This window comes from Triplophysa dalaica, chromosome 12 (genome assembly GCF_015846415.1).
Source record: "Triplophysa dalaica isolate WHDGS20190420 chromosome 12, ASM1584641v1, whole genome shotgun sequence".
Classification (NCBI taxonomy): domain Eukaryota; kingdom Metazoa; phylum Chordata; class Actinopteri; order Cypriniformes; family Nemacheilidae; genus Triplophysa; species Triplophysa dalaica.
In genome coordinates this window covers 1,282,556-1,570,913 of record NC_079553.1, presented here as the reverse complement: position 1 = coordinate 1,570,913, position 288,358 = coordinate 1,282,556, and the positions used below count along the sequence as shown (strand labels likewise).

Genomic DNA, 288,358 nt, shown 5'->3' with positions numbered 1-288,358 from the left:
AAAACGCAAGTTGGCTTCGTTAGGAAAATTAAACAGCTGACTGATAAGCAAACATTCGCTGTGGAGTATCTCAGAGGTATAGCGAGCATTGGATGGGAGATTGAGCAGATGTTTCTCTCTGAACTGTGCCTAAAATTAATGGTTAACCCCTATCATTCCCATTTTGCAATGAATGAACAGTAAAGACTCATTGGCATTCAAAAATCACAGAGCATCGTTGCTAGGCAACAATTGTTTTCTATCTGTCAAAGCTGAAGTTGAGGATTTCTTGTGGACAGCTGCAGAAGAGACTCGGAAGAGAAAGGTTTGGTGGACGGGACATTGATAGGTCCGTTTCGGTCAAATTTGACAAATCTGATACGCCAGACTCTGTCTAAACCTCAACAAATCAACAACTTCAAATGAAGATGAATCAAATTACACTTGACCTAAATTGTATTGTTGTGGTGTCAACGTGCTCTTGTAGTTTTACTTAAAGGGTGGGTCCTTTTCTTAGTTTAGGACCGAGTCCAAAATATGAGTCATTTATTTGCAAATACCCCAAGAGAGCATGACGTTTCACACTTTCTCTTTTTCCAAGTTCTAAAGGAGCACAATTTAGATTACAATACTTCAATCTGATTCGTAAGTTTACAAACGTTCCACTTTCAGTAATCCTTGTAAACCTTATTCGTCTAAATGGTTCCATAAAGAACATTTAACACCAGAAGAACATTTCTGTCTCAAAAAAGGTTTTTGCTTGTGGCAAAAAAGCTTCATCAGATTATGAAAAGGTAAGAAAGAGACAGTTCTTTAAAGAATATCGGTTCTTTTGTGAAAAAAAATGGTTCTTCTATGGCATCGCTGTAAAAGCACCTTTATTTTTAAGAGTGTACAGTACATAAAAGCAACCAGGTCTCTATTGGAATAAAGAAAGAAATGAATACAATTGAATACAAATAAATTGATGTTCACATCGATTATTTTGAATAATACCAACGTAAAGCTCTTCGTAAATAGAGAAGATTTAAATTCAGCTGCTAAGCATGTTTAAACAAGCCTAGTCAGATTTTAATTAACGTTCTGTTTTCTAATGTTTTCAACAAACGTTGACTTAAGGCTGTGGGAATTCCTTTGCTGGACAGTTTGCTTTAGCAAATAAGACCAATTAACAAAACCAATATTTGTTTTAAACAATTGTTTGCCACAATCTTCTTTCTATCAGAATCAGAAGAGCTTGCACACGCAAGAAATTTTCTTCAGTGTTTGAAATTTATAGTTCAGACATTCAACACAATGACAATACAAATATAATAAGATTTACAGTGTAAAATATTCTAGAATATATGTATATAAAATAAAAGATTGGAAAATGTGGGATAATAACATACAGGAGATATTGTACCGGGTAGTATATAGTTGAATATACATATTAATAGATTGTATGTACACTTGTGCAAATGGATAATGTTAAGTAAAGGTATTGTAATATACATGTAAATAATATATATAATAAGGCACTGTAGTGCACACTATAGGAGTAGTGAAGGTGGAAGATTGCTCTTAAGGAGCAGTTATGTGTTGAGGAGGGAGATGGGGAAAGAAGATGCTTCTGTGTCTGGAAGTTCTTGTGTTTGTTGCTCTGAAGAGCCGGCCAGAGGGCAACAGTTAAAAAAGTCATGTATCAGAAATACATCAAAAAAAAAAACATTCAGGCAAATAAAACAGAAAGCTTAGCTGGAAGCATTACCACAAAACCACACATCAACAAGAAAAATTATCTTGGAAAAATATCACAAAAAATAAATGAAATGTGTTTTTGCATTGAAAATTAAAGCGAGAGATTGCAATGTAAACACAATGTAAACACAATGTAAACACTTGTGAAGGTGTTCCAGTCTGCTGACTGCATTACAGTTCCATATCACTTCGCCAAGTTTAAACAACAGACAGGTTGTAGTGTAACCTACAAGCCATCACCGCACACATCACCCTGCTCTTGATCTGACGTTTATAATGTCAAACTTTTCTGTTAATGGAAACATGTGCAGTTTAAATTCAATAAACAAAGCATTTAAAAAGATATAAAATGCATTAATAAACACTGACAGCCTGGTTCGTTTTGCTCTTCATGCTGCTTAATCTGATAACAAATAAATGAGGATAGAACTACTCTTTCAAATGTGTGTGACTTTTTTAGAGCTGATGATAGAATCTCTCTCTATCTCTCTCTCTCTCTCTCTCTCTCACACACACTACGTGGCAGCGGCTCAAGATTCGAGTCTGTTCGCTCTACCAGGCGCTTGAAATGAGCTGCGCAAGAAAGTAGTCTTGTCATCAACAGCATTTTAAAGACGATAACATGACTAACATTGAAATTAAACATCGCAACAATGTCCTGTGGTGTGGTAACCATTGTATAAGCGGAAAAATTCACTTCAATTATTTGAAAGTTAATTAGTCGTCAATTATTCCTTGATGTATTTAGTTATTTGGTAAATGCATGTTTCAAATGTGTGCTCAAATACAGCAAAAAATAAAATAATTCTTAGAGCAAACCGCACAGAAGTCTTGAGAAAAATAATACTCATGGATGAGTTTTCACCTGATTTCTCTGACAAACACAAAATCACTAAAATGGAATCTTGAGGACACTAAATATAGAACACCACATGGTTTTCTAACTAAGACGAAGATGTCGTCATGTTTTTGGTTTTTGCCGAAATGCTGCAGAAACAACATGGTGAATTCCATGCAAGGGGACCCGTAGTGTACACTCAAAAAAAGTTGTTGAATACACTTAATTAAATATATAAAAAAATTCAACGAAATTGAATTACATTTCTCCAGCTAAATATAATTTTTTGAAATGATTCATTGTAATCTTGTTGTATGAACTTATTTTTTTAGTAGTCTTGATTAAATTAATTTGTGTCGTACCTACACTAAATAAAATGTTCAATTTTTTTTTATTTTATATATTTTTAACTTTAATTAATCATTATTCCATTTGACTTCAAAAAGAAGATATTGTGTCAATAGAACTAAAAAAATCATGTTGTGACCAAACTTTTCAAAAGTTGTGTTGATTTAACTTTAGCAAGTGAAGTAAATTGAACAAGCATCAAAACATTTTTTTGAGTGTATGTAGATAGAAATAGCTCATTCTAAGGTAATAAAAACATAACACTTCATTATGTAAGGTCTTTATACACATCTGAAGACACAGTTATGCATGTTATATTGCGCTTCTGTCAAAAAAATGCTTTATGACAATGAGACCTTTGATTTACTAAAGAAACAAAACAACAAATCATTAAGTTCTAAATCAGATGTTTAAATAATGTGTTTTTTAATCTCTTGCATTAGTGGAGATGAATCATTCATTTATACTTCACATTTCATCACATTATGCCCCTCATATGAAGCTATTCCTCACATCCATCAAACTGCATATCATTTCATATTTCATCAGTGCGTACCAATTCAGATATAATTATCTAATCCATTAGTGTGAATTATATTTCCTTGCACATCACTAGACCCCCGCTGGAATCTCATTGTCAAATTCTTGCTCTGTATACGCTTTGTCAAGCTGAATACCAGCTCACCCACTGTGTCCCGTGCTTGCTTGCGAGGGTGGGGTGCGTCAAAGGACGGATTGCTGTCTAGGTGTGTGCCTTGTATTACAAAATTCATAAAAGTGTTTTTTAATTATGACCCAGAGGTGTAAGTGGCTTTGGGGTGCCCACGTCTTCTGCTTTGGCTTGGCTGTTTTGAGGTAACTCACCTGCATTTTTGTCAGGTAACCAGTCAAAAGGTCACGGAATGGCTAAATGACAGGTCACATCACTGAGCAAAATTACTAGGTGGCCTTTATAACAGCTCATCTCTACATGACTGTAATTTACACCTGACTCCTGATCCAGTCGACCATTACAAAATTACTACAGAGGACGTGAATATTGCTGATCCAACGCTGATACGGAAAAACTTCCGTTTTCGTTTTTTTAACACTACACAAATGTTTGAACAAGAAACAGCTGAAAGAAGATATTCATACGAATCATACGCATAAACTTTTCAAAAATACAAGTGTTGCAGATTTTGAATACTTCAAAAATCACAACACTAATATTTTACATGCATCTCAGGATTAGTTAAAAAATGAATACATGATGGAATAAGCCTGATATTTTTCATAACTCGCAACACATACTTTTTCAGTATCTCACACTGCTGTTGAGTGATTTTGTGTCATTCATAGGATTTGTTTCTGTAGAAATTCAACAGACACTGGACTGGCATTATCACAATCCATGCAGAAATGCTGAACATTAAAGGCAAAACCGGAGTGGTCTCCTTATTTTTTCTATATAGCTATACAGTATGTGCCGCCCGACCACCGGATTCTTCTTTGCCTCAGCATAGCACATGGTAAACGCTGTAGATATTGATAGCAATCCCACTGCCCAGAGATTGCATGTGGCAAGAAGAAAATGACACTACTAATAGACTAGATAATTATTGAGTGAAGGTGTATCTTAAAATGGCAGCGACTTCGAATGTCAAGAAGTCCTCCTTCTCCATTAACTTCCTGTCATGATAGAGCCACACAGCTCGACGCACCTGCTAACAAGTGTGGATGTGACTCACATAACAGATCATCTGGAATTACCGCACTGATGCTGACACGCCGCAGCATGTGGTGTGAAAGAGCGCACTGGGTCAGGGGATAAAATAAAGCTTGTTTTTAAAATGTGGGGGTAATGCTGCTGGGGGATATAATAAAAAGTGGTTAAATCAATCCGCATTTTATAAACAAACCACTGAAATATATTGAATGACGTTTTCTGGGGAAACGCTAGACACTGAAAATTAGAGTTGGTGGGTGGCATATAGTGATTTATTTATTTACATATTCCTGTATTTAAGGCTCAGAATTGAGAAACTATTGTACAGATTAAGGTGCGAAACTACCGTACTGATACTTAAGCTTCACATTTCTACACTATGGAATAAGACCATGTCTACAGGACTTCGGCCAGTATGAGATTTCGGCATGTTTAACATGACTGGTTGGTTAACTTGTGCTCATCTTGCTGCCAGATTGCTTTCATCTCATCCCTATTACTCTGTGTTCACAGGATTCATATACATATAAGTACATCCTTCTTTTTTTCCAAAAAAAAAACTATTAATAATATCCAAGAAGTTCTAAATAGAAGTTAAATCTCAACACCATAAAGAATCGTCACTGCGCATGCGCACCTTTGTGACCCCAACTGAACTTTCAGTACACATTCACAAACAATAGGTGCCTGTAGATTATTTCTGATTTCAAAAAAAAGAAACCAAACTGTTACTTAGTTAAACTTGTGTCTCCAATATTTTGAATTTAGACTGCGATACCAAACTCAACCACAAGATGTCAATGTACCATACGGTTTGTTTAAATGCAACCAAACTACAGTGCCCATTCAACAAATTGTTTATATAATAATAAGAAAAAACAACATCATTCATCTATTCTTTCATTTAATAAAATTATTAGACAGTAAAATAATAATACAAATGAATATTAACATAAATTATAAAATACATTACATTATAAGACACTAGCCAAACACAAACCGGAAGTTAACTGGGGGTCAGGCATGCGCGCTTCCGATGAAACGGTCTATAAAGCTTTCATGTTGTCACTTAATCAAAATGTGGGAGTAAACATTATCTTTCCAATAAATGTTTATTTAAAGTATGCTCAGGGTAAGAATGGCAGATGGCATACACCTAACCTAATTAATATGTTTTTCATTCCTTCTTGTAATAAAGATATTCCATTACCAAGAAGCACTAATTTGTCTCTGTGACTCATACACCTTTTCGTGAAGGATGCAAATCATCTTTTGACTCATGCAGGACTGGGCAGAGCATCGTTTTCATTCATCATTTCATTTTCAACAAGATGTCCACAGTCGGAATTGGCTTCTCAGGTCAAAATGTACCATTTGAAATTCAAAATACAGAGTACAACTATAGAGATATTTAGATAAAATATAAAAGATTGAGATATTTTTCTTTATAATTTTTTTTTTTTTTTGACATTGACAGCACACTCTCCTGAAAATCCAATAATAGTGCAATATTTAGTTTGTCCGAGGCTTCACATTGCATCCAAGCTGTGGGAAGTTAAATAAAGTACTGTCCTCATTTATTCACCCTCATATTCTTTAAAACCTGTTCAAAAAAATGTTATCAACATTCTTGAAACTATCTTCTGTTGTGTTCTCTAGAAGATAGAACGTCACAAAGGTTTGGAATGACGTGAGAATTAATAAAAGATACACGAAAAATATATAAAAGAAATGCAATTCTCTACCAACTTAGATACAAAAGCATTTGTTGACCTTTGATGATGCCTTAATTTAGTCATACAAAAAGTTCAAATTACCTGTCTTTATTTCACACCCATTATAAATATTTGTTATTATTATTCAAAAATAAATGAGAGCACACCTATGGATCTGTTCTTTAATGATTCAACCACACCTTCTCAAATGTTTCATAACTTTCAGTTCAGTCATCAGTCTTTTAAAGGTTTTTAAAGATTTTGACATCTCTTAAAGAGAGAGTCCACCCAAAAATAAAAACTCTGTCATAATTTACTTACCGTCATTTTGTTCCAGATCTGTTTAAACACAGAGAATTAATTTTGGAATGATGCTTGTCCATTGCAGGCCAGGAACGACTATCATAAGAAAAATGACAATGGTGGTCAACAGTAACCCAGAACTGTTTGCTTTCCTACATTCTTCAAAATATCTTCTCTTGTGTTCAACAAAACAAAATAATTTCTAAAGCAATTTTTTACTATGGTAGTCAACGGTGATCAAAAACTGTTTGGTCATTCGTCATGTTTGGTGTTCATCAGAACAAAGACATTTATACAGATTTCGAACGATTTTTGGGTGAGTAAATGATGACAGAATTTGTCATTTTTGGGTGAACTGTTCCTTTAAGTTATACGTTCAGTAGGTCTAAAACTACTCAATTGTATATAATGATATCTTCCCAAACATGAAAAAATAGTTTACACTGCAAATATGAACAAGATCACATCGGCTTTATGGTTTATTTCGAGTCTAAAATTTACACAGTTGAGGTAGACTACGCACATTTTAGCGAACGTACCAAACGGCTATCTTCTCCTTTGTGAATGCAAATTAAATTGGCTTAGTAAATAACTGGCCTGATGACAACATCTCCATGGACCAAAGACATCTTTCCTCACTTCACGCAGTGGTCTCAGTAGATGCTTCATAATAAGTAGGTAGGGTAGAATTAAAATCTGAGTCCAGGTCAGTCTGACTTTCACACCCAAATTGTAGTAAAATAGATAAAGCAATTAAAAAAAAGCTTAATTTGTCTGTGGATGTCTCATTTCTGTTTTGTTTTAGCTCTGTGTTCCCGTATTGCCTGTGTTCCCTCATCTGTTTCCTTTATAGTTAATTAGTTCACACCTGTTTCTGTTTCTCTTGACTCTGTTCCCTTGTGTAATTAAACCCAGTGTTATCCTCAGTTCTTTGTCGGCTATTGTTCATGATAGTTCCATTTTGTGCTCCAGTGGATTTATTAAAGATACCCATTTTGGGTACACGCTTAAAGTGACAGGATAGCCGACCTAAAAGTATGTTAAAAACGGTGATTTCTCTTTGTTTCTTTTTTGGGCTTGGTTTTGTTTGTACCCCTCTCCCATGGATCTACCCGCAATCCAGTTCCTCTGTCCGTTTGCTGGAGGACCACACCATGGACTTTTTAGATCTGGTGTGCCTTTCTCTTTTCCCTGAAGGCACGCCTACCAGCGTACGGTACAGGAGAGGATATCGCTGCTTTCGGGGTGTGGGTGCTAGTGAACAATGAATCTCCGTTCAACGTCTGCCCCGTTGAGGACATCGCCAGCCCCACTCCCAAACCAGAGACCAACCAGCCATCACCCTGTCTGTATGAGCCCAACGCAGACAGACAGCCTGCACCAACCGCGATTGAAATGCCATCGCAGCCAAGAGCGACAGAGCCACCAATCGCACGGAAACTCGAGCCTGAAGACCTGTCTGACCAGGTAAGGGAGCCGGCAGCATCGTGCGTCGCAGTGGGAGTGCTGTTGGAAATCGAGGGCTTGGAGATAAGCCCAGCCTACACTCCCGTCGCTGAGTGTGAGCTGCAACTGGACTCCAGTCGCTCCTGTATCTCCCATGTCTCCCGGGTTTCTGCTGGTCCCGTCCAGCTTTCCTTTGTCTACTGAGTCTCCGCTGGTCCCGACCAGGTCTCCTTCACTTACCGAGTCTCCGCTGGTCCTGTCCAGCTCTCCGTCAGCCAGCACCTTCACTCCAGCCTCCAAGTAGTTACGGCCCAGCCTCCCAGTCCCGCCTCCTCTGCTTCTGCCATCCAGTCCATCAGCCCTGGGTCCGCTGGCACTTGAAGTCAGCTCACCCTCAGGATAATGCTGGTGGGTCAGTTGAGCTTCGGGATCTCCAGCTGCTAGCTACCTCGGGGGGTGAGTATGCCATGTCTTCTCCTCCAGCATCCGAGACCCGGGCCGGCCCTTTGACCCATCGGTTCCACCTTGGCGCCTGGCTCCCTCATCTCTACCATGGCCCATCATCCCACCAGCTCCACCAGGCTCCCTTAGGCTCCGCCTCGGTCCGCTGCCTGAGGACTCACTTATAAAAACAATGTGCACGTTGTAAAGACTTAACGCGTTTGTGTATAAACTCATAGAGAGCATGTTTGGGGTTTTAATAGATATGATGCGTTTGTCGAGAGTATTGTCTCGTATAAAAACAATGTGCACGTTATAATGACATCACGCGTTTGTGCATTCACTCATAGAGAGCACGTTTTCATTTTTCAAGCGATTATTATGTAAACTGTCACTTATAAGAGCAATGTGCGGGATTTAAAATGTTTTTCTTATGTAGTCTCACTTTTGTTTGTTTTTATAAAGATAAAACGGTGTTTCTCTTTCGCTTAGTGGCCATCCTCTTCAGTCTGCTGTTGGAAGCCCTGTGCTTTCTGCTGGAAAGGGGGCGTAGACCAGCATGCCATTTGCATTTAAAGCGACACACACCAAAACAGCCTGTTTTTCCTCACAGGCAAAAATTGACTTGTAGGGCACAGTATAATCAAACATCTGTGGTGTATTTTGTGCTGAAACTTCAGAGACACATTCATAGGACTCATAAATTATAGGACTCCTCTGATTTATATTACATGTTGTAAAAGGGCTTCATTAGAGGGCCTTTAAATTAATCATATTATTTTGCTTATTACGTTGACAGCCTTACACAATGTTATTAGCTGTAGAATTCGTTCGGCTCCATAAAAAAAGGAAAAGAGAAATGATGCCAAAATGACATTTAACTAGATTGGTGCTTTGTCATGTTGACACAGGACCCATTACATAACACGAAGAAATATTGTTTAGAACACACCTCCTTTGACGTAATTCATGACTTTCAAAAATGAACCCTCCCTCCTAATTTGAGAAAATAGAAACAAGGCAAATATTTGCTCATCTACTCTTAGAGAGATGTTTAGAATCTCTTCCAAAGACCTTTACAAAGTTGACGGTGAGGAAACATTAGTCTGTTCTCATAAACATCATAATAGATTTACAGCAGGGTGTATCTGTGTGCACAGGGCTTATAGGCCGGGCCACAAACACATTTCGAGAGGTCTGCTGCTTTCAGACGCCCACCAGCTATCTTTCATCTGTTTTCACAGCTGAGAGTCACTCAACCGATCCTGTTTATCAGACACTGTTGTAGAGACCAGTGATGTTGGTGACCATTATTTATTATAGGATTTTTTTAGCCCCACCAGGCAAATGCACTTTTGTTAATCAAATACATTTCAGCATGGATATGGACCAGGATATATCTTGATAAAACTTGAGGATTATTCAGACATCAAGTAGAAAATACAAAAGACTATACCTGGTTGAGATCTCAAAGTTCTGGGGGCTCTCATTGCCATGATGATTTCCAAAAGATGATTTTCTTGCCTTGTGAACGGTGGAAGTGGTGTACTCAGTGTTCTTTTTGAAAACTGTCAGGAATCAACTGGGGCTACACTTAACACAACACACTCACGTACACACAGACCTCACATTTGACAGGCCTTGTCTCCCCTGACAGTCCCAAAAGGATTTCTCTTAACTGACAGTTGGTCCACACCAACATATGCCTTTGGGATCTCAGGCAAATCCCACAGGTATCCAAAGTCTTAAAATGTTAATGCTGAGGAGCATATTTGGGAAAATTAATGGCAAAGTGAAGAAAATGTAAGCCTGTGGCCATCTTTGACTGCCATAGTAGGAAAAATTACAATTGTGGTCAAAAGTGCCCCAGAACTGTTTGCTTTCCTACATTCTTCATGATATAATCTTAAGTGGTCAACAGAACACAGCCATTTTTCCAACTATGGTAACCAATGGTGGCCAAGAACTGTTTGGTTACAAGCATTGTTCCAAATATATTTCTGTGTCCATCAGAACAAAGAAATGTATACAGATTTGGAACAACTTGAGGTAAGTACCTGAGTAAATGAAGAATTTTCATGATTGTTGGAACTGTTCCTGTAACACATTCAATGTGAAAGCCCTAATAAAGATTTGCATAATTATGAATGTGGTGGATAATGACATAAATGATATCATAATTACGAAATCAATTGAGTTAATGATACAATTAGATTTGTCCTGAACTGAATATTAGACTGCATCTTTCCTCACGCACCATCCAAACAGATGGTACTGCAGTTTTTTGTCTCCTGTCCTGTAGGAATTGACCATTCATAAAACCCCGTCCTTCATCGTCCTGTTGCTACGTCTGACAAGGTTTCGGTATCAGCCATGTGCCCCCAGTGTAAATGTGTCCATTCCCTGGGGAAATGGTAAGGAATTTCCTGAAAAATTACCTGTTGATTTCAGACTGGAAGGTCTGGAAAATGGCATTCGAGGGATACATCCAGGATTTGAGATAACTGTAACAATGCAGTTTTAGAGAGAATAACTTCAGGCAGAGTTTTGTCTGCCCTGATCCTTCTTTGTCAAAACAAAAGTAAACTTTAAATATTAGTTCAGTACAGAAAAGAATTACAGTCCGTCAGTGTCTTAAGCCCTATCATAAACCTTGTTTTTGCTAGTTTCAGCCCGACGCAGTTTTCATTTAGTTGTTTAAATAGCAAATGCTTTAGCACTCATTTGTGCGCCCATGGGCGTGTTGGTCTAAAAAAGAGGTGATTTCATGGGCATTGTTGGCGCGTTGATATTTTTTGGAACTGAAAATGGCACAATATTTTTTTGTCATTTAAAGAGTGCGTTAGTAGAAAATGCGCCTCTGGGCGGGTCCACAACGAATTTTCACTTTATTTATAACACAAAGTAAAGCGCAGCAGCATACACACATGCCAAATATAATTATAAATGGAGTACAATGTATAAAATGACTATTGTGGACATAAAGATACAAATCCGGCTTTCCTTTTAAATGCCTTTTCTCTCTGGAGAAGTGCCCAGTCTTTGCTCTGGCAAAGTCCGCTGTGTAAATAGCGAATAGAGCAACTGGCTCTTGAAGGGAAAGAGAGATGAGACTCTTTACTAGATTAGTTTACTGCACGTTATGCCCAAAAAACACCCATGAAACCCATGACATAAGAGAATCGGAACAATCCGTTTAGACCATACGCCCGGGGCCACCATGTTTTACCGTCATTGAACTAGCAAAAGTGGATTCGGACAAACCCTGAGTGCACCTGTGCTTTAGACCATGTGCTTAGATCGTGAAATTAGGGCCCTTAATCTTTATTTATGTTAAATACAACAAACATAGTACAGTAGTTGCTTTACAACTTCATTGCTCAAAACTTCTTTCCTTTGAAATGTCACTGCAAATGCTGCTCTCAAAAGGCTGAAGGTGCGCTCATCACATCACAGGGTAAACAAGCATATCCTGCCAGCTTTCTCACATGTAATATATAAGTAATATATCAATAAGTATTATTACAGTAGCCTCAAAACACCACTCTCCGAACGCTTCCGTCTGTAATTCTTACATTTACTCCAAACACTGGAACATATGCCCTAACATACATCCAAACCATATATAGTTTAAAATAAAAACATTTAGTTAAAACTGCCTTTTGGACCTTGAAAATGTGTCGTGGTTCCTCCCAGAGACTTAATCGGTTTACTACTCCAGCATTCTTACATACCCTTTAACAATAGGCTTTGTAGGAACCCTGGAGTAGTAAAAAGAAAAAAATCTCTTCGCTGGAAACAATGGAGTGATGTGATGTTTTGATGTCAGTGAAGGCACCAAAGAGGAGAAAATTGTTGCACATTATTTCTTGTTCCCTGTCCAAGTGAATTGAATCGTGACCCCATATTGAACAAATCGATACAGTAACAAGGATGGGGGCCATTGGTCAATATATATTTTTGCTCCATTAACGTAGTATAGATTTTGTAGATTGGTTGGATAAGCCTTGATGTAAACAGTAAGCTCTTATAGTAATTTTAGAGTTCGGTGCGTATTTACAACCTTGGCAATAATAGCCCGGCTGGTTTCTTTCATCCTTCCAATGTTGCTCGGAATATTCGTCTCTCATTGTGATTAAGAATGGTTAATGGATGTTCGAGTCACACCACTGGGAGAAGAGCACACACTCCTCTCACATACCCTGCCCAACACACAGACAACACACAAAAGAGCTTATCAAAGCCATGCTGATAAACCACACAAGAAAAAGGAATAGGAAAATAGCATGCACTCAAAATGCAAGCAGCCTTTTTTGTTTCTTTGCTTGTTTTATATCTATTCATTTGTTTTAGTCGCGCAGGAAGTCTGCGGATTGGCAGGGGTTTCAGAGCATACAGTTTGTCAGGCAAAGATTTTTGAAAAAAGATTTGAAAAAATATATAAACATATAATACTTTTTATGGTATCTTTCGCAACACTGTACATTTTGTCAAAATGTACGGTGACAAAACTTGAATTGTGTATTCAATACACTGTGTCCTAGGTATTAAAACTTCTTGTTACGAGCTCCTATAGACCACTTGGGATGACGTTGAAAACGCTGGTTCAACGCTGGTCCAGAAGAACTTCCTGTTTCAGTTTTTTAGCACCACAACCAACAGAACATTTATAACCGAATCAAAATGTTCAACGAATATCTTTAAGATTTAATTATATATGTAAGATTTAAAAATAAAATAAGATGAAACCGGAGATACTTCTATAGATTATATATTAGAAAAGATGACACAATTGATGAGAAAAACAATAAAATAAACCTTTTTAAGAGATGAACAGACTTCAGACCTGTTAGTAGATCCGAATGTTCGTACTTTAATCAGTACTTTATGAAAAGTACTTATCAAAACAGTGTAAATTATATAATTTGAGACCACGAGAAATTTAGTAAATTAGCATGAGTTATTGATCAATTTGTTTTTATTAACCAACAATGACATTAAATGGAAGTGCGTGAGTGAATGAGTGAGTGTGTGTGCCCTGCGATGGGTTGGCACTCCATCCAGGGTGTATCCTGCCTTGATGCCCGATGACTCCTGAGATAGGCACAGGCTCCCCGTGACCCGAGGTAGTTCGGATAAGCGGTAGAAAATGGATGGATGGATGGACATTAAATGGAGAGCAAATTCCTTTTTATTAAGTTACTCGAAGTCTAATGTCTCTCAGAACTTCTCATATTTCTCTCGGTACACTCTTAAAAATATAGGTGCTTAAAAGGTTCCTCACAGCAATACCAAATTTTTGGTTCCAAAAAGAACGTACCATTCATTCAAAGGATCTCCTTCTTACTTTTTTATAATCCGAAGAAGCTTTTTTCCCACAAAGAACATTTTGTTAAACAGAAAGATGTTAAGGTTCTTTATGCCTATATGGCATCACCCTTTTGAAGCACCTTTTCTTTAAGTTAATCTCTTTTGTGTCTCCCTCTAGAGTTTTAGAAGTGATTTCAATGCTGTCTCAAATCATGCTCAGAGTTGTTCAGATTCATAAATCTGCAATCTAAATATCCAAATTCTATTGAATCCAAAACCAAATTATCTTGTTCTCCAATTATACTATATATAGTAATACATGAACTTTTCTATGTCTAGGTTTATAACTGATAAATCTATTACATAGTCAGCAATATTAAATAAAATCAAAAGCTATTTTTTATCTGGGTATGTATCAGCTCTCTAAACAAACAGTCGCCAGTACACAAGCCAATACGCAATTGTAAGTAGTAACAGATTGGCATTTAATCAGAACAAAACTCATTTGACCTCCCCTTGACAAAAAAACACAACACACGCACAATTCCAAATTGACCTCTTAAGCTTTCCGCTAAGCACGTCATGTGGGCACCCTTGTTATGGTAACTCAACATAAAAGAAGGAAAGAAATAAAGGAAGAAAGGAAGGAAGGAAAGAAAGAACGGAAGAAAGAAAGAACGGAAGGAAGGAAGGAAGGAAGGAAGAAAGGAACGGAACAGAAAGGAAGGAAGGAAGAAAGAAAGAAAGAATGAAAGAAAGAAAGAAAGAAAGGAAGGAAGTAAGGAAGTAAGGAAGTAAGGAAGGAAGGAAGGAAGGAAGGAACGGAACGGAACAGAAAGGAAGGATGGAAGGAAGGAAGGAAGGAAGGAAGGAAGGAAGGAAGAAAGGAACGGAACAGAAAGGAAGGAAGGAAGTAAGGAAGGAAGGAAGTAGGGAAGGAAGAAAGAAAGAAAGAAAGAAAGAAAGAAAGAAAGAAAGGAACGGAACAGAAAGGAAGGAAGAAAGAAAGAAAGAAACAAAGAAAGGATCGGAACAGAAAGTAAGGAAGGAAGGAAGTAAGAAAGAAACAAAGAAAGGAACAGAAAGGAAGGAAGGAAGTAAGGAAGGAAGGAAGGAAGGAAGGAAGGAAGGAAGGAAGGAAGGAAGGAAGGAAGGAAGGAAGGAAGGAAGGAAGGATATCTGGCACTTTTATCATCCAATCACATTGTCACATCTTAACATTGTAAAATAAACACCGAAGAGATGAGAGTCTGTCTGTAACCGTTGCATAAAGATCATCAGGCGAACTCATTAAACATAATATCACCTCCAACCCTATTCTGTCTCTCCAGCTCTTAATAGTGCATTCATACGATCAAATAAAAGAGTATCAGTAAGTGCAGTGGGTGAGTGGCCTTCATCATGTCCGTGTGGGGAGACGCGCTTATCGGAGAACAGGGATGACAGCATTAAATGTTAATGGAATGAGAAATGGAGCAGAGGTGGACGCCGAGCAGCCTCTCTGTGAAGTGCTTGTATCAGAAGACATGCAGCTGCAAGAAACAACAGTTTTGTTTGAAGTCTAACCGTCAGTGAAGGACTTTAGCAGATGGCCACAGAGGAGTGAGTCAGAACACAGATTATTAGTTGCACAGATTTTGCCCTGTTTACCTTTATTTGTTCTTTCACTTTTATCATGATTAGACCACATTGACTTAATTGCATGAGCATGAGACAGTTTGGGTGAAGAGTGTGTTTGTGCTTCTGTGACTGGGACAAATTATGGTTTCTCATGTGTTTGTGGTAGTGATTGCTACAAGTGCTTTATCTTCATGAAACATCACTATGCGTGTAAGTATCTGGTGGAAGCCAGTATTACATTTTATTGCGTGTACCAATGACATATTTATCCAAATAATAGTGAAAAAAATAAGTAATTAGACCCAAGTGAACACAGACTCAAAGGAAATGAAAGAAACAAAGGTTATTAAATTATCGGAAATCATTTATTCACCCTCCTGTCTTTCAAAACCTTTATTTGACTCTTTCTTTGGTAGAACACATGAAGATATTTTGAGAAATGTCTCTGTGGTTTTGTATCCATTCAAAGGAAGTCAATGGAGGCCAATGTTGTTTGGTTACCAACGTTCTTCAAAATATCTTCGTTTATATTCTGCAGATAGAAAGTTAATTTTTTTGGGGGGGTGAAATCCCTTTGAGTCAAGTCTGTGACAACTTCACACCATGTTAATGTTGATGTTATTTAAAGAGGAATTAAATTATTCCTAAAATACTGCACTATTAATGGCTTTATTTAAAAGCATGTATCTATTAGAGTTCATTTAGTCAACCAATGTTCATCAGAAATTAATGAAATAACCCATCTTTCACTGTGATGTACCAAACTCAGATGTTTTGGCAGGGTTTTTTGTTTACATCATCTATCCTTTGATAACCAGAAGAGGCTTAATCTCCAAATTTGAGCGTGAGTGCCAATGGCATTAAGCAGGATCAAGTGGCTGAATCACAGGGGGTTTAGGGCCTTCTCGCTAAATTGTGTCATTCTCTCTGGGACAATGAACAGAAAGATGATTACTCTAGAGCTGGATGAAAAGGTCACCGGTAACAAAGGAAGATCAATAGCAAATTCGTCACAGTTGTCGAATTTCACAAGCATATAAAGAAACCTTAATGATGAAGTGATACATGAGGAAGGAATATCTGTAGTGATGAAAAGACCTTTTAAAAGAAGGTCAGATTGAAATCAAGCAATAATCAATTATAATGAAACCAATATCAGAAATCTCAGAAAGATTAAGAATGATCAAATCTAGAAGAATATATGTGACCCTGGATCATAAAACCAGTCTTAAGTAACACAGGACATTTTTTAGTAAAAGACAAAAACACATTGTATGGGTCAAAATTATCGATTTTTCTTCTATGCCAAAAATCATTAGGTTATTAATTAAAGATCATGTTACATGAAGATATTTTGTAAATTTCCTACCGTAAATAAATAAATCTTTATTTTTGTGAGTGGATGGCCTGTCACAGTGACCCTGATTAAGAGCTTTAAAGGCAATTTTCTCAATATTTAGTTTTTTGCATTCTCAGATTCCTGAGTTTTAAACGGTTGTATCTCAGCCAGATATTGTTATATTCTAAAAACTCATACATCAAAAAAAATCTTTCAGATAATATAAAATCTCAATTTCGATGACCCATAAAACTTAACTGTTGTCAAGGGTCACATATAGATATCGCAAGCCTTTTAGTACTATTCCTATATACAGGTTGCTGACTAGCAATGCATTATTAATAGCAATGCATTTGTCTATTTTGTGTAGTATCTATTCAATACAAGCACACACTAAACTCATATTGTAAAAAACATGAAAACGGTTGGAGCCACATAACCCAGTACAGACTGCTCGCCCACAGTTTTTTTTGTTATTTGTTTTTTCAAGGTAAAGGTTAATGCTAACAGAGACCACACATTAGCACGATAAAGCTTGCTGTTATTGCAGTCATCAGCCAAATGCTCATGAACAGCAAACAATTGTGAGTTCACACTTCTCCTGGCTCTGTTGTAATCGCTCTATTACTGAATATTAGTTGAGTGAGAATATCATTTTAAAACCTTTTTATGTCACTGACTGTTGCTGAATAAATGAATAAGAATGTTAAAGTGACCTCACCCAAAATATTCAAATTCTGTCATCTTTTACTCGCCTTCGAGTTGTTCCAAATCTGCATACATTTCTTTCTTCTGATGAACACAGAGAAAGATATTTGGAAGAATGGTTGGAACCAGACAGATTTGACTACCATAGTAGGATATAAATACAATGGTATTCAAAAGTGCCCTAGAACGTTTGCTGTCCAAGAATTTTTAAAAATATCTTCTTTTGTGTTCAACAGAAAAAAAAGATCAAGTAAGTTTTCCTACTATGGGAGTCAATGGGGGTCAAAATCTGTCTGGTTATAAGCATTCTTCCAAATATCTTTCTCTGTGTTCATCAAAACAAAGATATATGTACCAATAACTGTTTATGTCTTGTGCCAATTTTTTTAAAATAAACTAAAAAATATTTTTGTTCATTCTCTCCCTTGCTTACTCCAGCTTTAATCCTCAAGCAGCATTGCCTTGTAAACTAACGGTACTCTTTAGCATGTTGAGAAAATGTTTATATGCTCTCCTTGAACGTCGCTTTGGATAAAAGTGTCTGCCAAATGAATACATTTAAATGTAAATAAAGATTTGGAACAACTCGAAGGTGAGTACATGATGACAGAGCCAGAGATCAATTAAGCCAGACTATAGCTATAACACACTAGAAACAAGTGGCACGTTAATGCACAAGCAGTAAACTCTATTAAATAATGTAAAGACTAATGTTCAATACTACTAATGTTCGTGTTTATCATTTATTATTTAGTCAACTCTTTAGTGTTGACCTGCTTCTCTTATCCTCTCCATGTACTCTGTATACTGTTTATGTAGTTGTTTTGATCGTCTATTTTACTTTGATCTTTTTTTATGCGTAAATAAAAGTCTAGAGTTTGGAATCTCTGTGGATTATCAGTCATTTGTTCATCTGTTCTCTCCAATTCCTGGCAGCCATGAAAGGACGTCAAATTTTTATTATGATTTGCTCATTAAAAACTGGTTTTCCTGTAGCTCAGTGGTTAGAGCATCGTGTTAGGCCAAGGTCATGAGTTCGATCCCAAATTTATAAGTATGTATGCATTTATATTATAATGCATTCCAAGTCCCTTTGGATAAAGCATCTGCCAAATCCCCCCCAAAAACTATAACTACAGCAATATACCTGCGTTTCACATATTCATAGACATTATTAATCATTTCTACTCAGAAGACATTTCGATTAAAACTCTCCATCAACCATATTAGGCAGTTGTCTTCCAAACTACCCTGTGATGAGTTAACGGAGTAAATGTGTATGTGATTCAATTAGTAGCAAATTGGTTCAGAAAGCGTGACTAAAGATACAAATCCCTGTAGCATGTCTTCGTTCTGGCCGCAGGTACCCTTGCTTTCAAGATCAATCAGTAACACACACACACACCCGAAAAATCACTTTTACTGCATCTTAATGAACTAGCCATGGGGGAGAGAACAATTTAGATACACTTTCCTCCGGCTCTCTCGGAGAGGCAAAGGACTGTTTGTTAGTTTGTTTTGGTCCGACGCACTTTAAAATGTTAGTATCATATCCACCATTAGCCATATGGAGCATTAGCAAAGCAATAGAACGATGACTCACTTGAGATCAGAAGGACAAACCGGACAAGCAGTACAACAGATCATAGGAGTACCAAGACAACTCAAGGAAAGAGCAGCAAACATCATTGAAATGTTTGGCAAATTTGAAGAAAATTAGGTATGGTCACGTTAGGTTAAAATATACAAGAATGCATAAGGTAATGAATGTCTTTTTGGATGTATAAACATTAACTTATCATCTATTTCAGACATTTGCTATTTTAAATCACGCAAAAAAGTAAAAAAACTCCAATAATATAAAATCTCATAAAAGCAACAAAACGTTGTTCACAAAAGTGCATCACTTGTTCAATTCCAAGTATTTTCAAGTATTTAAACTATCCAAATGAAAAATGCAAGACGGTTTACATAATATAAAACACCAACGTTGTCACACGTGTAGCGAAACGTATACATTATTTTGCACGTACCCAAACAGAATGATATGTATTCAACAGTGAGAGATCTGTTATTGTACTGTAGATAAGCACGTATGCTCAGATGCATAGATTGCTGCCATTTACATAGCTAACTATGGAAAACATCGATTTTTATAAACGGATGGTTTACACTCTCATTCCTTCTCCCAGACCCAATAGATTATGACCTGGGTGGCTTGGATTTTAAAGTATTAAGCTTGGATTTACCGCGACAGTAGGTCATGTTTGTTTAATAAATATAACGCCAGAAGGCTCTGCACACGATTCCGGTCCCGAGTGTTTATGGTGCCATATCAGGATACCAGCTCAATACTGCGGTATTTTGTGAATGATAAGAACCGTGAAGATTACCAGCTCAATACTGTGGTATTTTGTGAATGATAAGAGCCGTGAAGATTATGACGACAAGAGGTGAAACTGTCCAGACCGGCTTCAAAATAAACAGCTTTATATAATGTTTGAGCGAGGCTGTAGTTTATTTCGGTGATGCTCTTGTACTGTACTTTGAAAATAAACAGTTCTTTTCTAATTCCTTAGGATGTTAAAATAATAATTGATTTGTATTCCTGGTGTGCGTCAGATGTAATTTTTTTTACCTGACTACTAATCAATACAGGAAACTATACGAGGAAAGCATTTGAACGCTAATTTGTGCTTCAGATGTAAATTTTTTACCAGACTACGAATCAATACAGGAAACTATAGGAGGAAAGCATTTGAACGCTAAGTTGTGCTTCCAGATGGTTAATGTTTGCTTCCTCCTTCTCAACCCGGTTATTAAAACATTTTCTCGTAATGTGGCTGCTGGGTAGCAAATCTAAAAAGGAAAACAGGAGGGATTTATGCCATAAATATCGCAAGATATCTCCAGTAGTAGCCTGGTTGTCAGCATTAAGCCACTTTAAGTTTTTAAGAGCAACTTTTATTGCAATAATGCAACCCATAAACAGAATCTACAAGGACACACTGTACCGTATATTGGCTTGTTTGCTGATATTCAAACGCAGGGAGGTTCTTACTCCCCTAATCCATGCAGCATATATTTAACCTTATTATTTTGAATGTACGTATAAAATACAGAGAATATGGAATAAACACTTTTTAACAATCTCTTAACCCTGCTACAGCATATAAATAGCCATTTCATTATACAGTGTCTTGGACATATACTTTATTAAAGAAACAGTGCTGTTTCTAATGTCAACCAAATAGATGTTTCTTGGGCAAAACCTCTAAAAGAGAACAGGATGACTCAGAAGAGGCAGAATATTCATCTGCTCAAGCATCACTGAACATGAACTAATGGCAGAGGTTTTGGAACCTCTATTGCCAAGAAAACACAGATGTATTACTAAGATTGACTATCTGCGTGCAGTTCATCTTCAACATTTCTTAATCGCTGAGACCGCACCATTTATCAGTTCCAAACGATCTCCAAATCCAGCGTTATACCCACCGTTTATAAAACACCCATCACTGAAATGCCGTGAACAAACAAACAAACACACAACTAATCTCACTATCACAAGAGTAACTAGCTGCAGGCCCACAGCACAGCCGATCTTGAAGCAGCACAGCCAATTTTGATAAGCGTGTCTTCCTATCGCTCGCCGGTTAGTATGTGGGCATGCTTTTCCAGGAGAATTGCCCAATAAAACGAATAGGATTCCAAAACAAGTTGGAGTGCATCAAGCACAGAATTGCTACGTCATACGTCCAACTTGTTCTTTAACAAGTTGATCTTGTTAATCATCAGAAGCCTGCACGTTTAACAGTGTAAAGAAGTCCGAATGCATGAAATAGCATGTTTCACGATCTTTAATGCATGTGATTTCAATACTGTAAAATATTAGGTTGACCAGAAAAAGGGCGTCCGTTTTCCTTTATGAAAATACAAAGTGTGTGTTGTGAGAAGCTCAGTATATTTGCTCTATTCAGCCTGTTGAATGGCTTATTATAAACGGTGCAGTCAGTCAAAGGTTCTTCCAAATAGCCTTATCTCCCAATTTCAGCCTGCCGTCCATAATACATCCTTTATTTCACAAGGAGCTTTCCAGCGGCAGAAGAAAAAGCTGATAGTCCGAAACTGTCACATCCATTTTCTAAATAAAAATGAACTTGAACTAAGAACTATTGTGTGGCAGATATCATACAGGTATTATTTAAGCTTAGAGAAGAAAAGATACTGAAATAGAGCTTAATGCAACATGTTCACAATAAAAGAGCATATAATGAGGTTTAATGCAAAAACAACAATATTTTCTTTATCTAAACAACAAGACAGTTTAATAAAAGTAAAAAATGTGTAAGATGTGATTTGCTTTTGTCCTAAAGGACATTTATTTTCTCACCACATTAGTAAATAGTTTTTCTTGAGATTTATGCTTAAAAGTAAAAAACAAACAAACTTTGGATGTTTATATTTGCAGTTTTTCAGGAAATGGAAAAAACACTGTACATTTTAATTGATTAAATACTGTAATGTCAAAGTTGGCAATCGCTTTTTAATACCTTTAATTGCTTAGATATTCGCAAAACCCAATGACAAAAAACAAAGAGGATGACTAATAATAATGATTTATGTCAACAAAAAAAGAAATATGGAGATCTGAGGTTTCAGAAGGACATCAGTGATATATAAACACCTCTATAATATTTCATATAGCTTTACCAAAGGAAATGCATGTTGTTTTAGGGATGTTTTTCAAATAGGAAATCATGTTTAAGTGGACGTTGGTTTGCAGTGGCGAGGTGGAGTTTAAGTGGGAAACAAGTATTTTTAAACCAGAACAGAATACAGCGGACAGCATATCTTACAAACGCATTGTGCAATATATGTTGAAAGTATCAGGCATCATGAGTGTTTTGTTTGTTTGGAGGTTTTTCTTTTTTGTAGAATAAAAATTTCCATTTGCATCCCTGAAATGTAAAATAATTGGGTTTAGGACAAAATAAGACAAATTACACTGATCTACAAAGAATTTCATGATGTCTAAATAGAGAGAAATCGTAGTGGAGCCTGTCTTTTCAAGTTAGCATTAACCATCATCTGGTCACTATGGCAACACTACAATTGAACGCAACAGATTTGCAGTTCAGATGTGATTCAAGCTTTTGGGGTTCAAAGAAATAGAAGAGTGTTCCTGAAAAATATGCATCCGTGTGTATGATAGAGCGAGAGGGAGAGAGAGTTGATAAACAACTTTCCTCTTTCATATCTCACATATTGAGCATTATGAAAAGGCACTGATGAGGGCCACAGCGAAAGGATATTAAACATTGGTCTTTTTGTATTTTACATCCTTTGTTTACAATCATTTGACGTCAGCCACACACACACACACACCCCCAGATGGATTCGGACAAACACTGCAAATTGTTCCCTTAAAAAATACAGTTTATTTTATGTAAAAAAAAAATACAAACATGAGAAAGAAAGATGGGTTTCTTAAAGGATTGTTAAACAAACGATTTTTAAACAAAGAGGAACCATAAAGAGATTTTGTTTGACCCTCACAGGATTACATGCATCAAACCAAACTGCCCTGACTGCAAGAACATAACTATATTTAAATGTCAAACTCTTGCTGTTAATAAGATGAAATTCTCAGGAACATGCGGGGAATTCCATGAAAATGTCAACCTTACCAAGAAAAAATTACTACCCAATTCAAATACCCATGTGAGATCTCTCTTCAAACATGTGAAGCATTTGTTTTATTTTTATTGCATGATTTTTCATAGTCAGGTAAGAGCCATTTTGAGGATTGTCACATGCATAACGCTACATATTCCTCATAAATGGACACATGAAAATGAATATAAAGTAACTATGTTACTTTATAGAATTTGATGTTCTATAAAGAGGCATCACTTCTCAATTCATTGGGTATAATTGTTTCAGGATTGTGCATTTTATTTTACAGAAATCCTACAAAGTTTATCGTCTAACAAGAACTGCATAATTTTTCTGCATGTTTATTTCGCTTTTTTCCAAGATAATTGTTTTTCAAAGACTGACATTTTTCGATGTTTTGACTTTATCAACAAGGGTTCAGTAAAATATAAACAGACGGTTCAATGTAATTGTAACAAATTCATTCTCTGAGCATTCATTTTATGTCACGTCCATAATGCAAAATATCACGTCCATAACGCTGCAATTGCCCATGTGTCTAATTTTCAAGCTCGCTGAATTTTAGTCAACAAGTTTTCAGCAAGTATTTGTATAGTGGCTGTGTTAAAAGATTAGTTCACCCAAAAATGCAACTTTTTGTTTATGTGCTCATTACACACCACAAGGGCTTGTGTACAGGTTTCGGAAAGTTTTTTGAACACAAATTTCCATTACATAACAGTTTTTCTTAGTCCCGTATTGGACAACTCTCCTGAAAAAAGCCGCCGAATGTCAACCAGCGAGAGCGAGAGAAAAAGCACTCCCAACAATGTGCTTCGTTTGGGTTACGGAAGCTCAGCTATGGTTTTTTGGTTATGGCATTTTGTGAGGAATTTTATTTAAACGGTGGATGTAACAATGGATTTGTAGATCGTTTAAAACCGATAAATGGTGCTGTCCCAGCGCTAAAAGATCCCGGACACGAATCGAACACATGAGTGAAACTGAGTCAAATGTCTGTTTTGTTGGCAATCGGTGCGTACGTGCATAACACTAAAAAAATGTGAAACATTTTAGAAACTGAAAATTAAATATTGAAGGACCCTTTTTTAGGACCGAACTCACAAGGCATAAAAAATGGAACTTTACAGCTTTAACCTTGAGTATTTCTTCAGTATTTATTGCATATGTGTGTGATACTGATAACTTTTATTATGTAATTTGCACAGAGTTATCAAAAGCCGCCATAAGACCACTAACACATTTGACAAAGTATAATGCATGCTGCATAAGTTACTGAAGGTAATGTTGGGCCATTTGTGTTAACATCTGGAAACTATAATCTTAATATGTTGAGGACTTAAGAACAAGACGTGGCAATGATATTATTAAATTATCTTCAGTGGCACTTTCAGCCCCTCATGCCCCTGTGAGCACAGCACGGCTGAATCATGCCTGTGTACATCATAAAAAACAGCTAATTCTTTTTATGTTATTTTAAATACACTTCAATATTATAATTATATATTATTGAGCGAAACCTATAGAAGAAGCTTATTTTACTTTTATCATTTTGATTATGATAAAAGTGGGAACAATTTTATAACCTGGAAAATAGTGAAGATGTTCCATTTTATTCATTTGTGTATTGATACTGCTATTTTATACTTTTAACAGATCACAAAGACATTGGAGCATCAAAAAGCCCAATGAAAAAGGATTTCTGGAAATGGTGAGCATTGCTGGAGATAGTTTCTCCTTTTGTGTTGCACATAAGAAAAAAAACTCAAATGAGTGTTGAGCAACAACTTTCAATTTTGGTTGTACTGTTCCTTTAACCTTGTCAATGTATTATATTGAGCGTCACGGTTGTGTTATCACTTTCTGCCAGTGATATTCAAGTGATACTGACACCTTCAGTCAGTGGAGTGAGTCCTTCATTCTGGCCGATGTCTGCTTCTTGAAAGAGTGCGTCTGGATGTGCACTACACAAGCTATTTAAAAACTTTAAGAAATGATTACAAAGGAAAGAGAAAACCAGCAGAAAGTGTTATGCTGAAGGCCTGCGACAATGCGTTTTGAAATAAATACACTGATTTTGTGTTACTTGGGAAGTGGTCCACAAAATGGGACTCCATGGAGTGTAAAGAAACTTTGTAATAGGATAATTTGCGATGCAAATGGGGATGGGGATATTGTACAATAAGTTTAATTCTATCTGTTCAGCTGTCAAGACACTAACTGCTCTGCGCCAGTGCCTCAAGTGTGGTTATCTCACATATGCGGTAGAGAAAGAAGCCTGTGGGAGAAGGGGAAGCACCAGACACAATCTGTGTCTCACAGTTGTTAAAAAAAAAGTATGTGATTTGATGGTTGAAGAAATATAATACAGTTTATGTAATATGTCTTTTTGAAAGATTTTTCTCATTCATTAGTGTCTCAAGCAAAGACAGACATGAGCCAATAGCGCTTGAGCGTGAGCTCTGTCAGAGCGTTTCATTGGTTGAATGTAATGAATGAACACGCCCTTTACTGAACAAACAAGTCAATTGAGTCAATATGAGATTGAATGAACTGGTACATGTCGTTCATGGTCAAATATTTTCTGTTACAACAATGCATATCCAGTAGCTACTCAACTTTTCTGAAAAATAAAAGGTAATGACCTGGGTTCATTTAATTCCAAGGTAAAGTAAATTATGTCCCAACAGTTCAATCTTTGTGGAACAATTAATTACACCAATTAAATGAGTTAATACAGAAAGATTTTAGTAGACTAATATAATGTAGATTTCGTCGACTAAAAATAGACTAAAACTATGATAAATTGGGACGATTTAAACTACATAGGATTTTAGTCAAAAGACCATAAATAAAACTAACTCAGAATTTGCTGTCCAAATCAACACTGATCTTAATTCTAATTTCAGTTAAGCCTTAAAATGTTAAAATCCTTTATTAAGTTGTGAAACAAAATAAGATACTGAAATTGTTAATATTTTGAAAATAAATGTTATTTGAATTTCAGTTTGATTTTTAAATTTTGTTCAAAATATCGAGATGTATACATTATTGTGAACCCAGCATCGAGATATGTACCGAATCGTGAGCTGAGTGTGTCATAACACCACTTCTTACAACACCACTAATGCAACCAAACAAAATTGCAAAATTGATTCGCAAACACATGAAATTGAATGACAAACAGTTTTATTGTTTGGAAATTGCGCTTTCATACAGCAACTTCCTACTTTGTCTCAGGTTCTTCAAATACAATTCAAAAAGAGACAGTTGTTGTAATACAGTAAGAAGAATGTTGAGCTATAAAATGAATGGGTCTCATTCACTAATAATTGCGTAGATTTTTCGTATTTATACGCACATTTGAACCTCCCACGAAATCTTTCCGCCTAATACACAACATATTCGTACGCACATGAATTTAGTCTTAACCTCGTCCTAATGTTAGTGAATTTGGAGTATTCTTAATGAGCGGCTGCGTGCACAAGTTTACAATAAAACACCTTTTATACAGACACGCAGTTTGCAGAATTCTCGTTAGCCGGCTGTAAAAGTGCGGTTATTCAGAGAAACCTCGCAGCTCGAGCTATAGTCCAACACAGCTTTTCTTATTCTTTCACTGTATATGACAAAATATATTTTAAATTAAATATACATCTACGCGTAATTATATATATATATATATATTTGTATAGGCTATTATTTAAAGTATTTAACTATTATCCTGAGATGAAACATGCATTTTGTCATTTTGAGATTGAAAAAAGCTTCATCTTATATTTAGAATGAATTTCTGTACGAAAGTTTTTGTGAATCATGAATCATGTTCCTGAAAGCGTTCGTACGGAGGTTTCACGCACAAATTTCTGCGTACACATGCTTAGTGAATGAGACCCGTTGTGCAGAGACTTGGACATATTCCATGAATACATTCTTGTTAAAACCCCATTTAATAAAATTGTTATTAAAATCAAGAAACTTTGGTCCATCCATCCATCTTCTTCCGCTTATCCGGGGACGGGTCACGGGGGCAGCAATCTAAGCAGGGATGCCCAGACTTCCCTCTCCCTAGACACTTCCTCCAGCTCTTCCGGGGGGACACCGAGGCGTTCCCAGGCCAGCCGGGAGACATAGTCCCTCCAGCGTGTCCTAGGTCTTCCCCGGGGTCTTCTCCCGGTGGGACATGCCCGGAACACCTTCCCGGGAAGGCGTCCAGGGGGCATCCGGAAAAGATGCCCGAGCCACCTCAGCTGGCCCCTCTCGATGTGGAGGAGCAGCGGATCTACTCTGAGCTCCTCCCGAGTGACCGAGCTTCTCACCCTATCTCTAAGGGATCGCCCGGCCACCCTGCGGAGAAAGCTCATTTCGATTCTCATCCCAGCCGCTTCACACTCGGCTGCAAACCGTCCCGTTTTAAAAAAATAAAAAGAAACTTTGGTATCTTGGCAAATCTGCGGAATACTAGAAACAAGTGTGGTTTGTCCTGTCTATGGGCATAATTCTTAATAAACACACACACAAACCGTCTCTGAATATTAAAGTGGTAGGAGAAAAATTACACAGACTTCAACCTTGATTATGAATGGGATCTATCATTGGATGGAATCCCTAAAAGTAATTCTGCTGTACATAAAACTGAATGATTTCAATGTATATTCAATCTTTCATTACAAGACCAGATTGAATTACAGTCCAAAAGCACATCCACAGAAGAGCTGCACTATACAGCAATTGCCTGATAAAGTATTACCTCCCTCAAATGGAATGGTTTACGTTTACTCTGCCAACATCTTTTATTTTTGGACAGAGGCTTTATGTGAAATGTAACCTGCAAGGTCACACAACACAGTGCTGTGAAAATTGGTCTTGGTCAAGTTAGAGACACAAATTACGTCAAAGTTGAGGCCATGTGCGACGGCCATAAATTGGAGCCACTGAGCGAGCAGTGCATCTGAAGAATAAGTCGGCCGCAGAAAACATTTATTTAGAGGGTGAATATCATATAAAGGGTTCCTTCCACTACTAAACAGTACATTACAGACCACATATGTGATCTATATGTCTATATTAAGCCTTACATCCGGAACCTTGTGTAAACACTATTGAATTCATGTTCGCTTTATCACCAAAGGAAAAAGACTAGCACTTTCTGGTCATGAAGAACAAATGCAAGAAGGTAAAACAAATATTGGCCATATTGCACTGAATGAATAGCTTTAACAACGGCCAAGTACACATGAATTAATGACAAGTACACAACCTTTTCATTCTTAAAGGCATAGTTCACCCCAAAATGAAAACCCTTATTTTTCTGATATACAAGACATTAATAGAAAGTGAATTTGGACCAGGCACATCTGCTGGCTCCATTCAAAAACTTCCATATGCAGGGCTCCTTACGCAATTGGCATGATGGAGTGCTGGGTTCGAAATTGAGACCCTTTTAGTCACATATGCTCCCTAAATTTAACCTGTGCAACCTTTAAATATATATGTGGGAGCATTTGTGTGAGTGCACATTTTGTTGTGGTGCGACCTGTTTTCATTACCGCACAGATCACGCTAATAACTGCACAAAGTATGCAGTTAAAGTATGTAGAAAGTGAAGTTCATACTTTTTGCCAGTTAATGTTACCTGCAAGAAGAACAATTTACAAACGTAGTACAAGGAAATGCCAATGGTCATATTCTATCGCTGTTCTTCAAACCTTTTTTAGGTATTTTCATGATAGTAACATATATTTATATGTTATTTTAATATATTTTATATATTTAATGATGATGTTTGACGACTGTTGCTATTTCAAATGCACGCTATAAACGATTAAATCTCGTAGTGATTTTAGATGGAGCAGTACTTCCTACTGATCAAAGAGCAGTAGTTCACGGAAGAGCTGTCCATAGAACACAGAATTGATTTAAAAATCGACCTAGACAGGTATAATTAGTGTGAATCGATATATATCGTCACAGCCCTACACCTGAGATAAATCATTGTGGCAGCAATAAAGCTTCTCCAAATAGTGACCACAGAAGATCATCAATAAACCATTGGTAATGAGCCTGGTTTAAACTGGTTGGTCTGAAGAGCAAGCTGGTATGGATAGGGTAAATGGCAAGTGCTATTTGAAGAGGCTGGTGCTTGTCAGATTGAAGCCGTAGAACCTCTAACCTGAAAGGTCATTAGCTGAAAGCATGGTTATTAATTCTCAGATGAGTGTCACATTTTGACAGGTCGCTCAAAAATGAAAATGCATCTGTCATTTGGTCACCGCCATGTTCTACCCTTTTAAGTTGAAAGGAAAAGTAGAAGCCTGAATTCAGTTGTTTTCACACATATATATATGTGTGTGAACGTATATTTAAATTTGCTAAGTCAGTACCTTAAAGCAAATATCAATATTAATTTAATCAGAATTTCTAGATGTATTGTGTCCACTCCAGTCCAGTATATGTAGAATTTTAACAAAACCAAACCCCAGGAGTGACATAAATATACATAGCATCTTATTTGTTACTTTCACCTCTTTCTTAATTATAAATTGATAATTTTACCCAATCGCATATTTGGAAATAGTAAATCAGAAAAAAACTAAAAGTTATTTTTAAATGGTGTCCTAATTTTTTCCACAGCTGTATGTGTGTGTCTCATACAGAAAAATAATAGATGGGCTGTGTGTACATTTTTATTCATCCACATATTTATTTACACCCAAAAATCTCATCCAACTATACAAACGAAATCGTTCCTTCAGGAAACTAAATTGACAAGGGTTTAAGAAAGACAACTGCAAAGTCCTAAAAGAAGTGAAATGTGATGACATCCTTGTCCTGTGTCAGCAACCGTAGTGCCTCGAAAGGGAGGGGTGAGCGGTGGACTGAACCATTGATTGCAATTCGCAACCTCACCCCTAGATACCGCTATATGGTCACGTTTTTCAAGTCTGATGCTCTCAGGCTTAAAAAGCTACAAAACACTTCTCCTTAATATTGCTACATTTGAAAAATTGAGACGAGAAGTAAGCATAGTTAAAATATGTTAATATGTAGAACACAGAAATATTAAAATATTGAAAATAAGCTTACTGCACCCACAAGATACCAAGACTACCGACTACTGACTGAAATGGTCAGTGAAAACACACATACAGTAAACCTAAAAGAGTTCTCACCTCAATTTATTGTACATCTTCTATATTTATGGCATAAAGCAGTGTTGCCGACGCTTTAAATCAGCCCTTCCGGTGATTAAATACCAGGGCGGACGCTGCCCTCATAAATTCCCTCTCTTCTGCACCAATATTTGCCTATTGATTTATTTGCAGCATTTCTATCAACCCAACAGAGTACCTCATTTCAAATTCAATGTTGGCTAACTTCATTAAACATGCATTTACATTTATGCATTTGGCAGACGCTTTTATCCAAAGCGACTTACATTACATTGTATTATACATTTGTTTCTGACTACAACAACAATGATACAAATTTAGGCAAGCATCTCACCTCAGGTGGTCACTGAGGGAAACCCATTTGTGGTGTTGAGATTAGCTGCTAAGTATAGACATAAAGCACACAAGGGAGTGAAAAAGCAAACCTAATGTGTTGTGCTTCTGTTTAGGTCAACCAGATGGGGATGTTATGGGATAAGTGTTAGACTGGAGTAGCAGGATATGGAACGCATGCTGATTTCCCGTTAATGAACCCCAGGAATTGGCGGTCATTGACGGTCCTGATGTCAGGCACGAGAGTACCGTGTGCCTTCCCCGGAGGGATGCACTTGCAACATTTTTCTTTGTAAACCTTAAACAAGATTTAATCAATGGCACAATCACCATTTGCCACAGCAGCTTCTAATCAGGAAATGAATGCCACTGCATGCTCCGCACCTCACCAAGCGTATCTGCACCAAACCAGTTCATCACGGATTAAAGCTGGAGCGAACACGTGTTGATGAGCAGGACACATTCCCAGCACTTAAGTGTTCCCACCTGAGCCCTAAATCTTTGGTCTTTCTCTCTTCATCCTCAGCTCTCTCATGATCTCTCTTGCTCTCTAGAGGACGTCTCTCCAACAACATCAGTTAATGAGCACAGGCAAAAAGACTTGAGGATAATTTATTTCACTGGGTTAATCACACTATTGAAATCTGACAAACACATGCGACCCGAAATGTGCAGAAGCAGGGACAGGGCTGCCACAGCTCTATTAAAATACTTAAACAAGTAACGATACTTAAAGGGACAAGTATTGAGTGCAACTAGTAACTAAGTTACTGTAATTAAATTACTTTTCCTTTGAAAAATAAGGGATTACTCTGATTTTTTCTGTAATTTAATTACAGTTACTTCTGATGTAATTAAACTAAATACTTTGTGTAATATTTGTCTGTGCAATAGTGGAATTGACATCAAAATTCAAAGTCTAACTTTAATATCTGTGCTTTAATGTATAATTCTCACATTTGTTATACTTAGATCAGTTAATAATATTACTTTTTGTAGTTTTATATCATTTATTTGAATGAATTAAAAGAGCAGTTTCATGTCTATCCTTGAATCACTTAACTCATCAAGGTTGATGTAGGATATAGAAAGTAATGAAATACTTTTTGGAGAGAGTCATTTTTACAGTAATCTTATCACACTATTCAATATGTAATTAGTAACTAGTAAATTATTTTTTTAGAGTAATTTACCGAACACTGAAAGGGACAGTTCACCCCCCCCAAAAAAATACTGTCATTACTGACCTACCCCGAGTTGCTCAAAATCTGTATACATTTCTTTGTTCTGATGAACACAGAGAAAGATATTTGGAAGAATACTTGTAACTAGAGATGCATGATAAATGATCGGCCATATCGTTATAATAAAATTTAGATATATTATACCTGATAAATTATGAATCATTTCCTCTCGTTTTCCCCTCTAGCTGCACACTGCTCACAGTTGAAATACAGTAGTACTGTCTTTCTGTCACTATAATTAACTTACTGTTATTAGCAAAACATTGTTAATGTAGTATGTAGATATTTATGAATGTGTGAATTATAATTATATTAAAGTATATTCATACAAAAGCGTATTGTTTGAGGCCGATTGCTGTCTGAATGCTTTTTTGAATCCTGTTAGACTTCTGGCTATTGAGAACACCATTCTGGGTTGCTCTGGAAGAAAATCTTTAATTTGTTTATTAAATAAAGAAATGTTTAAAAGTTAAAGATTCTTTAATAAGTGTAAAGTAGGCTTGCTACATGATTTTCAGGGGGAAAAAATATTTTCAGTGTCAGAAAATGTTATATTAATATTTAGATACTGTTTATCGGCCAATATATCGGTTATAAGCTTCCAATGTTCAAGAATTATTGGTTATCGTTATCGGCCAAAATGTACATATCGTACATCCCTACTTGTGACCATACAGTTCTTGCCCACCGTTGACTACTATAGTAGGAAAAACTACAATGGTAATCAAATGTGCACCAGAACTGTTTGCGTCACATTCTTCAAAATTTTTAACAGAACACATACATTTTTTGACAGGTCTCACAGTATTTGTCAGTATTGATTAGGGAAACTTTTGAACCTGCGTTAAGTGCCATATTAAGCCTGCAGGTTTTGACCTTTTAGAAATAGAGCTACTGAGATTTGCAATCCTGTTTTAAATACTTATTACACCTTTAAGAATGACACCAACTTCCAGGTTGTTCCACAAGATGGTGTCAATGTGTGAATATTATTCAATTTAAATGTAGTCAGATCATGATTTAGTGCATACTTGTATTCAAAGCCACGCAAAATACCCATTGCAAGTAAACTCCCATTCAAGAGCTAACAATATTTGTACAATAAAATACTGACAAGGTCCAAGAGAGTCAGACTAAGAAATAAACCCCATGAAAATATGCAGAAAAAACTGACATTACATAGCCCAGTCTGAGTACGCTAAACGCAAAACAACGAACATTAAAACCTAAAAAGCAGAACGTTCCCATTAACATCTGATCCCCTTAAACAGCATTAGTCACCCTGTAATGGTTCTATAAATAATGCAAAGCCAGATCACGATTTCCTCTGTGACGTCTTGATTATACGACAAAAGCAAATGGCACTGGTTCTTGTAGAATTAAATGGCGGCCGTGAAGTTGCCGGTCATTAGTAATGTACTGTAAGTGCTAGATCTGCAGTGGTAGGAAGAGAATCTGTGAATCACCGCAACATCCTTCTATAGACACAATCACAGCCTGGAGAAACTTCTTGAAATGATAAAATCGTAATCAACGATCTCTCTAACCACTCAAAAAAGTGCTACCACCAGTTTGCCGTTTTCCAGGGGCTTCATATTTAGACATGTTTTTTCCTTCAACCCATTAAAGCCATTGAGTTTTCAGTGGTTTGAACCTGTTTATTCAGACACATCTCAGAATAGCAGCGACTGATGAGGCTGTCGCTGTTCATCCGTTAAGAATATCCATTAGAGATCTCAAAGAATTCCTCTGCTTGTGTCAGCGTCTGCACACTTCACTGGTAATGGTTAGCGGATGAAAAAAATGGCTGCTCTCTAAATACTCTCCTCCCATCACTTACAAAACTGTGATAGATAATTATAAATCCTCAAGCATTAAAAACACTGGCAGATTATGTTCGACATCAACATAAACACATCATATTTCAACAGGTCATAAAAAGTTTGCCGGAGAGACTAAACAGGCACGCTCTAGAAATGTCTTGGACTGTCAGTTTCCGAGCTGTTTCTGGAGGTGAATAAGATCAATCTTCTCATTCTTTTCTCTCTCATTTTGAAGAGACACTCAATAATAGACACCGTAAGCCATCAATCACGCTGTCAGAACAAGACGTTTCCACTTGAACGCTTGCCCATCCTTCCGTCTCATGACCACAGTTCTTAACTTTAACAAACATATGTAGCTCAACACACAAATACAAAGTTTTCATAATTATTTATTCTAATATAAAAATGTATTTGAAATGTTTGTATTGCTCTGAGCATGAGACAACATGGGCCTTTCTCCACAGGGATTGTGAAGTTCAGAACACAAACAGTAGGCAATTAAAAACCACGAGGCATCCAGGAGCTCAGCAGTGTTTAATTAAAGTACAAATCCATGGTAATAGACTGTCATGGGGTCTTCAAATCAAGTATAATAAGGCCCCTTAAAAAAGCACAATGCCATACTCTTAGCAGTTTATGACACCCCTAATGGATTCATCAATTCATGCTTTCCAAAGTACAATTTAGATGTATACTTTTTGTCCAAAGAGCCTTGGTCTTACAACTTTCAAATTAACATCATTGATTGGAAGTTTGTTACAATATACCCCAATACGTAATTGGTGGGGAATTTGTAAGACAAGCACATACATTTAGAAACAGCCACGTATAACAAATAATAGTTTTAAGAAACATAAATGAACTGCATCAAGATGTTATTAAAAGGTTACTTTTAAAATAGACCTCATCGGATGATGTAAGGTCCTGAAGAACTTCCTAGTTACACAATCGTTTGAACAAAATACAACCAATCCAATACTTATAACACATTGAAAATGTTAAACAAATATCTCTACGCCTTGATCATATAAGTAAGATAGAAAAACGAATAATAAATCAATAAAAACTAAAACCGGAAGTGCTTCTGAAACCGGAAGTGATTTTACAAACTGCAAAGTGGTCTATACCAAGTTCTACTATTACGAGGTAAAACTTTTAGGAACATATTAACAGTTATCAAATTATAAACGTCAAAAAACGTTTGGCAATAAAATATACACTTTACAAAAACGTAACTACGCGTGTGATGGGAATATTTAGCGTGACACTGTGAAAATAACGTAATAAAAGCTGTCTCTTAATAATATCCATAGACAAAATATGAAATGCACTCTTCTCTGTTTAAAAATAATGCATGTAAACGTTATTTGATTTCATCCATGATCGCGTCTACTATTGCAAATTCGAATAGAATTGACATTTTTGTTCTTTGTGTAAAAAAGAAGTTTCTCGTAAATCACGGAATCTCTAAAGAAACCCCGAGTATTATGTTTTGTGTGAGGGTCTGTTGTCATTGCGTATTAAATAGTTGATTTCTGAACCAAAACCACTCACCTGTTCCAAGACGAAGTCCCAATGCACCTGTGCATTTCATTCTGCTTTCTAATGCAACATCGCCACCTTGTGGTTCACGTTACCTACAAACAGGGAAGAGATGTGACATTTAAATAGATGTTTCATTTATATTACAAGCATGTGTTAGCGCCCTCGTTCACTTATATACTTGTACAATGCTCTGGCAAAATTTATCTATTTACAGCAGCATACAGTAACGTTAGCCTCCACAAAACGTCCACAATCCATAAATGTCTCCTCGTGCTTGGTTACCGTAATTACGTCAATGCATACATCAAACGTTACCGTTTTTAAGGTGTTAAAGAATTTAAAGTGTTAAAATGGTTTATTATACATGTCGTCTGATGTATAAGAAAGAAGTATGACATGCTTTTTGATGTCATACGCCAAACAGTCTGCGGAGCATCGCGTGATGTCAAACGCACTTGCGTAGGAACTCTCACGTAGGAACCTTTGGCCGTGACGCGTGTTTCTGTGGGGAAGTTAAACGCTGTGCGGAACGACCGGCTACAACAACAGCAGAGCGAAATCGAGACACGCCGATCGGAACATTATGCGTATTTTCATCTTTGTTTGGTACTTTTATTTGAAATGACCTTGTTTTAAATATACTAATCACAACGATAACTTAATGTAATGCTTCTGCTTAGTAAAGTGCTTTCTCACATTTGCTCGTCGCTCGAGCAGCAGCTTCAAGATTGACATTTAGGATCTATTAATTTGTGTATTTGGCCAAATGTATTTAGTATGAATGAACATGGCCTTTTATGAGCCGTGTTTCTTATTACTTAAAGTACATTAGAGAGATGTGGATATTTAATAGTGTTTTTTTGCGTAGGCACACCCATTGTTTGTGGCACTGTAATTTTGAGCTCGACTTCACATTTAACCGTTTTTCTTTTCAGAATAATATGAGTAAAGAATCACAAATGAGGGCTGCCATTAATCAGAAGTTAATTGAGATGGGTGAGAGGGAGAGGTGAGTCCTTATCATCGCAATTTTACTGTGGCTGTGTTTAAGAACCTTGTGAGAACTTAGCCTACGTACATTTTAGGCATCTAGTTTCAAACTTATGATCTAAAATTGCTGTCTACAGAAAACTGGCTTTAGACACATTTTGTGTATATAGGTTGAATTTCAGCCCTGTGTAAATCACATGAATTATTATTATGGTTCAGGTTAAAGGAGCTGCTCCGTGCCAAGCTCATTGAGTGTGGCTGGAGAGACCAGCTTAAAGCGTTGTGCAAAGGTAGGAGTACTAATGTTATCTCTTGTGAGTACCGCATATTCTTCTAAGGTAAATAGCATTGTTTATTTGGTTTCGCAGACGTGATTAAGGAGAAAGGAATTGAGAATGTAACTGTGGAGGACTTGGTTGCTGGAGTTACCCCCAAAGGAAGAGGTAGGCTGCTATTAACTTGGCATCATATTGAACAGATTATTTGACAAATTGTCGAACATATAAAATGAATGAAGCACCCAAATGTTTGTCTTTGTTCACTCACAATTGTGTTCAATTTTCTTTTGTTTCTTAGCCCTCGTGCCTGACAGTGTCAAAAAAGAGTTACTACAGAGAATTAGAGCCTTCCTTGCCCAGCATTCTACATAATGCTCGACATCTGGGTTTACTCTGAGAGTATCTGCCGTTTTTGTATTGAAATTATGCCAACAGTTAAGCCAAACCATAAATTGGTTGAACTGTTTGATGTGATTTTGCTCTTCATTGTGTATTTTTGTTACTGCTAATAAAACTTGATCATGTTTGTACATATTTTAATTTGTTCAGCATTATTCATTTAAAAGGACCCATCTCAGAAGTCCATTTAAATTGGTTAATTGTTTTAAAAGTTTTTGTTGTAGTGCAGAAAGTTCCACCGCAAGCTTTATATGGAATATAAATAGTCCATATTGCTACAGGGTTCCCGCGGGTCATTAAAAAGTCTTAAAATGGCTTAAATTAAAATCCGGGTAATTAAGGTCTTAAATTGTCTTAAATTTACCTGTAGGTATTAATTTTTTGTACCACGTTACAAGTTCAGACGCCACCTCTCATTTCACCACCAGTCACCCAAAAGGCAGAGGTACTGTGGGTTCTCCATACTGTGACGAGGCACAATTAATTTAAATCTAACGATGACATGTTCATGTTCTGCCATGTTCCCGATTCGCAGCTTGCAAAGTCATTCACCTGTGGTGAAAATAAAACGGCATATGTCGCCAAATATGGCATCGCTTCATTCATCAAGAAGGAGCTAGCGTGCAGCGTTAGTGTGAAACCATGTTGTCATGTTTGACGAAAATATGAATAAAACGACAAAAAGCAAACAAATGGACCTTCATTTGCGATTCTGGACTACTGATGATGAGAATTGGAACAAACCACGTCATCTCCCTCTACTATGTGTCGGAGTTCATTACATTATATTAACATTACATTAAGGCATTTGGCAGACGCTTTTAATCCAAAGTGACTTACATTGCTTTATCCTATACATTTTACATGGGTATTTGCAATGCCTTGGGATCAAACCCACAACCTTACGTTGTTAACGCAATGCTCTTACCAATGAGCTACAGGAGAGCTGAGGACATGTTGAGTCCTTTCAATGTAAGTAACGTTAAGATTGTGTTTGAAATCCCATACTATTGTTCATTTTATGTATGTGCAAAATTGAGTAACGTTAGTGCGGTTTAAAGCTCATATGCTAGCGGTGTAAACACCAATATTTCCCCGGTGCTCAGTGTGCCCACTCCGGGCAGAGGACTGGTTATGTGCTCCAGTCAAGTCACAGCTCTATGGTCACTTTGACAATCTAACAGGTAACAACACATAAGCTCAGAGTTGTAACTGTTGGTAGATGTGGTTTATATTGTTTAAATATGCCGAATTGTGATTTTGTGGGATGTTGGGCAGATGTAGCTGCTAACGTAACGTTAGACTGTCACTTAATGCCATAGCAACAGTTAACATTCACATAAGGGTTAATGAGCTGTAAATAGAGATGCAGAAACAAACTTTGTTGGAAATACACATTAGATATGTTGTATTTTATCACAAAATACATGATTTTACCAGTTAGCAGACCTATAGAAAATGATTAGTTTAGTTTGCAAAATTCACCATTACATTTATAGGCCACACACATAGAAAGACCACAGTGACCGTAGACTGACTTGAAAAGAGCATATAACCAGTACTGTTTCTACTATCAGTACTATCTGCATAAAGTATTTTAATATCAAAGCTCACATTTTTAATGTACGAAGGCATTCTGCAACTACTATGTCGTTTGTAATAAAACTAACCTGAATTGAATTCACTGAACACTGAATTGAATTCAGTGTCCCATATACCAATTATATAATGATTAACGTTAATTATCACGTGTATGTTTGTGTATGTTTCCATTTTATTGTTGTTTAGGTGTAAATATGTAAATATGTGAATGCATATTCGTGTGTGTGTCAGGGGTTTTGATCGATGTTTTTGATCTCTCTCTCTGCTATATAAGCACAACCATTATTGTTGTTGTTGTTATTATAATGATTATATTATATTTGGATCACTTGGCACATTGAATTTTTACAAATGTGCAGGAAGGAGCTGAATATGAATAACATGCTCTCACTGTCAATGGATGGGCCCGCTGTAAACTGGAAGTTTGTTGAACTCTTACAAGAGGAACACAGAGAGCAGTGTGGTGGAGCCCAACTACAAATAATTGGGAGTTGTGGCCTTCACACAATGCACAACTCGTTCAAGAACAGCTTTGCGGTGTTGAGAAAGTCCTGAAAGCCATGCACTGGACTTTCATTTTTGAGCTTATTTATGATGGAGACTGCTTTTAGTGTTGGAAGTATTATTGTTCTGTCTCCCACTCAGCCATGATGGAGTCCGCTTTAAGTGTTGTTATTTTCATTATTCTATATGGTTCCTTCATGCAATGCATTGTGATGGTTAGTGTAATCCAATTTATGTATGTTATGTTGGCTTTGTTCTGCATCACAAAGGAACGGAAAAAAAATATATGAAAATGCCAACTATGAGCTTTGATTGTTTACATTTATATTGGCCAAACAGTGTTGGAAGGGTTATTGTTAGTTATTATACTTCTCCTAATTTGTTTTCCATTGTAGGAGGCAATAAATTGAGTATTCCAAAGAATTCCCTATTTAGAACTATTTATAGTTTAACTTAAATTTCAGAATAATGAATCCCCTACCCTCTGTGCTTTTTAGTCTCAGCTGTAAATAACATTTACACAGATTTAAAACCACATGACAAATCGTATAACATTGGTTACTAAAATTTCACAACCAGAGAAAAAGTCAAAGTTAAAGCTGATTTGGAATACATTTTTAGTTTTGTAATCAAATCAAAGACACCCATACAGAATAGATCAGATTTCTAAGGCACATTGTTTTTTGAACTTTCCCAGGGTGTATGCTACACTCAATAAATGTACTTTGAATTCCATTGCCTGAATTTATGACACCTACGACGCAGGACTTCAGCTCTGCATTGGTATGGCTAAGCATCGCTCACCCTCTCTGAGAATGAGTAAGGAAAAATTGGCAGAGGCTGCCTCAGCTCTGAGAAGTTTTACATGTATTTACACCCCATTGTGCCTCCTGGGATCTGTTTTCCAGCAGCTAATGAGACTCTAGAGCGAGATGCACTCTGTTGTTTCTGGCATGTGCCTGCCGGTCGAACAGGCATCATTCTTGCTCTCTCTCTATCTGTTTCCCTCTCCCGCTCACTTCTTCTCTCAGTAGCTCATTGCAAATAACAAATAATAGGAAATACATCATCCCATTTAATTTAATAGCCAAGCCGAGGTCTGCCAAAGTTAACACAAAGCAATCTTAGGTAATGATCAGCAAATGTGGATTAAGTTTCATTGAGCATGACTTCACATTTCTCTTGTTTATCCCACAACGGCAACATTTTAAATCTGCAGCAGCTATGGAAGGAATGTTGTGGAAGTGCAGATTTATTTGTTGTATTACAAGCAGATCCAAGTATAATTGAAACATATGAAGTTGGATCTTAGGTTTTTGGGGATTTCCAAACTTGAACGCCAGAGCGTGGAGCGTGCAACACTAACCATTCCTCGGAAAGAAAAAAGGTTTTCCATTCCCTTACAGGTGCCAGGTAGGCTTTGGTCCACTTCTTACTAAAAGGTGGCAATACTTACACAAAAAGTCACTATTTGCTCACTCTCTGTTTCCAACCTTCTGTGCACACAAAGGGAGATGAATTTCAATGCCTGACAATATTGGTGTCCATTCACTTTCATACTATGGGTGAAAAGGCCAAAGTCAACGCTTTAATTTCTACTCTTGTGTTTCATATAAGGAAGTAATACAGGTTCAGAATGTAATATGACAACATCATCTAAACCATTTTTATGTTTATTTTGTGGTGCACTGCCCCTTTAACTGAGCTTATCGTTTTCTTTGTTTCCACTTAAAACCATTCACTGAACATTTATCTGAAACAATACCTTCAACAAAAGACTGGTTTCTTCTCGGTGTCTCCAAGCCGGGGCATGGAGGTGAACACAAACCAGACATCGTTTATGCTGTTTTGGAAGCGAGGTCACTTATTGTCTTGTTTCAAGACTCGGCTTAATTTGTCGTTCCTCCCTTTGAAGTGCAGCGCACATTTATATTTCCTGACTCTAAAGCTTTAGCTGTGGGTTTCGCCCACTGCTGCTGCAATTGGATAGCATGTTTCCAAGCGGGGCTCTCTCAGGCCCTCCTCCCATGATAGGAAACACAACCAGAGAGACGATTCCTTTGCTGGACAAAGCTGGAGAGAGGCCCCCGAGCGGGCCAGACGCCGCTGCAGGGGCTTCAGGCACACCCTGGCAGCAGAATGTTTTCAGTTAAGAATTTCAGTAATCACTTTTAGGAGCGTAATATATAGCCGACCTTTGGCAGCGACACACGACCCCCACTCCCCCGGCGATTTGATCAAAGGAGGCGGCTGGGCTGTGCAAACAACGCTATCAGTGAACTCCAATGGATTTACTGCCTGCCTCTTCTCTCTTGTCTTGGCCTGAGTTGTGTGCTGATGCACGGGCAAAAAAAAAGGTTTCGTCTTTCGGGATCTCACCCTCCCCGTTTGAATTTACAGCAGCGACGGGGACTTGCCAATGACAGCCCGCCATCACGGGACATTCACCTCTCTCGTCAACCCAGAAACCCCCAGCGGTTTACTTGTGGGAACTTGCAACACATGTGCTGTTACATGGGCCACAAACATACAATGCATGATGCTAAATTGAGGAAGAATCTCAACAGGAAAATAGCAAAAGAGAATGAGGGAGTGGGAGAAGGAGCAGCAGTAAATCATCTCTGAAAGAGACTCACTGCAGGAGGGGAGAGAGTGCATGACCTGTGTATCGCAGCAACTGGCCGGTCCAAAAGCTGGCATGGAACCAGGTGTTAGCATACCCTTGTATCATAAAAAACGTCCAAAATTTGATGAGCAAACGACCTCTGGCATTCAGACATTAGTATACTTCCACATATGGAGCTTGAAACCTGAAGTATCCACCTCAAATTACAATGTTCGGAGCGTGGATGATGCGACATGTATGACTGGAGATGATATCTATTTATCAATAATCTCTCATCACTTATCACCATGACCTTCTTATCAGAGCCATTAAGACAACACTTCATTATCCACAGCTGCTACCGAGTCAAGATATCACCGCATGTTATTTTAACGATTCGGGTTCGAAATTAAATACTCGATTTCTGCAGCCCCTTCATTTTTTCGGAATTATTTTTTAATGGCTTGTGTCTGGAAACGTCTTGAGGAATTTAAAACACAAGAGCAAAATAAAATCTTTTATCTACCCTCTTGGTTTCTTGTTTTGGCAAATCCGCCACTTTCATTATGGCTTTTGACCGTCCGGCATAATACATTTCACTCATATTCCAACGGTCAAAACAAGAGCAACGAAACCACAAAGAGGAAAGATTAAAGTCACCATCCTGTTCATCTGCTTTTGTTTGGTGATACAAATCAATGGTAATCATATAATTATGTTTTGCGAAATATCTGCTGATGTGGTCGAATGTTTTTCTTGAGAGTTTACAAGATGTGGTCATTTCGGGTTGTCATCTAACCATCTGTTTTCTTTAAATTCCACACTGAAATGTTGCAGTAAATCACGCAAAACAAGCAATGATATGGATTAACCACCTGGTGGCGTGGCAACACCAGAGTCCTACTGGCCAAACTCCACTGGGACCAAAACCACAGCTTGGAGTGCGAAGCAGCTGGCACCAAGAATAATCGGAAGATTGATCAACCCATAGGTTTCGTGGCGTTTTATTCACTGCTTGCTTGGAAAACTTCGCCAGGTGGACCATTTAATGACCTTTACATAAAACGGGATGAATGATAAAGATACATAAAAACACCCCTTCCCCAGGTTGCGCTTGTTTATTGGTTGACATGACCGGGAGTGTTTATTTGACTCATTTCATTACAATGCGCACAGTGTCATTAAAAGTCCACAGGATGTCCTGTGTTTTTATGAGCTTCTTGGGCAAAATGGGGGAAAAGGGGAACTGCTTCCTGATTCAACCACGAGAGAGCAACCACCTAAGGTTATGACCATCCTGAAAAACAGCAGGAAAAAAGAAACAAAGTAGGTTCAACGTTGATTCACTTTCCTTCCCACAGGACACATGTGAAAAGCAAGAACACAGCCCGACATGCCTTTTTCAGAGGTTTTATTGGCTTAGCCAAAAGATGGAACAACACAAGTCTTTCTAATGAAGGTAATCTTCTGTAATGATGTTAAGGTCAGAGTAATTATTAGCTAACCTTTCCTTACAGTAAATTAGCAAAACAAGAGGTATGTCACCGCATTCCTCCTCGGTGGGACAGAATTGTTTCCTGGTCCTCATTCCTGTGTCAGCTTTGCTGATAAGAAACAGTGTTTGGTCTGTAAACTAGAGTCAAGGTACCAGTGCCATAAAGCACTTAGGAAGGTGTGAAGGTTTTATTGCTTGGCGAGAAATCATCAGAGGCGAATGCGCGCTGACGGAAAAACGTGCAACATTGTTACGGTAACACTGCGGGAACACGACTTGTTTGCTGCACAGGTGCCTGGCGTGCCGTAAGACCGATTCACCTTCCTCCAAAACTCTTCCGTCTGTTTGAATTCACAGCTGTGAAAGAGCCCGTCCCTGCCAATAAAAACAATAAGGCAATTTGCCTTCTTAATACATCATGTGCATACAGTGTTTGCTGAAATACAACTCAATTGAGTTGTGTTGACCTCATAAGCAAGTTTATTGGCCATCTGCACTTTGCCAACATCTGGCTGACGTCAAGTGCAGTTATGTATTTTGTGCAAATATAGATTTCACTTCAAGGTTAGATGGCATTTTTAGATCCTTAGCACTGATATGACGATTGGAGGTTGACTTTAATCTTCTCTATACGGAGAGGATGTCTCCTGTACTGCAGGTGGCAGGGTTTGTCGGCCTTGAGATCGCTGTCGTGGTTCACATTGGATCAGCTGAGACTCATGTGGCCAGCCAGGCCGTGCTCGCTGCAACCCAACAGGGCTGAGCCGCCCGCCAGCCCCCACTCAGTCCACATTCCAGCTTTATTCCCAAAGCTCCAGCCCCGTTGATGAGGGCGATGCACAGTACTGTAACTTCCCCCACAACCCCGGCTCATACACACGTACTACAAACGTGCATGCACAAACTTCACATCTCCACCCTGTCTATAGCATAAATGGTGGAGTTGAATCCAACAGAATTGCCAATAGAACATATGAGTTGTTCTGGAGGAGTATGTGCCAACGTATTTTAAAACATTTTGTTTGACAAGGTTAAGCATCGGTCTGAGGTGTGCAAAGTGTTCAACCAACGTAAGTGATTATAAAACTTTAAAAGCACAAACATGTGTAGAGACTTACTTCCTAGGTCAAACTTCACATTTGGATTTCCGCAAAAGTTATTGAATTTTAATAAGTAAGTTATTAATTAATAAAGATCACTGTTAATTGTCATGTCATATTACAAAAGTGCATGTGAAAGCATTTTTTTAACATAATATATAGTCTCGTTCATCTTTAAAAAATCCTCTTTGCTCCTTTTGTGAAATAATATATAAAAAATAAAGAATAATATAGAATAAATGTATTATAACAAATTTTATGTTGTCCTTATATCATTAAAATAAATATATAAATGTTAATACATATTTACCATTATCATAATTACAACATCCTTTTCATTTCTTCCCACTCCTTACATTTTAATTAGAAATATATACTTAAGATTTAGTATATTTTTGTTTGTTTTATTCCTACGTCACCTCAGCTTTATCTTGTACTTAGGCCTACCTTATATGTTAGTTTTATCTCATATTATAGGAGTTTGAATTCATTCCAGTGCAATATTTATATAACTGTGTGACAAATGCAATCTTGAATCTTAACGTTATTTGTGGGGAAAAACACATTCAAATCATCAGCCTTTTGTAAGTCAAAAAGACAACATTATTAGACAGTTTCACACAAGAAATCCACATACACCTGATGTGAAAGTGCACACAAGCTCACACATATGTCGAGCACACGCCCTTTTCCCCCAGACCGCCATCAGAGCGCTCCAAACCCAGCTGTCAAAACTCCAGCACTTCCATTGCGGCAGAGGTGAGACAGGCCGGGTGAGGAGAGCAGGAGAGCACGCACACCACGCACACATCAGCCGGTGCTATGTCATGGACAGCATTCGGAATGACTCCCCAGGACCTCGCTGCAGGCCTGGGACCCACCTTGCCGGGGCCTCACCGCTCAGTCACGATCAGTGGTCTGATCACACACCGCTTCAGGGTCCAACTCCACCCTTCTCTTCTCACACATGTTCCAGTGAACTGCTAAATCCACATATATATTCTGAACTGCAGAGTGACTGAAGAACACATTCAGCTGCAAACAAAAAGAAGATTTGTGTCGTCATTTATTTACCCACGTGTCCTTTCAAACACTATGGTAAACAAATGATTTACTAAAAGAAATCCTGGTTTACATATTTTATCAAATAAAAGATGTTCTCGTATAAAATGTACAGTTTATGTACTTTTCGAAAGAACAGTTCACCCAAAAATAACATTTCTTTCATTTATTCACCCTCACGTTGTTCAAAACTTGCATGACTCTTCTGTGGAACACACAGGAGGATATTTCAAGAAATGTCTCAGTGGTGTCATGTCCATACAAAAGAAGTCAATGGTGTCCAATGTTGTTTGGTTACAAACATATAGTGTATACGGTATGTTATCATGCCTCTGCAATAACAACAAACTCGGATCTGCAATTATGTGTCACACTCCACAGCAGTGGTGATTCAAGGACATGCTTTCTAAAGGTCAAACCGACACTAAATTGTAATGTTCGTAACCTACACCCCATATGGTTGTGATAACATGTGGACCTTGCATCCACTTACAGTTAATCAGAGAGGACCAACACAGACCATCCCCTCCTTATGCAACTATGGCCTCACAGGTAAATCCCTCCCATAAATTAGCAGAGCCTTCTTTGTGTCAGCGACATGAGTTTAATCCCAAGTTATGATCCAGGAAGTTCTCCTGAGAGTTTTCTATCCTGGAGAAGCTCCCAACATTCTTTTTTTTCAGGTATTTTTGTATTTTCCGGTTGTGCGATGGCTTGTCTCAAAAGCAGCCTGTAATCCGGCTCTATCCCGTTCTCTCAAATGAGGCGCGAGGAATGTGTCAACCTTTTCCATCTTGTTGCCGTGCAGGTGAGCAACAAGACGAGGGATTAGCCCTTGAATTTTATCAGATACGGATCGGGTCAAGCCCTCAGGGTTGTGACAGTCACCTTTAGGTTTAAACAGATGAGGCGTTTAAGCTACACGGCACGGATCTGTGATTCCAGTATTTGTGACCCTGGACCACAGAACCAGTCATAAGTAACACGGGTATATTGGGTCAAAATTATTCATTTTTCTTTTAGGCGAAAATCATTAGAATATAGGGCTGTCAAACGATTAATCGTGATTAATCGCATCCAGAATAAGAGTTTGTGTTAACATCATATGTCTGTTTAACGTGCATATTCATTTTGTATTTATAAACCAGTCATAAGTAAAACTGGTATATTTGTAGCGATAGCCGACAATACATTTTATGGGTCAAAATTATACATTTTTCTTTTAGCCGAAAATCATTAGGATATAGCGCTGACAAACGATTAATCGCATCCAGAATGAAATTTTGTGTATAATATACAGTATGTATGTATACTGTGCATATTCTTATTGTATTTATAAACACCTACACATACATGTACATATGTCAGAAAAATATCAAATATAAACAAAAATTGCTTATATATGTATATAATTTAAATTATTGGTAAATATAAATAAATACATCTAAACATTTTCTCAATATATATACATCTAGGTGTTTTTTTGTGTTTATTTATACAAAATGAATATGCACAGTACACATACATATATAATAAACAAACTTTTATTCTGGATGCGATTGATCACGATTAATCGTTTGACAGCCCTAAAAGATCTCGTTCCATGAAGATATTTTGTAAATGTTGTACCGTATAGATCAAAACTTTTTCTAGCCGACAAACTTGTCTCGTTGATACCCGCTTTTTGGGAATTGCCCACTCAAGTTTGATATGTAAGTAAAGCTTAGAATTTCTGCTTTTGAGCTCATCTACTCTCCACAATGTCATAACAGCGGTAAGTCGATAGAGAGCCTGCTACACCGTCTCTGACGGACAACTTTGAAGGTGATTTTCAGCCTCAGATTCCAGATTTTCAAATAGTTGGCCAAATGTTGTTCTAAACCACGCATCAATGGTAAGCTTATTTATTCAGCTTTCAGATAATGTATAAATCTCAATTTCAACAAATTGAACCTTATGACTGGTTTTGTGGTCGTGGGTCAAATTTTTTTTAGACACGCAACCTCATTGAGGTCAAGTACCTCATCATATACCCCCGTGTGATTAACTGTGAGTCTGGCTGATGAGTTGGCATTCTCACGACAGTATTGAATGGCCAGAGCTTAAGGAAATGTGCTTTTCTCATGTTAGCCTCATGTGTGAGGAAATGGTGTGGTTTCACAATTTCAAGATTATTACGGGGATCTTCGGTTCTCCTTCCACATTAAGTGGTTGAGGTGCACATTCAGGTCCGCCGAGACCATAGAAACATACACAGCGGTTTAGCGCTGGGCAAACGCCAAGACAAATGGCTGCTTCAGGTGAGAACAACCTTTTTTCCGTTCCGTCGGAGGGCGTTTCTTTCTGGAACATCTCACTTGAGCTCGGGGTTCCTGCACCTCCACCCCGCGGTACACCGTGGGCCTGTGAATTCGTCAAAATGAGGAATTAATGTTGAAATGCCACTCCGAGAATGAAACGGTTTCACAGGTGCTCCAGGATTTTAAGGAAACGGGCTCTTCAAAGCCGCCTTGCTGCCCGGCGCATTCTGTGACAATAAATTAATGGGAAACTAAGGGAAACTGACGGAAGATTTGTCAGCCATAAAGTACTACTTCAGAGGGTCAGAAAAAAGACGTGGAAATATAAAATCCATTTTTCTCTCCTGCAACCCTATAGTCCTCATTGCTTCTGGCATTCATGTACCATTGACCAGATCTACTGTAAGACCACAATAAAAGTATTGGCTATACCCCTAGCAGTCGTAAATTCTGTGGAGGGAATTTTGCCTCGGCTTTTTCACAGGGTCATTTCCCTGTGTGCAGGTTCATATTCAAATATTTATATTTACGAGCAGCCAATTCATGTTATGGCCTATTATGGCAACAGCCAGTAAGATGAGGCTTTATATCGCTTCTAGCTGAAAGGAAATTCACAAGAATACAACTTTAATTGGTTATGTTACGTTTATAGGTCTCATTTTTATTCTCACACATGTTACGACAAAAGGTGTAGTGCCTTTATTATGTTCATGATAAACAACTGGCTAATCACTTGCTCAGTCTTCTTAGTAATAAATAAATTGTAAGAACATAATTTACTATGGGAAATAAATAGTAATAAAACAAAAGGGAAAAAATGCATGTTACCCTGGGACATTTTTTTGGTAACACTTTCCTTGAAGCATGTATTTATGAAGCATTATAAAGAGTTATTAAAGGGTAAAATGCATTGTAATTCTTCATAATGTGTGTTGTAATTCTTTATATGTAGTTGTTAAGAAATATAACCAATTTAAAATGTGTAGTGTAACAATAAATTGCTAAGTATTATAATATATAGTCACAGTAATAACAATTATTTATAAGACGTATAAAATGCATTAAAAGGTGCATCACAATGCTTTAAAACTACTTTTTTAATGCATTATACATACATGCTTCAAGGAAAGTGTGACCCATTTTTTTATGTCATGATCTGTGCTGGACTCTTATTGGCTGCATTTCTTCATTATTTAGTCCAAACACTTTTCAAAACCCTTTTTAAATATAAGTTTACATTGTAATAAAAAAAGTACATTAATATTTTGTCACATTTTTGTCTAAATTCAAGTCCTGTATATACCTTGAGATCGAAAGGATTGTATTCCTTTTCTTGATCTTGAACAACGGTCAAAACTACTCCATCGTAAAGGAAATTCAATATCATCTTAAAATGTTATTACAAGCATCGTCGCTTGACGTCACTTGTCAGGTTCTGCATGGGACTCAGGGAACTCACCTGTGGCACACCTGAGGGGAGTCCGCTGAAGAGGTTAAGTGGCATCAATTAAGAGAACAATTGGTTTAGTCACACAATTAAGAGCTAAGTCTTACTGAAGGCAAAAAGACCCTGAAGGACAAGAGCCAGCGATCTCAAGCATTCAGTCAATCTGAAAAGCCCGCCCCCCCCCCACAGACCAGTGGAATACCAGCTTGGGGGCTAAAAGAAAAGCACTGTCCTGCTGGGGGTGGATGGCTTGCACTGTGATTTAATGCTAATGAAACCTTAGTTGTAACTTAATCTTCTTTGAACGAGGCCAATAAACAGTCTATCTTTCAGCACAAGCTCATACGAAACTCAGGAATAAGCATCATGGGATTGCCAAATTAGTGACAACGATGCTGACTGCCATTCACCTTATTGTGAGGGGAAAGTGCTTTTTTCCAGAGATCCAAATTTCTAGCTGGAAGTCAGATGTCGCTCTGGAAGGAGAGGCTGCAAGGGGCGGGAACCCACCTGAGAGGTAAGGTTAGAAAGTTAAGCGGTTCTTTGCTCAGCTTGCACTAAAGTCCCAACTAAATCCTTGCAGATATACGTAACTGCATGTTTTCCGTTTGCGGCAAGATTAAAGGTGGAATTATTAGTTAGATCTGATTATGCAAAGAAATCTCCATCACATGGAGAGGAAACCCTTGGGCAAACAATTTACTGACATTCCATAAGATTTTCTGTCAGACCCCACATATGTAATACTATAAAACCATGTGTAAAATAAACAAACCTATTTATTTTAAAACCGATAGATAGATGACTAGCTGAAAATAAAGAGATTTATTTATTACATGAAATTAATTAGAAACTCCATTCCAGATCGAGGTCTCTTGAAATTGAGCAAAAACACATCTCAGGACTGGCACAGTCACCCTAACAATAAAAAAATGTAAAGGATCATTTTAAATTGTCAATAAATAGTCAATTCAGAAAAACAATACAAAATTGAAGCGGTTTAGACCTATATATTATGCAATATATTCATACATTTTCATGGGGATTTTTTACATCATATTAGCAATTTACCAATGAAACCCTGATGAGTCCTGTCTTCCATGTGGATGTATGCATATTTGTACGATTTATATGGTTATATCCTTAGATTTAGACAAGTGCCAAAGAGCGAAAAGTGTTCACAGTGTTACAGGTGGGACTCATTAACATTTGGCTTGGCATATTTCTGCACAGTCCCGAGAGGAAGGGGCCTAATATGAAATAATATCAACACATACATCGATTTAAAGACACATTTCATTGCTCTCCTAAGGGTCATATACAGCCAAATGGGCGATTAATTGAGCGGATAAACATGGGCAAAAGCTTAGGATTTTCACAGGCTTCTAAGTGTGAAAAAGCGAAAGCAACTGGCCGTTTCGGAGTGATTTCACTTGCAACGCCCTTTGGAATGTGCTCTATATGTTGAACAGATTTACTTGCGCATTCATCCAGAGATCCTGATTTTTACATAAGGTACCATATAATATTATCGTTATGTAAGGAATGGGTGTTTATAATGGCCCTGCTGCATTGCTCCCACATCTAAGTCAATCTATGTTTATGTCATAACTAAATCTAAATCATAACATGTCGTCAGCACATATGGGAATGGCATTGGCCAAGATAAATTCGAACAATTACTTTTGTCTGCTTGGCATGTTCCCAGTTCTTAATTAAGTCTGAGTTTTCCGAAGTCTACATTGTGTCTGTTTCTCTCTTTTATTCCCGTTTCTGCTCTTTGCCTATAGATCCTCTTTCTCTCTCACACCATTTCAAATCACAACGATCCGCAGGGATTTTTGCAATTCTACTTCCTTTGAAACATAACTGTCCATTGCAAAAGTCTGAAACTTGTATAAGAAACAGTGCACGGCGCTCCAAATGACCTGATTCCCAAACTTTCTTCTGTGAACGGCTAATTACTTCCATTTGTTATGGGAAATACCACCATCTTTAAAAATCTGAATCTTCCCCTATACTATACTATAAAAATACCCTTTACCTGCTTGCAATAAAGCCTTTCTATGGGGTATCACAACATAAAAATCGATCCAGACGCTTCAGGTTGGATGGGAAAACCAGCCTGAAAGTTTCGGCTGCCTGATCGACTGCGATGAGCTTTTTACGCTTTACACGTGCTCCGGTTCTTTCCCTGGGCTGCATCGTCAGTCTTTTCAACACAATTTTTTTCCCTTTTTACTTTTTGGCTCTCGTGCACAACTACCTCCCCAAGGTTTTATAAGACAATCATATATTTAAAAACAAGAAACCACACGCTTGTTTCTTAGGAAACGGTGTTGAGTGGTCTGTTGTCACGTAACACCGCCTCTCCAATGGAACAACCATGACTTGAATTAAGTTTGGGAGGTTATAATGTGTGTACGGCGCAGAGCGGACGGGCTTCATATTCTTTATTGACTTGTGCTTCTGGTTTATCCGGAGCAGATCCTTTTGTTGAGACACAGCAGGAATAGGAGAATCTCACCTGAATCGAAACCGCAAGCCAAAAGAGACCTTGTTAGTCAGGCAGACTGCAGCGTGCCGAATCCAAAACCGTTTTCCCTGCTGTCAAATATGTGTAAAGCTTCATCTCTCATGATTCATAATAGTATCAGTATACACATCCATACTGCTCTGCGGCCAACTGAGGCGTCAGCTGACCTGTGAAGGCACACTGCCATGCAGCTGTGCTCTCGCATAACCCAACGGAGTGAGGCGGTGAGCTTTTACGCCACACACGGGTCCAAGTCATTGTTTTGCAAGACAAAACCAGTCACTCGTAAGGTACCAATGCACCTCTCATGGACAGCGTCATGACATGATGGAAAGGATTATGTGTCGAGTCCCTGAAGAGAGAGTTTAAGTCATGTCTAGTTAAGTCAACCACCAAATGCATATATTATTTAAAAGTCCTGATCATTCTTTAAAAAAATGGACGGTAAATTTACAATTTAAGTTTTTAAAAATGATGTTCTTAAAAATGTTCCTTGTGGTTTTGTGTTAGTAAACAGTATGTTTTGTTATTTTTACTTATTCGAAACAACGTAACTGCAATTTGATTGCTATAACGTGGAATGCACAAAACATGAAAAACATAAAAAATCATGATTTATAATGATGTGTTTGGCAAATGACCTCTACAATTATATACAAAGAAATGTAAATTTCCGAATTCCAAATTTAAATGAAAAGTAGGGTGGAGGAGAGTGTTTGGAAAACCTGTCTGGAAATAAACATGCACTTGCATTCGGTGAAACTATTTGATCAGCAAACCATTCTTTTTAACACAGAATAAAAGTATAATGCATTGATAAAAGATTGAAATAATTGACGTATTGTTTACTTTAATAGAAACATTGGTTAGCCTGCAACTGTTTATCAGTCAACACCTGATCGAGCAACAAGCAGTAGCATAGCCAGGCCTTTAGGGGGCAGCGTTTGCTCTCAACAGCCCAAGCTCAGGTAAAACTCACATTGCTTGGGACCCTCGGGTGACCACACCGGCCACATACTTTCCACTCCACACTCCACTACTTCACCTACTTCTGCTCAATTACCGTCCTTTTCCGTTCTCCACAGTCACTCCATAGGAGGACCCTCAAGAATTTAGAAACACCCAACTTCAACTAGGCCAAGAGGCATTTAAAGGACAGTAATGTAGTGGTCCTGAGGCCTAATATAAACAACATTTATCACATGAAAGTCCCAGTCGGCCCATTAGGCAGATTTGAAGAGCGGGCACTCTTGCCTCCAGTCCCCTAATGGAGGTACTTTATTTAGCCGGACTGTTCTCTGCACCTTACTCACTCCAAGCTTGGCCTCCCACATCCCAATTTGGGCTTTCTAGCACCTTATCGCACTCATCTCTAGCGATGTTTGTTTGCGTGAAATTTCTCTCTTTTACTCTTGAACTTGATGTTCTTAGAGGTGTGATCCAAAAAGGCAATGTGCGGAAATGTGTCCATGTTAAAACAGGAAATCAATTTTGATGTGGCAATGTTGGATGATGGTCTGTTGTTTTAGTTTCTTTATTCTATTTTTGTCAATTTATTTTTGAAAAGCGAAGATTTACAACCCGGGTCCTTGTACCTTGCCTAGGCCTTAAAGCTTCAAAACAAATCTATTAAAAATCTTTTTCCATTTCTAGAAACATTTCTCATTTGGAAATTGGAGCTTTCTTTCTCAGAAAGTGTTGACATGCAGTGTCACAAACCCTAAATTATCTTAGAGGCCACAAAAAAACTGTTTGCACTTTATCCTTCAGAGACACACCATTACACTCAATGTTACGCTCTAAGTATTTTGTGACAAGACGGTTCACAGTGATCAGCTGAAGTTTCACAGCACACAGCAGCTGTTTAAATACATAGTCCAGCCGATTGTGAAATAGCAAAATTCTGTGAGATTTGTTATTGAGCGTGTAATTTACAACGTCCAAGAGAATAGTGTTGGACGTGGGTTCAGATTCTACAAATTTATCAGCCCTGAATGCACACAGGACGGTTAAAATTCGTATACAACATTATCTCTCTATCATTCTGTCTGTGTGTCTGTCAGTCAGAATCTGTCCGTGGGAGTCAGGCCGATAAGAGAAGGCACATTACGCATTAAGGGTGTTGCTAAGACGACCAAGCAACTAGTATTAATCATAGAGTGAAGGGACCCTTGAGCTAATGAGGCTTTTTGCCCAAATTTTAATTGGCTTTTTCATGCTGTTGCAAGAAGTTGTTTCCACATCAGCAGAGAGAGAAAGACAGACCTTCAAGAAATGAGCTAAACAGACCACCATCCAACGATTTTTCTTTCTCATCAGCCTCAGCGTTGACACCATCCATTTTTCATGTTGGTCTCGTTCAATTTAATGCCGTCTAGTATCTGCACCATTCCTTTTGTGATGCCTGCTTCATAGTTTAGCCCATACCAGCCGAGAAAGGAAAAGCCATGTGTTTGCCAGTGAGTGACACAATTTTACATGGGATTTCCACAGTCCATCGAGTCATTTGGGTTAAACCCCGCAGTACCATTCCGTGACCCCAGTCACATCAGGGATTAAAGGTGAACGAGAGGGCAAACCGGCTATCAAGTCAGAAACACTGACCGTCAACTTTGTACTGTTTTTGTTCTCTCCTCCGTGCACACACACACTTTCGCATAGACACAATCTAGCGCACACACGAGTGCATAGATATACACAATCCACCTCTTTAGCTCGGGGTCACGGCCCACCACAAGCTATGGAATGAGACAGGATACATAACTTCAAAAGCCATTACCACACTGAAATCAACTTATTTCCTTTGGTGACTTTTGCTAGAATACACACAGAAACATAACCGATTAGATCTTTTAAAAAGGGAGCAAAGGAAAGGGAGGTAGGGGTTAGTTGTCACGTTTTAATGCAGTGAAATTGAATATTGTATGCATTAGTGAAATGGACTACAGTTCATTTATCACGGCATGTTTTTTACACTGGGTTAGTTGTCTCAATGGAAACGTCATTAAAAACTCTGTTAAATAGTAATAACAACGTTAAGATACTTAGCAATTTACTGAATTGAACACCAAAAATGTCAAATTCTTAAACAATATTACAAGGGATTAATTTTTACATGGTGGAAACAAAGTAACAATTAATAAAATGTTTACAGAACAATTTCACCACAACTGTCAAATCTCACCTTGACACTTATAAAGAAAACGATTTTCATGTATAATGTCGAGAAGAATGTTAATGTTTTTTAAAGATTTTTTATGTATATTTTAAAATACATTAAAAAAGACTCAAGGCCATTGCAAATTGAGTCCGAAAATTTTTGTCCGAAATTTTAGCATGTTGAAAACTAAATTCGACCTCTCGTTCTGTCAATCACATTTACAACATTCGTCATAAAAAGCATTTTGAGTGGCCTGTTATAACAGTTCAGAGACACCTTACAATCGAGAGCCAACTATGAAAAAATGCATACGAAAATTTCGGACTGTATGTGAAAAGACCTTTAATGCTTTTAGGTTACTTTTCTTGCCGTGTTCATGTGTAGTCATTTATGAAGTTTTACATATTTTTTGTATTAGACAAACAAAGATGCTCAGGAAGAATGTCATTTTTTGTAGTGTAATGCCAGTAAATCTCTTCTTGCTCATTTTGAATATCAAAAGTCACAGTGTTTTTATTCTGATTAAAATGAAGTTCAACTCAAATTAAAAGTAGTTCCTTATAGGAAAATATGAAGTAGTAATAAAATCTACAGTAAGTTACTGGCAAACCTGCTGCAAATTTACAGCAAATTTGTACAGTGTAGCTGCTATTTCTATTTAAAAAAAAAAACTCATATCACCTTGTAAAAAAAATCAATGCTGTAGGTGGAAGTCCTAAATCTTGATCCTAAAATGCTTTAAATGCAAATTTTGTTCGATTGTCTCAACAAAAAGTTAATCTATGAAATTCTCTCTTCTAATACAAAACACATTTATACCAGCAGGCCTTTCAATACAATCACAATACAAAATAGATTTGACCTCTCAACCTGTCTGCAAAAAAGGAGAAATGGTTGAACTATCTCTTTATCAACTACGTTCAGCTGGGCCTTTGATGTTCAGTCATATAAAATAAATGTATATGCTTAACCATTATTGCATTTTCAATTTCAGTATGAAGGGTGCACCTATTTACTGTAACATATAAAATATGGTCTTTAGAACTGGGCGATAAAACAAGTTTTATGGAGGCATTACTCACACACCCACCAAGAGAATGCTGCATTTGCTTTCTTGAAGAATATTGCTTGAGATTTCCTATTGTTTGCTGACTCACAATAATAAATAAAAATAAAAATGGTTTTCTGTCATGATTAAGGCTGACCTAGATTAAAAAAAAACGTAAACACATCTACAAGAAAAATCTTAAAAAATAAGGTCTACTAATCGTTGCTGTTCTTCTGAAACCTTGTATGTCCAAATGTGCTGTTTTTCAGGAAATTGAAAAAACACTGAACATTTTCAATGATTGCATACTGTGTTGTCAAAGTTGACAAACATTCATAACATTCATTACAACATTTACATCCATTTAATGATTAATACAAAAAAAAATCACGAAACAAGAAGATACAAGGTTTCAGATGGAGAGCAATGAAATAATTCAAATAAAAGTTACTTTTGGACAAAACTTTTTTTCATTGTAATTTAATCTAATCTAATTATCCAATTATAAAAGTGACAAAACACCTACCTGATATTTCAAATTAATTTGATACATTGGCTTATAAGTGACCATAGTATGATATTGTAATAACTTAACTTTTAACATCTATCAACACAATGTTCTGTATAAAACAAATGCCTCAATAATTCACTAATGCTTTGAAATCCCTTCAAACTATTTCTATTTGCTTGATGAAGCATGCAAGCCGAAGAGATCTGTATCTCTGCAATTGTCCTCTTAGAAGCTAAATCTGACCTGGGCAATAATTGATGATACCATAGGCAACATTTAATGACGGCAACTTTAAAACCTAATGGTTTTAACCTCTAGCTAGCAGTGAGGTAAAGAGAGAAAGTGAGCCACATGCTTTGAGAGCATGCTAGTTGGATTAGCGACCATTAGAGTCGAAGTCCTTTACAGCCACCGCAGATCGGCTGTGTTGTACTGACCTAATCAAGCTTCAGGTCACTCTCTGAGATCAGTTCCAGATCGAGCCAGAGAGCAAAAGAGCTTGTGTGTGCGCATGAGAGACGGGGGCTAATCCTTTATCTCTTTGTGTAATAAGTTGTAAAACATGACCCTAAAAACCAATCTCTGGTCCTAAACATCTTTTCTTCTCTCGAGACCTTTCTGACATCCAGCGATTGTTAGTAAACACTAATGAACCACTAACCCCAACAGTTTGCTTCCTCTCTACCTAATCCAGGCTTGCACAATGACCCCCACACACACACACACACACACACACAAACCTTCTAAACTTGCCCCTCCTGTACAGAGATGGGGTCTCTGATAAGACGCATTGGAATTCCAGTCCGGGTGTTCTTGAGGGAGACCTGGGTGGCAACGGGGAGCCGATAAACATCACTCAGCAGCGACTGGATAGTCACCCCACAGGTCTTTTTCTCATTGCTGTTCTTGTTTCATTTCATTTCATCTTTTTTATTTTATTCTGTAAGGTTTAAGTGAACTTTTCACCTGGAGTATGGAGAAAGGTTCCAAAGAAAAGCTGCTACGGCGTCTTGGGTCAATATTACCTGTTAATACTCAAATAATAACATGTGAGCTTTGAAACACCAGACGTATTATCCAATGGTCGTTTTTACTCACAACACAACACGTTATTGTTATTAATTTAAACATTGAGGAATAGTCTTTAACAGCCCAGGATGCTTGCTGAAATATTTTTATTGTAGAGGACCATGCAAAACGCATTACTTTGTTTTAATATGATTCTTCTGAAATGTCTTAACAACTAAATACACAACTGGGTGATGTACAAAAAGCATACCCCACATAAACTTGGAATATTTTCGTGAGAAATGTTTGTAAAAATGTATTATCAAGCTGCCTTGCATGTTATTTCAACAGACTATTTTTAACTATTTAAAACCTTGTTAAAATTACTTTAAACCGGTCAAAAAAAACTATGCAGAAGTTATTTCTATCCAAGTTCTTTCTATTTTGAAATGACTGTGAAATGAATTTGTACTTTATGGAACGGTCATAATTGCAGTAAATATATTTTTACAGTGTACTCACATTTCCAACCTTAGATCACAGATTTTGGTATTTAGGCACATTTTTGATACTGTTTTACGTAACTAAAACGTTTTTTTCCCCCAAAAGACAAATCTGAGAAGCAGAACAGTAAACGTCTCAATTTGTCCACTATATGTTCTCATTGATATGTAGAATAAACAAATAACACATTAAAGGGATCTCATTTGTTATTTTACTTTCCATCAGGTCTTCCGTCTTAACAACGCACTGCCCAAAAAAACCCTCAAAGGACCTTTATCTTTATTGCAAACATAGCAAACCTCAGAATACAGTTTCAACAAGTCATCCTGACAAAAATCCCGTCTTTGCCAGGGAAGTCAAACAGTGAACGTTCTTCAAGTCCAGAGCGTAATAGAGCGAGAGACAGACAGACACACAGAGAGAAAAAGAGAGAGAGTATGTATTCACTGTGGTCTACATGGCCACATGGCCAGTGTGCCCCAGGAGAAGTTAATTATGAAGTGAGACCTTGACCGGTTGACAGCTCGCTTTGTTCAGCCCCGAGCCGAACCTTTATGCGGCCAGGGACAAATGCCATTTAAAAAACTTCAATTTCTTTCACAAACAAAATGCAAGAAGGAGACGACTTAACTTCAGTGAGGAAAAGAAACTGATACAACCTTGGGGCATTTGCGACACATGGACCCCTTGCCAGATTTAAGAGGTCACGCACTCTGAAAGAACAAAAATGTATTTGTTTAGTTGTTCGGAGCACCAATTGGCTGTTGCATCTTTATCATTATAACAGGAATGAATAAACCTTAATCAGTCTCACAGGATCTGTTTCAAACATCTAGTGAGCTGCCTATAGAGATGACATATTAACGCATTTAAAAAGGCTATCCCATAGTGCACTGTGATGATCTTAGAGAGAAAAAAGCCATTCAAAGTATTTATATTTCAACATTATTTCCAATGTTGATGGTTTAACTCAACATGTGCTTCAGTCCGTGCCTTATATTATATGCTTATGGGAGTGCAATTCTATCTTACCGGCACACAGAAATGTTGTAGAATGCTCCAGATCTGACAATATTCAAGACAGTAAGGATGCTACCTTAGAAGGGAGCTGTGTGTTTAGGCACTAGACAGCAAGCAGATAGACACAGAGCTAAAGCTAGAAAAAGCTCTCGTACAGATGTCCATGTGATCGTGTGCTGGAGAGTTTATTGTTTGTTGTCACAACTGTATATAGAAAAATATGATCTATGAAAACATTGGTTAAATGTTTGATTTCATGAAACGCGGTCCATGCCAACATTTTAATGGTTATAAATGTTAGCGTAACCCAACCTGGTCCATTCCCCCAAAAGCTTACTCTACAGTTTGCAGAATATATGAATCACAATGAATCACATTAACATTACAACCATGTTGATTAAAAAAAATCATTTCAGTAAAAAAATACATATTTATATATAAAAAACATATTATAATGTCACAATTATGAACAATCTAGATAGGGAATGGCAAAATCACGGTAACTATGTGGTTTTGTGTCAAAAGTTCAATAAGCCCTTCTCAGCCTTCTCGCAAAGCAGTGCATCCGTCTCACAACAAACAAGAAGAAGAAAAACTTCTGTTTTGCCGTCGCGCTGGATTTTAACAACAGTGACAGAAAAACTGACTGAACACTTATTCAAGTACTTATCCTAGCACCTTGGCTAACACAAAAAGAAACCAAAACACTTGCCTTCATAATCAAACAGGTACTGTTCTAGGAAGTATTTGTATCCTTTATCTAGCTTTGTCATAAGCGAAAATTTGTCTGAAAGATGTTGTACATCATCTAGCCGTATTTGTTGCAGCTGTGCAAGGGACTTGGTTAAGTCCCTTCTGAGGTGCTAGCGGAAGTAACGATGCGCTGATTTGCGGCAGAACGGAAGATGCGTGACGTCATGTGAAAAATGCCTATTACTTGTAAAAAAAAAAAATCCTAGCAGTGCTTTTGTATGTTACGATTTCAATAAGCATGTAAACACAACGGAAACACTGGTAAACATTCATCTAATGTATTTTTTTCAACAAAAATTAGCAGTTCTTTTTAAATTCAGGTAGGCTGGAGGTGTGTTAAAATGTTATTGGGGCAAGTTGTCAAAGTACAATGGGTTTGTTTTTCAAAATAGTGTCTTCATGTGTGTATTTAAAAAATCCTGTAATTAAACAATTACATTAATTATGTGCAATAATACACATGAACATATGAACATATAATTTATATTGCATAACTTGTAATATAAATAATATACAAACTAATATGGATTCCCGTTTCATTCTCTCGCTCTCCGCCAATTCTTCGCTTCTGACAGAAACTGCACCAATCCCATAATGCCACGTAACAGCATGACTCTGCTATATGTTGTGAAACAGATGACAATTTTTATGAAGTGGCACAAACCGCAGCTGTGTCCGCCAGCCCATAATCAAGTGAACTGTGAACCTTTTGGGCTCTCTTTCCACCCTAGCGTTCCTGTTTGGGGCTCATTCGCGGGGCCGAGTTGGCTGGCGGAGGCCATGACACCTGGATCCCTCACACGTGTGAAGAGAAAGTGTGAAACCGGTGTGGAGCACAACCGCTGGCCAAATAAAAACCTCTACGATCATTACAAGTGCACACAATTAACTAGGTGCACTCCTCCATGCTGAGGGATGGTTAAAGAGGCTCAACATGGATGGAAAACACTTTAATAACACTCACAATATTATAAACATAACCTCAATGAAAATGTCCTAGATACAAGAAAGTGTGAGGATTTCTGATATGCTCTGTGTATATTTACATAGTATATTAGGAGCTTTTGAAATGTGCTTTTCATTTTTAAATGTGTGTTCCTGGAGCGGTCATTAAAGCAATCACGCCTATTTATAGTTAAAGGAATAGTTCACCCAAAAATGAAAATTCTCCCCCACTTGTTATTTCAAACCTGTATGACTTGGTACAGTTAGCAGCGGTGGCACCCATTCTCTTGTATTGTTTGGACACAAAACCAATGCAAGTGAATGGGTGCCATTGCTGTCCAGTTAACAACATTCTTCAAAATATCTTCTTTTGTGCAGGCCTGAAATGTTCAGTAAACGATGACAGAATATTCATTTTTTAGCAAACTATCCCTTTAAAGGCATAGTCCATTCATGCAAGCCGCATACAGTGTATCCCCAAAATGTTTGACTGGGAAGCTGCTGTTATAACTGCAACATCAAAACACTGTCAAACAAACCGAGTGTTCCATCAAAGCCGGTAGTACAGCTCGTGGTTAGATCCTCGCTCGGTAGCTGCCCGTTCACAGAGCCGTATGTGAAAAACTTACCAGCCAAGACCACATGTACAACAAATCTAATACGGGTTAAAGAAATATGCAGTTCTGATGTAATGAACGTCAATTACCACAACACTTCAGTGTTGGAAGGGCTCGCGCTGGAAAATGATTTAATTGGCAAGGACTTGGCCGCGTTCGCCCCCCAACCCGCCCAGTTCCTGCAGGTGTCTCTGAGGAGGCTCCCCAAACAAATTACAGTAGGTCAAATCATTACCTCTGACGGCGATACAAAAACTCACAAGGCTGGGTCAGAGAAGGTCCCAGTGTGACCTTTGTGTGAGGGGTCAAAGGTACTCGGGTCACGTACAGACGCCTATTTTACACTATTATGTCATCAAATTACAATACTTCAACTGTTGCCAGAGCCAGAGTCAAACATGTGCACACCGACACGTAACGGTCCCTGCAAAGCTGCTTTATGGGTGCCATAAGCTGAATCATGCCAGTGTGTATGTGTATCTGTCCGTCGCCATTAGCGTGTGTGTCAGTCAGCACACGTGTGTGTGTGAGCGTGGCAGGGATAGTAATTGGCAACAAGGTCCGTGTTTGATAATGAAGTCATCAGTTTAAGTAAACTCCAGATGGTTTGGTTACAGAATAGAATTGTGCCATCTGCAATACATTCAACCTCTCGCCTTCTCCCAGTCCTCTAGTTTGGCACGGCCCCGGGAAAAGTGCTCAAATCTTAATGCCATTAGTGAAAGGTTTAAGAAGTCACAGCCAAGCAACTTTCTCATTTCGCAATTACACAGAGAAGGCCGTGCGCGCGGTCACTCGCTCCCGCGAGTACCTGCGGTCTCCTAAGTTCTGATTTAACCTCGCTGTTCAGGTTTCAGCCTGAGAAATTATACAGTATCTACTGTTGATCGTGACACTTTAATAGTCCTGATTTAAGCCTATATGTATACCGAGTTTCTTTCGAATGAGTAACGTTTGTGGGTGTTTTGCAGAAAATTTATCTGGCTAACTCCATGCCAGATAATATCCTGCAAGAACCTCATGTTTATGAATTCTCATGTGCACCATATCGGGGACAAATTTTATGGACACAAAAATAGATTTGATTAATAAAGGCGTTCCTGTAGCTCAGCTGATAAAGTGGGGCACTAGCCATGCCAAGGGTCATGGGTTCAGATCCCAGGGAACACACACAAACTGAGAAAAAAATGCATACATTGCCAGTCACAGTTTAAGGTCACTTGACTGTATTGTTTCTCATGATCTTTAAAACCTTTTGAACTCAAGATGTTTGCTTACATGTTGGAAATTAATTCAGTAAACAAAATATAATTGTGTCAAAATATTTATTCTATATATTAATATTATCATTACAAAATTAAATGTTTTTGAAGCTTTTGAAACACATGACTTCGGGCGCATGGTCACCCAAGAGGGATAGGTCACCCAAAAATGAAAGTCATGTTCACGTTCTTTCAAAACTGTGTAAACTTTGTTTTTCTGCTAAACACAAAGAAAGATATTTGGTAGAATGTTTGTGAGAAATGGTTCTGGGGCACTATTGACTTTCATAGTAGGGAAGACAACTACTATGGTAGGCAAAGATGCCACAGAACTGTTTAGTTTCCCACATTCTTAAAAATATCTTCTTTAGCAAACTACCCCTTTAAGAGCCCAGAATAGATGGAAACTCAAAAAAAAAAGAATGATAATGATAACAGCATAATGCCACAATAAATGTTTTTACATGATTTCTAATAATAAGTCCAGCATAACTACAACTATAGCGATACAGGATGTGTTCCACAGCAATTTTTTTCAACAGATGAACAATAAAACCTTGTCAGACAATTAAAATTTAAAGGGTTTGCACATTTAAAACGTAAATGTACAAAACAGACCACGAATTTAGAATAAACAATGTTTTTGTTTGTTGGCATGTACGCTTATATAGTTATTGTTATAGCTATCTTTATAGTTTTCCTTTTTGGTGTAAATGGGCCTCATTCGACCCTAAACATTTGGCCAATGATATACCATAAGTGTTTCATTTTTAAAGAAACGCATTAAATATCACATTTGCATAACATTTTCTGAAGGTGCATTGCCATGTAGTCATGTCAAAACCACACCCTCTTATGCTTTCCTTTACAAGACCATTAATAAAGTATTTCTTTAACGACGAATCATAATGACACTTTGAATTGTTCTCTGGAACAATCATTTCCGAAACATGCTTCCAGATTCTTTTAATAGAGCAGAGCGCAGAGGCGTGTTAAAACAATTCAGCGGTGACAAAGAGCGACACTTGAAAAAAACCACGCATCCACTCCTGCTAATGCACGGCTCAAACCCATTTGGGGAGCTCCTTCATCTTACTTAAAACATGTAAATGAAAAATCAGTTCAGCTGCACGCCCACCTGAAGAAAAACAGCCTCCGTCTTTTTCACTGGTGCCGTAATTACCATCACAGCTGGTAGTTCCCATTACGCCATCACAGCTAGCTAAGAGAATGGCACAGGAACCCCTCTTCATTCTACTCCACAAGCAACACCTGTACATTGTAAAGAAGAAGTGTTTAGTGGAACTCACTCTCTAACTCAAACACCCTCTCATACATATTCCCCATGGGTGAAAATTTGGGTACGGACCATGAGGTTGAAATTTGGGGGGTTAGTGTAACCTTTGTTTGGCCCGTTGGAAGATGCTGGAACTACACCCCCATAATGGAAAAAAAATTGTGTGCTTTAGCGAAATTTTTACTCTGTACAGAACAACAGAAACCATTACACACACACACACACACACACACACACATACACATACATACACACACACAAACTCAGATAAAGCAGCACAAAACAGCAGTGTCTAGAAACAGTTTTCCAGACTTTACATTTACCCCACCCAAGTTTGACAACCAGAATCTTAACAGCCTGTGACTTTAACATTTAAAAGTCATATGAAATGACACATGGTATATGCTTTTACACATACTTACGCCACAGACTTCATCACGCTCGCAGGAAGGTGGCTGAGCACATCCAAACATACTCGGTGGGTGACAGGTGGGGGATTTGAAGTTAAAGATACTTCAATGTAACTGCATACACATTTATGAGACCATCAATCGAGTTCCAAAACAAACTTTAAAGTTCATGGCTGTTTTTCCTGATGCGGAGAAAACTGGGGGACTGAAGTGACTCATGTCATACAGTGAGTAACGTGTGGTCGACACTGAAGGGAAGTGACAACGTATTAATTATGAGGTAACCAAGTACTAAATACATTTTTTCCATTTAGTACTGCTTCAAAAACTCTCATTCGACACATCCTGAGCGAAGAGGGAATGAGGACTCTTTAATGTAAATTGTTTTTTCATAGGAGCCTATAGATACCTACTGTACATTGGATGAGGTCAAGTCAGCGTATTTATTCCTTATTAAAAAAGCGAGTTAAATAAAACTACACCAGAAACTATTTTGTACAGTAACATTCTAAAAACTGTAACCTACATCAAGCATGTTGACTTAATTACAAATTTCTGAAGTCAGTTATGTAACTTATTCCATAATGTACAACAGTTCAGTCAACAAGTGATTAAAATGACGTATTAAAAAACAAAATTAAAACATAAACCAGCCATAAACGCACCATAAATATAGTCTAAATCTTTTGCACTATATTTCAAATGATCAAAAGCCATATCTTAAAGGGGCCGTTTACCCAAAAAGTAATAATTGTCTTCATTTACAGACACTTAAGTACCCTATGTACATTTCTTTGTTCTAATAAACACAGAACATTTGTAAGAATGCTTGTAAGTTGACCACCATAGTAGGAAAAATAACTATGGTCAAAAGTGCCCCCGAACTGTCTACTTTCTACATTCTTTAATTCTTATGTGTAATATAGGGCACAGGTCATAAGGTCTACTTTAAAGACAGCTTAGTGTTTTTTTCAGTATTAGAGTATTCAATATCAATTGTAATATTACAAGAACTGCTCAACAAGACTTCAAGGCTGGTTTGGAGGTGAGAGAATAATCACAAAATGATAGTTTGTGTGAACTTCTCATTTAGGTCTGAAAGAGCAACTTCTCAGCCACTTTTATAATTCATCTGTATAATCTTCTTCTTATGTACCTCCAGTTCTTGCAGGTGCTGATGGTGAGCTCATGAACAAAAAATGAAAAAATGAGCCATTGAGGTCCGAGACGGCACAGCAGGGTCACCAATGTTTTTGTTCCGAGTGGCTCTGTCAAACATAAAAATGAGCGTGCTTTGTGTGTCGCTGTCTCTCTTTGTGCTGTATGTTTATGTAAGAATTTCTGTCAAAACATGGAAAAAAGATAAATGTGGCTAATTAAAAGAACATTTCTTTGGTAGTCGGTGTAATAGATCCCTCATTGTGAGGTCCGGGGCTGCGAATTTCTTTAGCATCTCAGAGCCCTGCCTGAGATTGAATTTGACTCTTGTGAAAGCAGTTGATTTTTTACAGTTTTGCAGAACGAACCAAAGCTCTGTCAAGCATGCGCTAACACAAACACATCTGCGCAGATGAACGCTAAAGCTGTTCTCGACTTCGTCAGGTTTTCTGTTTTTTTCCCGTGGACGTTCATTAACGTGTCAAATGCTACGTGTCAAAAATAGTTAGAGATTCCTCTGAAACGATAGCACAGCAACACAGAGTCCAGACTATGTGAAAATCCAGTGCTAGGTGGAAAGTGTGAGGTATAAACCACCACACACCTGCTGTACCTTGAGAGAGAGAGAGAGAGACTGAGAGACAGAGTGAGAGGGAGAGAGAGAGAGAGAGAGAGAGAGAGACTGCGAGACAGAGTGAGAGGGACAGAGAGAGAGAGAGAGAGAGAGAGAGAGAGAGGCGATATTATGAGCGTGCTTTTCCCTTAATCAAAACTTAACCCACTCCATCTGAATGCAATTAAATGGTAAACTGGAATTAATGACCACTGATTTAGTTGTACATAAATTGTTCAGCACAGAGTTCCAATGAGAAGTTCATCACCACAGTTACCAGTGAACGGATATCAATCAGGGAGTTTCTCTCTGGCTGGTGTTGAAATGGCGCAATAGTGCTTACTTTGCAGTGTAAACTGTGTACTTCCTACCATTTAAGAAAAGTAAAATGGAAAACAGTTTGTGTTGTTTAATGAAACATTTCAAACAGTAGTTTAAACACTGCACTGTATGTTATGTTGTTCTCACACCAGCCTATATAAATGTTCAGAGGGCTGTTCCATTAAACAAGATTATGAAATAAGACAGGCATATTTTGGTAAATCAGGCTGATTGTCGGACGATTCGGTTTCATAAAGCAAACTTAAAATAGTTCGAACTCAGTCACTATGGCAACTCATACTGGGAAACTGGCCCGGTCCTGTGCAGCCTAACTGTCAGGCTAACACCATGTATACACCGGACTCGACAGGTGCGACACGACAAAAGTCATTAGAAACGCATTAAAATCCATTATAATTTCAAATATTGTCCACAATGAATGCGCGCAGCGAGACACAACAAACCATTTAAGAACCAGTTTAGCACCTGTCGCGTCTGGTGTGGACACGGTGTAAGCCCAGAGGTCAGTTAAACAGTTGACCCACAGTAATGTGATGATATTACCACTGATTTAAAGAAATCAATTAAATAAACGATAGACCACAATAACAAATGAATGCACATATCCGTGTTAGATTTGATATAGATGTTTAAACTAATGTCAGTGAACTTTGAATTTTAACATTCCCCAATAAATTGATAAAAGATAGAAACACAACAATTATAATGGCCAAAAAGATCTAATATGTAAATCGAAATCATTTTAATGACCAACAATTTTAAACATGTCAAGGTGAACTGGGATGTCTTGTGTGTTGTATTTTGTCTGACAGCGATGGTTTTAGAGAAGGACTGATGGGGCAATAAGCTGATCTTTGATGGCAATTAAACAGTCATAATTTTTTTAATGTCTACATCCAGAGCATCCCTTTGTGTGAGTAGGTAGAGCTTGTACACAGTCGTTGTCTGTTTTGGATTATTCCGTAGGAACATTCCATTCCATTTTCTACCGCTTATCCGAACTACCTCGGGTCACGGGGAGCCTGCGCCTATCTCAGGAGTCATCGGGCATCAAGGCAGGATACACCCTGGATGGAGTGCCAACCCATCGCAGGGCACACACACTCACTCATTCACACCCTACGGACAATTTTTTCCAGAGATGCCAATCAACCTACCATGCATGTCTTTGGACCAGGGGAGGAAACCGGAGTACCCAGAGGAAACCCCCGAGGCACGGGGAGAACATGCAAACTCCACACACACAAGTCGGAAGTGGCAATCGAACCCCCAACCCTGGAGGTGTGAGGCGAACGTGCTAACCACTAAGCCACCGTGCCCCCCTCCGTAGGAACAGACATAATTATTTGATTGGATGCTCTTGGCATTTTGTTTTAATTACTTAATATTCCCATTGTCACAGTTTAAGAGGGGCGAGTCAGTGTCCTGCTGACAATCATATTTGGAAAATACACAATTTGAGCACCTCACCACACAAGTGGGCCTTCAATCTAATGTGCAAACAGTGATTACTGTACCTTAGAACCCTGTGATCATAGACAGATTATTCTGAATTTGAAATTCAAACTCTGTTCTTTGACAATAAATCAGTGCTTTAAACCCTCTTACACTCACACAGTTTCTAGTTGTTTTTCCAGGCTAAGATATAGTTATACGTGCACATTATACCATTGCTGAAATCTAATTCAGCAATGGTAACCTTAAGACATTTACACAGCAATGTATTTTAATATATTTTATAAAAAAAATATAAACAAGTAATGAAGGTTTAACATTTTTATAAAATATATTTTAATAACCCTTATCCTTGCTTACTGTTTGAATAAACTGTAGCAAAGTAAATGATTTAGTATTTATTTATTTGTATTAAAATAGGATATATAAATACATATGAATACTTTCTACTCTGGTTTGGTTATTTGAAGCGGTTTTGCCTTTGATTGATTCGTACCTTTGACTTTTAAATTCTTCACATATTTTGCAGCAGGCGGCGATAATGCACCAATACGCTGAATGTTAAACACATAAGAAGAAGAAGAGCACCAATCGCCGCTTTCTTTTCCTTAGTGGATCGCTTCGATCAATGCTTAACTTGTAGGGCTACAGAATAATAGCTTGCGTGAGCTATTATCCTGACTAACAGAACCTTGTTTGAATTAGTAGGATCGCGTGAACTAATGCTAAGCTTTATGAAACCTATTTAAGCACGACTGAGTAGTTCAGATCATTCAAGTCTGTTTTCGGACATAATTCCCACTTTTCTAAGCGACTTTTATGAAACATCCCTTTCGTTTCAGGTCGTCTGCTCATCATCTTGTAAATAAAACGGTTATTTTGCATGAATAAGTAAGTGTAAAAATGAAAAATCCAATCAAAGTAATCGTGAAAACTTTTAGTTTGTTTGTCACATTGAAAAAGAAAGGTCAAGTTAAATGTCCTGAGTTTGAAATTTAGCGCCATCTAGCGGTGCGGTTCCAAATTGCAACCAACGGCTCACTCCCCCCTCCCTTATGAAGCACTACGGTTTTCTCAGTACAAAGATGTCAGCAGTTTTTGATTCTTTTGGCGATAACGCATTTACAAAACATGCTCTGTAGAGCAGTTTGTCTTTTTAGGACTACTAGAAATGGGGATGGGGATGCAAGGGACCCGTGGTGTAGATAGATAAAAACATAACTCTTCTTTATGTAAGGTCTTTCTACACCTCTTAAAATATAGTTATGTATATTACATTGCAATTCTGTCAATAGATCCTCCAAAAAAATAGGATACATATTTAGGTCAAGGAAATATTCCTGAACAATTTAAGGTTCATTTTTTTCATATTTTCATATTAGGCTTAATTTTATCTTCATTTTGTACTTAGGTGGAGGCTTTAGATAACAACATTTTGCCTCTCCCTGCACAGCATTGTTGTACGTTGTATGTATTTATATATAATTTTACATTGTGCAAAATAAAATAAAATAAACTAAACGAATTAAGCATTATTTTGTATGCATGTTGTATAGCTGGTTTGTATGTTGTGTAAAATGTAGCTTAGGTCTGGAAAGAATTCAAAAAGCAAAAAAAGTCATGCAACAGAAGCACAATGCTTACTGAACATGAGTGTAATGAAAAACAAGAAATATTATTGACGGATTATACTGTAGTGTATCAGTAAAACTTTACAATCAGGTTGTATCTGTTTACACCAGTAAATGCATCAACAAACACAAACTAACAATGATAAATCATTTTCAGCCTGTACTAATCCTTGCTAATGTGAGTTAATGTCAATGCAATTATTTTAATTCATGGTGTATTAACTAATCTTAATAGATCATGTTAACAGTTTGATTTAAAAATGTGAAAATAAAAAATGCAGAAATTATCACGAATAATAAATGCTGTAGTATTGTTCATTGCTATAGTTCACGTTAGGTAACATTACCAAATAAAACCTATTGTAAAGAGTTATTTTTTCATAAAAAGCAAATATTCTGCAAATGTCTCCTCCAGACATCACTTTTGGTCACTACTGTATCATCTGAGCATTCCGTGCTATTATTATTCCTCTTCTATTCTAAACACATTCATCATCTCTCTCTCTCTCTTTCTCGCTCTCACATTCTCTTTCCACCACACTTCCTCTCTTTCTCTCTCAACAGCACTAACCTCATCTGGAAAAACAGACCGTCTCTCACAAATCTTAAGCTGCACAATTCATCAGGTGCTGGTCTGCGAACAGCACTGGGCTTGCTCAAGGGGAACTGTGAAGAGAAACTTTGAAAGGCCCAATTTCATAAGTTTTGTTTTCTCTTTTTTCATAATTCATATCTGTTAAATATCATTTAAGTGAATGAGTGCGAGATGGCAGACAAGCAGAGCCACCAGCACAGATTTATTTCTGTTCACAGAAATGATTCATTTTTAAATTCAGCTGTGGAGCCTCAACTATTATACACATGCTCTCGACGACTCCAATTATTTTGGAAAGCCTGTTTTAGAGCGGAGCGACGAGGAACCGTTAGGATCTGACCTGGGGTCAGCGTGTGGAGTGAGAAGATTCAGCCCTTTTCCCACCCTGGAGATGCAGCGAATCTACAGCTTGTGTTCCCCAACCTCACTAACAAGGGTGAATGAAAACAAACATTTTTACAAAGTACACGGGACAGGAGGAATATGGAGGGGTGAAGAGGGCAGGAAAACTCAAAGAGGGAAACCTCACATCCAGTGTGAACGTCAACAGTGCTCACAGTCCAATGGGACCAAACCATATGAAAGGATAATGTTCGCAAATACTTTTTCCCACATAAAAGTTACTCACACTAAAAATGGAGACAAATATTTGTCTTTCCTTGAAAATATCGTACAGTATGTTTTTCAGCATCTGAACAAATTCAGCTGAACAAACTGAGTCTCCAAATAAAAACAAAATGTGAAGGAGCGCAATAATTCATCTTAATGGTGACCATATTTTAGTGTAAAGAATTTATAAAGATGCATTATAATAAAGAATAATTGGAATTGTGATCAATTGCAGTAACCAATCATAATATTATATTAATTATATAATAATTTCTTAGATTTAATATTAGTTTTGACCAAATCAGAATACTTCTCTAATCCCATCACCCTTTATTCTAATGCTTCTCACTACAATACTGTCACATGAGTATGCAAGTAGACTTATTTTATTCAACTTAACTTAAAGTACTGTTTCAACCCCAAAAAAAAGAACATGAAAAAAAGAAACTTAAAAAGATGTGTGGAGATTTTATACGGTGTACTTTAAATTGTGGGATACATATATTAGCTGCTGCCTAATGGTGAGAAAAGACCTTCCTCAGATTACTGTGCATAACTGCCAATATAATTCTGAATCCTCCCCCTGATACTGTGACATATGTTAGCGAGGTAGCAAAAAAAGGATGCACTGTGCGATACATCTCAGTGGGAGAGAAAACTGGCCACATTAACTGCAGCAAACTTGGCCGAATATCAAGAAAGGCGAGAGTGCGCAATTCCCCCACCGCGATATTTTCTCTCATTCTGTTGTTTAAGACAAGAGAGGGATTTCACACGATGAAACATCTCTCTGGATAATCAGCAAGCCAGACAACATCCCGAAGCGTACAACTCTTCTGGAAGAAAAATAAATGAAACTCTTGTTTGGGTGAGGCCTTCAAAGAAAATAAAGTCAAAATCCATCCGAGCAGACGGTCACTGTGGGGTTTGTATGATTGGATAAGGATCGTTTTTGGAGTGTTGCCACTCGGTGCATTTGTGATTTCGAATCCACTGAAACAGAGTATGAAATCCGACCTCTAACTTCTAAGAACAGAAGAGAAAAGAGAGAACTTTGCAACTTAGCGAACGGCTGTACAGAGGATCTCAGACCAGCCACATCAAAGACATTCAATCTAAATGAAAATAAATAGGTATAAACTCCGGTTTCCACAGATACAATCTTTGTGATACGTGACTTATGATATTGAGATATAATTGGTGCAGTGGAAAGTTAGCGAGCACATTCTGAGTGAGCGAGAGGTCACACGCAGGAGAGGGAATGCAGTGGTCGCTCTTATGTGGTTGCTTCTGGAGTGTTCTTTTTTAAATGTCATGTTTTGGAGAAAGTTACAAGGAGCCTGTGGAATTTACAGCAGCTGTTTTTCCCTAGTGACTAAGGTTGTGGAAATCGATACCCCACAAAACTGGGAATTTGTAAACACGATCATGACCGCAGAACTGGGCCATGGCTGAAACTGGCATTTCACAATGGATTAAGTAATGAGGCGACGTTCAAACTAGCGTTTCCTGAACTCAGCATCCCGAGGAACCTCAAGACCACAAGAAGGTCTTTCTCAGAACTGGATTTTCTAAGGAAATTGTGTGATGCTTGCCCATGCCATATCCTAGGACGGTTGCCAGGGTGTGGCTACTGTGTGCGGTCGCTAGGGTGCTCTGGGTACATGCTATGCGGCCAAAATGACTATTTCGTGAGACACAGTCTGTCCAGGACGGAGCTGTACATTTGAGCGCAAACAATGCGGTGATGAAAATCACATTGATTCAACTGACCCGTAAATGATGTTAAATGTGAAGACAATGCTGAAGGTAAGCAGCACAGACGCATGATGGGAAGAGAGTGTTGAAACCGGGGTGCCATGCCTGCAGGGCGTTCAGTGGAAGGTCTCTGACCGCAGTGGAGCAGGCTAGCAGGAGGCCCAATCTGTCTCACGGGCTTCAATGCTGGTATGCATCTCATTAGAAGAACAGCTTGGCATCTGCAGGCGAGGAGGTGGTTTACTGTTGTTAGATGATGAATAATCTTTCATGCCTTATGTCCTTAGGGCTCACCTTTGCCACTGGAACACATCAAGACCAGGGGCGGACTGACCGGTAGGACAGAATGGCCATCCCACCGAAGGCCAACGGCCATGACCAGGGGCGGACTGGCCATCTGAAGTACCCTTTTTCCTGTTCGACCGCTAACGTAAGGGGCCGGATTGGATTCTTGGGACGGACAGACGGACTTACTTTAAACGCGAAATAAATGCGAATGCACGCAATGCGAAGGCATTAGCAAGTATGCATGTAACACAATAACACAGTACACCAAACACATCCATCCCGCGCAAATAATCCTGGGCCGATTTTGCTTCCCAGACTGCCCCTGATCAAGACTCACAGTGACAGAAATAAGACAGAAAGAGTTTTGTCATTTGCCAACAAGCAACAAATAAATACCAACCCCCAGTGCGTCCTAGCCATATTAAGAATCATTAGACATGATGCCATAAAAATGCTGCTGCCTTTGTAGGCAGCTCACCGGGTTTATCATTAAAAACGTGAAAACATTTCAATTGTGTCCAAAGCCTCCAAAAACCTCCAAAACATCCCATACTGCCAAATCGAGCTCCAGGCTAAGCTGCGTTCCGTTCCACATCACCGTCAGCAAGAAGGGCCCTACACGATCCCTCTCTACTCCACCACTAAAACCACAGGAACAAACCTGCGAGAGGAAATGAGCACAGGGAGCGCTGAAGTTTAATAAAAAATGAATGAATGGGGTGTCCCAGGGACAGAATAAGAGAGAGACAGCGCACAAAAAGCAGGCATTTTCTGAAAGAAAAATAACTATGAAATTGTACCCATTACGGTGGGGTTCTGCGCTCCGATAAACCGTGTAAAGTAAAACCAGCTGCCAGGCTAAACGCAAGACCCTCGCTGAAACAATAATCTGCTTTCATTCATTGATCAGCCCCCAAATGCACAAACACCCATCCTGAGATAGGCACGCAGATATTTTCCTCTCGTTTTCTCGTCCTCCGACACAATGGGTCTGGATGTGGAGACAAACATTCCATGCATGCCAAACGTCCAGGCTGCAGGCAAATCATTAAACCTGGGAAAAGAGACTTTAATGAGGTCTTTGCTGTCTTCTCGTCGTTGCTATTAGCCTGTTAATTGATCCAAAACATGAAACAGGTATTAAGCTCTGGGGCGAGTGCATGCCAGTATTAAGTGGAGGTTTGTTACACTAGAGAGTATGATAATAAAGCTATAAATTAGACAGATTAGAATCAAGCAGCAGCAGTTGTTCACAGAATTGTGGAGAACAAGGAAACACGTAAATTAGGTGTCTTGACAGATGGAAAATAAAAGCGGTTATCATTAACGAACAACTGAGCAGTTTTGCGGAAGTAGCAAATCTGTTTCTGCCGAACACAAAAGTAGATATTTTGAAGAATGTTTGTAACCAAACAACATTTGCGGAGAAAGAATGGAGAATGTCATGGTTTTGAACAACATGGATGTGAATAAATAATGACAGAATTTGTATTTTTGTGTGAACAACAACATGAAACATTTCTTGTAAATTGATAAATAATGGTACATTCTACACTAATTTGACTCCCTAATTCAACCCTGTGACAAAGTTGATACCCAAATGAAACACAACTGAGAACTCAATCATATTTCCTGAGCTGTGAAAAAAAGCTCCACACTTAAAGATAAAGTTGCTTAAATGGTTCTTCACAGCGATGCCATAGAAGAACCAATCTTGGTTCCACAAAGAACCATTTCTTTCTCACTTTCTTATAATATGAAGAAACCCCTTTTTTCCCACAAATAACCTTTAGAGAAGCAGAAAGGTTCTTCAGATGTTAAAGGGTCTTCTATGGTTTGAAGGACCTCTTGAAGCACCTTTTTTAAGAGTATACCTCCGAGCAATAGAATTATCACCTGCTACTGTCAAACATGCATGTTTACCTCTACATGTGCATCGTAAAAATGTCATTATGTGACACTTTGAAGTGGGGTGATCGGTATCCATGCAAGTTGTGCCAATCAGGTTTTGTTTGAACCATTTTTACCTGTCAAAAAATAAACACGTAAAGATGTTTACATGACATGCACGTAGTCGGGTTATTAATCATATAATCAACATCAGATCACGCATGCACGCTGAATGTTATCATATTTCGTCATCTTTACGTGCAACAATGCTGAAAAAAAGAAAGCACAACCATTAGAGAAAAGCACAGTGGATATCACCCCTAAGCTCTCCTCTCCCCCGGGGCGTGGGGGTTTCGCCCCTGACATCTAAGCACTTGAAGTGTGAGGACAAGCTATCTATTTAGAGGCAGGTGATCTAGAGAACAAAGAGAGGATTCAGAGCCCAGCTGACACACTGGGAGAGAAATGAGTAGTTATTAGCCCCTGATGGGACCTAACAGACTATTTAAAGTCCGTTTCCTTTGATTGTGACAGTGTAATTGTTCGGCTAGATACCATCAACTCACCGAGTTACCTTTAGGCAAAGGAAACTGGACTTTCATTATAGCGTGGGACAGGAGAGCAGGTTTTCTCTGTCTGTGGTTTCTAATGGGACGTGGTTGAGTGAGCTTCTTACGCTGTGGGTGTGAATTGGTTTTTTTAATGATTAATAGGGGCCGTGTTAACACGGAGGCAACTACTAGGAACTCTTGTTGAAAGTGCGGCGTGACGGATTGGCTGTCGTTTCGTTATTCGAACAACGGACATGATGAGGGTTCAACGGTGTGAAAATGATGAACTTCAAAAACAGGGCCATAAACCAAACAAGTATTATTCAATTCCTAGATTACTTTGAACTAATATACTTGCAGTATGATCGTAAAATTAAAGTGAGCATCTCTGTAGCTCTAATTGTAGAGAGTTGCGAAATGAATTGTAAAATGAAACGTGCTCTACCACAATTTCAGAACACTCGCTTTTTTGGCAGTTTTGTTGAGCTCGACGGACCCAGATTTCATTCCCTTTTATTATAGGAGAGAGATATTTACCTTTTGCCCTGAAATAATTAAAACGACATGAAAATGTTCACTTTCGGGCAAACACTTTCATTCAAATGAGCTCGAGACTCTGTTGCATTTCATTTTCGTGAGGTAACTTGTAGACACATGCTCATCCTTATTTAGAGCATAAGATTATCTAAGGGCAGGATGAATGAACAATAGCTAAAAAAATGAACCGTATCTAAACACTGCAAATTGAAAGTCTGGAAAAGCGGAAATCTTTGAGACCACCACTTTTCACGAAATTCACCTATCCTCAATGATCTCAGCCCGCTAATAGCACAGTCGACATCAAAACCGCCTCCTTCACGATCTCTAGAAACGTGTTAAACAAGCCGGGACAAGCCGCCACAATTCGCTCTTCAACCCTGTATAAAAGAAAAATCCTAATAGCCTCGCTGAGAACAAAAAAGCAAAACAAGTTTGTCAAACCTCTATGTGCCCCATCAGGCGGTTGATGTCTTTTAAGAGGTAGGTTGTAGAAGAAATAAATAGAGCCGGGGATAAGACCACATTTCACTTGACCTCAGAGCTCCGAGCCCGGCTGTGTGCCCCCCTTCCTCCATCAACCATCTCATTCCCAGCAAAAAAGCAACAAGACTGTTTGTTTTCGATTGTGGGGGCTTAGATGACACAGTCTGTTGGGCACTCTATTGGCCTTGTCGCTAAGGTCCATTGACCGCGGTCGGCTCTCGAAGGGCCTTCTGCGATTATACAATAAACTACTCTACAAGAAACTGCACTACGGCGCACTCAACCGGTCTCGGCCAATCAAAGCAACGCTTAACATGCTCTCCGCCATCGGCCGAAGCACCGCACTGAAAGCAGAAGACAGCCGGATTTGATACGAACCAGAGATGGAAATGTAACCAATTATAAAAGCAGGTCGCAGTCGAGGTATTTTGCGTAATACCATCACAGAAGGGCAAAGTGGCAGAGAATTTATGAGCCAAGCAAGTCATTTCACCTGGATTTAATCGCAGATTAAATAACAAACATTGGCCTAAGACACTGTAGATCATAACAGTGTAATATTATTGAACTTTTAAACATTTCTTTTAAGCAAGCCAGAGGATGTTTATTCGTTTCAACGTTTTAATGGCTTGAGAAATGTAATTTTGCGAAAGCTCTTGTTGGCTCACTGCTTTCACAATTTAGAAGAATTATTGCGCAAGTCATTGGTGCTTGTACGTTTTATACCGACAGAGGATGTTTGTTTTTAAGGAATGCATTACAACGAAATGGAAATAAACAGAAATTTCAATTACGGACTGCAGCCGATGACAGGAAGAATTGTCGAGGCGTGCAGCTGAAAGTATTACACAGTGGTTGTCCTGACATCTCTGCGCGAGTTGTTTACTCCTACCTCCCGGGCCTGGTGGAAATAAAATATTTTTTTATTGAAAACCCCTACGACTTTCTTTTTATATTTCTAGCTTGGTTTCGATTATGTGATCCTGGTGTTAGGTGACACCAGGAGATATTTGGAAAGATTTAACATTGTTGCAAAACAACACACAATATTGATTGCTGCGCTCGTACTGTACTTTATAATAACAGTAACCATGGCAATATTAATGGCTGTGAGGAATAAAACACACAACACAGCAGTAGTACACATTCACATGCCCAGAAGGACAAAACACCACACAGATTCTCAGAAAACCACTCAGGCTTGCAGATGGAGAGCATAAAAGTGAAGCTCCATTGATCAGTAAAGGAGTAAAAGTGATGGATGACTGAAGGAGACGGAGATAAAGCTTAGTTTTAAAATCACACTTGCCTCAGGTGAGAAGTCAGAAAAGTCTACTGTCTGTCAGAGTGAAATGTAGGGGTCCGGGGGGGTCACGGCACAGGTCTCATTTCACCTCGAGAGTGACAACAAACAGGACATTTTTGTTACACTATTGATTGCAATATTGAGAATTTGCTGTTTTCCCAACGTCAAGTGGGACGTGTTCCCTTTCACCCCCGGGATCTGCGCCCCAGGAAGGGTCAGTTGGTCGGCTGGTGGGAAAAAGACCCCCGGGGCCAGAGCTGTTTAGCCGGAGGCTGATGAGCCTGTCGCAGTGGGGAGATCAGGTCCTCGTTTTTTTGGGGGGCCCCGGGCCCCTCTCCGCCACCAGCCCTCGCTCGACAACTCTCACGTTTGCCATATCAGATTCTCCACCATTCCACTGTGAATCCAGGGAGCACTTGATCGACAGTAATTACAGCTTCTCCATGCCAGAGACTGAAGGCTGCAATGTGTGTCTATGTGTTTCCTAAGGGGGAGTGAGGGGGGTCATGTGAAGGCAGAATGGACAGATCTGAAAGGAAGAATGGAAGAAAGAAAGAAAAAGAAAAAAATGGAAAGAAATCCGTATACGTGTTCAGTAAATCAATACAAGAAAAAAAATATTTAATAATATAAAATAAAACATCAAAAATATACAGTATATATAAAAACAAACTAAAATCTATAGGTTCTCTTAAAACATATATATAAATATTTAATAACCATCCATTTTGCTTCTCAAGAAAAAGTATCTTGCTTTAAAAATTCCTAGATGTTTTTATTGGCAAGCAAGATACAAATAAGAAAGTGATTGTTTTGTGTTGCACCCCAGTCTCCAAACCCACCACTCACCCCCACAAAATCACTGTCACACTTTAGAGGCCTTTTCTCTCTCTCCATTTATAAGTGCCTGAGTCTCCGAATTTAAAATAATAAGATCAGGTTTCCGGGCCGATAAGTGCATCCAGACATGTTATCTGTACTATCACAGGAGCTCAAGGACCTTGCAATCCCTCCTCCTCCTCCTCTCTCTCTACTGTACAATGACACACTATTCTCTGCGTTATATACTTCGTGAAAGGCCGTGTATGGTGCATCTTGTCATCATTTTGTAGAGCGGCTCTTTTTGAAGCGTTCTCGGGTTCAGAGAGATGCGAGTAGAAACCTTGTATCCGTTCCACAACACCGTATTATTTACCCAGACGGGGTTAATTGCTGAATAAAAGAATGGTGCCTTTCAGTTAACCATTGTACAGCCTTTAGAGGGCTGCCCAGCTCACCTCTCAACTAGATCCTTTCGAAGACAAAAGACAAAACTTTATATTGCATCGCTTATTAAAAAAACAAGAATAATAAATACACCTCAAAGTGCACTTGTGTTTTGGAAGGGGGTCATTCACAATTATCGGCAGCAATCCTATCGCCATTTATTTGCATGAGTTTAAGCATTTTAGAACAGGATTCACTCTGAAATTTTGTAACCGAACAAACAGTTTGCATACTACACATCATGCCTGCGGTTTTGAGATTTAGGGTCGTGAAGTATGCAGAGGACTAACAGGTCTACATGACTGGGAATGCACAGCATCGCTCTATAAAATGTGCTGAAAAACAGACAAAACAAATATAAAACGTATTTCATTTAAAAAGTATTCACCCTTAAGTCTTTTAAAATCTGTATGTAAGGTCTTGTGTCCATATAAGTGGAAGATAATGGAGGCCGATGCAGTTTGGTCATCGACGTTCTTCAAAACAATTTTATGTTCTAAAGAAGAAAATCAGACAGGTTTAGAATGACACACGGGTGGGGAAATGATGTCTTTGAGAACTATTGATCAAATAAAAAAAATCTGTTGAGTCATTCTCAAATCCTTAAAGAAGCCTCTACAGTTGTAATCTCCAGATTAGACTCTTGTTTAGTTGGTTCTCTGTAGTTCTGTGGGGTTCTTTATGTACATCAACCCCGTGTGCAATCACCGTGTTGTTCGGATTCATTTAAGCGGTACAGGTTCAGCGCTAAATCGCTTGCTTAAAGGACGAAAGAGGAGCTCGGTGATATGCATCAAACTCCTCAGGCAGAAGAAAGAGCCTGCAAGGCCACTTGTAACTCCACTGAGCGTGGAAAACAGTTCAGCTACCACCCCCACCTTCTCTCCAGACCTGGCCTTTTTTTAATTGTTCCTCACAAAGCACATTGTCTTGCTAAGCTTAAGCAAACCCCCCTCCAGACACCAGCCCACCTAACACAGATATGGACACCGTCTAAAATGAATGCTCATTGAAATGTTTTTTTCTAACTGCGATTGTGTAAAATAAAGTTTTGTTACTGAAAGAAATAGTAAAAAAATCAGTTTTACCTGTCGGCAAAACGTTACTTTTAGACTTCAAACAACCCTACATCTTCCCCAGCTCAGAGGGGTGCGTATGTACTTTTCTCCATCATTCATAGGTTTCCTACGTGAATCTGCGGAACTGACCTGCAGTTCACGCACAGGGCGGATTCACTACAGGGGCTCTGAATCCCAGCTGACCAAATGATTGCACCAAGCACAACCTCAATGAGATTATATATTGCTCTATTTAGTTCACAGATGGGTATTGCTAGGTGACTTATTGAGTTTTATGGTCAAGGAAGTAAATGTGAATTGGTTGGCATTCCTACCAAGCCAGAAATAAAGGGATGGAGAGATAAGCAAAGAGCTTATCTGTACAACGGTTGGGCCCAAGAGTTGGACTATCCTGTCAGAATTCGGTTCTGCGCGTCTCATGCTTAATATGGCCAACTTGTCAACAAACGAGTTGGGTGTATGGCGTAGTGTTTCTGTGCTTGATACACTCCCCAAGCACTCCAACTTGTTTCGGAGAGTTTTTTTATATGTCATTCCTATAATTGGGCAATCCTCCTGAAAAAGCATGGCATGGCGAAAGAAAGAGCCCGTCCATGCGTCAACCATCGAGCGAAACCCGCTTACAATTGTCTGCGCTTGCGTCAAGATTGGCTGCGCTGTGGGCCTGCAGCTGCAGCTCGTTTTATCTTGCGATAGTGAAGTTTAGGTGTGTCTGTTTGTTCACGGCATTTGCAGATCGTATGAAACTGATAGATAGAGCGGTCCCAAAGATCCCAGACATGAACAGCATGCGGTAAGTGAAACTTAGTCATATGTCTGTGTTTGGTCCGCACGGTACGTGTATAATGCCAACAAAACAAACTTATAGTGAATCAATAGTTATGCAGGGTTAGTGCGATGATGTAGGGATGTATCTATCTTTTATAAATGTGATCAAACTAAATACACTATGAAGATTCCAAGTATAAAAATACTCGATAGCGACACAAGATTAATACGAAATTGGCAGAAACTAGGTGTGTTATGGCAGCTTTAAATGTTTAAATGTTGCCTCAAATGATAGTTGGGTAAAGTATGGACAAACCAAACTGTTGGGTCATTTTCTGAGGATTTATTGACCGAAATGCAATATAATATAAAGATCTTACATAATGAAGGGTTATGTTTTTATTACAATCAATCAATATCGGTTTCCAATTATGTATACTTGCTCCCACAATTTTAAGTATTTTTTCACATCCCAATAGTTTCTTAAAATGCTCTACAGTTGTGAATCTATCAAATCTGAGTGAACAAGCAAAACAATTAACTAACTCCTTACACAAATAAAACAAACCCTCGGCTTCCCAGCAACCAACTCCGACCCCAAATCGCCTCTAGAGGCCAAGATCCTATCTCACCCCCCTCTCCGCCACCGTAGCCTGGTACTTCAAACAGGGCCAAGACTTGCACTGATTAACTGGTTTTCTCTGCCACCCACCTATTAATGCTCAAACCTTCATTAACACCGGCCTGATGAATGGTGTAGTGTTGAGAGGAGGTGTTAACACAGCACCTGCCTGCACTCATGTGGCCATTTATTAACCAACAATGACCTTCCACATCATAAAGCTGCTGGCCCTCTATTTGCCGTCTAATAAACAGAGAGCTGCCCCTCCACCCCACCCCCAGCACTTTAGCTCGCCTCTCTCTAACTCTTTTTTCGCTTTAAAAGGACACAAAATGTCCGTAAACTCGGAACACCTGGAATGCAGGAGGGGACAGGGATGGAACCGCAGGTGGTTCGATTGTGGGTGATGAGGTCATCTAAGCACACAGGAATAAAGCACTGCATGTCACAATACGTCACAATGTTGTCACGGTTTCGTTATGTTGTTTTGTGTTCTAGTTTCCCGTATTCATTCATTCATTAGTTTCCTTAATTGCCCCACACCTGTTTCTGTTCTCCCTGATAACGTTTCCTTGTTATTTAAGCCCTGTGTTTTGCCCCATTTCTTTGTCCAGTATTGTTTATGTTCTGTCTTGCACTCCTGTGACTATTAAAACCCTGTTTTTGGATATTCTTCCCAACTACACACACATCAGAGAAACATTCTTCCCCCAGTTTACAAACTTACACAAAGACTTCCACCAGTTTCAACAAAAGGACAAGATCTCATACATACAGAGAGAAAACTCAAGAAGCTCAAACCTGCTGCAAGATATGTCAAGTCCTGCCACGACCAAAGAACAAGCAGCAAAACACAAAACAACACTGACAGGACAACACACACAATCTGACACTGTCACCCTCATTGATAACTTTAATTAAAACTCTTTCTGTTTATATTGAGATGTATATATATATATTTACTTATAGACTTTATTTTTATTCCATCTGGTCTGTACCAGAGCGTGGATGGATGGTTTGTAAAATGGCTGACATAATTCTCAACGAATAAAAATTATGTGGAAAAGTTGGAAAGACTTAACAAAGAAACTCTTTAACACACTGATTGTTTATCCAACTCAACAGGAGAGCAAGTGGAAAATTACACTTTTTCCCGTTTTTAACCTGAGAATCAATTCTCAATCCTTTTAAGTTTTAGATGAAATAACAAATCAGTGATTTCAATTTAAACTTGTATAACAATATAAAAAATTTTTTTCTAGTAAAATTGCTCTTCAGATTTGTCTCAAAATCAAATTATCCAACTAAGCTAATTTTATAGCATTTGAATCGACCTAAATCACATTTACATTTAGGCATTTAGCAGAATCTTTTATCAAGAGAAACTTACAGAGAAGAAGGAACAACAAAGCAGTAATACAATGAGTGCTTTACTAATTTAAACTTAATTGAGAACTACATAAGTCTCATGAGCCATAAAATAGCATCTATGATAAAACTCCTCTGGAGTAGAAAATCAAACTTGCGTTGATATGATGAGTTTTGGTGCATCGTGAGGGCATGACACACAAAGGAATCACCACAATTCTGATAAGGATTCTTATTCCGTCATCTCTAAGGTCAGACACAATAAAAATCTTCATCATTCTTTCAAAATCTATCATTAGGTAAGTTATTATTAAAAGGGATTTTTGATGGACAGATCAATTACAATAAAATACAATTACAATACCTGCAATAACAGGAGCAGATTTATGTGCAGCTTTCCTTGAGCTATAGAGCTTGGCCTCCGTGTACCATTCCTGTCCCCCCTCTGTGGGCAAACAAGAGAGAGTGAGGGAGATCATAATGGGCCCTAATGTGAGGACATATTTATTTCATTCATTAGGTGAAATAATTGGGCTCTCTTTCAGTGTGGCCTGGGTTAAACAGCCGAATGATATATGGTGCTTTTGACAGAGGTTAGCCGGCTTCCGCTCTCAATCTCATTCTTTTCTTTGAGAGATGGCTCCTGTCACTGCGTTCACGGAGAGATCAGCGATCTGGCCACACATCACAGCCATGCTGTTCAGAACCCTCCACATTTCCATTCTTTAAACATTTTGCTCGATATCAAAAATAACCTGTTACACAAGTAAATAGTGTGCTGGGGGTATACAAATACTGAGAGCGACCGCCGTTACTCATTGAGAGGTCCTATAAAAAAGATTCAACATTTGCAAGACGGAACATTGGCTAATAAATGTATTTATATAAATTATCCCTGCCGAGTTGCTCCGTATGAAGAAAACCACATTCGTCATTCAAAGTTTATACATTACCACAGTCAGTTGAAATAACATACTTTCATAGATTTGGTAATTACTGTTAAATTGATTCATTGTAAGAATACCATTTAATAATGACAAGCGTCTCAATTACCGATGCTTATATGTGGATCAAGGGATTTGAATGAACCCCTAAACTTTCGTATTCAATTTCTGTGCATATCGCATACACAGATATGAATAATACCTCAAATCATGTTGCTTATTGAGGAAGGTGTGTTATTACTTCTTCAAGTGAGTAAACTTATGATCTGGAGGATGATAAAACCTGCTTTCCTGTAGCTCAGTGGTAAGAGCAGGGTTGTGGGTTTGATCCCAGGGGATTGCAAATACCTATGTAAAATGTATAGGATAAAGCAATGTAAGTTGCTCTGGATAAAAGCGTCTTCTAAATGCCTAAATGTAAATGTAAAACATACAAAAATTTGAAAAGACTTACACTAACAAACCTTTTTTACTGAATAAAATACAATGGAGACTGCATGCATCAAGAACACCCAATTTGTTCCCAAACATATTGATTTCTTTCAATATAATACAGCCAAAAATATTTACTTTTTTTTTTAAATGGATGAGTTGGACCACAACATGAAGGAAAAAAACAGCCAATGCGGACAGATGCTTTCAAAAGCACCCCAAGGTGAGTTTATAAAACACCAAAAGTAAATTTTTACAAATTCAAAGCATATTGAGAATCCTAGAATATAATGTAGATTTCAATTTCTTTTTTGTTTTTAGCACAACATATATCCCATTTGTTATTTCAATGAGCTGACAATTATTCTAAGATGAGCGGACAAAATATTAATACTGTCAAATTGCTCTAAATGTTTGGCCCACTAGGTCTCCATGAATTCTGGCATTTCAAGGTACACAGAATCACTTTGAGATAACTGTCAAAAATCACATCTACATCCCCTAATCCAACAAACAGTATGTTTCTGGTACCAGCTGCAAGTCTGACAAAATTCACTGTTGTTTTGTATAGCTGTGAACTGACAGTCCACCTCGCACCCTCCCCACATTTCTGTGATCCCTGCTTCTGGCTGACTCCCATCTCTGGCAGGTGGATCAAACCATCATAAGAGCAGGGGTGGGACAGGCTCTTAAATTACAGCGGGGTTGAAGCGTGGTTTCACAGCTCCCTCGCCACTCTGCCCTTCCAGAAAATAAATGCCATTTTATGCGTGTCCATAAATCCTATCAAACGAGCACTTTCTTCCATCATCCAACAGTTTTTTCCTTCTCCTGATGTGCCAGTGCTGCTTTCTGACACAGAGCTGGTCGAAGAGCCACCTACTAGCTTCAACCATCAATATCTGAATCACTGTCCCTCAAGAAATAATAAATAAAATAATTTACACTTACATTTATGCATTTGGCAGACACTTTTATCCAAAGTGACTTACATTGTATTGTATACATTTGTTTCTGACTATGTGCAATCCACTGGGATCGGACCCATGACCTTGGCGTTGGTAGTGCCTGGCTCTAACCACTGAGCCACAGGAAATAATACAATTTGGAAAATAATAAACGTAATGGACACCACTGGTAGTGATGTGTTCTGCTGTAGGTTATTTATAACTTTAAACTCTTAAAGGGATAGTTCACTTAAAAACAAAAGAAGCCCATTATTTATAAAGTCTCATGTAGTTCAAAACCTGCATATGTCTCTCTCCTTTGTGGAAGACGAAAGAAGATATATTTTGAGAAATGTCTCAGTTGTTTTGTGCCCATTCAATGGAAGTCAATAGGGGCCGATGTTGTTTGGTTGACATTTTTCAAAATATCTTCTTCCATGTTTTGTGGAAGAAAGTGAAATACTTTTTACTTGTTTATCAAAACTGCCAGTGCAGTAGGACAAAAATACACGTTTGCTTCAAGAAAAACTCAAACAACACAAGATCTCATGAAAAAACATAAAAATTCAGTAGCAGTGTAGGCTAAGTGTGCACATCTATAAATGTGTATACATCATACACGCTGCAGTTCTGCATCAGTGGAGCAAATGTTTTCTTTCCTTTTTTCTATGCTGGCTGGCATCACTATATTAGTCAGGACAGGCAATAGTGTTGATTACTCATTGGCCATTAGATTGCTTTCACTGCCATGGTTAAGCCCTCTGCATCATGAGATTGCTTGGCTGAGCACAGGATTAGAATGTACTTCAGCAAAATCCCCTTTTCTTTGCATCGCTCTCTCTCTCTCTCTCCCCTTCCCTCTTCCCCTCCAGGGTTCATGTGGCTACCCTCAGGTCAACAAAGCACACACACACTTTCAAGCACACACACACAGTCGCACAGTAGAGAGTCAGTTGGACTCGCTGTACGAACACTGTTACTTCATTTCCTGCGACCATTCCTATAACCCCACATTTTTTAATATGGACAGCCATATTTAATAATAGTTATACTAAATGATTACTGTCAATTTAAAGCCAACATAGTTCATTTAAAGGACAATCAAATTAAGTTATATTTAATAATGCATGTTTAAATAGCTATATAAATTTTTTCTAATATAAAATGAGGAAAGAATTCCAGTCCAGTGTGTGTTAAAATTCAACAAAATCAAACCTCAGGTTTTTACTTTCACTTTACTTTTTTGCTATTTGGACCTGTTTCTTCAGTTTTCATTTTCTTCAAATATATGCAAATATAATATTTTTTTTTATTTGAAATTTTTATTTTGAAATTTGGAATAGTTAAATAGTTATAGTATCTCTGGAAAAATTGTCCGTAGGGTGTGAGTGAGTGCGTGAGTGAATGAGTGAGTGTGTGTGCCCTTGCGATGGGTTGGCACTCCATCCAGGGTGTATCCTGCCTTGATGCCCGATGACTCCTGAGATAGGCGCAGGCTCCCCGTGACCCGAGGTAGTTCGGATAAGCGGTAGAAAATGGATGGATGGAAATAGTTATAGTTGAAATAGTTATAGTGAAATAGTTGAAATTATGAAATAGTTATAATCAAAAATTTTGTCTGCCCGAATAAGTTTAATAAGTGTAAATATTTTACTGTAACGCTTTTTGTATTTGCTTCAGTTCAATGAGATTGACAAGTTGTGAAATGACTGTGAGCAAAACAAGTAGAGAAGAATTAAAAAGAAAATCCTTCCTGAACTCACAGAAAAAGACTTTCCTTGAAAAATAGCCACCTTTAAAAAAGGCTTTCAGCATCTCAGTAGATTTAACAGGTGTAAAAACACTGAGCTGGCTGATCATGTGGTGAGCTGAGCACTGGGAAATGTAGAATAACCTACAACATAAAAGTTACAGAGAGAGAGAGAGAGACAGAGTGAGAGGGAGAGAGAGAGAGAGGGAGAGGGAGAGAGAGAGAGAGAGAGAGAGAGAGAGGGGGAGAGGGGGAGAGAGAGAAAGAGAGAGAGAGAGAGGAGAGAGAGAGAGAGAGAGAGAGAGAGAGAGAGGGAAAGAGAGAGGAAGAGAGTGGGAGAGGGAGAGGGAAGAGAGAGAGGGAAAGAGAGAGAGAGAGGAGAGAGAGAGAGAGAGAGAGAGAGAGAGAGAGAGAGGGAAAGAGAGAGGAAGAGAGTGGGAGAGGGAGAGGGGAAGAGAGAGAGAGGGAAAGACTGAGAGAGAGAGAGAGAGAGAGAGAGGGAGAGAGAGAGAGAGAGAGAGAGAGAGGGAGAGGGGGAGAGAGAGAGAGAGAGAGAGAGAGAGAGAGGAGAGAGAGAGAGAGAGAGAAGCATAGCATTGCAGCTTAAAGCTCATTAACTTCTATTGCTGGCACCTTGCTGAGTTTAAAAGGGCCGACCGCCTGGCAAAGACACATCCACTGGCCGATAATCAGGTCAACAGTGGCATTAGGCAATCTTTTAGATTTGGTTACTGATGCTTGCAGGTTGTAAAAATACTTGCTTTTGAGTGTCATTATAGCTTAATGTGATAAAGTAGCCATCTGTCATTTAGAACAATGGGGGATCTTTCAGAAAAGTGGAGGAACAAGGTCGGCCAACAATGAAGATGTAGTGGCTAGACATTGCTTTATTTAGACAACGAGCATTCGTTACGAATGTTGTGGAAAAAAAATTTTTAAGTCTAAAGCCAAAGTCTATTGAAGCCGCACGCTCAAGTAAGGTGACTCACAGAGCGTCACAATTCTTCCTCAGCAAAATATTGGTGAAATCTGATCAAGCAGCCCTTTTGATTAATGCTTCAAGTAAAGACATTGCCCACTGATTCGAGAAACAGTTTCGGCGTATAGCACTGATGAAGATTATACAGGAAGCCCACCACAAGCATACACAATGAACATCAAACAAGCGCGACCCGAGCCAATTTCCAGCAAACAAAAACAAAATGATTTGTCCCACGAGTGGATTTGTCAGGTTACACAGAGTATGTGAAAAGAAAGAAAGACTTTGAATTTACCATACGTGTCATATTGGATCCACACACATTTATCTGGATGCTTCAGCTCAGGCTGTGGGCCGCTGGCAGGTTCCTTTAACAGAGAGGCACATTAATCTGCCACAGTTAACTCAAAGGTCTGACAAAAACACAGAGCGGGAAGCGTTTATATGTGTGCATGTGGATGTGAAGGAATTTTTACTGAGCATCTGGGCACACACGCACGCCGCCAATGCTAATACACCAACATTTTTTTGAGGTGTAAAACTGCCAATTCGCACCCGCATGCATCTAGTTCCGGCTGTCTACTGGGCCTCTCCACTTCCCATAAATCTTTGCAGGTGTAAATTTATGGCATACGTGATTTATTTATTTGTACATTTGTTCATTAAATTGTTAAAGGTAATAAATAACAAAATGGGTTAAATATATAACACATGGCAAATGCGTACGTCAAGTGATGCTGTCGGGCTGTTAGACAAAGCACAAAAGAGTTTTTGGGGTAGTTTGTGGAGTGTGGCGTGATGAAAGAGTTTGTGTGTGTGTGCGCGTGTGCACGGGCACTAACATCCTAACTCTGTGCCACACACCTCATCTCCAGTTTCATGAGCTGAATACCAGTGGCCATTTACCAACAGTGATACTGATATACATCATATCCATGACAAGGGGCCTGCTTTGAGTTTTTAAGACCACAACACACACATACATACACATGCACTCTTTTGCCTTCTTTCACTCTTTCTATCTCTAACCAGAGGTATTTTCCCTCGGTCATGCACTTATAAAATACTCTGGGAATATGTTTATATGTAATGCACAATATGTGAATATTTGATATCTAAGGTTTTTAGTGGAGTAGTTGGAGTTGTTTAACCCTACAGCATTTGCTTTCAAAGAATAAATGTCATTTTCAAACACTTGTGTTTTCGAAACGGTCATAAACATGTTGACACTAAGATGGTTACAATAAGACTTTATTTGTTACATTAGTTAAAAATGAAGTAAAAATTAGCAACAACATTTTAAATAATTGGTAATTGTTCAATCATTTTAATTGATTGTGCATTCACTAATGCTATATCACATCAATCTGGAATACTTGATTCTGACTGGTCTGACATCCCAAGGTATGTTATTTAAGGGATAATGTACAGGTAGCCGGTTGTTATCACAGAAATAAGCCCCGACAGTGTGATCTTGTATAACAATGAAGGATCTTATTTCACGATAACGGCCGGCTGCTTGTACATTATCTCCTTATTACTCAACTTCTTGAGATAACATGAGATAAAAACTGGACATGAAATGGGAAATTGAAATATTTGATTAGCTAATTTATACAGAATGCAGATCTTCCGCGAGGAAAAGACGTTTAGTATACATTCGGTTTTAAGAAACGATGGCATGAACTGATGTCACGAACAAGCAATTTGGTTTAATCCTTTGTAATAAAATGTCACATGTTATTGAAACATATATTTATATTTAATTTGTCAAAAAAACTCTCAAAATGATTTGCTGCATCTGGCTTTCCGTATGAGGTTGTTTTCTGGGAATAACGAACCAGCAAATATCGCGACTGGCCAATCAGAATAAAGCATTCCAACGAGCCGCATAATAATCCCAGATTACAAACTACTAGCCTAAAAGACAATTTACTTAAAAATAATTAAATATGCCTAATTAATAACATATATGGGATTATATTGACTTAATCAAATTAAACCAAATTGCATGTTCATCTTGCTTGAATGTCATTTCTTGGCTAAACAGGAAGTATTTTTTCCTCACAGAAGAGTTGTATTTGTCATAAAAAATGATCTAATAATATATTTCAAATGATATTTTGTTTCCAATAATTGACATGATGTATGACAATAAAGTAGCCATGTGCTGTAATAGGTGGTATGACGTACATCCAGTTCAGTATCAGACACTAAACCGCTTCAGATACAACTTTTGATTTTCACAATGTATCAGAAAAACTACTTACATTATTTAAGTATTCTTCATTGTTAGCTCATGTTAACTAATGTAGGTAACCAATGTAAATAAATTGAACTTTGTTGTAAAGTGTTTCCATAATATTAATAATGAAAGAAAGAAACAGTAAATTCTCATGAAGAGATAATAGAGGTTTGGAAAGGCAAAAACAGAAACGTGAGGAGGATTGAGCGAGCAGTTATCTGTGTCCAGCGGTTCTCCACATGAACACACACCTAGCGAGCTCATTCCTCGAATTCCAGTTTAAGGCAGGCACAAGTCTCACCACTGGGTCATTTGACATGATTGACATTATTTGCTACCATTAGCCACCACTATGTGGTTGCCCTCTGACCTCTAGCGAGCGTGTTGTTTGACACAACTTTAAACAGTATGGTTTAATCTCCATGGGAAAAAAGCCCCTGAATCCAGACACAGTCTCTCAGATCAATCAACAATTAGAGATGAGATAATACGGCTCTAATCTCCAAGGTCAATGATTCATCTTCCGCTCTCTCTTTCTAATACCAAAATGTAATTCTCATACACACCCAAAGCATTAATAGTTTTGTACTTCACAAAAGTTTGTGTTGCACAGTCTGGGATCTGCAAGTCTGTCTTTTGACAAAGTCTGACATTCCAGGGAAAGCTTTTGCGAAAAAATCCTTTTGCAGACTGATGCAAGAATAAAGTGAAATGATAAGTTTTGCAGTCCCGCCGATTAAATCACAGAGACGTTTTCAACGGCCGTTTCAACCATCAGTATAGAGATTTTATTAAAAGCAGTCTGCTTATGCTGGAATGAAATGTAAATATGACTCTTTAAATTTACAATCATTCACTGAAAACATGCACAGCTGTTTAACACAAAATAAGACTATAACACTAATGTAAAAAAGTGAATCATGCTAAAATCTCAAGGGAAAAATAAAGCAAACAATTGGAATAATAAAAAGCAAGAAACTTGGAAAATGGACTGAGAAACCAATTTGTGTCATGTTGTTAGCCAAGACTTAAAATCTATAGCTAGGAGACACTAACTATTTTAAGTAGTTGTAAATGATTATGTAAATTATGTCATATATTTAAAAGGTGCTGTCCTCCTTTCTCCAGCAGAAATACATTCGTCTTATAAATCCACATTAGCAAGACATAAACCTCTGCACTCCATTTCCCATAATCCCACTGGTGTTTTGTAACCTAAGACTAGACATAAAAGACGGAGATAAGGACAGAGAGAAGCGGGGGAGAAACAGGATCAGAAATTGACACAAGCCAGATTCAACCCATTGCCTTCATTTATCATGGAAAAAAATTCACACCCCAGATCTCCAAGGTAACATCTGTTTTACCCATTAAATCCACACGTTTTAATTTGGTAAGATATGCATGACCTGTATAAAGCTGGTTCCTATACAGTATATAGCCTACACATTTTATTACAAAGAAGTTAAACCCTTGCGTGCCAAGTATCCAATACAAGCTTTTCACAGCAAGTTTCCGAAAATGGCTTTTCACATCTCCTCAGTGGATTAAGATATTTTAAAACTGCTAATTATGTTTATATGTACCTGATATTCAATTTAAAACCTCTCCTTGCCTCTCACAGCTCTCTTTTAAATCTCCTATAACACATGAGGCTTTAGTGTTGGAGCCAAACACTCCTAGCTGGGACCCGGGGCGGTGGAGGTACATGCACTAAAAACACCTGAAGTAAATTAAACTCAGAGGAGCCTGAACTGTGACCCCCCCACACTGAGCAGCAGGTGTGAAACACAGGTTAACAACGGCACAAATACCCCTTACTTCTTGCCCTCTCACAACTGAACAACTGGGGGGAAACCAGAGGTTGGGGGTCCAGAGGGGCCGTAGATGTTGGCGTGAGTGGGCCTCGAACCCGGCGATAGGGTGACAATGGCTTCGTGGCACGCACCGCAGGCCGTGCGCAAGGATGTGATTGGAAGTGACTTCTTACAATAAGCAAGCGCTTGGGCTCAGGCACAGCCATACATCTTTAAAATAAATACCTTTAATAGAAAGGCTTCCTCTCCCACATGCAATCAATTTGCCCTTGTCCATCAGTGTAGTCTCAGGCCCCTTTAACCGGCTAACCTTTTCGAACCTCAGAGAATGAGCCTTGTGAAGGCCCCCCCGAAAGAAAGTGACTTACAATACGTTTCGAGGTGCAAAATTTTGTCTTCATTTACTTACCCTCAAATATACATTTCATTGTTCTGATGAACACAGAGAAATATATTTGGAAGAATTGTTGTAACCAAACAGTTCTTGGTTATCATTGACTACCATAGTAGACATTTTTTTATTTCTTTGTTCTGTTGAAAACAAAAGAATATATTTTGAAGAATGTAAGCAAACGGTTCTGGGGAACTTTTGACAACCAATGTAATTTATAACTGCTTTGATAGACAATGGTGGGCAAGAACTGTTTGGTTACAAGCATTCGTCCAAATGCCTTTTTTATTCCAAAGAAATTTAAACAGATTCGAAGAATCGAGTGTGAGTATATGATGACAGAATAAAAGATTTTTGGTGAACTATTCCTTAAAGCATTTGACACCATATCCTCTTTCATAAACATACAAATTCAAAATTCAATCAAAGTAAAACGGCACAAACGTAAATACATTTTTCAGAAGCGGAAAGGTAGTTGGGTTGTTAATAATATATAAAAAAACAAAAAGTATTGCCTTTTAAGTATAAACCTTTTCAATGAAAGAATTGGCAAATTTGCTTATAATCTGTAATATCTCTCGCTTTTAATGTCTCATTGTGCAATTCCCATAAAACGATTGAGCTCATTTGGATGTTGACGTGAATAAAATGGATTGTTAAAAAAAAATCACCAATTAACAGAGTTGTCTGTTTTAAAGCAGGATATAAAATTCTTTAAAAATAATTGGTAACACTTTCCTTGAAGCATGTTTTTATGATGCATTATAAAGAGCTATTAAAGGGTGAAATGCAGTATAATTCTTCATTATGTATGTTGTAATGCTTTATATGTTGTTGTAAAGAAATATAACCAATTTAAAATGTGTTGTGTAACATGAATTGCTTAATGTTATAAATAATTGTTATTACAGTTAATACCTTATAAGACATTACAATGCATTAAAAGGTGCATCACAATGCTTTAAAACTACTTTTATAATGCATAATACATACATGCTTCAAGGAAAGTGTGACCAAAGTTTTCCTGAATATTATTGAAAAATACCCAAAATAGTCTTTGTGGCAAAAAGATTCATGAAAATGATTCTCAGATCAAATAATTAATTATAGCAGTTAAAAATGATTTTCAGTAGTTAAGCAGTAGTTCAGCAGTTAAGAATGTGTTTCCCTAACACTAAACTGCACGTGAAACTTCTCGTTCCTCTCTTTCCTTTACTTGTTCCTCACAGATCAGGAAAAAGTCCTCCCCCGAAAAAGAAGAGAGAAAGAAAGAGAGGAATAAAAGCTGAACAATGCTGTGCAGTGCAGAACTGATATCAATTATTCATGTCATGCATAACATGTTCTTTCCTTGATGTAGCACAGCATATTTTTGGACAGTTTAAGCACTGTAATTTAGAGCCGTTCTCTGTGCGCTGGGCTTGTACAGTAGCCTGATAATTGTTTAAATCTGTTTTTCCCCCAGAGAGCCCTACGCGAGTGGGAAGAGGACCTTTTCCATCCTGCAGGGAACGTTCCCCAAGTCTCGGGAAGTGTTAAGTATTCTTAACATGATGGAACAGACTTTCCCCGCTGATGCACGGGGCAACGGCCAGACCCGGCGCAGACCATAAACCCTTTCCGCTCAAACCCCCTGTGTAGCCCCGGTGAAAACTAAACCGAGAACGTAGTACATGTGTGAGACACAACACCGTCGACAGAAAAGGCAGGTGCAGCTCTCTTGCTGATGTTCCGTGAGAGGCCGGGGAAGGCGTCCTGACGCGGCCGGTCTCCTGCTCTCGCGGCCAGATGTCTCTGCGGGCCATGCATATGGAACCACTCCTCAAAGCAAACACAAGAAGCCTCAATACTAGCAGGAACCATCCACTGAGCAATAACAAAGAGACTTCACCCCAAAACGGCCCCAGGTCCACATCTCCTTCTCTCATACACACACAAATGCACACACAGATGTGCAGGTTCATAATGAGAAAGTCCCCTCCGACCCACCTCGGTGTACACACTTGGGCACACCTGCCACGGCACGACACACAACCACATCCAGAATGAAAAATGCATCCAGTTAGAAAATATGGCCAAGTATTCTCGTTGCCTTTGATCAGTATGTGTTGCTTCTAAGCAAGCTTTCTTTATTAGAAATAAAAACTTGCGGACCATCCTTGTTCTCGCCTGAGGGCAGTAACTGAGAAGCTTCTATCTGTGCTAACATGCACCTATATTACACCGTTGATTTATCCGTTCTGAGCCCAGCCGCTAAAGAGCTTTAATGAGCGGACGAGCTTATGAAGACAGACATGTGATGAAGAGCAGACCTTCACCCGCCCGGAGAACATAGATGACCTAACAGGCTGCTGGACTCCATATGCACTCGTGTCTCGGAGGTATGCGCATTACTCGATCCGTAACAAAGACGGGAATCCAGAGATTTCTTCAGACTGCGGATGTACATCGAAGCAAATGATAAATGCGTCATTTTTACCCCCCCGTTTTGTCATTGTGTACTCACCCTTTTTTCTATTCCAAATCTGTATGACTTTCTTGTTTGGGACTGCTGTATATATTTATAATATAAGTAAACACTTTTTAAATATGAAGACCACAAGGAGCTAAACAAACCTACTCTTCTTCATAGATATTCTTTTTTTTTAAATGACCTTTTATGTTCTACAAGACAAAGAAAAACAGGTTTGGAAAAACATGTTGGTGAGTAAATGACAGAATTAACATTTTTGGGGGAACTATTTCGTTATTAGTTGTTTTTAATAGCGGTGTCGTAGGAATGGCTATTACTGACAAAAGAATGTTGGCTCAATACAGAAGCACACCAACATGAAAGAAGGGATTAATTGAAGTAAATCCCTTAAACTAACAAAAGGGACGTACATTCTCAGACAGAACAGCTCAATCAGCTGGAAAGAGGTGTGGTGAACCTCCTGGCCGACTGGATCACCCACTCAGATTTTCCTGCAAGAGAGTTTGCTTCGAGCTGAAAGTCTGAGTCTATCAATCGGACGTAGCGCACATAACCACAGTGTTTTCTGGAATCAGAAAGGAGTAAGGGAGAGGTTTTAGTCCCAACTATAACAAAACGCATTTAAGCTTTCTCTCTTCTCTGTTGGGTCTGAATGGGCTAAAGCTTTACGACCCTTACACGGTGTCTACACCGGATGTGGCGCGACAATCCCATTAGAACAAGCCATGTGTCGCGTCGAATAGCCCCGCGTCCGTGTAGACACGGTGTTAGTGACAATACTTTTTACAATAACAAGCAGCGGTTTTCTTAACTGAAGGTGTTTCTTGCAAACTGGGCCCTGTTCTCTATTCAAAGGGTCATGTTCCTGGGAAAGGCCTTTTGCTAGGGATCATGGGAAATTCTTATGGTTAAATAAACACACAATGGATGTGCAATGGGCTTAACAAATACACTCAGCTCTCGCTTCAAAACAAAACACTGTAATGGGTTCATGATATGATAGGAACAAAATATTTTGAACCAAATTAAAAAACATGAAATTCTTTCGATTGAAAATATATCACTTCGAATTTTCAATAACCTTTTTGTGCATACATTGAACCTGTTTTATAAAGAATAAAGAATGACACTAAGAAATGAAAAAGAAAAAACTAAACTTCCTAAAGAGAAACAATTTAAGGCTTGATTGTAATATCATAAAATCCATCATAGATATACACAAAACACACTGTCATGTTTTGAATGGCGATACATTGCACCACGATATATTGTTATGACACACGCTTAAACAGATAGTTTACCCCCCAAAAAATGATCTCATCACTTAATCTCAAATGACTCACCTTTCAAAGATATTTTGAGAAGTGTTGGTAACCATTGGCCCCATGACTTTATTCTATGGACATAAAACCACTGACACCTTTCTCAAAATACTTTCCTCTGTGTTCCACAGAAGAAGAATACAGGTAAGGGTAAATAAATGACAACATAATATGCATTTTTTATGACCTATTCCTTTAATAAAAGCCTATGAAGACTATGACTATCATATCCAGTTCGAACCAAAATGATCCAACAGAGACCCTGATGACCTCACAACTACCCCATAAGAGGTTCATTACCCATCAAAAACAACCCTAAACCCACATAAAAAGGAACACGCAATAAAAAAGGGGGCGGAAACCGTAGTAATTATTGTGAGAAAATCAATAAATCACTCTACCACCTCTTTAGCGAGTATAAACCAGAATGGATTTCTTCGTCATAAGCCCCCAGCCAATTGACGTGACGGCATTGACATGTCCTAAACGAATCACAAGTCCTGAAACGGACAGATAGCCATTGTTCGTACAAAGACATCGAATTTGAAGTCTCATTACATAGAGAGCGTAGCGTGACTTGCTCTGCAAGCGTGTTATTTAGCCTCGCTCCTCGCCGTACCCTTAAATTCACACCAGCCCACAATCAGGCGGGGACAGAGATGAAAGGAAAGAGACAGCTACGGCTCTGAAAGAATAGGAAAAAAAGAGAGGAGAAAAAACAGTCCCTGCTAAATTGGCAAAGCATAATTAAAGGAGACTCCTCTCATGTCAAGCCATTACTGTATTACTGTGATATCCAAGAAATGCCACGGCACTCTATAATCTAGGCCTGCTAAAACACGGCGTGAAGAACAAGAAGAGTCACAGGGCGGACCCAGATGAGCGAACGACTATACTAAAGAGGTACGCTTTGTGCCTCTTAAGAGAGAGTTGTAAACTTTGAGTCCATTCACATTTGTTTATGAATCAAGTGGATTTGAGAGGCAGATCCAGACAGTATGGATTCGACCGAACTGTCATGCAAAACTGGATGACTATCAGTTTCCGGCTCATAAAATACATCAGTGACTTCTAAAGATATGAGTCACGTTCCCTGAGGTGATATAAAAGCTAATTACAGGCTGGAAGGATAGAACATCCAGAATTACTCCTCTAAATGCTCATTACCACATGAGGAACTGACAATTACCCTCAGCATCATACACAGATGTTGTGAGAGCACATCTGCATCAGGTGGAATGAGTGTACAGAGAAATATTGAAACTTCTCACTAGAGCATCAGTTTGGTCTCTTTGAAATGTCTTCGGAGAAATAAAAAGTGATGTGCAATGTTGAAAATCTTTGATTGGAGACAATTGGTGCACTCTTAAAAAAGAGCTATAATGATTCTTTGTAGACGTTAAAAAAACAAAAATTTTGGGGTCCCTACTGAATCGTTCTGTGGGTGTTTAAGGTTCTTCATGAAAGAATACAGTCTGATTTGAGGAAATGTTATCTTAAGTGTGCACTTTGTCAAATGTGAGCACACAATGTGATCTCTTCTAAAACTAAGACACAGAGACGCATTACTGGGCTCATTAAATCATGTCAATAAAAAGGAATCAATAGAAAGCCATAATATCAGATTTAATTAAATTAAAGGGATAGTTCACCCAAAAATGAAAATACCCATCGTACATCCGTACAATAGATAGATGTCAATGGTTACCACTGTTGTTCGGTTACCAACATTCTTCAAAATATCTTCTTGCAGAAGAAAGAAAGTCATACAGACAAAATGACAAGAATGACAAGAGTTTGAGTAAATAGAGTATTTGTGTAAACGATCCCATTGTTTTCAATTTAATGTCCTTGGTGTTTCGGGGAAGCAACTGAGATATCCCAAAACGTTTGCGTTCCTGTGGCCCGGTGGAGGAGCCCATTAGATTATAGAGGAGGTTAAAGGGCCGCAGTTGTGTTTCAACCTTTGTTTGTACGATTCATGTGATCTGTGGATCAATTGACGCATTCCCCAGTAGCCACATCCGCTTTCCAGGACACAGATTTATGTCAGAGAAAGAGCCTTGCCTTAAACACACACACAGGTCTGCACCCCCCCATGCCCCCCTCATCCAACTTACTTTCTCAGTGATCTTTGGAAACATATACAAATGTGACACTGAGCTCGAGATATACTCCAGGGCCGCATTCAGCCTAAGGAAATCAGTGCCGGTCACAGGATGTGACCGAAACCTTTCTCTCCCTTTTTCTTCATTTTTTTCTATTTTACAGATCAATCAAATTTCGACTATCCGAGTGGGGTGCGTGGGGCCGGGGGAGGAGGGTCCTGATGAGGGCTGTGTGGTCGACTGAGCCCACAGAAAAGAAAAATCATTAGTTAGAGCTCTTTAATATCTCATTTGTTTCTCCCAGATTGCCATGTGATAAAACAGAGAAAAGTGGAAAGTTCTCCAGATTTTTCTCTTAGCAACCACACAGCTTCAGAATAGATTGCAACTTTTCATAACGTACTTAGATAAAGTTACCAAAGTATGCAATTAAAAATTTCAATATAAACACAAATGTTTCTCGTAAATGTATTTCGAAACCAAATTATGTTAGCTATGCTATCTATGTTGATTGTATAGCTCTATACTCCTACTGCAAATCAATGTGTTTATTTTAATTTGTCTTAAGGAATTTTAAAAGAAACATCTGGCAAAAACGTTTTGTTTAGTCAAAATGAAAATGTTGCAGCCATTGCACCTCACTCTCATGGTGTTCCATGTCCATATTTCTTTCTTAAACATTTTTAGGATACATTTTGAAGAACATTGACGGCGCTTTGCTTTCCATTGCAGAATATTAATCACTGCATTTTTATTCAAAGCATCTTTGGGTTACATAGAAAAAACATTTAATGCATTTGGAATAACATAAGGGATAGTAAATGCACACAGAAGTTTCACTTTTTGGGGGAACTACCACAGTAAATTATGCAAAACTGAGGACTCAATTTATGTCTCTGGAGCAATAAAAGACTAAACTCTGAGCAATCCCAATTTTCTCTCGAGGGTAGAGAGGCCTTCTTAATATCCACCACACACATGTGCCAAAATACAAACACACACGCACTGAAAGACACAATCGTAGTTCTAAGTCATCGTGCAGGGGGGATACCTGGTGTAAACGATGCTGAGGGGGCTGGTAAAAAATGAGCCTGCAACAGGATTCCAGAACCATGGTACTCCGTTTACACTTTCAACTCCTCCCAGCTTATCTTGCAGATTCGTCGGGATAAGAGAATTATGAAACCGGTCCAGGCATCTAAAGCTTCCTGGGGGGTCAATGGCGTGATGAGAGACAGCTATGAGGGGCCGGCTACTCAAGCCTGCGGGCCCCGCGCTTTCCCCCTCTGGGCTTTCGCCTGAGCTCCAGACCCCGTGGGCCTTATCAAACTGTAATCATCACCTTAGATGTTTGACGGCGGGTCGGACGGGTACGAGTGGGCTGTGGAGGGGCTCGTGAGATGATAGCCTCGCTTCCGTGAGCTCTTTCCGGAACATTCCGACTTCTTGTGACCCGATGAAAAGGACAAAGAGCCGGACTTTCATCAGAAGTGCTCGATTCTGGAAAGGGCCTCTCTGGAAGCAAAGCCACAAAAATGATTGAGCAACAGTGCATGGGGTATTAATCAAACAGCTATATTTATGTAATTGTTGCATCTGTCAGGGTGTAAAGAATGATGACTATTCCCATTCCGTTTTTATTTCCGGTTATTTACAATTGATCAAAATGCAAAAATTCCTGGAAGACAAATGGAAATAAATACAAATCACATAATTGTTTACATACATAGGCAAAAAGAAAGAAACCTACCCAAATTGGATTTTTGAAAGAAAGAAAGAAAGAAAGAAAGTCGGCACAAAGCCATCAGTGATTCAATGTTGTGTTTTGTCATCTCCACTTGATGACACGCCCTGTGTCTGGGGCGTAATTGAGGAACAGGAACTGGGCCACACCTATGAGTCACCTCTGCTAACAGAGACCCTCGTGGTAGTGGGCTCCAAACTCACAAATCCGCATCATTAGCACCCAAGCCAAAATTCAGCATCAGCCCCTACATCAACACCAGTCTCCACGATTTCCCAACCCCAACCTTCCCAGCCGCCTGCCAACGCTACATTGGTTTAATCCAACAACACTTCCTATAGCAGCCTGTTAATGTCACGGTGGATTTCCTCAATGTTCTCGCTGACCCAGAAAGGAGCACCACCCCAGCACTTCGCCAGGACCCTTCCTTGGTTTAGAGTTCCCGACAAATAGCAAATAGGCTTCAGAACCAATAAACGTAGCCCTGATATTTATTGGACTGTTATGCAAGTATTCCCTCCTTGCGCGGCCAGCCACTTCTCCGCGAGGAACCTTTACGCGCGAGTCTTTGCGATGCTAATGAGTGTGCGAGATGAAAGAGAAGCGGCGCTACGGTGCGAGGCTAAACTTACAGAACGCTGCTGGTTGGTGGGAGGAAGAAACAACGGAGGGGAAATGGAGAACGCTGCTTGATTAGCGCCCTCTGAAATATCTAACCTTTGACTGCACGAAAACTTCCTCCAAACTCCAGCGCACCTATGAGTCAGATGTGGGTTTCCCATGGCCATCTTGCTCGAGTCTCGCCTGTGTGAGAAACAGCTTCATTAGTGAGTGTTGGATAGGGATGTAAATTGCTTAAAATAAAATACAGGTGATTCTCTTGAATGTCACTTAACTATTTTTTAATGGCCAAACATATGTACATTTAGCTCAACTGTTGGAGTAGGCTATGGTCGGGGGTTTGATGCCCAAGGAACACACGTAGGCTACTCGCTTCACAAGTTTCTTTGATGCCATAGAAGAACCTTTTTGGTTCAATAAAGAACATTTAACGTCTGAAGAACGTCCAAAGGTTCTTCAAATTATAAAAAGTCAGAAACTTAATGGCTCTTTGTGGAACCAAAAATGTTTAAAGAACCAAATTTTAAGCACCATTTTTTTTAAGAGTGTACTTGATAATATAGACACTGTGAAATGTTTTCGGATTTTCTCGTTTAAATACAGAGTGCATGTGATAGTAATTCATAACAAAACTAATTAATTTAAATAAGGCACGCTTTCATATGAATTGGTACATAACCATAAGGTTGTAAGAATGAGGCTCCGCCCCTAAACTTCACCATTACAAGCCAATCATACTACAACTCAATAAAGTAAGGATGCCCTGAGATCGTTAAAAAACGTTATGTGACTACGTTTTGATTTCCTAACTTTTTTAAGGATTATGAGCGTTAACATTTGTGGATGCTTTTTGTGAAATACCTTTGTAATTTCCTTTAAAATAATCTCCTTTAGCACGCCTCCTATTCGTAATCTCCCTTCAGCACACCTCTTAACTCCTCAGAGCAGATATCCATCTTGACTATCAGAAGCGTGACAATACAACGGTCTTTTTCCACTGAGTGACTTTACGACTGCTCATCCTAGTTTCCTCCCTTTCACTACACACATTGTTCTCCTTCAGCGTTTTTGCTGCTGTTGCTCAAAACTGTTCCTTATCAACGCACTGTCACCTCCATCAGCCAGAAAAGTTCTCGCCCAGCATAAGTCCTTTCATTGAGCCTTAAGTATGTTGCCGGGGTCTGAGCTTCCTTCTGCTTCTTATTTTGAGGCCAATAAAAACCTGCTAGTTATTTGAAACCTCTTTAAGTGTTGGCCAAGAAGTTTTTGGTACAAGTGATCTTAAAAGAAAGGAAACTAATGTTCACTCATAAAATATCATGTACTCACCCTTATGTCTTTCAGACCTGTGTGACTTTCTTTCTTCTGCAGAATGAAGATGTTTTGAAGACCATTGGCAACTAATTGGCCCCCATTGATTTCCTCTGTATGGACACAAAACAACAACACATTTTAAAAAATTATCAGCTTTTGTGTTCCACAGTAGAACAAGTCATAAACAGGCTTTAAAAGACATGCGTGTGAATTAATTTCCTAAATGATCAATATTAGACTTAATGTAAAAACAGCTCATAAATAAATTCGCAGTCGAGTCATGACAGATTAATTGCAGGTCTCCTTTGAGGAACATTGTAGATAAGAGGCAGCAGAGGCCGATGCTAGTTCGCAACCATTTTAAAATCCACACACACTCTCAGGAACGGGATCTGGACTGCGTCACAGGCCGAATGGCAAATGAAGGAAAGTGTTTCTTGTTTTAGCAGCACTTAGGGCACCTTCATATCTTACTATTGCACCTTTATTCAATCACTTGCCCAGGACACCCGAACATTAAAAATCTGAGGCCGAATATTTAAGGTTCTTTTTAACAGCATGTTCTCCAACGGCAGGCAGCAGTCTTTGACATGAACTTAAGCTTATCATATTGACATTTCTAAAGTACATAAAGTGCTCAGATTACTTAAAGAGGTAGCGCTCCCCAAAATAGGAATATTTTGTAATTATCCAAACCTGTTTGATTTATGATGATGTCAAGCTCGGAAGACAATAAAAACTTTGGGATCTTAGTCTTCTAGAGCCATATGAGGAACTTAAAAACGTACCATTAACAACCAATGTATGTGGAAGAGAAAGCTTTAACAATTCTATGGAATAGAGTTAACAAGTTGGGCAAGTCATTAGAGTTAGCAAATGATGACTGGATGTTCATCTAAAGAATTAAACCTTTTGGCCCGGTTTCACAGACAAGGCTTAAGGCTAGACCCAGATTAAAGTGAATGTGTGACCTTAACTGAATATAACTTGCCCAGAAATATCTTAAAATATATCAGTGCCATTGTTTTGTCTCGAGATGCACACCAGTAATGTATTATTCCAAGGCATTTTTATTAAACGACATAAATATCTAAATTCAAGAGATTAGTTTTCCTAACAAAATAAAAACGCTTTAGAATCTGTGAAATTCTTGAGCAATCTTCATTTGAGGCATTCATGTTCATCCAGATCGTTGACGTTCCTTGTTCAGGAGTGCACGGTTGAGTTTTGTAATCATGACACACCGTTCTAGCATATGCAATGTGGCTCTGTTGTGTTTCACGCAGACATTTCGTTCACTGCCTTCGTCGTTTTGTCTGGCGATGGAGCGCTTGCAGAAATCAATGTATGTTTCTTTAAATGTCAGACTCTGACTGTTTCAGGCCTCGTGTAACTTAATATGCGTATACGTTCACTCTCAAACACACACACACTAAAACAGACACACAACCAACTGCCATGAGAGTTGTCCACGGGTTAACCATATCATACACTAAAACAGTGAGCGCCACATGTTTTTGATGTTTTTACAACAAACTCGGATGAGCTCTGCGCTTCATCTTTTTGAAGTTTCCAGCGAAAACAAGAACTACAGAACCTTACACCATCGTGTAACAGTACGACACCTCAACCTCAACGGGAGAAATGTTTCTTCGGAAAAACAAGTAAATAAACCAGATTAAATGAGAAGAGGCACAAATCTTCGCAGTCACGGGAAAGGAAACTTAGAAGCACATGTAGGGCACAAGCTACCAGGAAATTGCTATAGTCTCCAATGATTTTATAGGGATCTCGGGCATGCCCTTCGGATTAATTAGGACGTGGACTAGGGAGGTATTTTTTACAGGAAGCTAAGAATGGAACCCCCGCTGCCTGCCTTGGGGCGCAAATCATGAGTCAAGAAAACGAAAGACTGTAACCAGGGTTTTTTGGGGGGGGGTGGTAATGCAGGTCATATGCGCACACACACAAACAGATGAATGCATGCTTGCACCTTCGCAAATAGGTATGTATAGGGGCATGTTCGCTGTGTACTTTTAATGATGTGGTCAGTGCATGCACACAGGTACAGCTTCCAATTCTCAAGGTCCCAAAGCTTTCTCACCCACTAATGCCAACGTTGCCAGTTTGGGCTATTTTGCACTCTCTCCTCCCAAATGTGCACACACAAAGATAACACAAGCTTGTGCTACATGCCTTTTTTGTTCACCGAAATAGCAAAAAGTGGTTTGTATAGACTGCAGGAAAAGATCATCACCAAACTGGAGAGCACAGTGTCAGCGCTAACTGTGGATGGATGTATGTTTGCACAATCTAATGCAGCGGTGCAGAGGTGAATGGGCCAGGCTTTTAATGTTCCAATGTTTATTTACTTAGACTTGTGCTTGGCAGAGAAACACACACACCACACTGCAGAACTCCCCCACAGGCCGACCACTGATCCTGGGGCAGCATGTGAGATCATAGCGTCCCTTGTAAAATCTCCCCGCTGAGCAGGGGTGGGAGACCCCATCCGCGGCAACATGACATCACTCAAACCAGATTGCCACCATACTGTTCCATGTACACAGCCAGAGTTGTTTCTGTTAGAAAATACTGTATATGGCAATGTTGTGTGTAATGCGTTTATATACAGACATGTTCTCTTTTTTCCCGGCTGGAGAAAAAGCATATCACCGGAGCGAGCGTTAAGTGGTCCAGATGGTACAGAAGTTGCATGTTTGCCATCCCGGTGGAACATTTTATTGCGCTCTTTTAGGGCTCTTGAGACTAAATGTGGTTCTCAGTTGTGTTTTAATTAAGTATCAACTTAGTCTTAAATGTTTCTCCTAAACTTGCTCGGGGGAAATATAAATAAATGAGACGTTTGTTAACATACGGTAAGAGTAAAGAGCTATGAATCTGGTTTTGGAATAATAGGAAAAGACATTTGGGGGTTTCTGTATTGAATTTTAGGCAAGCGTTTTAAATTATAGCATCGTTGAAAGCTACCAAGAGGAAGATTATTTGAATCTATTATAAAGAGAAACAAAATAGCGGATGATTTAAAAAAGCCAAATGTTTCCATATTCTCTCAAATTCATGTAACCTTTCATCTTTTATGGTAAACAAAAGGAGACCAGAGCGCTAGTAATTCACAATTTGTCCCAATTCACTTTTATGATATAAGATAAGTGTATCGTCAACATTCTTTTCATCAAACTCAAGGTAAGACATTTGGACAACAAAACTACCTTATGGGTCAATTTTGACATAATCTGAAGCTGAATAAATAAGCTTTCTATTGATGTATGAGTTGTTCTAAGATACAGTGCAAAAATATCTAAATAATGAAATAAGTTATTAATCAGGTGCACTGTAGCAGGCCATCCACTCACAAAAATAAAGTTTTTATATATTTAAGTAGGAAATTTACTAAACATCTTCATGGAACATGATCTTTACTTAATATACTAATGATTTTTGACATAATAGAAAAATCGATCATTTCGACCCACACAATGTGTTTTTGTCTTTTACTAAAAATGTTCTCGTGCTACTTAAGACTGCTTTTGTGAGGGTCACATTTTATAGAAAGATGTTTTTTGCAAATGCTTGGCACAACTTAAAAGCAAGTAAATCATTACAAAATGTATTATTATGGGGGAAATAAGCTTTAAATATATGTCTCAATTTGCAGTAATATATTTGATCTCTACGAGAATTATTGAAAAGGTCTGTGTGTTCATTTGAATTATGTAGGATGGGAAACTCACCCAGAAACACACATTGTGACATCTGTGACTTCACTTAAATAGCATTAAACATAACTTTATACAAACATGTCGACTGGATGTTGTAAGCCTAACTACACTACACCTGAACCATTTTAAAGCCACCAGGGCACAAAAAGAGAGGAGTTTGGTCCTGGGACTGCCAACTCATAAAATTGACATGTCTGTAAATGCAGACTTTTATTGACACAGTTCTTTGCGCTGAAAAGCTTTTGTTTATCGGTTTTAGCACTGTTATTTTTTAGGGCTTTAAACGTGAACCCTTTGTCCTAGAGATGTCTCTCTGGACACACAATAGACTTCATAAAACATTTCAAACCTGGAGGTTGTTGGACATTCAATACATTTCAATAACATATATCATTAAAGACCTCAAAGTCTCACGAGCTGTGAAAGAATAGTAACCGAGAAGTAATGTTTTCCTCAGGATAACTGTAACAATTAAGAAATAAATCATCGTGTGAGTCTTCATATTTGACAAGAGCTCCACAATCATTAAATTAAGTGCTCACAAAGACATCCAACACCCTGCCATATGTTCTTAAGATGTGTCCCAGCTAACAGAGGTCAGTGGTGTTTCACAGCAAAACTGACTAATGGCTGTTGTGGAGAGGAACCTAACTGTCCTGAGGGCATGTCGTTCAGATAAGCGGCCTTTTGGTGGAGCCAGTGAGCTGCCTTTCATTTTCCTCCAACAGTACCTGCACTATTCATTTAAAGATGCTCATCTTCATGTCAAACTAGAGATGTGCTTCAAACACACCTCTAATACAACAACTCACTTCATATACAGTGAATGCTGTTGGTAAAAACTTTTTCACAAGTCAAAGACAATAATAGAAGATATTCTCCTCCGATATTGACCTAATGGCAAATAAATGATATTTAAATGTGACTTTTAACTAAAGCTATTTGTTGATTAAGGTGGAATTCAATACAGCACATAGACGATTTATAAGTATGAAATATTATTTATTAAAAATGCTATTCAATAATTGAGTCAATTTTATAGTTCAAAACGCTATATGAAATATATGAAATATGTCCCCAACTAGGGTCCCCACACCGAATCTCTGACATGTTAACCACTGTTTGTTAGCAAATATGCTGTCACCCATGGGTCACATTAAATTTGGAATAAAAAAAATTCAAGAACGCCTTGAAGCAAACATGAAAAGGAAAAGTATCACAGAATTTTCTGCTTACAGAAATGTGCTAATTGTAAAAAATAATAAAACAAATGTGTAGAAAATGGCATTTTTTCTTTGTTTCCTAAATAGAAAAAATACATCACTCTTAGACTGCACTTTTAAAGATCGGGAGACTTCCTTCGTTACAATTTTGTTTAATTTAGGTATCAACTTTGTCTCAGATGCTTCTCTTATAATTCCTGAAATATTTGAATATTAAATAAATATTGTGAAATATTGCCAGAGTTAAGTCAGAGGAAAGAGCTTTAAGAGAACATTTACAATTATCATGAATTTATTTTGAAATATCTGACTTTTGGTTGTGGGATTTGAGATTTTTTCCTCTCTTATGAAACCTAGAAACGTCACATGAGATTACTACGGGTGCTTTAAAAGTGTGTTTTTACTGCATCTAATTTCAATGCTGTCTAAGAGAAACAATTGCGCTATTAATGACATCTTATCATGTTTTATTTCCTACAAGACGTCCCTTTTCCGGGACCCCTTGAGTCTCTTTCTCTCTTTTTCTCACTATTCACTCCAGTCCTCTCCTATGTGACCCCTCCGTTAATGAGACATGCCAGTCAGGGGGCATCCTGCTGCTCGGGGCCACTGCATTGCCTTGGAGCAGAGAGGAGGAGTTGCAATCACCGATCAGCCTGGCTGGAACTCTGGAATGCCCCCTCCTCATACCAAACCCACCAGGAGCCCCCCAGCCTTTGCCAAATACACAGAGATTGGCTGCACCACCAACCTGTGGGAACTCACTCACCTCTGCCAGCATCTCCATTTCCTCCGACCGGGGCTGTCAAGTTGGCTGCTCTCGGTTCCTCACAGACACACGGTTCGGAAAGAGCCGTGAGATGATGCCGGTGTGTTTGGGGGGTACCAGCACCTTGAACGTCTTCGGCTCGCCATGCTTTATCTTTTGGATTTCTGTGCACAACGAACATGTGGTCCATCCACCCTGGCGAAGGAAGCACAAGACAGATTTATCGAGTGACCCATCGCTGTAACCGACCATGTAACAGCTCAGCGGCCCCTGCGCAACCTCTTCCCTAACCAATATCTTTTAACGAGATTCATAGATGTATAACCGGTCCCTTGTTATGAAACCTTACCCATTATTGAGGGCTTGTTTAGGGCTTTTATTAAGGATAATGAAAAGATGTTTCACTACTGTTCTGGTATTTTTATGATTGCATTTTTATGGGTGCTCGATTTTCTTCTCTCTTTCTTTGCCTGCACGGGTTAACATCGTCTTTACTGCCTCTTTTCCGGAGTTCGGCTTGAAATGCTCTGTTTCCCCGAAGGCTTTTATTGCCCCCTAACACTGTGTTAGGACACAGAATACTCCGCAGACCTCCGAAATAAAGAGAGGGAAAGGAAGATAGGGAGGGGTTTGAGATGTCAAAGGGATGTGGTTTAAATCATGATTTTCTCTGGCTCACAAATAACCCTTAAACTTGAGCAGAATGCCACGCAGAACATTTCCGTTCATCTCGGTCTCGACGGTGATGCCATTTGTTGTCAAAGAAAGTGAGGTGACAAGCAAAATATAGAATACGAGGCAGAAAAATTCTTCTTCCCTTTACCATGGTATTACTACGGTCTCTTGGGAATGCGTTGGGACAAGCAGTAACTTCCCGGGACTGTGATGAGGAGAGCTCATTGAGGTGCCCAATGATGTTGTCTACAGCCCAACAGCAAAAAAACAAAATATACACAAAGAAAATTGTTACATCGTAAAAATTTTGTGAATATAATACTGTGGTATTCTTTAAAACGTCAAGCAAATGACATGATATATGAATATAGTCATCATTCAATTAAACAAAATGTATCATCGGATAGCACTTTATCCTTCAGCACAATCCTTTTTTGTAAGTGTGACGCTCCTCTATAAGCAAAAACCGGTTCATATTTGCGCCCCTCCGTCACCATGATCAGAAGGGATTTCAATTTCCTGCAGTTTTGGCAGCATATGTGCAGTTTAGTTTAGCCTGGCCACTGCATATTTGAAGAGGTGGTCTGGTGGCTTCAAAACCTAAATTAATTTGATTCAGTGCACTATCCTTGCAATCCTAGAAGGCTGAAGGCAAATTCCAGCTCTTAATTTGGACTTGCATTTCCCAACCCTTATGATGCAGACAAAGGGCCAATTTGCGAAGGCATCTGGTTCCCCTGACAGCATAGACTCGCTCTCCTCCCTGTCGCCCTGCGTCTCTCCCTCTCTCGCCCCCAGCCCGTCCTCGTCTGTTTATCATAGAATCTTGAAAACAGAATCAAACATGAAAGGACGAAAGCGGGCTTGAGCTCTTTAAGAATGGCTGGAAATGTGACATCTCTGGAAGCGTTTAGCCTGTCATAGCTGCCCGTGCTCTTCAAAGAGAAGCTGGAGGAATGAATTAATGTTGCTCCTGTAACTAACATGCTTCCTCTTCCTCTCATATCTCCCCCCACCCATATTGCAGATTATGTCGTACTGTATGTATGTGTGTGGGTTGGAAGCAAGGGATTGTTATGAAGAGGGCACCCGTAAATGTGCCTTTTTTTGGATCAGCATCCTTCCTGAAAGAATCAGATTTGAATGAAAATTCTGTCATCGTTTACTCATCCTCATGTCATTTCAAACCAGAACAGAAAAGAAGATATTTTGAAGAATGTTGGGAACGGTATAACGCCGGTACCCATTCTCCTCATTCGTATGGACACAAAACCATTGCAAGTCAATGGGTACCGGCAAAAATATTTTTGTGTTCAGCGGGAGAAAGAAAGTCTAACAGGTTTGACACGATAAGAGGGTGAGTAAATCACGGCAGAATTTTAATTTTCGGGTGAACTATCCCTTTAATATTACTCTAACATCAACCAATCTGGATCCGGAAAAATACGGTAAAATCATGGATACATTTATTAAAACTTTAGTTTAAATTATAGCAAATATATGATTCAAATGGTTTAAAGCATGTCTTGGCAAATTCACATTGCGATTCATGAAGAATTTATCATAGTGGTTATTGACTATTCACAGCGGGTTGGGGTCTCTCCATCTCTGTCACTCTTCCAGTCAATCAAATGGGCTGTCAGCGTCTCCCCCCTCGGCCAGCGCCCTGAGAGGACATAACCAGGGAGGAGCAGGATTAGTCCTAAAAAGAGTCGTCTACCTCCCAAATTCAGTGAACCCAGAGGTCAAGAGGAGTTTATTACAACCGGACCGGGAGGTTCTGAGTCCCTCATCAGCAGACAAACCACACCCACCCACTTACACGCGCTGTTGAACGCTCTTGCGAACACAGACGGACACACACACACCCGAGCAAACACTCACTTATACAAAGTGGTCGACAAAAGGAAGAATTCTGTTTGCTAACGGCATCCATCCGTGTAAAAGCACCATCTCAAGAGCACAGCAGACAGTTTGTTTTTAAGCATGTCCACACACACACACATGAACACACCCCTCAAACCCTACAAAGAGAAGTGGCAAGACACTTTCCTTTTCACAACAGCACGCAGACCCACTAACCTTCCTCTCTCTGCACCTTTGTATCAGTCGAGCGGCATATGGTTACTGCCATCCGATTCCACAGCTGAAACTGTCTTTCATTTAAGAACGGTTCAGAAAAAGGTCAGACCTCTGAGAAACAGAAAAGGCAGGTTGGCGTGAAGCTCTCTCACTTGCTAGCTGGCTCATTTTTGGGGGACAGGAGTCAGAAAAGACAAAGCAAAATGGTACACCTGCGCAGGGAGGGGTTCATGGCATAAAAGTTTCATGGGAAAACAGCAGCTCTGGTACAACCTGCATCTTTACAAACTAAATCCTGAATACTAAGACGGTGTAACCAAGAAATTTTTGTGAAGTGAAGAGTTCCTTTTCTTTTCGTAAGCAGCCGTTTTGTTTGATTTATGTCAAGAGCTGCTGTGTTGTTGTCTGTGTTTTATCTAGGACTTGATGAGCATGTGTTTGGCTGCACTGGGCTATCTGGTCTCTCAGGTCCTCATTGTGTCACGCTGGTAAATGATTAATGCCGACTGTTCCTCCCCTGACCTTGCTGGTTAAAAGACTTGTACCTGACAAATCCCAAACCTTAGCTGGAGGAGAAATGCTTCAGTCAAAGACAAAATCTAAATAATAAAATAAAATAATCCTGTTCCATAAAATAAAAAATTAATGTAAGGCACAGAATTTATGAAAGTCAGATCTTTATAAGATTATTTTGAACAGATAACAGATTAATAGTAATAATAACAGATTAATAGTAATTTTGGTGACACTTCACAATAAGGTTTAACTCACATGAAGAATCAATGAGCAATTTAGCAATATACTTTTCAATGTTAATGCTTGACAATTATTGATTTTAGTTCATGGCGAGTTAAGTTATGTTAATAGTTACATACATTAGTGTATAGTTCTATAGTAAATGACACAATTAACTTGAAGTAGAAGTATTGGTCACTGTTAGTTCATGTCAGCTTATGTGTTAACTAATTATTAACAAATACAACCTTGTCATAAAGTGTTCCCATAATTCATTTCCCGTAATGCATTCATTCTTAATATTTATAATTTAATCTTAACCAAAGGTGACATAATCTGTGATGACCTCCTTTCACGCCATATCTTATAAATCATTCTAAACCCAAATCGAAGTAGGACAAATAACATTTGAAGCTGTAGGTACCAAAGCTTATTTTTAGGACCACAACTTTTTCCTTTTAAAACATGTATTCCCTTTTGTGTAATGTAAGGAAAAAATGACAGATACTACAGTGAAGATTATGATTACAATATACTTTAATATGGATTTGAACAAAATAATTGCATTTTGTAAGTTATTTAAAATCTTCACTAATAAGAAACCACTTGAGAATACAAATTAAAATGTGGAGATGCTTTACAGACAGTAAATGTGCTGAATTGTCAAACAATTTAAATATTCATAAGCCCTATTATTAAAAGAACATTTTCTCTCTCTGTTTAGATATTCTAGCGGTATGAACTCTGCATCTAGTCTGAAATATTTGATTGCATATCATCAATCCACTTTTAGCAACAACTTGCCATCAAATATAAAAATATTTTTGTGTGTTTATATGAACACTCAGCCACACATCTTACCACAGGAAGACAGAACTATCTATTGCTTTTGACAACTGCAAGAACTCACTATTTGAAAACCCATCAATCTCACATGTGGCTTTTGTGCTGGTCGCCAACCTTAGAAATAATTCCTGAAGAGCCTTAAAGACGAAACCGCTTTGGTTGATAACCATCTCCATATCTCTATCCTTACAGGTCACGGACAGTCCTGACAATCTTCACGAGATGCTGATGACAGCAAAAATATCAGATACAGACAGATAGAGAGGTTACTGATGGAAAACTGCTTTCAGGGTTCGAAAATGACGTGCATGCGAGAAACTCACGGCAGAGAGTGTCGGACAACATCTTGAATGCACGCAGGCTGACTGTCTCCCAGACAGGAGCCTACAAAAACAAAACACATCCGGAACAACTCATCTGTTTGTTGTTTGTGTGTGTGTGTGAGGGGGAGGGTGTGCATGTGTGTGTGTGTGTGTGTGTGTGTGTGTGTGTGTGTGCTTTCACAATTGCACTCTTCAATGGAATCGTCAAGTTACACCATAAATCTGTCCCTCATCAGGGAGACAAAATGAAAAGAGCCCCCCACCATAAAACATCTGTAACAGTTCCATCCGCCACTAACATGTAATGGGGTAATTACCAAGAGGAGGGCGGTCGGTTTAAAGACAACGGTAAAGCCGTGCATACCGTTTCTTTTCTACAGCTCTAAAAAATGTGCACCCTGATGGCCAAAAGCGTCACACAAAGCTGATGACACCGTTCTCCATTCCAAACATGCATAATTGATGTCTGATATTTGGGGAGGTCATGGTCCCGGCCGGGTCTACTCCACACTTTCTAATCAAGCTCAATTGAGGTTAACTGTATTGTGCCACGCTGAAACGCTAGACAGGTAAGCTGCAAAGGCTCATGACTAATGGATGGTGCGAGCCGGCAGGGGCTTTGACCTTTTGAGACACCCCAGGCACCATCTGAGTGAAAGTCATGCCTCTACTCAGCCCGAAGGTGTCCCGCCAGGCCCGCTTGCCAATCAGCGCCCGCGATCCATCCACCAGCCACGCTCATTTCTGCCATCACGGTGGGTCTGTTCTCTTATGGCCTCTGTTTGTTTTTTCTCAGTGGATCACTTTACGATATAAGTCCAAGTGCGCCATTGTTCCCCACGGCGTGGGCTTGTTTTTATAAAATCAAGCAGACCCACAGCTCTCCGACTCACCGTGCCGCGTGTCTTCAAACAGCGTGTGAGGGCGAAAGGGGGTCTTTCGTTTTAGGAGCAGCATTCAAGGCACATGGCCAGCAGAACAACCAGATGGAGGGTGGCAGTGGGGTCACGTCCCTACCCTGCCACTAAACACTGCTATTGTCTGATCCACTGTGCAAATTTACCCTGCTCTCAACATACACTCGGAGACAAGACGCGCACACACACTTAACGACAGAAACCAATACCAGACCATTGTCTCTTAACACTCAATTGAGTCGTGTCAAAGACCAAACGTGACAGAGTTTTCAGAGAAATCAAGTATCTGCTCAAACAAGCGTGAGAGACGGTCAAACACGACGTAAATCATTGCGAGCAGCCTGCAAATATTTGCCCATTCTCCCTTTATCAAACAAAAACAACGATTTCTGAAGATTCCTCGTGAGTTTCTATTAGATTTGAAATGCTTTTCAGGCACTAATGAGATAAAAGCACGACTCGGTTTTCATGTGGCCCCTGGCTTGCGTTATAACATGATTAGCAGGTACGCTAAAGCCAGGTGTTAGTTAGGAGCATCCTAGATTTGGGTAAAGGCAAAATGAGCCGCAGCGTCCTGGAGCCTTGTGACTCAAGCGCCTGGAAACGCAGCAGATGCCCCATTAGAGGAAACCTCCGCAGTCTTTTGTTATGTCTCCTCTGCTCCAGCATGTGCTGTCCTGCAATTGAACAGCTGCTAATTGCTTTGGCCTCTTTAGTAATGCTGTTATAGTCGCAAAGGGGAAGAAATTCCAACACTTCACAATGTTTCCAGAAAAAAAAACAGATGAAATATTACCCGACCTCTGAACTCAAGGCACGGGCAAATGTACGTAACGTTTGGTTCGAGCTTTTGTCTTTGTGTCGTGTCCAGCGGATGAATGCAGGGCTGCGCTGGGGTCAGTCGAGGCATCTGCCACCCTTCAAGCAGGCCCTCAAACACCCTCCGTTCACCCATCTGTGAGCGCTGCCGTCCCCCTTCTGTCTCCACAAACGCACACTCCTTTCTGTCTTTTGATCGTCCCTGTCTCTCTTCCCACATCCTACGTAACAGGCTCCTGACACATGTGTGCGCTTGCCCTTATCTTAAACCTTAGATCTCACTCATCAAGATGACATCAAAAGCAGTGGATCATTTCTATGGCCTTGATGGAGAAAGAATTCATGCTTTAGATATTATAAAAGAATAGGTTCGCTGCATGACATTAAGGTTAGCATCCATATTTTAGTATCATAACTTCTTTTATTTGCCTCTGCGTATATGATACACTGAAAATATTCAGGGACTTGGAATAAAAACTTCTCAAATAAAACTGACTAATACACTAAAGGTCATCCACTAAATTTTTACAAGACCTCCAAACTGCAAAAACAAAAGTGATTTTTTGTTTTTAAGTGAAACTGTGTGATTTAGGTCCTAATGTGATTGATAACAGCAGCAAGTTAACTTTCTGGGTTATTTTTCTTTCTTGCCCTTTTAGGGTTAATGATGTCTACCCACTTATTAATGAACCTATTACCATGCACATTTCAGTTTTTTTCCTCCCAGAAGGTCCTTCTTAAAAGTCAGCACTGTGTATCTTTGCTGTGTGGGGCAGAGATTAAGCATTACCAGAGCCCATCACAGACAAAACGATAGCGCCGTGCACAGATGCAATGCGTCAAAGCTTTTTATGAAGAGCGTTCCCCCAGAAACTCCACTGAAAGGTATCTGTCCTCCTGCCAGGCATATCACCGTGCCATTTTATGAAAGAAAAAAGCCTCACGCACACATTAGACATAACATTCAAATAAACAGTGATGTCTCAAGAGGCATTCCCGCTTTCCAACAACCAGGAAGGGCCATTTACTCATCCCAGGAATGCACCGAGAAACCCGGAATGGTAAACTCCACATTCCACTTTCCTAAACACCCTCTGTATCTCATGCATTCCTATCTACATCCACTCTATGAACCCAAATACTAATACATAAATCATCATCAAATACTAGACGGATGAGAAGAGACTGTCTCTTATGCTTCCCTTGTAAAAAAAACTCACGCTGAATAGGAATTTAGATATAGGAATTTTGCTCCTAAAATAACGTAGACGTCTCAAAGATGGAAACACAGCCAAGCTCCATGTCAAGTAAATAAGTGGAAATCTTGTAAACTTAGAAGAAACTGTCTCCAAGCAGACATTTACCATATTTGTGATCTAAACAATGCTACCCACTGTTGGCTTTTATTCCGTTTAAACTTGGAAATCTTAAATGAAAGGTGATCATCCATCTCTAAATGAAACAGACTCCTAACTGGCCATGAGAAGCATTTAAGCAGATCCCACCTGACATAGAGCATGCCATCTCCATCATCATTCTCAAACACATTATCGTTGTAACCGTCATTCGTAAGGACAACCAAAAGGCACATTAGCATCTTTTTCCCCTTCTTGAACAAACATGTGTAGAGTGATAGGAAACTGTAAGGGAGTCTGGACAACATATACCATTTCAAAGCAATTTCCTAATTGCTTCCAGGCCACGGTCAGCGAAACAATCCGTGCCTTCAACCTTTTCATCTGAAGATTGGGAAACATTACAGTGTTAAGAAAACGTAACATGCGGATGGGTCATTTATTGGAAAGCGGCCTGTTGCTCGTGCGCTTAGATCCACGCTGGAGACGCAATACCTCAAATCTCTGCGGTCCACATGTTTCAACACCGTTCAAAAGTAAAAGTCGAGAGGCCACCGTGCAAAGCACAATTAGCTTGTGACACATTAGCACCATTACGCAGAGTTAATTTTTGGAGCAGAAACTCATCGGAGGATAAACGATCTAGGTTTTTAAACCGTTTCAGAGCTCAGAAAAACTGATGTGAAACCGATCAGGTGAGGAGCTGGATTATCTCCGAAGAGGATCTGTCAGCACAATGGAAACAAAAGACACATGAAAAGGACCTGCTAAGTGTAAACCAAGAATATACTTGTTAGACTTTTCACAGGATAAATTTAATTTTTAACTCTGCATGACACCTTAGCTAAACTTATTTGAAAACACAAGGATGCAAACCTCTCTAACAATTACCTAAATTGTTAAATTAAGTTTTGAAGATAAAACAACATTTGTACCAAATTAGAAGAAACCTGATTTTCAACATGTAAATTTAGCATTGATATATACAAAGTTTTTGTTAAACAATGTGCTTTTGATACACCTCATTTGCTTTGATAAAAAAAAGCATTTACAGGAAAACTTATGCCACCACACGAAGAGTAAATTTATTTCTTTTATTTGTACAGTAATAGTGTGGATTATTATCCATTGATATACTGTCTGTAATATTTATATATATATATATACACACACACACACATATAAATATATATATATATATATATATATATATGTGTGTGTATATATAATTGGAAAAACCTTAAACTCTAATTGAATGCACCTCAGAACTCGGATTCTATGCAATTATGAGGTAGACATCGATAATGGTATTTCCACCCTCAGCAATAATGAATACATTTTAAATTAATTTTGTTTTATCAGCGTAAGAAATACACGATTATCATGAAACTCTGTACATCACAAATAATAAAATAATTATAGAATAGAAATTATAGCGATTTGAGTGCATTTATAAATGTACATTAACAAAGAAATGTTTTCTCATTTCTTCATACGTTGCACTTTTAGGTTTTACTTTACAATTATTTACAGCTCAGAAAAAAAATGAACAACAGTGCATTCAAAGCTAATGTGCATTTAAATATAATCTCGCGCGAGTCTCTTTTTTCCTTGTAAGTCTATAGGTCGTGAAAAAAACGCTCCTTCCAGATTACTTGAACAGTTTGCTGTTGTGGAAGTGCATTTTGTAAATATGCAAACGTTGATGAAAAAACATTTTTTTGTCATCTCAAGTGAGATTCTTTGTTCGTCGATTCCACGTGAGAGTAAAAAATCATTTGTGGTTTTCTAGACTTCGTGACTTACAACCACATTTCCAGGCACTTGAAAACAAAGTTTATTGTCCGAAATCCTCCTCCTCGAAAGCGAAGATCTTTCTCCTTGTGTGAGGATGGAGAAACACATCTGCGATATTGCTTTCCATGCCATTTAGTGTTGGTTCCATTCACCTTTGCGCAAATGATATCCTGCGGTCGTGATAAAGTGTTTCTATGACATTGGCGAATGCAGAGGCGAGTGGCACCGCGTTTTGCCCATATATCATTATCCGTTTAACACATCTTATCCATATAACTACACACCATATAATAGATGAGTAAGCGAGCCTTCTCGTTTGAACAGGTGCCCGTCTAACCATTCTTCTGAGTCAACACAGATAATGGTGTAACCTAATCCCCAGTGAATCCTGTCCAGACGGTTACGCACTAAATCTGGCTTTTCTTCTCTGCCTGTTTCTTCTGAGAGACGATTTATTAAAATAATATTTCTTAAAAACGTCTCAGTTTTTGGAAATGGTTTTAACACGTAATTAAAAAAAGAAACTCATAATGTGTAAACGAAAGAGTCTTTGTTACACTGAGAAAATATTGTTTTTTTTTGGAGATAGAATCCCTTAAGAGTGCGCAAAAATTAAGCGGCTCTTATGCGTCTTTTCGTTCTGGACAGGTTCGAGTTCACTTCGCCTCTTTTCAAGTGTTCAAGCCGTGGTGCCAAACGTTGTTGTTTTTGTGTGTGATTGTGTGTGATTCGCTACCTACAGCCACACTGTTCTACCACCATGTCCTCGTACTGTTTATATACGACGTTGTTTCCCGAGTCTATGTACAGTATACTGATGGGGCTGAGTTTTGTGGCAACGCAACAGCTCGGTGGCGTACTGTTGGGGTCCATGGAGTTCATGAGCGTTTGGATGATGGCGTGGTTGGTCGGCTCCAGGTGCGACCTCAAGGGGAAATCGCACACGCCTTCGCAGTGGTACGCTTCGTAATCTAGGGGAGCGATGATCCAGTCGTCCCAGCCCAGCTCTTTGAAATTGACGTGCAACGCTTTTTTGCTACATCTCGATTTGGACTTTTTGCCATGTCTTTTCCCGTGGCGATTACTGAGCGCCGTTCTCCGTCTGCGCCTCGATTTAAACTGCAGCGCGCTCTCGTCCTCCTCCTCCTCTCCCCGAGACTTGATCTTCTCTTTCATCTCATTGAACAAGTTCTCCCTCTTCCTAGATCGCGTGTAAACCACCAGTATCGCCTTTTCTTGCTGCGTCCGACCGTGCCGGTGGAAGCCCAGTTGCTTTAAGTCGACTTCCGCGTCAGATTTGCCGTGCGTTACCTTGAGCTGGAGACAAAGTTGAGTCCCTTGGGCTGAATGATGCCTGTTCTTGAAAATCGCCCAGACGTCCAGAACCTCCCATTCTCCTTTTCGAGAATCCTGGAGATCAAGGGATGTGGAAGCCAGCGGCCTCTCTGATCGACATGAGAGTAAATGAAGGTTGTAGACGCCTGACTGGGACGGTAGGAAATCCCCAGGCGCTTTTCGAAATATCCTTAATTCTGCCCCGACCAGCTCTTCTTTGTCTGAGAGAGTTGAGACATCAAACAGATACGTTTGTCTTCGCAAAGGAGAGAGCATGAGATCGTCTGCAAGATAAAAAGAAATAATTGCAGTCAGATTCACTTAAAGTGGACAGTGTTCAGAGGAGATGTGGATCACATTCTCATCATAAGTCCAGGTAAAACTGGCCTCTTTTCACTCTTTTTGGACAAGAAGTCACATAAATTCGATGACAAACTGTACAGGAGTACATGCTGGTAACAGTCTATGTAATGAAAACCTTAAGGTTGTACGTTTTTGTTTTGTCATAAATTTTCATAATCTGCTCTGTGAAATATTTTGCCATAAACATGTGCGGGTGATAACGCAAAAAAGGGATCTGGTAGCCCAGTGAGGGAGAGAGAACGAGAAAGAGTAGAAAAACAGTGCGCCAGACACAAAGCAACACACTGTACGTGTTGAACAATGCACAATTAATGCATTCTTTTCCCTTCAGGAATCCAGAGGCCTAGTCGCACGTTATCACCGCCTTTTATCTCTCCGAAGGACCAAACGAGAATCATTCATCTGAATTTAAGAGGGCTTGTTTAAGAAATTGTGATAAACTGTTAAAACCATTATCGCTCCAGCAACGCCTTGGGCACAGATAAATTTAACCCAAACAAAACGCAAGACAAATACGTGCATAATTTTGCGTAAAAGGCTTTTAATTCGTTTGTTCCGTGGAGTCATTCGTTTAAAAATGCAAAATGGCATGGTAGTTATAATATTTATTAGGAATTTTATAAATCCAATCTGTTGTTACTTTAATATTTAAAATAAACAACTAGAATTTAACAACCCTAAAATAACCCCAGAATAACCTTTAAACGTCAGCCAGATTATATTTAGATTTCCTCTTTTTTCGAAGCGTAAATTTAATTGTCAAATAATTCATGTCGATTGAAACCTTGTGTTTATTTTAGATTCTTTACACGTATGGTCCACATTAGGGTTTTTATAAGACCTCAAACAAATCGAATACAAGGTCACCAAATAATTAACAGTTCTAAATTTCCTCCCACCCCGTTAAAAAACAGCCCTCTTATATTTCATCCCTTCTGCCAACAACAACATCCCCGGTTCAAACGCCATTATTCCGCATATAATTTATTTCAAGCACAATTGCAAGCAGCAAGAGTTTATAAAGCGGCCTAAACGGATAACACAAGCGAATTGCCCTAAAATAAATGTATAAATCACTACAGCCGCACAATTCTTCAGATGATGCTCCATTTTATTTCATGCACATTCTTTTCAAGTTTTTAGATTTTTGGTCGAAAAGAGACGGACAGAAAAAATAGGGATGGAGACTTGGTGCGGCTACCAGGGCCAGCAAGCACCATCTGCGTTTTAATGAGTTACTTCAAGTGCCAAAAGTAATTTTCATACATTCCGTTTGTTCTTGTCTGATCTTGCAACCATAACGATCTAAAATTTGGGGAAATGTCTTATCTGTTTGGAGGAAATTCTTTCCTGTTACACCAAAAGATTACCGCCTTATCATAATTGAACGGCGCTTGAGTGGAAATGATTCTTGATGACATTTCACAGCGTATGACGCGCATGGCACATACAGCCAAGAGAAGTTTAGAGCAGCCACGCAACTGAAAAAGTTGGGGAATGTCGCCGCTTTTTCATTAAGATGCATTTTATTTTATAACATGTTAAAAAGAGTATTGATGGTAAAGCACGAGGCAAGAAACATTAATTAATTTAGGATCTGGAAAAAGGTTCGACCAAGAAATCACCAGGCGACGAAGCATCCATATTTACTATAACTTAAGAATAGCAAAATTTCTAAACAGACGGCCACGCACAGAGAGGTGAGCATGGAAGCCCTCTTCAGTTTTTGCTCCTCTCCTTTGGGGATGTGCCACTGGCTAAACTAGTTCATTACGGGAGAACAGACAGTGTTTGATATGTTATGACATGAACACTCAATTAGATCACCGAGTTCAAATAGTCCAATCAGCGGTCTGATGCAAAGCAAGACCCTCAGAGGGTCCAGGGAAGGGTCACAGCCAATGACACATCAAATCAAAATCAGCAAAGAAAGTGAAGATTTTCATCATACCAGTGTGCGCTTTTCTTCTTTTGGTGAGTGCTTTTATCTGCAAAGTGTTATTTAACAGACAAAAGTTTCAACCGTTCACCCATTTTTGTTATATTCTTTTTACATATTTGTTTTATTTTGCATGCTTGCATTCGTTGGTCTTCCAGTTCAAAAAGTAAACCCAAATAATGTGCAGCCCAAAAAAACAGGAAAGAGGAAAAAGCAAGAGGAAATTCAAATATAAGAAAAAATGAAATGGTTTAAATGTCTATCTACTGAAAAAAAAATGAACATAATAAAAAAATCCTTTCAGCACAAACTAGAGTCCCTTATTTCCTCTAAGTTTCTCCTCCGCTCCGACTGCTTGCACGCGAGCGAGGATGTTAAAGGGATGATTTATAACCTTCATTTAGAAAACGCACCAATTAGTGTTTTATTGGCGTGTTACCTTGGGGTCAATGTAAAACTAATATAACTTTATACTGCCCAAAATATGAGGTCGAGATGACCATTAAACCGTGGCCCAAACCGGACGAGTGATGCACCGAACCCTCACCACATGAATAAATCCCTTTAGTCCTAATTGGGTTGATTCCAAAATGATGCATCCATTTTCGTGACAACTCTATTTTTTCTCTAACAACAATCTATCCATCCGTTTTTCAAACGTATTAATTCGGCTTAAGATCAGCCCATCAATTCTAAAAGCACATGAATTAAAACCGTACAAACTTTTTTAAATTTTAGAATTCAAGAATAAAGAAGAGATAGAAAATAAATGTCGATTTGAACACTTTTCCGAAGTTTGTATTAATGATGCGCGCAAGGCGAAATGTTCTTCGTATAAACAGACTACGAAAAAAAAGAACAAAACAAACCTTTTCCTCTGTCTACAAAACTCGTTATGGTATTTGCAGACTTTGAAGAGCGGAAAAAACTTGCGTTCAGTCCAAGTTTTTCAGCGGCGGAATAAGTCCGGTATATCGATATCATGTAGTCATGGGGCACGACTGGGTCCTTAAAATCGTCCCTACGGCTTGTACCCACGGAGGATGCGAAAATCTCTTTAAGAAACTTGTGTGACCTTTGTCCATCATCTGCGCTCCTGGCACCCTTGCTCCTTCTCGACGATATAAGCGCAGCTGACTGACAACACGGTAAACTCCAAAGGAAAATAAAAAGTGTGCACAAGGCGACTGCTCGCAACGCATCCATGGTGGTACTGTCCGAAAAGAGTAAAGCCGAGCCTTGTCCCTTAGTGAAGCTGGGTTTTTGGTTTGTTTCACAAGCGCGGAATGCGCGAGATCTGTGGTGCGACTCTACAGTGAAGTGCGCTCTAAACTCAAGAGCGCGGAGGATGCAGACACACTTAGAGACACGCCCACTCCAGAGACGCTCCTGTATTCTTGGAGAACTTCTCCAGACTCTTTGAAAACCTTCTGAGATTAGTAAAATGTTTAAACATTCAGATTTTTTAATTCATTTTGATATTCTTTCAACACAGTTTTAATCGGTGTTTGGTGTTGGCTAGGAAAATGAGCAGTGCAGTTAAATATTTTTTTTCTGTTATTATTATTTATGCCAATACTACATAGATGATTTTAAATGTCTATATTTTTGTGTATTACGCATTACACGGAATCATATATTAAGGTACCGTTTGATCTCAGGAATATTAACAAAAACTACATGTCCTCAAGGTGGAGAAAAAATAAATTGCTTGGTTTAAAGAGGCCGTCACCCGTCGGATAGGAAAAGGACAGGGGAGGAGGGGTTCTATCTGTGCACCGGGCAACGCAACAGGATGCAAACCTTACAAGCAGACTAACATGTTGACAGAGGTTAACAGGTCGACAAAAATATTCACAGACCTATCGCACTGCCTAACAAGTGATGATAGTGACCGGGCACTTCAGTCTGTCTCGCAAAGAATTGCATCAGTAAACGTTTGATTATTAAATTAAGGCTGTCATTTAAAAAGGTTAAAAACGAGATTCACCTGGCCACATTTCAAAGAAGAGAGCACAAACTATGAAAACATATTACTTTGTATTCTATGGCCATTTATATTTTAATTAAGCCCGAAACAACTGGTCAAAATTACATTGTGACATTTATTTCCAGACAGACAGTTGTGTGTCCGCATGTGTTGAACTACAAAACAAGAAGTACGAATACGAGTCAAGGTTAAAATAAGGTTATGTGAAAAAGTTATGAACAGTTATGTAATTGGCCGAACTCACGTCCCCGTTATCTTGGTCTGCGCTGCCCCCTTGTGGTTAAATATTGCATAATGCTTCAACACAGAGAATGATAAAGTTGCAGCATAAATCTCGTCGAATTTGTTAAAAATCACTTGTGAACTTTATCAAAATCCAAATGTGAACGTATCCTATAACCTTAACCATGTAAAGGACATCTGAAAACATAGTTAACAGAACAATTGTTGTTACAGTCTTGATCTAGTAGTGCAGTCTTCCTTTCATGTGGCATATAGCCTATAATTCTATGAAGAATATATCGAGAAAGGTACATATTCATATAAATATTGAACTGTGGACTTTGGATCTGAGAATGACTCTGGCTAACCTATAAAAGGCCGTTTCTAAATGAACATCATGACTCATAATGTTAACCCAAACATTTTCAGATTTTCAGAAGCAACAGTGAAGTCAAATGCATAATAGAGGCTGAAGTATAACAGCAAATCACATCAGGTAGATGTATGCATCTCAACGCAAATCAATACAATACAACTATGTGCAGTACAATGCAGCACAAAACAGTGTCAATACAGAAATGACTACTGCACAAAACTTTTGTTAGAGCTCTTGTAGAAATGTTCTGGTGTAAAACCTCTGTGCAAATGCCTGTTTTCTCATTTTGGTTTCCAATAAGTTAAATCATTATGTCTTCTCGAAAAGGTAATAGGAAAACAATGTATATTAAAAAAAATTACATAGTCACATAATAGCAAGGGTTATCTGGAGATTGACTTAAACAGAAAGATGGATTTCAAAACAAGACCGTTTTTCTTTATAATGGCAGTGCAGGCTGTCAAATGTTTTGTTTTAATAAATACACATTCTGCCGACCAAAACATGTAAGTTGTTGAGGGTTTATTATTGTTTACTTTTTGTTACTGTAAATAGCAGTAGACAATATAAACTCAAGGAGCATTTCGTTTTCTACCAGCAGATGCCAGCAAAACGCCACAATACCAATTTCCCGAGGATCATTTAATATAAAAAAAGAAAGTGCTTTCTTATTCAACAGGCTCTGGCGCGTTTGTGAATAGGCCTTGTATTCATTCCTATGTTTTTCTAAAATGAATGTTACTTTCCATGAAAAGCGTAAACAGCCATTAAAAAAATATAATTAAAACAATAGTTTAAAAAAATAACAATCATTTGATTAATAATGGTAAACAATTAGTGCGTGCGAGTCAACACACCAAACATGACGTGAACGATCTCATTGCCCTGATTTCACGCTTGTCTGACGAGTAAACTTCAGCACCATGGAGAGCTGACGCATGGAGAGCTGACGCCAACACTTCACAGAGTCTTCTGTCCGAGTGGTGCTGAAGACACACGAAGCACGATGAGGTTGCCAAAAGATCAAGCCAGCTGTAAGGTTAAAGATGAAACCTCATCCATGATCCATTACCACAGTGCAAGACACTACAACCCAACCTACTGTATGTCAACGACTTTGCAAACAGTGACACTGGTACTTCATAAAAACCATCACATCAATAAAACGGACTCGTTTAATCTGTGTCGATCATGTAAGGGTTAAATCCTTGTTGCTCGTTACATAACACACTTGGAACATTAGTCAGATTCACGTCGCGCTAGGGATGTCCGTCGCCTCTTCTCATTGAGCACATGCGCTAATACGGATGCAGCAAGAGATGTGTGTTGAATAATTTGGCATCACTGTCAGACAGGGGTAGGAGTCGACCACACCAGATTAAAACAAGGGTGGGGATTGAGAACGATCATTCTGTTGTTTGGACTGGATACAGAGCTGCGCATCCTTTCACTCCAACGGGAGTCCAGACCGCATCACGAGGCAAGTGTATTTACGTGCTGCGTCACACTTTTGTTTTGGCTTTTTTGACTAACTGACATACACGATACATATATTAACTTTATTGTGTTCATTGAAAGTGTTGTTAAGTACTCATAGTTATTAATACTTGCTTTCATTAATTGTTTTTTTTTAATGTTAGTCTAATGTTATTCTTATAATCGGTAGGGATAGCAGATGTTTCATTTCGATCAAAATTGGGATTTGTTTTGATTTATGCTTTTTGTTGGAGGGCTGTTTAGGTGGGACACAACGTCCTTTGAAAAGATCACATATCTGTCACACTAACCAGCAGCTGAAGGTTATCTAACAGGTAACTGTGAATCGAGTTTAAATTTAGATTTGTTTTGCATTTACAAGATGGGATAGATTTAAACATCAGATTGTTGGTCACAAAATTAGAATTGTATGAGATTATGACCACCATGTAATATTATGCATGGCTTTAAAATAAGTGTACCTTCTTGTTATCTCTTAAATCAACTGGAGATGAAACCTGCAGAAAACATAGCATTTAAAACAATTCAAGTAAAAATGTGCTGAGTGTTAAAAAAGTCACTGACTAATGAACACATTATCTAACTTTTTTATTCATGCTCACAATGTAGAAACGCTACAAACAGCAAACATAAAGCCATTTAGAGCCACTAGCAATTTATATATTTTCTGATTTCTAGACTAACTTTGTGAGTCATCAATGCTTAAATGAATCACTACTGCTTGGGTAAACGACTTAAAGAGATAGTTCATCCAAAAATGTAATGTCTAACCCTTATGTCATTCCAAACCTGTATCACTTTCATTTCACACGAAACATGCAAAAAGGAAACTTTGAAGAAATTACCAAACAACACTGCCCCTTATTGACTTCCATTGTAGAAAAAAACACAAATCAAAATATCTTATGAGTCATATACAGGTTTTGAACTACAAGAGGGTGAATAATTGTATTTATATATTTTGGGGTATACTATCTCTTTGAACCATCTATGGATGATAAAGTGATCCTTTCAGATTTTCGTAAAGATAATCCTAAACTTGGATTTTTAATCAATTTATATTTTTATAAATGCGAGCCTAAGACCACAACATACTGTATAATGAAGCATGGACAGAACATGACATAAGATGTTTTAAATCGCTGAACCTGCGTATAACCTTTGACAAAGTGACTATACTTCTGCTTTATCGCTTTAAGCCAGTTGTTCCATTTGTATAAAGCATTTATGGGATACCTTTAAGGCATTCATGCATCAGATTCAATTTAACATTGTCTGGCTAGTCATGAGATTCTCTATTTGGCTGTAAGAGGTAAAAGCATTTGTCAGGGCACAAGATATCAATCAACGACTGAAAGACTAATACCACCAACCACAATCTGTCTATTTTACAGGTTCTTTGTTGCAATGTTGCTAGGTTCTGTTGCCAAGGCTCTGTATTCTTCACATTAAGAGAAGCAACTCTCATGAGGGGGCACTCTGACAGCCAAACAGTCAAGATTCAACAGTTTCAGTGCATTACCATTTTTACATAACATTTTACAGACATTAAACCAACGCAAACACAATCTAGGCATTTCCTCTATTCAAAAGCACAGTATTAAAAATTCAGCAATGTAAACATTCTCCTACCAGAATCAGGTTTTCTATACCTGAATGGCCGCATAACTGCGATTTGCAATGAAACATGTCATCTGGACAAAAAACAGAAGTGTCAAGACCCCAGTGACGAGACGAACACAAACCTTAAGGGGTTGATTGCATCATTCGCCATGAAAGCATCCCCTTACCCTTACATAACCAACTTTAAAGTGATGCTGACAACAATGACCGCAGAGTAGCACTAGAATCAAGAAATTGCACAATGACGTCAATCAAGCGCGAATCAATCAAACTATTTGGTGGTTGAGCTTTAGCTGATTCTTCGGGTTGGGTGGTCAGATTATGGAGATTATAAAACACATAGCAGCTGTGCAATTGTCTCATTGTTGCAGTCAAGCGGGGTGGGATTTCATCAGCCCAGACTGCACACGGATTAATTTAACCACATTACTTCCTTCTTAAAGTCGATATTTGTTTTTATTTGTCTATTCCTTTTCATTTGATAATTAAAAAAAGGGCCAATCTTCCTTTCAGCCCGGCACAGTAAATGGGATTTTTATTAATGTGCATTTCTTTTAGTACTGTTTTTATTTCTAAATGACACTAATACCTCAAATAATTATTTTCTTTACAGTTTTACTCGAAAGATTACCTGATAAAGAAGAATGGGACCCTTTCAAGCATTTGAGGTGCTTGCCTTCTTAATCCTTTGTCTTCTCACAATAATGTGGCACACATGAATCAAGCGTTATTTTTAACTTCACCACCTCTTAATAACCTTAGGGACCAACGCACAATTCAGCAGACGATCATCTTAAATAGGTTAAATAACTTACGTCAGTAGTTCAGTGTCTCTCCGTTGGCTTTAGATATTGGCAGTCATCGTTTTTTAAACGTTTGCTGCAGGTAAAGTCATCAGAGAAGGGAAGAATGCGCAGCCGCATCCCCCGTCCCGTCTTCCACACCTTGTGTCCAAAAGTAAAGGAATCGGCTGTCTCCACCATGCTATTGTCAGAAGAGAGCCGCACGGATTTCGACATTAGCTCACAGCACTCTAAAAGAACCATCAGTCCCAACAGCCTGTCCTCAGGTGGGCCACCTTAGCTGTCATGACATGTCATACCATGCATACAATGAATGTGACAATAAGACAAAACATCTGAAATGTTACCTGCGTCTTGCATATTTCACTATAATTATCACCCACACAACTCACATATAGGAAATTAGCACATTAATGCATTTACTACAAAAATAGTATGTACACTGAGATACAAAGTACACCAATACAACCTTTAAACTGTTGTTACGTCACTTGTTGACAGTTTCATGTGGTTTTATCTTCTCAGATGATACTGGATGCCCAAGCAGCCAGTGTCCATCTCCAGCCAAGACCCCCTCGAGTTCTGAAAACAGCCCACTGGGTTCACCCTCTCTGGGAGAGCTCAAGGTCAAAGTGAAGAGAGTCAGGATGAATGTAGTGGCCGACTGGAGTGCACCTGCACAGAAACATAAGAGGGAATCCAAACAACATAACTCCATAATGCATAAAGGTGATTTCAAAAAGTTATTAACATATTAAACGGTTGTGTTCAAATGTATTTGATTGTACTTCCATTCGTATTGACTGTCATCTAATAACTAAATGTTAGACTCACAAACAATTCGGTTTTTAAGTAAATGATGCATTTTCGGTAGCCTAAATATTTTCTGAGACGTCACATCATGTGAACGCGCACTTCAATAAGGTCGACGTCAAGTCTCGGTAACTTAAAGTAATTAACCATATCTAAAACAAGAAACAAAAACAAATAATAAAATGAAACAAAAACAAAGAATAAAATGAAGACATCTTTCTTGTCAAAGCTGAGATCACGGTCAATTTCTTATTCGTTTTTAGGTTTAGCTGGACGTTCTTTTAACAGCACATCACACACAGGTTTTAAATCCAGTGTATGTTTTCCACTGGAAATGTGTTCCTCGGTTTTGTAAAATGTAAAAATAAAATGAAAATTGAAGCCCTTTCGCGGTATTGTGTTGACAGTCGCGTATGGATTAGTAACGGGCGCCGCCATCTTGGATTTTTGTATCTTCCACTATGGTTACGAGTATTCACGGATGTCGTCTTAATGTTAATCATTTGAGTTAATCATGAATTCTGTTCGAACCATTGGGTTAAGAAGATACTTTGGCTGCTTACAAAAACAACCAAAGATAATGCACATAAAATGAAAGTTTATTCGTGTGCAAATGTGCACGTACACTTTGGCTCAGAAACGCGTTTGTTTACAAAGATAACAACACAAGTGCAGTTCTGCCAAAAGACATGCCAAGTTCATGACAGGTAATTGTTTATCTTGACGCAAATTATGTCCGTTTTCTAGTCTAGTGAGTGAGTTTTAAAGTCTTATAAGCTTGAGGAAATACGCAAACTAAGCAGAAAATAACAGGTGCCGCGTTATTGATTATCCTTCACTTATTGGCTGGCGTGTAGTGTTTCAGATGGCCAATCAGTGCAATTAAAAGTAGTTAACGCCTACCATTGGTTGGGAGGATTCACAGCATTTGAACTTGACCTTGGTAACTGCACAGTTTTATAGTGGTTAAAGAGTTAGTCACTTAGTTAGTTAGTAAGTTAGTTGAAACCTTAGAAAGGAGTTCACACTGTATCATGGTTTTGTCAAAAGGACAGAGATGCTTCTCAGGTCTGTATATTTTAATATATATTTTTCCCACATTAGCTTTTGTTTTGTGTTCGATCGCCAACCTTTTAAGTTTTTTATCGCTTTTTTTGATTATTTTATATTAGACGTTCTTTGTAAACATGTCTTGATGTGCGTGGTCTGTGACACGCTTGTGTAATGTAGCTTCATCAGCTTTAATTTCTGGTTATGCAATTGGGTGTTGAAGCTGGCGTCCTCCCTGTCTCTAAGGGTTTGGGTGTGCCTTTATGGATGCCTTTGAGAAGTTTTGCTGAAGTTCCAGATATCTTCAAGAAGAAACATGCCATTTTAATCTCCGTTTGATGCATTGCAGGCAGCGAGACCGATTTCAGCTCATCCAGTAGTGCTGGAAGCTATAAGACACATGAGGTTCTCTCCAACTCCACAGGGAAAAACGTGTCTTCTCGTAGGTATGGAACCAATTGCAGTGACATTTATTTTGTCATTTTTACTTTTATGTTTGTGTGTTTTTATTGCATTTTGTCTAAATAGTACACGTACTAAATATGGCAGTGTGCAATTCTGAACATAGCCCGTGTGGGTCTAAATTGATTTTTGACTTGCTTCTTGAATTGTTTTTCTCTCCTACAGTCGCGGGCCCCACATCAGGAGCCTGCCTGTGTTTAAGCCAGCAGGAAGCCCCTCCGCCCAATATAATGCAGAGCTCTATGCCCCTTACCGGACGCCACCAAAACCCCCCTCCGTCACCAACAGCAGTGGCAGCTCCACCAGGAGGTATGAACAGAGGGCAGAAATGAACAGGACCAGATTTATTCAATACGGGCTCATGCTGTATGCACATGGGAGGTGTTATTGTGTCCTCTGCCTCTTCTCAGAAAAAAGGATTACATTGGTTATGGTTTGGCTCTGCCAAGCTTTTAGGGGATTTCGAAAAAATGGTCTGCTCTCATTTTGCCCACAGAGCAAATCTGTTGACATGAGGAGTAAAGTGGTTTTCATTGCCAGATTTTTGTGGGGAGGGTGAGGGTGCATTCATATTTTATGTGCCTCTATTTAGCTTGTTGTGATGCTTTGTATAGTTGTTTGTTTGTTGTTTGACTGTTTTATATTGGTATATGTAACATCCATTTTAACTATTTTTTTTAATGCGTATAGCCGTATTTTTCATTGATCTAAGATTTGACCTAAGCACAGAATGTGTGTTCTGTAATGCCTGCCTGAGCTCGCTCCAGTGTCCTTATTTGTGCTCCCATTTTGCATCTCTGGCACGGAAGCAAAACTGACTTCAAAGCAAAATAGCAGGTTGCAAGAGAGCTGTTTATCTCATTTATTTTATTATTTTCAACAAGCAGAATTTGATTTGTCTGGGGAGGTTGTTGGGTATACTGATTTTAGTATCCCATTTAGGTTTTAAATCTGCATCAACTTAACACGGTCTTTACTTACAGAAGAACCACTCCTGTGCGTTATCATTCCTGCGGAGACAATCACGGCATCAAGCCGCCCAACCCGGAGCAGTACCTTACCCCTCTGCAGCAAAAAGAGGTAGCCATTCGCCACCTCAAATCCAAGCTCCGAGACTCTGAGCACACAGTTTGTGACCGGTGAGATTGTATCCTTCTTTCCGTGTTCGAATCGATGGTTGACAAAAATAAAGACTTTTATCTTCTATTATTGCAGAGAGGCTGAGATTGTTGAGCTGAACGCCCAGCTGGGACGCATGCGAGAAGACTGGATCGAGGAAGAATGTCACCGTGTGGAGGCCCAGCTGGCTCTTAAGGAGGCGCGCAAGGAGATCAGGCAGCTTCGCCAAGTGGTGGAAACCATGAAGAACAGTTTGATGGAGAAAGACAAGGGCATCCAGAAGTATTTCATTGATATAAACATCCAAAACAGGAAACTGGAGGCTTTGCTTCACAGCATGGAGTTGGCTCAAAGCGGCTGTAACTTGCAAGATGAGCCAACTCTAGACTTCCTCTGTGAGTGTCCGGATAGATACGCCGCAGGCGAACTAGAAATGGAGCTGCAGGTTGAGGAACAAGCAGTGGAGGAGATGGCTGATAGTGAGCTCCTGATAAATGACGAAATGGCCAACGGGGCAGAGGTTCTCGAGCTGGTTCTCACGTCCACCGCTGTCGATTCTAGTGAGGATAGGGACATCAAGATCATACCCCAACTAGGACTGTCAACCCTAGAGCAGAGCATCTCAGACAAAAGCACAGAGGAGCACATCTCCAAAGAGGAAAGATGTGTCCAGACCGATGAGATTATCTACACCCATGATCTCCAAGCCCTCCTTCTCCAGCTGCTGAAGCTTCAGGGGAATGGGCTTTCTGGACCGCTCATTCCTTCCTCATCCCAACAATCCCAGAAATTGCAGATTTCACAAGATCCTGTATCCGTAAACGAGGAGATGCCCGAAGCACAAGATGAAATTAAAGATATTGGCTTCACATGCACCAACACTGCTCCGAACACAATCTTTACCCCTGAAAACCCAAGTGTTTCCGCTCTGTGTTTTTGCGAGCCTCAAATGAATCCCCAGTTCATGGAAGATCTTGATTTTGACCAGAAGACCAAAAACGCCACTATTATGGCCGTAGTGGCAAAAAACCACTGGAGCAACAGCTTTCTGGTCGATCTGGTTGCCGTAGCAGCGCCTGTACTTCCAACGGTGGCGTGGCTGTACTCGCAACATGGTTTGGTTGGAGGGGCTCCCGTATACAACATCGCAGCTTTGATTCGGGGCTGTTGCATTATGGGTTTGCACTCGCTTCGACATGTTTCACACGGGTCAGACACTTAGAGGTCCTTACTCACAAATATGGCTTGTCCATCATAAAGAGCACTTAAGTCACCTTAATGTAGAGGCCGTGTTTTGGTACACCTGTGATAATAGGCATACACGTCTTTTTGTTTTTAGTCACGAAATTCCTAAATTGCACAGTGTATCTTTGCCTAGAGTTGCGGCACAGAGGATGAATTTCAAGGGATGTAAAGGGATTCGCGTTTTGTCTTTTTTTGTTATTACTTGCCTGTGTTTTTGTGTACATGTAATGTAACATAAATTATTTTGCATTATCTAATCAGGTTATGTTGCTAAAGTCTTGTTCTTTGCTGACTGTGCTGTAACCTGCTTTTTATACTGCGGAAACAGGGGTTGACTGTCAGTTAGCCATTGTTTTGTTGTAGTTAAAATGTCACTAGTACCTTCTGCCAACGCCTAAATGTGTTCACAGTTTTGTTAGTTGTAAATGTATTTCTCTGCTTGGAGTTAGAGCTTTTACATGTTGCTCCATTTACTAACATTGTCCAGCAGCTACCCCAGTACAGCGAACACTTGTTTTGTGCCTGAGAAATGTGCAATATTTTTGTTTATATCATTTGTATCCGTATATTTATTATTAAAGCATGGAAATCCCTACATGTTTAGACTTTGTGTGGTTTTATCTATAATTGCTGCAGGGATGCTTTGATCAGAAATCAAACAGCTGCTGTTTTCAGAATTTAAAAAATGAAAATTCTGTCACCGTTTATTCACCATGTCATTTCAAACCTGTATGACTTCCTTTTTTCCGCAGAACTCAAAAGAATATATTTTGAAGAATGTTGATAACCGGACAATGGCGGTACACATTCACTTTTAATGTATGGACACAAAACCAATGCAAGTCAATGGGTAGACTGCTGTGGTCCAGATACCACCATTCTGTATTATGCAGTAGAAAGCCGTACAGTTTTACAATGAAAAGAGGATGACCAAATGATGACAAGGTTTCCTTTAGCAAATTAACAACCCCTTGCATGCAGTATTTTTCCATATTTACATCCATTCCTGCAGATGTTTCCTCTCAAATCCAAATGCATCTGATGAATAAAAAGTAATTAAATAATATCTTTGAATTATTAGTAGATAAAAAGAAACTTAATTTACAGGATTATCTTTAATCCTCGGACATTCACATTAAATTAATTGCAACTGATGTTCTATTTTTTTATAAACCATTATTTTCCAAGTGTATTTAAGGTCTCCCATGTTTTAAGACTTCTTACATAAAAAGGCTTAAAATTTAAGAGAAATGCTGTCGGCGTTAGCGGAAGTCCATAAATGTGGACCCAAACACACAATTACAAACATTGTTTTATGTAATAGCCTACAAAAGATCACGCAGCACTTTCACACAACTGAAGCAGAGACCAAATCAACCACTAGTAAGCAAGGACCCCTGGGTACCCAGAAGAACATTCAGCACTTGTCTTTTGCATAAAATGACTTCGCATGCATGATACAGCAAGACACACTAAATGCTTGCTGGTGTTTACTTTTGGTCCAGATGAGAGATCTCTGATCTAAGATCATTTTACAGCAATAACACTATACCAATGATGAGAAAATCTGCACTGTGTATTGTGACTAATTGTCTAATGTGTTATTCCGGTGCAGATGTGCTGTAAAGAGACATTGTTTATATTAATTTTATTTAATTAACATTTTATATTACAGAGACGAGCTCATAGATGAATTTATAAGTAAACCAAGTAAATGCTCTGTCAGACACGATTTAGATCCGCATAACTGCATCAGACATTGTGTAATGTATAATTCCGTCAGTTCATATTCCTCTCTTCGTTTAAGTGGGTCAGGCTGTGGGAGCGTTGTGGGACCGGGGCGTAGCTGACGCAGATGGGGATTATGACATCAGATTCCCACATCCAGAACCTTCCATCTCCGGGATAATCGTCCGACCGTGAACATCACAGCTCAAATGACAGAACAAATATTCCAGACCAAAGATTCTGTGATAATGAGATATCACAAAGTTTCTTGGATTGCTGACTGCCCGTTTCAAAAATATCATCAAAGACATCATGTTTACTTCAGCACTAAGGATAATGTGGTAAAAGTGTTTCTGCGAGAAATGTGTTAGAGAAATAACAGTGCAAGATTCTGCAGATGAAAATAAAACAACAGATCCAAATTATACAAGTATATTTGTACAGCTATAAGCATAACGCTTAAACACCTTTGACGGTGTGGGTGGGGAAAAATAAACAAAAATAAGTAATAACAAAAAATGTGATTTTATTCTGCGTTTCATAATGATCTGCTCTTGCCTCTCTTGTCATTTCATATCTCTTCTTAATCATAGCATGCAAAAGTTAATATCAGCACCATCTTCATTTTAAAAGGATAGGTCTCTCACTATATCAATAGACGTGATCTCAACAATTTCCCATTTCTTATTAAAGACACAGAACTGTTCCCTTGGCAGGGAATCTAAATAGCATTCATATGCATTATAATAGCATACAAAGAGCATTTATAACAATTCAAATGTTTTATATAAATAATGCAGTTTTGTTTAACAGAACAAAATGATCCCTGTCACAAATCAAATCTAAATGGTTAGGCCTGTGACCAATGTGGTGAACTTTTCAACACCTTTAGCAACACACCGAGTCCTACCAAAGATAATAGATGCCTTGGTTACCAATGTGAATATTTTAATATTCTAGAGTTTCCATGACAACCAACCAACTTCTTATAAAAACCTCAGTACATATCCCAGCTCACCATTTCCAAACCAACCTTTTTGTTTCCCATATACCTAGATCAAAGTTCAGGTTTAAAATAAATGTTCCCCGTTAAAAAAAATCAATATAAGGTCTCTTACAATTACTTGTGATTAAGACCACAATTATTGGAGGAAAACCAACAAGCTGACAAGCTACTGCTAAATAGCGTGTCAAGAGCAGAAACTCAGGGTTGGATAAAGCTGTCCAGTGTTTTAAGCACAGTCAGTTACAAGACTACAATGATGAAGAAAATAAAAAACCTGGGAAAACAAAAAGGCAAAATATTCTGAATAACGAATTTAAAATGATTCTGCCAAAAAAAAAATCCAAGTTTCATAAATACTGACACAAAAACCCATCCAGTTTTTCTTTCAATACGTGCACTGAAAGAATATCCACAATTAACTGAGAAACGAAATGAGAGGTTCTCTGTGCTGTGCTCTGTCCAATATACAAAAAGCCCAAGAAATAAACTGAATTCTTCAAGACAACTGAAGGACTCCAGAAATATCCCAGAGAAGACAGCGGTGTGGTGGCCAGGACAAAACAAGGTCAAACTCAATATGGTGAGTTGTTTGGCTGTTGTTTAGAGTGTCTGGTGTTGTATAAATGTTATGATAGTTTGACAGCGATCTTTTGCTCTTTCTTCATCATTCTTTGTGCGTCTTTCTCCATTTTCTTCCGCTGCTGCTCCATAGAACGTCTCTCTCTTTCCACCAGCTTTTGCTGCCTGCATTCAGGGTACACAGACAAAATGTGATTTCATTACTTTTTAGTTATTGCAGGTTTAGCTTAGTTTTAGGCACCTCACAGAGTAAGACAATGAAAAGACACATAATGAGCAAGTTAGCTAAATCAAGGTTTTATACCGCCATCTAGTGGATAACATAGAATACAACCAAGCACCTAAAACCACATTTGAGTGGGCCACTTCACAACTTTATGATATGATGACACACATCCTGATTCAAGACCACTATATGATAGGTATCCCGACACAGGGCCATTTTCAATAATGTTTCATTTTGAACCAATATGATCTGTTTTTTGTATGTTGAATAACCAGTGTAAAAACTACTTTGATAACTGAATTGCAATTGTGTTTTTGATATGCACAACATACATCAAGATGATCAATTATTTTGGACTACAAAACTCGGTTCAGATCATATTACAGATCTAGAGCAAAATACACTTGCAGAAACTTGCCATTCAAAACTACTTATTGGTTAACCTGACAAATCAATGCTGACCGGTTGTATCAAATAGTTTTGACAATGAGTTTGAACTATGAAGTTGTGAAAATGTAAAACAGAAAACTTAAACAGAGACCCTTGTTTCTAAAACTACATCATATGTATGCATTAAATTAAGCCTATGCATGGGTTTGTAGAAGCCATAGAAGAACCTTTAAGTTTTCATAAAGCAGTAGTTCTCAAACTTTTTCATTGTAAGGCCCCCTTTGAGTATGGTGCATCACTTTGCGCCCCCCCCAAATAAAGACTTATAATGCTAAACTTAGAATCTTAATAAAGCCTAAACCATATTCTGTTATACAATGCTGGAACATCAATTCTTTTGGTTGGTGGGCTTATTTTTTGTTTGAATACATAAAATTGATGATACATTTCTATATTTCATAAAATGCCCCAAAATCTGTGGACACCCTAGATCCATCTTTTGATCCATCAAAAGTGCGGCAGAATGGATACGGAGGCAGTTCTTTCTATTTTGAGTAGCGCTCTTTTGTATTTAAACAGTTCTAGTGTATTTAAACGTGGTAAAATGTGTTTATTAGTGGCAAGAACAATTTAGCCAGAAAAATAAATGAACACAGAATGGGTTGGGATGTGTAGAACATTGTGAATGACAGGAATTCCAGTTCTGAACAATTTTGTGCCGGGTTCTTCGGGTGCAGATTCTGTGTTTCACACCCACAAAACCATCAGAATGTTCATCATATGTTGGAAACAGCATTGATACTTGTGTGATACTGCAGCCTACCTCAGCACTTCCTCTGCCTCCCAGGCTGCATCTTCCTCACCCTCCCAAGCATTTGCGTCTTCCTGCCAGGTGTCAAGATCTCCCAGCTCCGCCTGTTGTGCACAGAGACATGGCCCGTGTTAGGTGTTAACTCACAAATATACTTTAAAACAATATGAACTGAGAAAACCTTTTCTGCCTTTATACAAATCTCTACAGGAGAGGTAACTGGTGATGTCATGTGATGTGATGTTACTCACAGATGGTTGTATGAAGGACATATCCTGAGTGGCCGCTAATCTGCTGGAGAAACCAGAGGAACTGTCTGGCATGGAAAAATTCAGAGGTTCCCTTTTCTTCAACAGAATCTGGAAACAAAAGAGAGCAAGCAAGAATAAATGGCAAGACCAAGATGCGATCGGATATCAATAAATAAGTTATCCCAAATAAAGTCAAAGAAACTCACTAAAATAATATACAGATATTATCCTTGTAATGACTTTATTGCCAAATTTAAAGAAGGGTTTTTACCAGTGTGCTGTTTTTGTAAAGATAAATCTGAAACAATTTGTTTTACATTTGTTTTTCAGTTGCTCTTATATTAAAATGATTCGGTTTAGGATCTCTTTGTTGATTTTTAAGACGTTTTATACCTTTAATAATATAACTATCAAAATGGTCTTGTTTTTGGATTGTTGTACTTTGGAAATAGATTATATTCTTAAAATTCTTATTCTACTTGGAAAATACCATTTCAAAAAACAAAGTTGTTGTCTATTGTAGATTGTTTTCCACTGATATAAAGATTTTTTATGATTCTTTAATATTATTACGAAAAACAATAGCAAAGCTGTTAAGACATCTCGGCTACTGGATAAAATTCTTAATGTTTTAAAAGTATAACTGATGTGTTTTTTATTTTGGTTATTTGCATTGTGCCATTTTATACTATTACATTTTTTAATTTACCCTTTTAATGAATAAAAATAAATGAATAAAAAATAAAATAAAAAAGATTGCTGAAGCCAATAATAACAAACTCACTTTTTGTGTTTTTCTGATGGTGGGTGCCATGTCTTTAAAATAGTCTGGCTCTTCATCTTCGCCTTCCATCTGAGGAGGAGGAACCGTCCCGTTACCTCCTTCAATTTTGATACTTGTAGGGCCTTCTTCATCCCATGAGCTCCACTCCTCAATCTCAGGCTGCGGTGAATTATTCAACAAATGTTTGATTATTACTGAAGTCAATAAACAAAAACACTCATCACTCAAATCCTAAAGCACTACACTAAACAAAGTGTTGCAATATTATCATATCGGGTCCCACAAACAGATATATGATTCGTAAACCTGTTTTGGTCCAGATGAGTAATCTACTGTAGTAGGAAGGGTGATCTGATCCCCGCTCAGCTTGCGTGTCCTCCCAGTCCTACATTAACAAAAGACAACAATCAACACACATAACCACAATTGCAAAACAAATGACCACAACACTACTTGTTTAATAATCATCTCTAGATCAGGTATCAATATTGCACTGAGCCCTCGGGAGTGTTAAAATGAAACTTTATAGTAGTTTATTCTATAAATCTAGTTAATATTAAACTTTTATGTTACACATACCTGCAAATCAGTCTCTTGAAGAATGAAAGGATAGATGCCAAGCAGGTGCATATTTTGAAAAGGCGAAACTGAGTAATGGCCATATTATATGTTATATCTAAAAAAGAGAGAGGGGGGGGGAGTAAACTGTGCATTAACTTATAATTTAAAAACATGACAAACATTTATAATAAAGCAAGCGACGTATGGATTCTATTATGTAGAAAAGTATAAAAACCTATGAGAATTATCTTCCGTCGGGTTTAAATGATAAGAAAATTGCATAGATGATGCATATCGAGATCCCAAAACACCCTCAACTGACCTTTAACAGCACGAATCAGGAAAACAAATGTAATAGCACTTGCTAATGTTAGCTAGCAAAATACGCAGCTAGCAGAACGTGTCTGCTGCTCAGCGAGGTTCATTGATCTTTGTTTACATTCACAGTGTGTATGTTTGAGGCAATTATGAAATTCTGCAGATTCATCCGGTTACTCACCGGTCAGGTCGATTAAAGACAGTTGATGTGGCTGAAACCATAGCACGGAGCTAGAAAACTGATACAGATACAACACTTAATCTCGTACAGGTGGGAAGAAATGTGTGAGATCAAAGTATTTTGGAAAAGACAGACATCATAAGTACAGAACCATCATGAATAGGGGCTGTCAAAGGCGTCAATTTCATCCATATTACTCTGATGCAGGCAGTCATCGTCCCTTCATTGTACCAAGTTACCTCTGCTCACACCGAAAGGGAACTGGAGGCTGCGGGTTGCCAGATTGCTAAATAAAGTGGAAATACAATTGTCAGGATTTGAATTTAACGCTAACATAGCATGTGTACCAATACATATATTGTTTAAGGGAAAATGGTTTCAGTATTTATGGGCATAATTCCTGTGAAATAAAAAGTTTTAATGGATAACGTGCGTGTTTTAAATGCAACATGGCAACCATTTGTACGTTTTGCGCAAAACGAAAGCGACGTTTTGCTCAATTTTCCGCCAAACGACAAAATAAAGGTCCGTATTTGAAAAATATGGGTCTCATTGATGAAACAGGAGCTGAATCGTTTTTTTGTTAAAATCGTTCATAGATTCGTTTTGACGTACATTTTCGTATTTATAAAAAAATTCGTTTTTTTAAATGTTAGTTTATCACGCGTAATAAAATAAAATAATCATAAATCTGCGAAACTAATGGATTTTATTTGTCTTTTGTATGAGCGTGTCAGCATACAAACAGTTTTTGGACTCCACAATAACCATGGTTTTGATAGAAAAATCACTGGTAAACTATACTGTAGAAAAAACATGGGTTAACTAATGGTAATCAATCAGTGCAAAATAACATGGTTAATTTTCTTCAAAAAGGTACCTCCTATTATCCACCTGCATACACAATATTATTAAAAACAGAAACAAATATTTAAGCTGCAAACAGCAACTAATAAATCACTGTTGGTTGGTTCATCTAAGACTTCAGGTCACCGTGGATTCAAACAGGAACATTTTCTTTTGTGTTTTACACAGTGTTGATGTGATTATTATAAATGGTTTATCAGTACACACCATTATTTTTCAAAATTAATTTGCACATTAAAAACGCTAAACTGATCTCCCTCTCTCAACAACAACTCTTCACCACATGACGTCAGCAACAAAAAAAGAGGTAGGTGGTTATTGGAAGATGTATACTTATGTATGTAAAATTTACAAAGAATATAAATTAAGTTAACAATAAAACAAACGGTATTCTGAGTAGATTCAGAATCATAATAACCCAAAATAATATCCTTAAAAGTGATTGATACACCGTTCTCAATATTCTCATAAATAAATTAACTAATATCTTTCCAAAAATTTCTATATACTGACAGGACCAAAATAAAAGAAACACTGTTTCTTTGCCAACTTTACAAAAAGTGTTTGGTGGGGTAAAATTTTTTTTTATTATTTTGAATGACACTTATTTTACTTTAATACTGAGAAAGTATTATGTACCAAATCTTTTTCCAATTTTAATTTTTAATAAACGTCTCCAATAATAAATTAAATGAGAATCAGAAACAATATTTTCAGAAAAAGGGATCTGTGTTTTTTTATCTTTTTTTCAGAAAAGCATATTTTGCCTATAAAGGTTTCTGATGGCTCAGGAAAAGATTATATAAGTATATTAAGTCCTTACATTACACACAATTTAATGATTATATTCTCATTGAGAACTTTTATTACCCTGCAGACAAAAACAATTGAACCCTGCCCAAAACACAATAAAAATTTTGATTTAATTGTTATAGTGTTGTTTTTATGAAGACTATAATGGTGTCTATTGGTATCCTATGAGGTGAATTCTATAGGTGGGATGTTAAACTCTGTATGAAAAAAACCCCAGAAGGAATTTAGTAGGTTTTAAATGGAAACCATTGACATTTTGTGTGATTTTTCTTTCTAGTTGACGGTCCGCGGTCAGTCCGTGGTCTGCGGTAGAGAGACTACCAAAAATGAATCAGAGTATCGCCTCTTGGGCTTCTATCATCTTTGGCCTAACGTGAATCACGTGAATGCAGCTCAGCCAATCCTGCAATGGCAGTGATGTCAGTTGCCGACGTTCACATTTTAAAAACAACATTTTTATTATAGTAAAATCTACATATCGTTCCCAACTAAAGTATTTTTAGATGTAAAACGTGCCGATCATTAAAGTACAGACAGTCGATGCCTTGAATAAATTACTATTTCCTCACAAAAGCTGTTTATTCAGGGTAGCGAAGCTTCTCTTCCATTGAAATCCATTGAAACAGCTCCTGGTCTCCGGCGTTAGCATTAGCCGTTGCAGGCCCTCCATCTAGTGGCTTTAGCTCGACAGTGTATTTTCAAGCCGACGCTGGCTTGGCCGCATTGGGAGGGGAGCTGACACGGAACGAAGAAAATGCGGCATTTGACCACTTTCAAAATGTTTTTGTAAATCAAATTCGTCCTTTGTTGTTACAATACTAACCCGGGGACATATTCCCCAGTGTGATCCATATCGTCTCTGCCTCGGTTTGGCGATCGATCGCGAGGAACCCAATGTCGCCACATATGTAAGTATCGCTTTGGCTCGGGTTCCTGTTCATATCTGTGACATTTAATTAAATGTTATTACATGAAAATGTGTTGTTATGAAACTGCATGCCCGTTCTATCTCACTATTATGTTTATGATTTGATAAACATTGCGTTTGGATGTTGGATTATATTTCTATGTCTTGGTTCAGTCTCTGCGTAATTTGCGCTATGATTACAGACTGACGTTACTGGTTATTAAAGCATGTGCTGAGTTGGATGTCATTATAAATTGTCTTTAAAAAACAATGTTATGTAAGCCGATGATTGAACAGTTCTTGGTGGTTTGGAAGCATCTGCTTATAGGTTGCAGTATATGGGAATTTCATAGGTGGGCATAAAAGTTTGATGTAGTGTCGAAATGAGAAGCACTGTTACTACTGTCTACTGTTGGTTGTGCTCAAGAAATTGTATGTGTCAGACTGCAGCTTCCATACTGCACTGAATATGACCTTCTGTGTCTCCTGAGCATCCATTTTTCTGTTCACCATCTGGTGTTGAGAACCCTTTTTACACTGCCCTGCTATTACAGATGTCTATTGTTTATTAACGACTTAACAAAGGGTTTTAATGGTGAAGATGTAGTTTGGAAAATGTAACGTTTTGGGCCTTATTTCAGAAAGCTTTAATGGTTCCCATCCGCCAGGTGACATTTGACCCGTAGAACCCAAACATGCCCTTATAATCGTCATTATAAACCCAATTCCCATTATAACCATTAAATCAAATGTCGTAATGGTTTTAATTCTTAACTTTTATTCTGAAGCGTTGTCTATTTTTAACCCCAACAGAATGCGATTTCTGTGGTAGGATGAGAACTCCGGTGTCACGCTTCAGGGACGTCGAGAGGCAGTCCAACACCCTGCAGCCCGCTCCGTGTCTTCCACCCTGTCATGAGCAGCCGAACACAATGTGGTTCATCAAGGATGCCTGCGGCATCGTGTGCGCGGTCATCACCTGGTTTCTCGTCTTCTTCGCCGATTTCGTGGTCTTGTTCGTCATGCTCATTCCATCCAAGAACCTGACCTACAGCCTTGTGAATGGCACCCTGTTCAACAGCCTGGCTTTCCTCGCCCTGGCGTCTCATTTCAGGGCCATGTGCACTGACCCGGTGTGTTTGCTTTTCGTGGTGACTGGTTAAATGTTCGGAAGACTGCGTATCACTATAAAAGGTTGCTGATGTTGATGCTTTTCAGGGAGCCGTGCCAAAGGGAAACGCCACTAAAGAGTACATCGAGAGCTTACAGCTGAAGCCAGGCCAGGTGGTTTACAAATGTCCCAAATGCTGCAGTATTAAACCTGATAGAGCTCACCACTGCAGGTGAGAGAAAAGTGTGTAGATTCATTTCCTTTTTACAAGGAAGACTCGCCTAAAAATGAATATGTCTTTTCAAACCTACGTGTTTGTTTTCTTTGGAGGTTTTAGATTATCTTCACTTAAAGGGATACCCCACCCAAAAATGTAAATTCCATCATGAGTAACTTTCCCTCAAGCAGTTACAAACCTGTATATGTTTCTTTATTGTATTGAACACAAAGAAAGATATTTAGAAGAATCTCAGCAACTGAGATTTCGGAGGTAGTGAAAAATGTTATTCAAAAGTGCCCCAGAACTTTTGGTTTTCCTAAATTCTTCAAAATATCTTGCCCCAGAAAATCTCAGTTGCTAACATACATCCGAATATCTTTATGTGTGTTCAACAGAACAAAGAAACAGGTTTGAAACAACAATCTTCAAATGATTGTTTAAGCCGAAGTTTGTTTTTCAGCTCTCTGCCAGTGTGTGAATATTTCTACATCTCTGTCTATTCTCCACCCTCTTCTGTAGTGTCTGCAAGCGCTGCATACGGAAGATGGACCATCACTGTCCTTGGGTAAACAATTGTGTCGGGGAAAGTAACCAGAAGTACTTTGTGCTTTTCACAGTAAGTAAAAACATCACGCAAACTAAAACTCTATGAACATACTACTGGTGTTTGCCAGAAGCATTTTATTTCAATGCATCCTCAGCTTTACATCATAAAATACAATATTAATTCCAAACACAGGTTTCATACTATGAATAATATTATCAACGTGGAATTTATTACGTTCCAATACGTTATTATTTTCCATTCCAGTCCTCTGAAACGAACCCTCACTTCCAATGCTGATTGTTTTCCAGATGTACATTTCTCTCACCTCTCTGCACACCCTAGTCATGGTGGTTCTTCATTTCCTCTACTGTTTTGAAGATGACTGGACAAGTAAGAGAGCATTTGATGGATAATTTGACCCCAGTGACAAAAGGTTTAGGGTGAGATGGCAAGCATGCAGTTTAGTTATGTGCTGGCTTTACACCATAATATATGAAACGAATCAACACAAAGGATTTTGCGATTAATATCCACACTTGGTCACTTGATGAAATTTTTACATCAATAAATATTATAAAACTGTCAGTTCTGGTCCTTGATTCTGATTGCCTGAGCGGAGTTCTATGCCGTAATAAAATACCCCGATATATAACGACTGACTGCACCACAAAGCCTAAATATCATTTTATTTACTTTATTTCATGAAAGCTTGCTAAGCATATGGAGTAACCGTTTTATAAAAACAATAAGCCCTGCAAACAAACAACGCCCTTAGCTGTTATAAAATGCTCTGTAACCCACTGCATCTTTGGGCTTATTGCTTTAATAAGGACCAAGCGTGAATGCCTCCTCATATGTCTTTTATCAGAAGTTAATATTAACCCAAACTAACCCGAAAACGAAAATTCTGTCATCATTCACTCACCCTCTTATCATTTCAAAACATTCAAAAAGATATTTTAAAGAAAGGTGGTAACCGAACAGTGCCGGCACTCATTCATTTCTTTTTAGGGACCCAAAAACAATGCAACTGAATGGGCGGCAGTTAGCTACATTCTTTAATATATTATATTACTTAGAAACAAATGTATAGGATAATGCAATGTTAGTCATGTTGGATAAAAGCGTCTGCCAAATGCGTAAATTTAAATCTAAATATGAACTTTTGTCTTCTGCTGAAGAAATGACAAGAGGGTAAGTCAATGATGACAGAATTTTTTCTTTTTGGGTGATCTATAACTTTGAGTGTATTAATATTAAGCGTTTGGAAGGTTGTGTAAATAGAAAATAACCCCTTTCAAATGAATTTCTTCCGTATATGGCATAAAAGTGTTGCATGACCCAAATAAAATAAACGGGGTGTTAAACCGGACACTGGTGTATTGCGTCCTAAGCTTAGTTAAAAATCTTTCTTAAAACCCAAAGTGTGAAGAGAGATTCAAAAGTGTCGTGCTCCCAGCTGTAAATATAGACACTGTGTTGCCAGAGACTGTATATTTACACCCTCTATTTGTGAAAGCTCCCCTCCAAAAGTTCCCTAAAAAACTCAATATAGTTGATAGTATGTTGTATAGATAGGCTTAATTGTGTATTTGTGTTAAGTCTGTGTGTATGTGTTCCCTTTCCCTTCCCGACCCCAGAGTGCAGTTCCTTCTCCCCCCCGGCCACTGTCATCCTCCTCATCCTCCTGTGCTTTGAGGGCCTCCTCTTCCTCATCTTCACCTCTGTGATGTTTGGCACCCAAATCCATTCCATCTGCACAGATGAGACGGTAAGAGAACGTTTTCTTCTGCAGCAGCGAATATAGAAGAGGTTGCGGTTATGGCCAATAACTGATCTGATCTTGCCGTTTGTAACATTGTGAATGTGTAACACTTTAACCCAAAATGTTGCATGCATGAAAGTAAGTTTAACCTTGTTAAGTAGCATACATTTGTCACTTTAAATTAGGATGGAGTGGGGTAAGATGTGTCACTCTGTAGCAAACTGCTAGCAGACCGCTTGGATCCGGTCTAGAAAACACTTCAAGTAGATCTTGTCACCAGGGAGATGTTATTTGACACGACCCTCTGGTTCCTTTTGTTGGACTGGAGTGGCGTCTGTACTGTGTCCACTAGATGGTGTTACTGACATAGCTTCAGTCGGTTTAAACTACGTTGCATAGTTGCCTGCATATTCTGTAGAAAAAGTCCTCCATTTAATGGTTTCTCAAGTCAAAAAGCTTATGGTCCTCCTAGTAGTGAAACATGTTGTGCTTTAAATTCCATTATTATGGAATGGGTCACTTGTTCTTCACATTTCCACTATTATTCCGTAATATTCACACACTCTGAAGTGTCGGTTATCTCTTGTTTTTAGGGCATAGAGCAGTTGAAAAAGGAAGAGAGAAGATGGTCTAAAAAAACAAAATGGATGAACATGAAGGCGGTATTCGGACACCCCTTCTCAATAGCATGGGTTAGCCCGTTTTCAACGCCCGAACACGGGAAAGCCGATCCGTATCAGTATGTGGTCTGAGTTCAGGAAGCTTTAAGCTAGAGACTGGAGTGCACTTGGATCCCTCACATAAACTAATGCCTCAGCGTCTTTTCATGTGTTTGTATTCTAGACCATTTACCTAAATCACCTCATTTTTCTTTTCTTCTTTTAGGGAACAAATGGTTGTGCATCCAATGATTCTTTCCTATTTAAAAAGAAAGTTGAAGCTTTACATTAATCATGTTGTAATCTCTCTAGCATTTCTGCCTGGCTACGCTGAAATGAAGACGAATGATGGTGGAAATAATAGAAGCCATACATTTCCTATTGTTATCTCTCTAGAAGTTTTCAAAATGATGACATTACTTTTGAATTACTTGGAAACTTAAATTTTTGTCCCTTCCTATAACTTGCCATGGTAACTAATGTGAGAGAACTGATAACCGTTCACAAAATGATATATTACGCTTAAAGTATATTACAAATAAAAACAGGCTTTTACATGATTTGGGCCACTTTTGAAACTAATGATAATCTTTATTATAATCTAATATTATAATAAGATTTTATCACTTAAAAAAGGTGTCAATTTCTCCACTTACTTTACGCTCTTTATGATACAGTATATACAGTCTATTATACATTTGGGGATGGTTTACGTGGTTTGAAATGATGATTAAGGGTGAGGAAATTGTGTGAAGTACATCTATATACAGGGATATTGTGGATATATTCTCTGGTTTACTCCATGTTACTCCATTGTTTTAGTTATTTCAGATATTTTAAATTTGATGAATGTACATTTTTGTTATGAATGAAAGACATGATTTTCAAGTGTATATAAAAGACAATCGTTCTTTTGACAATGGGTGAATTAAAAACATGAAAAGCCTTGGATTTTGAAGCAGTTATTTGTGTTAAATTGTTTCTGTGGTCTTTAATGTTCCATTCTTAAATGCTAGACCACATACGGAACTGTCTTTGCCTGCGGACAACATCTTAAAATAGCACTTGAGGAAGTTCAGCAGATGAAATTCTATTGACATTGCACATTCTCCGACTGTATTGTTTGTAATCTCTCAAAAACTCCAAATGTTTAAGGGTTTCTTGGTTTCTATCTGTCGTGTCCACTTTCTCTCTGCTTTGTTCACTAACCGACTTTTTCCTCATTTTGTATAATCTCTTCCCTTGGGTTCTTGTTGTTATGAATAGTTCCTTTCCTCAGATGCTTTTATGATCAACAAATCATATTTAGTGTTTAATTAGGCCTGATGTCACTGTTTGATTGGTATGAGATGGAGGTAAGCTGGTATATGCCGTTCAAACCATCAGCTCCAACATCACACGTTGTGCTTAGTGCCTGAATGCATGCTGTTTAAAAAAATGTGTTTTCATTTAAGAGATCATTAGGAATGTGAATGCATGTTGCATGCAGCGTGCTTTTATTTTTGCAACAACAAAAAAGACTTTTGAACCATTCTTTCCAGTTACGATAAAAGCCAAAATCACGCTGGTGCATGTGTAATGATTCATTACCCTTTTTACTATAGTAACCACTTGCTTTCTTTTCAGTCAACGGATTTTAAGTTTGTAATGTGCTAGCGTGGATGTGATTCTCAATTTATTTCTGACTGCATCATTCAAAATCTCTTGCAAGAGTCACTGAACGTGTTGTTTTGTTGCAGGGCATTGAAAGGTTAAAGCGTGAAGACCCTGCATGGGAAAAGATCTCATCCTGGGAGGCTATGAAGTCAGCGTTTGGGGGTCCTCTATCTGTGGCCTGGATGAGCCCTTTCACAGACTGCACATGCCAGAAAGACACTTCGGGTCACGTTCCTGTGTTCCCACAGGGTGAAATCATTGAGGAGGATGTGATTGAGATTCCTCTGGCATCTCATTAGATCCGAATTCGACCATAAGCACAAAAATGGGACATTTAAACTGGAGTGTATATTGTATGTGCTGTACCTAAGTGCCTTCCAAAACCAAAAATATTATGACTCTTTCTTTTTTTAAGTTTCAAATGTCATGAATTTGTTTATTTTGTAGTGATTACACGCATGATCACAATTTTATGATCTTCTGAAAATTGATTGAGCTCCTGTTGCACAGCATGTGCTTCATCATACACTAGCGGTGTTCCTGGAGCAGTGATGTCTTTAGTTCGATTTGTTATTTGGTTTAACCATGTTTGACCCGTAACTTTATCAATTGAAGTATATTTCTATAATGCTTTTCAGAATTGTGCACCATTATTTACCTTTGTTACTTTTTCTTTGTATGGCTATAGAACTTCAGTTATAAGCTTTAATCAAATAAACATGCTGTTTTCTATTTTACAGTGTTGACAGGTGGACCCTTAAACACAGTGTGAACCCATTTAGTTTCCAAACAGCTTACATTTTTATGATATCACTTCACCACCACCACAGACTTGGATTTTCATTATTATTTTACAAATAAATATTCATAATGAGGCATCTTATTTTAAGTCCTTTTAAAAAGATTAGACCAGATGAGTGGAACCATTTAATGACAAAAAAATCCAACTCCATCCTTCATGAGATTAAAATCCACTTTATTAAAAAAAGAAGACCCTTAAACGATGCTATGTGACAAATGTCGTGTTCTAAGATCAGTGCATTTTTAGTGTGTTTCAAGCAGTGCACAGAAATGCGCTGCAAAACTACTCTTTACAGTGTATGTCAAAAGGTATACAGTAATTTTATTTGTACTGGCATCTTAATGAAAGATGTAAAAAGTCAGACACAGTGTTTTGTGTAGGGAAAAAACCCCAGCCTCTGCTTCCTGTTTGAATCCCTCTTTCTGACCAAAGAGTGCAAACAGATTTGACTTAAGAATACCTGAGATTGAAAAAAACAGGTTAGAGCTGAAACGAAATAGATTTTTAAGAGATTCAGCATTGGAGAAACTGTTCAACATGCATCAGGAGGACTGGCTACATATCAGCACAATTGAAAAAAATAAACAAACAGAAAGGTTATGATGGTCACATATTTATAGTTTCAATAATAAAAGTTACAAACAATTGTATGTCTCATTTCTACTAGCAGTCAAAATTGGGCCCGATCTACTTTCTTTTTTACTTATATTTTCCACATTTAGGAACATCTAATGCATCTTTAAAAAAAACATTTTGTTTATCTCTCCCCAATATTAGAGCCTAGGCCTTTCCATTGCAAAGTATTTACAGGTCAAGCATACTTAGAAGGCACAGCCCTTGATTGTGTAAGTATGGCGTAAATTATATGTCTATAACTGTAGGCACAAAGTGACAGAATTGTACGCTCTACATCTACATGTTACATAACACAAAATGATAAAATGACTGTTCTCCAAACATTTTAAACAGTCTGAAAAAAAGAAATATGTTCTCAGCATAAATCATTTCAACATTGATTTCCTGCATATATCAGACTCTCTGATTAATACATCAGATTTTCTTTCAAGCATCAACAGCCTTGTTGTTCAGTCTATGATTTGCTCCGTGTTCTTGTGTTACTCATCTTTCTTAGACACATTTTCCTGCGAGGCCTGATGAGTTGATCCGTGTAAGACAAGAAGCCCTGATAGGGTTAAGATGATACCGACCCACCATAAGGAGGCGTGCGTTTCCCCAAAGATCACATGTCCAAGGAATGCCTAGAAAAGAGGTGACAACATTCAAAAGATAGTTGATGCTAAATAAATAATACTGCGTAAAACTTGAAGCAATATGTTTCATTAAAACTCACAGAGGAGATAAAGTTTGAGGCAGTGGTGGTCACAGTGGCCCGGGCTGAGGAAGAGGAGTGTCGCAGAGCTTTGGCGAAGAACGTCCACATCACAGCATTGCAGGTGAACAGAAGACCACCACAAAGAAGCCGCAGGGGTATATGTAACTGTAATGAGTTTGGGGCAGATTTATCACCATTGTTTTAATAAAAATATTATTTTGGAACTATGACTCCTGTGGTGAGCCAATGGTACATTTGTGGTTTTATTACAAATTCTATAATAAAGCTTTATTGGTTACTGGGGATGATATTGGTAACAACTCATTCATTCATTCATTACAATCGTAATGTTTGTCTGTGATTCGTGTGCATGAGACTTCTTACCCAGTCACACGCTGTGGTGTCAAGACCCTGATCCCGACCGCTCGCCTGTCTATCCGTCCAGATCTTCAGTCCTGTCTCACACACCTCCTTCAGGTGATCGGCACCCAGTGATAACTTCGCCGAAGAAGATGCTAAAGCTGCCAGGAACCCCGCCAGCGACGCGTAAAATACTCCAGGCAACATCATTTCATCTCGTAGCGACTGATTTATTGAGACTTGAATGTGAAAGCATTATTGTACCCCATCGTCTTCTTCTTCTTTCCTTTAAAACTTCACCCCATCTTTTGCATTTAAGCAACAACGACACTTCCTACTAGGTGCGAGGTGTGTTCTCTCGCAGCGGTGAAGATGCGTTCTGATTGGCCAGTTACAGACGCATGCTGATGACGTTTCATGGACGTAAACCTTACGCGCTAAATTCTTCTTGTGTATCCTGTTTTTGTTAAACTAAGCACGTTTGCATTATCAGGCTTCGGTTTGTTTAGACGCAATGAGTAAAAAGGGTAACGTGTCGTGGGTAAAGCCAGCGGAACCATCTTTTCTGAAGAAGTTTAAGGAGGATGTTGGTTTTAAAGAGGGGCCTACAGTGGACACTAAAGTGAGTGTGTTTATTGGTAACATTGGACGCGTCCCAATATGTAGTAACGTCACGTTACGCTGCCTGCTTAGAAAGCGTGTTTGGAGTTGACTTCGGACGTTTCCCACGCGCATGTGGACTTTCGAAATGTCATTCACTAGGTTTTAATGTCTTTACTTTTAGTTTAAAACATGTAATTGAACATGTTGTTACAGAGGCTGGAGATGCCCCAGTGTGATGGCGATAGTGGTGACAGTGATCGGGAAGATGAGATGCCGCAGGTCGTGCAGCTGAAAAAGGGAGATCTCAGTGCTGAGGAAGTCATTAAAATCAGCAGCGAGAAGGCGACATCAAATGCAGGTAATAAACACATCTATGACTGTCTTAATAAATCACGGGTGATCATTTTACTGTAGGATCCAAATACTCAAAATGAATTAATACATAATTATGATAATTATTTAATGTACTTGACGTTACATGAAAACAATTGTTGTTTTAAAAATGTTTAAAAAAAATTCTCTAGAACTACTATTACATTTACAGGATATTAGTATGATAGTAAAATACATAAAACATAGGGCTGTCAAACGATTAATCGCGATTAATCGCATCCAGAATAAAAGTTTGTGTTTACCAAATATATGTCTGTGTACCTTGTATTTATAAACACTAATTTAGGAAATATTTAAATATGTTTATTTATGTTTACCAGTAATTGGAACTCTACATCAACGTTTATTAATTGTTATATTTTATATTTTTCTTAAATTTATGCATTTATGTGTATATGTTCATTATACAAAATAAATATGCACAGTACACCGACATATATTACGTAAACATAAACTTTTATTCTGGTTTCGATAAATCATGATTAAACGTTTGACAGCCGTAATAAAAGATGATATGGGTAGTTGACAAATGAATGTGTCATATGGTGTGACAGTAAAAATGTTGAAAAAAAACTAACAATGACGATACGTAAATCTCTTTTTTATTTAATAATTATTAATTAATATTATAGAATAGTATATTATTAACAGTTTGTTTTCTGTACAGAACATTTGTCAACTACCCATATCAAAAATATTTTTATAATATAGGCCTCATTGCTTAATAAAGTTTATTGGATTGGTCATACAAATATATTATAGGCTGATGAAGAACTTGGTGAGGCGTGCAATCAATAGATGCTATTATGCTAGCTAGTAGGTAACTTGAATCATTTAAGATTACTTTTGTGTTAAATCACAACCTTCTGTGATGTTTTGGTGTTTGCTGCATAAGGTCATTAAATAATGTAAACATTAATTTTCTTCAGATGAGGAGCCTCCTGCGGATGGAAAGATTGTCTTTAAGAAACCCGTCAAACGCTCGTCTGATAAATTTGAAGGCATTACTGCAAGCTCTAGCAAGAAAAAGAAAAGTGGTGATGTAGAAAAGAAAGAGTTAAAGGCAGTTGTTAAAGTGAAGAACAACAGTCTACTGTCGTTTGGTGGCGATGAGGATGACGAGGACTAGTTTGTTTGAGATTCAGTTCAACTATATTTCTGGAACTGAGCCTTAAAACTCCTGATCTCCAGATGAAAAATGTTTTCTTGTGTGTAAAATAGATGTTTCGTGAGAATGAATATTTCATGTAGGTTCATTTATAATGTAATTTTGTAAACCATCATTATGGGCCTCTACAGGAGCATCCTTAACAACAGACACTGGAAAGAAATGATATTGTTTCTGACTGAATGACACGATAGTTACTAATAACACTTTGGAAATAATTTGACGGACCAGTGGAATGAATAATAAAAATCGTGATAACACGAGGCAAAGAGAAATGCAAATAAGATGGAACGTCCTGTTCAAACCCATACGATGTACATTTATGGCTTCTATGAAGGAGCTGTGCATGTTTTATTGTCTTGGATGTTTTAGGTTTTTGTATTTTATCTTCCCAGATTATGGGACTTCAAGAATTTTATTACACATTTTTCTCATAGGAAAGACAAATGTATGTTTGCTGGAATTAAAGGTTTTACATTAACTTAAAATGAATGACTTGTTTTTCCTTGTTGAATAAATTAATCTGCTACAAAGTTTAAATTAAGTAGTTACATGCCAAAAGGAATGTCATCAAAAATACAATTAATTTATTTAATGTGCCTTCTTGTACCTTTTCTTCTTGTATGTTATGTATGGGAGAGCTTTAATTAAACCGACCGGTAATGTGAGATATTGATTTGGTTGACAGAAGTGTTGATATTACATGATTTTGTTCTTCTATTGCTCCTCCACCTCTTTGATGTTTTTAATTTATCTTCTCTTACATTCTCTAAATATTACTTTTTCGGTTTTGGCCGAATGTCTCTGGTTACTGCCTGTCATGTTTTTCTCCTACTTGTCTGCAAATTTAACATCACCTTCACATACTGTATAAGACTGTGGTTCATATGATTAACGCCCCTCTTTATAGTGAAATTGATTTTGTTATTCTGTATCTTAAATGTAAAATAACCTGATCCTGTTTGATCAAGGTATGCGACTGTTCTGTTTCAATGTACCCAAGTGTGTTTTAAGTTTAATATACAGGTTTGTGGCTCTTCATTAAAAAAAATGTATTCACCATTGTAATCTGATGTTTACTGATCTTTTTATAGAAATATCTTTAGGATTTGTATTAAATCTATAATCATTCCCTCGAATCGAAACGAGAGCTTGTGAATCGGAATCAAATCCAATCGGAACATCAGAATGGATACCCAGCCCTATTATCAATGCTTCTCTCCCTACTGCTTCATTTGGTATCATCATTCTTCAAATAACTTGTCTGTATTAATAACAACACTCAAAACGCACCTATTTTCAGATTGTTATTTCTCCTAAACTGTGCTGCCTGTTGTCTTACACATGTCTATTTTTTGCTCTCTTTGTACTACTGTTCACCCTTGAGCTTTGGAAAGGCGCTCTATAAATAAAATGTATGATTATTAGTGTAACTGGTTTTAAACTGTTTTTGGTTCTTCATGGGTGCCTACAACATCTCAATCTACCTGTTGAGATCTCAAACGTGTTCAAGTTTAGGAACTTGTTAATAGGCGATTCTTGATTACTTTTTTTGTTAAAAAAAAAAAAGAATACGAAGAAGCATAAATGACTGTGCACTGACTTTATTGTTTACTTTCAAAAGCAGCCTTTGTTTATAAACGTTCAGCTTTAACAATGTCAACAACACACCAATGTTATACCATTTAATAGACTACAATATGGGTTAATACAACAAAGTACATGTATTTAATGATCTTAAAATGTTTTAGTCCACTGGAGTGTTATACATTATGTGTACACTATGACTAGATTATTCCTACTTGTAATATCATTATTCATCCGTGACGGAGTACAACATGAACACTGAAGAAAAGACGACTTCAACAAATACATGATTATTTATCATTTGTGTTAGGCATGACCTAACCGATGTATAAGCACTAAAGAATAATAATGCTCTAAGAGAAGGCCATTATGGATTCAAATACGAGCTGCTCCCATAACACACTCTCTTCTGAAAGCAAATCTACAGATTTTCGTAAACCATTCCTTCATTCTTTTAATAGTAAAACTTCAGATAAAAGATTTAACTGTTAGCTGTGAGGAACAATTTAAAACTGAAATCTCAAGGTGACCTGAAGATTATCATGGTAGTGTGTACCATATTCCTGCTTGGTAGGTAAATGTTATCATTATGTCAGTGCGTTCTTGAAGCTTAGATTGTAACTGTGACCTGATACAAAAGTACAGACATATTGTTTAACAGACAGCCATGTTCCCCCTGCGTCTTCTTTAAAGCACTTCAGTCTTAAAAATGTGTCACTTGTAAATAAGGATAAAGAAATTGCTCCCCTTTAGCGAGTATTGTTCATTATAACCAACCAACTAAAAACATTAGATGTTTGTTTCCCAGAGAGAGTGCATTCAAGTATCAAAAATGCTTGAAGTTGAAGGCATATTCACATTAGAAATCATACTTGTTTCACATTTTATGTGTTCCCAAAAGTGAACATCATACATGGCAGTTTCAGCAGATAAATCAATTAGAATACTGTATGTCATTCTAAACAGTTGCTTTGCCCTTGTGAGAAATTACTCGTGTTTGTAGACTTAAAGGAAGATTTTTAGATTAAGTGGTATTATGCTGGTTTTACGGGATCTCGAAGCACCAATCGATTCTCAATTAAAGTATTTCTATTCTATTTCCACACAACATGATTTACCCAAAACGCTCTTAGTAGTCAAAAAGCTGCAACACCCTTTAGCTGCAGGCACTTTAATTATGAAGGGAGCGTTCTAGTTTACTTGCATCACATTTGTGCAAAGTGTTTATGTAGATGTTTCAGATTCTACTGTTATAATCTAAGAGGAATTTTCTCCATGGTATTTTGAAGGAGACATGTAATCCTATTTGTTTGTAACGTGATATTGTGGACCATCCACCAGGGGGCAGTCAAACAGAACAATTTTTAAAATTCTAAATGTGCTCAAGAGTATATAATAAACATGGCTTTGCATTAATTAAAGAAGAATAAGTTCCTTCATTCTTGAGTTATTTGTCGAGGACATTCGTCACATAATAACAAAAGGTTGGAAGCAAACCATTGAGTTTGATCCGAATGTTTAGCGTACAAAGCTAGTATTGGTTCAGGGACAGAGAGAGTAATGTAAGAAAATGTAACATCGTATACGAGTAAACAAATGTAACAACTAAAAAAATGGGAAGTGTTAGAGGTAGAACCACCAAGAGGATGAGAGAGGACGGAGATGGTGATGTCAAAGGATCTGGCCCAGGGACACGCTCACAGGTGTTCTGGATGGCTCTGCAGGCAGGTGATCATATCCTGAACCGGCTTTCCATTGAAACAGATCTGGTACACAGCTGTAAACAGGGGGAACCTGAGGAGCAATGCAAATGTGACAAAGACATCACAAATGGCCTGTGCTGAAAATTCATCTAGATGAAAACTCTGCTTCTCATCGTCAAAAATAACATTTTCATCATTTACTCACCCACAATTAAACTCAAAAAAGACATTTTGAAGAACATTGGTAACAAACAACATTGGCCCCTATTGACTTTCACTGTCTGGATACAAAACTACTGTGACATTTCCCTAAATATCTCCTTCTGTGCTCCACAGAGGAAAGAGTAATTTGCCTATATTGAACAACATTTGGGTAAATAAATGAGGGTGAACTATTCCTTTAAAACACAAAACAAGGCCGACTCAAACCCATGTCACCCTAATTAGGACCGGGGCTTACGTAGGTCAGGTCACATACAATAACCATCATACAGTCCCCAAAAGTATGATTTTTTTGTTAGTTTCTCTGGTTATGCTACAGTTTAGAGATAGCACATACTTGTCTTCTAGGTTCTTCTGTTTAAGGATGTGATAGACCTCTGCCGAAGTCAATGGACCCTGAAGCTGTTGTCCATTTAACATCTCCTTCTCCAGTTCCTCGATGCTCTGAGAGGAAAAAAATCATTATCAATCTGTTTTCAGTATCAGCACAAATGTGCAAACTTCACATTTACTTCGATCTATAGCATACACATTATCACACCACCAGGCAAATGGAGAAACACAGGAAGCTTGGAGGGATTTGGTTACCTTCCCCGTTTTAGCGAAAGCCTCGGCCACGCGCCGGTTACGCCCTCCGTAGCAGGTGGTGATGAGGTCTGCCACGCCGCAGCTCTCAAGGAACGTGGCTGATGACACGGAGCCGTCCTTGCTGAAGAGTTTGGCGAAAGCGATCATCTCCATCAGTCCCAAACGAATAACGGCTGCTTTGGTGTTGTCTCCACACTGCAGACCGTCGCAGAAGCCTGCGCCCACCGCCACAATGTTCTAGTGCAGGAGATATTACGTTTGTTATTGAATAAATACATTCATATTCTGTGTTTGACAATTATGCTGATATTTACTCTTGTCATTTCAAACCTATACATGCAAAACTGAATTGACTTCTATTGTATAGACACAAAACCAATGCAAGTTAAAAGGGTACCGCACTTGTTCGGTTTCCAACGTTGATATCCCTTTAAGATCAAAAATATACAATGTTTCAAAGATTGTTTTATCCGAGTAAAACTGAATAGTGAGAAATAATGTAGAGCAGGACTAGATTTTATCCATCGGGGCTTTACTGGATTGTAAAAAGGGGGGTGTGATGATTACATATTCAATTATTTTCCATGTGTCAGCTCGGTTACATCATTAGAAAAAACATCTTTTGAAAGTCGCTGATTAGATTTTGATGAAAGATTATGAAAGCAAACACTTAAATTTCTTTAGAATGTGCGCTGATGAATCGTCCCCAGAACAGGAATGTGCTTTCTCAGAAAGTTAACAGGGTAAATTTTGATGTCATGTTGTTTTTACATCCCATGACTTCAGCGGTGCGAGCAGAATCGTGACCCAGCATCTCAGGTTTCTGATTTTAGATATTTCCCCTGGGATGAGCATCAAAACATGACTGATATTTACCTTGAGTGCTCCACAGAGCTCCACCGTGTCAGCGTCATCCACCACAGTGATTCTGAAGTTTGGTGTCTGCAGGAGCTCTTTAAATAAGAGGCCATTCTCCAAAACCTTGCTGCCTGCAAATCATTGAAATATTAAATGAGAAACTAGATTTTTTGGTACTCGGCTGTGCTACAAGTCACGTGTGTTGTAGGTGTTTGCCAGTAAAAAAAACTCATAATTTACTTTTCCGTGTTATTTCAAACCTGTATGACCTTATTCTGCAGAACACAGAAGAAGATATTAAGAAGAATCTCGGTAACCACCGGCAACCGTTGACATCCAGTGTCGGGACACAAAACCACTAAGACATATCTCAAAATATCTTTGAGTCCCAGACAGGTTTGTAGTGTAGCCACAAAAGAATGTAAACACTTTTTAATTCGAACAAGCCTAACATGAACGACAGCGGCTTGCTCACCAATGGTGCTCTCACAGAACTTCTCAGCCGCCACTTCATTGGCAATATTCGCCCCCATTAGGACACTCACATCGATGCCCATTTTTTCCCTGATGATGTCAGAGATCAGCTTTAATCCTTCCGGTCCTTCATCAATACCCTACAGACACACAGGAAGTTAACGTTGAAGTGCCAATCAACATCGTTTTCTGATTTAATGTAGCATTACACTGTTGTTCCCTCAGCGGTTGTAACTCTGGAGCACATGTGTTGGAGGAACAATTCTGCCTAATGACCCACAAAATGAGGAGAAAGCAAATGCAGAACAAAAATAATAAAGATGGTGAATGAGTACACAAGAGATGGGTACAAACTGAAAACAAGACAAAACAGAGAAATCTGACGGGTCAATATCTTTGGGAATATTAAACACGGAACACTATGGGAAATTAAATTAGCCTGCTACTCAAACAGTGAGGCGGAGAAGATAAATCGAAAAAATATAACTACAGAGACGAAGTGCTCTGCGGCACAGTCAGTAACAGAGGAGACAAACAGGCACCAGCAGATAAATTGCATGCGAGGAGTTTGCCAGAGGGCCATTTTTTACTCACAAGTATAATATGGTTCATCTTGTTCAGCCTTTAAAAAGACATCAAGCCCTATTTTCACGATCTAAGCACATGGTCTTAAGCGCAGGGCACACTCGGGGTGTGTCCGAATCCACTTTTGCTAGTTTCACGACAGGGAAACGGTCGGCGCGCATAGATGCATGGTCTGAACTGGTTGTCCCATGGGGGTTTTTTGGGGCGAAACGTGCAGTAAACCAATCTTTCCCATGCCGGATTATCTATTGTCAACCTGGAAGAGCAAGAAGAGCAAAGACTGGACGCTTCTCCAGAGAGGAAACGCATCTGCTCTTACGCGAGGTTAAAGCACGCGAGCAGATCATCTACATCAGCGATTCCCAAACTTTACCTTTCCAGGACCCTCCTAGACAGGTATAATTTATCTTGAGACCCACCAAAATATTTTTTAATGGACATATGGGGAGAAAATTCACATTTATTCTCTATAAGTAGAAGAGTTTTTATTTTCCCCACAGATCAAGCCAGATTTTTTTCTTTCTTTCTACACAATAATAATCTTTTACAATGTAATCCATTTATTTTTCATATTTGGCATGTTTCTGTGCTGCTGTGCTTCCCTCTGTGTAATACGTATAACGTTTAAGTGCATTGTGGATCCCCAGAGGCGCATTTTCTCCTAATGCCCTTTCTTAAACAAAAAAGTTCCTCAAAATAGCAACGTGCCAACACTGCGCCCGAAAACACCTCTTTTTTAGACCAGCACACCCATGGGCGCACAAATGCATTTGCAATTTAAACAACCCAGCGAAGGACGGGAAAATGAGAACTGCGTCGGGCTGAAACTACCAAAAAGACTTGTGCTGCGCCTTGCGCCGGGTGTATGACAGGGGCCTGTGAGTTCAACAGTGTCTTCAGTGCTGGACGTCCTGCCCACGAGGCACAAGGTGGATAAACATTTTTAAATCAAATAATGAAGTCAACAACAGCCATGAAGGACATTCGGCTCTCTTCATTAAACCATTTAATTATTTATTGTTTAGGTTGTAAAAATATGTACTGATATATAATAAAAAGTTGCTTTGATGCGAAATAAACAAACCCAAACATTGTTTTTTTAATGTAGGTCGTTTGGTCTCTCTAGCCAAAACAAATATATTCTTCAGCGTGTATCATCTCGCATTATCCAACGTGACAAATGATTATTGTTCGAGTCTGGTTGGTCCATTATGAAAACGGAGCCAAAACAAAAAGTGCCAAATGCATTTTGTTTCACAAAGTACATAAAGAGCGACCATTATATCCATTAGTTCCTGAAATAAAAACACTCGTCATCTATGCATCACAGATGCCGTCAATCCTCCATGAGGGAATACACAAACAAATCTGGAAAAGTACAACATCAATTTTTGGTTAATGCATGGCATTCTCACTTTGATTAATGTAATCCCTCTAGCTTTCTCTGAGACGCAGCCCACCATCTCCTCACACAGTTTTCTGATGAACTGGTGAGGTACCACGAACACCAGTATGTCGGCACCATCTGCAGCATCCCGTATATGCGGCACCGCAACCTGCAGGAAGAAACACATAAATCTGACTGCCACTTAAAGCACGTCTGATTAAGACTACATTAACATCTAAAGCACATCGTTAATAACTGAACGCTTTGTGACATCAAGTGTGTTTTACTTTCTCCTGAGAGTTAACAGATAGACTCAAATCCATTTTATTAAAGACTAAGTGCTATTGAAATAACTAGACCTAACGTAATCGCAGACGTTGTGGACCTGCAGTGAGTCTTGGGGAAAAACACTGCGTTGAAACAGCAGAGGATCGATGTCCAAACAATTACCTAATTTGCATCCTATAGGTTAAATTTTTTTAGTTATAATACACTAACCATCACAACTAGGGATTTTCTTAACTTGTACGAATTCTTGCAGCCTCTCCCAGCCCAAACTTACCACATTCTCTGGGAGATTGTAACCTGGAAGGTACTTGACGTTCTCGTGATCCGTGTTGATGATCTCAGACAGCTTTTTGCCATTGACCACTTCTTCATACACCCACATCTTAACTGTAGTGGCAAAGTGTTGCAGTTTCTGTGCATTTGAGCCAATAATTCTTGCAATGACAGAGCCCCTTGGCACAAGAGAACACAAGAGAATCTTTAATCAAACGCCAGGATGCTGTTGAACAACACTTCACTCGGTCATTCCAGGCGGGGTTTACAAATCCAAGAAGTTGCTTTGCCACCTGCAGCCATGAAGATTGTTCAGCATGCATCTTATCAGATCAATACAGTTTAGACAGTAAACACTTCACTTCGTCTAGAATATCAATGCGTATCATATGATAACCTCTAACTTTGGGTCTGAGATGTGACAGATTCAGACCGAATGTTTTGCATGAATCCCTTTACCACTGACATATGTTGATCTCATCTAATTTATTAAACATGCGCACTCACCAGTTTCCTGAGCCGACAATACATACTTTCAATGGAGCAGCCATAACTAGTTTTGCTTTCAACAAATTGCTGAATGTTTTAAGTAAAGAATTTAGTTACTGTCCAGACAGTAAAGCGTTTGTTGCTGGTGGAAAGAAACGTGACGGGCCACCGATGATCGCGTCACTAACCGGCGCTAGGAATTGTGGGAGTTGTAGTCGCAACCCTTTTCTTAACTTTTCTATGAATAGAGGGAATACATCACATTCATTCAATCAATTTGGTGCTTTTAATGAAAACAATACGACTTTAAAATGAATGTATTTGACCCTGGACGACAAAAGCCAGTTTTATTGGTCAATTTGTCGAAATTGAGATTTTTACGTAATCTGAAAGCTGAATAAATAAGATTTATATTGAAGTATGAGTTGTAAGAATAGGACAATATCTGGCAGAGATACGACCGTTTAAAACTCTGCAATCTTAGAGTGCAAAAAATCTAAATATTGAGAAAATTGCCTTTGAAGTTGTTCATCTGTGACAGGCCATCCACTCACAAAAATAAAGTTTTTATATATTTAACGAGGAAATTTACTAAATATCTTCATGGAACATGATCTTTAATTAACATCCTAATGATTTTTGGCATAAAAGAAAATATATTCACAATGTATTTTTGTTTTTTACTAAAAATGTTCCCGTTCTACTTAAGACTGGTTTTGTGATCCAGGGTCACATGAAAGAAACAAGATATCCACTCTATGTGGCAGATTTAGGTTCTCTAAGCACAACAGATGTCCTTTAAATAGTAAACATAAGTGTGGTGATGGATTATTAAAGGGATAGTTCACCCAATAATGAATATTCTGTCATTTCTTGTCATTTCAAACCTGTATGACTCACTTTAAACAAAAGAAGATATTTTGAAGAATGTTGATAACCGAAAAGCGGTGGCAGCGGTTGATTTATATCGTATGGACACAAAACCAATGCACCTGAATGGCTGCTATAAAATCATAAAGGTTCGACACGACGAGAGGGTGAGGAAATGATGACAGAATTTTCATTTTTGGGTGAACTATCACTTTTAGAACTAATGGTTATTATTATTTGTTAAAGATAGTTATGCGATTAATATTATATAAATGCATTTAAAATGTATAAACTAATATAAGTAAAACTGTAATTGTGTAAATATAAAACGCTGTATACATAAAACATTTTAAAACTACTATGATTAGCTGTTCAAAAGAGTTCTCTTGCTTGTTTTTGTAAACTGTCTTTGTACGGAGAACTTAATCTGCATAAATTAATAAATGCATGTTTTCTTTAAATGTGCACAAAATGTCTTGATTTTTTGTATGCGTTTATTTAATCCATTATTTATTAAATTCATTTTTTCTTGTTGTTCTTCCTACACATATGTGTTTCTGTATAAATTGCTGCATATATAACAGTACTTGTATACTTATGTGTTGTATCACTTACATCACAATTTATTCATTCATTAAATTTTTACGCAATTTTCTACAGTTTTTTTCCCGCATGTACGACAGAGAGGGGGCGTGGCATCGCGTTCACATTCGGTTCGTCTGGTTTGTGTTAACGGTGCAGGATTCCTGTTGGTGGAGAGCTGAAGGGGCGTGACCGCACGCTGGTTCCAATGGAAACCTAGAGAAGACCATTAAAGAGTCCAAGGCAAACCAGCAAGGGAAAAATGAATCTAATCCCTCCTCATCTTCTCCTCCCACGATCATCTTATTCAACTGTATTTCTGCTTTATTTGTGGAACTCTTCTTTCGATGTTGAATCCTCACACTGAATGATCACGAGTTTGGAAAAATCATGGAAAACACATTGAACGTGTCGCATTCAGGGAGCAGTAAAGGAAAGTGGTCCACGGATCGGGGGAATCCCGCACAGAGACAGGCGAGAAGCGGCTCGTACAGTCCGGGATCAGGGACCGTGTCGGACAGCAGTCACCAGTCTCAAACCCAAAAAAGACACTTGGAGGGGTTTCTGAACAAATACACAAATTTACTTCAAGGCTGGCAGAACAGGTAACAGAGGAGTTGTGGACGCTTGCTTACACTTTACTTTCAAAGCAACTTTTAAACCTGAATGATACAGAATGATATATGTTTATGGATATTCAACGATCATGTCATTCCATCATCATCTCAATGATAGTCAACATCTAAATAAAAACAACGCAGACCCGTCATCATACATACAGAAACGCGTTTATTTTGCTCCGTTATGACGCAATGCATGAATGTAAACAATATGTTACATTTGATCGGTCTCTCCGCCTTTGATCCGCGCCGAACGCGTCTTATAAATGAATGTTTTTTTAATCAATGGCAAGTTTCGGGCAAATATGACACGAGATCTCGGCACAAGAAATGCAAATAATAATTTATTCTGACGTCATGCGTAAAGGTTGATGAAATATTTTTGATGCATGGACAGCTGTCCCGTTTCGTGTTTAAAACGACCGAAACAACTCATGTTCCCATGTTGTTGAATCTCCAAATATGGATTATTTGATCACACTTTCCCTCAGGTTCTCTCTTATCATTTTCTGTGGGCTCAATAATGTTCGACGGCAGGTTTATATTGCACGGTGTGCATTTGCATTAATATGCCCAGTTCTTTAGGACTATACAGTAACAAAGTCAAACTCATCTCAAATGCAGATTAGATGATTCAAGAAGGTATCTTGCATGACACAGTGGTCTGAAAGATCATCCTTATGGCATGCTTAATTAATGATCATTTCATCAAAATAAAAAATGCTCTTTGTGAGAAGAAATCTGAATGTCAAGAGCCCTAAGCCACCAAAAACACTAAAAAAGCGAGAGCACTTCAGTGAAAACGGGAGGATTTCATAGTTTGTGCGTTGGAGTGTGTGCTGCAGGGTTGAGCGTGGTACAGCCCTCAGTTAAGACTCCTCCATCTGTGAGAGACTATGACTCATCCGTGATGGGAAATCCCTTACATCCATAATGTTGTGCTCATTCTGTTGCTTAGCCAAGCGATCGATAGGGGAACAGGCCGAGCATATAATGAGCCTCAGGACAGCAGAGTAACTGGCCCTCTGCAGTGGCTCTGAAACAGCCCCCATGTTAACCCAGGCACTGGTCCCTGTTCACCGCCTAATGATTTGTGGGTGTGTGTATATGTGCATGGGAAAGAGGGCGATTCCCTCACTCACCGATACATTGACCAGATGCGGGTTGTGATTTAACCACTAAGAGAATCTCTTTCACAAATTGAATGAATTTACACTCGAGCAGACCCACATGGAATGTTGCCACATAGTGTTCTAGTTCAGTTGTGTCACACAATATGCATTTGTTTTGAGTGCCTTTGGGAGTATGTGAGACCTTTTGTATTTCTGTTCTTTTCCAACATTTAACTTAGAAAATATACCATCATTTTATTGACAAGTAGACATACGTTATAGCAATGCATACAATAGCATTCCCCCCTACGATGTTTCTCTCTCTTTACTATATACTTTACTATCTCTTCTATATTCAGTACCATAGTATACAAACAGTAGTAAAGATGAGGAAAATCTCTGATTTGTGATCGGCCATATCGGTATCGGCTGATAAATGGTTATTTTCAATGTTATCGGTATCGGCCGATAATTACATTTAGGCCGATTTATTATAGCCGATAAATTATGAATAATTTCTTCTGGTTAAACCACTTCAGCTGTATGCTGCTCACAGTTCAGTACTGTACAGTCTTTCTGTCATGATCATTCACTTACTGCACTCACTTTCCTGCTATAACCAAAACATAGTTGATAAAGTATGTAGATATGAATATGAAAAGCATATTGTTTGAAACCGACTGCTGTCTGAATGCTTTCTTTCTAGAGACCTGTTAGACTTGTGGCTATTGAGAACACCTTTCTGGGTTGCTCTTGAAGAACATCTTTAATTTGTTTATTAACTAAAAATGATACTATAAAAGTTTAAAAGAAAAATCAAAGAATCTTTAGTATAAAGTAGGCTTGGTACATGATTTTCAGGAGAAAAAAAATAATATTCAGTCTCAGAAAATTTTATATTATTTAGATACGGTACATTGGCCAATATATCGGTTATCGACTTTCAATGTACAAGAATTATTGGTCATCGGCCAAAATGTATTCATCGGTGCATCCCTAATATTTTAGTTGAAAAAAATTAGTTGAAATAAAATGTGATTTACAATCTTGTTTAAACCGTGGAAGTACTTGAAATGAATAAACCCGGATACATCTAAGCTACAAGTAAAATAAGAACTTGTGAACATAATAAACTGTATTTTTAATAAAAGTTTCAATGGTTCTTATTCATAGAACATGATTTTTTTGGGTATATTCTCAAACCACAAACTTGTGGGCTCTGGCAAAGTCTAGATGCATGCTGTTATAAGATATAAAAGTGGCACTCATAAAGAATTCATAATTTATAAAGAATTTATAGATAATACATATATGTATATGTAGATAAAATAGTTTTGCCATGTTGTTTCTACAGTAGCCCTCAAAGGACAAACTTAAGAGCGCTTTTCTTAAGAACATTATATCCTTCGGCAAAGAAGCAAAATGTGACGACATCTTAGTTCTCTGTCAGCCGGACCGTGAGTTGCCTTTTTCTGAAATGATGAGGAAACAAAACGCAATGTCATATCTATGTTTTTAATCATACTTATGGATGATGGAACTACTTTCATTCTGACAAATATTGCAGAAAATGTCCACAATGACAATGATCACGCAGAAGTGCATCCCAGCTGCTTTCATCTTGTCACTTTTAGATGCTCTTTACTAATAATGATGTGCCTTTGCCTGGCTTTCAGAGGCCCTGTCAGAGAGACAGCATAACAGTGCAGTTTTTTTATAAAGAGACGGGATGGATGTTGTGTTATCACACCCAAACTGTGTGATTACAATCTGTTCCCTGCAGAGTTATGGTCCCATATAAAGCACCTCTCTGGTTGACAGTGGGGATCTTGCAATGGCAAATGAGGAAAGGAGAGAGTAATGAGTGCCACCATAAAGCTTTTTGTTCAATAATAAATTGTAAAAGAGCAGCATTTCAACAAGCTCCTAACCCGTCTATGTGTGTGACATCTTCTTTACTTCTTTAAAGGTCCAGAGTATGAAATTTAGCAGCATCTACTGGTTGTGAATTGCAATCAAAGGTGCACTTCTCCCCACTCTTTCAAAGCACTATATCGGCTGACACAGAACTTAGTTGTGTTCACGTTTTCACTTCTTTGCCGAAGGACATAATGTATTTACGAAACGCACTCTGTAGAGCAGTTTGTCCGTTTAGGGCAACAGTAAAAACAACGTGTCGAATTCTGTGCAAGCGGACCCACGGTGTATGTGGATAGAAATAGCTCATTCTGAGGTAATAAAAACATTACGCTTCAGTATGTAAGGTCTTTATAGACCTCTGAATACATAGCTATGCATATTATATTGCTTTTCTGTCAATCAATAGGTCTTCCATAAAATGAAACATGGCACCTTTAAAGAGCACGTTCCCCACGATCCCATTTTCAGCCTTTAGTTGGTGTGTAATGTTGCTGTTAGAGCATAAAAAATGATAAAGCTCAAAGTTCAGTGCCAAGGGAGACATTGTCTTTAAAAGAATTCGCTTTTCAAGGACTACACAGAATGGCTCGATCGGACTGCAGCCCTCTACTTCCTGGGTACATGATGTCACCATTCCGAGTGTTTTTAATAACCTCCGCCCAAAGGAGTACACCAAAAAAGGGGCGAGGTCTTCCTTAGAGAGAGGAAGAGCCGCTGGACTAGTGTTTGGTTATCAGAGATTGTAAACATGTGACTGAGCTGCATGCTAAACTACTTTCACTTTCATCACAGTTCTACAGCTGGTAATAAGAATTCAGCTAAACTTATTATAAGATAACCAACGCTCAAATAACAGCTTCCATGAGTTTAAAATCGGCTATGAAAGCTGTTCTGTGTAATACACTGATATTGTGTGTGTGAGCTTACCTCTTACACTTCTATGAAACGTCCTCTGAAGTCCTGCCTGCAAATGTCTCCTGGTCAATCTGCTTGTTTTATTATCTAACTCGGGTCCAATATAGAAAGGCAAAACTACTGCTTCTGTTATTAGTGTTCATTAATTTAACAGGTTTGACGCCATTCGGTCTGTTATCATTTCCCTTGCCATAGTAGGGAAAAGATGCCATCGCTAATAAAGATTGAGTTTTGCACATGCACTAGCAGACCTCCGTTACACTGTGATTGATCCGCATGTTTCTAACTGATAAAGTGAAGTTGACGCCATGGTTACTGTTTATTGCTAAAAGCCAAAGTTTATGAATACCTGTGCACTGAGAGTCTGATATGGTATGGGTGGGACATCTTCACACACTCTAAGCGGGGAACCAATCACGACAGACCGGGTCAGCTTTACCAATCACAACGTTTCGGAAGGAGGGACTATATATAGGCCGGAAGAAATCCAGTCGTTTAGTGAGAAGAGGGACAGCGGTGAACAATAGACTTGAAATATTGTTATTAGAAACATGAACATCCATTGTTAAACACCCCAAAAACTTAATCAAAGCCTCAGAAACAGCACAGACTGGCTCCTTTAAGTGACCAAATAGGATTTTGTCAGGCAGATGATAATAAAGAAAAAACTTGGACTGAACTAAACTGAGTTATAAATTAACCTATGCTGAGTTGTTTAAAGCCTTTTTATGTTTTTATAACCGTTTTTTGTATACATAGACATAATTGCTTAGAGTTGAAGGTCGTCTCTTCTGTCTTAGGTCTGTAACCAACCACCCAGAGCACCCTAACAACTACATTCACATGTAATAAAAGCAACCTAAGAATGCACTATAAACAACTCAAAACACCTTAGCCACCACACACAGAATGTCCTGGCAACTGTCCACAATGCAACAGAATTTTGGCAGCACGTTTATAAGTACCACCTACGTTTTTTTCTGTAAACATAGAAGTCTATAGTATAGCTATAATGTTACCATCTTTTTCTCTCTGTTTTATGCTCTGTAGGTATTTTGTGCTGGACCCTGAGCTCGGCCAGCTGCAGTATTTTATCAATGAGAACAGTAAGAACCTGAAGCCTCGGGGGTCCCTGCCCCTTATCGGTTCCTTGGTGGCTCCAAGTGACGAGTTTCCCTTCATGTTCACAGTATATGCTACTAATGGAGATCTCTTCAAACTGAGAGGTGAGCCATACAGAGGCACCTACACCATTTGAATCTATCAAACAAGCTTTTTTTGGTTCGGTTCGATGCCTTCCATTTCCATTCTTGTTTGGAAGATTGCAGTGTCTGATACATCTCACATCACGTCTTTTAAGGAAGCTTCTCTTTGATTAAGGATGTCCCCTCAGGCGCCCCCTTTTATCTGTGCTTTAGCTGTCGCCGTTACCCATTCGTCTCCGGCAACTTCCACATCAGATTAGATCTCTATCCTTCCCTCTCGTACTCTCCACCCTGTTTCCCTTTAGACGTGTCTCTTTTCACCGCTAGCATTCACTGTATGCCACAATCTTATTCGTGATGCCCTTTATGTCAAAATTATTTTGGTCCCTGGCGACTCTGAGAACTCATTTAGACTGTGTCCAGAGTTTACAGGCGAAATGCCCCCAGCCAAATCGCTCATTTGTAACAAAGGCAATTTTAAAGTGATTACGATAAGATGAATTTTGCTGCGAAAAAAGCAGTCACCTCCAGCGTTATGGCCAGCAGTTTGACAGCCGTGTCACGGAGCTGTAGTCTGGTCTGCTCCCAATGTTCCAGCTTTCTGAAATGATAATCTTGAGGTGCTATTTTTCTAATTTCACACCTTCTCAGTCTCACCCGTGGTTACAGGCGAGCAACAAATTGAGTTTTGGGTATAACATAAGACTGAATGTCTGAATTATTACATTTATTGCAGCATTTTTTATCACGTAATTTATCTTTATTGAATTTGTTAATATCAATTTTCTTGACCGTTTTTTTATCTGTTCTCTTGATTGAACCCTTTTCCTCCTCTGTGCCATTAAAGCTTTAATGTAAACGCCCCCTTCACACATTTTGTTTTTCATTGGGGGGTCAGTTTCACAGTTTGAGTACATTTTTTTCACTGTTCGGGATTCATTCGTGGATCGTTCTTATCTGTGTGTTTAACTTTCCTCATTTTTCTGCACAAATATTACATTTGGTAACGCATTGTAGCTAAGTGCAGAGTTACGTTAACATGGTCGTCGCGTACTATCCATATTTCTCGGAGAAATGATTTCTGTTCATATAAGATGCTTCGAGATGATCCTAGCTCATTGCACGAAATGAGGGCGTTAAAATTCTGCCCTAAATTTTGCGTTTATTGAATTACATTAGTGTGTCTACTTATAGCTTGTGATGCCCGCGAGCAGCAGATGTGGATGACCCAGCTTCAGCTGTGTGCCCGTCGCCACTCAGACAGCAGTGCCAAGGTAACCGAATAACTTTTAACTCAACACTCTGCTCTCTAAATTCATTCCAGCTTTGCTCACTGTCTATATAATAAACCATCCTTCCTGTTAGTGCCTCTTCCTGTTACTAGCTTGACCTGTCTTTGTGCGTCTCTCTCACTTTCACTCGGTGACAGACTCGACTTTTCTTTCCTCTGACCTCGCAAAGCACTGGGATGGTAAAATGTAGTCTTGTGATTTGTGATGTTGGTTAGTTTGTGTATCTTTTGTTCACAACACTGGATTTGAAACCATGTTATTCTCTGTTGGAAAATCCTGCCAAATCTGCCTTTTTGGTTGACCTTATTGAACCGGAGATAGTTCACCCAACAATAGAACTACTGTCATCATTTATTCACTCTGATGTCAATAGGAGCCTGTATTTGACTCTTTTTTTTCTGTGAAACGCAAGATATTATGTGAACCATCTCAGTGGTTATGTGTCCATACAGTAAGCCAATGGCTTCCATTGCTGTTTGGTGACCAACGCTCATCTAAATCCATATTTTTTGTGGTCTTTAGAAGAATGAAAGTCATACAGGTTTAAAAAGACACGAGGATAAGTAAATGTTGAAAGAGTTTTTGAGTGAACTGTCCCTTTAAGGATGCCAAGATGGTTTTTGAAACATAGCTGGCAAGACAAACATCACGTGCTTGGGGACAGGGCAGCATTGAGCTGGCTTTTGCAAGAACCGATCACATTTTGCTCTAGATTCATGTAACCACTGTCATATTTACAGATTGATTTATAATTTTGTGAGCCGTAAAACAAGAGCGTATGATCCACACTGGTGGCCGTTCACCCGAGCTTGTTGTGTAAGCGTCTTGTTACAATTTTTCCCAGGTGGCATTGTTTATCTTTGACTAAAGATATAAACAGTATTTTAAAGGATTAAAAATAATTTTAGTACCATGTGGCAAAAACACATTAAGTGTCTTGCTTATTTCCCACTATTGTTTGACTGTGGGCTGCGACTGGTGATTTGTGTGTTTAACCTTTGCTGAGTTAAACTTTAAGCAGGTCATTAAATCTTGCCTGAAGATAAAACTGTTTGTTTTGGAGCCTGAAACAGATTTAGGACTGATGTTTTGATGCAGAAATGCTTATTTTTTTGTCTAGTATATACTCATCTCATCTGTAAGTCGCTTTGGATGAAAGCGTCTGCTAAATGACTAAACGTAAACATACTCTAGAGGCTTTTTGGGTATGTACTGGTTTGTCTAATTATTTTGTTTGATTTTCCGTAGCCTTGAGTGGCCAATTATTGACAGCTTTAGTCAAATCGAGAAAGAAGTTTGTACGTTTCAGAGATGCCGGCGATATCCCCTCATTTCAAGGAGAAGCTAAAACGTTGACTTTTGCCTTGAGGCTAAATCATTAACATTATTCGACTTCCATTAGCAGTCATTTTCAGTGAATGACCAACCAATAAAAGTCTAATACCAAACCCAGTGTTCACTGCTAATGTATTTTTAGGGAAGGAAAAATCCTTCCAGTCTCTTTGATTAATCACATTATAAGCAGAGCAATTTGAAACCACACATGCCTTAGTCCGGTCTTCATCATCCGCCTGTGGCCAAAGTTGTTACTTTACTGGCGTGAAGCATTTACTCATTAAATGAATAAATCCACGACACCTGCAACAAATTCTCAACAGTTTATACATTCAATGTTCGTATTTCCTGTGGAACGACAAAACTATTCTAGTTTCTACACTATTGTTGCATTAGTAGAGCGTGACAATCTGTTCTAAAGATAAAAAACACAAGTAAAAAATGTTTATTATCATTTTTTATACGGTGTATGTCTTTTTTATTCTGCATAAGTTGATCAAAGGTCACATGACCAGCCATGATAAATATTATGGATAAAAAACCTGTGAATAGAGTGCTGCAGTCATGAGACAGTTTTGTAGGTCAAACCCTGGAAATGAGATTTCATTTTGGCACATCCGGTTCTCTTGTCCTGAGATCAAAACATTTTTGAAGTTTTTGTTTAAATGCCTAAAATAATATCTGTTGTTGCTACAAACTCAAGGGATTTTTACATCTTATGTAAACACACCTGTATTACTTTTTATTTAAACCTTTTACAAGTCTTTAAATGTGAATTGTTTTCACAATTTTGCAGTAAAATATCCAAAAACCACTTATACATTTTGTTCAGCTTAGTACTTACAATATCTTAAATGTTTCCAACAACTTGTAAATCGTTGGAAAATCGGCATTCTAAACAGTGACACGGGGCTGTGCAATCGCCTGTCAATGACGTCATATCCGCGTTCTCCTTTGTTACCTTCTTTACTGAAATAGAAACCGGTGTCCTGGACAAATGCTAAAGTTTATTTATTTTATATTAAGATTTGCTTTATGGTTTGTTGTAATATTTATTTTTTCTGGGAATAATATGGATCTACTGTGTTGAGCCTTCCATACCAGATCAATTTCCTTTTTAAAGTTATTGATGCCATTTTGTTGTATTAAGAATTTGTGCTCAGTAAAAAAAAAAAAAAATGTGGACAAATGCGAAAGTGGTGTCTAGCGTCTAGCAAATCACTAACTTGTTTTTGAGCAGTCACTTATTTATGGACCACAATTATTCACAACAATTCTAAATCTTTACCTCATTCGCTAACATGATTACTCGTTCCCGTCTGATTAATGGTCATCAGTGGTGAAGTTGATAGTTTTTACAAACTGCACCTTTAACAAATGGGTTGCTAACAAGTTTGTACTACAGACATCGTCAGGTACATTAAATGCATACCAATATAAAAAATGAAGCTACCTAGGCACAGTCCCACAAAAATTTGGTTGTAGTTGTAGGTTGGCTTTTGATTTCTGGTGATTGTGTTAAGGCTTTACAATACATTTGTTAGTGATCACAGAGCTTTTTTTTTGGTAATCCATAATTTTGCCAGTTTGATGCTAACTTACATGTTAATATACAAAAAAACATCATCACTGCAGCACTCGCTACAGGGTATTACAATAACATCGTAAAAAAATGCTTGCCAATAACAGAAAGTGCAAGACACCTGTGTATCAGATGAAATTTAACTTAAGAGTATATCTGTATTTTGGTTGAATAGATGTTATTCTGAAATTGTGGTCTAAGCTTTTCTCTGATGTGGTCTAAAGGTCTGTACATTAGAGTCTTATGTAACCTCATATTCAGAGCTGAAATGTCAGACGGCTGAACAATGGACTACCATTAGACTGCGAGAATGCAATTGCATGAGTACGGGGAGCTCCATCAGGTCTGAATAAAACACTCATTCCTGCATGTACAGAAAGCCACGTACCGCTGCCTCATTTTCAGATATTATGATCTTCCTCCAAGTCCATTTTCGCAATACACAGGGGAGCAATGTTCTCTGTAGTTTCTCAAAAATGCTCAAGCGTTCGTTACCAAGTTACCTTATTTTGCCTTGCACGTTCTCTTTTCAATCAATTTGGAGCACTCTAGAAGCATTAATGATTTTAACTAAGAGAGTTGTAGGGACACTGATTTTGTTTTTGGAACGACAAAGCAAGTCTCACGAATTGTTCGGATCTAGAGCTAGGGATTTAAACAAACCTTATCATCATTTCATTTCATTTACAAATCTGTTTTTATCTTAAACTTTTCTTTTTAGATCCCTCAAGATACTCTCGATATGCAGTTTTCTCTTGAAACTGTAATATTGCATCATCAAATCTATAAATTGTGAGGCATATACCTAGACATATATATCTTTTGAAAGTTTAGAACCTCAACTTTGCACATTTATGTTACACAGAACATAATATGGTCGGAAGTAGTCTTTGCGAAGCCAAATCCCTGTGAAAATCCACTTATAATATTAAATTCACAAAATCACAAAATGAGCCATTGATCAATGAAAGCTCTCGCTCATATCATTGTATATTTCACCCATCAAACACTTTAGAGTAACAGATCAGAAAAATTGTCAAATTATTGTCACAAGGGGGCCTTACGCAGAATTTTATTTAGGGGCCACCTCTGTGCCACCTATATAACCGATTATTGTCAATCCTTGATTATTCGCACAATATAAATCTAAGACACCCATTAGCAATTTTATTTGTTGTTTTTGTGTTCATTTGCATGCTTCAATGTTTTTACCCTTCTACGGATTTTAATTGTAACAGTAGCAAACCCACAAGAGTGGTCAGGTGTTAATTTGCACTTAAACATTCAAAGTCTTGCAGTTCCAATTGACATACTTAATGTGGTGTAGTGAAAATTAGTTAAATAAGCCAGTAGACAATGCATTTACTGTTAACATGTTAACCACTTTAATTACTTTTGGTTAGAATTTAGCAACGTGCAAATAGTGCATTACAATCCACAACAAATAAAATGACTTGATATAAACAGTATCTTTTTATATAAAAAAATTAATTTAAATGGACAATATTAAACTAAATAATAAAATAATAACAAAATGGACAGATCAGATGGATCTGTAACAAGGTGGTTCAAGAATAAAACATAAAGCTGAATATCAATCAACTTCAAATAAAATCAAACAAAAACAGTATCTTCTTATATAAAAATAAATACAATTATGATGTAGAAATTAAAATAAGTTTCTAAAATAAACACTTTATTTTAGACAAACTAACTCAACTTTACATACTATCAAAAAAATGTACATTGAATAATGCATTTTGTATCATTACCCATATCCATTGAAATATTATTTTATAAATATTATTTTAAATATTATTTTATTATATTATTAGTCTTAGTTCGCTTATGCCTTGGGCCGGCTCTGACTTTGAGACATTGTATATTTCTTTTTTGAAATTCTCACAATAATCCTTAAATGGGAGACCGATTTAAGATGCTCCATTAAATCTCATTTCCGTCTAGAAGTAAAAATTGAAACACAAAACAGATTTACTTGGGCTGGCAAGCAAATAACTAGCAAAACTCCTAGCAACCGCATAGCAACAGTCAAAACTTTAAGGACGTCAAAGCAATCATAAAGTAACACCCTGGCACCCACGCTTCATAGCAGCGAGTTTGTGCGCAGGCGAACACTGCTTATTTTATTAAAAATGTAAAAATAGTTAGCCTTGCAATGTAGTGTCTTTCCTTTTAAAAGCATTCCTTAGGGACCCGCGTACAGCATTTTTTCTTCCACCAGAGATGCAGTAAACGCTTTTGTGAACCACATAGCCTGAAGCCTGCGATTAGCCGAAAGGGAATGAGATTATACTACTCAAGTTGTTCTGGAGCGCTCTTAAGAGATGAAAGCATTTCATACGAGTGACATCCTTTATGTCTCTCTGGCTCCAAGAACAATGCCATGCTCCAAAAGATGCTCTCTCCTCCTCTTTCCCCTTCTCATCTTCCACTTTTTCCCATCATGCAATGCTCTGGCTTCCTCCCTCTATCTGCTGTGTGTATGTGGCAGCTGTCTCGGTCGTGGCAGGCCGACGATGCTCTTCTGCGTTATGGCAGGTGGCACGGAGCCGACTTCTGCTCCCGTGGGAAAGCGAGGTCCGGGCGTCAGCTCCCTTTCCTGCTGCTCCCATTGCTGCTCTCTGTTTCAGGGTTGTAGCTCATCTTCCTCCTGCAACAACACCTCCTCTTCCTCTTCCACCGGCCGGACCAACAGCTTCTCCCTGCACCCGCACCCCGTCCCGCAGTGCTCCGTCCAAAGACAGACCCCTCAGCATGGGACGCCCACCTCTGTCATCACCATCACCCATCACAAGTCTCCCACAGCCAGCAACCGAGCTTGCAGTCAGCACCCTGCAGGACTGCATCAGGTCAAAGAGGTAGGGACGGCTCTAGACTGAGACCGATAGCTTCTGTTGTTGAGACAAAGTGACTTGTGAAGTCTGTCATCTCTCCGATGCATGACTTCAGGACTCAAAAAGGTCTTTTTTGCTGATCCAGTTGGCCCAGTAGTTACATGTTTTTGAGAAAAGCAGTATCTTGTTTCTTTAAATGTAAAGTTGTGCCTAACAGTGAACACACGTACTGATAAACATGCACCTTGAATGAAGGTCAAGACACTTTGGATAACGCAAATATCCAAAAATAACAGTTATTTATTTCTTATCACACAAACTTTGGCGTTTCCTCATATTTTGCTTTTAAAATACAATGCCGGACATTCTTGGTAACTAAAGAGTTATTTATAGATTATTGAGCCTGCCCTTGGTTTTCTGTATCTTGGTAAGATATGAAAAAAATTGAAAACCAAATGTTTATGTTTCTAATATTCTTCAATTGATGACGTTTTAGGAAGTTAGACACTATTTACAGCAATTGACTTGTAAAAGATAGTTGTTGATATCACAGTTATAATAGTCCTTTGAGTTTTATTAATAATTTGAATTAGCCTTTATATATAGATTGTATGTCAATTTTTGTTAAAGTTTTAGCAATTTTGGCAAATGCATTTGTCATTTTCTAACGTATTTGTTTATTTTTTATGTTGCTATATGAGATTGGTTAATTTTTAATTTTGGTTTAATAGTTTTTCTTTATTATTATAAGTTTAGTTCTTTCAATTTATTTCAGATTATTTAAAAAGAAATTTTTCCAATAATATTTAGGTCAATATTTGATTTGATTTCAAAGTTTTAATTTTAGTAAACATAAACCAAGTTTTTTTATCTCAGAAGTGCGGCATTTGGTTAGTTTTTACAATCAAGGAAACACAATGGCAAGTAAAATGAACATGTCGTGTTAAAGGATTAAACACACTGGGTGATTCAAACCATAAGCAAAATGGTTAAAATTGCTACATCCATTCTGGATGTCATGCTTTAAAGGGCTACAACAAAAATTGGACCTTCTGTCTATTCTGGGCACGACTTTTAAGGGGATATGAGTTGGTTTGGTATAATCTGTTTAATCTCCATAGGTTTTGTATGCAGTCAGCAGCACAGGTTCTGTAAAGCTGCTCCCTTATGGAACATCTGAACCTCGGCTGGCCTGCGAGCGCTGCGTCAGCGTGAGAAAGCGACGCTTCAGCAGGAAGCTCATGTCATCACATTGTTTTGACATTGTTGCAGTGAAGCCTTCTCGATGATGTCAGGATATCACAAACTGTTGACAGTAATTTATGGCGACAATTAAACCCTCAACGCGTTGTATTAAACTGAGGGTTTGTAGCATCATTTAGGGTTTGAATATGAGCAATTTCATGAATTAGTTATATTATAATAACAGTTAAAAACGAGCAAAGCTTTAATAATACAAAAGCTTTAAAGAGTACCTAGCATATGTTTTTTTAGGTCCTACTTTGGTTTATGGAGTGTCCAACAACAAGTTTATGTACATACAATGTGTAAAAACACGATAATGTCGTAATAATAGGCAGTTATTTGTACCTTACTTCTTGACAGACTCTCAAATGATTCGTTCCGTGATTCATCCGTCTAGGCCCCGCCTACCCGCTAACCTTGTGTCATGTGATTGGTCAGATGGTGTAGTCTGTTGTTATTGGTCAAACGCATTCATCATTTGTCGCAAATGGAATGGCTCCCATCATTACAGATTACGGTTTACATGTGTTTGGATGTCTTTATATATATATATATATATGTGTAGATAGAGATGGCGGCAATTTTACCGAACCAATTTGAGCCCGAGTCTGACGTGGAAGAAGACGCTAATCCACACAAACTCCACCATGACTGGAGCAGATGTTTGTCAGTGGGAAGTGACAACTCTTGTCATAAAAACTCTCAGTGTGACAACATGCATGTTGTGCTTTTGCTCAGCAATGAAATAAAATATTTGTTTTCCCTTTAAATAGTGTTAATACGTTAGTTATACTATTATTTCATCTTAACTGTGCGTTGCCATGGTACATAGACCATTTCAGAAAGTCGACGCTATGAAAAATGATATATATGAAACCCAAATATATATATATATAGATGCACGTGCGGCAAATGTTTCAAAATGCAAAGTTAATAGCCAGATAAACAAACTGTAACACCCCAGAAATAACGGTACAAGCTAATGTTGGCGTTATATCCATTAGCTAAACACAGACATAAGGTACAAAAATATTTCTTGAAGTTAAGACAAAAATGAATAGTCACACTTACAGGTTGTGATTCGATGGAGCTAACAGGTTCAAATAGAGTTTGTATTCCCCCTCTTTCAAGGATCGTCGTTTCACATATCCTGCAGTAAACGCGCAAAGATCATTAAACCAATGTTCTGTGAAATGACGAGCGCACAGTTAAACCCTGGGGTTATACTCCTGTGGTATCGTTGGAAAAATGAATTGTAACCATTTTTCCCTCAGACGTTCTTCCTTTGGTAGTTGAAATAAGACGGACTTAGTTTCACACCGTAGAACACAGACTATAGACATGATACACATGCATCACGAACAGGCGACAGTGTTTGTGGGAGGGGAAATAAGTTTTCGCGTCAGTCTCAGCAAAACGTAGGCGGGGACTATGTCTAGTGACGTAGATACGCGAGTTTACTAGTTCACGTCTAGTTTGTGTTATTCAGAGTCGACTCCCATTTTACAAGCAAATAACTTTGTTATTTTTTTCATCTTCGGACTTACACTTGGCAGACAGCTTACTTTCAAACACGGCAACAGAACAGACTGAATGAAATGTCATTTTCATGATCTCATGCTACGTACTCTTTAATACACATTAGATAAATATCAAAGAATCTTATCTCAGATGTATTTTGTTTTTCTAACCGGCGGTGTGACATTTTCCTGACAGCCGGCAGCTTTCTCCGCCTCTTCGGGCATATTTTTTCCCTCTAATCACACAATGCCGTCACTTTCACTGGAGTCCAAAGAAAACATACGACAAGCCATTGGAAACCCGCTGAGCCTCATAAAAAGAGCTTTCAAAATGTGTGCGCGCCTAAGCGACGAGATGGAAATTATTATTAGCGGTCTTTCTGAATGTCTCATCAGCATGTTAGGCAGACTCATTTTTCTGCGTGTAATGAAGGCAAGAGTATTCAATATTTAAATTCAGCGCAGGAGGGTAATGACATTCCCCTTATTTGTCAAATATTGGGGTGGATTCATTCCTAGACCCATTCAGCTAACATTTTCAGTCAATCCCTGCTTCATCACCTCCAGCCCCGGAGTCGACCCTCTCCATAGACCTATTTAAAGTCATCCAGCCTCATTTACACCCACTGATAAGGGACTCAAAAGGGTCAATAGTGGGCTGTCAGTCAAAGATGGGCTTTTTGTTAAAGACACAGACTTCTCCCTCACTACAGAATGGAGAGTAGAGACGCTTTGGTCTGTTGTCCTCCTGGAGCTTCATATTTATCTCCAGTTTCTCTTTTCCACAGAGAGGAATCTATCGCTGTCTTTTTTAGGCTTCGCTAGACAATTTTCGTCTATCAGCACTTCATATTCTTATACTCTTTATTTTCCCTGTTGGCACATTTCCTATGTTAAAGGAGTAGTTCACTTTCAAAATACATTTTCATGATCATTTACTTGCACTCATGTCATCCAATTTTTTTTTTCTTTAGTGGAAAAGAAATTAAGGTTTTTGATGAAAACATTCCAGTATTTTTCTCCATATAGTGGACTTCAATGGACTCCAAACGGTTGAAGGTCAAAATGACAGTTTCAATGCAGCTTCATAGGGCTTTAGACGACACCAGATGATGGATAAAGCTCTTATCTAGTGAAACGATTAGTCATTTTCTAAAAAAAATTGTGAAAGCGCACCACAGAACAGAGCAAGGCGAGCATTTGTGTTTAAAAAGCAAATACATTTAATTTTTTTTAGAAAATGATCGTATCGTTAGATTCATCATCTGGTATCGTTCAAGCCCTTTGAATCTGTACTGAAACTGTCATTTTGACCTTCAACCTTTTGGAGTCCATTGAAGTCCACTATATGGAGAAAATGTTTTCACCAAAAACCTTCATTTCTTTTCGACTAAAGAAACAAATACATAAACAGCTGTGATGAGTAAATTATCATGAACATTTATTTTGAAAGTGTACTACTCCTTTAAAAGCGTTTATTTCATAGCCATTGGCATTAAGTCATGTCAGAGCATTGAACATGACTTTTATTGTTAGATTGAAGTTGTTGCCATTTAGAAAGACAGTTGTTCTCTTTAAATCGTCTGTGGGCAGTGTTAATGTTGAATAGGAGAATCTACTCAGACATCAAAAACGACATGCATCACTTAGAAGTGATTTTGAAAAGCAACCTGAAGTGAATGTATTTGCATAAAACAGTTACCATTTTAATTATCGCACATCTTTACTTTTATTCAAGGGTTGATATCTAATTAGTCACACAGCTTTCTCTCAACAAGGGTTTGTGAAGGTTACACTTTTCACACAGAAATAATGAGCTTGTATTTAAGATAATCATCTTCATAGGAATGTGTTGATGGAAGGTTACAAGACTCTTGTTTCTGTGCGTTTGCATTTATTCAGCGCTCATTTTCTTATTCATGCAATATTGATATACCGCAGACTGTTCTTTTGTATCCGATGATCTGTGATGTGTGGTGCAGTTACCAAAATGAAAACTTTTGCTTTAATGTTAGTATTCACTGGAAGGTGCATAAACGAAACGGGTTTGTGCAAAGCCTGATCCTTGTTCAAGCACGCCGATTTCAGCATTATTCCAAAAGTATAAAGCATGTCCTTCAGTGGAAGAGATAACATGTCAATGTCACAAACATGCCTCCGTTTGATAAATGACCTAAAAATAGCACACCATCTTAATGACGTGTTATTTGCTTTTGTTTATTTCCAGGTTCATAGGCAAAACACCAGATTTTTAATATGGTCACAGACTGTTGGATTTTATAATCTTAGCCAAGTATCTGTAACATTGTTACATGTCAGGAGGAAAGAATAAATGGTAAAATAATGGTGCGTGTAGAAGTGACAGACCAGCCAGCCATGAGGACAATGACTGAGAAATTTGAATAAATAACTTTTCTTGCTAGGAACACTTTGCAGGTCAAAACATAGTTGAGATGTTGAAAGCAAAATTAAAACGAGGGAACTAGAATTTTATTTATTCAAAGCAACAACATGAACAAACATTATGCATGCGTGCGCTCGTGGACTGCCCTTAACTTCTGTTACATATTCGCAAATGAGCGCCTGTAGATGATTTCTGATAGCAAGCCAAAGAAAGCGAGAAGAACCGTTACTTGGCTAAACTTGCCTCTCCAATATTTAGAATTTAGACTGCGATGCCAAGCTCAACCGCTAGATGTCAATGTCTCATAAATTCTCTTTAAATGTGACAAAACTACAGGACCCATTCAACAAATTATTTATTGGATAAAATTAATATATCACAATATTCAACAAATTGTTTATTTAATACAATTATTATACAATACAATAATAATATAAATTAATTTTGAAATAGTTATATTAACGGACACATGTCAGACCGATAAACAAACATACATAAGTTAACTCCAGTTCAGGTGCGCGTGTCTGATGAAACGGTCTATAACGCACTTTACAACTGCACATGCAAAGGACTTTAAACGCATAAAAATACAATAAAACAATGGAAATGTTCAAGCATTTTTTTAATAGTTTTTTAAGTTTTCCTATAGTCAACATGAACTGTAATTAGATTGCAAAAGGCACATTTATAATTCTTAAAACATTCCATAAAATAAAATAAGAGACAGTTTAAATTGATAGGATGGATTTATAATGACAATTTTATGCCATACAGCAGATCCTTGTCTGCTGTAATGATTTTTTGGACTGCCTTTTTCACGCGGTGTTATAAAACACTGCAGTTGCGAGCGTGTGATCTCCCAGCTGTTGCATCATCAATGCAGAACCTGTGTGCAGGGAGACATGGGAATTCTGTGCCAGAAGCAGGTGACGGCTGTAATGCATGTCTCATTCCTTTCATACTCACATAAAAAGTAACAGATCAGAGAGAGAATAAAGAGCTCGATACATTTTTTATGAGAACTTGGTGGAGCTGAGCCGCAGAATCTCTTCCTCGCACAAAGTTTGCCACGTGCTAACAGACAAACAGTGATTGTTAAAGGAGTCATTTGACACGTCTAAAATGAATATTATGGTTTGTTTTAGATGTAATGTAATGTGTATACATGATTTAAGGTTCACATACCGGGCATGTTTGTATCTCCTCCTCTCTGAAACGTGCAGAATTTTTACAAAGCTCATCGCTCTGAAAAGCGAGGTGTGCTCTGATTTGCCAGTTAACCAGTACATAGTGATTGGTTGAATACTGCAAGCGTGTGACTGAAATGTAACTCCTCTTACCATATTTGGAACATCAGGGGCCAGATTCACGAAAATGTTCTTAAGACAAAATATAAGAACTTTCGCAAGATAAATTATAGGAAGTTCGTAAGAATGTTCGTAAGTTCAATTCTCAAACATTTCTTAAAACATTCTCGAATATTTTCTTAAGAATATCTTAATTTTTGTCGTAAGAATAAAATAAAATGACTTAACTAGCTTGCGCGTGTGGTAACTGTATATGTTTATCTATACAATAAACTTAATGTGTTTAAAATGAACATCGCATTCTTATGTAGCATATATATTAGCATGTGATGTGTTAAACGGCATTTACAATCACTTGTTAGCTAATTGCCTATGTTAGCAAGAGTTAAAAAATATACTTATAATAATATAAAAAAATATTTAAACTCTTTTTGGAAGTTACTACGACATAAGACTTGTGAACCTCTCCGTTTCGAGTCACTTTGTCCCAGAATAATGTAAAAAGCACTATAAAGTGAATCTAGACCTTATTATTATATTATATAAGTAAACGTCAAAATTATGATTCCGGCTCAACACAATATACGTCACATGTGAACCAACCAAATACACGTATTTAACATTTTACCTTTTGAGATTTAAGACAAACGTGAGGCTGTCTTAATTTTAAGATGATATTTACGACAGCTTTAGTTTTGAGAATTTGGATTCTTCTTAATTTTTCTAAGAAAATTTAAAGAACAATCTTTTTTTGCAAAGACATAACATTCCAAACTTTTTCTTAAATTGGAATTTAAGAGAAAACATGGCAGATAAGAATAATCTTCTTCTTAAGAATGTTTTGTGAATTTGGCCCCAGGTTCCAAAGCAATTGTACTTACACTACTGTAAGTGTCTTAATCAAATCATACCACCAACTGACGTAGATTTGTGGTGGTGTGGTTACGTTTTGGAGGCGTTTCAAGCCTTTCTGGATGTGCATTCGCTTTGAGATAGAATGCATCTTTCCTTCCGATACTTTTATTTTTGCAATTTTACGTATCTAATACATGCATGGGCAGCTTATAACACACCAAAGACACAGAAAAACACGTATTCGCACCATATGACCCCTTTAAAATCCCCACAGAGATGGACGGATATCACTGTTCGAGTGAATTATTAAAAACCGACGTCAGAGTTTGGGGAACCAAATACAGTCTAACCTGTTAAACATGTTCAGGGATATGCTCCAGCCCCAAAAGTAAAACATTGGTGTTATGTTATGATAAAGATAAATTGAATGTTACTGAGCTTATCGGTACATTATGTTTTACTAATAATATTTGTCTATGGAGACTAATAACATTTGGCTCTGTGCTTGATTCTATATAAAATATCCAAACATCAACTGGAAATGTCTATGTACTTTTAGCAATGCAGTGGATCCACATCTTCTGTGTATTGTGTGTCTCATTCATCTGGTATTTTGATTTGCATTAGACCTGACAGGTTTCAGAGGGACGTGTGTAGACTCATCAAATGTTTCTTCGTGCATGAGCGTTAAGTTTTATCTATTAAGGCCACAGCTGTGCTGTAATGGTGTCGCAATCACAGAAGGGTTTGAACAAGAAAGAGAGATAGTGAGAGACCTCCAGTAATGAGTCACTTCGTGCAGGTCTCTGCTTCTCATCTTAGGCTGTCTGGCCACTTTACATTAGAGATCTTCAGCATCAACACCACCACAGAAAGCCCACGGTCATTACCCTCGAACTGACTGAGTGGAAAAGATGTGACAACAAACATCATAAACCCTCCCTCGCATCACGATAATATGTGTTCGGCCACCAGTCGTACTGTTTCGCATTCAAAGAAGTAAAATTTGTTGTGTAACACTTTGTTAACTGCATTAAAAACATAAAAATGCAACTTTTTAAGTATTTTAATCGAGCCTTTACTCGAGGGCTACTTTGTTTTAGGTATTAAATGGCCCCTAAACAACACACCTTCCCCAAGCATTTCTAAATTTCTTGGTGGGGACATGTCCCGCAAATTACGCCTATGGATGATGATGTTGCAAAGTCTGAGTGGTTTATGATCTTCTTGGTTCTGTAGGTTATGTCCCAGGCGGAAGGTCAGCAGAAGAACCTGGTGAACTCCATCGAGTCCCTGCCCAGTCGTGGGCCGCTTTCTTCCCTGGACCAGGATCTGCTCCTCCTGAAGGCCACATCTGCAGCCACGCTGAGCTGTCTGGGTGATTGTTTGAGCATCCTTCAGCATAACGTGTGCCAAGCCGCCCAACACATCACCCACGGACACACGCAGGGATCTAACGCAGGCGAGAATATAGCACTGTCTGTTTCTTCTGGCATGTGTGATGTATGGTAGATTCATGTTCAATTCCATTTTATTTATAGAGCGCTTTTTATAAAGTTGCATTGCAGTTGTCTAATTTATAGTATTGCAGCATATTTAAAGACTAACTTAAGTTTTGTTTTAAGATTTGAATGCCATTCTTTGCACCACTTGTTTTTATTTTATTTTCTTTATTTACTTACTTTCATGTTTACTTTATTTTACCACATATTACTTTTTTATTTTATTTTACATTATTTCTTTTCATTTCATTTTACTTAATTTTATTTTTCATTTTATGTTATTTTTACTTAATTTATGATTTTATTTTCATTTAATTAAATTTAGTTTTATTTATAATTGTACTTTATTTTATTTTACTTAATTATAATTTATTTTGTATTACAGTTACTTCTTATTTTATTTTACTTTATTTTATTTTATTTTATTTTGCTTCACTTTATTTTTTATTTTATGTTATTTTTACTTTATTTATTATTTAATTTGAATTTAATTATATTTAGCTTTAATTATAATTGTACTTTATTTTAAATTATTTTTTACTTATTTTATTTTCCTTTTACTTCTAATTTTATTTTGCTTTATTTTATTTTATATATATATAATTTTTTTTACTTGGCTCTAAATTTATATTTAGTTCACTTCAAACCTATGCTGTGAAAGATAACTGAAAATATCCTGTGTGCAGATAACATCTCTAGCTGGTCAAGGCCCAAACCTGTTTCAGATGACCATGTGAAGAACGGAGAACTGACAGTTCACGACACATCTCCTAAACATCAGCCGAACTCGCCAGCACACAGGAATAAAGAACCTTTTAAAGACACTGAGGTACTCACAAACACATGTTTCTCTTTTCCTCACATCCCTTACTTTCAATAAACAAGTGACTCCACACTTTTCATCCTCTTATTTTATAATATCTGTTTTGTTTCATTCTTGTACAGCCCATTATTTTCTCATCTATAATACTTTGAGCCGCCGCTTCCGCCGAGAAAACGCCCCTGCGATGTAACAGTCATTATATCCATCCGTATCATTATAAAGCTTTCAGCTCCGTAACCTCCGCATGTTACTGGTAAAATGAATGATGTGTAAAGCGAGTTGATCTTCCATGGGTACAACTTTCACTGAGTTCTGTTCATCTCATCTGATAGTGCCCAAAAAATCAGAGCGGACTCTGACTCATTTAAAAGTCTCCCGTAGAGACCACGCCGCGCCTTTGAGAAGTTTCTTGAAAATGAGGCTTTGCTATTGTGCGTATGTATGCCTGCCGGGGTGTTACAGCAACGGAGGGCTAATTGGACGTGTTCTAGTTTTAGCGTCTGTGGCGGGGGTCTGAGGATACCCACAATGCCTCTGGAGCGTGAATGAGTCAGCCAGCCCCTCTTGGATACCTTCTCTCCCCGGTCTCCGTTTCATCCGCCTGCATGCCTCTGGAGAGAATCTGCCGTTTCTTCACAGTGTATCTGTTTGTTTGTTTGTTATAAACGTGAGTTAATTTGTGTGTGCGCGTGCCTGAAGGGAAATCATTCAGTTTGCGTTCGCCTTGTTTGTGTGTGTGTTTGTGTGTGTGTTATTAAGTCGGCTGTGAGGATGAACAAGCGCCACTTTACCAGACAGAATCTCTGCTATGTTTCCTCTGCGACACACCCCGCGTAATGTTTCTAATTCATTTAACATTTACGTCTCATTAAATCTATAAATCACTGTCGAACATTATGAAGACACTATGGTGATGTCGAAAATGCGTAGTTTGTGCTTTGTGAAGCATCGACTGAAGCATACATGTGACATCACCTGTGCCAACACACAGTGAAATGTTCTGATGAATGAGCCGGTTTGTCTAGTGAGTTCATATGAGCCCCATCCATCAATCCCATCATATTCCAAGTGTCTCCAGCGTGCCCAGAGGCGCTTGGGTCCCATTTTTTGATTCCCCCCATATATTTTTATTAGGATTGTTTATAGGTTACACTCAAGCAACAGCAAATAATAAAATAATGCAAATCTTAATAATGCAAAAAAGGGATGAACTGACGTTTAACATTTTTGCAACTGGCAAGCGCTTTTATCCACAGCGACTTACACTGTATTCAGGGTACAGATTTTTCATCAGTAGGCCTCCGGTATGTGTTTTCCCTGGAAATTGATCCATCCGCCAACTCGGCTACAGGAATACTAGACGAGACATACTGTAGTCAAGATAATGTCTCCATATCCAATAAGTGCAACATGCAATACTGAGCAAAGACTTCACAACTGGAGTGATATAAGCAATAAACCTTTCCGGTGCTATTTTACATTATCGGCACTTTTGGCCACATCACCGATTACATTCATAGACCAAAACGAACTGTTGCATTTAATATTCACCTTGACCTAAAACACCTCATTTAAAATTTTCAACACCATGTCAAAATGTATTATAAATTCTTCTTAAAGGAATAGTTCACCGAAAATGAAAATTCTGTCTTCATCAAATCAAATCCCTTTATTGTGACTCGACCATATACACAAGTGCAACAGTAAGTGAAAAACTTGCAGTTTCGTCCAACATGGCAGTATGACGCATTACAAGTAACAATTACAATACTTTACAGTAGACAACTGTGTAAATGTGTACTATGAGTTCATATTCTCACCCTCAAGTTACTTACAATTCTGTAAAGTGTTTTGTTCTGATCGATATTAGTCATAGTAGGAAACATTGCTTTGTTCTGTTAAACACAAAAGAAGATATTTTGTAAAGCAAACTGTTTGGGCACATTTGATGTTATGTTAACATTTGAACTATGTTAGTTGATGGTGGCCAAGAACTTCGTATACAATCATTCTTCCAAATATCTTCTCTGTGTTTATCATAATAAAGATATGTATACAGATTTGACACAACTTGAAAGCGAGAAAATGATTTGACAGAATTTGTTTTTTGGGTGAACTGTCCCTTTAAGGACTAATGTTGGACAGTCAGGTCATCACAGACATTGTGATGGATTCTAAATCTTAAAATAGGAGTTGAACTGGTTTAAATTGAAACTATAATATGGTCTATGAACCAAAAACACGAATAAAGGCCCGGAACACACTACATTTAGGATTGATAAACAATGGTCGTGGTATTTGGAGATTAAATAAATGTTTTAAATAATACAAATCGTTAAAAATATATTTTTTATGTCTTTTGCGTGGCTAAGCGCTGTTTAACTTTGCCGAAGAGAACAAACCACGAACAGTTAAGCGATTTATTCAACATTTCTCTGCTGTGAATTCACAAACTGTGAAACAGAACGTAAAGCAGCGCTGCCGCTGAGACTGATGCGTCTTTGTTATCTCCCCTGACAAACCTGTGAAAACAATGTGTGTCATCTTTGTCATAGTGTGACATTAACGTCTTGCATTTGCTTGTGTGTATTACACTCTTGTCTAAATTCGTGAAACATTCAGATTGTCGTTGTGTAAGACGGGACTGTGGCGTCTGACTGTGTGAACGTCGTCGTGATGACCAGCAGAGGGCGCCGGAGAGCAGTCAAACTAATCCAGTCACGACTACTTGTCACGACTTTCTGAAGCAGGAAGGAGAAGTTTGTGTAAATGTACACATTTGATCTGATCCTTTATAGAAAACTGAAACATTGAGGCCCACTTTGCTTTAAAAATAAACCAACGCAGTCATTTAAATGGATTGAATGGTTATAATGGGAACTGTATTTGTGTTAAAGATGACTCTGAGGCTTCTGTGGGTGTTCACTGGTCGTGTTGGGTTGCATTTGTGGGACGTGTTTGGCTATCTGACAGATGGCAAAACTTTAGATTTTTTTTCAAAGATATAAAAAGATGGGTCTGTCCAGGGATAGGCCTACATAAGATATTTTACGCCATGACCGCATAAATTTATCATGATGGAGTGCATTGAGGACTTTTATTCTTTATTAATGTATACTCACCGCATACATTTTATTTGCATACCGTTTAACTCCTCCCCTATAGATGAACTGATGTTGATCAATTATTCATGAAGACGGTGTTTTTTTTAATCCCACATGCTATTTTCAGCTTCAGTGTGACGTCGGGTCACATGATCCAGACCTGTCAGCTGACACCCGAATGAGTCTTTCATGTTACTTCAAGTGTTTTATTCCTGCAGCGTTGCTCGGGGTCAGCTGTGTGCGTTTTGTGAGCGCCTGTCCTGAGATTTTTAGGGTTGTTATTTTCATAAGTGTAACAGCTTATTGCATTCTGTATGAAAGCATCTGTAGCCTGAACTGCAAACGCACTCTTTACTACACAAGCACAGAGATTTAGGATTTAGACTCCTGTCACTTTCCTTCATCCCTCACTGGAGCATAAGACATTACTGCTTGAAAAACAGCAGCGTTACTTTATTTTCACAGTGTGCAAATATCAATAACATGCTTTTGCCAAAATGATGTGCAGCAATAATGCAGTATACTGTCATTTTACACATTCGTCATTGCATAATGCACAATACAAAGCAAACATCGGTTCAAAAACAGTAGGCGGTGTAGGATGCAGTATAGAGGATGCAGTACACTAATATTATCTGAACGTTTCCTCACACACACACACGCATGTTTAAGAGATTCCTGAGGTGCAGGAGAGGATCATGTGAGGATCGTAAAACCACATGGAGATTAAACACATCACACAGTACATTTTATTCTTTATTCAACATCTGTTTTTTCAGTACACTAGTTATACTTAAACGTTTCTGTCTAGATGCTGTCCTCAATAAATAAATGTGTCTTTGACCGAAATGCTGAAAAATAGATGTATGCACCATGTCCTGAATGGACCATGTTTGGCTAAATGGTTCCATAGAAAAACCTTCCGTTTCACAAAAGGTTCTTTGTAGAATAATTTTTTTTAGATTATAAAAATGCTTCTTTAATTCCATTCACTCTCAAAAACAAAGATGCTTCACAATGCCATAGTAGAAGAACCTTTAACACCTTTGTCTGCAAAAAAATGTTCTTCAGATACTAAAAAGATAAGAAAGAGCTAATAATCTTTGATTTAATGGTTCTTTGTGGAATATTTTAAGCGCCTTTTTTAAAGAGTGCAGAAGATATTTGGAAGAATGCTGGTAAAAGAAAACTGTTGGTCCCCATTGACTTGCATTGATTTAGTGTCCATACTATAGAAGTCGATGGGGAACAATGGTTTTTGGTCACCAACATTCTTTAAAACATCTTCTTTTGTGTTTTGCAGGAGAAAGAAAGTCATTCAGGTTTGAAATAACAAGGGGCCAGTAAAGGATGACAGAATCTTCCTTTTGGGGTGAACTATCCCTTTAAAAGCATGGGTCTGTTTCTATATACTGTAAGGTAGACTTAAATCTCGAAAAGTTAGGTTAATGTTGTTTTTTTCTCGGTATCAAAGCATACGGCGAGTAAAAGAGATGTGTTCAGAAAGAAGTGCAGCCTGGAAGTTGGAAAAAATTAAAATGCTTAGTAAAACCTTCAGTGTTTTCTGTGCAGCGTTGAGCACTCATAAAATGCAATGAAATAAATGTTCAGTGCAAATCAAAGGAGCAGTTCACCCTACAGAAAGAAAATTCTCTCATCATTTACTCACCCTCTCGTCATTTCAAACCGCTATGACTTACTTTCCTCCGTAGAACACAAAAGAAGATATTTTGAAGAATTTCGATAACAGCCGCCCATTCACTTGCATTGGTTACAACAAAAGTGAATGGAGGGGCTGTGCTTTTCTGTTACCAACATTTATCATCTTTTTTGTTCTGCAGAAGAAAGAAAGTCATCCAGGCTTGAAATGACAAATGTCATTGTAGTAGAGTAGGCGGGGCGAGACCGTGGTTCGAGTCCGGTGAGTAATTGTGAATTAGCGCCAGCTGTGCGCACACCGGCCTCGAATCACGTAGGAGATGGGAGAATATAAAAGGAACGAGCGACCGGATCGTCGAAGAGAGAGGACCGGGCCCGAACTTGTGTTTGTATTTGTATTTATGTTTATGTTAATGTTATTGCGCCGGCGGTCGTCCGTGAGGGGCCGCCGGCTATTATTACTTTATTAAATGTTTGTTTAAATGTCTTCCGGTTCCCGACTCCTTCCTTCCATACTTGAATCGTGTTACAGTCATGTAAATGATGACAGAACTTTTATTTTGAAGGTGAATTGCTGACCACAGATTAGATCACAGTAACTATGCTAGTCTTAAATCAAGTCAAGTCAACTTTATTTATAACTTTATTTTGCAATTTTCATTGTTACAAAGCAGCTGTACATGAAATAATTGACAAAAGCAAAACATCTAAAGCTATACAAGTAAAAACAAAAAAAGGTGAAAACACAGAAAACAGACACACACACGGATTCAAACACCCCATACACAAAACACACCACGCACACAATATGCACATGCACAAACACACGGACACGCAGACACTCATACACACAAACAAACACAGAAGTCACTGAGAAGCACACATTTTAAATGAGGTAGGAGGGGCTTTAAGAGATTGAGAGTGATTGAGGATTTCAGTTTTAATCTCTCTATCTCTCCTCCCGTCAGTCACTGCGTCCTCTGAGGATTTCTCTGTACTGTGAACAAACCTTATGAAGTCCACCTGGAATTGTGCAAGCAGTCTGTGGCAAGTCCAGACAGAAGCTGCGTGAATGACTGTGGAGAGAGAGAGAGAGAGAGAGAGAGAGAGAGATAGAGAGAGAGCAGGAGGGGGGGGGAAGCTTTTCCTCGGTTCAGGGACAGCTGGACAGCGAGATAAGCGTGTCAGAGTTAAGGGAGAGTTGGTGAAAGAGAGTTTTGTGGAGACCGCCACTATTAAAGCTCATTTCTGAATCAGCCCAAAATGAATGTAAGTTTGAGATCTTTTTTCTTACTAGTGATGCATATTCATTCCTGATTTTAGTGTGGGATGTTCACAGATGAGGAGTGACTCATTGGACCGCTGGGAGTGAGAAAAGTTGGAACCTTTATTCTTTGTCGGAGTGTTTTTCTTGGCTCACGTTGAGAATATTTTGGGGAAACATTTTTAACAGATTCCACAATTTTATTGCTCGGATATGTAAGCCATTGTTTTATTCAGCCACCTTTGTCTTAGAGAAAATAAAGGATTTCTAGAAATGGACTTTTCTTTTGTAGTAGCGAATATTTTCCTATTGCTGGTTTGATAAAACACGAGGCTGTGATAACACAATGGGCATTTCATCTTAAACTCACTTTCTTTAACATTTGCCAAACGCATAAATGGAAATCTAGTTTTGTGGAGAGCAGAGAGTCATTCAAGATTTACAAGTGACCTAAATCTGAGAACATGATGGTTGACAAATAAACTTCAAGTGCACTTTCCACGGTCTGCTGCCTCTTCATTCCACTGCATCTCTCAAACCTCTGTGTTTAATTACCTTTGATTTGATTTGCGTTACTGGCTTCTATCCAACTTTCGGCTAATTGCTTTACGTTGCTACTGATCAACAGACCAACCAAACAAAACAACCCAAATGAGCGTCCACAGAGAGACGGGTGACTTTAAATTGATCACACGAGCACTGAATCATTCACTGCGTGTGACGACCGACAGCATGGAACGTTGTATTTGGGATTGATATTGCATCGCGAGCACTTTAATTGATTCTGGATGTATGACCTTGAATGTGGCCTCATCCGCATGTGTTTGTTTAAACTATGATGTCTGTGGCGTGTGGGGAGAAAATGCTCTGCACTTGTTTTATGAAATATTCAGGCCGATCGCTGCAGTTCCAAATGGGGACGTCCCATTCGGCTCGCTGAGCTGGGAACACATTATTTCTTTTTCATCACCCAGAGAGAAACCAGGAAGGGAAAATCTGATAAATGGTTTGCGAGAGAATCTAATAAAGATGTACCATAACGCCACGGGCAATGGACTTAAGCTTTACCTTGGGGATTGTGGCAAAACCTTACTGCTTTACTTTACAGTCAAATCATATTATGATCTGTTTAAATCCCATCTGCTCCCCCTGCGTTACATCCGTGTGCCTTAGAAAGCAAAGAAGAGCGCTCCAATAAGAAAAGGTCACGTGATCTTCACTCATCTGTCAACACTGTGGAAGAGAGGCTTTTATTCACTTCCCATGATGCTTTGGGGCAGACACTTCTGGAGCGCTTCTTTACATTATGCATTAGGAACAATGTAACATTTGTGCATGAGTGACGGAAGGGGTCGGCTACATTAGCCACCCAAGATTGAACGACCAAAAATCATCTGCCGTTTTTCAGTTTGGAAAATATAATCTATACAAATGTATTATTGTATATAATAATATAATTTAAACAATGTTAAGTTTGGTACTGGTTGTAGATTTTGTATTTTGTAGAAAATATGTTTTTGCACATAAACCATTCAAGTACAAGTACAGTATGTAACATAAACAATATATTAATAGTTTATTTGCAATTTATCTGTTTTTGGAAATGAACTCTAATAATTAATGCAGAAGTTATCTTTGATAAACACAGAAAGTGCTTTATATCTGAACGAAGTAGGTTTCAACTTATTTGACATTTCCTAACTAATAGTGCAACGCAAATGGCTCTTTTGGCTTAAATAGATGATTAACTAAAGACATGCTGAGAAAATTAGCACTGGAATGTGTAAACACACCTTTTTTTGACCATCCTTATTGGTGTTTCCTGTCCAGACGCAAACTTTATGGGAGGAGAGTATTTAAATAAACCACTCAACATGTTTACTAAGGTTTGCACTCGTCAATGTACTCGTATTTACAGCTTGCGCCCAAACAGCATGTCTTAAATCCTGAACTAATTTTCGCGGCTCTGGGTAGATTGCCTTGGTCATTAAGGGAATTATCTTGTGTTTTTTTATGTGCACCTTGTTAGTAAAACACCCGCAAACATTTTAACTCCCATCGGTGCTTTCTTGAAATTGAGCTCTCGCGCTTTTTTCCCTGTAAATTAAATCTGTCCCTTGTTTAGGAAATCCTGGAAAACCTGTTTTTAATCCAAATGTATAGATGCAGTGTTCAGTAGAAATTGTTCTCTGTGTGATTACAGAACTCTAGTCCAGACTCACTGGATTCCAGCGAGGAGATCACAGACTCGGAGGACAATGAAGAGGAAGATCTCGGAGTCCTGGATGAACAGAGGAGCATCATTCTTCATCTCTTATCTCAGCTCAAATTGGGCATGGACCTCACACGGGTACACACACACACACACACACGGACGCTGTTCTATTGAAACTGCCCATCAGGAGATCTAGCATGCATAATACTCCATGTGACCAGCTATATTGACTATAAGCAAAACTATTTAAGTTATACCTGTAAAAACCAGAAAAAGGTGAAGACATAGACACACACACAGACCCTCATGCAGACACAGTGAAAGCACACATTTATAATAAAGGAGAGACAAACACAAGTCAAATATTAAACAGACTATAAATTCCTATATGCAGTATTAATTATGTAGAACTTTAAAATTCGAATTCTAAAGCAGCCCCCCGGCCAGGCAAATAGTTCAAAACCGTTTGAAAAAGGGTGGCGAGGAACCCAAAACTCGAATGGAGAAAAAAACCCTCAGGAGAACCCAGGCCCAACCAGGGGATTCCAGTTCCCCTCTGGCAAAAGCTGCTGCCTCTGCACAAGCTCGACAGTGCTCGCACAACAAGGCTAAATAAAAACAAATAAACTTACTTATTATGTAAATAATAGATTTAAGATAATCATTAATAATCGAATATTATTAATAATCTTCACTGCAAAATTTGAGATTTTGCAGTGAAGACGTGTCAAGTCGCTGCGTCCTTCCTTATCCAGCTCTATCATCTCAGCTCTTGTCAGGTTGTTGCTTCTCATTGTCTTCTCTACCTTCAGGTCTGGGCATGAACTGCATCCTCCTCGCTGTGGTTACCTTGGAGCAGTGGTTCTCAAATAGGGGTAGGCGTACCACCAGGAGTACTTTGGGGTACTCCAGGGGGTACGTGAGAGAAACTGACATTTAGGATTACATAATGAAAATCAATAAATTATGATAATAGTATTTTTATATGAAATTAGGACTACACAAAGATGCATAAAACATAAATGAATAAATGTAGAAATAATAACTGTTTGACTATCATCTCTCTGAATTTTAAGGTAAAATGTTGTTGTCTGGTCAAGGAGTACTTGGCTTGAAAAAATCATAAAAAGGGGTACTTAACCCATAAAAGAGATTGAGAACCACTGCCTTGGAGCAATGAGACAAGGAAGGGAAGAATATTCCAAGGTTTAGGCGCTAGATAGGAAAAGGATCTACCACCTGCACTTGATTTTGAAATTCTTGGTATTACCAACTGACAGGACACCTGAGAGCATAATGCAGGTGAAGGACTGTAATTCAACAGGAGTTCACTCAAGTACTGAGGAGCTTACCCATGAAGGGCTTTATAGGTAATAAGCAAGATTTTAAAGTTTATGCGATGCTTTATGTAACCAGTGCAAGGTTGACAGAATCGGGCTCATACTGTTTTTTTATGTGTAAGAACTTGAGCTGCCGTGTTTTGGACCAGTTGGTGTGTTTGTTATAAGCCTGCAGGTTAACCACCCAGCAGTGCATTACATTACAGTAATCTAGTCTTGATGTCATGAATGCATGAATTAACTTCTCTGCATCTGACAGTGACAGCATATGGCATAGTTTAGATATAATCTTAATATGGAAAAACACAATTTTACAGGTGTTGGCGACATGGCTCTCAAATGGCTCTCAAACTTCCTGTGATGACAGTCTTTATTTATTTTATTCGTCTTTTTTATGATAAATTATGATTATTTTTAAGGTGGTAAGGTGTGGATCTCTTTAACCACCGCATGTCAATACATTGTCCAGTCATACACAGAGACTGTAGCACACTACAAGAAGAGGCACACCATCACTGTTATCACTGCTCTGGGAATTTCAGTTTCATAATTATACTTTATGTAATCAGTTAACAGGACACATTATCTGATTCGGTGTCCTGTTCATTTTCTAGATTAGGATTCTAATTGGCCAGTTCGAGGCGAGCGTGAAATGATATTAAAGGTGTTGGGATGTTATTGTCCTCATTATGGTTCAGTATGAAAAATGGATTGTCGTGAGATGCTGTTATATGTGTGTTTGTGAGCCTCAGGGAATGGACAGAGCATTGATCCGTGGAGTCAGATTAGTTATTATATTCATCTGTCTCAAAGTATTACACAACGTGGAAAATTATGAGGCCTTATTGATGAGGGATGCACACAAGCGGCTTAATGTATCTTTAACATTGTTCCAAAGGAGCTTAAAGTGCACAACACGACTCGTCATCATTTATTTACTCTCATGTCATTGTTCTGTGGATCAGACGAGAAGATATTTTGAGAAATGTCAATGGAAGCTATTAGGGGGCAGTGATGTTCGGTCACCGAGGTTCTTCAAAATATCTGTGTTCCTCACACAGTCGTACAGGTTAACGCACACGTACACATTTGTTGTTTGTCTTTCAGGTGGTGCTGCCCACATTTATTCTTGAGAAACGCTCCCTTTTAGAGATGTATGCCAACTTCATGGCCCATCCGGACGTGTTTCTGGCTATCACATCCGGAGCCACGGCTGAAGAACGCATCATCCGATTTGTGGAATACTACCTGACCGCCTTCCATGAGGGTCGTAAGGGTGCTGTTGCCAAGAAGCCTTTCAACCCCATTCTGGGGGAGTGCTTCCACTGCACATGGGACATACCGCGGCACAAAGTGCGGCCCCTCAGGACTACCAGCTCGAGCCCGGCCCCTGCGGCCGCCCCCTCCGTCCAGCACGCCCCCGCTGATGGGGTGGGATCTTACCGGCTACGCTTTGTTGCTGAACAGGTGTCCCACCACCCTCCCATCTCTGGATTTTACTGCGAGTGTGAGGAACGCAGGATATGCATTAACACCCACGTTTGGACTAAAAGCAAGTTCATGGGCATGTCCATAGGAGTATCAATGGTTGGAGAAGGTGAGTTTGTTTGGGTCTTCACTTCCTGTTTGTCATGTGCTCTCGTAGTGTGTGTAGTGTTTTTCTTTACAGTGTTTATCTATTCATACAGTTGTGTTGTGTATGCGGTCATTAGGTTGATTGAGTTTTGTTGATGGTTGTTTGACTAAAGCCTGAGGTTCTGCTCAACCAGCACCGCTCACATGTCAGTCCAGAGATCACACTGTTTCCAGATCAGCTGATGGTGGTGAGATGGACTTGTGTTCCCCTCAGGGCCTGTGATATTCACTGCTGCTCATATTAAAACTGCATCTGTCTCTCACAATAACAACACAAACCTTCTCTTTCCTTCTCTATTCTTCCTTTTGTTCATTCTTTGTTTTTTATACTATATTCTTTCGAACATTCTTTCTATTATTCGTTCTCTCTTTCTTTCTTAAATTCTTTCTTTGGTCTCTATTCTTTCTTTCGTCCTTTATTCTTTCTTACGTTCTTTCTTTTGTCTTTAATTTTCTATCTTACTCTCTTTCTCAATTCTTTCTTTTGTTCATTCTTAATTTCGTTCTCTTTTTTATTCTTTCATTCTCAATTCTTTCCTTCGTTCACTATTCTTTCTGTAGTTCTGTCTTTCGTATCCTTTCTTTCTTTCTTTCATTCTTTCTTTCATTCTTTCGATCTATATTCTTTCTTTCTTTCTTTCTTTTTTTCGATCTTTATTCTTTCTCACATTCTTTCTTTCTTTCTTTCGCTCTAAATTCTTTCTTATATTCTCTATTCTTTCTTTCTGTCTTTCGATCTCTATTCTTTCTTTCTTTCTTTCGATCTCTATTCTTTCTCACGTTTTTTCTTATGTTCTCTATTCCATCTTCCATCCTCCATTTTCTCTCTCTTCTTTTCTTTCTTTCTCTCTCTTCTTTTCTTTCTTTCTCTCTCTCTTTCTTTGAGTGAAGTGGATGCTCATTGAGAGTGATGCTAGCAACTGTATGCTGAGCTTAACTAGTTAGGACTCTTCTGTAATTTGGGCAACATTAATTACATGTAAAACGTCTTCCACTAATCCTCTTGAGCAAAGTACACTGTGTTAATTACAGCACGAGAACCTTTATAGGAATTTAAGGGATTATGGGTCAAAATGTTATTTCATTCTCCCGTATACAGTGAGTAGGGCTTTCTTTATTTTAAACAAACTAATAAGCGAGAAGTACTATAACGTGTGAATAATGTGCATGGATAATTCATCCACAGAATAAACATCCGTTAAGCAAGTTAGCAATTTTGACTTGAATTCTGGAAAATAAATATTTTAGTACATGAATCTGGTGTGGATCGTAAAACACCAGCTGTGAAACCAGGTTGGACTCTTAAAACTTTTAATTTGAGGTTTAAAAATGTTAATTGTTTGAGTTAACTTAAACAGCTCGTAGTAAATGTCCCTCACTCAGAATGATCCTTGTCAGCTCCGCCGACGTGTCCATACATTGCAGATTCAATCAATTCCTCTCTGCTCTATTGGGATCAGAAGAGAATCACAAACCTCTGCATTCTCACTATAAACTGCTGGAGCATCACTGCATTCTGCCCCTTGACCCTTCTGGGGCAGAGGGATGGGGTCAGGGAGCAGAGCTCTTTCATAGCTCTCTTGTTTCTGGCAACCAGATGTGCTGTTGTCAAGCCGGCTGAATGTCCACAGAGATTTAGCCCCTAGACAGCTGTCCTTTATGTAACTAGAAAAAAGGGCCAGGTCCACTGAGAGAGCTGAACATACTCTGTTATGTGCAGGCCACTGGTTTTTTACCATCTGATTTATTGAGATCCACTTAAAGTTAATGTACAGTAGTGGTCTAAAGTGATGTCCGGAGGGCGTTTGTACAATATTTGCTTTTAATGCCACGTCAGGTTGGATTAAATCACTAGAGATTGGGATACAAAATAAAAGAAAAACACTAAACTTATAGTTAAGATATTTTTTAGACGAAATGATTGTAGCTATTGTAGCATCAGGGTTAGATCTGATTATAAAAAAATGCATATATGAAAACAAAAAGCAAACAAGAAATAAAGAATACGTTGACTATAGTTTTATCTGTAAATGTTATTATTGTTAATAGATAAAACTGTAATTAATAATCAATATACATTTTTAATTTTAATTGAAGTTCTTTTGAAATTATATTTTGTTTTAATTCTACCAAACCTCGACTCAAAAAGCCTTTCATATGTTTGTTTGTTTTTTTGTCAAGCCTCCTTAAATCTCAAAGCGTCAGTTTACACTCCAAGCAGAACTTTGCAACATAAAAAATGGAGGAACTACTGAATTTACTATTTATTGTTTTGAGTTTAGATAAAATTATCATTTTTGTTTCATTCTGTGAAATACTTACAATATTTCTCCCAAATATTGTTTCCATTCGCAGAAAATGAAAACTGGAGAAACGGATTAAAATAACAGAAAATATGCGCTGTATTTGTTCAGATGATTCAAATGATCAAAATATATTTTTTAATGTGATAACCTTTCACTGTTTTTTCACATGTCTTGTCATGCTATCAGAGCAAAGCAGCTACTTACTTAATACTTACTGCTTTAGGCAGCACAAGGAGCAAAGTGCGTCCGACTGCCCCCAGAATTCAGAATTCCAAGTCTTGCTAAAACCTGTGTTTTGTTCATGTGTGTGTGTGTGTGTGTTAGGAGCGTTACATCTCTTGGAGCACGGTGAGGAGTACGTGTTCACGCTCCCCTCTGCATACGCTCGCTCCATCCTCACAGTGCCCTGGGTGGAGTTGGGCGGAAAGGTTTCCATCAACTGCGCCAAAAGCGGATACTCTGCCACAGTTACATTCCACACCAAACCCTTCTACGGAGGGAAAGTTCACAGGTTAGAGCTAAGATTCTTGTCTGTGAGATAAAATAAGAAAAAAATGTGTTAATTGTAGTAGTTTTTTAGAATGCTGATGTTTACCTAAACTTACACAAACCTGGATAAGAGCACTTAAAGATCTAGTGCACCATAGTGTCTAAGCCACAGGAAATAATGACTTTCTTACTTGGTCTTCTTTTCTTGTTTTCCAGTAAAAATGTCTAAACATTCATGAATCAAGAGCAGTGTTGGGTGTAACTAGTTAATAAGTAATGCGTTTCTGTATTTTAATTACTTTTCCCTTGAACAAGTAAAGTAAGGGATTACTCTTATTTTTTCTGTAATTTAATTACAGTTACTTCTGATGTCATTAAACTAAATACTTTGTGAAATATATGTGTGTGCAATAGTGGAATTGACATCAAAATTCAAAGTCTAACTTTAAAATCTTTGCTTTAATGTATTATTCTCACATTTGTGATACTTTGCTCAGTTATTAATATTACTTTATGTAGTTTTCTATCATTTATTTGAATGAATTAAAAGAGCCGTTTCATGTCTCATTTTGTATGACTTATCAAGGTTGATGAAGGGTATAGAAAGTAAATAGAAATAAGTAACTAAATACTTTTTGGAGAGAGTCATTTGAACAGTAACATAATTAAACTATTGAATATGTAATTAGTAACTAGTAATTAATTACTTTTTCAGACTACTTTTCCCCAACACTGATCAAGAAGCATTTTCTTGATGTGCAAACTGACCTAAGAAAATAATTATTTATATATATATATAATGTTTAAACATTTTGACGTGACTTCAGTGCAAAAAATGACTTTCTTACTTAAGGCTTTTTTCTTGTTTTCCAATCAACCCAGAATCACATTTTTTCTTTTGAGTGTCACACGCTGAATTAAAGTGTGTTTCTGTGTCAAAATGATGGAATGGATTTCCAAACTTCCTCTTCAACTTTCTCCTTTAACCTCCGACAGGGTTACAGCCGAGGTAAAGCACAACCCCACCGGCACCATTGTGTGCAAGGCCCAGGGGGAGTGGAACGGGACTTTGGAGTTCACCTATAACAGTGGAGAGACCAAAGTGATTGACACATCCAAACTTCCGGTCATTAGGAAAAAGATCCGCCCACTTCAGAGACAAGGACCGTATGAATCCAGGTGAAAAGATTTCAATGTGATATTTAGCTTCGGTAGTGATAACATGCTCCAACAAAAACACTTTTCGTAAAGTGTCTTTCAAACACTGGTTCTGAATGGGCTTTTAGCTGCACTTCTCCACTTGAAAACATTGTCTGGTTCTCTTTCTTCAAATGCAAGTTAAGTGGAACCGTCCTGCTGTAAAAAACAAGGTACTTACGCAGAGTGAATAAAAGTTAGAACTTCAGATGATGGTGTATGAGTACCTCGCACTTCAGCACAATATTTGCGAAACCCTGGTCCTCTAGAGCTCTTATGTAACACTCGTGGACCCACATATCCTCCACTGACAGGCCATGAGCGAGCTGGAGGCTTCACTTAATAATCTCTGATGCTGTTTATTGGCTTATGGTAGAGAGAGATCCACGGATGAGCAGTCAGATAGAGTAGTCTAATGCTATCAGCCTGGCTTTTCCACAGCTGTGTAATGCAATCAAACAAGACGAGACAGCCGAAGTCAGGATTACCTGATCCTTCTGAGGATTGGGATGCAATTTCAAAAAGTATTTGCTGATTCATGATCACAGTCGATATGACTAGACATGGGTCACACACACTAGTTTTTCATGTTTCAAAGCCAGAGCTTTATTCCATTTTGGTGCTTAGTCTGCCTACTCGAAATAACTTATCCGACACCATTAACATGAAAAAACTGTCCAATTGTGTTAAAACACTTGTATGGTGTTTATGGCCGTTCCAAGAACGCAAAGAACGACTTGTGAGAAAGCACTGGAAGAACGAACTCTCATGGACGCAGTGGCGGTTCTACATTGAATCACTCCCCGGGCGAGATCCGCTCTGGGTGCCCCCCCATCTACTCCCACCCATCCGAGAGAAAAAAAGCCATGTTTTACCATAACTATATAAGTGTAAGACGAACCTTATATTTCTCAATTGCACAAATCCTTCAACAGAACATTTTAAAAACACAATTCTGCACAAATCAGTATAAGTTATCAGAACTTAAATATACTCTATGTACATAAATGTTGCAACATATGTACATGATGTACATATGTATCATGATGTAACACGACCAGAGAACAACAACATTAAAATATTAAGAATAATATACAAATAAAATATAGAAAAAATATTCTAAATAGCACAAATCCTTCATCACACAAAAGCAAATCTAATTATTACACTATTGCACTAAGAACAGAAAACACAAACTAAAACCTGACCTTTCTGGCCTTCCTTAATGCAAAATCATCAATAATGTCATCATACGAAATCTGCCCCCTATTGAGTTATTGATACTGATGATAGGAAGGCCAGTGAGCTGTTCTTGAGACATGGTTGACCTCAGGTATGACTTGATCAACTTTTGAAAAGCTCCTCTCTGCTTGAGCCACAGTGACTGGCAGAGTAAGTGTAATCCTGAGAGCAGTCCAAAAGTTGGGGTAGATCTCTGATAGATCCATATCATGCATAAAAGTGATAAAATTCAAGGAGGCTGATGGTTTTTGATGGCTGACCAGTGACAGAGGATTCTCCAAAATACTTTAGAAGTGCCCATGAATTTGCAATTGAAATTGACATCAAAAGACAGTAGGCTACAGTATAACTCTTATGAATTGCAAATTTAAATAAACATGCCCTTACATGCCAAATGTCTGTCATGACTCATTAGACGCTTTATTAATCTAATCTAAGGGAGGAACAATTAGCTCCTTGGTTACTGCCTCAAATTATATTCTTTGTCACGCAACAGAGTTATAGCAAATGTTTGCCTTTGAACACATCCAGACATATGTTAATTTCGTTGGCTAATTACAGGGTCCAACATTAACCCCAATGATGGAAATAAATAATAACTTTACTTGTAACAGTTTTGTTGCAAAGCACAATCTTATGGTGAAATTAGATCTCGTGTTTGTTGAGTTAAGACCGAATTATTGTTGTATAAGCATCATAGCAAGAAGGCTAACAAACGTAAGAGTTAACGTTACCACCCATTAACATTAGCCCTTCATTGATGATGGATAACGTCACCGTAATCATACAGAGAGAACGTAGTTACATACCTTTATCTTTTGCTCCTTTCTCCGCTTCTACTTTGATTTTTTCTTATATTGGGCACCTGACGGCTTAAACCTTTTTCTCTCCATCGCTTTCATGTTTATCTGGCACTCGACAATCAAGACTAAACCACTTCACCTCCACATAATCGTTTTGGATTAACTTTTTTTATTAGCCATTTCACACACAATGCAGAAAAAAAACGTGGAAAAATAGGCCTGTGCTTTAAAATTATGAATGAAATGTGCGTTATTTAGAAGAAAGTCAAGGTGTGACTGATTTTAGCCCACTAAATGGGCCCCCCTCCTTGTCCGCTCCATTTGGGAGAGGTGAACTGTCCATCAGGGGATCAGCCCCTCCCCTTTACAGTTTTCACACAGCTTCTGCGCTTCTCAGCAAGCAGGGGCGGCGATTTGCCAATTCCCCACACAGACAGTTATATTATACATAATAGAAACCTGCTTTGCGGCGCGGATTATTTTTCTTTTTCAAGTGCTTGTGCCGCCCCCCACGTGTCGTGAAAATTTGGCGCCCCGGGCGGCTGCCCGGTTCGCCCGTGCCTAAAACCGCCACTGCATGGACGCACCGCAGTGACTTCTGGGACTTCGACAAGTTCCATACGTCGCGTTACGTTCATGTGTTCTCCGTTCTTGAGTGTTGGAACCGGACTTTGACGGTTATTGATGACGTAGAGAGAGAACACAAGGACACAAGACCGCTGAAGAACCCATAAAGAAGCGGCCCAATGTTTTGCTTATTAAGCAAATGTTCGTAGGTCTTTTTGAATTAATACGACAATAAAAATGCATGTGAGTTTTTCTTTCTGGTGTTTACTTTTACTCAATTACAACCAGACTGCATAATGTTTGTCATTTCCCTAAATTCAATCAATTCAATCTCTGAAGAAGGAACCATTTATTTTTGGTAAAAGAAAATTGTGAAAAATAAATTTTTGAATAAATAATATATCTTGAAAAACGTGTAATGGGCTGTGTCCACCGAGGTGTTTATGCCGGCGTATGCTGTGTTTTTTCAATTGTTTCCAATGGAAACGCTGGGTTTTTTGAAGACACGAGCAGCTTTTTTTTATGTGCTCTGCGTTTTTCCCCACGTTCAGCGCTGGCATTCGACCAGCCGAGCTCCTGGCGTTTACAGCCGAGTTTAAGCGTCTTGGTCCATACAGCCCCTTAGTCGCATCTTTTTGCTCTTACTTGTGAAAAAAGTTGTGTAGAGTTTGCCAAGAAGTGCTTTCCAGCACTGACCCGCACTTCAACACACCGGCCGTTCTGTCATTTACATCCGTGCTGATTGTGATCACAACAATCCTGTACTTAGAATTTGGGTCAAATTCTTCTTTCCTAACCCCGCCCTTTGACTATGATTGACAGGCGGCTGTGGCAGCACGTGAGCTCTGCGCTGAAGACGGGAGACATCGATACTGCCACCGAACACAAACACCAGCTGGAAGAGAGACAGAGGAGGGAAGGGAAGCAGAGAACGGCCAGCCACGTCCCCTGGAAACCAAAGTACTTTATCAAAGAGGTATAAAAGCATTAGTGTGGACTCGTCTGGATGTAGTATATTACAACTATTAAATATATTTTTCTCTTCGGAGTCATACAAATGTTATTAGTTCATGTCTAACATTTGTTTTTGTCTTGAATTGTCCTTCAGGGCGAGGGCTGGGTGTACCACAGTCCTCTATGGAAGACAAAGTGATGAGCTAATCCGGAGCCGCACGATGTCGGTCCCTCACAGACCCCGGACCCTGAACGGGACTCGTGGAGCAGGAACGGGATCGATCCATTTCTTCCACACATCTCACAGAGAGAGGAAGGTGCCAAAAACAACACAGACTGGAGTGGGTCAGAGCAGGAGGACAGAGATTTGGACTGATATAGTATGAACTTGTGCAATATCTTTATATTTGTATATGAGATGTAGCATCCGTGTTAGTTGACAATATACGACTAAGTTGTGTTGTGCCATGAGGACACAGAGACAGATGTTTAGGCTGCGTAAATGTGAGCAGTGAGGTGTGTTATATATTGTTAAAGTCACCTCACACCTCGTGTTCTTATGATTGAAATGGTTGTTTTAGTTCAGCGTGAATGGATAAAAGCAACACTTCTTTAACCAAGGGGAAAAATATAATTGTATTAGCGCTGTGTGGACATTAATAACATGCATCTTTACTTCACCACAAATATGTTTTCTTTCTGTTTGTTTTCCGTAATGGGAATCCAGGGATGATACGTTTAGTTGAAATGTGACTCGTTTGATCTCTATTACGTATAAGTTGACGTCCACTCCAAAGCAGATGATCAGAAACGTGATTTTGAACCTCACTCGTTTCGCCAATAAATATAGCTCTGTAAATCGACATGGATCATAAACTCTTCTTCTGGCAAGATTCATTGTACACCCCAGCAAAAAACGAGTGGCAAATGAAAGCTGTTTTTGTGTCTGGTGCTGTTTAAATCTGTAGCGTCAGAAGCAGTATGATGAAAATCACAGGTGCTTGTTTCTGTTACTCTTGTCACAGCCTTGTTTTGGGTGAACAGTTCAATCAAAAATCAAAATGCACTCGCCCTTAAGTTGTTCCAAATCTGTATAAAACTATTTGTTCTGTTGAACACAAAAGAAGATATTTGGAAGAATGTAGGAAAGCAAAAATACTCTGTATTAGCACCTGTTGTATTATTGTTTAATGTTCCCTGAACTCTCTGTAAGTCACTTTTGTGTACCATTGAAATACTATGATAGTCAGTGGTGGCTAAGAACCGTTCTTCAAAATATTGTTCCGTGTTCAGAACAAAGAGATGTATGCAGATTTGAAACCACTGGAGGGTGAATTAATGATGACAGAATCTTTATAGGTGAACTGTCCCTTTAAGACATCCAGCCTCCGGCGGTCCCAGCTGGTCGGTTTTAAATGGGATTCAGTTCAACCACCCAAACATCCTCTTGACCAAGCTGGGAGACCAGCTCAACAGAACTACGGCGATTTATGCTGATAAATTTGTTGGTAGAGGTTTCATAAGAAATTACATATAAATCCAAAACATATTACATACTGAAAGTTGAATGAAGTTCACACTTTCAAGAGCATACAGCATAAAGTAAGCTAAAAAGACCACATACCCAAAGACCCTCAGAATGTTTGTGACTAACCCAGGTTCGTGCAATATTTCAAAATTGTGCATTTAAAAGCTGTATCGCTTTTGACCTTCAATTGAGAAGACTCGGCCCACTTTCATGTATTTTTATAGTAGTCAAGTGTCTTCTGCATGTGTGCCTGTGACGGTCATTGTAGATGTGTAAAACTACAGGTGCCCTGAATGAGGAGTGAATGTGGCCTGCTTTGATTCAACTGTAGATGATCACAGATGGTGTTCCAACAATATGTACTTAGATACTAAATAAAGATCTCACTGCAAAACACAAATGTTCAAATGTCTGCTCATCATTTACAGATCTAAACATATTAATGGAAAGGCAGGTCTTGTGATGTAATTAAAAATGTTTAGGAGTAGTTCACTTTCAAAATAAATGTTCATGATAATCTACAGTGGACTTCAATGTCATTTTGACCTTCAATAGTTTGGAGTCCAGTTTCAGTGCAGCTTCAAAGGGATTTAAATGAGACGATGAAAATACTTATCTGGAGAAACCATCGGTCATTTTCTAAAAATAAAAAAATGTATATGCTTTATAAACACAAATGCGCGTTCATGACTTCACGTCAAACGTTGAAAAGATCACACTTGATGTAGGCAGAAGTACAGTCAGTGTTTACAAGTTCAACGTGCAAGTTTGAAGTCATGAACGCGCATCGCAGAGCATTTGTGTTTATAAAGCAAACACATCGAAAACAAGTCTTGGTTTCTCTAAACCATACCAGACCATGAATAAAGGTCTTATGTAAAGCCCTTTGAAGCTGCCATTTGGACCGTTTGAAGTCCATTGAAGTCCACTATATGGAGAAAACTCTTGGAATGTCTTCATCAAAAACCTTCATTTCTTTTCCACTAAAGAAACAAATACATAAACATCTCTGATGACATGGGGTGAGTAAATGATCATGAAAATGATTTTGAAAGTGAACTATAAGAATCCCAAAACAAAGAACACTTTTTATAGAAGCTGATGCGAATTAGTGGAACCAAATAGATGTGATCTAATAAAGCATGACTGAAATGTGATGGCTAACCTAAATAACAGCTAACGAATTTAGATGCTACAGAGTTGTTTTAGTGATGCGCTAGAGCTGTCTAGTGGACACATGTGGAATATCAATGCAGCATTTCTATTTTAAAACAGCAAATCTTTTCTCTCATATGAAAATGAATGTGTGAACATGTGAACATGCACATGGATAAGACCAACGCTTTCACTGAGTCTTTTAATAACATAGGCATCAACTCACAACAGCATCTCTGCTGCTCTCCATCTGTTTTTGACTTTGTTTTTTTTTTTTACAATTCATGGAATAAATTTTCATTTGAAAAAGAAAATTACAGCTTTTTGCATTTCAGGATGAAAGGCTGCCTCGTCTTCAATTTCATTCTTGTTAATAAATACCTTCCAAAGATTCGAAGCCCTCTGAGAAGAACGCAAGTATGTTATATAGAGCAAAGTTTCCTTTCAATTATATAAAAAAACACGGAGCAAAAGCAAAACACAAAGCTGGAAACTGGAAAGCCAGGAAACAAAGAAACAAGGAAAGTTTAGATGACAGCCGGAGTAAAACTGAGGAGAGCCCAAACCCATTTGATGTTGCAGAAAGCGTTCTTTTCAACGTAAAAAAAAAGATGGGAAGTGTCACACTAAAAACACGCACTCTCCACCCGCATGCTACTCAGTAGTGGATCCAGATTAAGTTGAACTAAGACAAAGTGCATTCAGACTAATAATGCAGCATTTTTTATAAACCTACAGCTAATTCAATTCACACTTTTGTCCTGGCAGACAGTCGTTCAGAATTTCTAATCGGCCCAAAACGTTAGTCAAAAGAGGGGAAAAACATCCATAAGTGGAAACTGTCCAGGAGATACCAAACCACAGCGGTCTCTGGACAAAACGAGAAAAACAAAAAGACCAAAAACACGATTCTTCATCAAACTTTAGATTTTTGAATTATTGCATACACTTTTAAAATCGTACAACCAATAGAAAACAAAAACATTCAAAACTTAATCAACAAAACGTTATAATTCAAAAATCACCATCATAGTTAAACCTTAGCAAAAACCTACTCTGTTTAATGGAAAGAATCGCACAAATTCAGAGCCAAAGACACAGCTGCATTCTGTTACACGGGAAAAGGGGTTTACAGAGAATTAAAACCAAAAGAGCAAGTTACACCCCGTCCGACTGCAGATCCATTTTCTTCAGATTCCACATCTTTTATTTTTAAATCTATCAAAGGTCATTTCATACAGGCTCTGACAAAAAAAAAAAAAAACATTTTCTTTGGTGCTCCAAGATTCACTGAGCTTTACCGAATTGATAGTCGTCGGTCAGTTGTTAGCGTTCGGTTAGATTATGTTACCAGAAAAATAGCGACTGCCATTTAGCAAACGGCCTTCATCTGCACATTCAAGTACATAAGAAAAACAAAGAAACAAAACAAAGGCAAAACAACCAAACTGAGTCCAGAGTTGTCAGATTAAAACAGCCATTGATCCCCATCCTTGCTCCATCCTCCGACCGATCGTGGAACCTCCGTGTCGTCATGGCAATCACAGGACCGAAAGCCTCCAATCAAATATTCTTAGGTGGGCGGTGCCAGACGATGGATTACTTACTAGTTGCATTAGTCCTTGTCTTTTGTTTTCCTATTTTTCCCATTCTAGACCTTTCCATTCAATAGCTAAACAGACTTCTTGACCAGTTTCTTGCCTTTTTTCAGAGCCAATTTGTTTTTGATAAACCCCCTCTTCCTCTTGGCTGTCTGTAAACCACAAAAACAAGGAACCTTTAGTTACTTCCGTATTAAACATGAAAAGAATTAACGAGATTCTCAAAAAGCTGTCGTTATGGAATCTATAGGAACCTTTTTTGAGGTGTACTTCTGCTTGGCTGAGATGTTGCGGAGCTTGTGGTCCAGGGCTTGTCTGTTCTCTTGCTTCTTCACCCTGTAGATGCGCACCAGCCAGTGCTCGGAAGTGAACGCCTCCTCCAGGTGCTTCAGATGGATGTCCTTGTTGCCGATCTCAGCATTACGCGTCCGGTCGAAGCCGGGAGGCGTGCGGAAGTCCAGCTGTGGAAGAAGTCATTTGGCTTGTAATAATCCCATCTGAAGCAAATTGTTGGTTTCCACTACATCGTGTTATGAAGCAAAATTAAAATACTGATAATGACTTCACTGCAGATGAGATACTCACTTGCATTTCCCCAAAGCGGTAGTAAGACATTTTGTACATCAGGCAGTTGAGCAGGGTGGGCGATCCGGCCTTATCCACCCTAAACTCTCCCTGTGGTGTGAAATAATCGCTCTCCTGCACAAGAGCAAACACACACAAATGTAGTTCAACACTTATCTAAATTGCACATCTGAAATCATGACAGGCTCCCTTAATGCAGTACAACAATGTACAGAAATACAGTCAGACGGAGATTGCTTTGTGTTATCTGTAATGGGAATGTACAAAACAAATTTTTATCTAATTATATATCCCGCAGCATGTCTATTTAACTAGTCAGTTATTCAATTCAGAGTTCACTTAACGTACAGACATTAAAAAAAAAATGCAGTGCCTAACATGTAGGGAAGCAATGATTCACTCAGCTCGCGATGCGATTCATGATTTTGATCTCGCGATGCCATTTAAACATGATTTTTGAACGTATGAGTTGAGTAAAATTTAAAATGAACAACTGCCCTTTTATTACTTTTCTAATGCTGCAAAATTCTTTAATATATATGATGTCAAATAACAAAACTAAATTGCAGTTTTTATGTATAATGTATAATACAAAGTCTCTTTAATATAAACAAACTAAGAATTTGTCTGTGTTTTTGCTAACTCTTACTTTTTCATAATATAGCATATCCATGTTTAACAAGTTTGCAGAAACACAGCGGCCCCTGCTGTTCAAACCATGTACTGTGATTTTAATAACTTCTCATCCGCCTTCAATCATCACATATTATAATAGATTTTTGACCGGCTCACGGTGAATGGTTACCACCCTACTGATATGCCTTGTAAAGTTTGATTTGAACACTTTGCAAATGTATTTTAGTAAATTCTGAGTAGATATGTTTAACCTATGATTGCACAAAACTATACGGTGCTCACAAAAAAACAAAATAAAAGGAATTCAAAGGTCACAGTAATATTGTGAAGTGCTTTGTAGGTTTATTGTGCTAACATACAGTCTAATAGCGCAACACAAATCACATATGTGACCCTGGACCTCAAAACCCCTCATAAGTAGCACGTGTATATTTGTATCAATAGCCAACAATATGTCAAAATGATTGATTTTTTTCTTACACTTTTGTTGTCCTTGTGTTGTCTCAATTGCTTCCATTGTTTCCCTCATCTGTTAGTCTCTTTGGATAAAAGCGTCTGCTAAATGTAATGTCATTTTTCTTCAATGCCAAAAATCATTTAGTTAAGATCACGTTCCATAAAGATATTTTGTCAAAAGCTTAGAATTTCCCCTTTCAGGTTCACCCACTCTCCACAACATCATTACAGCGGTAAAATAAAGAGAGCGTTAAAACATTTACATTTAGTCATTTATCAGACGCTTTTATCCAATGGAAACAAGTGAGACAACGTAAGGACAATAAAAAGTGCAATAAAATAAAACTGGTCTCATTTAGCCACAGTATACAGAGCTATGTTTTGTTCTTATAAAGAAACCTGTTCCTTCTTAGGAACGGCCTGCTACTTTCTCAATATTTGTATTCTTTTGCACACTCAGATTTCATATTTTCAAAAAGTGCTATCTCTGCCAAATATCGTCTTATTCTAACAAACCACACGTCAATGGAAAGCTTATTTATTCATCATGTGTATAAATCTATAATTTAGAAAAATTGCCCCTTATGACTGGTTTTCTGGTCCAGGGTCACATATTTGACTTATGATTGTACAAAATTAGAACATAAATAATACTTTTTCTTTTTAAATATCCCTGCTTGAAATAGTTCTATTTTACATGTACATAAAAAACAGATAAATACAGATTATTATATAAACAGGGATGTGATTTTTCCGTATAAATACAGACTTCCGTATTTTTGACCTTGCTTGGATCACCCGCGTAAATTGCATAAATTCGATTTATTGGGGATGTGCGCGTGGTTATCATACAGCTGGCCACCGGGATCCTTTCTACGCTCTCTTCTTCATGCACACGCTTGTTATAAATGCAGAGCGATCGCTTCATTCAGAAGAACATCATTTAAGGAGTTATCTTCATTGTTCCAGACAGTCCAAACAGACTAATAGAAGCCAAACACGGCTGTTTTGGTACTCAAAAATGTGTGGGGTGTCATTTCTAAATAAGTGGGGAACTGAAGAGCGTTTTGTAATGTATACAGAAAACCCAGAGTCTGGAAGTTGAGATGTCTATATGATATGATATTAAACATTAAAACATTATCTATATACAGAGACTAAAATAGGCCGTTCCGTGATTTGATGGCTTGAATCTATACAAATGGCCGATCCTGTCACTATAATATAAACGTCTTGAAGTCTCTACTGAAAGCATTAATTTTAATGAACTAAAACATCAACATGCATTGTTTGCAAAACCTGCAGATTAATTCTGATAAAACGCTGTATGAATGACGTAGATGTGCCATAACATTCTTTACTTTTTGTGTTTAATTATTGTTTAAATTTGATTGTAATCATCAATAATTCCTTAAAGTAGGCCTAGTATAAACTACTCAAGGGGCATATGTATAAGACATTATCATAAGATATTTATATATATATAAATGTAATGAATTATTTTGAATTATTATAACTGTTAAACTAAAAAACATATGAACTGATATTCTCCAAATTGGGAAGTTATGATAGTTTGTTTTTGTGTTGCCAAGTGAAAAATATCTATTTCTGGTAGACAGTTTCCTGCTTTTAATCATGTCACATTAAAGAGGGGGCGTTGGGGTCCGGCGAGGGGGCGTTCGGTCTTCCTTCTTGTTTCTCTTTGGCTGATCACATGCCTGTATATACATATTTTTATTCTGTGTAATGTTATTTGTATGCACCGCGGGTCTGAGAGTAACGCAATTTAACCTCTATATGAAAGTACTGTACATGTGGCAGAATTGACAGTTGAGTCTGCTGTTAAAACATCCAAACAGCCAAGATTCACACTAACCCGAATATCTTTAGGGTGCTCTCCCTCTGCAATGCGCACCATCCACAGGAACTTGTTAATATCGTCGCCCGAGTATCCGATCACACCCCCGAAGATGATCAAGACATAATCCACATCCAGCGACTTCATAATCTCATAGGCTGCACTTTCATTGGAGGACATGGCTTTACCAACCTGCAGAAGAGGCAGAACATCAGTGGATCACTTTGACTTTTAACATACAGCAAACCACCGTTATTAACGTTTCAAGACGGCGTTTTCATGATGCAGGGTTCCTCACCAGTGCTATGTGGCTGTTATTCCATGTGTTGTTGTCCACCAGCGTCGTCCGGTTGGCCATGCCTGCTATCTGATAACCGTAGTCCCACCAGGACATGACCCGAGCGTGCTCATCCGTGTTCTGCCGGAGCCAATAATACGCTTCACGGAAATCGTCCAGGATGTTCCTCGACCTAGAATCAACACAAAACATCTTTCACAGGTACTCAAGCGTCGCTTCGCAGCGTTTCAGTCTACCGTACAGGACCATACCCATCATGGTTGTATGACGCCAGCACCACGCTGGGACTGGAGTAGGCGTTGCTGGTGACCCAGGTGCAGTGAACTGCAAACATCATCAGGAGCATCAGCATCAGCATGGTGACGATGCTCTTGATGTTCGGCCCCAGTCCCTCCTCCGGGCGGTCCTGCTCGGACACGTGCTTTCTCACTTTGCCGGCCTGCGAGGACACACGGAGGCAACAATCGCGTTAGACCCACTACAGACGTGACACAAACGAGCTACCCACAATCCCCTATCTTGCCCCCTGCAATGATAACAAATATGTGAACAAATGAAATCAACTTGTAACTGGTTTCACTTGGTTTGGTGGTGTGAAAATGACAATCGAATGAAGACATTTATGTGACCTTAACATTTGCGACCTTTGACCTTCCCCTGACCTTATCGTATAGGTTCCCCTGATTCCTCTTATCATCCTCATCGCTGCTGTCTTCCGCAGGCGGGTTCTCGCGCTTCATGTCGTCTCCCAGGTAGTGCTCGAACACGCTGGAGAAGGCGATGGCCGACAGCATGCACACGACCGGGGTGAGAGTCAACATGAGCCGCACCATCACGCCAGCAAAGTACACGGCACTGATGGCGTACAGAGCCACTAGAGGGAGACAGAGAACTTCAGTCAGTGAAACGGACACTGCAGTGCAGGAGGAACAGCAGATATCTGTAGTGAAGCCTTTCTGCTTCTGTGCTGGCTGGATAATGACTCCTGAGGGACCTAAGAACAGCGAGCTGACGTCAAACGGAAAGTCAAATCAATGGGCTTTAAACGTGCCGCCGCATGCCGTGTATTCACGTTCCCTTGTTGGTTCTGCAGGAACGCCGTGACAGCCAGTATGAAAAATTTCAACGCAGAGTCCATCTGGGGAACCAGATCAATTCAATGCATTTGTGTTTACATAAATGAGACATTCAGATTGCAGTCGGTGTTCTCAGCACGACGTGGATACAATCACTAGTACTACAGATTAAAATGGTCAGAATACAAACGCTACTGGACGAAACGAGCTCAGGGCTGTTTAGATCCACTGCTGGAGATTCAATATGAAGTTGTTTTAGAGACAAAACAATTTTGGAAATTATATTTAAGGATGATGCGCCATTTAGCATAATAAACGAAAACAGAACGAGAAATGTGTAAAAGCGTACTAGAGATGACATTCCTTATTTTATATTCTTCCATATTATGCATTTTCCATATAGAGATAATGAGTAGAAGAAATGATGTTGCATTAAAATGACATGACAATATATAAATAATACAGCACAATATTAATAACGTTTTGTAAGACTTTGTATACAGAAAGCGTTAAAGGGATTGTTCACCCAGACATTAAGTACAACTTTCTTCTTCAGAGCACAAAAGAAGATATTTTGAAGTATGTAGCAGCGTTGGCCCCCATTGACTTCCATTGTATGTACACTTTTCTCAAATATCTTCTTTTGTTTTCCACAGAAGAGTCATATACAGGTTTTGATAGACATGAGCACTAGTTCTTTAACCAAAATTGCATTAATGTTATTGCACTATTAAATTTATTACAATCCCTTCCAACCAATTCTAAGGAATCTCTGAGGTCATTTCTCCTCAAATGGTCAAGTTATCCCCTAAAATTAGATTTAAAAGAATATATACCTTTTTGCTGTCAAAAAACAACTTAGACGTCCAATCCACAACTGTGAGGCCGTGAGACCGAAACTGAAAAACTCAAGCTCACCGAAAACTCTCTCGTCATTGATGTTCTTGATGCAGAACCAGAGGCCGGCCGGGAAGGTGCAGACCAGGATGTGCAGATCAAAGAAGAATGAGACCCAGGTGGTGGGCTGGTGCTCCGAGACGGACGCGATGATGGGGATGTGGATCTTTGCGTATCTGAGAGGACGAGAGGAAAATCTTACGACAAAATCACACAAAGTGAAACTGAATTGACAAGCCGGGAGTGAATGAGAGTCTATAGCTTGTGTGGAAACACACAACACACACCAACACCCACGTTAGAGTCTAAACAGAACGTGAGTCAAGTTCTCCGTTAAAAGCATCCCAATGGAACCAATTAAGCAATCGCTACTATCATTAGCATGAATTTTACTGTATTGAAAAATGAGTTGAGACATAAGATGTTGTTTTAGCATTCAAACAGTTCAAAATGGTTAGACTGAAGCCGGCTCAAAAGCAAAACTTGATATGCACTTCAATAAAGTAGCTCAGACTTCTGCTGGATTGTTTGTTTTGAGGCCGAAGCGTCCACAAATCCTTCCCAAAACAACTCTTTGAAGAGTAAAGCCTATTTAATAGCCACGGAGAGCATCTAACACGCTCTCGAACAACACAAAACATTCACACCCTGAGGACTCAAGTTTAGTCAAACCAAGTCAGGCAAAAGATTATTTCTGAAGCGAACAGAAACCAACTGGAGCTGACCCCAAGTGCTGAAAATACCAAGATTATAAAATACGACACAAATAAAACAACCACAGCGAAGCCGCTCGGTGAAAGAAATGTCAAGGCTTTGGACACCCAAAACCTCTTGATGATGGGCGTTCGCTCCTGCACTTCTGTTCCACACGCTTTTGCTGCATTACTGCGCTGGACTCTATCAGTGTTGTGATCATTATCTGGTGACTTGACCTTCTGTATCTGTAGTGCGGACTGCGGAGCAGATGGCTGGCTGAGCACAGCTGGAGATCCACGGGGCTCTGGGTCTCCCTGCAGAGACCACTGCATAGTGGGAGTTACACTTTATGAATTTATGATGGGCGGCATTTCACAGAGGGCAAAGAACACCTTCAGGCTGGCAGCGAGACAAATGTAGGTTTATGGCCGCGAGGAAGAGCGCTGCAAAGCCAAACGGACGTGTGTGACCAACTAGCTGCTTGTTTTCTTTGTTGATGTCAAAGACTCTGAAGTGAGGTGGGGATGTTTCCCTTACCACAAGTTATCTATCATGTTTCAGTAAAATAGATCATATAAATAGATAAAAACAATATCCTAAGTTTGCATTTTGGACCTATACAATAAACATAGAAATAAATGACTGTACAGTACTTTAATATTGTATTTAGCAATCCATAACATTCTGCCTCAATATCGCCATCTTTGTTTGAAAAGGAAAGCTGCTTGATCTTAAAGCAGTACGAGTCGCTTTTAACGTGCATTTAAAACTACAGTCGTCAAACATCATCACTATAAATAAACGTTATTATCCTGAAAATACATGAAACGGTTTGAAGAACAGCGATAAAATATGACCACTGGCATTTCGCGCATTGAGTTGTTCGTCTTCTGTTTCCCATATTCTGAATTTCTGCGCAAGAGCGCCCTCTGGCTTTCCTATGTAGCGGCATTTAACCACAAGTCATTGAGAAACAGAGCATAAGAATCGCACAATATATCGCCCAGACCTATTTCTGATTCTGGCTCAACACAATACACGTTATATGTAAAACAACCAAAAACCAGTTTACCTTTTGGGATTTAAACCAACTGCTAGGCTATCCTAAACTGAAAGGTGATATTTACGACTTTGTGGCTTTCATTTCGAGAAATGACCAAAAATCAATGTTGAGAAGAAAATTAAGATCTTGACGTTTCCCAACTTTTCTTAAATGAGAAGTCAAGAAAAATATAGTGGCAGTCAAGAAGACTTTTCTCAAGAATGTTTTGTGAATCCGGCCTCTGGTTTTAACCTACTTGCTCATTAACAGATTTTTGTTTCTTTTCAAGCCTTTAAGTTTCAAGGCAATCTAAAAACTCATTTCACACATAATCACATCACATACTTCACCCCCCGACAAAATCCGGTCTTTTGTTGTGAAAACGCGAAAATGGTGTGCTAATCTGCTATTAGCATTCCCATCACACAAAAAGTGTAGCGAATGTGTGCCGTGTGACAAACTTACCCAGTGTCCCACAGAGAGTAAAAACGCCCACTCCAAGGAGCAATGTACCCTGAAAACACATTAACACAAGAGCATGATTAAAAGCAAACACACAGACGCACAAACAACCCGACCATTACAGACTCCAAAGCACTTCAGAACGCCGCCTTCCGAGGTGCTCACGAGCTTGGACTGGATCCAGTGAGTTTTAATACCACACATATAGCCGACAACGGTTTCAATTAATCTACAGCACGAGGCTGCGCTCGGTTTGAACAGCAGCGTGGCGAGTTGAGGGAAGTGCTTAATGAGATCTCAGAGGCCTACTGGAGACGCCGGCAGGAAGATTAATGAAAGGCTGGGGATACCAGCAGATCACCTAAACTCCGTATATACTATCAGGGGTGAAATGTTAAGAGACTGGGGTCACAGGGTCACAGGGCCGTCTTCAGGTGAGATGAGAAACGCTATGATGGCATATTTTCCGTATTGATGGTGTAAAGGGTAGGAGATTAAATCATGGAAAATACAAAAGGGCGATCTAAACAATGAATGATTAAAGGGGTTCACTCAATGAGCTGCGTGACAAGCCAACTGGCAAAAAAGCTTTATAATATTACATCAAAAAAGCAATGGAGCCTTTGTTTTTGCAAACGAGTCACGTTGGCAATGTATTATGGTGACAATTCTGAAAAAAGTGCCAAACAAATGACTTTCTTGATCTCAAGAAAATGGTGCTAAATTTTTATGACTCGTCTTGCACTCATGGGAGGATCCAACGTGGAATCATGTGTTTGAAAGACGGCAAAAACCAACCCGAGAGTGTTAAAGTTACACACCGCCCCTTCCATGTCCCACAGAGACCTGTTCTTTGCTAAAACAGTTCATCCAGGTACTACGAGTCATCTTGACCTGTACTACTTACATACATATTGAATACATCACTCGGCAGTCTCTTATCACGTCAGCTTTGTGTCCATCACAACTGAGTTTGTGTCAGGGTCCTGATACCCTTGTCAAGTTATTTAGCTGTAATGCACGCCTGGATGTATATTATCCCTCACATATTATAATACATTTCCGTAAGGAAGATTGTAGCTCTAATTTTGATAACACCAAGGTAGCACAGGGTTTCACAACATGTTTCTGCGCCGCAATAAATGCACTCACCTGTGTAGGTCAGGTAGATCACGGTAAGGAAAACCAGCCCCGCTGCCAGAGAGACTCCCAGAAAGAATAGGGTCTGGAACTCTTGTCTGGTCAACCTGTCTTTCAGATACTGGAGAAAGGCATAGGCCTGAAGCAACGCAAACACACCTGAAAACACACACACACACCATCAACCCATGTCCTCAAATCCAACACACATGAACTGCTTAAGACCATTTACACCTATTTGAGGTCTTGTGGCTTAAGTTTAAGGAGTTTAAGGAGTTGAGCTGGTCTCAGTTCAAGCTGGATCAGCAACAGTTCAGGATTAAGTGAAGAATGTCTAACCTGCAGCCGCCATGTGCTCGCTCGTCCTGATGGGCTGGAAGCCTACAAATGGGATCTGCATGGACAGCACCAGGCCCACTATATAAAAGGTGCTGTAGGCTAGAAGAAAGAGAGACGGACAGAGAAAGAGAATGAATAGCCATGACAATGAGGTATGATATAAGGGTTCCTCGGCAGTGGAATGAGCTTTCAACGTCCATCAAATTATTTTTTTAAAAATTCAATCTCCCAATGACACCTCTGCTCTGGTTTTGTGCATTTGGTCAACTTTTGAAAACGCTGTGTTGCAATATAGCCAAAATCAACACTAGGTCAAAACAAAAACAGTCCATATTTAAGGACAAGTAAATGCAAGGTTTACATCACTACACAAGGACAAATGATACATTACAGATGTACATTTTATTACCGTACTGCTACTATTACTGTGCAATTCCATACAAATGTCAAATTAAACATTTAAAATAAATTGTTTTAATCAAATATTTGGTGGTTTGAATAGACATGTGAAGTCTTTTTTTTGTGTGTTTTTTTTCTATGGTCACAGAGATCCTGGAAAATACACAGAAAATGTGTCCAGAAATTTGTCCCAGAATCATTTGATTTTGTTCATTCACACTGCCAGTGATTTTCTGGAATCTGTGCGTGCTTTCACACACATCCCGTAAAGACATGTGATGTTATATACTGCAATGTAATGTTTTGTGCATTTTGACTACTTGTATGGAAACGTTGCTTATTCGAAAATGTTTTATCCGATATTCCAATTTTGCGCATAAATTCGCAGCTTTGGATGTAAATCCAAACACACATGCTTCTCCACAATACAGCAAGAGCAGGTCAGGTGAACAAACAGTGTTTTAAATGTTGGTAAGTGATCAACATTATTGAACCGCTGTGTATTTAGTGTTAATAGTTTTGATAAAAGTACTTTCAAGTCTAAACTGAAACTAAACCGTTTTCATAGCCAAATTATTTATGATTTATTATAGTTGTGTGTCATCACTACACAGCTTTTACGACATTGTTTTTGTCAAACAGGCACTGATCCTGTTAATGTTACTAGGTCCCCTTTCTGGAATCACTTTTCGGGTCATTCCGGGATGCGTTTGTGTTCACACAGAAGGCGCTCTGGCAATTTTTGGGCACTTTTCTACGATCAGCGGTCTGTGTGAACGGTGTTTAAGTGACATTTTCAGGATCGTCACATCCATAATGGTGCAAAGTCCTAAAAAGTGTGCACATGAAAATTCAAACAACGATTTCTCTGTCTATGAAGAGCCGTCCCTTCTCCATTTGTTGGGTATTATTGCTTCTGGGTTGTACATTTTAATACACAGAAATCATAAAACGTATGTTGTCTCTCAAGCTTTGTATTAAGTTTCCCCTTATTTGAAATTCACTTCAGCAAATAAAAATGTATTGAATATCTCTGGATAAAACACTAATAACGTGTCTAACGTCAATCCATCTGGGATTGGTGCTTGATTTACATTTGACCAATGACAGCAGCAGTATGAAGTTCTGCTGGGAAGTGAAGAACCGGTCGGGGAAATTGAAACGGCTTCAGATGTCCCTGTACGAGCTCTAATCTGGGCTCCATTCCCATCAAGCCGTGAAGTAAGAGTTGAAAAACCATTAAAAGAACAAATTAAAAGCTTGAGTTAATTAGAATTCCTAAAGACAGCTAAAGGCTGACGCTAACTTGTCCACGACAGCAGGTAACAGATATCTATGAACCGCATCACTGTCACCTTTGTTCATTTACACAGAGAATACTGTAGAAGATAATTTGCCTAACATCCAAATCTGGCCTCGTCCCAAATGGCTCACTCGATGTGTACTCGCTGTCTAATGGCCTTCGCTTATGCGTGTCTTTGAGGTCTTCAATGTCACTGAAAGACTCGCAACATTTTACGGATGCAATGAGCCGTAGATGTGTACAGCAGACTTTGTAGTAAATTGCAGACTGTTCCAAAAGTAATAAGTAAAGGTTATTTCACAGACATAAATCTTCCAAAAGGTGGAATATAGTTGTGCCGGAGGATCTCATTACCTTCATACTCACTTCCTCAACAAAAAATCTTTCAAAGAACATCGCAAACTTTGTCAAATCCACTTTCTAAATAGCACTCACTACTAACTTTTCAGCAAATTAAAACTCCACAAAGTTACACAAATGTAATGCGGTATATATATCAAACATCTATGAAGGATCTGTGTGCGTGTCATGAGAAGTCAAAGACCGCTTCAAATATCTCATCCTGTAAAACAGACACCATAGTTTATCATCCACCCATTCATATTAGCAAACTACTTTGCGATAAAAATAAAACAGTCGTTCCTGTAAGGCTGAGAAGCGTAGCAGCCTGTCCCCCGAGTGACACATGAGTGACATCTCAGTGAAGTGGACCCCCGTCTGAAAGACAGGTGCCAACAGCTGTGCGGTAGAGAAAGAGACTGATGGAAAACCAAGGCCGGCCGGCGGTGACAGAGCGAGTCAACTACTCTACGAGCTGTCAGCTTTTGAGAGGCATCAATTAAGGCCAAAAGGGCCGTCTTCAGTCCAAACCAGACGGGCTAACAAGACGACACACACCTGCCTCTCCAGACACAATGGTTTTAATAACACTTTCTCCTCAGCAGAGAGCCCACAGGCTGTTTTCTGAAAGAAACGGACGAGAGCTGATTGAACCATTCCAGGAAGACTCTCTTTATTCAAACTGTTATAAATAAGATGTAAACGACTCATTTGAGAAATCTGATGAGGTCCAGTCAACTTTTGTACTTTGAAGAACCACACTATTTTGTTTCTTTACAGAAGTGATGGGTTAACCTGAATGTAATAAATGAAAGCAGCTTATTCAAATAAGTGTCTGATAGTGTCTGTAAACGTCTGACAATTGTGTTTAGACAGTTCCCTAACCGTAACCTTCTTTAACTACAGAATAGTATGTGAAGGTAACCTGCTTACATAATATTTAAGCGAATAAATGGAGAACATGACTCGAAATTAACCTTTTTTTCCTCGGAAGCACTTTGAGAGTTAAGACCATCCACCCAGAAAGGAATAGTGAAAACAAAATACTAACAATTAAACCATTAAAACATGCATGTAATGTGTTTTACACAGTCACAATGGCAAATATTATATGCTTATATTGATCAGATATGAGGGGAATATTGTGACTATATTTGATATTACGTTATGCAAACTTGCAATAGCTACACTTGTGCTGATTAGAAACTCTCTATACAAGTTCCTCACACCGAGCTTGCGGGTCATTTCTGTCCGCTGGTTTTGAGCTGTTTTTGCTAGGGATGCACAGTAAATTATTGGACATTTCGGTATCGGCCGATAATAAAACGTAGGCAGATATATTCTAGCAGACAAATCATAAATCTTTCTTCTGGTTAAACAACTTCAGGTCCAAACTGCTCACATTTAAAATACAGAACAGTACTGTCTTTCTGTCATGATCAATCTCATTTTGATGTGTGCCTGTTTTTGACTATTGTTTCAGTCTTAGGGAATTTAATATTAATATTGTGTGATGGTGGTCTAGTGGGTTAAACCACTGAACTGGTAAATCAAAGGTTGCTGGTTCGATCCCAGCATCCACCACCAGTGTGTCCTTGAGCAAGACACTTTACTCCATGTTGCTCCAGGGGAATTGTCCCTGTAATAAGTGCACTGTAAGTCGCTTTGGATAAAAGCGTCTGCCAAATGTCTAAATGTAAAATATCGGTTAATGTCTTTCAATGTTGAAAAATGACCGTTATCGGCCAAAAGTTACATATCGATGCATCCCTAGTTTTAGCCTTCATTATGGTGTGCTAAAATGATCGCGAGCACTGAAGGGAACTTTTTTGTCAAAATCATATTTTGGAAATATGTGACCGCATCTGTGAAAACCAGCCAAACCCCCCCCAACTCTGAGGAAACAAGCCTATTTCACTTTGAATACATGGATGTACTCGGTCAATGTTAAAGATATCAAGGTTATATTTTCTTTACATTATTGTAGGAGATACGAGGTTTCAGTCATACGGTGAAGAAATCAGATTTAGTATTTTTAGCACGGTAAAACCTGTGCACTCTTATTCCAGAAACCTGCAACTTCTTTATGTGTGAACATCAGACAGTCCTTGAAGGAACTGTGGGTGGTCTGTGTGCATGGCGTCTAATGCTTGAAGTCTCACTAACAAACTATCATCCTAGAAGGAGGTGAAGCAGAAACGTTAGATTACCAGTCCCACTGGCTGATGTCCTTCATGACGCCCGCAGTCCCAGACAACACAGTCCTTCTTAAATCTAATCACTGTGATCTCCCGCCATCTCAACTGTATAGCGGGACCTGCGGCAAGCGCGAGAACTTTTCAGAACCGAGACAGAGTGAGCTAATACCCAGCATCCATCAGGATACACATTTCGCATGGCAGAGCGGGAAGGGAGGAGCTAATAAAGATTTCAACAGAATTAGCACAATGGCACAAGGCTCTGGTCTTTTATCAAAGAGCTCGCTCAGGGGCCGTGCCAAAACACTGCACCTTCAATTATTCATTTACCTAAAAATGGCACAATACGTCAAAGCTGAAAATAGATGTGACGATAAAAAAAAGACCCTTTCTCTTGCTCTTATTGCTGAGGTATAAAAGTTTGTCGTTCATGCAAACATGTTTATAGATCGACGTATCCTCAGATCAGTTGCGTTTGTGATTTCGAGGTTGCGAGATGCGACAGTGAAGTGGGCGGGATAAACGTGTCATTAAACATCAATGTCTGAATGCTTTTGGAAAGAGACACAGATGCAGTCGAGTGCTTCGCCGTCGCGAACGTGCGTTTAAATGAAAAGCAAAATGGTAAAAGCAGGTTCGCGCTTCATTATTGTGCGGAGGGGAAGGACTGCTGTGCGTGATTGTGTGGGCGGTTACGTGTGTACTTCACACTCACAAGTGTACACACGGCACAGGTGACTCACCGATGTACAGCCTCCTGCTGAAGCGCTGCATGAGGAGAAGCACAAACACGTGGAGAGGAATCAGGTTGATGATGAAGACGTAGCCCCCCCATGCCGACACCTGCAACACAACAGCGTTACACATTGAGGGTGTGAAGGAAACAATATTCTCATGGCAAAAATCTATAACGATACTAGACACATATAGTTTATTAACTATACGATAAACAGGAAGAGCAGCGAGCAGTGTTGGGTAAGTTGCTCTGAAAAACTTATTAATTAATAGTTACTAATGACTGTTCAATGGGTTAATTATATGACTGTACAAATGACTCTTTTCAAAAAGTATGTCATTACTTATTACTAATTACTTTCTATATCCTACATCACCTTTGATGAGTTTAGTGATTCAAGGACAGACATGAAACTGCTTTTAATTCATTCAAATAAATGATAGAAAACTACATAAAGTAATATTAATAACTGACTAAAGTATAACAATTTGAGAATTAGACATTAAAGCGCAGATTTTAAAGTTAGACTTTGAATTTTGATGTGAATTCCATTATTGCACACACATATATTACACAAAGTATTTAGTTCAATTACATCAAAAGTAACAGATACAGAAAAACTAAAGAGTAATCCCTTACTCTATTTTTCAAGGGAAAGGTAATTATATGACAGTAACTAATTACTTAGTAACTAGTTACACCCAACACTGGTTGTGACCCAGCATCAACATTAGCACAAAACGCCATTATGAACCTTTTCTGGTTAACTAAAGACATCCCAAGTAGGGCTGGGTATAGATATTGACGTTCCAATTTGATTCCGAATCACAAGCTCTCGATTCGATTAAATGATTACCCAGATAGCAAGCAACCATTGAATCAATGTTAAAAAAGAGTTGATTTGTGGATGTTAGTTGCATTGAATCAATCTCACTTTTGCCACTGCAATGTTCACCATTATTGTGATCAGGCCAGTTTCTATGTTTACAGTAGTGCTTTAATAATAACACATATACATTGATAGAGAAAGAGATCTTTTAAAAAGTTGACCGAACATGACCAGTTAAAGAAAACTTCACATTTAAATACAAGAGTCAAGAGCTAAAATCTGATCTGATCACTATAATGGTGATTTGTTGAAATATCAACATTATTTACCATAAATTGGGCTCTAGGGTGGCATGAACGAGGTAATTGTCATCTTTGGGTAAACTATTTCTTAGAAATTTATACCACATTGGTTTTAACCGTTGAACTAAGCATAAATGTAGCACTAAAGGTTCTATGACAAATTCGACACTTTTAGTACCTATCAACCCAATAGAACAGATATAATTTCCCACTTTGATAGTCATCGACGTTATATCAAAAGTAATTGCAGGTGAAAAAGTGATTTTGATTCAATGCAATTAACAGACAAATTCACTATTTTTTAACATTGATTCAATAGTTGCTTTCTATCTGGTTATAGATTTAATTCAAATCATATAGACATTTCTAAAAAGATCACATTTCATAGGTGAATTAAAAAAGCCACAAACCTGTATATTAACACACTTGGGTATATTGAACTAGAATAGTTATTTTAAATTTAAGATACACTATAACAAACAAAACTTCACAAAGTTAGCTGTAAATAGAGGTTGCAATCATTTGAGCCGCTGCCTTTCATATGAAGGTGATGTTAAATTCGACGACACACTCGCGTCCCATGTTATTGAAGCAATGAATGCAGGATATGCTCCCTGTTGTTACACCGGTTGTAAAAAGAAAAGTGACATCTAGTGAATAATACTAGCAATAACATTAACGTTAATGAATGTTCAGTGCTTGGCTAGAACAAAAAAAGAAAATAATCGATTCACAGCTTTTGAGAATCGATATTGAATTGTTCCATTTAAAAAACGTTTAATTGATTTTTCTGCCCAGCCCTAATCCCAAATCCCACAGTTGCCACACTTCTAGGCGGTCTCGAACGGTCACAGATCCCATAATCTCAGTGGAGGAGATGGGTCAGATTGCGTCAGCATTTATGTTTATAAACACATTAGAAAAGCGCAGATGGACTGGGCAGGACCAGAGGCTTCCATTATTAATGAGCGCTGCCTTCCTCCAGAGGGTGAATCTCCAGTTTCAGAAATGGACAATATTCATAAACGACTGGCGCTCGGCCCCCACCAGGGCCCTGTGATGGATGCTGTTGTTTGCTTATTCGTTTATTTTACATACTGCATTAATGGGTTGAGAGAGAGAGACAGAGAGAGAGAGAGAGAGAGAGAGAGGTATCCCATGCCCAAGTTTTTTTATATAATAGGCAAACTTTTCTGAGGCCAAGCTCCTATTATACTTGTGCCCAGTGGTTTCAATTTCCTCCTGGCTAGATTTTCTCCCATTTTAAGTTCCAAATATTTCCAACAATAATTTTTTTGCCCTGAAATTGGCTACAAACATACTTTTGATTGATTTTGTTGTCTTGTTTCGACTGTAACGTGGTACCACTTTTCAGCTACTTCTCAAACAAGTCTCCATCTAATCTTCCCCAAATTGGCCCAATACAACTAACGCATTACTTATCAAAGACACTGAACAGAAAATCATTAGTTCTTGCTTTTAAAAAGTAAATTGTTATAGGTTTGTGAGAGAAATCGTTTAATATTTTGAGCTTATTTAGCTATCGAGACTAGCCAGAAACACAGATTTAAAGATCGTGTAACACACTCATTTTCTGCCGAACACATATTAATCTTGAGTACCTTTACAGTAGTATAGTAAACGGCGCATCTTCGAAGAGTATTTAGTTTAACCAAATTAATAAAAGTGAGATGCAGCCGTGCGATTATTTCTGAAAAAAGACGAGCTGCTGGAGGCCGCCGGGAGCACGAGCACACATTACATCATCGCAGATTCACAATAATCCCTTCATGTTATGATGTTACGAAACAGGAATCCAGACTTATAAAAAACTTTCTCAAATAAAAGGAGTTCCAACAAAGGTTCAGATCACAGCGCTTTCGTTCCGCGTTGAGTTGACGCGTTTTTACATTTTTGGAGAAGTGCGCCTCAGGCGTACGGTTAGCAGCTCTGCGAAGGCTATGGCGTAGGTCCGACGCAGAACCATAAATTGGGCTCTAGGGTGGCATGAACGAGGTAATTGTCATCTTTGGGTAAACTATTTCTTAGAAATTTATACCATATTGGTTTTAAACGTTGAGCTAAGCATAAATGCAGCGCTAAAGGTTCTATGACAAATTCGACACTTTTAGTGCCTAGCAACCCAATAGTACAGATATAATTTCCCACTTTGATAGTCATCGACTCATTTTCTTTCAACCATTGGAGTGTCATTTCTGCAAAGGTCTCCCTCCTTTTTCTCTTCCGAGTAATTGCCTGAAAACTCACCATGTAAAAGTACGAGAGGCAGCAGCCGATGGCCCAGAAGACCGAGCCAGTTTTCACCGACTTCACCTGTGTGGAAAGGACAAACTTAAGTTCATTCTGCAAATCCTGATAGGATCACACCAAACAAAGCCAAGAGCAGAAACACAGAGATAAGAAAGATTCAATGTTTGAGTTGAGCTGTTGGGCTGACAGCGGGCACCGGAGCGATGGGCCGGACACAATCACACAGCTAAAACAATGTCTGCCGTCACTGCATCACTTCCTATTATCTTGTTGTCTGCGATTGAATGGAGGACGTGACTGATGTCTGTCATTGGTTAAAGAAATGTTTTGGCTTAAGCTTTGTGCCGTTCATTATCTCAGAAAATGGCTTTGAATGGTCCTTTTAACTCGTTTCAAACTAATCTTGTTCACAGAAGAACAATAGAAGTCTGTCGGGCAAAGCATTAGAGAGGAAATAAGAATCAAATTTATCAACTTGAGACTAGCGTGATCACATAAACAAGCCCGTCACCCTACTAGAAAACTTTTAAAATGGAAAAGACAAATATGTTTTGCTTTTAAACACCTTGTTCTATAGACTTCCATTGTAAGCGGCTTATTAAACGCACAACAAGGGATAGTTCACACAAAAGTGTGTTTCAAATCTGTATCAAATTCTTTGCTCCGTCAAAAAATGATATTAAGAATAATGTAGGAAACCAAACCATTCTGGGGCACCATTGAGAGCACCGTAGTGGATGTCAAGGGTGCCCCAGAAGTGTTTGGGTACAAACATTCTTCCAAATATCTTTTTTGTGTTCAGTGGAACAATCAAATGTATACAGGATGGAAACAACATGAAGGGGAGTAAATTATCACAATTACAATTTTTGCTTGAACTATCCCTTTAAGTCTTTGAAAACTGTTGGATGTGTCATCAATGTCCTTCCGAATCCTTGGATGTCCAAATTCGCAGCTTTTTAGGAAATGAAAACACACACGGTACTTTTTAAATGGATAAAACTGGATTCACTAATGTTTATTGTTGAGACGTTTGCAAAACCTCGTGACAAACATTAAGTGTAACCAATAATAATAAATAGTGAAATTTGGAGATGCAAGGTTTCGGAAAGACAGCGGCAATATATAAAATGATTCATTCAGTCATCCCATTCGGAGATGAAGTGTTCTTTGAAAAACTCCTCAACAGCCAAACAATTTTATGCCTATCTGATTTAGGTTTGTTTTTTAAAGACTTTAAATGAAGAATAATAAAGCAAAAAAAGAAACACACGCTGCTTTATTTCAATACAACTCACCCAGAGGTAGTAGGTGAACTGCAAGGCGAAAATGGCAATGCCCTCATTATCGAAAGAGCCGGCCACAGAGCGGGAGATGTAGCCGGGTACGATGGCGATGAAACATGCCGCCAGCAACCCCGCACCCTGATTCCACAGCTCTCGCGTCAGCAGGAAGGTGGAGATGGCGGTCAGGCCGCTGAAGATGGGCGCCAGAAACACGCAAACATCTCGAATGTGAACAGTCACATGAAGCAGATTCAGTATGTAGTGAATCAGACCTGCCGTCACCATCAGACCAGGATACACCTGCAATAGACCATAAAAATTAGCGGTGAACGAAGGCAAAACTGTTTATTAGCAATGTCCAGCAATTGAAAGGTTAATAATAATAAGCCAGTCACCCAACAACCATCTAGACATTTTGAGGTAGGCGTTTATTTAGCTTTCATTCAGCTGTTAAAATAGTTGAATCTTTTCAGCATACCGCTACATCCGGTTTCACTCCAAGAGGTCTTAAATGCATCTATTCTGCTCATCATCTAACCCAAGCACATGGCTTACGTGGGAAGCTTAACACAGGTTCACGAAAACGCAGTCGTTCACCTCCGCATTCCCATGCACTCTCTGTTTCAGTTTCAATGAGCAGCGGTCTGCAGGCTGTGCTGAGAACAGATCGGTCTGCTCTGAAGCCCTTATGACGACCGCTTGAACTGTACACAACAACAGATGCTGTTCCCTGCGTTCTCCAGCCCCCCCTGTAGCTTCAGCACCAGAGCTGTCAGAGCAAAACTGCTCCATGCCAAAAGACAGCCAAACTTTCCGGCCCGGAATGGCAGCTCATTAGCGTAGCAGCGCCGGCTTGCTCCTTGACGGGAACTGTTGGGGTTATTTAGGAACGAAAAGCAATGTCTAACTTTCACACATATTGTTTTTGCCGGAAACAACACCACTTATTCATTTTTTGTTTTTGATAGGTCATGGGATAACTAACCTCACATCAAGATTTTTATAAGCAGCTCTAGAAAATTGCAGCACTGTAACATGGCTGGAAGGTTCTGTACTGATGCACAAACTGTACCGGCGTTCAAGGTTAGTGCACTCTGAGGCAAGAAATTTGCTTTCTGTGCAGTTTCCAACCAATCACAAAAGCTCTAAAGGAGCTGATACGATTATTTCAAGGGGTTTTAGTTGTAGTTGAGTCACGTGTATCTGAGAAGGGGAGTTAGTCATTAAATGTTACATGGGTACTCATTTATTCAGGACTGCACTTTTCAGTAGCTGAGCTGTCGTCATAATAATGTAGCTTTTCCAGTAACAAGCTTTTTTTTTACAATTTGCAGAATGCCAAAATTTGTGCGTTTACGTGTACAAAATAAACGCAAATCTATCAAAAATCTAAAGCGGCTACGCGGAGAACCGTTTTACATCATCTTCGATAGTGTGTTTAGTCATTAAGAATGCAGCGGTAAAATGGTCAGAAGCTGTATTTTTATATCTCTTATGTCCGCAGTAGCTGCATATGCAACAATAGTTCTTAATTTTGACGCTTCTACATCAACTGCGTGATTCGAGAGCAGACTTTTATACGTAATTTTACTATTAGTTCGGTTTGGGACTTTTACTTCTGCCTTTCAGGCATGCGCAGTTAACTGAGAGAAAAGCGGTAAAGGCGTTTACATGCAGCGCGAAATCGGAATAATGGGCAAATAACGACCTCTGAGGAGCAGGTTTTGCGTACGCCGTTTATGAGTTTTCCCCGATAAAAAAAATAGGGTTGGGCCGATAGACGATGCAGAGTGCTGATAGCCATCACGATGTTGGGCTGGCATCATGATTCCCCGCATGACTCAATTTCCGTCATCAGGAGGTTCCGCAGTCTTCGGCACATCTAGCACATGTTGACAAAGTTCACAGTGTGACATTCTGCGCATGTGTCGAGCTCGTCCATTCTCGCTTTCTGCAGTCTGCACATTTAACTATCAAATCTGTCGTTAACAAAGTATTTGTGAATCCCGAGGAATGTTTTCAGGAAGGTCTGTTTTACACACAAATTACTCGGAATCTACGGATGTTTCATGAATGAGGCCCAATGAACAGAAAAGATGGATGCTAATTATTTGACATAAAGGGGTATTACAAATTGCCTTCATTGTAATCTGTCAAAATGAAGGACGGTATTCAGATTTTCCATCACTGGTAAAAAAAATTGGTTAACAAGACAATTTCTATGCGCTTTATTTTTGCTCAATCAAATGGTCAAACTCTACTCACCGTCCCCCCCACTATTCTGCCCAGAGGGTACCATGCTCTCTCGTCAAACCAGTTGAGGAACTCGTAAAAGCCGTTGGTGGTGAGATGATGAGTCGATCTGTAGTTGAACCTGAAGAGAGAAAAACACAAGAGTCATTTCTCTTGAGGTACAGGCAGCGTTTTATTACAATTGACATGTCAGGATGCGTTACACTGGGAGAGGAGGTGTGTCGCTGATCGCCAGCGCTCGCAGCAGTGTGTCTGAATGAGTGATGACGGGATCTTTCCACCTACATTAACTCAACTGCCCGCACAACGGTGCCAAAACACAGACTATAAAAAGACCATTCCATGAAAAGGTCTCAAATGTTTCCATCCACCTAAAACCCCTTACGAATGAGTATTTCAGTTAGTTAATCCTCCAGATCACATACAACATCTCGAAAGAATTAAAGAATATTGGCCTTTTTATTACAGACACAGAAAACATCTGTTCAAAATTGCAACAAGGTACAAACAAGCAGAAATCCTCCGCTCATGTGCTGTAAGATGAAGAATAACAATGTTGGTGACTTTGTCGGGTCACTAGCTTGCGATGTATTACACCGACTACATTGCAAACAACTGGCACAACATCTAACAAAACCAAAATAATTACGAAACGCCAACCAAGTTTTTCTCTTCGACACAACAGCTGCTTTTTGAGTGTCAGGTGATATTTCTCAAGAACTGCGATATAAACACACATCGTCAATTTTGACACACCGGGTGTCGAGTTTTAATGGAATGCCACAAGTTTTAACAATTTGTTAAACAATGACAGCTGTATGTGTAATCTGGACTCATTATTTGATTAACTGTGCAGCCCTAAACCACACAAAAGTGAGCGTGAGAGGGTGTGCCGGCAAACACATGCATTCAAACTTCAATCAAAAGATGATCGAATTTCATTTCACACTCCACAGTCTCCAGCCTTCTCTGAATATATTGTTTGCTGATAACAGATAATGCTTTCAGTTCCAGAAAATAATGTGCATGAGTATACACAAACACAAACACACGCCTTCATGTTTGAAACCAAATAAAGTCAGGTAGTATTTTGATAGTGCCGAGCAGTTCAGGTTCTATAAATCACCTCTGGAATGAATGAAACATGAGCAGCTGGATTTAAAGTTCAACTTCTTACATAAAATCCAAATATATTAGACGGTTTTAAGAGGGTTAAAAATATTGAATATACATGTGATTGCACATCAACTATGTAATATAAAACACAACTTTAACGAATAAGGACCAAGGAAGTAACAATAATAAATACAACTTTAGTAAACATTTATGATAAATTGCCTAATGATTTCCACTTAACAACGGCAGGAATCAAGGTTGAATTCTGCTTAATTTATGCAGCATGTTCCTAGACCAATTTGGAAAAGCAAACAACGCTGGTCCAGAAGAATATCCTGTTGTTTCAGACATTCAACAGAACATTTAACAGGATCAAAATGTCAAATTAATATCCATGAAATGTAATTATATGTGTAACATTTAAAGGTCCATTTGGGTTAGGAAATGGAATATAATATATAACTATATCTTCAGAGGTGTAAATACCCCTTACATCATGAAGTGTTATGTTTTTATGACTTAGAATGAGCTATTTTCTATCTAGAAACAACGCGAGTCATCATGTTGTTTCTACAGTTGCCTTAAACAGACAATACACTATCTCCTTCGGCAAAGAAGCGAAAATGTGACGACATCTTATTTCCTTGTCAGCCACCATAGTGCTTCGTAAGGGAGGGGTGCTGTGCACCATTGGTTTTAATTGGCAACATCTGCTGCTAAATTTCATACACTGGACCTTAGTCATTAGTAGTAGAGTAAAAATCAGAAGTACTTCTGGATGAAAGTTTACATCTTGCCAAGTGGTCTATAAATGACAGCATAACTAGCATAAGAATGAGCTTTTGACACCAAACCCATAAGGGAAAAAAACACTGTTAATGACCAAAAACATTTATATCTGTATTTGGCGCTCGTTTGCATGGTGTTTCTGAATTGTCAAAACACCTTGCATGCGAAAAACGCAGAAAATCAAACCTAGTCTCAATTTCTTTATGTTGGACAAAAATATCTGAGGCGTTGTTTAAATGTGGGTGAGACAACACAAGGTCGTATTAATTTTTTTACGTGCAGAGATTTTGGACGCAAATTTCTGATTCTATGTGCAATGGGCTTAAGACAAACAGATACACTATTCAAAACATTTCTATGGGTAAAACCTCCGATGTGATGTAGTTCCCCACGAAAGTAATCCACTAAATGGACTGCAATCCTCACAATCACGTTTTCATTCGTGTAAAATGAAATAAGGCATCTGCCATAATTCCTGTGGCTTCTAATCGCTGCTTCTTTTCATGGAAGTAGCTTCAGTCCAATGGGATTGAATTGTATTACTTCTGGGTTTATTTAATCATATTCTAGAGATAGATGGAAAGTGTCAGAACACATTCTGCCATTAGATTAATGTTCTCTGTATCATAATATAGCCGTTTGACTCCAAGAGATGTTTTGCGTTCAGAAGAGGATCTGGCAACAGAGCGTTTGAGTGGGTGGAACAGAAGAACTGTGAATCATGCTCAAATCAAGACGCTAAACATGAGCGCACACATGTCACTGACCCTGGTTGCTAACAGACACCGTAACCTGCTACCTCTGATAGCCTTTAAGCCTGCCCGCTCTCTAGAGACGCTGAAGATTCAAGGTTTACTGACATGGTAAAACCCAACAATGTGATACCTGAACCGGGCCATAGATCTATGAGTCACGGAAATGCACTTTCAGCAAGGAAATGACATCAAAACATGCATGTTCACACAAGCTAAAGATACACACTTCTGAGGTTAAATCTTTGTTGCTTTTAGAGGCAAGACTGAATACTTTCTTCAGTATGATACACAAGCAGAGAATAGTATGGAAGTCATTAGGACATGAGCCGAGGCATCAATGAGCAATGCACTTAAGGGCAGTGTAATCTTGGAAGTCAACATCCAAGACTTTGGGATTGTATGAGAGCAATATCAAGGGGGCCACCTGGTAAAAACGGTTTAACCCCCGTAACATGCGTTTCATTCAACACTCCCGCCAGCTCTGAACTAAGAACTGGTCTTCATAAAACTTAATTTCACACTGCGTGGACATACACAGGGAGCGCTGAAAAGGTCCCATTCTGTGGTGCGAAACAAGCTAACATTTATTAACAGTCAGGGTAGAGGGTAGGTGTTTAAAGCGCAGAGGGAAAAATGAGAGACGAAAGGTTCTTCATTTTCTAACACCAAGTGGTTGAAGTCCAGAGACGCAAACAATGTCACGTGAAGTACGGCTTTATGTCAATTATTAAGCTATCAGGCTTAGTTTACAGCGCAAATAAAGAGTGCAGTAAAGACAATGTCAAGCCAGTTATTGTCTTATGGAGCTTTTCTACTGCATGGTATCGTCAGGTTTAATACGACTCTGCTCAGTACAGCTCACTTTACTTCCGCTCAGTTTGCTTTTCCACTGCAGTTTAGCACCGCTTCAAAGTGGGTGGGGATTATAAAGTTATCGTCATAGTCGGGCCGCCTCTACTGCCGTAACATCATTGTGAATGTGACATAATACACGCACAACATGGAACATATTGATGGCGGATTGCATTGCGTTAAGTGTCTCTCCATAAACATATACTGTACATATATAACTGCTGGGAAAGCTAACGTAGCATTTAGCATTGCATTAAGGGTCTCACCATAGACATATACATATTAACTACAAGGGTAAGCAAATGTAGCATTTAGCATCGCTTTAAGGATCTCATATAGACATATATATATATATACACACAAGACCCCTCATTGTCCGCTCGTTAGTACGTCAATGCCGCGGCGAGTTCAAAAGCCGACTATAAAGACATACGAGTGAATGCTGGACCTGCAGTTTTCTGGATAAAAACACAACATCGTTCTCATTTCTCGACTAATTTCAATACTTTTCTATTTACGTGGAGTACAGAAACGTTTTGGCTCCAGTTAAAGATGGGATGACTTGAAAATGAATGTCATACGTAACTTTTAAAACGGTTTCATATATCAGAGTGTCAACACGTCACATTTTGGTATCGGTACAGTATGTTTGGAGCCTCAAGCGAGCTGGTAATAAAAAAATTGAGATGAATATAAGATAACTGGAGCTGTAATCCAGTAATTACCTAAAATGTCAGAAAGAATTTAAGCAGCAAATTTGTAAAAACGTGAGTTAGTTATTTAAATGTAGAAGATTCCTTGTATTGATAGAATGATAGACACGTTTCCAAAAATATGGACCGTAAAACAGGTGAGCTATACTGTTTGTAGTCAGTAGACTGCATCAACGACAACACATATTTGCAATCTCTGTTCACCAACGGAGCTCATGTCCCTCGTATCATCATCTTCTGGTCGCTTTCTTTACTGCAAATTGCTGTCAGCACAAACATCCCCAAAGAGCCGATCAAAGCCTACAATGCGACAAAATTAAGGAAAAATGAAAAACAACAGAGCAGGACTATCAAATCTGAGCTGTCTCACAAAATTCTGATAACAGCTGTGAATAAGAGCAACAAGACGGAGGGGTGGGTTTGTTCAAAAGAAGAAACAGAGACCCTTGGGTCAGTTTCTGTAACACACGATGACTGTAAAATCCAGAGGTTTCAGACAAGCATTCAACAACGCATTCCTTCTAAATTGAGCTGGTTGAAGATGAATCATTTTGAGACCGAGAGCTCCAGCTGGATAACTTGTAATTCATGTTTTGGCTAGCATTATTCCTCCGTCCTCTCATCAGTTTAATCTAAACGCAGGAGTTGTACAACTCAACCTGTTGGGGTCTGGAGCCAAAGGCGAATGGGAGCCAAAAGAGGAGTAGACAAAGATGAAGATTAAACACCTGGAATATACATTCACTGAGAAAGACTAAAGAAAAGTTGTAAATTTAACTTATCAATTAAAGCTAACCAAGAGGACAGACGGCCCAAGCATTAAAGTGACACGTCACCCAAAAATGAAGACTAAGACTTTGTGCTTTTCCTAACTTTTACTTTTTGAAGAAATATCAGCATATTCACGTTTACAAAGTTTGCAGAAAAACAGCGGCCCCTGCTGTTCAAAACATGTACTGCGGTCTCAACCGACTTCTATAATCACATATTATAATTGATTTTCAACCGGCTCACGGTGAATCATTACATCTCTACTGTATACAGTGACAGATAAAAAACTAAGAGCCACGTTGACAAGATACAGACTCACATAAACTCACTATAGAGACAGGCAAAAACAGACAAAGATGGCTGCCATGGCACTAGAAACTGTTTCCACACTGTCATCTCAACAAAATTGAGAAGGAGCTCCACTTCCTTACAGAATGCACAAAATACACAGACATACGGACATTGTTTTAGGAAAAATAAATTCCATACACCAGATATTTGCAAGTCTGTCAAACGATGAGAAACTGGCGTATCTATTAGAGGAACACAAGGACTGCTGCGTGTTAGCCGCACAATATTTGTCTACCTGTCACAACAAAAGAGAAAACAATGAAACTTCCATGACCTTATGTTTTCAATGTATGTACATTACATTATATTATATTACTTTATTCTGCTACTCAAATGTATATTTTGCTTTTGTAAATCTTTGTTTAAACTATTATTCATTTCCATTTTCATGGAATAGGTGACCCAGGGCTACTACCGTAAATGAAAACTGAAACTATAAGTGAAAAAAACATTTTCGTTAACTGAAATAAAATAAAAAGTCCAGTTAAATACACATGAGGACAATCATGAGACTCATTCACAACAATGACAAAACATACAAATGTTCAAGAAGTCTCAATAATATTTTTTACATTTACAGATTTGACAAGGTGTATGTTAATTTTTACCATGATATGACATCATAGACTTTAACAATACTGAAACTACATAAAAACAAAGTAATGCTTTTTTTTAAAAATCAAAACGAAATCAAAACTATTTATGCGCCACTAAAAATAACAAACTAAACTAAATAAAAATAAAAACTAGTATTTTTTTTAAACTATAATACCCCTAAGGTGACCGAAGTATCTCTCACCTCAAACATTATTTTCCAACACACACACACACTTCCGAGTCTTTAGAACATTCAGACATCAAACATACTGCAAGCTTGCGTCAATGCCCAAACCTGAATTTCCATAGAAAACCACATGCTAGAATGTTAAAAAACACCTACGAGAATGTACCCACCAAACCAAATGTCAACACCAGCGAGGCATCACTTGGGTCATTGAAGGGAGAGATGTACTCCAGCATCCTTCAAAGAACCTATGTATAAGAGGCATGAAAGCCCACCCTCAAAGACCTGAGCTCAAAGGTACATCTGCTTCATGCATTCATGAACTCGTTCTCAACTGTGAAGAGGACTGGAAGTTACTGCCAGGTTTGAAGTTTTGACAGGACTTCTGAAGAGTGATGGGGGTTAAGCAAAGTTTGCTCTTCTTACCTGCTCCATTAAAAATGGCTCCGTCCAAGCAAGACTACTCGAGGTACTTCAACTCAGCAAAAACAGGTCCGGTAGGTGAATAATAAATGGAAAAGTCATGATTTGTACAATGAAATATGCTGTACCTGTGCATTAAATACGTGAGAGTAAATCTGAGAGCTGGTTCTTCATCCAATACGCATCCCTGTGAAAGATTGAAATCCGACTTCTAAACGACATAGAGGGCAGTTTTCCAACTGCATCAGTCATACATAATCACTGGACATCTCAAGAATGTGGCCGGATACATGTCTTTTCCTCCAAGTGCTGGTGCCCAACCTGGTCCAGTTGCACAGCATCACACCGAAGATAAAATCTTGCACCCCTTAAACCTGCTGGTTTCAGGCCAGGAGCCACTAATATAAGACACCGGGAGGTGGATGTATTCAGAAGAACGAATCATTCTGGCGAGACTGATGCAACAAACAAACCTGATCCCAATATATCGCTCCTGCCTGTCTAAACTAGAAGTGGCCAACGCAGCACCTTCGGCTGAGGGACACACGGTTGCTATTCCTGTCCCACCGCACAGCTACATCCATCAGCTTTATATCACTGCTCGACACAAATCATATAATATCATTCACAAATGCCTGAAGTATAAACTTGACTGCAATGACTTTCATTTATTATACATCTAAATAACTTGAGGGTCATAATAAAGCAAGTTTGCGGTGGAATAAAGATGCTGAAATTAAATAAGTGAGGGTGATGAAATTTAAAAAACTGTTGGTGAATAACTATGTTCTCAAATTTGACTCGCCGTGATTATTTGTAGGCAGCATATGTAGGAATAATAACAGGCTTGGTAGCATTAAGTCATCATTTTTTTGTTTTGTCATCACATGGGCACTGAACTGGTGATTATTTTCGGTGTTTTGGTTATTTGGGCATTTTCTAGGCAGGGGGCGAGGAGCAGGACCGATCATTTTCTGTTGACCATACGGCAAGATTGGATTACGTATTCTGTACATTCCTCATCGTTGGGGACCATCGTTGGGTCAAAAATTGACAAACCCAACCGTTGGGTTAAATGAACCCAGAATATGGATATATTTGACCCTACAAAGGAGTAAAACAACCCAGCATTTTGGGTTGAAAAAACCCAGGTTAATGTAAAACCCAGCTGCTGGGTTTGTCTATTTTGAGCCACATTTTTAAGAGTGTATGCTTTGTATGCCTTACTAAATAAAAAAATAAAAGGACGATATCAACTATGTATGAACATAATTGACAAGTCAAGACGTACCAACTCCATTACTACATTAGTGACCCTACCACTATAAAAGAAACCAAAATAGACGGGGGCAAAAAAGATTTTTAATCTGAACTGTGTTTGATCAACAGATCATTCAGCTTGAACGGATTCAGTGACTGTTCTTTTTAAAAGAGAAATTGGGGCTTCAGAAACCCGCGCAACGCCTGACTGGATTAAAGAAACCCAATTCACGAGGAGAGTGTGTCTGGTCAAAGCAATCAGGCCGAACGATTTAAGCATCGATCAAGCCTCGTTGAAAAACCTTTAATCTTTTTAAAAACGCAGATGGGAGGAGGCAAAGAAAGCAAATGCCAAACTTACATCTCACTTCCCGCGTGTTGATTTCCTGGAGATTTAATCCAACATAAAAGACCTGATTAACCTTGAGGGACGATCCGGAAGGTTTTCCGGATGAGGACAAGGAGTTCGTCCCACCTGACAAGAGCACATCAAAGAGATGCTCTTGGAATAACTTTAAGGGCGCGTAATTGGCAAGAGAAAAGCTTGTGGCGCGAATGCAAAGCAGCTGAGTAAAGAGAGTGTCTCCTCATTAAACATATTCCATTTTAGCACAAAGATGACGGCGACCCATTGTGTACAGCGAAGAGAATAAACAATTTTATCCAAGTGTAGACAAAAACCCACAGCGATTAATATTTAGCATATTGTTTGAGGACGGATTAGAAAACATCTGCCTGTAATATTGATATGATCACAACTTCTTTGTATCGTAGATTAAAGGACTAGACACACCGAATAATATTATTGTCCTGAATTATATTTGTCCTTTAAAAATTGCTCCTGGTCCACAAATCCCAAGTCTTGATCACGGATAACTGTCTGACTCAAATAAATAATGACATTCTGATAAGAATAATTCACACTGTTCCAAAGACTGTGGAAAATACAAAGAAATGGCCGACCAGAGTTTAACCCCAGGTGTCAATGTTCCTGATTTCAAAGAAATACAATGAATATTATTGCATATACATCTAAATCAATGTGTTTGTACAGCTGTGAACTTTCATAATATAACAGTAAGCAGGTTGGAACATAACACGGTGAGAGACACGAAAGACCACTTGCAGCCTTCAACAAGCTGAAGATGCTGAAGAGAGAGACTCCTACAGTGTGAAAGAAACCAAGAACTTCGCTCTGTAATGGATGTTTTCACAGACAAATAGAGCGTGTGAAATTCTGCACTCTGCCCTACATTGAAACACTACATTGATGAAACCTGAGTGGGAGCACATAATGAACTGTAAACATTACTTCTGTTTAGTGGTGGGAGATATACTGATACTAAAGCACCCTGAAAGGAATCCCATTCCAATCAATCGAGAGTCAAAGAAAAATGTAAGAGAGCTTGTGTTAACATTTCTCATACGCATCCAAACGAAAAGGCACGATTTAATACACACGGTGTGAAAAGCAGCAGTTTGTCTAATGCCATTGCATATTTCCAAGCCTGCGTGAAGTCTTTTAGGTAATGAACTTAACACTCGTTCTAACACTCATTGCATGAGCACAGCAACTCACTCTTCAAATGTGCTCTTGAAAGAAGATTCTTGAAGCTCTAATTTTTCCAGAACTTAAGCTTCAATACCAATGAAATAGTTCAAAACTATGCGCCATCAGTGTATAAAACAAACAAATAATGACATTTCATGGAAAATCATCCGCAACAAATCAAATTAAAACAATTTAATAAGCTTACTGTTGGGAATCGGGTTAGGACAGAAGAACGTCTAACACACTTTTACTTGCACTTGTACTTGTGCCTATAACAAAAAATAGGTTACAGCCAGGTTAAATATTTTAGTTTCTTTTAAACGGCAAGAAACCTTCTATGGCTATGTTTATGTGAGAGCCTGATTTAGTTATTAACAAAGAAAAAAAAAGAAAAAAAGAACTTAAATGTAGCACTTGTTTTCATATTTGTCTAATAAATGCATTATTTAAATAAAAAAACAGCTGATTCAAATTTAAAAAGGCTTGATGAAAATTATAAAAAAATGTTATTAAACAATAATAAATTAAAAAAGCGACCAAAAAGGATGTGGCTTGTGTCACATAATTCATTTCAATATTTGTTTGCTTAAATTATTTTTGACACTGTCACCTTGTATTAAAGTTTTTCTGAACTTAGCATTTAAAGGAATGTATTTGAGAGAAAAAACATTTTGGTTTCATTCTGCGAACTGCTAACAATACTTCTAACGAAAATTGAGAAACATGTAAAAAATAACAGAGAAATTGCACTGTACTTTTTCAGACCTCAAATACTGCACAGAAAATATTAATATTCACTATTAAGCAATATTATGTATCAATGTATTTAGGAAAGTAAAATAAAAAAAGTATTCATGTGTCATGTCATGCGGTCAGTCTTTCACATTGCTGTTGGATGACTTTGTCACTCCTGAGGTTTGATTTGGTTGAAATTCAACAGGACACTCCCTATACTGGCAACAAAACATCTAGAAATGCTGATTAAATGAACATTTGGAATGGTCTCTTAATTCTTCCTGTGGTTGTATGTGATTTGCTTGACGAACTCCAAGTCGCCACCACCCACTCCATGACCACGTGAATATTCAATCCTACAAAGGCGATAGCCTGAAGTTCGGTCATGAGCCTTTTCACAGTTCTTCGACAGTGTTTCATGAAGGTTACACAAAGCCCAGTAATAAGCAGACCTCTGCACGGCCTCGTTTCCTCCTCATTGAGATTAATAATGACGGAGACCTGTACTGGAGGCCAGCCGCAGGCTACAGGACGCAGATACATTATAATTCTCCCCATATCCTCCAATAATAGCACAATCTTGTTCTGGGAGATACAGGAGCGCAGCCGAGAGATAAGTGGCACTCAAATGCGCCTTCAGATCAGAATGCCCGTCACAGACAATATAACCCCAGGATGAAATCTCAATTAACACAAGAGAGGATGGATAATGCCAGATGGATAAAGAAAGAGGCAAAAATAAAAAAGCTCAATCAGAAACGTAAGATTTGCCTTTCTTGCTCCAGCCTTCATTGTGCAATCGCAATATAGAGGGCACTGTTATTTGTCTTGAAGAGGTTGAAATAAGCCAGAGAGAGGGAGGAGAGAGAGAGAGAGAGAGAGAGAGAGAGAGAGAGAGAGAGAGAGAGAGAGAGAGAGAGAGAGAGAGAGAGAGAGAGAGAGAGAGAGAGAGAGAGAGAGAGAGAGAGAGAGAGAGAGAGAGAGAGAGAGAGAGAGAGAGAGAGAGAGAGAGAGAGAGAGAGAGAGAGAGAGAGAGAGAGAGAGAGAGAGAGAGAGAGAGAGAGAGAGAGAGAGAGAGAGAGAGAGAGAGAGAGAGAGAGAGAATACACTAGAGGAATTAGGAGTAGAAAAGCAGAACAGGAAACACAGAACTCTTCATCCAAAACGGAGACGGGACAGAGCCAGCTCGGGCAGTGTGCTGGTTCTAAATGAGAAACCTGAAGAATCAGTGTGTGCGAGCGTGTGTGTGTTGATCTGAAATTATCTGGACATGAAACGATTACTCATTTGAGCTCTTGAATCAATAAAGCCCCTGGCTTAAAATGTAGAAAAGTTGTTCGAACAGCTTGGGCTTGAAGGCTAAGGGCTCTCAGACTTATTAGCAGCCAAACAGGACAGTCGCTCAATCTCTGAACAGCTCTACGGATGAGACGTAAATAGACCACCAACCTTTCAAGGTCAAGCGTGTAGTGTCATTAGAATACGTTGAGTTATTATAGCTTGGTATGGTTAGACATCCTTCAAAAGATTGCATTGAGGGAGTGTTACTGTGTTGGCTGGAGCGCTCAAACAAATGCAGAAATGCTGCGTCAACCTTTCTGTTACAGGTCGTCACCTTGGAATTACAAAGTTCCATCTGCATTCTGAGCACTTTTGAGACATTGAGATAAGATTTTGCATCACATTTTTTTTGTGGGTCGAACCACTTAATAATTGAATAACTCAATTTTGACAAAACTGTCAGATAGAACCAAGGTGACATTGATACATATTGAAATGGAAAACATCAGGCCGGTCTACCTTTTCTTAAAGACATACTTCAGGCTTGAATCTAAATTTCCCCATGTTTTACTTCCCTCAAGGCATCCTAAAATCGACATTGTCTGATATCAATCACAAAATAAGACGGGATTAGACCTAAACAGTTTCAACAAATGAAATTTCCTTAATCACAACTAACAATATGTCCCTATTTTTCATCAACATTAACTCCGTGACTTTTAACCACAGTCAGTGAGTGCAGCTGTGACACGTCAGAGGAGATCTGGCCCTCCCGGCTGAGACTGGTTTCTCCTGAGGTTATTTTCTCCATTTACTCCTCATTGGAGTTTGGGTTCCTCGCCATAGGGCCATGTTGGCTTGCTCACCCGGAGACTGGATTTATTAGAAATTATTTCCTAGAATTATCTTGCTTCCTCTATAAACACCATGTACTGAGCTGTTTTTTTCTTATTTTCTCATGTAAAGCTGCTTTGGGACAATGCACATTGTGAAAAGCGCTATATAAATAAAGTTGAATGAAATTGAATGCGACTTTCTTCTTGAAGAATAATGCATTCAGACTTATAATACCACGTATACTTTAATTTCCAAACGGTGGAATGGGAGTGAATGGGAGGGGCAATTCTGTGGTCTTAAAGGTCTTTTGAAGCAAATCGATGCGTTTAAGAGAAATATCCATATTGAAAATGCTATTCACGATTATGTCTAGCATCCGCTGCAGGCGAACGAGAGGCTTGTTTTTCCGGCAAATAACGTTTCGTTAATCCCTGTGACTAACACAACATTTTTCTTTTTCAGCCAATAGAAACACCGCCTCCTCTGGGCGGGAGCTTCGTCACCACCATATAGTGGAAAAGCCTTTCGTTCGCCTGCAGCCTATGTTAGAAATCATCAAACATGTAAAAGCAATAACGAGCAACTTTTTGAACTTAAATGAATGTCTCTAAATTTATTTTAGCGGTAGCCAAACTTTTAACCTGGACGAATTTAACTGCCGTTGCTTCCTAAGAAGCCTCCTATTGGCTGAAATTGCACTTGTAACTTTGGAGTTCGGGCAGGTTCAAGTCCCACCTATCCCAGTATACATCACGTTTTACTAGTAGCCTGGGAGAAATTAGCCAACAACTAACAATAAGACGAAACATTAACAATAACTCCAAACAATCATCATGGTAGAGCAAGAAAATAAAACAAAGAGGAAAAGAGAGAGAGTGATCGGACACGGACACTTTATCACTTTGTGTGGGTAAACTTAAGTATTATTTGGCCAAAAAAATCTATATTTGTCTATTTTGACCGAAATGAATAAGTAACCACTTCAACTAGCATGTCGATGACCTAACAGCTCTATTCAGACATATTCATGTCAATGTTTTTAGCACATTACAAATCTCCTATGCTGAAGTTATGGATATGTAAATGGAGCAACAACAAAAAAAACTTTCGCATGAATCACCACTCACCTGCAAATGTCAAAGGTCTCAGATGCAAAACTAGGTGCAATGTCTCCAGACAAACAACTACACGAACAGAACCAAAAGACAACTTCTCCAGAAGAACTCGAGCACTTGCATTCACAGTTAAAAGCTTCTCAACATGAGTATGACTAACAAAGCTGGAAAATCGATCTTGCCTGGCAGAAAGTGAAAAACTTCTGTAAGTATACTGCGAGAGCACACAATAGCCCATGTGGTGTCAATGACACACTCGAGAGCACGGGTCCATGTGTGCAAGCAAATAAAAGTACACAACCAAAGACAAGTATGTCAAGAAAGGGGCACAAAAAAACGTTGCTTAAAAATCTTCAATTCAAATGGTATGTCACAACAAAGACTGCTTTAATGGTTTCCAACCTCACAAAACAACCAAAAAGGATTTAAAAAGGAATGTCTGCGATTACGTAATCACACAATGATGCAACAAGCTTAACGCTAACGTTCATACATGACAAAGGCTATGCACCTCTCTTTGCAGCCTTCATTTTTCCTCTTTTTGAAGTTATGACATCACAGAAACATAAGACATGAATTCATTAACGCATTCACTTGCCCAGGGGTAGTAGCATCATAGTGAACTGTCACAGCAACATCTCGCTAAATAAATTATCATGCCATTTTAGTATATGAAGCGTGCTGGCCTGAAAGGAAATGGGCTAATGACCCGGGAATGGACGGCAAAGCCATTACACATAATGTGGTTTAGAAAACCATCCCAATGAAATTCAGAAGGCCATTAGCAGATAATAAAGGCTCGTTTGGTAATTAGTGTGGCTTTCAAAGAGGCAAGCGTTATTACAGTGGCTCACGCTTAAGGTTAAGTTTACTCAAATTCTTAACCCCGAGTATTCAATTTTGGCACCTCAAATCACACGGACTGTTAGGAAGAGATTTGCTTTTTCAAAAATAAGCAGCTGGCTTTATGGTTTCCAACTTAACATCTGGGCAAAAGTGTATTGGATGTACACTGAAAGAGAAACCATGCAATATTTATAGCATTCCAAATTAAAATCGTGATTAAATCGATGTGGCTATCGCGATTGTGAACTCGCAAAGGCTGCGATAATGTTTTATGCGCTGCTTGTTCATGAAGCACGGCTCTGTGATCTGTGGGAAATTCTTCTTCACCTGAAAGCACTGCGCGTTTGGTTCACTTAAAACGCGGATTTGAAAAAGCAACACCAGTCAAAGATCATCCTTATAAATATACTTTAATGTCATGACGATGCCTGAGGAGTCTTGAAAAAAAGTGATAGAATGATACCAGATGCAGATAAGAAGACGGCATTTCAAGGTTATACATGTGTTATATAGCATTGGAGTTTCTTTGCGAGAGCGCCCTCTGGCTTTCGGGTACAGCTGCATTTAACAGTATTTCATTGACAAGCTGCGCATAAAACATTGCGCCAACCACCAAATCGCGTGCGGTGCGGTTTCTTTTCGTTTAATCGTGCAGCCCTACTAAATAGGCCTTTTTACTCTTAAAGATCACCTAATTGAAAATTGAAATGAATGTGCAAAAGAAAACAACATTAAGCAATTTTGCTCTCCCTTCAGTCTCAGGAGTAGTGGAAAACATATCTCGTCATTATCAAAAGGGCAACAACAAGCAACAGGTGTGGAAAAAGACACGACAATTGGATAATGAATTAGTCCCCAAAGTGAATGCACAACCTGTAATCTGGCTGAGCAATATTGTCCGTGAGATCAATTAAAATTGCATTTAAGTTACTGCAAACATTGGCATGTGCCTATTAGCAATATTTCAATCATTCTTATATAATTTATCAACAATTTTTATCCTGAAATATAGGGTTGGTTTGGACTTCAGAAAACGGGTTCTAAACAAAAATCAAGACGACAATTGTCACTACTGTACTTTTTGTTTTTGCCCGAAACATTTTGAACGTTTTTATCTAAACCACACTTAAAGCAAAAGCAAATCACTTAAATATGCTAGAGCAAAAGCAAAAATATTGATAGTGGAATATCAAGGTATCTAATTATAGATATAACTTACTAGCTAGCTAACAGTGTGAAACGTTAAAAACCATGCCAAGCGTCTGATCACACCCTAGCAACAAGCATCAAATTCACCAGAGGTCACATGTAAAAATCGAATGTTCTGCCATAAGAATGCGTAAATAATATATTTCCTACAGATAATGTGTAATGATAGGGGGTATGGGCATTGCAATGGTTATATAGCTATTTTGCCCTTCATGACAAGTGTGAGGGGGGAGAATTTTTGTATAATTCATTGTTTTAATTATATTAAGCCTTAAAATTCTGACGTCACAGTTTTATACGTTATGTACGAGGAAGAAATAAGCAGGAAACAGATAAGAACTACTGTGAAGTGTAACTGCTGAGGGACGTGCATTATATTGTAGAATTTGCCTACTGGTACTGCTTATCTGACAACCAATCTTATGTGACCTAAAAGAAAACCATTTACATGAGACCAGATATTTTAGCTTAAAACTCATAATTTTGATGGTTTGTTTTTTCCTTCACTCAGCTGACAGTGTTGCCTTTCTTACCTATGAATGAGGTGTATGCACACTGAGCAATAACGTATGTCTGCAAAAATAGGATTAAGGTCAATGTCGGGAGTCAAATTAACCAAACACGACTTTATCATACATCAGCAATCAAAAAGAAAAAGCGCTTCAGGCTATACGTTTCATGCTACATTCACAAACACGAAAAAAGATACGACTTTTGCACTTACTCAGGCATATAGCAATGTGTTGAGCCTAGTCTGTTCGCCGAAACTTGAACGTTTTCTTACTAAACACGTCGTTGTCAGCAATGCAATGAGAGCGGAAGTGGCATAGCTGGCTGAGATTTAAGCGCAAGTTCGCCCCCTATGCATATACCCCATGAACTGTGACAAACTCAAAACACAAAAAGTTTATCAATACCATGACAGTTTTAATACTTAGCCGTGGTTACGACTAGCATAAGATAAACATTTGACCACATAGAAAAATACAAACTTCAAGCTTGATTACTCCCTGAGGAACCACCAAAACCACCATCAACATTGCACTTGCGTCATCACAAACTCAACCAGTAATCACACATCAATTTGCATATTTTGCATGGGCAAACACAAGATGTTTTTGAATATCTGTGCAATACAACGTGCATGCATATGTTTGAAGCGTCTGTCTGGCGGTGACGTCACGTGACGACAAAGATTTCAAAGACGATAAAATACATCAAAAAAAGACCAGTAAGATTAACCATGACTTACATTTTCAATGTGTTGAGGAATAGGAAACGAGTGCTTTCGAGTTTATACTGGTGCGTTCTGCACAAAGAATCGATTTAAATCTACTATATTTTACCAAATTCATTTTATGACATAAATATACTATACAGCAGAATACAAGCTTCTCTTTGACAGCTTTGACAGGCTCAACACCGTCGACCAATCAAACAAGAAAATACTAATAAAATGACACTTATCTGCAATCTGAAAACTATCACAAAACATACAGATTTATTTTGCATAAACTAAACGCACATTATTAATACGCTCAGGGAACACTTTATAATATTACTAACCCGTATAATGCTTAAAAATGTGCTTATGTACTATACATTTAAGCATGCAAAAGAGTCAAACATTGACATATCTAAGAATTTCATGACCTGTCAAGAATTTCACAATGCAACACGGAAGTCACCGAGTGAAGTAGCTCTTCACTGCATTCATTAGCGTTTTGCTAAATAGACAGTTCGTGCAGGCCACGTTTATTTTAAGAAAAGTGCCAATTTAGTTTACAGCGCATTACTAAACGATAGAAAACAACAGTCACGCGCTTACGTGTCAAAATTGTCAAGCGAGGACGTGCCGCACCGAGACAAAACGCTTCCTATACAATTACGCTGAAATGAATGAAAGCTCGCAGCAACCTTTGTGCATCACACACTGATCCTACAACAAACCAAGATTGCTGCAAATGTACTCGTGCATTACATTTAATAACACAAAATCTTTATCACGAACCCACCCGCCCTCAACGCTACTTACCAAGGGTCAAACTCATGAATGATGCTCTCGAAGCGAATAACTGCGAAAAGTCGAGAGCTGAATCCTGCCAACCAGGCCAGAAAGAGAATAGTGAACGACAGCAAAGACTGCCATCCCGCCGGTTGCGTCAGTCCGCCGGACAGGCCTCCGCCGCTACATCCAGCCGGGGAGTTGGGCCGCCCGTTGCCCGAGACCGAAACGGCGTTGGTGCTCGCTTTGTGCTTACTATCGGAGGCGGTGTGGTGCTCCGCCATGTTCTGAGCGAGCCGTGCGGGAGGATCTGTTTTAGGAAAGCTCTTCCCACCGCCACGCACCCCTCTGTCCACCAACCCACTCCCTCCTCGGCTCCAATATTTCAGCGGCTTGGCTTCAAATGCAGATCTTTATTTGCTGTTTAATTACGACTTGTTTTTATTTGCGTTAGATTCTGCGTAGAGTGGCATGCTAACCGGCTTGTACCACTCAGCACACGAGACACACTAGTGTGGGGGGGACAGGGCGGATCTGCGCGATACAGCAGGAAGAATCTTTCAGCCTCTCATAGCGAGACAGGTAGAACAAGGCGGGTCACAAGCTGTTCGACTTCAGCCAATAAGCTGCAAGCGGACGACTGACAGGAGCGATCGTTTAGCCAATGATATTGCTCCCTTTCTGGACCGTTGAGAAACTTAACGGAAGAAGCTCACACGAAAGCGGCCTATCATGTGACTGATTCAGACGAACGGACATGCTTTGAGCCAATCAGCGTACGGGAAAGCCGTCGCCTTGTAGCGCGGTGGGCCAATGAAATTAATTAATTTTTGTCACTAAAAACAGACGTATTTTTCTGGCTACTTTAAAACGTTTTTTTTGCGGATGTCTGGCGATTAATTTGACATCTGGATGAAAAGTTTAAATTAAAGAATTGTTTTAGCATGAAGGGCGTGTTTAAGAGAAACAAATCACGATGGTTTTCATGTGTTGCTTTCACAGTGTGTTAGATTATTTAATGTTTGAATGAATTTCATATTTTAGCAATTGATCGGTTGCATACATTTAATATTCTAGCCATTGATGCCATTCGGTTTGGGTCGGTTATTGACATAACATCATTCTATATCGGCTCTTAATGTTTGCAAAGTCAGACACAATACTGCACAATAAACCAGTATTGTTCTGAGAAACAACACTATGGAAAGAGCATATCATGACATTGTCAGAAGACACTCCTAAGCACCTGCAATAGTGCAAGCGCTACGTTTTAAACCAGCTTAGCTATGGAGCAGACCTCGTGCTTAATTTATGTAAATACTTCAGCAAATGCTTAATTTAAGCTTTAAGGGCACTACATTTTGAAGTGTTTGGAGATTCTCGGTCAACATACTGAAAAGCATCTGCTGCAATGGATGGCTGTGCTACAGTGGACAGTGATCTCACATTCACAAAGTGAATTCTTCACCTTGATCAGCTTCTGTAGTATCCTTCTGTGGCTCTACTTCCTCTCTAAAACCTTTTCAAGCTAACCACTGAAACCAGTTCACACCAGTCTCTGTTGTAAAGAAAAACCATTACAAATATTTATATTAGTTTAATTTAGATCATACAGGCTGTCGCTTCATGGTTGTGTACAGACATGGTTTGTTCTTCTGCAATACGTCTCGGAGACGTCTGCTGTCAGATGTCATATAGACATCTAGAAGATGTCTGTGAGAAGTTTATGATTTAGAATGGACGTAAAACTGAGATGTTAAGCAGATGTTTTTACACAGCGGATGTTTTGCAGATCTTCGGCAGACGTCTTACAGACGTACGTGTACTACAGCTGCTTTGTGCATGAACATATTCTTTTAGAGCCAGACATAGATGAGTTTCAATAAATGAAACACTTTCTATAGTGGATGAATGGCTCATTTGATGTCTAATGATTAATCATTCCAATTAATTTCACAATTCAGTAATACGCATTTTGTCCTCACAGATCAAGTTTAGGAATAACACTTGAAGCACGCTTGATGGATTGGGTGGATGTGGTTTTGTGTTCTAATCCACTCCAGGTTTGGTGGATTTCTTTCAGCCAGTGACAACTACACTAGAAGATAAACATTTCTTTTAGTATGACTCTAACCACAGCGTAAGCATCTATTTCTGTAATCCAACATTAAGCAAGTGTCATATTCCTGCACTGAAAAATCAATAGATGCATTTAAGACCATTGATTTTCGTCTTTCTGTAAAAACCCTCATAGTTCGTTGTACTCCCAACAGATGTAAGTTATGCTTAGAGAAAACATGCTGTGCGCTCAAGTGTTAAAACATAACGGGCTCGATTTAGAATTCAGATTTAGATTTCAAGGTGGAAATTCTGAGAGAAATCAATGGACACATGAGCCGATTCTCAATTCCAAGAACGGACTCGTGTTCTCGTGGAGACTGTGACCGGATGGATGGAGGCGCCGCAGTGACTTCTGGGACTTCAAGCGGATTCCGTAGGCGCGCAAGGCTGCATTCGAAGCATCCTTGATATCGAGAACACATCCGGGTACTTTCATGAGTTCTCGTGCTGCGTCCCAGTTCACCTACACTATGCATTAAAAGTATTAACTGTTTTTGTTATGGAAAGTATATATATTTTAGTGTGTAGCAAAACAATATGCACACTGGGACAAACTAACAGGAAAGGGAAGTGACCGTTGTTGCCTAGACTACTGTCACATACATTCAAAATACAGCTCATCATGCCATAGAAGGATTTATTCATTCATTGTTTCATTTGTAATGTCAACTCTGTGCTTAAATTTATTAATTTAGTGAGCCATCAGTTATTTAATTTCATTAGTGCAGTGGAGCGGCACCTAACTCCGCCTACTCGCGGTGGGTTGTGGGTAATCTTAGCCATTAGAGTGCGCGTCATTCTGCACTTCGAATTTCTAGCGGAAGTAGTAGACCATCCGGGAATCTTTGGAATACTCCGTTCAACATACTACGATTTGGGACATTTTCAGAGACTATCAGCACGGATATTATGCAAATTGGGACGCAGCATCTGTTCTTGTTTTCTTGAAAATTGGGGCGGACTTTGGCGGATATTGATGACGTAATGCAAGAACATGAGAGCTGTGTCCCAACTGACATACTATGCACTCAAACTATGCACTACATCTAGTATATTAAAATCAGGAGAGTAGTATCGTCCCAAATGGAATACTACACACCGGAAGTATATCGGTTCCCAGACGAGCGCCAAAGACGTCAATCGCACGCCACAATGCGCGTGAATAAAGAAATACTTGCGCATTGTTCATTTATTGCAGTTTTCATCTGTTTTGCACATCATTACTTTAATCAGATTGATGCGTTATCACTTTGCAGGAGAGTTTTGCTTGAGCATCGTCTGATAGCTCCGCCTCCCTTCCGCTACGTAAGCAGTCCGCAGTTCCACACTTCATATTTCCGGTCGAAAAACTGCGTCATCCGGGTATATCAAGTGCAATTCTTTTTTGAGGATTTTCAATGTGAAGATACTAGGATACTCACACTATTTACACTACAAATGGCGTAGAATAGTGCATTAGTGCCTGATGTGGGACGCGTCTGAGGACTCGAGACCGCTGAAGGACGGATATTGAGAAGCGAGCTAAACAAATCACATTTTCAGATGGTAATGTTTAAAGGTGTGTGATGGTCAGTCTAGACCTCTACTGACACCTAGAGGAGTGATGTTGCCAATGCAAAACAATCCTGTGAATAATATAAAAACGTGAAATGATGTCACCATACATGAAGTCCCCCACAGCTATATCCTAATTGTCCAAAATGTATCGACTGTCATTTTTGTGCAGTTATTTGCGTTTCCAGATCTTGTCATCCAAGAACATTTCTGCAAAGTTCTGTGTATTTAAATGTCAAGGCAATTAGGGAGCACAGTCTGACCTTAATATTCAGTCTATACAATTGCATCCTTCCTTTGTGCATCTTCATTGTTTAAACGAGAAAATGTTTTAGGAAGAAAGTAAAACATGTCTTGTAGGTGAGATGAAAATGATATGAAGCAGCTGGTGACTCACATCACATGTGTGGGATGGAGGGACATAACGAAGCTCAGGAAGCGGTTCTGAAAGACTTCCTGTATGTGTTTAGTATGGCTTGTTCCATTCATTGTACATCTTACAGCTATGCTGTAATTTGCATGCTGTATTTTGTAGGGCTGGTCATTGTTTAGAGGAAACCGTATATACACGATGCATCACTTACTATTGCTAGTGAGATATTTACATTTACAATACAATACATTCATGTGTATGTAAAAATGTAAATGTTTTTCAGCTTTCCTGTAGCTCCTGGAGCAATGCGTTAACAACGCAAGGTTTTGGGTTCGATCCCAGGGGATTGAAATTACCTATGTAAAATGTATAGGATAAAGCAATGTAAGTCGGATAAAGGTGGATAAAAGCATCTGCCAAATGCCTAAATGTAAATGATTAATGGCTACATTTTGAATTCACACAGGCTATTAGGAGATTAATTTATCTCGCTTTGTTTTATTTGTTTGACATTCCGGGCTGGAATGTAGCCTACTTATGTCACCACCTCGTGGCAAAAGTCACGAAACATCTTAATAAATTTGGGTCAAGTATGGGTCAAAAAGTATTGCAGAAATTCTTCATTCGTTTACGACACATTTGTATTATTGTTTTCCAGCGGTGTGGAACTCTGTGTACTACTGTGTTATCTCATAATGCTCCAGTACAAAATGGCAATAGCCCACACACTCTATAATCTAGTGTGACACTTCTCCAAAGGCATTGATCTATCTCTGTATCTGCGAAGAACTCAGACAAAATAACATTCTAGCTGTGTGCCGAGGGTCTGTTTGTCTTCATTAGGTCGCCTTCTGCTGTGAAACTGCTTTGCTATTTCTCATCGGCCTTTCCAGTAATGCAGCAATGGACTAGAGGACATGTGAGGTTTTAGGAAAGATATCAGAAGAATCATTTACTGCTACGACTCTGAATTCTGCACACACTGTCATTTACTTTTGATCCTCATCCTGCATGTTCATTTATAATGTTTACATGAGTAATTTGCTTTCTTTCTAGAAACTTTTTTTCTATCCTGGTGGATTCTGAAACTACTTAGAGAAAAAAAACAATACAATCAACACTTAAGGTAATGGAAATTTAGCAAATGCATGATTTATGAATGGTCTTTTTCCAAAAAATAGATCATTTTAGCAAGCCTGTTTCAGTTTTTTTAAGGCAACATTAAAGGGACAGTTCACCCAAAAATGAAAACCTGTCATTATTTACTTGTCATTTCAACCCTTTATGACTTCTGTAAAACACAAAAAAAGATATTTTGTAGAAATCTAGTTACAGAATAGCTCTGGCACACATTCACTTCTGTTGTGTGGCACATTACCACTACAAGTGAATAGGTGCCGGTTAACCACATTCTTCTAAATATCTTCTTTTGTGATTAACAGTAAGAGAGTCACACATGTTTGATGACAAGAGGCTCAGTGAATGATGACATTTACAATTTTTGGGAGACCTATCACTTTAAAATTAGAACAAAATGCAACCAAGAAAAGAAATGTAGAAAATGATCAAATGTCAAATAAAACAACTAAAAAAACAGACTTGTGAAGTGCGTCTGGATCAGTGTTGTTTACATCTTGCAAAATACACACTTTCTATGAAATATTTGATAGAAAGTGAAGGCTTGGCATTGTGTTGGCACAGCGCCCTCTAGTGCCACAATTTAGGATTTAACTAGCAGGTCATTTAATGTTATTCGATGTAATGCTGTTGTGTTTCATAATCTGTCTACAGTTACACTACTTCCAACATTCACTTGAAACATTCTCTTTTCACATCTATCATTTTTAGTGTTACTGAAGTAAACAAGTTTGCCTGTTTGTCTTTGGAATGATACGCACTGATGAATCATGTACAATAAAACCAGGAATGCGATTTAAAAAAAAGAAAAGGTTGATCTTGATTATACTCATAAAACTACCAGCAGGGGGCAGAGTGAGTCATGCAGGTTTCCTTGGGCTTTTCACTCACACACATCACTCAACAACATTAAACAAAAGCAAATCCTAAGATCTCTTTCAACTAAAGAGTTTGATTTAGTAGTTTAGTCTCTGAATGGAAGAGTCTGGTAAACAAACAATAGTTGTGAAGGCCACAGATGACTGAAGTTATAAAGGCCTAACACTGGGATATGGAATTAGCCGTTTGACATGAATGACCTTCACGCCAGGTGACCTGTGACTGCCAGTAAGATTATAATAAGTTAATATAAAGTAATCCGACTCTAAAAAGGTTAACTAAAGACAAAAGAAGCATTAAATGAAGCTAAACCAAGATAAAGCAAAGATATTACTCTGTGTTTGGTTACTTTTATAATGAGCAAACATCTTTTTAGTTACGCCACAACGTTTCTGCATGTGTCTGTGTTTAAGATGTGCAAACATGTACATCTAGTGTAGATCTAGTCTTCATCTTCTCCTGTCGGTGTCTATCTGTTGTTTGATCAGCATGCCCTCCGGTGGCGCCAGGATCAAAGAGCGTGTGATGAAGCGCAGCCTGATGGCTGCCACCAGACATGCCGGGAAAAGGTGAACTTTCTCAAACAGATACTTATCAGTTCTCAAGCTGCCAAGTACAATGTTGACCCTTCTGAAGAAGGTGGACATACAGAGGTTTATTCACAGAAAGAAGCTGCAAAGTAGATCAAGACCCTCAGGATTAAAGGTCCAATGTGTCATTTTTGGATGAGCTTCTGACAGAAATGCAATAAACATAACTATGTCTTCAGAGATGTAAGACCTTATGAAGTGCTGTTTTATTGCCTCAGAATGAGGTTTTTCTATCTACATACACCGTGTGTCCACAAGCGGACAAACTACTCTACAGAGCGCATTTCGTAAATACGTTATCCCCTTTAGCAAAGAGGTGAAAACGCAAAGACATCTAAGGGCATGAACACACTTGACGTCTTTTTTGACAGAAAAAGTTGACAAAATATATTTTTTGGTAAAAAACAGAGAGCATCTTTGCAAAAACGAATCGCATATTTAAAAACTATAATACTAATTCCACTATAGAAATGCAATCAAAAGTAATTGAAAGTGAAAGTTACATTTATACAAAACTACTCCAAAACTATGCTCCAACCGGGGTTTCGGCCGCCATTTTATTTTTTTGAGCTTGATCCTGCTCGACAGATCACCTCCCTTGCATGTTGTAATGAGAACAACACACTACGTGCTTCTCATTGGTTAGCTGTGAAAAGGAGCTTGACACAGTCTGTTTTTTTCATAGAAGTTGAGCTTTTTTCAATTAAAAACTCAACTCAACTCAACTTTATTTATATAGCGCTTTTTACAATTTTCATTGTTACAAAGCAGCTGTACATGAGACACATTTAATACAAGTATGAATTCTAAAGCAGCCCCCCCGGCCAGGCAGATAGTGCAAAACAATATGCAAACGGTGGTGAGGAACCCAAAACTCCCATCGAGAAAAAAAACCTCAGGGGAACCCAGGCCCAACCAGGGGATTCCAGTTCCCCTCTGGCAAAAGCTGCTGCCTCTGCACAAGCTCAACAGTGCTTGCACAACAAGGCTTAGTAAAAATATAAAAATTAAGGATTAAAGATTATCATTAACAATCTAATAGCTAAAGCAGATCATTTGTAACTCTGATCAAAGCAGTCTCTGTACTGTGACATGCTCGAAATCCAGACTGGAATTCATCATTAATGTCATTCCTTTGGAGGAAGGAGCATAATTGAGTTGAAACTACTTTTTCCAGAACTTTAGATATAAAAGGTAAATTCGATATAGGCCTGTAATTCCCTAGTTCTTTAGGGTCGAGTTTTTTTTTTTTTAAAAGAGGCCTTATAACAGCCACCTTAAATGCTTTAGGCACATGTCCTAATGTCAGAGATGAGTTAATAATACTAAGAAGAGGATCTATAATTTCTGGGAGCATTTCTTTCAGTAGTTTTGTAGGTATAGGGTCTAGCACGCATGTTGTTGATTTGGATGATCTAATGATTTTAGAGAGTTCATCGTGATCTACTGTAGAAAATAATTGCAATTTCTCCTTAGGGGTGCTGTAGTTAGTTTGTTCAGCGGATTTCACTACAGGTTGCATTGTTATAATTTTTTCTCTTATATCTTGGATTTTACTCGTGAAGTAGTTCATAAATTCATCACTGTTATGCTGATAATCAGAATCTGACGTCGATGACAACTTATTTTTTGTTAATTTAGCCACGGTGTTAAATAAGAACCTAGGGTTGTGATGGTTTTCCTCTATTAGTGTTGAAAAGTAGGCGGATCTAGACGTCTTTAATGCATTCCTGTAATTTCGAGTACTATCCTTCCATGCTATACGAAATACCTCTAAATTAGTTTTCTTAAAGTTGCGCTCCATTTTCCTGGACGCTTTCTTTAGAGTCTGAGTGTGTTCATTATACCACGGTGTTGGGCTGCTATTTTTAATTTTCTTTAAACGCAGAGGAGCAACTATGTCTAATATTTCCGAGAAAGTAGAGTTAAAATTTTCAATAGTAGTGTCAAAATCGTCAACGTTATTACTCATGCTAGATATTTTAGACAATTCAGGCAGATTATCGAGAAACGCATCTTTGGTAGTTGAAGTGATCGTTCTACCATATTTGTAACAAGGAGTTTGATTTGCAGCCGTAGGCCATTGAAGCAAACATAATATCAGATGATGATCCGAAATATCTTCACTCTGCTGAACGATTTTAACATCGTCCACATTTATACCATAAGAAAGTATTAAATCTAAAGTATGATTACGAAGGTGAGTGGGTCCTGACACATGTTGACTAACGCCCATGGAGTTAAGAGTGTCTTTGAAAGCCAGTCCCAAGGCATCTGTATCATTGTCTACATGGATATTAAAGTCACCGACGACAAGGACTCTATCTGCGGCCAGTACTAGTTCTGATAAGAACCCACCAAAATCTTTAATAAAATCTGTGTGGTGCCCTGGAGGCCTATATACAATAGCTAGAATAAATTTTAAAAATGTTTTGTCCTTAGTATTAGGTGTCGATACGTGAAGTACCATGACTTCAAAAGAATTGTATTTAAAATTAGACTTCTGAGAGGTAATAAAAGAATTCTTGTAAAGTGCAGCGACACCTCCCCCTCTACCTTTTAGACGAGGCTCGTGTTTATAGTAATAATCATGGGGAACGGATTCATTTAGAGTAATAAAATCATCTGGCTTTAGCCATGTTTCTGTCAAACAAAGCATGTCTATTTTATGATCGGTTATCAAATCGTTAACAAAAAGTGCTTTATTTGAGAGAGATCTAATATTAAGCAATCCGAGTCGTAACAGCTGATTATCTGTATTTTGTTCATGTTTGATTTGTTTAACGTTTATTAAATTACTTTCAAGAGGTTTACGCAATATCTTATGTTTGCTAATCCGGGGGACAGACACAGTCTCTATTTTATGTTGTTAGTAAGAAGGGATTATTACATGTTGTATATTTTGTGTATTCTGTAACGCGAGACGGCAAGCAGACAGTTGGTTAAGCCATTCTGTCTCCTTCCTGACCTGGGCCCTAGGTAGTCAGATTTTTTTTACAAAAAAGACGCCCTGAGCTGGAAAAAAGACGCCAATGCTGGCGACATTTTTTTGTGAACACTGTTTACTCAATAGGATAAAAATGTAAAACAGATGCTAGCAGCTTCGAAAAAGAAGTCAAGTTTGAACACGGCCTTAGTCAGGTGTCAGCCTCCTAGTGCTTTGAAAGGGCGGGGCGAGCGTTGGAGTGAGCCGTTGGTTGCAATTCGCAACGTCACCACTGGATGACACTAAGTTTCATACACGGGACCTTTCAGACTTAATGTTTTTACAAATCAGTGTAATGAACAATAGGGGTCATTGATTGATTTGGTGGCGATTAATGCTTGATCGAAACCTGTTAAGAACTGCTGCTTATTCGGATTTGTTTTTGTGCCCTTAGGAAACTAAATTGCAATGTTTTAATTGATACATTTTCGTATCTTGGAACCAAAAGATTCTAAATTTCAATATATGAAAATCAATTCTATATCACAAACACAATCTGCTCTGTAAAATTGTTGTTGGCGAAAATGACTTGCACACTAAAGTTTCCCAAACTTGGCTAAAAGGACATTTCTTTCAAAAGGCTCATTTTGCGGTCTCGTAAATCGTATTTTTAGTGTAGGATATTTATATATCAGTAGAACTTAAGCTATTTGCAGACATCTCTAGAAATGGAGACAACAGACTAAACTGTTTACTCTACCTCACTGCAATATGGTTTCCTCCGCTCAGTTTTGCTCTTCTGAAAACACCACAACAACGAATGCCAAGGTTCAGTACGTCCCATAAATCCTTCTCTGAGATCAGCGCAACAGAGGGATATTTATAGGTCTTCTTCCCCACAGATACCAGTTTGTTCTCCTGTCTGCTTATTTCCCCCAGACGTTCTAGTGGTTAGGATCTAAAATAGCAAAGAAACAATAGACTAGAGAACGGGTAAAGGAACACGGGTGTGGAAGACTTCTTACTATAAAAATGACCAGACTGAGGGACGGGTACAGTTTTAGTTTTCTCTGTCATTATGGTTGCAACCGTTGCTGGACAGGAATGTCAAAACTCCAAAATGAAGCCCAGATGACCTGCTGTTTACTCCAAAGAAGAGCTCAACTCAAACAGCCTCACGCCGTGAATAAGAGATTCTTTTTCTCAATTACAGAGCTATCTGTCCTGACTCAAACCTATCAAACACATGGCACACTCACTTTAACACTTTACAGAAAAGTTTGATGTGTTCTACAAGAAAAATTTGCTTAATGTGTCCACTTAACAAATGCAAAGCACGTATTACATTTTATATTCTCAGTTTATCAAATAACGATGCTCCTAAATTCCCCAACACACTTTTTTCCCCCTATATTTTATATATTAAATAATTGTATATATATATTCTTTAAGAATATATAGAATACATCGAGACAAACTGAATAACACATGATGAATTGGCACTTATCATATATTGATTTAAACACTTAATTCCAGTATGGAAATGTATTATTTAAGATATTATATCATACAGTACTTTCCAGCACATTCCATATATTTTTGTTTTGTAAGAGATCGCGCATTAATGCAAGATGTGCTTTTACTTTTCTAAACAGCTGGATTTGGGATTTTAGCCTTGTGGCAGATAATAAAATGGGAATTTACGCTGAAGGAGGGATCCAAAGATCTAAAATATTACAGACTTGGAAATGAGCCCAAAACACCTTAGCAACCTCATAGCAATGTGTTAAACAGACAAACAACACAGACAGAAGCATGCTTTAACAATCTCACCCACTGGGATCCCTTCACACAATGATAGAAATTAAAGGCAGCCATTTCTAGATTTGGCAACATCAAAGTGTTTTTGATACATTACTGTAGCAGAAACCCTGAGGCTAATGTAGAAAACTATGTGTCAGTTCTCTGAAGCATATCTAAAGACTGGTATCAGAGAAGACGTTTGTTCACCAGAACACTGAAATGGCAGGGTGACAAATACCTCATGGAATGTTCTTGAAGACTAACTGACAGCATTATATCTGGTTGTCAATCATCTATATAAAGGAATTTGTGAATTTCCCAAAACACTATATTGGGACAAACTGCCGTATTGCAGGTGAGGTAATATCTGGTTGTCAATCATCTTGTGTATCGTATATTATACTGTACATTTCCCAAAAGACAGTTTTCCTGAAATATTCCAATGCGTAACCATTACTTAAATATTCAACATACCGTCAAACCAAAACGCATTCTGACGCCTTCGACATTTTTCACCATAATCACAGTTTATTCGCTATAGTTTAAAAAATGGTGATGAATTAGGACAAGAAATCCGAGTTAAACTGTGTCAGAACAAATTCATCTTGAAAACTTTGATAGAAATGTATGTAATGGATTAGCTTGAAATGTAAGTACACAATAAGATAATACAAATTTACGGCAACCGATCACCAAGCAATGCTTCATTTGTGCAGGTCAGGTCAGTGTCTGAATACTTTGTCGCCAAATTTTGATCAATTTTACTGGTAGTCCACCGTTTACTTTATTTTGCGGTTCATACTTAAATAAATTAACTTAAGCGCCTAGTGAAAAATATCCAAAATGATATCTTGTGTCCGAATAATTGTTGGTTTGACTATATATGCTGTTATATTTAAGAGAATGTGAAAGATGAAACCATTGTTAGCGCCAATACTGTACATAAATGTATTTTAATCATTAAAGATTTACAATATATTACACATAAAGTATAAAAGTCAAAAAGTGTCACAATACTTTTCAATATATGTGTACACACTTACAGGCACTTTGTGAATTGCGAAACACTGATTGTTACATATTTTTGTTATAATAGCAATTCTCCCCTTTTTGGCTCTTTTAATAGTGTAGGCAGGTTTTATTTCAGAAACAAATATTTACAAAACACTTATTCTCTTTGGTTTACAAAACACCATAAACTTCTTGCTGAAAGCAATGGCACACAGACACACACACACACACACACACATTTGCACTGATAATGACACATGCACACACGCTTAAATCTTTCATTTCACACATTCTTTCATGAATCGAAAAAGTCCTGAATTGATCTGTATAAATCACGGCTTACAATCTCCTATGAATGAATAGTGTTGAGGCAAAACTTTTTCCTGATTATCTCTGGCTCTCAGTCAGCTATACGAGGAGAATACGAGTGTCTGTCCAGCTCCTCTTGCATGGCAGCGTGACCTTCCTCAGTGTGAGCTATGCATTAGAAATCTGATAAAGTGCATGAAATCTTTGGTTATGAAATGTAAAGCTTTATGAAAAGATCATATTTCCTCGCTCCACCTCACTACCAAATCCAAACATTCAGTTTTCGCAGTTCTTAGAGAAGTGAAAAACGCTGGCACGGAGAGGTGTTGGCCTCTTAATCTCCAAACGCCCTGACGTTTTTCTCTCATTTATCGTCGCTCATGCTCACGGCACAATCTTCCAGTATCTTCTCCTCTGAGCTGCTGCAGGTAGACAGCTTGTCTAGGTCGTCCTCCATTTCGTTGAAGCGCTCGGCCACGCACTGCGCAGTGAGTCGGGCCTCTGGGTCGTGGTCCCAGCACTCGTTGATGGTGGCACACACCGTAGCCACGCCCTGGAGGCCAAAAAAAAAAGCGTTTGTGCAACCGTGCAATATTGCTTCGGAAAATACATCAAAGTTTAGTTCAACTCTAATCCACCACACCTAAACCAGCCCTTCAACTGACTGTTGACAAACTTAACTGTTCCCAAGGGTGCTTTCCATTTTAAGAGGGCGTTCACACTGACAGCGATAGGCACCTCCAGCCAATTGCCAGAGGCTGCTACGGTGTTATTTGAGCTGAACTGCTGAATCCAACCACAGATATCCAGTCCCCACAGGATTTTTTGTGATTTATTCGTCCAAAAATGCTTAAATTTGCAGCGGCTTTTTATTAATTAAAAAAATTGCAGCGGGGTTTACAGAAAATGTTAAAAAAAATCGCCTTGAATTGGCAAATAGGGTTCTTCTATAAAACTACCATCTGTGAAAACATTATTTCTGCATCACTAGGATTAAAAGGCATGCGGCAGATTCATACCGAAGGTCTGGAAACCTTGGCCAGTTTGAGTGACAGGTCAAGCAACCAATAACATATCATTTCATGCCGGTTGTGGAAATGTCTATGCAATGAGTTTAAGCAATGAACCTTGCATGCTTTCGCCTTCAGCGGAACGAGGGAAAGGATACAAGAGGCTATTTTTTAAATAGATGGCAATGGATGATGTTAGCAAATTCTAAGTGTTACAGACCCTTCTATCTCCATTCTATAGTATCTCTCTGCTTTTCATCTTGGAGCAGGTTTTGACAGAATAGAGATGCGAGGATGTCGCATGGCGCGTCTTTCGCCAAATTACGAGGAAAATCTGTGACAATCTCGAAATGTAGCAAATTTACGCAAATTTTGCGCAGTTTGTGCGATTATGCGTTCAATTCTGCGATCGCAAAATCCTGAGGGGGCTGGATATCGATCACATCAGCTTGACTGACTCCCACTGGTCTTCCTTTGTGTATTTGCATAATGCACTTCGCCTAAAATATTACTAAATTGTTTTTAACAGCACATTGCTCACGCATTTCTGTCGTGCTATTATTTAAAGCAATATGTCTGGCTCTTTAAACACAAATGTTAAATGCTCTCATTTTGCTTTGGATAAAATGTGTTGCTAAATGAATAAATGTTTGAAAGCCTTAAAGGAATAGTTCACCCCAAAATGAAAAGTTCTGTCATCATTCTCACCCTCTTGTCATTTTAAACCTGCATGACTTTCTTATGCAAAACACAAAAGAAGATATTTTGAATAATGTCGGTAAACAGAAACGTCGGTCCCCATTCCCTTCTATTGTATGGACTTAAAAACAATGCAAATCAATGGGGACTGACAGTTTTCATTCTTCAAAATAACTTCTTTCGTGTTACGCAGAAGAGAGAAAGCCATATGATGGTGCGTAAATGTTTTGGGTTGAACTTTCCCTCTAAAACCCTTCAAAATAAACCACGTATAGCCTAAAAATGAATGCTTGAAACACCCGTCAACATGCACACTTGGGCCTTCTAGGTTCTGGGCTCTTTTACCTGGTGCTTCATCCAGCTGTTGGGGATCTCCGGCCGTCCCCGGTCACGTAGCACATTGTCCTTCATGCTCTCCACACAGGGGTGCTCTCGGACTTTAGATCCAAACGGAGGTTCATAGTCCTTCACCTCTGTAAAGAAACACATAGGACGATCACATGATCAGACATGTATTACCAAACCAGGAACCTTGTACGACTCCAACCACTTATGAGCGAATGAGAAATCATTATAGGAGAGCATTTGGTGTAACGGCTGAACTGAAGTGAGATTCACTGACTCACTGGAATCAAGCCCTCACTGGAAAAACACAGGAGAGAAATACAGTATAATTCATAGGCTTTGGATATTTGATATGGACGGGAGGCAAAAAAGAATGCGACAACCGGAGAAGATGAAATTTAGAATCGCCGTCGGAAGGCCAACGCTACAGTAATGAAAGCCTGTTTATGAGTCATTTGTTTTGTTCGTGAAAACAAATTGGTGAAATATGGGGCTGATCACTGGACTGTGCCAGAGAACTCCGAAAACCCATCCACAGCATCGTTTTCCAGACCTTGTGAAACAGCTCTGTGCAGCTGCAGACGCCCAATCATATATCTGTCTACAACACACACACACTTGACCAGAGCCAGCTATAGATAAATCACACACGGAGGGAAATCCACATGAAATGCCAAGAGTTTTGGAGTGATGTCATAAAACAGTGGATGGTTTTAACAAAGCGGGCCAACGTGCGTCCCCACAAATGACTGTAGATGAGTATGTTTACATTAAAGCAGCTCGCTCTTGACTGGAGTCTTTTATGAGGTTCTGCCCGGCGCTCCGGCCCACAGGAAGGGGCTTGGGCAGTATGCAGCTCGGGAAGTGGAAGACTGTGATTGGGCCCCCACAGAGAAGCTGACTCCACAAGCGTACACATCCTGTTTTTGACAAGTGGACTTCCCCTGTTTGAGCTCTGAAACAAAATACGCCCGCCCCTGAGGTGCTGTTTATGCTGTCCACAATGCCCCATGCTCGGGTCTAACCTGACGGTGGTAAAGCGGATAAATCTCATTCCCACGTCTCGTGCATAAAGACTCCAGAGCTTGTGGAGTTATGGAGGTGAAATGTCTGGGTAATACACTAATAAACAACGTCTCAGCCGTTGTTTACGTCTCTTCTCCATTTCTCTCTTTGCTCAAGGGGTTCTCTCTCCTGGGCTCCACAAATGCAGTGGCTATGTGAGGAATGCCGTGGTTTTTGGGAACAGATGTCCTGCTGACTGAGGCCTCCCACCCTGGACCCAGGCGGCAAACTACGGTTTCCCCTTTAGATTAAGCATCGGATACCTCCACAATCCAGCGTGTCTGACTCTCTGTCTGGGAAAGTGTAGATGGAGGGGAAAAATGCAGTTAAAAACACAAGGAGCGAAGCAGCCGGTCAGGGCAGACGGAGGTGGGACTGCTGCTTAACACTGTGACCAATTTACAGTCTGAGGCTGAACGGAGAGCAACACAGCGATGTTAACTGAGCGGAGGAATGTTACAGGCTTCTGTTTTCATTGTAAACTCTTGTTTTTCCACGGTCAGTCGACTTTGAAAAATGACTCAAGAAAAACTAAAATACTACAAAAATGACAATCATTTAGAAGTAAATTAATTGTCAAATAACATTTTCATACATGTGACGAGTAAGGCGGGACGAGAGACGTGAGGGAATGACGCGGAGCCCGTGCAACACGCATCTGACACTCATTATCACTCGAGTCACCGGCCCGCGTCATTCCCTCACGGCTCTCGTCCCGCCTTGCTCGTCACAATACACAAAAGAACATAAATCAAAATAGGTTTTAAACCGTTAATATAAGACTATGGCTCCAGATCCACCGAGATGCTTTTACAAGGCTGAAAACGGCAGTTGCAAGTGCTTGAACGGTGTGTTAAGCGGAGGTGCGTTAGTAACTATAATATGCTAAGTAACGTTGAGAAAAAAAACGTTGAGCGCCAGCGTTGAGCCTGCGGAAAAGAACGCCAGCTGTTGCAGTTTTTAGAAACACGGCGTACGCTGGCAGAAATGCTTCGGTGGTGACAGCCCCTTATCGTTCGAAACCGAAACTTAAATTTAGTTGTATTTTTTCAAGAAAAAAAACAGCGTTATTGAAAACGTAATCGATAATATTCGAAAAAAACTTTCGTAACAGATAAAAACAGCAAAATTGTATAAATAAAACCTGCAGTGCATGCTTTTCTAATTGTGTTTTGGAATACATAGTAGTTAACGAAAACACGGACACACAAAGAAAATAAAACTTACAATTATAGGAAAAGTTTAAGCAAACTTAATTGAAAAGACTTGCAAAAATAATCACTTTTTTTATCATTTTAATAATGGTCTAGACAAGTATTAATAAAAATAAAATAAAAAAAACTTACAGTGCAAGATTTAGATATTGCACCTTTGCAAAATAGATTATGAAAATGTAAATAACAAAACAACATAATCAAACTAATACTAATCATTAAAGAAGATTAGCGAAAACTAAACATGATTTGAAAGGACTTATAGAAATTAACACAGCAAGCAAAACGAAAAAAAAAAACATTTACAGATCTACAGACAATTTACAGACAACAACTTGCATCTAACATCTGCGAGGGGCGTGTCAGCAGTGAATCTGAGACCAGTTATAATGGATTAACCACCCTGTATGTGGTCTTGCCACCTGCTAACCAGCTGCTGTCTCTCACTTACCCACTCCATCACCTAGCTGGCAGCATCTCAAGTTTGTTCTCAGCTCTACTTCTCTACTCTAACCGCTCAAAGCCAGGACACGCCAGCAACACACAATGAGCCAGCAAAGACTGACTTCCGCAAAGAGTGACACAGATCCATCATTAAACCTTCTCATTCCTGATAATGAGCAGTCATGTACAAGGTAACCAGACTCAAACCCCAAACTAGGATTTGTGGCTCCACAAGGGCTCTCGTGGGATTTCTATTTTGTTGGTAAACCAATGTATTAAATACCTAACATGTTAAATGTATGAAGCGCAGAAAAAGCTTTGCAGTCTACAACAATTGCCTCAGATTCATTGTTTTCACCTTGTGAGATAAAATCTGCCAGCAGCAGCAAAGGCTCTGAGAAGTCAGACTCAGAGATGCCTCGACACCGCCGCTCTGAGCTCAGCTGGAAGCAGACAGTCTGTCTGGCAGAAAACATCTCCAGCTCTGCAGATAAGCGCTGAGCACTATGATAGTGAGACTCCTGCAACCCCTATGAACCACCGAGGGGGCGTGCCGGGGCATGTGGGTACACAACACCTCGGGCATAGCGACAGCATTAGAAACAAACACACACATGCAAACACAAATACAAACACACTCTTTCTTGCATTACCCAGGGCATTTAAAATAAACCGACATGCCACACCTTCACGAATGCCATTACTTATATGACTTATCGCTTACTGTACAAACAGCAGAATTCAGAGTTGCTTGAAGCTTTAAAGGGGTGGCTCACCCTAAAGTGAATTTTTGTGGTTAACTCACCCTCAAGTCATTCCAAACGTATACGACTCTGTTTTGGCCAAACAACACTGGACTAGAGCTGAAATGATTCCTGGAGTTACTCGAGTAATTCGAATACAAAGAATCATAGAGGTCATTTTTAATGCCTCGAAGATTTGTTTCATTTATTTAAATACAGAACACACGGAGCGCTGAGTTTCCAAAATCTTATTTTGGTCCACAGAAGATGAGTCCTATACAGATTTTGAATAACACAAGGGTGAATAAATGACAGAATGTGAATCATTCTGTAAGAAACGTTAAAGCAATTTTATCACCATTTCTCATGCCCTGTCTCCAGGACTCAGTTCCATTGTCTTATTGTTTGAGATACCGCATGACAAGATTCTTTATTCACACTTTCTATCAGACACATCAATATGCACACGCGCCAGGAATATGCTAACAGCTTTCCTCCCACCTGACCAAAGAAGGCAAAATTCTAAGGATTCGCTCACATTCACACATTCCTATCATTCCCTGAAGTGAACGAGAGCTGTTAGCCGTACCATCTCTGGCGTTGAGGAACGGCTCCTCCAATAACAGGAAACTGCAAAGCGGTCAAAACAGAGCGTGGCCCTCATGAGCTTTCCTTGCAATGTACAGAAACAATAACCCAACAATGTTAGCAAAGCCTATCTTCATCCCTGCTCTCCTTGCGGAAGAATTAAGAGATGAATGGCAAGAATAGCATTGTCCCGAGTTAACCAAGAGTGTATTGATCTGGGAAACAGCCAACACAAAAGGATTTTTCATTGAACGGCAAAACTAGCGTTCCAAGTGCTGTCATTCCTTGGCTGCGATCGTGAGATCTGAGTGCATGATGATTCTTGAACTCACCTCCGATAGCGTTACACCTGGAGGTTATCTCCCACAGTACCAGTGCCATAGAGTAGACATCGGTTTGTTTAAAGGACTCGATGTTCTCAAGGTTGATCCTTGATTCCAGGACTTCTGGGGCCATGTACCGGGCCGTACCCACCTTAAAATGAGATATAAAAGTTTTTAAAAAGCATGGTGGCCAACAATCTACATATTCACCCTTTATTCAAATATTGTATTAAAGATGCATTGAAATGTTGTATGCATGATGCATTGATCAGGGCAATGGGTCTCATTCCCTATTAATTGCGTAGATATTTCGTATATATACGCACATTCGAACATTTCACGAAAACCTTCCGCCTTATTCACAACACGTACGTACACACATGAATTTGTTCAATTGTGTTGAATAAGAAGGTAAGTCATACAGGTTTATGACAAGAGGGTGAATAAACGATGACAGAATTTTAATTTGGGAACGAATCACTTTAATAACAGATAACATTATAGTCAATCAGTTTTTTTTGTGAACTGTTTGTTTTTTTATGCATTTTTTGTATATTAGAGTAAAACTAATTCTCTGATATAATTTTTTGCCTATGTTTTGCCATACATGTCATATGATGATGTCTATTATGAGCGTGTTTGAATACTATGAAAAGCACATATTGTATAAATATGCCCTCTCGCATATCACTTTTGCCCACAGCTTTACATTGTTTATCATACGCCACAACAGACATAATATGGATCTAAATGTTCAGTTTATAAAAGGCTTTCTTAGATCATTCATTCCATATATATTTTGATGGCCTGTGAACAGCTTTCACACCTCTTTATCACATCTCTTTATCTTTGAAGTTAGGTAATAAGATGAGCTGTGTGTGTTTTAAAGAGTACGAAAGGTCACCCAACACAACCCAATAGATTCAGCACAGCCTGCTAAACTCACAGAAACGTTAGTTACCGTCTGGAAGCAACCGAACGTGGACGCACATCAAAAGCTGGAGAGACGACAGCACACAGTCAGGTGACACAGTCAGGTGACTATTTGCGGGTTCATCACTGATTCATTTGGCGCTTTTTGTCTTTGCATTTTTAGCCTGTGAATCATAAATCTGAGCAGACAGCCTGAACAAAGGGCACGCAGACATAAACCTGCACGCGGCGAGATGCTCGAGGGGACTTTCCCTGCATGTTATGACACGATGCCCCCGCCGTTGTTAATCTGCACATTTTACCAAAAGAACACATGAGCGCTTGAGAGTAACAAAGTTGGACTCAAAGGACTTTGCTTGATTAATTCAATTTATTATAAAAACTAAAATACTTCCAATCTTGAAGTTTAACCGACCGAAACCAAAGCAGACTTTTTTCTAAACTAAAGAATTGCGTATGGAGATGTATGTATTAATGTACTGTACGTGTTTTTAACTACGTCGGTCTCACCTGTCCACTGTTGGCCAATTCATCCACAGACAGCGAGTTGTCCAGACGAAGAGCGAGCCCAAAGTCACAAAGACAACATGTGAGGTCGTTCTTCACCAGGACGTTAGAGCTCTTTAGATCTCGATGGACGATGGGCACCTTGGGCCTCCCGCAGGTGGTATGGTCACTGTGCAAGTGAGCCACCCCCCGTGCCATCGAGCACCCGAGCACACGCAGGTCCTCCCAGCTGATGAGGTGGCGCGTGAGGTACTCCTGCAGGTTGCCCCATGGGTGATAGGCGGTGATCAGCCAATACTGCTTCTCCACCTTCCTCTCCTCGCCTGTTAAAAAGTGCAGAATGTTCTCATGCTTCAGGTCGATGTCTGAGAAGATCTCTTTTTCGTTTTTCCAGGATGCGTACTCTTCATACGGGAAGATCTTCACCGCTACCGTCTCGAACTGCTCGGAGGGACTCTGCCTGAGCTTGGCTTTGTAGACTTCCGCGAATCGGCCCTTGCCCACTTGCAGGTCCAACTCAATGGGGAGAGGATCTGTGTTATGATTGAGGTTGTTGGCATGCGTGGAGCTGCTATCCGAACGGTCGTCGTCCATCATGATGGCACAAGCGTCGCTGCAGTCCAGAGGGCTTTTCGGGCCCTTGCGTTTGGACTGCTTTTTGGTCTTCCACTCGTCAAGTTTTCGGCGACGGTAGATGCGATACCAGTAGAAAGAGGCGATGACCAGCACAGCCAGAACCAGCAGAGGCAGTAAACTAACCAGGATCACCAACACCACCTGGTTATTGGTGGGCTCTATTCCTGGAGACAAAGCTGAAGAATGAACATTTTTACGTTTACAGTTGCGCTCAAAAGTTCACACACCCCTTACAGAATCTGGAAAAAGCTGAAATATTTGGAAGAATAAGAGGATTTTCGAAAATGAATGTTTATTTGTAATTTAGTCCTGCCCTGAACAAGATATTTCACTAAAGAAATGTTAACATAAAGTTCACACTAAAGAATAATAACAGAATTTCTCAAAATAGCCCAGGGCAAAAGATTACACACCCCTGATTCTTAATACTGTATGATGTTACCTAAACAATCAATGACAGTTCTTATGTTTAGTCATAGTTGTTTAAGGGTTTAAGAGTCATTAGATTGTCTGTCCATTGACCTTCAAAACAATCACCCAGGTCCTCCACAATCTCTCATGTCCAGCAGTAACAGTGAGATGTTGAGATTCATCTGTTTACATTGAGGACAATCAAGAGACTCATACACAACTATTACAATAGATAGAATCATTCAGTGCTGCTCATGAAGTCAACACCATTCATTTAAAGTCAGGTGGGTGTAAACCTCCGAAAATGGTCAAGATTCTGCAAGGGGTGTGTAAACTTTTGAGCACAACTGTACTTTTTGAGTATTACAAAATTGGTACATATTTTAATATTGTATTTTTTTGAAGACACTTCTTCTAAGAGAGGGAAGGGTGGTGCGGTCGATTGGTTAAAGGAATCGTCCACTTTCTACATACATTTTCATGATAATTTACTCACGGCATGTCATCCAAGATGTTTATGTATTTGTTTCTTTAGTGGAAAAGGGTTTTTGATGAAAACATTGCAGAATTTTTCTCTATATAGTGGAGTTCAATGGACTGCAAACGGTTGAAGGTCAAAATGACAGTTTCAGTGCAGCTTCAAAGGACTGTAAACCAGACCAGACCATGAATAAAGGTCTTATCTAGAGAAACAATTGGTAATAAAAAATAAAAATGTATATGCTTCGTAAACACAAATGCTCGCCTGACTCTGTTCTGCGATTCATTCAAGTATGATTTGGAATCTGTGCAACGCATGTGTGCGCGAGACAGACGTAGAAAGTGAACGCAAACAGTGAATTTAGCATTGTCATTTTGACCTTCAACTGTTTGGAGTCCATTGAAGTCCACTATATGGAGAAAAATCCTGCAATGTTTTCATCAAAAACCTTCATTTCTTTACGACTAAAGAAACAAATACATAAACATCTCTGATGACATGGGGTGAGTAAATGTTCATGAAAATGTATGTTGAAAGTGAACGATTCCTTTAAGGTTCAGGGCTTGTAACTGAAAAATGAGCGGCTCAATCCACACAATCGGGAAGCCATGAGCCATCAGCATGCATCCCTGCTAAATAGCACCTGCCAAACTGCAACTTACAAAATTCAGAGACATCTTCAATATCATTATCAATACCATAGCTGCCTATCCTACAGTACACAATACAAATGTGTAGACATTTCATCATTTTCATGTTCCTTAACAGTGCCCTTCCAGGGAAAGTTACCCAGCTGCTGTGCTTGCCAACCTCGGGACTGGCTTGGAAACCATAGTAAAGCAGCTTCAATCCAAGACGAGTAAGACCTGCCAGCTACGTGGGCAGAGAGTGGAGTCAGTGTGTAGCCTGTCTGCATTCTTCATCACACAGACATGCCTCATCCAGACAGACGTATAAAGAACAGAAATGGATACACAAGCACAGGCACTTGGAAACACAGCCAAACTTTGGTGAAGGGAGCGACCAGTAAACACATGCAAAAAAGCATAGAGTAGCCTAGTTGTTGGGAACGCTCAACTGTTCTCGCAGACATGGGACAGGAACGTCTACGTGAGCCAAACAACAAAATATAAACATGCACGAAATCACCAGCCAGATAAACCAGGACGCCAGCCGCAGTCGCAGACCATGACATTATCAACCAATGGCCAACACTATACCACTTGCTCTGTGGCCAGGTCTTCGGAAAAAGTGGATTAAGCCCTGTGTGAATTTAAAGGTCCAGTGTATGAAATTTAGAAGATTGTGCATTTTACGAAACATGCTCTGTACAGTAGTGCACACGCTCACTCAATGGATCCAGAGAAGAACTGACAAGATGACCTCCAGTTAAGTGGCCTGACATCTACACACACCAGACAGAGAAACCAAGTGTTTGTAGTAAAGATTAAACTGAGAGCGTATACATCTATAGATGCCTGCGTGTGCAAAACCCTGCTAACCTGACACATAGCATTAGCCTTCTCACTGTTGCCTCTCTCTTTAGACTAATGCACTTGTGACTGCTAAAGACAAATAGATAACAAACAGTTTCTTTAATGTTTAGTTTCTGGCTGATAGTCAACTGCTAGTTGTATAACTAATAAAGTTAGCGACCCTATGCGTTCAAAAGTTAACACTATGTGAAAAATAACATTGTTCCCCAGTTTATGAATTAGGCATACGTGAGATATTTTTAGACACAAATCATAATCCACACCAACAAAAGACAGTCGTTTTTTAAACTTTAGGTTACTGTTATGAAGTAAAACGCGAGCATGTTTAATGATGGTTTCTGTTCAGTGCACTTGTCTTATTGCGTTTAACTACAGCTGTCGTCAAGTATTTCTCAATTGCAGGGGAATGTGTTAAAATTAGTGGTGGGCCGTTAACGGCGTTAACGCAGTGAGACTCTTATCGCGCGATAAAAAAAATGTCGCCGTTAATCTATTCTCAAAGTTGGGTTGGGAGCTGGGTCTATACTACGCAAGCTATGATGACTTTCACCTTGATATTTTAGCGCGGATGTATACCAGCTTAACTGCACTGTACGGGGCGAGAACAAGATTTTTCAACTCGCGTGATTCGCGGAAGCAGAAGCCGCCTCATCATCTCATAACCAGGGCTTCATTCGCGCAATTCAAGCAGCAAGTAGGTCGATTGGCTCTTTGCATTAACATATAAATCACTCGCGCTTGACACGCCATTCGCGTTTGGTCTGAACACAACATAACGTTACTGTGAAATTACCGCATCAAACGTGACGTGCTAACATGGATGCAGCTATGAAGCCGCCGGGTTTGCTTCAGGGAATATTCATTTTTAAGAAGCTTCCCAATAGAAACATCGACAAGACTAAGGTTGTTTGCACCTTGTGCAATGCGGAATTGGTTTAAAAAAACACTTTCTCTCAACAGGTAGTGGTCTAGCTTTAGTTGAAACCCGTAACTTTGTATTGAGATCTAATGTATTATGGCTCCTGTATGACATATCGCTTGTTGCTCCCTCACTCTTTGTAAGTCGCTTTGGATAAAAGAGTCTGCTAAATGACTAAATGTAAATGTACTGTAGGAGCTTTTCCACTCTCAAGTACCACCTAAACGCAAATCATCCCTTGGCTAATGCGGAAGTAAACACAAGTTCATCTTATTGAACATAATTTAATTTTCATCACCAATTATCATAGTAGAACAGCTTTCTCAAGCAGTTTGGGATGCATTTTGGAAACAGGAGATGAGCCCCTGGTCTAATGCGCCACCTGGCTTGAGAAACCCGTTCTCAAAGACTTACTTTTAGTCATTGTTTGGGTAGCACACATATTCTGAATGCCTTCGGCAGAATTCAAATGAGCCATTTTAATCTAGATTAATCTAGATTAATCTTGGAATTAATCTAGATTAAAAAAATTAATCTATGCCCACCACTAGTTAAAATATCAAATGGAGACTGTATTCTGTCGATTGTGGCACTAAACAACACAACAAGATGATATTTTGAACTCCTTATGTAGCCGAATCTGTGCTGGCTTGTATTGGCCGCCTCCAGTCTTCACCTTTGTTTTGACTCCAGCTAGTGCCGTGACACAAGCGTGACGTCAGCGAGAAAGGGGTCTATATATCCTCAAAAAAAATGACACCGAGCACCCCAAAAAGATTCTCAAATAGGGGTTTAGGGGATAAATCAATGGACAGATTTTTCATTAGTAGAAATGCTAAAGCGATTACTAGTGTTCATAGGGAAGGTTGATGGATTTGAACAAATCCCATAGCTTGAGATAATAACTTTGATGCGTAACTTTGTATTACAGACGTCAATGACCTCTATGTGGCTCTTAGTTTCCCATGCAATCAGACTTGAAACATTTTATCCTCAAAATTCCATACCATGATGTAAAAGATTGGCCGGATCTTGCTTTGTTTCTTGATCATTTTGATTCCTTTAATGCAATTGCGAAACACGCTAGACAGAACACTCTGTCCACCCTCTTGTGTACAAATTGTCAGCTGGAAACCAGCTTCAGTCTGCTTTAATTGTCTGGCTGAACATGTTGTGTGTTTCCATTTCAAAATGTCAGAATTTAAATAGGCGATTCCCAGATGTACAAGTTTTCTCCTTTCAGATCCACAGCCTGGTGTGGGTTTAAAGCGCACTAGAAACCTGCCAGATTGAGATCCGTAGCATGCGAAAGACGGGCACGTTACTGTTTGTTTGTTATGGCTACGACTTTGTTTTATTGCATGGCTCACGCCGCAAACAAGTCTATGTTTTCTCCTCACTAACACCGTCTCTCCTTCATTTTCTCGGCGTGACTCAGACTCTGTAAGTATCTTCTCTATAACCAGAGGCGCAGATTCTTCAGTATGTGAATGTGGGTGTGTTCATGACTGGTATACAGTCTGCTCATCACTTTACACGGACGGCGAGGTGGTTTGAAAGGATGAAGGATCTTGCAAATTTTGCATTTGTATGAAGTTCTACTCCCAAGAAGCCATCCAATAGATGTTGTTCATTCCACAAGTCGTGTGATAATATTAAGGACAAGTTGATCTTACGAAACTTCTTCAGGGAACCAAGAGATGTTTTAAAGTTATTGTTCTTACTCACAAGAGCTATGTAAAGTTATGAGCAGAACTTCACGTGCACACCCTGATGAAAATAAACACATCCAAACACACAGAAACTCGTGGTTCCTTCCGCTGTGTTCTTCTTTCCATCAAAATAACAGATGATTAAATATCATCTGATCAGAAGCGTGCTGTCAGGCTGTAAATATTCCAACAAATCGCAGACACATGCTTTCACAAATTTTTCCCATCATACACAAGATCAGAGAACGGGTATTTTGGCATCTATCACTTTGTGTTTGTATTACATCAGGATGAAGACACTGAGTGGTGCATCAGTGTAAATGTCACCTCTCTTAACATGCGCAGCACGTGTATAAAACATTAAGATTCTCACACATTGCAAACCACAGCAGCAAAAATGTAAACGGTCACTAACTGTAAACAGGAAATCAGTCAAAATGAAACTTCAGCATCATCCAATAACAACTTGCCACGTGTGAAAATCATTCTGACGGTGTATGAACATGATAAAAATCGAGCAAAGCTTCCAAGACCTCTAAATCAAGAAAACTCTGAGATTCCATATTCATGTTCCTTAATATCAACCAATCAAGTTTACCAGTTGAAAAACAGAAAACCATGTGTGCAAACCACAATGGAAAGTGCAACAGCTTCTACTGACTAGCTTTACGAGTTACTTATAGGAAACAAATGTAGTTTGCGTGAAAACTCAATAGAGAGCATCTCAGGAAAGAAGCAGACATGTCTACTCCAATCTGCGTAAACAATCCATATCATCACAATTAAAATATATTTTAACAAACTGTGTGCGCTCGTATGAGTGACTGTTTACTGGAGCTTTCTTCTAGAATGATTTTTGGAAGAACTGTTTTTTTCTGCATTATTACCACAATTCTTAAAATAAACGTCTGTCTGGAGCTTTGTCTACACCAGGGGTTTCTAAACTTTATGATGCCAAGGACCCCCAAATATGATTAACCTTTCATGTGCGGGACCACTTTTCTAAAATATATATCTATATTTTTTCAGTGTAGAAAAGTTTAAAAATGTGTTGGATAAATAGTAAATAGAAGATTATAAAGATAACACATTGTTTCTATACCTAAATATTCGGCAAAAACTTCAATTTGAGTCCGAAAAAATAAACTGTAGTGAGAATGGATTCACTAGAAAAACTATACAAAATAATATCAAAAAAATATCCATAGTGGACTTTTATCATTTTTTTCCTAAAAAATTTCTGGGGGACCCCTTGCATCCTTCTGGTTCCCCCATGGGGGTCCCCGGACCCCAGTTTGAAACTACTGGTCTACATGACATTCAGATACCGGAAAAGGAAAAAAACATTAGGGAGGCAGTTCACTGAATAACCTCATGAATCTAGAACCTGAGCTGAAGCCAATTACTTAAAGGTGTCACGGTATGGCAGAAGAACCCAAGCGCAGGCAGCGAAGCAAAAACACGAAACATTAATAAATACCAACAAAAGACCAACAACGGGGAAAACTATAACAAAATGCTGCGCAAATCTATCAGCGTATGAGATTTAAGTACAGCGACAGCAGTTCAAGTGCAAATTACTCAGTACACATATGAATCGCTCTCGCGGTACTTTAATGCAATATGCCAAACAATATGCGCAGCCCCGCATTTATTTAAGCCTGTTCCTGAAGTCATGTATTAGCCTCTTCAGGTGTTTTATCAGAGCTGGGACCAAACTGGATGGAAAGTGGATCTCGCGGGCAAGAGTTGAGAACCACTGAACTAGAACATTAAGAGCAGAACTCGGATTGTTTGTTTCAGCAAAACATGTGTATAGAATGACTATGGTTAAAGTTCTGCCATGCAATGTAGGAGTTCACACTGCAGCTGCCATAATAAAACCATAATTAATAACCGTGACTCAAGTCGAATACATAACAAGAAGCTTATCACTGTAAACGTGCAGGCTCTCAGCAAAAGTTCATGTCATTTAAATGTTACGGTCCGGGAAAACAATGCCTGGCATTTCTTGAGAAATATGCCATGGAGGCATTCCAGTAAGTAAACATGGACTTCCTGCGATATTTCCTCACTCAGGCAGTCCATGAGGCCTCCCACCACTGGATGAAATTACAGCATCTGTTGACTGCTTCGACATACCCAACTCAACATACATCCACAACTGCTCTCGCGACATCTATCCGTGTTGTAGCCATACATGTAAATATACACACACGGTTTTAAATATTGGTAGAGTTTGTCTTCATCACCCCACAACAAATCCGTTCACACATACATGGCTCTGGAATATTGTTTCATCTTAATAAAAGCGTTGGCGAATAACCTCTTAAATATTTAAAATACTCTTCCTGTAATAAAACGAACATGTGGGTTTTTAAACCAGAGCTCATCTTACCAAACATGCTTAACTCTCCAAATAGTGGTAAATACGGTTATTTTAAAGCGTGTCTAGTGCACACAGCTGTTTTGCCATGTGGTTATGATGTCTGTGCTTCAAGTTACACAGACAGGAAACCACATGTCTGAAATCCACAGCCGTCCATACAGCCAAAGCCAATAGAAAGTCTGCCTTACACAGGGCAGCCCGAACGGCAACAACGCAGCTGCTTTCAACCGTCATGACAGCAAGTTGAACGTGTTTTGAACATACCAATGTGTGCCATTGGCTCTACGAGCCAGTGCTAAATAGTTAGCATTGTATGCTAACGCATTTTTCCAGACTGACCGTTCAAGCATGCGCGGTAGCTATACAGGAGGGATTCGACAGGGTGTGAGCTCACATAATTAATTGAAAAAAGTTTTTTTACCCGGCGTTTTACAAAACTAAAGTATATGTTAATACATTGGAAAATATATAGCAGTATATTAAATAATATATTTATATATATATCGGAACTAAACACTTTTTCATGAAGCCGAAACATTCAATATATTGTCATATTAACAACATATTATTCTATGCTTTCAAATATATATTAATGGTTTCATACATTGACTTTCAATGTATTGAAATATTATGATTTGCATCGTACAGGGCAGTGCGCTTGCTTTAAAGGGGAACCCGCCGATAAACGAAAATTCTGCCATGAAATACAATCAAGTCTTTGGACAAGCCTAGGACATCAGTTAATCTTCGCAACGCAAATTAACATTATTCTATTTTCTCTATATCTATTTCTTCTATTAAGAAGAAATTGAAAATTAAGTTTGAGAGCTTTCTGACTCCCGGCCATAGACAGCAACGCAACTAACTTTCAAAGCGCAGAATACCATTTGGGTTGCTGTCTATGGGATGCCCTAGACATGTTGAATGACTTGAGGGTGAGTAATTTGTGGCCGATTTTCATTTTCGGCAGGATTTCCCTTTAACACTTAATATGCCTTTTAAGACAGAATAGAGAAATCATTATTCATATGACTCGATATCAATAGCTCAAGGGAGAACCTCATCACCACAGAGAGGTGAGATGTAGGCTATGTCACGTGAAAAGCTTCGTGGGGGCTTAGAAAGCTGTTCTGGTTTCGCTAACCAATTAGCATCCCTGCTATTAGAGGCCACTTGGGGAAAACAGAATGCAAGCATACCTATAAAACGCATACACCTATGACCAGCGTTCTCACATGCACATAATGTAGAAACTCCTGTTGCATGTGCCAATAAATAGGAATTTGCAACCTTTTTTCACACTTTGCTTTCAGCTTAACAGTACAATAAGAGCGTTGTACTGTTAAGATTAAGGGCTTCAGCTACCAACCCAAAGTGACCACACCACCCGTTTTACCAAACAGATAAACCGGAAGTAAATACAGGACTTGAAAGATAAAGAGAAATTCAGGTAAACTAACGTGTGGTGAATAGCAGATCGTTATTGCACTCTTCCTCATTGCAGGAGCAGATGTGAATTGGGCCGGTGTTCGATATTCGCGCTTTCATCTCACACTTTGTGTTGTTGTAGTCGTCCAACATGATGCCATAGATAGGTTTAGAGGGGCAGTGACACATTGTCTCGATAGTGTTGCTGCTATCGTTTGTCCTCCTGGAATTAAGACACACACAAACACACAGATGACAAGAGATGACAAACACAGTTCTACATTTCAGACACAGCTTCTATCCCACCGGTCTTCATAGTATGTTGGATACATCTGCGAGCAAGATGCATGCTTCATTTGTGATGACTGTCGTACGAGTTGTTTTACACTCGTGTACAGCAGATGTTTGATTTGATAAGATGTCGAAGCCCGCGCTGGAGTAGTGACGTACCAGATAGCCACGCAGATCTCATCTGGCTTTTCACAGATGGACGTGAGGTTGCAGCTGCTTCCACAAGCGTCCGTACCATTGCAGGTGGATGGCTTTGTGTCACAGAACATACACAACTGATTGAGATGAAACGAATTCTGTAAAGGATCCATCCCACCTAAAACAAAACAAACAAACAGAAAGAACACCCATTAAAAGGTTAAATAAATCTGAATTCTGTGTTCGATGAAGAGTTTAATGATGATTCACTATCAAAATAATAAACACCAGGCCCGGTACTAGGCTGATATATAATCAATACATATAATCAAAGTTCCTTGCACGCATAATTTTGTTTATTTGTTATTGAACTGACAGATTATTTAATAGAGAATTACAAGCCACAGGCCCTATACAACGTACAAGCAGTATACACAATATATAGATATTCTTATTTATACATGTCAAAGAGTCAAGCTTAAAAACATTTGACATTTCAAATGAAAGTAACAACCAATGTTATATTTTTATTGGTTTAACAATGGAAAATATAAATATTTCCTAAATACTCCACTTGGGTACCTATTAAGGAATAACTGTCCTAAAGGACCGAGATGAAACTCCGGTATATATATAAACAATACAGATCTGTTCAATCATTATCTCTCCTGTCTGAACGTGCATTGGTCTCAAGCGCCCATCAGTTTCCTGAGACTCTGACCTAAATGTGCTGATGTGATCAAACACGGCGGCTAAGAGAGACCAAACAGCTCATCAACCCATAGAGTTCATTATCTGTGATGGTAAACTACGCTTATGCAACTGCTCAATCTGTTTCCACAAAAAGTTTCAGAACGCACACATTTGTTAACGTTCTAGTGTTATATGATGGTTTCTAAGGCTTTGTGTGGTTTCTCAGTGCATGCCTATGTATTGCATGTATGTATATGCGATTGACTGTTTTTAGCCAATCCACATGAAGTCGTAAACTGCATTACGTCATGTGTTAGTTTAGCTGGTCTTTAACGTACCACACACGCATACACCTTCTATAGTAACCCGTTCCTGTGATAATGTGTGCCACACTGGCTCTCTGGGGCCGAATAGGAAATCAGTCATTCCAACACACTGCGTGACATTAGATCTACCAGAGTGAAAATTATTTTGAACAAACAGCAAACTAAAACATAGTCAGAAACAAATGTATTATAAAATGCAATGTTAATCGCTTTGGATAAAAGCGCCTGCCAAATGCATAAATGTAAAACTAAATTAGTTAAAAATGAACGCTTGTACTATGAGCATTCAGAGCTCGATCACTTCCACTGTCTGTTTATTTGTGGACTTTGGTAACCACTATGAACCATATTTTCTGCTGAAAAAACTCAAGGGCAGCCATGGTTTTAGAGCCACTCGTACTCGAGTGTCATTCTGAAGCAGTGTTGGGCAAGTTACTATGGAAAAGTAATTCATTACTAGTTACTTATTGCATAATCAATAATGTAATTAGATTACTGTTCAAATGACTGTCTCCAAAAAGTATTTCATTACTTATTACTGACTACTTTCTATATCCTACATCAACCTTGATGACGTAAGTGTTTCAAGGATATACATGAAACGGCTCTTTTAATTCATTCAAATAAATAATTTAAAACTGAATTAACTGAACAAAGTATCACAAATGTGAGAATTATACATTAAAGCGTGGATTTTAGAGTTAGACTTTGAATTTTGATGTCAATTCCAAAGTATTTAGTTTAATAACATCCCGAGTAACTGTAATTAAATTAGAGAAAGAAATAAAGTATTCCCTTACTTTACTGTTTCATTTAAAAGTAATCAAATTACAGTAACTAATTCCTTAGTAACTAGTTACTACCAACACTGCTCTGAAGGAACAGAACAATTTAATTATGGCTGACACAAAAACATACACATCATCACTAACAACTACAGAAGAAGTATATTTCATAAAGCTGACAGTCAATGGCAAAACACCAAAAACTGGCATTTGTTTGTAAAAATGAGTGTTGTTGAAAATACCAAGATAAATGACTTGACATCTATGAGCAGATCCTAAGTAGACCATGACCAACCGGCATAACCTTGACCTCTTGGTTATTGAAAATCACGATAATTTAATTTTATTACTAATTGTCTTTAGAAACATTATTAAAAAACAAAATTATAGCGATTGATAAAAGTAGACCAAATAAAATAGAATAAGGAATAACTACATACATTTTTATTAATAAAAAAATTACATTAAAATAGATTAGATCAACAATGTTATGCATGCAATGACAAAACCGACTGAAAACTCCTAGACATGTTCAACATTTTGGTAAACTCAATTCATCACATCTGACTAAACGCACCACTGTTTACATTTATGCATTTGGCAGATGCTTTTATCCAAAGCGACAAAAGAAACAAGTCTATCCTAGCTAAATTGAATGCATCACAAGAACTGTTTTACCTCAAATATTTGTTTTTCATGATTTCTGGATGCCAAAGTGATGACGAACAGCACAAACCTACAGAGCTAATGGTAGACATTGCTATCTGCATCAATGCCTATTTACACCTGGCCACTACATGCGTTTTCTCTGATCGGATAGCAATCTGATTCACTATAACCGATGCATTTACACTTGGCCATATGATTCGTCTCGGCTAGAGATCGACCGATATATCGTTTCCCAGATATTAAAGCATTGTCCCATCATAGCGTATCTTTTTTCTAATATCCGATTCACCGATAAGTGCAAAAAAAGGCAGGAAGCTCTGCGGATTCGCTTGTGCACATGATGGACAGGGTCTCGGAAAGTCAAGTATGCCCGGGCCTTTAAATGGAAACATGTCTCCAGAATCATTTCTGATATAGTGAGGACAGTAAAGCAACACGACAGACACTATGGAGACACTATGGCGTGACCTCTGACCTCTACTTTCCAATTACAGAGCTCTCTCCAATTCTTTCTCTGGAAAGGATGGATCAGGTGACCCTGCCAAGGAAGGAAACACAGATAGGGCGGATGTGTGGCTTTCCTTCCATAGCTTAAATAACCAGGACACATCTACTACAACACATTTACTGAAAAGATATGTGCCTAAAGCAGAGCACAAATATTAAACATCACCATGTATAAAAATGGTCATTGATCGATATTACGGGTTAATATGTCAGGAGGCATGATTGGAAATAAAAAAAAGTCTGTATTTACAAACACAAGGCCCAGTGTCCTTTTTGGATAACTGGGCTCTGTCTTTTGAGAGAACAGATAAGCAGAGCTGTGCCTTTTCTGGTTCATTGAAGCAAGCCAAGAGGGGACTGCATCGTCCACGAGGATAGAAAGACTAATATGGTCAAATCAGATACAGACGTTTTGAGATTATGCGACCCCTCCTCATCTCAAGAAGGCTATTTTTGAGTTTTCGACGCAGGGGCCCAAGGAGGCTTTGGTAAACATGAGTGCAGATTCACAACCTCCCTCCACTAGTCGACCTTCTTCGGCCCACAAAGAAGCTTTTCACACCTAAGCACTGCACTCTCCGTATCTACAGTCGGGCTTGACTGGACAACTTTATATACCGAAAAACCATTACCTCAGACATGGCCTTTGAACTGTGTAGTCGCTTAATCACTATGCACTGCAACAGGTCACCTTACTGAGCTTTAGTATATTGTATACAGCCAAAATTATGACATTATACACGTGGAGGACCAGAGTAGAAATCACTTATAGCAGTTTAATGCTTTAAAGTATTTTATCTGGTTTAAACAAGCCTTTGGTAAACATGAAAACATGATGTCTTTTAAGGCACTGTGCTTTGCGATAAGCAGTGTACATGCCTAGATAAGGAGAACGGACATCAGGGATTCTTCCAGACCTCAGAGAAAGATATAATGAAACTTTTTTTTGATACCATTGACTACCATAGTAGGAAAATCACAATGGTAGTCAAAAGTGCCCCAGAACTAGGCAGGGTGATGTGTATCGCATACATTCTTCAAAATATCTTTTGTGAAATTTCAACAGATTTGGAAACAAATTTTGGGGTAAACTGTCCCTTAAGTTTGGTTTGCAACTAAAACTATAGAAATTCAGAGAAGACCATTCGAAAAGCATTCATAGCATAACTTTCACTTTTAAATTGGAAAAACCAAGAGTATGTGTGCGGTGTGAAAAAGGACAGTTTTCATTACCAAGCACGTGTGGGATGTCATCGCTAAAAATGACTTATGTGGGCAGATGAAAATAACAAAGTAACACTGAGTAAAAACCGAAAGGCAAGGGCCATACATGCATACTGTTATTTGTAATGCTTAAGCCGGACAACACTCCTGCACATGGGCCAAACATTGCAAACACAGCGCTAGTGTGTTGCAGCAGTGGAGTGCAAAGCAACATGCAGCCAAGCAAGGCTGGAAACAGGAAGTGGCAAAGATGTAACCTGACATCTGGAAAATATGATTTCTGTAAGAAATCTCTCAAAAAGTTACTTCTGCAGGGTCTGTGTGACAAACGTATCCTTCTATAGAGCGCAGGATAATCACAGGCGTGAGGCTGGGAGGAGTTCAGTGAGTGTAATTAGTGTCTAAAGTAACCTGTAATCACACAGGCTGAAATGAATGACAAGACACAGAGAGATAAACAATTTACACCGGGGGATAGATGATGCTGGGTCGCTTAAAAAGATGGAGAAACGTCCTATTGTACCGTACACTATCAAACACTTACACGTTATGCGACGAATGTTTTTTGGCAGTGTGTAAATAAGGGTGTTCACTTGTGCACACAGCGAATAACTGATACAGTACATCAAGGGTAAAATGCACATGAAATGTTACTTGCAATACAATGTAAAATTTCAGTGTTCAGAGATGAAAAGAATGTGATAAAAAATCAAGTTCATGTTCATAACTAGTAACAATAGTATTTAAAAACGCACAGTAATGATAGAAAACATAGTTAAGCCATCATCCCCGAAGGTAAACTTTGGTCAGTTTCTACTATTAAACCAAATTTCATCCTCCTAATGGTTTACCACAATAATTTTTGGGACATGGTACCCATTCCTTACGAAAATTTACCACACTTTTACTACGGTTAAAACCCAAAAAACATGTTTAGGTAGTATAACAATGGTTATCGCAAAATAAGCACAGTTTTGAAAAACATTTGTTTTTTTTTAAATCCTAGATTTGTCCCAAGTAATCAATGCACCAAAAACATGGTTAAGTTTCATAAAGGATCGCAGTGGGTATATGTTTTAATACCATAGTGTACCATTATTGTAAGCCACAATATAGTTTATAAACTATAGGAAGAACCTATGAAAATAAACAACAGCTATTAATGTAAAAGTGGGTCGGCAGGATGATACTTAGCAGTCGCCATCGTTTTATATCAAAGTTAAAAAGTTTTTTAAAGTTAAAATCTGGTAACTATAATAAAACCATTGCTAACTGCAACTGTAAATAGAGTTAAATGGTTTAACTACATCAATAAAAACAAACGCGGCAAACTTCTTGTTTGTTTGTTTTCCATACAACGCCGCTTCACAACACGATGTAAGCAGCGTCAGTCACACACCGACGTAATACAACAAAATAACGGTTTGATAGCCCTGCATGACTCACTCAACAACACAAACGTGCAAAGTCGATACAACACAATTAATACAAACTCGAAACACTTGAGCGTTATAACTCGTATTGTATTATTAGCCTATAAGTTAAGCCGCTTTTTGTGCCGCTCTTACATAACTACTGACTAAACAACGTTCGCGTTAAAAAGCGATCACCTGTTGCAAAAGTTTAAAATCAAGCAACACACCCAACATTATGAACCCTGATTACACATGTGTGTCCTCCTGTGTGAAGACATGCACATACCTGCACACGCGAGGAGCGTAAGAACGTCAAACTCACCGACTCCGCCGCGAACCATAAGAACCGTAGAGATGACAAATGTTCCCCAACAAAGCGAAGAAAGGCGATGTAGATCCATCACAGACGCGATCCGAGCCGTCGCATTAATACGAATATGATCCCGCTGCTGGTGTTTGATCAGATCCGGACTGATCTCATGCCGTTGAAGTGAACAGTCACACAGTCAGTCAGTCAGTGGGGTTGAGTCACTACATTTTGCTCTAGTGAAACAGGAAATCTTGCAGAAAGGGCAGGACTTTCCTCCTCCAGGACACACTTTTACTCCAGCCTGTAATTATGCGAATGCATTCACGTCTAATTTTATTGTGAGAGACTTTAAATGGCACGTTGACGATGTTATCGTGGGATTTGCGTCGTTTAGACGATTGACTTGATCTGGGCGATGCCTTGTGATGGTCTGACGTGTTTTTTTACATTTTAAGACGGTTTAAGTGGAAACATCTAAGTGTGTCCTTTTTGGCATATTGGAGAGTGCTATTTTTACAAATAGCTTTTTTAAGAAAAAGTTTATTAAAACCAAAACGTTTCCCATATTAAAAGTAATAGAAGTTAATGGGGATCAGCAGGCTATCTGTAAATAAACCGTGTTTACAATTGGGAGACAATCCTGCTAAAAATACAAAAGAACCCTGACCAGATAGAACATATGAATGGATATAATGGGAATGGATTGGGATGTTATCTGGCAGATTAATCCAAACCCTGGATTACACAACCCCTCCAATTGTAAAACACTAAAATCAGACCAGTGACATATTTTAGGTGATCCCTACTAGCAAAAACAACGTGTATACCAATTCCTGTTTTGCTTTTAATCCAATAGGAAGAGAAACCGTCATTAAGAGTCTAATTGTCCTCTTCAATACAGATAAACAAACCTCTGTGTCTGTTGCCCCCCGTGTCTCCTCTACAGAAACAGTTGCTGCTATGTAATCATTACACCACAGCTCTTGTTATAGATGAATAACCTAAGCAATCATTAGCCTCATCAGGCATCAAGTTTAAAACCGTACGGAGTTAGATCACAGCTGTCTCTCAATGTTATTTTAAACACACGTAAGCCGTAACTAACTTGATGGCTACAGTTATCCGTTTTATTTTATAATGAGGTTTGGAGAGAGAGCTAATGGACGAAACATGAGCGCGTTAACATTCTTACGACGATTGTGCATAATAAGCCGATATATGTTTGGTCATGCAAATGCGTAAAACGTTTTTCTTTTATCAGGGAAAGGTCATAAACGGTGTAATCAAAACCCGCTCGGCAGGGGCAGTTTTTTACCCAGCTTTAACCAGTTTTCTCTCAGTTTTGTTTAAGCATGTCTGAAAGCGCAGAAGTAAAAGTCCGAAACGGAAGTAATAGTAAAATAACGTATAAAAGTCTGCGCTGGAATCACGCAGTTGATGTAGAAATGTAAAAGTGAGGAGTACTTCAGGTACTTCGGACATGAGAAGAGATATAAAAATACAGCTTCTGACCATTTTCCCGCTTTATTGTAAATCACTAAACAGACTATCGACGATGACGTCACTGCACACGAGAAACCCGACACGTCTCGAACTTCCATGTAAACGCGGTTTTCTGCGTAGCTGCTTTATTACTGTGCATGTAAAAACGTGAAAACTGGTTTCTTTTCAAGCTGATTTTTGATATCTGTTTATTTTGTGCACGTAAACACACTTTAGGGGGTCAAATGACATGTCTAAAACAAATATTATGGTTTGTTTTAGATGTAATGTAATGTAGGGGTGTGCGATATGACGATATTAGATCGTGAACGATTAAAATGACTGCACGATCCACTTTTTCGGGAAAATCGTTAAATCGTCCTATAAAGTAGTGTTCTATAGAATTCGTCCACATACTTGCGATAGATTGCGCCATGTTAACAAGCTCGTATACGTTGCTTGTGAATTCAGTAAGATTAAGTGACGCGGTCAGTGAAGATGGAGGGAAACACGGAGGACTTGGTCCCTAAAAAAATTCTCCATCAGTAATATTGAAATGGTTTGGGTTTTCCCCAACTGATACGGCCCAAACAACAGTTATTTGCAAATGTGGCAATGATAAGATTCGAGCGTCGTAAGGCAACACAACGAACCTTTTTAACCACCTCAAAATAAAAGGGACTGAAAGAGTATGCCGACAGTCAAATTATAAAGGGATCCCACGCGAGTAAATCAGGTACAACCAAGCATACGGAAACTAAAACGCCTAAACAACGACTTTAGCGAAAGAACCATTTGAGAAAAAAAACACGTATCAGTATGACAGAATGAACAAGCGCTGGAAAGATGTCACTGACGCGGTCGCATTTTACCTGGACAAAGACATGATTCCCATAAAGACTGTGGAAAATGAGGGCTTTAAAAAACTGCTCAAAGTCGTAGATCCACGTTACGAAATACCCAGCCAAAAATATTTATCCTCCACGCCCATTCCACAGCTTTACTCCGAGTGCCGCAACAAGATGAAAAACAAAATTCAAAATGTAAAGTTTTTTGCTAACAGCTGATTTATGGTCTTGCACTTGCATTTAATATTAACTTGATTAAAATATTCTTCAAAATATAAATGGTAAAGAGTATATTTTTATATGGGGACTTAGTTTGGCTGTATTGAAGCCCCTTTAATTTGCAAAATAGTCTTAAAACCAACTTGAAGAAGAACCGCGATAAAATCGTGAATCGTGATCTATCTGGAAAAAATCGTGATTTGAATTTTTTTTCTAGATCGCCCACCCCTAATGTAATGTAATGTTTTACGTGTCTTATACATGCGTGGGCAACTCATAACACACCAAAGACACAGAAAACACGTATTAGCGCCATATGACCCCTTTAATGTGGTGTCTTCCTTGCCACTTGATTAGGCATACGTGTGGCATGTCTGTTGGACACGGTACGTTAGAGAGGCAGATCTCAACATGTCAGTAGCACGGACTACAGATATATAGAGATCAGTAAAGAGCAAGTAAGCCAAACCATTGACGGCAGCAAAAGTTTTGGTGGTTTTTGCAGCTAAACCAGCCAAGAACAGAGGGTGTGTCGTACGAGGCAGAAATCTTGGAATAACACACTATGGCAAGATGCTGGGAGTGGAAGTACATCAACATAGCATCGCACATCAAACATTTACAGCCTGTCAAAATCAACAGGTGATTGATGTCTCTATGTGTATGATCATGTTGAAATACTTCTTCAGATTTTTAGAACACAGCCGGGGTCTTCTGACAAGCAGCCGCATACCAGGACGCGTTATCTGCAGTCAATGTCGTCACCTCTCTCGTTCCATATTGTTCCTAATGTTAGTACATCATGCATGCAGCGAGTGAGTCTTTGTTCACACTGCTTGCAGATCCTCATGTGTGTAATGACATTTCCCCTTGGTTTTAAACACGAGAGAGGAGGGTGCTGTGTTTACATAGTCATGAAAATGCTTGAGTTAAAATAATGCCAACATGTTGAATCATTGACTAGGCACTACTTGTAGTTCATTGAATAAGTAAAGAGTGAGCTAATATTTGCTCAGCTTCAGACAACATTGCATGCTTTGTATACCGTTTTATAATTTTTGCGTCACAAACACAAACTACTTGAAAACAGACACGCTCCATAAAGTGGTGATTTTAATAAGACTTTAAAGCCATTTGTCAATTCGAGTTAAATCCACCACTCAAAAAAGATCACGCGAGATAAACTGTGTACTGAACATCTCAGCAGGACAGAATTCAGAAGATTCCTCGTGAAAGAAATAATGAATTAACACATGAATAGAGCTTTAAACAAATTATTTTGAAATGATGTATACTGACATGAGACGAAGACATTTCAGTGATCTGCGACCCTTAAAAACAAAGAACACCTTATTAAGGACCTATAGCATTAAAGATCAACAAAGACTTGGAGGTTTACACGCAGGCCTGTTGGCATCATCCATCACTTTGGCAATAATCTAATGTTTCAAAGTTGACAGGTGTGTGAACGAACCCCCTCATAGGAAACATCTGTTCTGACATCAGTTGATTCCACCGCAGGCCTGAAGTCATAAGCTGGATCAAATCTTCACCGCGGTTAGACTCATCTTTTGTATCAGAGTGCTTAAGCGCGTGTCTTGTCGGGTTGATTCTGAGCACACAAAAGCTAAGAGGAGTTGAGTGTCTGTTGGCATGCTTGCTATGACAGACATGTCATGCATCTCCACTCCCGTGTCACCTGAACCCAGGTTTTGTGGAAACAAGAGGGGGAATGCCATAGATGTTATAGCATATGACGCAGTTGACAGAGAGACTTAAGCTGTGTCCCAGTTCGCTTACTTATACTATGCAATATGACATACTGAAAGTATTTACTGTTCATGTTATGGAAAGTATATATTATTTAGTGTTATACACAGGGATGCAGATGGCACTGGGGACGGGGGGACAGATCCCAATCCGTCCCCCTTACTTTTCCTACGAAAGGCGACAAAAATTGTTAAAACAAAGGATCAATCAGGAATCAGGAAAAAATGATTTGTCTGGACATGCAAGACTACATTACGGTCCTGGTATAACATTATCATCTAACCCAATGTGCTCTAGGAGTTGACTGAGGTAAATGGACTTATTTATGTTTAAATAAAATATATTTAGCAGAAGGCATGACGTTTTGGTGGGTGATAAGCATACTAGACAAATAAGTGTTTGATCTACAAGGCGAGTGTTGGTATGTAGGTCTTTTTTCGTTGTTGTTTATTCTTGATTTCAAATAAGAACTATGAGCCCAACTTACGCAAGGTAACTACTTGAGCGCTAGTTAAAGCCCAAATTGTGCAAAATAACTCACTGAATTAATTTTTTTTGCTGACAGTTTGGTAGTTAAAAATCCCATCTGCGCCCCTGGTTATACACACATTGGAAAATACTGTTTCATTGTTACACAAAAGTCACACACATCGCAATATAGCTCTTTAGCATTAAAGCATTTCTTCATTCATTATTTGTTATGTTATGTACGCAGTATAAATAAACTTGATAATTTAGTAAAGTATCACTTTTAATTTGATCACAGGGGCTGTGTGTAATAATAAGGAGGATTTATTGACATAAATGCAATATAATATATATAACTATGTCTTCAGAGGTCTATAAAGACCTTACATAATGAAGCGTTGTGTTTTTATTATCTTAGAATGAGCTATTTCTGTGATTCTGTCAACATGGGTTCTCTTGGATGGAATTCGACAAGTTGTTTCTACAGTAGCTCTAAACGCACAAAATGCAAAAAAAGTGAGATTTTGTTTATTTGCATTACAAAAATAAATTTGCAGTCGAAGTATGTTTGTGGGTGTTAACATGTGTAACACATCACCTCTACCGAAAATAAAACATTTTTACATTTAAATATTAAAAAGGATAAATTAGTGTTGGACTATTGGAATCTAATATAACAGTGAAATAATATACAACCGTCATTTGTAGTTTTAAAACCCAACCTACACATTTTCTCTACGTCAGATGATGACTCGTAGTCTCATAAATCACAGCTCACACATCACACCATTATTCTTGAGCTTACAGATATGTGAAGAGTACACAAATGCACTTGAGAAGAATAACAACACTGAAAGAGAGCGAGCTTTCACACACTGACCAATCTATCTGTGTTTACATGATAGTAGATCATGACGGATGAGAAGATTCATCTGAGTATTTGTAAGAAAGTATCTAGCTGTTAGATTAGAAAGTTTCAGCGATTTTAGATCATGCTTAAACAACAATGAATGAATGAATGAGCACTATTCTCAAGCAAAAAGACAAGCATGGTCTGACTGACAAGTTTCTTGTGTAACTAGTTTAGAGCCTGAAGACATCAACATACCAGCTGTCTCAAACACATCACACAGTGAACTTTGACAGGGAGGGCCACTGCACAAAGAATTTACACCTCAAACCATATATCACGTCACAGT

General features: G+C 38.6%; 11 protein-coding genes across 21 annotated transcripts; 5 read left to right on the top strand and 6 right to left on the bottom strand.

Moving 5' to 3' along the window:
* The first annotated feature begins 35,781 nt into the window (after positions 1–35,781).
* eny2 (ENY2 transcription and export complex 2 subunit) lies at positions 35,782–37,096 on the top strand. Its single transcript, XM_056762912.1, has 5 exons — positions 35,782–35,900; positions 36,230–36,303; positions 36,504–36,574; positions 36,653–36,727; positions 36,861–37,096. The coding sequence occupies exons 2-5, from the start codon at positions 36,236–36,238 to the stop codon at positions 36,932–36,934; spliced, it is 288 nt and encodes a 95-aa protein (XP_056618890.1). The 5' UTR covers positions 35,782–35,900; positions 36,230–36,235; the 3' UTR covers positions 36,935–37,096.
* Positions 37,097–116,266: 79,170 nt separating this feature from the next.
* On the bottom strand, positions 116,267–121,780 carry gdf6a (growth differentiation factor 6a). The gene is made up of 2 exons (XM_056762766.1): positions 121,347–121,780; positions 116,267–118,459 (listed from the first exon to the last, which is right to left on the bottom strand). The coding sequence occupies exons 1-2, from the start codon at positions 121,681–121,683 to the stop codon at positions 117,573–117,575; spliced, it is 1,224 nt and encodes a 407-aa protein (XP_056618744.1). The 5' UTR covers positions 121,684–121,780; the 3' UTR covers positions 116,267–117,572.
* Positions 121,781–124,293: 2,513 nt separating this feature from the next.
* Positions 124,294–132,272, top strand: sybu (syntabulin (syntaxin-interacting)). 7 transcript variants are annotated; one of them, XM_056762758.1, is made up of 9 exons: positions 124,294–124,545; positions 124,806–124,876; positions 126,799–126,853; positions 127,071–127,254; positions 127,514–127,717; positions 129,201–129,297; positions 129,479–129,622; positions 130,297–130,452; positions 130,529–132,272. In XM_056762758.1, exons 3-9 carry the CDS (start codon positions 126,830–126,832, stop codon positions 131,652–131,654), a joined length of 1,935 nt encoding a protein of 644 aa, XP_056618736.1. In that variant the 5' UTR covers positions 124,294–124,545; positions 124,806–124,876; positions 126,799–126,829; the 3' UTR covers positions 131,655–132,272. The 7 variants fall into 7 exon arrangements, with proteins under 7 accessions (XP_056618736.1, XP_056618737.1, XP_056618739.1 ...); XM_056762759.1 differs by lacking the exon at positions 124,806–124,876; XM_056762760.1 differs by lacking the exon at positions 124,294–124,545 and having other exon boundaries at positions 124,804–124,876; positions 126,799–126,986.
* A 1,639-nt stretch (positions 132,273–133,911) lies between these two features.
* Positions 133,912–140,861, bottom strand: ebag9 (estrogen receptor binding site associated antigen 9). Its single transcript, XM_056761927.1, has 8 exons — positions 140,762–140,861; positions 138,513–138,798; positions 138,032–138,128; positions 137,759–137,837; positions 137,453–137,611; positions 136,669–136,776; positions 136,430–136,521; positions 133,912–135,155 (listed from the first exon to the last, which is right to left on the bottom strand). Exons 3-8 carry the CDS (start codon positions 138,112–138,114, stop codon positions 135,038–135,040), a joined length of 639 nt encoding a protein of 212 aa, XP_056617905.1. The 5' UTR covers positions 138,115–138,128; positions 138,513–138,798; positions 140,762–140,861; the 3' UTR covers positions 133,912–135,037.
* A 98-nt stretch (positions 140,862–140,959) lies between these two features.
* zdhhc3a (zinc finger DHHC-type palmitoyltransferase 3a) lies at positions 140,960–147,794 on the top strand. Of its 2 annotated transcripts, none has more exons than XM_056761925.1 (7): positions 140,960–141,100; positions 141,913–142,232; positions 142,318–142,442; positions 142,950–143,046; positions 143,286–143,367; positions 144,618–144,748; positions 147,141–147,794. In XM_056761925.1, exons 2-7 carry the CDS (start codon positions 141,933–141,935, stop codon positions 147,354–147,356), a joined length of 951 nt encoding a protein of 316 aa, XP_056617903.1. In that variant the 5' UTR covers positions 140,960–141,100; positions 141,913–141,932; the 3' UTR covers positions 147,357–147,794. The 2 variants fall into 2 exon arrangements, with proteins under 2 accessions (XP_056617903.1, XP_056617904.1); XM_056761926.1 differs by lacking the exon at positions 147,141–147,794 and adding an exon at positions 145,336–146,352.
* Positions 147,795–148,016: 222 nt separating this feature from the next.
* tmem42a (transmembrane protein 42a) lies at positions 148,017–149,907 on the bottom strand. Its single transcript, XM_056761928.1, has 3 exons — positions 149,577–149,907; positions 149,211–149,357; positions 148,017–149,118 (listed from the first exon to the last, which is right to left on the bottom strand). Exons 1-3 carry the CDS (start codon positions 149,760–149,762, stop codon positions 148,975–148,977), a joined length of 477 nt encoding a protein of 158 aa, XP_056617906.1. The 5' UTR covers positions 149,763–149,907; the 3' UTR covers positions 148,017–148,974.
* Positions 149,908–150,030: 123 nt separating this feature from the next.
* Positions 150,031–153,049, top strand: kiaa1143 (KIAA1143 ortholog). Its single transcript, XM_056761929.1, has 3 exons — positions 150,031–150,174; positions 150,369–150,513; positions 151,478–153,049. The coding sequence occupies exons 1-3, from the start codon at positions 150,067–150,069 to the stop codon at positions 151,675–151,677; spliced, it is 453 nt and encodes a 150-aa protein (XP_056617907.1). The 5' UTR covers positions 150,031–150,066; the 3' UTR covers positions 151,678–153,049.
* A 255-nt stretch (positions 153,050–153,304) lies between these two features.
* Positions 153,305–160,332, bottom strand: gpd1l (glycerol-3-phosphate dehydrogenase 1 like). Its single transcript, XM_056763172.1, has 8 exons — positions 160,189–160,332; positions 159,683–159,860; positions 159,149–159,289; positions 157,150–157,288; positions 156,693–156,805; positions 155,817–156,053; positions 155,566–155,672; positions 153,305–155,097 (listed from the first exon to the last, which is right to left on the bottom strand). The coding sequence occupies exons 1-8, from the start codon at positions 160,230–160,232 to the stop codon at positions 155,001–155,003; spliced, it is 1,056 nt and encodes a 351-aa protein (XP_056619150.1). The 5' UTR covers positions 160,233–160,332; the 3' UTR covers positions 153,305–155,000.
* A 1,505-nt stretch (positions 160,333–161,837) lies between these two features.
* osbpl10b (oxysterol binding protein-like 10b) lies at positions 161,838–204,817 on the top strand. Of its 2 annotated transcripts, XM_056762229.1 has the most exons (12): positions 161,838–162,227; positions 167,240–167,415; positions 168,589–168,668; positions 174,255–174,482; positions 183,029–183,251; positions 183,978–184,120; positions 192,345–192,491; positions 194,804–195,293; positions 197,962–198,148; positions 199,123–199,305; positions 202,758–202,911; positions 203,044–204,817. In XM_056762229.1, exons 1-12 carry the CDS (start codon positions 162,013–162,015, stop codon positions 203,086–203,088), a joined length of 2,271 nt encoding a protein of 756 aa, XP_056618207.1. In that variant the 5' UTR covers positions 161,838–162,012; the 3' UTR covers positions 203,089–204,817. The 2 variants fall into 2 exon arrangements, with proteins under 2 accessions (XP_056618207.1, XP_056618208.1); XM_056762230.1 differs by lacking the exon at positions 174,255–174,482.
* A 931-nt stretch (positions 204,818–205,748) lies between these two features.
* Positions 205,749–246,508, bottom strand: stt3b (STT3 oligosaccharyltransferase complex catalytic subunit B). Its single transcript, XM_056762245.1, has 16 exons — positions 245,999–246,508; positions 228,587–228,695; positions 226,334–226,621; positions 225,033–225,098; positions 221,641–221,740; positions 216,659–216,757; positions 216,332–216,478; positions 215,183–215,231; positions 213,001–213,155; positions 211,669–211,880; positions 211,258–211,445; positions 211,007–211,178; positions 210,727–210,900; positions 207,759–207,872; positions 207,428–207,634; positions 205,749–207,325 (listed from the first exon to the last, which is right to left on the bottom strand). Exons 1-16 carry the CDS (start codon positions 246,250–246,252, stop codon positions 207,245–207,247), a joined length of 2,415 nt encoding a protein of 804 aa, XP_056618223.1. The 5' UTR covers positions 246,253–246,508; the 3' UTR covers positions 205,749–207,244.
* Positions 246,509–258,285: 11,777 nt separating this feature from the next.
* tgfbr2b (transforming growth factor beta receptor 2b) lies at positions 258,286–282,681 on the bottom strand. 3 transcript variants are annotated; one of them, XM_056762103.1, is made up of 7 exons: positions 282,349–282,681; positions 276,465–276,621; positions 276,047–276,237; positions 266,546–267,342; positions 265,112–265,253; positions 260,726–260,853; positions 258,286–259,224 (listed from the first exon to the last, which is right to left on the bottom strand). In XM_056762103.1, the coding sequence occupies exons 1-7, from the start codon at positions 282,461–282,463 to the stop codon at positions 259,036–259,038; spliced, it is 1,719 nt and encodes a 572-aa protein (XP_056618081.1). In that variant the 5' UTR covers positions 282,464–282,681; the 3' UTR covers positions 258,286–259,035. The 3 variants fall into 3 exon arrangements, with proteins under 3 accessions (XP_056618081.1, XP_056618080.1, XP_056618082.1); XM_056762102.1 differs by having other exon boundaries at positions 266,546–267,354; positions 282,349–282,680; XM_056762104.1 differs by having other exon boundaries at positions 266,546–267,354; positions 282,385–282,678.
* Between the last annotated feature and the right edge of the window lie 5,677 nt (positions 282,682–288,358).

Bases quoted from the DNA above. Each gene is read 5' to 3' on its own strand.
- osbpl10b (XM_056762229.1), top strand. From the start codon at position 162,013: ATGGAAAACACATTGAACGTGTCGCATTCAGGGAGCAGTAAAGGAAAG. The intron at 162,228-167,239 runs GTAACAGAGGAG...TATGCTCTGTAG, and splicing joins CTTCAAGGCTGGCAGAACAG to GTATTTTGTGCTGGACCCTG. The intron at 184,121-192,344 runs GTACTCACAAAC...GTGTGATTACAG, and splicing joins AACCTTTTAAAGACACTGAG to AACTCTAGTCCAGACTCACT.
- stt3b (XM_056762245.1), bottom strand. From the start codon at position 246,252: ATGGCGGAGCACCACACCGCCTCCGATAGTAAGCACAAAGCGAGCACC. The intron at 211,446-211,668 runs GTCAGGGGAAGG...GTGTCCTCGCAG, and splicing joins AGGGGAACCTATACGATAAG to GCCGGCAAAGTGAGAAAGCA. The intron at 207,873-210,726 runs GTTAGTGTGAAT...GCTCTTGTGCAG, and splicing joins AGCACCCTAAAGATATTCGG to GAGAGCGATTATTTCACACC.
- gpd1l (XM_056763172.1), bottom strand. From the start codon at position 160,232: ATGGCTGCTCCATTGAAAGTATGTATTGTCGGCTCAGGAAACTG. The intron at 159,290-159,682 runs GTAAGTTTGGGC...TTCTTCCTGCAG, and splicing joins ACAATCTCCCAGAGAATGTG to GTTGCGGTGCCGCATATACG. The intron at 156,806-157,149 runs GTGAGCAAGCCG...AATGATTTGCAG, and splicing joins GTTCTGTGAGAGCACCATTG to GCAGCAAGGTTTTGGAGAAT.
- eny2 (XM_056762912.1), top strand. From the start codon at position 36,236: ATGAGTAAAGAATCACAAATGAGGGCTGCCATTAATCAGAAGTTAATT. The intron at 36,304-36,503 runs GTGAGTCCTTAT...ATTATGGTTCAG, and splicing joins GAGATGGGTGAGAGGGAGAG to GTTAAAGGAGCTGCTCCGTG. The intron at 36,728-36,860 runs GTAGGCTGCTAT...TTTGTTTCTTAG, and splicing joins AGTTACCCCCAAAGGAAGAG to CCCTCGTGCCTGACAGTGTC.
- zdhhc3a (XM_056761925.1), top strand. From the start codon at position 141,933: ATGAGAACTCCGGTGTCACGCTTCAGGGACGTCGAGAGGCAGTCCAAC. The intron at 142,233-142,317 runs GTGTGTTTGCTT...GATGCTTTTCAG, and splicing joins GGGCCATGTGCACTGACCCG to GGAGCCGTGCCAAAGGGAAA. The intron at 143,047-143,285 runs GTAAGTAAAAAC...ATTGTTTTCCAG, and splicing joins AGTACTTTGTGCTTTTCACA to ATGTACATTTCTCTCACCTC.
- kiaa1143 (XM_056761929.1), top strand. From the start codon at position 150,067: ATGAGTAAAAAGGGTAACGTGTCGTGGGTAAAGCCAGCGGAACCATCT. The intron at 150,175-150,368 runs GTGAGTGTGTTT...ATGTTGTTACAG, and splicing joins GGCCTACAGTGGACACTAAA to AGGCTGGAGATGCCCCAGTG. The intron at 150,514-151,477 runs GTAATAAACACA...AATTTTCTTCAG, and splicing joins GAAGGCGACATCAAATGCAG to ATGAGGAGCCTCCTGCGGAT.
- tmem42a (XM_056761928.1), bottom strand. From the start codon at position 149,762: ATGATGTTGCCTGGAGTATTTTACGCGTCGCTGGCGGGGTTCCTGGCA. The intron at 149,358-149,576 runs GTAAGAAGTCTC...AACTCATTACAG, and splicing joins ACACCACAGCGTGTGACTGG to TTACATATACCCCTGCGGCT. The intron at 149,119-149,210 runs GTGAGTTTTAAT...CCTCTTTTCTAG, and splicing joins CCTCAAACTTTATCTCCTCT to GCATTCCTTGGACATGTGAT.
- tgfbr2b (XM_056762102.1), bottom strand. From the start codon at position 282,463: ATGGATCTACATCGCCTTTCTTCGCTTTGTTGGGGAACATTTGTCATC. The intron at 276,622-282,348 runs GTATGTGCATGT...GTTTTGTTTTAG, and splicing joins TACGCTCCTCGCGTGTGCAG to GTGGGATGGATCCTTTACAG. The intron at 265,254-266,545 runs GTGAGACCGACG...TCTCATTTTAAG, and splicing joins AATTGGCCAACAGTGGACAG to GTGGGTACGGCCCGGTACAT.
- sybu (XM_056762759.1), top strand. From the start codon at position 126,830: ATGGGACCCTTTCAAGCATTTGAG. The intron at 126,854-127,070 runs GTGCTTGCCTTC...CGTTTGCTGCAG, and splicing joins GACCCTTTCAAGCATTTGAG to GTAAAGTCATCAGAGAAGGG. The intron at 130,453-130,528 runs GTGAGATTGTAT...CTATTATTGCAG, and splicing joins GAGCACACAGTTTGTGACCG to AGAGGCTGAGATTGTTGAGC.
- ebag9 (XM_056761927.1), bottom strand. From the start codon at position 138,114: ATGGCCATTACTCAGTTTCGCCTTTTCAAAATATGCACCTGCTTGGCA. The intron at 137,612-137,758 runs GTTTACGAATCA...AATTCACCGCAG, and splicing joins ACTCATCTGGACCAAAACAG to CCTGAGATTGAGGAGTGGAG. The intron at 136,777-137,452 runs GTGAGTTTGTTA...TTTTGTTTCCAG, and splicing joins CCATCAGAAAAACACAAAAA to ATTCTGTTGAAGAAAAGGGA.
- gdf6a (XM_056762766.1), bottom strand. From the start codon at position 121,683: ATGGATGCGTTGCGAGCAGTCGCCTTGTGCACACTTTTTATTTTCCTT. The intron at 118,460-121,346 runs GTTTGTTTTGTT...TTTATCTTGCAG, and splicing joins TTTTGTAGACAGAGGAAAAG to ACGATCTCATGCTCTCTCCT.